Consider the following 230046-nt stretch of genomic DNA (forward strand, 5'->3'; position numbering starts at 1 on the left):
CCTCTCAGAGCATTCCTCCAATATTCAACCCTGAATTCACCCAGCGTTATGACATCTCTTTTTTATAATCCGTGCTAAACAGTAAACAATTTCACATTAAAATGTGTGAAAAATCACCTCTCGTTGCCACTGGGAAATCCCCACAGCTGTTAGGGGAAGAAAAAAATCTGGGGGAGGTGCTGAGTGCGCTGTCAACCAAAGTTATGTAAGTGTAATTCGAGAACTTTGGTCACTGCGTGGCGGATACAAAGTAGCAGTGAGGAAAAGAAGGTCAGTAGAAGACATCAGAGAGGCTTGTGTGTGAGCGGAGAGGAGTGCACACATGGCGTCCCGGGACTTTGACTGCATTGTGATCGGGGCGGGGATCCAGGGCTCCTTCACTGCCTATCACCTGGCGAAGAGCAGCAGGAAGACTCTTCTGCTGGAACAGGTGTGTGTGAGACGCTCAGCTGGCAGCACTGTAGGAGACTGTACTGTCCTTTACACGCTGTGGGCAAAAGTTCCACTGACCTCGCTGGCTGAGGCGTCCTCCCCCATCGCTGCAGGAGAACCGGCTCAGTAACGACACCACAAATGCAGGAGAGAGGTAAACAGGGTAGTGGGCGGAATGGGAGCCATGTGCAGGCGTAATGGGTCTGAAACGCAGTGCTCGCTTCCAGCGGGAGCAACAAAAGCAGGGGAAAGCAGCGCGCGCAAACCGCCAAACAAGCGCTCTGAGGTTGCCCCCCCTCCACCCCAGACTGGCGAATGGAAAACAAATCAGAATCATGATGAGAAAGACGGGCTCTGGTACAGAGGGCTATGACTGGAGTGCGTTTTTTAATGCAAACCTCTCTCTGCTTGAAAATCATCTTCCATTTTCATCTAGACAGCAGGGAAAGATATTCCACTTACTACGGCGCGTCCCAACATGACACTTTAAATGAAAAATGCCCAGCTGCCACAGAACACACAGCAGGAGATACCCAGAGAGGGCCACATTTCCTGCGCACATTATCTGCCCTACATGCAGATGGAAGCTGCACAAGTCTCTATTCTGTCTCCTCCACCATTCTCCTGGCACAGATTTCTACTTGATTTACACATTTTTCTAATGTCGGACACTGACTGTATATCATCCCAACTTTGTAGATAATTAGGTATTCTTTTTGCAATCATTTTTCTTTGTGTTCTTTGTACAAAATAGATTGATTTGTTTAAAGCATTCTAAAATAACCTCAGCCTACAACAGTACAAGGCAAAATTATTTCCCAAAGGGTTTCAGCTGGAAGTCATAATATGTCCCAGCTGTAACCCTGAGTAGTGTGCTCTGGTTCTGCACTCTATCCTGCTGTTCTGCATTGCCTCATGCAGTTCTGCAGTTGTGTTCTGACTACAGTTCTGCAGTAGTGTTCTGACTGCGGTTGCATTCTGATTGCAGTTCTGCAGTTGTGTTCTGACTGCGGTTGCATTCTGATTGCAGTTCTGCGGTTGTGTTCTGACTACAGTTCTGCAGTAGTATTCTGACTGCGGTTGCGTTCTGATTGCAGCTCTGCGGTTGTGTTCTGACTACAGTTCTGCGGTAGTGTTCTGACTGCGGTTGCGTTCTGACCACAGATCTGTATTGTGTTCTGACCGTGGATGTACTGTGTTCTGACCACGGTTGTGTTCCCTCTCAGTTCGTACTGCCTCACTCCCGCGGGAGCTCCCATGGCCAGACAAGGATCATTCGAAAGGCCTACGAGCAGGATTTCTACACCCAGATGATGGAGGAATGCTACCAGCTCTGGGCCCAGCTGGAGAAGGAGGCCAGTGTCAAGCTGTACAGGTGAGCTGTCAGTGTGTACACCTGTAAATCTGCCACCACATTTACCTGGGGGCCTACTATCCACCTGCAAATCATTCCCCAATATGAGAACGCTTTGGAGGAAATTAGGTGGTAGGTAAAACAAACACTTTCATGCCCACTTAGTAACTCAATCTGCATATTGTCACGGAAGATTATGGGAGTGAGGATGTTTTGAGCTGGAAGTGTTTTATTTACAAATAATTAAACTTTTCACTGCAATTGTTTTTGATGATGGTACTTAGTATTGTGCAGTGAATACACGCTGAGTGAGAATGGTGGACAGAAGAAAGAGTAGTACTTACTATTATTATTTTTCTTATTGTCTATTTGGCAGATAATGACTTACTCATAATAATTTACAGTGCTTTCAAAGGCACAGTAAGTTAAATGCATATCCCAGGAGCACAGCTGAACAGCTGGTAACTGAAGAGCTGGATATCAGTGTAGAAATAAGGACAAGTCAGTAATCATTCCTTTGTGTACATATTGTACCTAACAGTATTGTTCCAGAGGAACATTCCTACATCAGACTAGAACATGCACAATTATGCAGTCCTAGAATGAATGTTAAGTGCCTTTCTGGTGGCGTGGTTATCATCGGCCCCCACCACACAAGCGTTGCATGATTTTAGCACACAAAATCTCCCAGCCTGTCAGGCAAACACAGGGATTTCTCCATTTTGGTAGCCTTTCACACGCATGCTGAGTGCACACACATATGCGCCTGAAAATGCAATGGCAGAACCACAAGGATTCATGCATCTGAAAACCTGAAAAGAAAACACTGAAGGATGCATTTTCATTATATGAAAATATACACCTCATGTAAGAATGTTAAAAATATTTTGACTTGTTGAATTTATATGCATAAGTTATGCAGTGGAAATTATAGATCTTTAAACACTTTTCACAGCATGCATTAAAAGATATGAAGGAATCAATAAGACACAGTTGAAAATTTCCCCCATTTTGACAGTTATAAATTATACATGCATAGGTGTGTGCCTGTGTATGTGTGGGTGCATGTTTCTGTATGTGCATATATGTTGTGTATCTGTGTGTCTGTGTGTAGGGGTTAGTATATTTGTAAAGGTGAATGGCTGGAAATTATGATCAGCATAGACAATGGCAGTATATATCTACTGCAGATAATCAATTTTAATAACCTTTTTACTGTATGTTTGTATTGTACTGTTCAGCCAAGTTGACCTGCCACACAAAACTAATTTCCATACAGAATACAAGTGGACAGGAGTTCCTCTTATCTCACCGGCCTTGCTGGTCATTAATGCCCAGTGTTTGCCTCACAGTAATAACCTGAATACTGAATAATGAATCATTTATCATCAAAGCAGGCAACCACATGAGAAATCATATTAATAACCAATAACAACCCAGTAACAGGCTAGTAACAATGTGTTGTTACATGATATTTTAATATATTAAACTGGTATTTAACTAAACTAACTTATTAGGCAATTGAATCTGTATCCTATAGCACTTTACAGATCTAATACCACTTAATTTCAGTGTTTTTTGTCTGTTCAACAAGCCACACACTACAGAGGAAGCTATGGTAAGCGCAACCTAATGTTAACATTGGCTCAACATCTTTTGGATATTATAATAACTTCCACCTGTGCTAAAAAGTGAAGCATGTATGGTTGTTCTCAGTAACAACTAAGAAGAATGGTAAAGGGATTCATAGACATAGCTGGTTATGCCAACATTCTACATGAACTACATCTTACTGTTGTAGAAATAGCCAGATGTGTAAAGTGAATTACCAGGGGACAAGACATTATTATTATTATTATTATTATTATTATTATGAGCCAATTACTGGGTTATTACCTTGTAAAATAAGGTCTATGATAAGGGTCATTCTCTCGCTCTCAGACATTTAGATGCTGAGAGGTGAAGGGCAAGGGACACACACTTACACTTTCTTTTTCTGCCCCCTTGGATGGGCATTTCGTGTTAGTGAAGAGATATAGTATTTTGTGACTGGTGGAAAAATACAGTATTTTGTGATTGGTGGAGATAATAAAATCCTGCCTGCTGAGGGGGCTGTCCATTCACCCTCCATTGGTCTGCTGCCTCCACCCATGGCCCAGGGACAAGAGGGCGGGGCTGGAGTGTGGCTCATATTTTCGCTCTTCCCTCCTCCATGACTCCGGGAAGCAGTGCTGGAAAGCTCTTTAATGAATGGCCGAGGCCACTAAAACAGCGTTCTCCATGCATCACGGCCACCGGTATGCGTTGGGGCAGCACTGGCCCGGGAACACATCCGTCACGTGCCTGGGACGGATCAGGGCCCGTATTTTACGGCGCCAGGGCTTAGGGTAAAGCAGGGCTGTTTCACTTTGCTCTTTCACTTTGGCCTGATTGGGTTGCTCCCTAGGGAAGCTCTCAGTCTCCACGGGCCGTGACACGCGGTATCAACCGGCACGACCTCGTGGCTTTACTACCGATGGAGGGGAGAGAGTAATCACATCGCCCCAGGTGGTTTCACCAGGGATCAGCCAGGTCTGTGTCTGTATGACCATACCTTCCTCTGTGGTTACTCCACAGATATTCTATTTAATGACCAGATATTCATCACTGCTCTCCTCCCCTCCTCTATGCCTCTGTGTGTTAGAGGTTATAGTTGGTAATCTGGTGTTGTAGTGCTCTTCACACTGCTGCGCTAGTTTCTGAAGTACTGTCTTTAGTCATGCCCCTTCATGAATATTCACAATGAAACAGCGAATTAGAATACCTAGCTTCAACAACTATGAAGGACAACTATGAAACTATGAAAAATTTTCCATGTTAAGCTTAAATGAGCTGAATATCTGTTCACTACAGAGAGTATATCCACAGAAGATTCACCCTGTATCTAATACCGCCCCCACCAAAAACCCTTTCCCCCTAGACGTACAGGTCTTCTGGTCATGGGACCAGAAAATGGGCGGGACTTCCTGTTGTTTAAGAACACGCTGCTGAAAAACAAGGTGCCAACTGTAACACTGGAGCCAAGCGAGTTCAGCCAACACATCCCACACGTCAATCGTAACCCTGGAGACGGTGCCATCGTGGACACGACCGCCGGGGTACTGTATGCTGACCGTGCCCTCAAAGCTGTACAGGTGAGGGTCCTGTCACCTTGTCATTCTATCACTTCCCAGTTTACATTTTGGGTGAATTTACAACTGTAACACAAAAGAACAGTAAAGGCTAGCCTGAGGAGAGTATGGACAGCACATCACCCAGCAACACCCAAGGTAACTGACACCTCCCTGACTGACCCACCCCCACAACCATCAACCCCACACACACATGCACACCCCCCCCCCCCCCCCCCCCAACACACACACACACACACACACACACACATCCCCCCCACACACACACACACACATAGCCCCTGCACACCCACATACATAACATACATATGCCCCCCCCCCCCCCCCAGTTCATCATTTCATGTGCCGCTGTGACTTAATCTTCACCTCTGTCTTCTCTTCCTACACCAGTGAGAGAAGACAGATTTCATCAGACTTCATCTCTCCCTCTCTCTTTTTATTTCTCTCTCCCTCCCTCTGTCTGTGGGGGTGCAGACCTGCTTGTTCACGTGTGCTATCTTTATCTGCTTCAATTAGGTGGAGGTCTGTTACACACCAGGGAAGGAAAGGGCAAGCACAGCCAGGGACCTCTGCCATCCACCTGACTGCCATTAGCCTAAAGGAAATCAGTCCTGATCTAAGTGAGCAGGACTGATTTCCTTTGCCCTCACCCCATGGCCCTACAATCAATCAATCAAATCCTATTCCATAAAACAGTCTTAACAAAACCATGACAGGGAGGTTCACAGAGCATACAGTACAAATGAAGTCATAATGAATGTAACAAAGGGAGAGCCTTGGCAACAGAGTGTTCAGTGATAGTATTTGGAAGCAGTGAGGTGTGCTCTAACCAGGCTGGTCTGTTTGCAGAGGGGTGTACAAATACATCTTAAAGTTATACATGCTGTACCAATGAGAAGGGGAACGTGCACATTAAAAAAACCCTTCAGAATTAGCAAGAGAAGGAGTGGAAAATTCCCTTTCCGTTATGCAGCAACCGGTGATGAACTTTCAGAGCGAGTTCACCTTCTTTCTCAAAAACAAACATTGCCCTTGATAGTTTGCTGTCCTGCAGGAGATGCTGTGTTTCAGTTAATTCTGACTGGCCATAAAACAAGAAAGGCAATAACAGGCAGGCCTGAGATGACTGTGGGGCAGGTGGAGGAGGGGCGGAATAAATAAGGCAGGATCGTTGGTGTCTAATTACATTCAGCAATTCATTAGATGGAGAGAAAAAACAGAAATGACAGAAGCAAAGGCTGAAAGAGTGTGTCAGCATGACTCGAACTGAATTCATAGAAAATTGTCATTATTGTGCCATCAGAATTCAGCCGTTGCCAAAAAAAAAAGTAAGTAAGAAAGCAGAAAATTCACAGTAGCCATTTCAGATGCATTGTGACATTTCCATCAAGACACAAAAGGCTTTCAAATTAATAGCTTGATGGGACTGCGAGGTCATGGTTGAATGTATTAAAAAAAGAGAAATGTTTGTGTTCAGCACTCGCTGGGAACAATTATCCCGTCTTTTGTGTATTGATCTGTGGGATTCTTCCCATTCGTAATGAGGTTCAGGGGTCAAGCGTGCATCAGAGGTGTGATTAGCTGAGATGATGAATGCTCTTAGATCACACAGCCTCAGTGTGTGAGAGCCTCAGCCCGCTATTGATTAGTAGAGCTGGCCTTGCTACATCTCTGACACGTTTTATCTTATATTGCGTGTGTGACTGTGAGTGTAAGAGAGAGGGAGTAAATGTGTGTGTGTTAGACAGTAAGTGTGTGCATGTGTGTGTGTGTGTGTGTGTGTGTGTGTGTGTGTAAGAATGAGTGCAGGTGCATGTGTGAAAGTGTGTGTGTGTGTGTGTGCGCATGTGTGTGTGTGTGTGTGTGTGCGCGCACGTGTGTGTGCAACCTCTCCAGCGATCTGTAGCATCCAATTATTGTCCTGAATCTGGCCATCACCTGGTCTAATACAGTGGTAATGGGGTTCTGGCCTTGTCAGTCAGTTTGGGTCTGCTGTTGTGCACTTTGTATTTCCTCTTCCTATATCCACCGGTATCCCATCATTAGAGTTCTCCAGCAGACTTGCAGGCTGCTTTCTCAGCAAACACACTCCTTTCATGGTCTGATCATTAGCCCAATAAACATTTGTACCAATTTGTTCTGGTTCTAACTGCTTTCCTCCACTGCCTCCCTGTTAAACTTTAAACCTACAGCATCAAGGTTCAACTGAGGAGCCTTGGATGTGTCGGCCATCTAAAACCGTCTGTCAGCCGCTCAGGGACATGGGGGCATGTTACGCTTGCTTACTTGAACCTTGTTCCTTATATGATTCATTTACACCCAGCTCATTTATGATCCTGTTGGAGTGTCAATTCTGTGTGGTGCAGACACAGATCATTCACTGTGCATAGCCTGCATTAATAAAGCATCTCTCCCACTCTTACCCTTCTGTCCAGGGGGTTTTCCACAGACTTGGAGGAGTGATTAAGGATGGGGAGAAAGTGATTGACATCCAGATTGGCCCAGTGGTCTCTGTGACAACTGCCTCCGGGGTGTACAAGGCTAAGAGTCTGGTGATCACTGCTGGGCCCTGGGCTAACAGACTGCTGTCACACACCAACCTACAACTGCCCCTGCAGGTACTGTACTGTACCCTCTCACAAACATACACACACATACCATCAAACACACACTCACACACCAACAAACACATGCACACATACCACTAAACACACACTCACACACAGATACCATCAAACACACACATACACAAACACCACTAAACACAAACTCACACATGGACACCACCAAACACACTCACTCACATACACAGCAACAAACAAACAGCAACAAACATGCATTCACTCTCTCTCACACACACACACACATACACACACACTTACATTCCTAAACACACAAACACACACTTACAGATTTACAGACTTACAGATATTTACAACACAAACACACACAAAAATGCATGCATACATGTCTGTGCACACACACAGATAGACAAAGACATATACCCTCATTCAAATACATGCACACGTACATACACACCCACAATTCCTGAAACACACACTCACACACACCATCTTTCACACCTTCTTTGACAGTAATAACCTTTGGAGCCTCCAGCTCTCCTTGACTGGCACAGAACAGCTCTGTGTTCCACACATAACCCCCCCCCCCCCTCCCCCCAGTGCTGCATGTGTGCTCCATCCGTCCCCTGATCCTGAACCTCATTAGACTCTTCCGCATTTCCAATGCGTTCCCCTCGCCCAGAGAGAGGACTCTCGGCCAAATCTCCATCCAAAAAATCCAAGTGGAAACAGAAGGTGCGGAAAAACACTAAATATAGTCACAGTCCCCTGGTCGTGAGCACCAAATTATGACTTTCACGCTCTCTGACAGACTCAGCAGAGCTTGAAGGAAAGTGAGCTCACCTGAACTCAGAGTAAATAAACCAGTCCCTCCTCATCCTCACGATATAGACCAATTATATCTTCTTACATCGTCTTAGGAGGAAGCCTACATTGCTGTAAATTTCTCATAAACAAATACACACACAAACACACATGCACAGGCACACATGCCCACACACACACACCCCAGTGATGAATGTGGGCTGAGTGTGTGGCCCTGGAATGAAATGAAAAGGATGGCAGGTATATTACTCTAAGAACCACAGAACACCATGTTCTCACCACCTCTGGAAACAGCTGATTGAGTGAGTGTGAGTGTGTTTCCATTTAATTAAAAACTCATTCTGAATGCTGCCATGGCTCTACTCTGATAATTGTGGTTTCTACTGAAGGATGAAAATAAAGAGCAATGAACCAACACCGGGTAAGGCATTGTTAATGAGCAACAGGGAGTGGGTGTGGTTTATGTGTCTATATGTGTTCATGTGCCTATCCTTTTAATTAACCTATCAGAAGCGGATATAGGGTGTACTTTATGTGCCTGTCATCTTAATTAACCAATCCAGCATGAGAAAAATGGTGTGTCTGTCCTCATAAAAATCAGTGGTAAACAGAGGGGTGTGGTTAATCTGTTTCACTTAGCCTGTTTCACTGTCCCACAGGTGGTGAAGATTAACGTGTGCTACTGGAGGGAGAAGATCCCTGGCACATACAGCGTCGCAAAGCGCTTCCCCTGTTTCATCCAGACGGAGTGCGAGGAGGGGAAGCACCACATCTACGGCCTCCCATCCAATGAATATCCAGGGCTGATGAAGGTTTGTGGAGCACAGCATGGGCTTGACCCAGACGTTGTCATCCTTAGAGTGTGACCTGACAACTGTATGAAAATGAAGCACAAACCACTGCCAATACTCTGTCGGTAAGACAAAGATAACATTTAAAAGTGTTATAAGAATGGGCTCCCAAGATACTCAGTCAACACACAACACTCAGCCGAGTCATCAGCTGACAAGGACCAGGAGCCCACAGCGGTAGAACAAACTGGCTCCATTCTGTCAGGGGTAGGAGTGGGTAGGTCAGCCAGGGTTAGCTTGTCTCACCGCTCCCAGGCACCCTGTGATTCAGTAGACAGCTGAGAGTTGCTTAGATGATGTCAGTTGAGTAGAACCTATCCTCCAAATGGTGCTGTGTATTATGTGTGACTGCTGTGAGCTGAGCTTAATGTACAACTGTGACTTCAAAAAAGGATTGTATAGACACAGATATAAAATGTATGGAAATCTGTCTGTATGCAGTACATGCTATTGATGGTATTTTTACTTCCTCATCAGATTTGGTTCATTGCACGCAGATACTAAGTCTTCCTCTTTCAATCTGGCCACATTATCTACAATCTCCTGTTTTTCCCTGGGCTGATGAAGGAGAAATGCTTTCTCAGCTGACCCTCCAAGATAAAATTAATAAAAATGAAAAATGGGTGGAATTATAAGCATCCAAAAGTATAGGTGTCAGTTTTGAAGAGACAAATTCTATATGACATGATTGCCATTTAGCAGACGTGCTTATCCTAAGCAATTTACATCAGTTACAGTTTTTACAATGCTATCCATTTATATAGCTGAATATTTACTGAGACAATTGTGCGGTAAATACCTTGCCCAAGAATACAAAAACAGTGCCCCAGCATGGAATCAAACCGGCAAACTTTTAGTTACAAGTCCTGCTCCTTAAATACTGTGCTACACTGCCACACATCTCAGCATTCACTCAAACAGCCACAATTAAACATGAACCCGTAGGAACCCGTAGCTCCTACTTTCAGAGAAGACCCCCTCCCCCCACCAACATGGGCTTCCTCCTAAGACCCCCCTCCCTTTCCCACCAGCTTAGTGAAAGGGGATATTCACCAAACAAACTCTATGGCAATTTAAAAGTCCCAAAGATATATGTAATCAAATTTAGCGACATCTTTGTTTTAAAGTTTGTCTGTATGTATGTTTATTATGGGTGAAATATGGGTGATTCACCGTCCAAGTAATTCAGCATGTATGCAATATACAAAGCAACGGGGGAGCTATATTTCACAAATGGTGGCATCATTTACACAAGGAAATAGACTTGTCCATTGCCATTAATAGCTACTATTTACCTCCGTGAAAAAAGCTGTACGACCAGAGGCATAATGTTTGATAATCTGTTGTTTGGCATTTTGCATGTGATGAATCAGAGACAGGTCCTCAGCATGAGGTGTAGTTTCACAAAACTCCTGTAGTCCTGCTTCATTCCCTTTAGCTGGACAGACCGAGCCAGAGGACACGTGCCACAGAGTTTTACACCAGAGTTCGTTTTGCAGAAATGTACCGTTTTCCAAAGGCAGATGAGAGATCCACTCCCCTTGGTTCCCCTGGTCCTGGGAGTCCGGCACATTTGCCAGCAGTTATGTTTGGCATCTGAGTAATGTATATAAATGAGTTCCAGCTTCGGCTCAACTGCTGACAGCCGATGGGTTTGCAGACACAATTCACACACAGTGCACATGCAGAGGTGTGAACAGATGGCTGCCTGAACTGTGGCTCTCATGATGCCCCTGTTACCCCACCCTCCACCAAATCCTGAATGGACTTCCATTCTATTCATGGCATCTATTGAGGGCGGGGGTGGTTATGTCTATGAGAAGTTATGAAATGGATAAAGTGACAAGTTTTTGCTGCCCCGGGACCTCTGGGATTTAGTTTGTTCTCCAGATGAGTTTTCTTCCTGACAGCCACAGAGGGACGCACTACAGCCCCAAACAATACAATAGATGAAAAATCTTAAATTATTTAATCCTTTATTTTCGCCAGGAGGGTCTGTAGGGCTCTCATTTCTTTTGTTAGCTAACACCTGAAGAAACAAGGTGGGTGGATAATGAAAGGGTAGCCAATCAGCTGCAAGAGACTGAGCAGGTGGCCAGACTGGCACAGCCAGACTGGGATTGTGGTGGGGGCATCACACCTGCTCTGTGAAATAGCTGCTATGGGACAACAAGCCTGAGTCAGGACCTTGGTTTAACTCCTCACCTGAAAAATGGCAGCACTGTGGCACAGTGTCCAATCTGGACTGGATTTACATTTATCCATTGAAAGGAGCACCTCCTGCTGGACCAGCAACAATGCGTGTCTCCCAAACAACCACTAACCAAGCCCTGCCCCACTTAGCCACATGTACAGGGTGGTGTAGCTGTTGGTTATGTGAGCTTAGACCAAGGACATCCTCTCTATGTGTTTACTTTATTGCTGGTGTAATACCATAGCGTTTGGATGAGAGCTGTCAACCTCTGTTTATGGTGTCTGCAGGTCTGCTATCACATGGGCAGCGAGACCGATCCTGACGAGCGGGACAGACAGACGGACAGGTGGGACATTGACATATTGTCCCGCTACATCGCTCGCTGCTTCCCGGGGCTTGTCCCCATCCCTGCAGTGGTGGAGAGCTGCATGTACACGGTCAGTGGCTTCCCATCCTCTGCCTCACCCAAATCTGCCCACACCACACCCATACCACACCCATGCTACATCCCACAACACAAGCACTTCCTGCCTGCACTGTCAGGGTTTTGCCTCCAGCAACCAGTGAAAACCCTAAGAGGGTGAGGACAAAAGGGAGCTGATTCTCCAGCAGCTATGGAGGTGAACGGCTGTGTTCAGGGTTTTCTCATATGCAGACATTGCCAGCTATGTCCTTTGATTCTAGAGGAGAACGGGCCACTATCTGTGATGGCATGTTAAAGGCATGCAACTAAATGAGTTTGATCATACATACAGTGTGGAGGTCAAGAAGCAGCACTTCCAACAGCACCCACAGCCTCACCCTCCTATTGGCCATCACATGAAGAGGACAGAGCGGTGCATGCTGGCAATAACTGGCCATTTGGTAGAGAGTAAATGGCAGCTGGGCTTTAAAAGATTTGAGAGCAGTTAGTACAAGGGACACTGGTGGAGTGGGGGAGATTGGTCTTACTTCTACAATGACATGTGACCACGCTTTGGATAAAATTCCACATGCTGAAGAAAACGCTGCTTAACAGGCAATAATACTGAGGCCTGTTTGCTCCAATCTAACTGGCAGAGTCTCAGGAGAGAAGCATGTTTTATCATGGCAAGGTGTTAGGGCAGGACTGTGTGAACTGTTGGGTTATTCCCTTTAAGTGGATGAGAGTAGCTTCATTTATCTGAAATGCACTGTGTTAAAGAAGCATTTTTGTTATGTTTTTATCCTCCTGACAAAGGAAACTAATTAGCTCACCCTCAAGGAGTGTAGAGTGAGTAGGAAGACAAGCCAGTTCATAAAGCCATTTTCAAACTGCCTGAATCATCAACAGTTTTTTAAACAAATGAAGAATTTCAGTGAAGCTTTGAAATGTCACATTCCATCATCAGGATACCAAATTAAGAGTTACCGAAGCGCACAGAAAATGACGTTTGACATTTTAAAGCCTTCGTGACTTTGTGTCATTAGTTCCAATAACTGACTGTAATTCAATCTATCACCATAAAGACTCTCCAGTTTACTCTGTAAAAGTGTGGGCAGCTCCCCAGATTGTAAACACACACACACACACACACACACACACACACGTATGTACAGTACACACACACGTATTCACACAGACACACATACACACCGACACGCACAAACACACACACACTCATACCCACACACACACACACACACACATACATGCACACTCACACACACTGTATGCTGTAGAGCTGGGCAAGAGTAATAGAGTACACTGAAGCGCTCCTCCTTTGATCAGCACTTTCTAACCCCCCCCCGCTGTCTCACATCCAGGTCACCCCAGACCACCATTTCGTCCTGGACCGCCACCCGTCCCACAGCAACATCGTCATCGGTGCAGGATTCTCAGGTCAGCACTGGTGTTAATCAGTTTGGGGCTTTCGGTCCCACGCTCTCAGTTTGGGACGTCCCCCGTGCCACACCTCAAATTCACTCTGTGAGTCCTGGGACAGTAGAAAGCAGGCTGTTCTGTGAGAGGGAGCCCACAGCACAGGGTGGACCAGGGACAGCAAGTCTGGCCAGCCAAGCAGGGGGTGACACTGAGATTGTCTCCTCAGGGTCATGGGGTGGTGGGGGGGGGGGTGTCTTCCAGCACTCACTCCATCTGTTCTGGGGGTTCAGCCTGCTCGTCTATTTACAAGTGAAATTAATTTCCACTCTTAATCACTTTAGAGGAGGTGGCTCTATCATGTGCATTTGGGGTCCGGGGGGGGGGGGGGACTGGCACTAAACCTAGCACCATTCAGCCATCAAGCCTGTGTAAAGTTTGCGGTTAAAACAGTGATTTCTGAAACGTGGAGATGTGCCTTGCTGTCCCCCACCCTACTGCTCATAAAATAAATGATTAATTATGAGCGTACCTCACCTTCAAGGCAGTAGAACTATGGTGTGGACCTTCATCACCATCAACCCCGATACACACAACTAGCCAGCATTCTGCCAACACACACCACATAATAAACCACCAGTAATAAACCTACATGAGCCCCACAATCGCTTCACAGGGCAGCATTTATGAAACACACACGTTCCATGTTCAGGTCACGGGGTAAGTCGTGGCAGTAATAACACACACACATACACACATGCACGTCCCCTGCTCAATGTCAGCACTGCAATGTACAGTCGTTGCCATGGTTACCCCACCAGCAGTGCGCTGGCCAGGGACACAGGGCCCTCATCTCCGACCAGTGCCTGTGCGCCTCCGACTCGGCGTCAGGGAAGCACTGGCCCCCGCCATCGGGCTTCGGCAGCTGGACTCTAGCAGGATGGAGAACACAGCGGCGTACACCTGAGTGTGTGTGTGTGTGTGTGTGTGTGTATGTGTGTCTGTGTGTGTGAGAAAGAGAGAGATAACACGCTGAATCTTATAGAAGTGCTGACAAACAAAAACAAAACTGCACTGAATACCTGTTATTGGAGTGGGACTTGGGGGAGAGTCGAGTCACCTAAACATCGGCAGATAAGAGCTGTCCAGCCCCACCTCCTCAGGTGCCTGCCTCCTTCGCCTACACCCCCATGCCTGACAGAATCCCCTTAGGCCAGTACTTGGCCAGAGCTTGCTTCCAAAAAATCAACGCTTAGTACAACACCAACAGCCAACCCTCCCCCCCCCCCCCCCCCCCCCCCCAACACCATAACAGCCTGAATGACTCAGAGAATGAACTGCGGGGTTGAGATAATGAACTGTGTGACTCAGATGATGAGTGAGACTGGGGCAGTTTAAAGAAGACCAATACCTTTGTTTGGTTTCTTTTGTTTCTTTCCAGAAGTGGACATTGGCGAGGTGTCTACATGTTTGAAACAGTTTGGCTCCTGCTGTAATGATATCTGCGTCTCACCTCCATTTTCTCCCCTCTCTCAGGTCATGGGTTCAAGTTCGGCCCGATCGTTGGCAAGTTGCTCTGCGAGCTCGTCCTGGGGCAGGTGCCCTCCTATAACCTTTCACCTTTCAAGATCCGGCGTTTCCTGTCCCAACCCAAATCTGCCCTGTAGGCCCAGGCCCTCTGCTCAAGCAAATTCTACATGAGATCTTGTGTTATATGACCCACACGACCAGTGCTGGGATTCCTCGATTAAACCAGGAAATAGGAGAGTTGTGTTATGTCCTGTTATAATGATGCTAAAAGCCAACTCCATGATATATGTATCCATAACCAGTATCCAGTGAACATGCTCTGTGGTTTCAGGTTAGGGTTTCTGGGCTCAGCAGATCTAGGACCATGAGAAGGCTTTCCCTAACCTTTCCAAAGCCGGCAGGTTGATCCTGAAATGCCACACCACAGAATCCGTGATAGGAGAGCACTGCACAGGCTTCCGAACTTGATTTTGTACTGTACTACACCACTGAAAGTGCATCCATGTGTGACAAAAAGGGTCAGATTAAACTTAAACTGCCTGCTTGTTAGCTTGCATGATTTAGTCCATTACCTCCTCCCTCCCTCCCTCCCTCTCTCTCTCCCTCTCTCCCTCTCTCAGAAACAAAGCATGTTGTTAAAAAGCCATCAGCCGTGGAGTGATTCATCTCTGTGCGACTGAGCGACGGCGCTGTCGTTTTCTCCCTCCTCCTTCTCCTCCTCTCCGTCCGTACCTATTTCCCTCCGTAAACATCTTAATCACTAATCAGCCACGCCGTTACGAGGGGGGATGTGGGGGGCCATCAGCCTGAATGGGAAAATTATACAGCGGGACTCCTGGAGATCTCAGAGCCATCCATTCTCAGGCCCGTAAGTGAATTTGTATTGATGGACCCCGAGAATGGCAAAATTAAAGGGCCATTAAACATGTAAAGTCAGAATCCGTCTTGCGTGAAATCAGAGGACAGACATGGGGACTGCGTGTCACGGCAAGTCTTTAAACAGTGCAAGGCAAGGCAATGGGTCCAGGAAGCTTATTTTCAGCTGGTAAATGGTAAATTTCAGCTGGTAAATGGTAAATTGGTACATTTACATTTACATTTATTTATTTAGCAGACGCTTTTATCCAAAGCGACTTACAAAAGTGCATACAGCAAGTATAGCGACAGTACGGGGACAGGATGTGTACAGTTCCACAATGAGACAGTTCTCAGCTGAGAGCAAGGTCTGTTTGAGGACACAGTACTATCAGATTTGTACAATTACAGCCTATAGGGCAACTAATACGATACTTTCAAACGGCGTCAGGGTAAAGGCGGCAACAAGAAACAATTTAAAAAGCACAATTTAAAAAGCACAGCAATTTACGACAGCACTGATGGGCGGGGGGGCAGCAATTGTGTGCTGGGTCAGTCCAGGTAGAGTCTGAAGAGGTGCGTCTTCAGGCCCCGTCTGAAGGAATGGGGTGATGGAGCTGTCCGTAGATGGAGTTCGTTCCACCACTGGGGAACATGAATAGTCTGAATAGTCTGCTCTGGTAGAACATGAATAGTCTGAAGGCATTTAGAACATATTAGTTCTAAACTTCTCCCATGCTTGGATTAGCTATTTTTAATTGTCAGTTTTAATATAACAGTTTAAGATTTTCTATCCACACATAGACCATGGAGATGCTCCTACCTTCTTATTCCCTGCCGACCACCCTGTCAGCTGCTGTAGAGAGTGAGACATACTTTATTCATGGGTAGCCATGGACGTGTTGCCTGCTTTCGATCAGGCCCATTGGAGGAAATCCACCAAGGTTAGCGTGGAAGAGGCTTCCCTGAGGAGTGAGCTTTCAAAATCCCCGCGCCACAAGCACAGTGCCTCCTGCCACCAAATTCAGCCTCGAACCCGGAGCCAGGAGAGACAAGCACGCTGACCGGGGAAAACAAAAAATCAATCAAGCCGAGGCCAGGTGCACCAAGATGACCAGACCCAGCCAGTTTGTACAGCAGGCTTGTGCTGATGGAGATAAATGGCTGCGGAGGACTGTAGGGGGGGGGGGCTTCTCCACTCCACTGCTGGGGAGAGCAGCGGGGGTTGGGGGGACCCTGGAGACCGAGGGATGTGACATGGCAAGAGAATGCTTTCTGCCTGTCTGCAATCACTGTCAGGGCTTATTTGGTCTCTTCTGCTTACATTAAATTCACAAGAAACTGTCTTTATCTCCTTCAGCCCCCCCCCCACTCAGACCACACTGTGGATCCATTGTTAGGATTCATGGCAAACGCTGTAGGCCATGTCCTGATATCAGGCCCTAAAATTTGCCTGCTCTCGTTATAAATGGTCTCGGCCCAGGACGGCACAACCTTTCCACTAGAAAGGACAAAAAAAAACTCACGGAAAGGAAAACTCCCCCAAACACCAAAGGCTGAAGCTGAGATGTGTCCAGTTGGACAGCCCAGCCCTTAACTGTACATCACCATCATTAAGATCAGGTTTACAGCCTTTTTCACCTCAACCAGATTTTGTATCAGAAGTGTGAATTGGCAGGTGTGACAGAAAGTACATTGCATCGTATTTGACATAGAGCCTGTTTTTATCAAATTTTCTGTTATTCTCCCTTTGCTCTCATTTTTTTGTCATTGAATGTGGAAATCTCAGTTTGAGATGAGCGGGAAAAGTTAAATGGACCTTTAAAAACATTTTTAATAACACACTCCAAGAGGACTAATGTTCTGGTCCTTCCCAGCACTTAGAGACCAGTTCTCCCTGTTGGGAGGTTTTCCCTTATTCAGAACAGCAAGCCTTTGTATGCGTTTGACCCCAGATGCCCTCTGCATATCTATAATCCAGAGAGGAGTGTGATGAAAAAAACCACCTCTGAACCTCAGCTGGATATGACTTCCAACAGGACCACCTTCCCCAGGTAATCATTCTTAATTACTGCCTCACTGTGACATGCCAAACTGCTCCAGGGTCCAACCCCTGGCCTTCACCTCCATTATCTTCTGTACCCTAGAGGCTGTAATCAAGACCAAACAATACAAGATTGGCAGATGATAAGGGGGTGGGAGGGGGCGGTAGGGGGCGGGCAAATGAGAGAGTAGGACTGGAGCATCAGGAAGATGGCAGACAGTAAGAGGCTAAAGGACATACACCTGAGGGACGATGACACACGGCCGGCCACTCACTCTGTCACCTCTCCCCCACCCTCCTGCTCCACGTAGCTCACAAATACCAAACTCAGCCATCATATTCGGAGAGGAACCTCCTTGTGCTGGGTACCACCTATAAGCGTGAGAGACAGTGCAATTTGTGAGAAGAGGAGGGGAGAGGAGGAGACCACCGCACTGGACCAGAAAGAGAGAGGCCAAAACAGCTGTGACAACTGCAAGTGAAATGAGCTGACCTACACTGGCTTGGAGCAGCGAAGTCGCCAAACTTTTCTGCAGCAACTGGCCCTCCAGCCACCACGACTCAGAGCATTTCCCAGTGCCATGAAAATAATTCTGGCTCATGAATATTGCATCTCAATTAGGGCCGGGGGGACAGCACTCGCCGGAGGAACTGGGAGACAATCTGTTGGAGAGACAGGGGGATATTTACCTCTGGGGGGGGCTGCCTTCTACACTGCACTCAGTCAGTGTGGTCTCAAACAAGGACTGCGCTTGCTTTTCTTATGGTAAAGATTAATAATTCTTCTTTTATTTATCATAGAGGCCTTAAATAACAGGCCCTGTCTCGCTCTCTCACCCAGAAGCACAGCTCTGTCCTTGGCCAACTCCAGTTCAAAGCTTTGCAAAACACAGGCAAAGTTCAAGGACACATACAAGAGCTTGGCCTGAGAGTGTGGGAGGGCACTTTGACTTGCTCGTAGTCACGTATCCTCTTCACTGTGACCAGAGCTCTCTGCTCATGAAACACTCACAATGCACACCAACCTGTCGAGCTCCAGAGAGACAAACCACCCACTTCCTAAATGGTGGGCTGAATAATGGCCTAAGCCAAATCATATATTATCATTGCATGTAAATGTTGTAGCTACTTGTGAAAATGCAGGAAAACTGTCAGTGATGTTAATGTCTTCTGCTTCTTTCCTGGCTCAAATAATATGAGAAGTGCATGCTAATTGACTCTGTCTCCTTTGTCACCACATTCCATCTGAACAGTGCCCCTATAAAGCATTTCTTCCTGTTGTAAAGGATATCGCTTGCCATGTTTCCAAGCTGGCTAGCATGCTCGGAAGGCTGTCAGATTTCACAAATGAATTTAGATAGCTGGCTGAATTGTTGAATTATTAAGATGTCTTAATGCCCAAGTATAGCCTGCAACAAATAATTTAAGTGCAGCCTTCTCACAAGACGTGAATCTTACAAGCTCGTTGCCATTGTCAGGGTGATCCGCTGAAATGGTTATGAATGTGTCCAATGCTACAGAGGCTTTCCTTTCTTTTCCCCTCCTCTGGCATCCTCATATCATTTGTGTCAAGGAGGCATTAGCATATACACAGAAAACCTACCAAAATGGCCGCCTGAGATTCCTGCCAGGAGTTATTTTATTTATGCGCAGAGGCTCGGTGAACCCTGTGTTCACTCAGCTAGTCCTAATAGGAGGAGGCACAGCAGCTTTCCATTTTTGTACTCCCTCTGGAGGCAGGGTGTGAATCAAGGGGCCGCCTCCTATCAGAACACACTGGGCAGCCCCTCCCACAGCAGAAGAGGATAAATGAGTGAGTATGCACCACTTGGTGACAGATTGCTCATTTTGGGTATCGCCGGCTGTTCGGGCACTGCTGGCAGGCGGTGCTTAGTAACTCATGTCAAATGAAGTGACGACATTTTGACCCCCCAGAGAGCACGGCACACATCAAGGACTTTGCAAATGGCTCGGGCAGACATGGTGCCTTGATATGAACCATTTAAGCCACGGCAACATTACTTGGAGCAGTAATTAACACACACACATCAACACATTAGCACACCAACACACACACAGACATACTGTCACCTCTGTTGATTTCACTGTTCTGGTAGGATGTGTGGCCCAGACATTGGTGCGAGTCAGTGTTCATGTGCACACAAGAAATGGGTGCATGCTGAGCGTGGGAGGGTCAGGTTGGCGCGGTGATCTAGATGGCAGGATGTGTGGATGCTAACGTGAGCTGGCAGATGGAGCCGCAGGGGCGGGGTCGAAAGGTGGGCAGAGAAATGGGCCGTGACAGGTTCACTGCAGTGGCCATGCCGTCCGTGGGACGTATGCGAACATCCCTCCCACACTGTCAGTGTGCCCCCAACCCCCCCCCCCCCAAATTCCAACCCCTCAAAACCACGGGCACAGCCTCCAACACAGTGGCAATGACTGATTCATCATTTGACACATCTCTTCATACACCCATCCAAGGACATACACACTTGCATTCAGAATTCAGGCAGGGTTGACATCTAGAGAGACCACTTATTTCAAACCTGAGCTGCCCTTGCCATCTGAATTTCATCCCCACAGTATGCAGTTCACCAAACTCCTTGCAGGCGTATGAAATTAGTTAAGGTAAACTGAGGCAGGCAGCAGCTGGATACTCAGTGTGTGGGAGGCCTGTGAGATTTACAATGAAGAAGCACAGAGGGTGAGAAGGTGGGGGGGCGGAGGGGAGGGAGAATGGAATGACATTCCAGTCTTAAGGAACTTAAGCCCAGATAAGTCAACTGCAGGGAAATAAATTCAAAAGGAGAACATTGAGTACTACTGATAACATGGGAACCAAGTGTCACTGCATCACAGAGGTCACTAATGACTAATCAATTTCGATTTTTACATTATTTCATATATATTTTTAAGTTTATGATCATGATTAGACTTGGTTTTGAGTTGAAATGAAATAAGGATCCATTAAAGCAGAGGAAAGTTGCTGGGGACTTGAACGGTTTTAATGAACCCTTAGTAATATGTTGAATCGTACTCTTTGTCGTTGCTTAGCCATTAACATCGGTATTTACTTCAAAGTGCATATGGAAATAATCATGTTACGTGCCATCTGCTGAACAATTAGTTTTCACATGTAGCAGAGCTTGATCCCGTGGGTGTAACTATGGGCTTTTGCTTGGGGAGATAATTGTGCAGAATCAGACAGAGGTCTCAGTGGAGCTAGTCGGGTTCGAAGCTGTCTTGGGGTGCTCCCGTTTCCATGGAGAGAGTGGTGCACGACGTATTTGCGCGAGAGGAATGTGGCCACCCCAGCAGTCGTGACTCCGAATGCAGCAGGAGCAGGAAGAAATTTGCCATGCTTCCTTTATTTGGTCCTCCGTGCTCCAGTGGGGGGTTTTTAAACTACCTTACAACAGAGTGAGTGGACCTACGGTGCCCAGAATACAATTCATGACGTCCAACAACCTATTAAAGGCAACCTTTCTGTTCTGTTATCAGGTGATATTCTACCAGCCGACGAAAAATCTTAATTAGTGTCTGTTCATGTGCGTACGATTAATGAGAAAGTGCCTTTATAATAATGAAAAGCGAGACGTGTTTTTCCATTTTTACAAATGAACTTGTCTTGTTTAGGAATTGGGACATTTACTGAAATATGACGGGAGAATGCGAATTCAGGTGATTCACATAATCGTGTATCAAAACGGCCCTTAATCACAAGCGTGCGATAGTTCATGCAAGGGAGAGTTTAGGGTCAGTGCTGGAGAGGTTACCGTTAAATTGAAGCACTGCTGTAAAGCAGCTATAACGTCAATTTCTGATTGTTTAAATAGCTACAACCAAGAATTTATGTTCCACGAAGCACATGTCCGACGTCTTTTCATTTAAAAATGGCACTAACATTCAGATTTTCTCCTCCAGTCCAACTAAGCCTATTTTGATTTTCATTTCTCCGTTCCTGTCTGGTACGCTTGAAGCCGAAGTCACATTATTTAAAAGGATAATTTCTCCGCGCACCAGGAGTCTACATCAGTGGTTACCATGAGAGTTAAATGAGAAGTTCAATGTATAGAGCCATTTACTATGGCGCCACACTATATAAGATTAAATATCGATTACTTGATTGATCATGCCTCTTTCCACCATTCAGCTCCTCAAATAAATTCCACTGTGAACGTGTGTGTGTATGTGTGTTGTCCTATATAGGCCTATATATATCCGGTAATCTGCCTGCGCTGTGATGTTCTCAATGTTTTATGTTATTCTCTTCGTACGCAAATCGCTCACCATCTGTTATGCATATCATAACCGATGCAATAGCGAACAGATTTACACTGCCTTTGCACACACAGGTGTTGTTTGAAGGTAGCGCCAGCTTCCCAAGCACCGGTTATGTGCAGAGTAATTATTATAATCATAACGTGTTGGCTGCGGAAACACGATCCACGCTAGTCCGCCTCTTCAACCACTGTTGTGTATTGAGGAGCTGTTCTTTACACAAACAAATGAAGGGCCAATCCATTTTACATTTCACTCTCTTGAGAGGATGGACGTGACCCACTTTTCATTTAAAAACATGAAGTGTAGGCCTACGGTGTTTCTGTGAACACCCCCCCCCCCCCAATAGTTCCCCAATAAAACAGGTGCGGCTGCCCCGGAGCCCACGGTTCATCCGGTTACAAAGGGCCCAATCTGCCTGACTGAACATGCATTTTTGTTGTTTAGTTGAATATTTTGAATAAAGTTTGTTGGTGTGTCTTCATTGCGGAAAAAAGTCAGACTGAAGGCGTAATGGTTTCGACCGACCCATAGCTAAGTTTCTCGCCTCAGTATTTATTATGAATGAGCAGAGACAATAGAGTTACAGAAAACTTTATTTGCTGTCCAGTATCCTTGTGTAAGTGTACAAACATAAAAATTACGCCCTCTGTCCGAGTCCCAAAGTATGGGAACTAGGCGATCGCCGGCTGTCTTATTTCCCATCGCCGTCACTGCCGACGGAGCAGCGATATTTAGCTATTTTGAATGGGCAGAGACACAACAGAGTTACAGAAAACTTTATTCGCTGTCTGGTATCCTTATGTAAGTGAACAAAGAGAAAAATTACGCCCTGTTCGAGTCCCAAAGTATGGGAAGAAGGCGATCGCCGGCTATCTTGTTTTATTTCCCATCGCCGTCACGGCTGACGGAGCCGCGGTATTTAAAAATGAGGTGTTTCAGCACACGCAATGAGGTGTGCTGAAATAGTACACCTCATTGTAATCCGCATTTCTCTCCGTTCCGCCCTTCCGTCTCCGTAAATTTCCCTTTGGATCTGTCTTGCATCTACATACAGCCTATAATGGGTTGTATAACGGCCCACTTCATGTCCTCGCCCCCTCTGCAACGAGCCATCGGCTCCGCCCCTGGGTCTGTGGTATATAAATTAATTTCTCTAAACCAGTGAAAACATTATTTGTAGTCGTGTCACAACAACCGGCAAATTTAGAATAAAAGTTTAATTTGGAAACGGAAAATCGTTCTCCCTGATCACGTTTTGTGAGCGCGCCACTTTTACTGACTGGATCATTAGGCTATCAAAAACACGCAAGAACAATCAACTTGAACCTAAGCCTTAAACATGGACCCGCCCCCCCGGGAAAAGAAAAAAAAACAGACATTAGATGTTTTTTGGAGAAAAGACTACTGTAAGTACGGTAGATGATAGTGATAGGCGTGTGTGGATTTATTTAGCGACCAGTTTCACGTTAGCCATCTTTTGAATAATTTGACAACAGCGATTGTAGCCTAGGCTATTAGCTAGCTAGTTTATGTACTGTTGAAACTACTGTACGTTAAATAAAATTTGCTTTGATGGATACGTTGAATTCATGTTACACGACGACCGCAAGCACAGTAAACCCATTAAACAGATTTTTATTTTCGAAAATAACTCAGGGCTCCCGCTCGTCGACACAGCAGTTTGACTGGGACGACACAGCTCGCAACTACAGTCGTTTGAAAAGCATTCCTCTTTTAAGGACCGGGATTATGTATATAGACATATACAAACTCTCCTACGCCCTTGTCTGTGAATATCCGCAAACCCGACATCGCTGCTCGCCGCACGCTTTTCCCCTTGCAAAGTCACACATAAGGGTCAGGGATCTTCTCCATTCTTCCCAGCAGTGGATCAAGTTGGCAATATCAGGTAGCACGACTGTCACCTGGACGCATACTACCTATTCAGACTGCATCTTAGTTCCCCGAACTCAGGCTGTTCTCTCTCCTAGCACTCTTTAGCGCCACAGGTTCCTGGTAACTGGTGCACCGTGTTATTGCCATTACAGCACTGCTGTGTTGGGCTCACTTTATGTCACTCTCTTCACAGGGGCACTTGATTGCAGCATTGTGTCATACAATGATAGTTTCATTGTGTTATGAACGATTTCAGTATCTACACCACTGTCAATCGGTCCTATATGCGCTAAGTAAATCGCTGTGGATGAGAGTGTCTGCTAAATGACTAACTGTAAAATATGCATAGTGTATAAGAACCTGGGAAAATCAATGTAATGACTTTAAACCAACTCAGTGCTTCATCCAAGTGCTTCAAAATATACGGAAAGGAAATAAAATATGAAGAAAAGCATTCTGAAACGATTCTCAAACAATCACCGTCATTTATTTACAATATTAAACTGTAATGCAAAATTATTACTTTAACAAGTGGCCATTTCTTTCAAGAAAATAAACATGAACTATTCTGAAAGATAACATACACATATTTATATATTTATATATATCTTAATGTGTACAGCCTGTAACGTTACCTCCGCGTGTATATTTTTGCGTTTATTTTATGAAGCCGCAATAGAAAATAATGATCGTCAAACAATCTTGCTTTTCGTATTAAAGTTGAATACATAGAAAACATGTTGGAGTGATAAACCCACTGTCTCGGGAAGTGCAGAAAATGCCTATCTATAAAAACATCTCCGACCCAGTCACAACATCAATGGAATCTTGCCATTCCATGACAATGTAAGGATTACTTCTACAGTATTTCGATAGATGTTGTCAAATCATAGATACTTATAAAGACACCAATCAGACGCCTATCAGTCCAGTATCTTTGAAATGGAAAAAGGAGATGTTTGGAGTTTTGTGCTTTTTTGCAACGTGAAAGTATATGCTCAGTTATACATACAGTAAGACCAACACACTTCAAGGAATCTCAGAGGATTTCACAGACTACACTATATGGCCAAAAGTATGTGGATACCTGACCATCACACCTATATAAGCTTATTGGACATCCCATTCCAAAACCAGCTATAACAGCCTCCACTCTTCTGGGAAGGCTGTCCATAAGATTCTGGAGAGTGTCTGTGGGAATTTGTGCCCAAAAGAGCATTTGTGAGGTCAGGCACAGATAGTGGACAAGAAGGCCTAGCTTGCAATTGGTGTTCTAATTCATCCAAAGGTGTTCAATGGGGTTGAGGTCAGGGCTCTGTGCAGGCCACTGGAGTTCCTCCACACCAAACTCGTCAAACCATGTCTTTATGGACGTTGCTTTGTGCACAGGGGCACAGTCATGCTGGAACAGGAAAGGGCCTTCCCCAAACTGTTGCCACAAAGTTGGAAGCATACAATTGTCTAAAATGTATGCTGTAGCATTAATGTTACCCTTCACTGGAACTAAGGGGCCCAGCCCAAACCCTGAAAAACAGACCAGACCATCCCTCCTCCACCAAACTTTACAGTAGGCACTGTGCATTCCGGTAGGTAGTGCTCTCCTGGCAAACCCAGATTCATCCATCAGACTGCCAGATAGTGAAGCATGATTCATCACTCCAGAGAACGCGTTTCCACTGCTCCAGAGTCCAGTGACAGTGCTTTGCACCACTCCAGCCGTCGCTTGGCATTGTGCATAGTGATGTTGGGCTTGTGTGCAGCTGCTCAGCCATGAAAACCCATTTCATGAAGCTCCCGACGCACAGTTCTTGTGCTGATGTTGCAGCCAGAGACAGTTTGGAACTCTGTAGTGAGTGATTCGACAGAGGATGGGCGGTTTTTACGTGCTACGCGCTTCAGCACTCTGTAAGTTGGTGGAAGTTGCGTGGTCAACCAGCTTCATGGCTGAGCTGTTGTTGCTCCTATAGACACTTCCACTTGACAATAATAGCACTTACAGTTGAGTGGGGCAGATCTAGCAGGGCAGAAATTTTGTGAACCGACTTGTGGCAAAGATGACATCCAATGACAGTGCCATGTTTAAAGTCACTGAGCTCTCCAGTATGACCCATTCTACTTCCAAGGTTTGTCTATGGAGATTGATTTTATGCACCCGTTAACAATCTGAACTCAATAATTAGGAGGGGTGTCCACATACTTTTGGCCATATAGTGTATATTCAGTTAAGTATGTGAGAAGTGCGATGTCTGGAAGGAACTGAGTACAGAAAGAAAACAGAAGTGCATTCCCTTTGCAAAGCAGAATTTTAACACTCAACGAAGAGTCCACAAGAAAATACACAATGCAAAACGTCTGAGCCAAAGACTCTTACCAACACCATTCCTGCAAGTACTTAGTCAATCCATATCAAATAGAATGAAATTCAAAGCGAATTACAGCAAACGCAAAATCCTCGGAATTTAATTTCCGTTGTAGGCTATTTCGCGGCACTCTCCGACTCGCAACAAGCAAATCACTTTTCAAGCATCAAATGTGTTTTCATCAGTACACGAAGCACTCTACCATGTGTTTAAAAGTCCCTTCATTCCCTTCATCAATTTCTTCTTACAGCAATGTATCCACAAAACAAAATGAAAGAAAGCAAACTGCGAGCAAGCGTTGTTCGGCGGTTGATGATGAGCGAATATTTCCACTCAGCTGCAGAATTTTAAAACGTTACATTTAAATCAACGGCATGTCTCCCCGACGCTTGTGCTTGAAAATTTGAAGAAAACCAGCACTAACACAGTGTACACATGTACTTGCAACAAAGGCATCGCGGTACTTTTCCCGACTATACTTTATTAGGCTATATTACAGCTACACTATTCCGATGACACAAACCGTTCTTTGGCTCAGCAACATTAAAGGATGCCTGCAGAAAATTGACCCATGAGTTGTCTGAAAGAGAATTGCGGGGTAGTCCATGAATGGTCAGACTTTGTGAGAGGAAGAGGGGAGAAAAGAGTCGGGAGGTCGAGAAAAGACGAGATAAAAACACAGTTCTGGAAACCTGGTGCATCGTAGCAACCCCAAAAGAACAACTTTTTAAAGCTTTCAGTTCAGTATAGGTTGTAGAATAATTAAAATACCATACAAACTAAAACACAATTCTATGTTTCAGGGTTAAGAAGTGCAGTGGTTATGAGTCTAATAAAATGACATGCGAGGTGCCTTGCTCTCTTCGCCGCCTGAGTGAATGTTGTTGTTGTTGTTTTGCTGATGGCGGAGCAGCAGTACGAAGGAAGATACACTGTCCTCGCGTGTGTAGGGTGTATGTTTGGTTTGGGGGGGGGCAGGCAGGGCGTGGCCGCTACGCTGTCGTCTCGGAGGGCTTGCCCTCGCTGTCGCTGTCGCTTAGGTAGCCCCGGCGGGTGTATCGTGAGCGGTAGGAGTGGTGCGCGCCGCCTTCTTCTTTTTCCTCTTCTTCCTCTTCTTCGTCAGATCTGTCGAGAGCGTAGCGTCTTCGACCGAGGGATGGGCTGAGGAAAGAGAGAACCGTCAGCACAACGCACAGAGTCACTGGGCATCCTCACCCATACATACGTTTTTGTTGTCAAAATTGCTCAGCTGTAGGCCACCATCATATTAAGCATTCTTCCCTAGTTTTTCTATTTCAGTCGGGAAGTGAAGATCCACACTCAGCCACTCTAGCAGAAAGAGCGAACATTAGCCACAACTGGCAGGCTCAGAAATCAATGCTGACATGGAGTCATGCGGAGTGGCAGAACATTTCACCCTTGTGTAAAAACCCGAAAAACTAACTGTATCTCATATCGGCCTGAGACCCCGTTTTTACGAATTGCGCTGAAAATATGGCTATAAATTAGGGAATTTGTTCACGGATCGCGTTATGTATTGGGATCGGTCTTTTCAGTCCACGGTAAACGTAAAATGCCATTACAGATTGAGAGCACTCCCAGTGTAGTGGATGGTCTCTATTGAGCCCCGGTGTTTCAAGATGTTACACTAGTTTTTGTCAGAACCTTTAGGTTTGCGCTGGCCTACAGATGAAAACGATGCAAGAAACAGTGTTTAATCTGTGTTTTCATTTCAATTCCTTATATACAATATCTTCAGATCGTTTCAATGTAATTAGCATACAAATGAATGTTTCCATTATTGTAATTATTGGAGATCAAAAAGAGCCTCTTTCCTGATAGTAAAAAAAAAAAAAAAAATCTGAAAACTTTCCCTGGCTCCTGATAAAAAGTGAGAGGGTTCAGAACTGAGTGTTCTGCACTTATCACGCAGAACCGCTGTTCCTGACGTCTCCAGGGTACTATACCTCACACGTGAGTACGTATGTCTGTATCTTTCCACACCAGGAAATAGTTTATACCATTATACGGATCGTCATTCGTAGCCTAACCCACTGACATCATATGCCAAGACACCGCTGTCTGATTAGGGATTTTCTTATCAATTTGGTAAGCATTTCCAGCCCTTGGCTTACCTTATTTACAGACATACATATTCGGAAGAGCACCATAATGTCCCGTTAAGCATACGTATACACTGATGAGCACAATTTGGTCAGTGCAGCTGCTTAAATAGAACGTTTCCTGTTTAATCTGAACAATATCGCGCTGTTGGTTTTAGGAAATGCATCTGGTTACGTTTTTGTTAAGTTTATTGCCAATGCTTTGAAGTTGAGTTTCCTCTCTCCGCGTCTTTTTCAAGCTGTTTTCCCAGCAAACGGCTTTATTATGCTGTGGCTCGTCACAGACCGCGGGAAGAGCTGCAAAGCAGCGAGCGAAACAGCCAGCAAAACGGTCCCAAACCTTTCTGGCTGACACATTCACACAGGTCTGAGGTCAGCTAGGTGAGTAAAAAGTCAAGGGGGATACCTCGTGAACGCGAGGAAAACTAGACCCCTCTGAACAGGCCTTTAACTGTCACACTACTTCAATAATGCAAACCTCAGGTTAACTGCTGCCAGTCGTGAATCTTTAATTTACTCGGCGGCTATGTAAATCAATGCCCCAGCTTCATTATATCAGCAGCTCAGTGCAAGGCTGGCAGGAAAAATCTATGGTGGCTCTCTTAATTGTTCGCTCTTAAGCTCTTGTTGTTTTGGCTTTTGTTACAGGGTTATAAATCACGCCGGTACTTCAGTCACGGTTAGTCACCCTCCCATGCATTTTACCTCTGATTCAAAGCAAATCTTCATTTAAATGAAAGCACAGGAAAAATCTCTTAAGCCTTTTTTCCACAGTATTTGTTCAAAGATTCAAACTCCTAACAGAATTACAAGAGAAACACCGATTCATCTGTACAACATTAACCTGGCTGCTACACAGACAGTATAAACAAATTCATTGCTTTAATTGTCTGGCAACACTGAATGAAATGCCATTGTCACACACAAAAAAAGACATGCAGTTAGAAATTCCACTGCTAACAAGCTGTGGATCCATGTCTGAGGGGATTATTCTGGTGATTGTGTTTGGTTTTTTTTTCCCAACACAAGAGAGATAGGCTTGAGACAGGCAGTGGGATTAGAGTTAAAGTGAAGTAATCAGATCGGATAAACGAGCCAGCATTCACAGGGGCCACGGCACGCCATGCCAGCGACATGCCCCACACCAGGCCAACACCTACTGTGCTGCTCAGTCGCTGTCGGGCCTGTACAGGTACTTCATCATTACGCTGTCCACCTTTTTCTTGTGCTTCTTCACCTCCTTCTTGCTGGGGGGGCGGTCCTCAGGTGGAGCCACTGGCTCCTCTCCCTCGGAGCCCGACGCCTGCTGGCCTGGCCTCCGCTTCACACTGCCGCCACTGCGGTAGGAGATGGTGGACGCCCCTGAGCTGGACTCCGATGCTGACTCCGACTCGGAAGAGGACTCAGAGTCGGAGGAGGACTTCGCCTCTTTCTTCTTGGAGGACTTCTTGGACTTCTTTGCCTTCTTCTTGGAGCCCTTCTTGCGGCGGCTGTCGGGGGAGGAGTTGTCATCGGAGCTGTGGCTCCTCCTCTTCTTCTTCTTCTTGCCCTTCCGGCTGCGGTCACTGCGGGTGGAACAGCTGCTGATTGGCCGGGAGAAGTCGGCGATAGAGGCAGAGCGCCGCAGTGAGGAGGAGGAGCCTCCGCCCCTCACACTCCTTCGGCCGTCCTCCTCGTTGCCGGCCCCGCCCCCTCCCTCCCCCTCCTGCTCCGAGTCCTCCAGGCTGGTGCGCTTGAATTTGATGGGCTTGAAGCTCAGCACCTCATTGATGGCTGCCTCCAGGTCCGGGTCCAGGTAGTTGCGATGGCTGACGGGCTTGACGTCGGAGATATCAGCAGGGTCATCCCCGGCGATGGAGGGGGAGCAGGAGGCACGGGCCCGGGCAGGAACGGAGAGGCTCCGCCCCGTCGAGTGCGGGCTGTAGGCAGCGGAGCGGCCCTCACTGAATGCCACACTCAGGGAGTCATCCAGCTCGCTCAGCCGGCAGCTGCGGGACAGCGAGAGGCGGGAGTCGGCGCGGCTCAAGCTGCCGGGGCTGCGGCTCAGTGACCGCCGGCTCAGGGCAGGGCTGGTGGCTGTCCCAAAGGCATCGCCCCGCTGCCCGTCCTCCAGCTGCGACACGCTGCGCCGCAAGCTGAGTGCGCTGGAGCGGCCGAAGCTCAGGGTGGACGCGCCATCATCCTCACCATCCAGGCCCCGGCGCGTGGAGGCGCGGCTCGGTGCCAGTGAGGGGAGGGACAGATCCTTGTCAAGGTCCGCCCAGCAGCTGCCCCGCCCCTGCCTCGCCCAGCTGGCCGCCTCAGAGTACGCCTGTGAGATCACCGAGCCCCGGTCATCCAGGTCCTCGCCGGGCTTGGCCTTCTTGCGGAGGGAGGAGAGATCCTGGGAGTCCCGATGCTCCTTCAGGGAACTGAGGAGGGAGCCCTCATCTCCGACGCCCCCTACGGAGTCTTTGAGAGTGCCACGCTTCCTGTAGCTGAGTGAGCTCATTACAGACACAGGCCTGCTCGATTGTACCTCCTTCCCCTCTTTAGCACTTTCCTTCCATTCCTTACCCTCTTTCCACTCTTTGCCCTCTTTGGCGTCCAAGTTTGTGGAGTATCTGGGGAAGAGAATGGTGGAGGGGTGGTGGAGGGTGGGGGTGGGGGTGGGGGGGCGAGCACGAAAACACAGATGGAAAAGGAGAAAGGGAAAGGAAGAGAAAGAGAAGCCATGATGGATGAATGACAAACTCAAAAGGAAGGAGCAGAATGACAGTTGAGGACAAGTATAAGAAAAAAAGATGTAATGCAGTTTTCAGTTGGAAAAAAAAGAGGGGAAATGGAATGATTAAAGCTTCAAACCCCTGCCAGAGCATGGGCGGAGCTTTGAAATTTTAATGCTCAGGGCCTTCGGAACTTCCAAGTCAATAAATGAAACAAGCAAACAAAACATATTAATTAAAAGTTAAAAGGGGGAGAAAAAAATTAATGAAATTGAATTTCTGCTCAGCGATGTGTTCGTGAAAAATGCGTGAGCTCATTTTCATCAGATCCATTTAAACAAAATCTGATGCCCTTAAAGCAACACGCTGGGGATGGGTGGACCTGAGGAGGAGCATGAAGATGGATGAACTTTAACAAACTGTCAGATGGCTGATGCAGCCACTGACAATTTATTGGTGGCCCAGCCATGGGGGTGAGCAGCGCTTCCTTCACGGAGACGTTGTGACGTCGTCCGGCCAGGGCCTTCCCACACGCTGCGTTAGCCACTTCACCAGTGACAGCATGTGACAGCCAACATCACTGGCACCCAAGTAACATTCCACTTGCAATGGATTGTTCCCGGAGGGTTTCGAGAAGGAGCTGATTGCCATTGATGCGCCCCATTCTGGACAGTCTTGACATGGGCACACCCCTGTTGCGTTCCCTGTCCATCACGGGCAGCTAGCATCCGCTTGCGGTTTATGAGAGTTTGGGGAGGGGCTGCACAGCCTGAGCTGTGTCCCTCAGAAACAGCCAGCATCTGAATAAAGCTTTGAAAAGCTGTAGGTGTTTTGATGGGGGAGGATTTGTTTTTCCAGGAAAGAGATCTGCACAAGGCCACACAAGCCATTAGCCAGAAGGCAGATCTATAAATCTGGGGGGTGGGTGTTTGAGAGGGTGCAGGTAGGTATGCCAGCTGGCTACCATGCCCAATAAACTTGTGGAGTGGGATTTGGGGAGTGGGGGAGGGGGGCTGACATCAGACAGGCAACAGTGGAGAAAAAACCAAGTTGGAATAATGAACACATTACACTACCTCTCTCCCTTTGGCTCGTTTAGTCTGAATGCACTGTTTCTAACTGCTTTGTATAGTTTTGGCCAAGGACTGTAGCAGAGAGGGGGTTTGTCCAAAGCTAAGGGATAGGGAAGACCAGGGTCAGGGGTTGCGGTTTGTTGCTAAATCTAATCGAGGTGGGGGGCGGAGGGATGCGACCCCACCCCCCTACTGACCTTGAGCTCTTAAGGCTTCCGTCGTCAGAGAGGTTCTTTGCGGAGCCCTTGCTTTTGGACAGCCACGACTTCACCCCGTCTACGCGGTCGTCCACCTCTGAGTCTGTCTCCGAGGCCCCCTCGCTGAGACAGAGCGGGAGAGAGGTGGGGGGAGGAGGGGGGTGGAGGTTGGAAGGGGGGGAGGTCGGAATTAGACCGTGATGAATGCCAGGTTGGGGTGTTAGTAATGCCATACACGGGGAAAAGGTGGTTTTGGGGGGAGCAGGACACAGGCCCATGCACTGGGTTACCCGGGTAACGCGTTAACATTCACACCGCGAGAGGTGCTGCCGCTTGGCGTTGTAGGTAGCAGGGACGGCACGGCCATTCTGATGCTGGCTCAGACCAGACATAAAGGAGAGGGAGAGGGAGGACAGCCATGACGAGGCAAGAAAAAACTGCAGGGATTTTCACTTTAATCTTTTTCATTTATCTACTCTCCTGGAAAAAAAATGCTTTCAACTCTGACAAATAGTTCTGCGCTCGGCTCGGGAATTGAACTGTTTTCTATTTAAATTATTTTGGTGTGGTGGCAGGCCACTGAGGATCGAATGGAGGAGGTGTCAGAGGGTTGATAGAGGATTAAAGAGCCCACAGCACTCATTAGGCATGTTCTAGAGCTTGATGCACCCATGAAGGTGTTCACAACAACAGTTACAAGTTAATATTACAAGCGAGACACCGTGGGCGAGCAAACACTCTCGATGCCTGCCTCTAAATCTTCTGGTGGGGCAGCGGTCTTTCCGTGGTTTAATTAGTTATTACCCTATAAGGCTAGTGTGATGGTAGAGGAATAGCTCTCAACAATGCAGAAGAACTCTTAACAGAATAATGCATAAATCTACTGTACAATGTGATTGAAGGGAAGAAGCCGCCATGGTGTTCTGACGTACTCCCACACATACAGAAGAGCAGTCAGAGGATTGCTTGGTTATTAATGTAAATGTGTACAGAAGTGCTCACTCGCATTAACATCCAGTGAGGCAGAGGAATCACTAGGCCAGGGAACCTCCCCAGGATTAATGATGAGATTTACATTTTGGGGGGAGATTGAAGTCATCCTGCCTCATCTGTCCCAAGCTGCTCTGAATGGCTGTGGGGCGCTCTCCAGGAATGTGGAGGACACTGCGCCTCTGCCAAAAGCAGAGAGTAAACTACAGAAAGACACTCGCTCTGGGTTGCCGGGAGCGCAGTTCCGCGCTCAATCGGAGCATCACAGACTCCCACATACACACTGCATCAGAAACCCAACGTCGATGCTAACTCTGAGCCCCAAACACAAGCTGCCTGCAGTTTATTAGCAAAAACACGCAGGCTCCCACAGCCCCTGCGTGCTTTACCTTTCAATGGGTGGAGGGGCTAAAGTCTGGAAAAGTAAGAACCCAAACGATAAGTGCTCTCGCCCCCGATCCTCCTTCTGCCTGTGTGAGGGGTGTGCGGATCACCCCAGGGTTCATTCCCAAGGTGAGGGTTTTTCCTCACACTGCGCAGGTGCCCGAAGGTGCCCAATTGTCTCTGACCGCCCCGCCCCCCATCAGCAATTCTTCACATTGCCACTTTTCTAATTTTCCCTGTCTCCGCAAAGCCGCCCGGGCCTTCCGGAGATCACCGCAGAGATCTGGGGTGATGAATGGGCCCCGTAGCCCCTTCTGCCCCTCCCGTCCTGGGACATCTCTGGGTAAACAGAGAGGTATCACCTCCTGGACGGGCGAGGGGGGCGGGGGGGTTGGGGGGTGGGGGCGGTGGCTCTGTAATCGACCGCTTTTTACACATGGTGTCACACACAATTTATGTCCCCGGCTGTGTACCATTAGTTAAGCGGTCCTGAGGCCAGAGGGAGTACACAGGAGGGAGAGAGAGCATGGGGGGACATTAATTGCGTGTGACAATCTGCCTGCATCGCCTGTATATCTCTGTTGCAGAGGGTTACATTTATCATTAGGGCCGATGGATTTCCTCTTGCCTCAGTTCCCTGCACATAAACATGCTCTGAGCAGCGTGCACACTGAACAGCCTGAATGCAGCTGTTCCCCCTGGGGGGCTCAAACTCATTCCCGCGTTTGTTTTACTGAAATGTAGAACCTTCCTGAACGGCCAACTCGAAAAGAGATCAGTGTTAAAATTCAAAAAAGGGAAGAGGAAGAGGTCTTCGGAGCAAGGCCCCACCCTCTCTCTCTCTCTCTCTCACTCTCTCTCTCTCTCTCTCTCTCCCTCTCTCTCTCTCTCTCCCTCTCTTGAGAGCGTCTCTCGTTTTCCATTTGTCTGGTTCTCTGTGCCTGTGCGCTCATGTTTAGCTGCTCACTCTTCAGAAAATCAATCCATTCCATTCTCTCTCTTTCTCTCTTTCTCTCTCTCCCCCCTCTCCCTCTCTCCGTTATTGTTGATGTTGTTCCTGACAAAAATCAGAAACACATGCCGCTCTGCAGTGAGGCAGCCTGGGTATTCACCTGGCGAGGCGTGCTAATCGATACAACCCGCCCATCCCCAGCTCTCCAGGCTCCATAAACAGAGGGCCTATGAATGTCGGCAGACAGATGAGCGACACAGTTCATATAAACGCCGTTTTAACTGAGCCACTTTCCCTAACACTGACACTGGCGTGCAGCATTGTTACCGGGTAACCATCAGTAGGGAGAGTTGACGTTTGCCAAGGAGACAGTGGAGCTGTTCAGCCTTGGGCATGGCAGGGAGACATACTGAGGCTCAACACTCAAGAGAGCTACAGCTGAAACGCCTGCAGCACCTGCCCATCTGAGCGTCTCTAACCAGACGCTCATAATTAACAAATAGTCTTCATCCACCACCCCCAGCAAATGGGCGGGGATTTTTGGTCCCACAAGGCCTGCCGTACCCTTCCAAGCAACTGTTCTCAGAGGAAGTAAAGGAGAGGAGTTAACCAGAGCGGGAAAAGCAACAAGGAGGAAGATCTGGAGCGCTCTCCACCATAATCTGAGGATCATGGAGGAAAAGGGTCAGGGGTCAGCGCTCTGGGCAGCGTTGCATGGGGCCCCAGAGAAAAAGGGTGCTCTCAGTGGAGAGCCCTGAAAGAGATCCATCACTGAGAGAGGATCTGAAAGATTAAAGAGGATCATGCTTCCTACCTGTGGGATAACCCCATCACCTGGCCACGCCACATTAACCTCTGGACCGAGGCCTGAAAAATTTAACAGGCCCTCCTGTGTGCTCCAGGAGTTTGAGAGAGAGCTGGGGTTACTCTGTGCCTGCCTCCCCTCTCTGAGCACTGCCTAAACCCCCAGTTCCTTCTGTATAAATAATGACTCTCTGCAGAGACAACAGCATTCACTCTCACTTTCAGGCAGCGAAGATGATAATATCAATGAGTTATCTATTATTTTGTGCAGGATTCTTGTGCTCTCCTTTGTGAATATTGATGAGAAGGGATAAGTCTTTTGATAAATCTCTCTTCCTCATTTTTTGGCTGATTAATGATCATTGAACTACTGACCCGAGTATTGGATTTCTGATCACATGTTCAAACAGTGGAATAATCTGGTGCTCTGTCTCGTTCTTTGTTCCAGCACAGCACAGTCACATCTGGACAGATACCCAATGCTACCCAGGTGCATCCTGGTATATGCACTATTGGGGGGGGGGGGGGGGGTGGATCTGATATGGATGTGGCCCACGCCAGTATCAAAAGGTTCCTTGAGGAGCAACACTTACCTGGTGGTGGGATACTGCTGGCTATAACGGATGTTTTGTATATCACCTGTTTGCTTGTGTGATGGGGTAAGAGAGGTGAACACGTTCTAGGTGAGGGACGCTGGTGGGCAGAGTAGGGGTGGGATGGGCGTGAGAATGATGGGAGGTGAGTGGGCGGGGCTTGGCTTGGTAAATCACGCAGTTGGGGTCATGCGGGTGTCGCGGCATGCGGTTCCATGCGAGGGAAGGGGAGGAGCTTAAGGAGGCCTGACATGGTGAGGGCATGAGGGCGTTCGTGCAACTCGCGGACAATGATGCAGCAGTACTCTGGTCCTGACCTTTCCATCAGCTTTCATTACATTACTCACATTTTTCACCACCTCTCACAAAAACTTCACCACCTTCAACTGACAGGATGAGATTTTTCAGGAGGTAATTCCAAACACTCCCCAGACAGCCACCATTTTGCAGCTGTACTGCATTAATCCACTTATAACCTCCCAGAAAGGTCAAACTCAAGTTTCATATACTGACAGGACCTATTCTGGACATTATATTACAATGTGCATTCAGCCTTTTCCTCACAAGGACAGAGGGCTTTTAAGGATCATACATACATCTCTGCTTGAGGAGAACATAAGCAGCACTAATGGTAGGCACCATCTTTTTTGAGCTTACTGAATACTGCATCTTTATCCGCGGCAATAGGTGATTAAAATAGTAAATATTTATAAAAACACCAAAATAAAAAGGTGTATGAGTGCAGCAGCCTCACGTTTTGTTTCTTCTTTTCTGATACTTGGCCACCATGTCTTGTAGACTGGCCATGTGAAGATGGAGGGACACACACACAAAAAAGGAAAATAAGGAGAAACAGAAAAAGAAGTGAGAAAACACATAAAATGAAAGGAAACCAACAGGAAACATAACATTAAAGGGAAAAATAAAAGCATGTGAAACGGGAATGGTGCGCGGGCGCCGAGATGACCCTAAACGGGCCGGTAACTCAGCACTGTGCTTCGTTCTTGTTGTGACTCCCTCTTTGTTCCCGCTAGACGGAGGAGATGCGGCACAAAGGCTTTCAGAGCTGTTTACAATGAGGAACAGATAGGATCTCTCCCTGGGACAGCCCCCGCTAACACAACTCCACTCCAATCAAAACCAAGATGAAACAGCTCAGAGCCAATCAAAACTGAGAGAAAGCTGGCAAAATAAACAAACAAGCAAACGCAGCACAAAACAAGATTAAAGTGGGACAGCTTCCTCTAATAGGAAGGAGGGAACGAGATTAAACACTGGAAATAACAGGTGCTGATTCCAGCACATCGGCCTCAGTGGAAAGACAGGTGGGTCTGGCAACAGCAGATTCCGACCGCTTTATTCAATGCTGCCTCCACCGCCACTTAGTTTCTGGAGAACTGGTGTGTGTGTTCATTTTAACCTAATCAGTTTCCCTTGCTTAATTGGCCTAATCTGTAACTAGCAATTAATATGGCTCACAAGCGTGATCTTAAAGTCATGTACTGTTTAACAAAAAATGACATATGGAGTACATGACTGGGATAATTAAGAAATTAAGTGCACAGGTTAGAGGAAAAACACACACACCAGCCCGCCAGAGACTGTTTGACACCTACTGTGGTAGAACCTTGAGCCTGATTGAGTCATTCATTTAATCACCTGTTCCACTATAGAGCTGGAACTAGGCTTGTTCATTATACCCTTTTCCCACTGTAGAGCTGCAATCAGTCTGGCTCATTATACCCTTGGTTGTGAGAAAAGCTTATGATGAACACCTTGGCTCCAGTTCTATGGAGGAAAATGGGTCTTTGTTCCATTTCTGTGTTGATCTATAGTTTTACTATGGTATACATTGCCAGTTCCAGTATAGGATAACAAGTGCAGTCAAATGTGTCCCCTAAGAAAGGGGTTTGCGCTGGTGACAGGGGACAGTGGGAGGCACAGATAGGATGGAGGGGACGGCATACCTGTTGATGAGATCCTCGTTGTCATCACTCTCCATCTCATCCTCAATAGCAGCCTGGAGGTCTCCAATCCTCTTGAAGGCCAGTTTGAGATCCGCCTGGAGGCTCTGATTGGCTGCTTCTAAGCTCTCAATATCCATTTCCTGTCAGGGGGCAGACCGTTAAACCTACTCATCCCCCTTAGCAGCCACCCCACCAAAAAGGAAAAGGATTCGAGCCCTAAAAAATAGAAGAGGGTTGCCTTCCTAACACAACAGGTTCACTGGAGTTTTTGGTCTCCAGGCTCCACAGAAGGGCTGGCTCCAGTTCAAACCAGAGTTGCTCACCAGCTCGTGTTTCTTGCGGCTGGCTTCTGCCTCCTTCTTGGCGAGCTCTCCCATCTCCTCCTTGATGTCCCGAATCTGCCGCTGGAGGCGTTTGTTTTGCTCTTTCTCCCGATTCTCTGCAGCGCCCCTCTGGTCCCTCTCCTCTGTTAGCTTTTCCAGGTTCTCCTTCAACCGGGCCACCAGGTTCTGCGGACACACAGTCAGAACCGAATCAGAATGCACTGTGGTTCTGCTGCACAGAACCGCTGACAGGGTTGCAAGAGTCATCTCACAATGCGACCCTGTGAAAACATGGCTTTTCTCTTTCATAAAGAACATGAATCACACAGTGTTACATAGCAGATACATTCTTTTAACTTTGATGCTTTGAGGGAATTCTCTCTTTCACAGTACAACAGTTTTAGATGGCTTCCCACGACCTCCATGAAAAAATGGAGACAATTTCCCACAACAATATTCGTCAATTAAATCATGGTTCCGTAACATGACTTAAACATGACTTAAACAATGATCCATTCATAACCACAGGGTAGGCATACTTCAAATTAGTGCTAATCAGTAATACATGAAATTGTTTATTGTTCATTCTAATTGGGACAGTACACAGATTAAGGATAAACACATCTGCATGATCAAGCATTAATTTTGTTTCCCCCTGAAAGAGGAATCTATCTATCTACCCAACTTCTACCTGCCTTCTGGAAACGCTAGTGCTGGGAGAGGCTTCCTAAACCTGTCAGTGCTCCCGCCCCCTAGCCGTTGTGTTTTTGTTTTTTCCCCATCCATGTGCTTTTGTTCTTGTGTTTTAGCCCTGCCCTGCTCCCCGCCCGGTTCTCCGCACATCTGATTGCTCATCGCCTTCACCTGCCTGCCTGCACACCTGCTTCACATCCCCTTGTCAGCTTTGCCCTATATCTGCCCTGCGTTTCCCTGTCCTGTTGCTAGTTCGTAGCAGTTCATTTTCTGACTGTCTTCATCCCCGCAATTTTTCCTGTTTGTTGCCTTATTCCTGCCCGTTTTTCGACCTGAGTTTTGCCTGCCGATCTGTTCTGTTCGCCCGATCTCTCTGCCTGCCTGTTGTTCGACCCTGCCTGTTCCGGTTTACCCTTTCCTGGATTTTCCCACGGACTGCCTCTCTGGTTTTCGACCCTGCCTGTATACTGTTTACGATCTGCGCATCGGATTACTTCTGCCCGGACATCTATGCACGGTGGTCTGCGACTGAGTCCTTGCCCGAGCCTTGACAAAACCCCAAAATGGGTACAGATACCAAATGTTAACAGTAACTCAAATATTTCAACAAATCATAGTGTTTTGCCATAAATAGGAAAGTGCAGTGATTGGTTGGCACAGATCAGTGATTAACAACTCATGGTAGCCCCACTCAATGTTTGTGACACCTCACTCCCCTATGTCCAATAGCAGACCTCTCAGCTAGCACCCATGACAGGCTAGGATATACCTAAAAAAAAATAACTAGCTCAGCCGATAGGAGCTAGTAATCGGAGGCCATTTTTCAATGTCTAACTATATCTCTAATAAGACATTAGAGGGAGAGATGAGAAGGAAATTTAAAACATAAGACATCATTCACTGGTCTGATTCAATGAGACCCAGCAGCAGTGGTATAAATCCATGCAGAGCTGTAATGTCAGGAAAAGGCTCTGACAAGGCCTTTGCAAAAGGAACAAAGTCAAGTTATGGAGGCCTATGTGGGTGTGTGTGTATGTATGTGTTTATGTGTGTGTGTGCATGTGTGTGTCTCTGAGTATAGTCAACTGCATGTTCGAATTGGCAGAAGTAGTCAGAATGAATAATAATAAATAGCTCCATAAAAAAGATACTGATTCAAAAATGACTGCATTATAAAAAAAAATACACCTACAGTAATAAGCGACTTATGAGAGAAGTTTTCCTGTGGGGGAGGGTTATTTCATGTACTCACATATGGTCAACCCATTCCCCCCTCCCTCCCAGCCACATGTACGGTCAGCTCTCCAGCTCCATCCATTCAAACATGATTGACTCTTTGTCTCCAAACCTCTCTCCACCGTGACTCACCTCCAGACGTTTGACCTGTGTTTTCTCAAACTCCAGCTTGGTCTCCACCTCACGGATCTTGGCCTCCTGCCGGCTGAGCAGGGACTTCTCCACCATGGACTGCTCCTGGAACTCCAGCTGACTCTGCAAGGACTGGAGCTGCGAGAAACCGCACACAAACGCAGTCACAACCCAGACGGTCACAGACCAACAGTCACAACCCAACAGTCACATCCCCAAACAGACAATCCACCTCAGAGGGGTCAATGAACATTTATTTGTCACTTCGTCAGTTTTATGCCTGCACTATCACTAAGTTCTGGACTGACTATGTTTTACATGAGGAACTGCAGATCCAAAGACCCCACATTCTGTTGGGGAAAAACTCATTCATTCCTTAAATCTAGGAAAAGGTGGTCGAGCCATTCTCCAAAATACTGGAATAGACAATTTGTGACATGACCGTCTGTACACGAGTGTGCCTTCCACTGAGCAGCTGCTGAAATGCAGTTTACTTTGTGTTCACATTATTGATTTACCTTATTGAACTGAAATGAACTGGAAAAATAATCCCATTTCAATGGGAGTATTAACCACTGGCCTTCTACCTTCCAGCACAAGTTCATCTCAGGCCTGAAACGATGCCCCACTTACATCTGACTCACTGACTCTTTCATATCCATTACTGACCGACTCACAACGTGTTTCTGAACATCTCTTTCATGTCAAAATAACTAGAATTTACATTTTAAAAATCACGGAACATATCACTGAAGAAAATTGATTTCTGTACATTGATTTTTGAGTAGATATGCCACTTGATTCATTAGATGAAGAACAATATCTGGGCAGCTTGAGTTCTCTCCATATGCTTGCAGTCATGTAGTCTGTCTTAATGAAGCTCTAATAGCAGGAATGATATAGCGCCATATTTAATAACAATATCGACAGTGCTTTGAGAATGGAGATGGAGTGATGTTTCATAAACTCCTTCAGTCTCCGCTCCTCTGCAACTGATGTTAAGATCAAAGCGTTTTCTTAGAGCAACAGAGGACCCTCATTTCTTTCCACTTTTTTTCAGAGGGCTTCATCAGTGCAGTGCGATTTCCGCTGGAATCACATGAAAGAGCAGACAAAAGGGCCAGCACGGGTAATGAGCAGCTTTGCATCTGAGAAAAGAGACTCAGAGATTCAGTAGCAGTAGCATTAAAGCCCTGGTTCATCTCTCCGCCGCAGCGCGGCTAATCGCTAAAGGCCCGAGTCTTAGATGGGTATCACCCGATTTATTCTCTTAGAGCCACTGTGAGACTCGTGCCCTGAGGGACTTAACCTCACAGCCGTGCACCATGTCGCAATAAACACAAACAAAGCTGTTAGCTTCCCCTCTGGGCAGGATAACCGCAATCCACGCAAGGGCACCTTCTCCTCAAGGAGCCGATTGGTACATAAAGACATGAAAACAGGATACAGCAAGGGGGCTGGGTGGCTTTCCACTCCCACTTTACCCACAATGCATCTGAGGCAGGCGACCGTGTTGGGAGGGGGGGGGGGGGGGGGGGGTTACCTTCTCCTGGATTTCCTGTTTTTCCTTGAGAGCTTCTTCCAGTTGGCTCTGGAGCTCACTTATCTGCGCCAGGTTCTGGGAAGACTGTCAGTGAACAAAGACAAGCACAGAGACAGTCACCAGATGGCCCAGTATCACTCCAGCAACCATTAACTACCCTGCTCCTGTTTAATCAATCTTTGCCGCGCACAAAGATCAAGCAAACAACAATTTCCAAACCCAGCGCTGGCACAGATTGTATCATAGAGAGAGAGAGAAATAAATAAATGTTAAAAAATAAATTAAAATGTGCATTTAATAATCACCCCGGTGGAAAATGCGGCTTGTGTTTCTGATGTGCAACATTAAATCTTTATTTCAGCGTGATCCCTGTGAAATATCTGGGATAAGTGCTTTCATAAATAAATGAAGTGCTCAGTTCCTCCGATCGTAACCGAATGGCTGCTTAGCATTTTAAAGGGCACACTCATTTGGTGCCAGTAGAGTCAGGGACCAGTTGTAATTTCATAAATGTGGAACAGAGCTGTTTTACAGTGAATTGATTTCCACTCCTGCATTCCACCAACACTGTGTTGCGGGTGTACACACACATGTCAGTACGGCAGCCCCTTTGTGAACATGCTGCTTACACACACATGAACAGGTATGGAAAGATGTAGAGAAACCTAACATGAATTTTTTCCTGAATGGTTCCACCCTACTGAGTGATTTTGTGGCACAGAGTGTTCACAGTAAGAGGCGGGCAGAACTCCAAGAGCAGGCAGGCTATGTTCTGAGGGGCGAAGCAGCTAGGAGGGGTCACAGGGGGTGGTGGGTGTGGTTACCTGGGAAACGGCCGCCTTGTGCTTCTTCATCAGTTCGTTCATGTCTTCTTGGTCTTCCTCCATACGGGACTGCAGATCATTCTTCTCACGCTGCACTCGACTCAACTGTTCTTCCAGCTGGAGACAGAGAGAGAGGCATTTGACTTTCAAGACTCCTTTATTTAAAACAATCTACCACAAAACTCAGCAAACACTGCCATCCATCAATTTTAAAAAGGAGAGTAAAAACTAAAAATACAAAAGAGAAAGAGAGAGAAAGGCAGATAGAAGGAGAATGTGAGCAAGAGAGGGAGAGGGATGGGGGAGAGAGAGAGAGGCGTTTGACTTTTAAGCCTCCTTTATTTAAAACAATAAGCTACAAATCTCAACAAATACTACTATTCGTCAATATTAAAAAAGAGAGAAAAGCTAAAAATAAGAAAGATAAAGAAGGAGGCAGGGAGATAAAAAGAGAGGAGGGAGAGAGAGAGACCCAGAGAGAGGGGGAAAGAGAAAGGGGTAGAGAAGGAGAGGGAGAGACAGGTTTAACATGCAGCAGACCAGAGAGAAACTGCACATTAACATGTGACAGCAGTCCTGCATTTGCTTACTGCAAACACATAACCACACAGGTACAAACATACTCTAAGATCGACCAGACCTCAGTACCAAGTGGAAAACTATGGTTAAGAGCAATTAAATCCTGCTTATTAATGAAGTTGAAGGGCTCATACAGAGAAACTGGGGGAATCACTGGGTTAAACCACATGGAGGCCAGTGAGCATCAACAGTAAGAAAACAAGTGCCCCTGCTCTAATGAAAGCAAAAGCTGCTCCTAACATCTTTTCCATGCTCACAAAGCTATTGGTGGAGCAGCCACCCACGCAGGAGCACTCTGATTGGACGGTTTTTCAGAACACCACAGAAGCATCCCTAATTACTGTTCGTATACCAATTAACAGCTTACACTAGTGCTGCGCTTGCAAAATTAGAAGTATGATTTTATTCCAATAATTACATCAACAATATGGGAGACGGGCGTCTGAAGAGCCAGTCAGAGGATGCATTAGTAAGACCTGAAAAATGTGGTTATGTTATAAAAAGCTAATGAATCCATTAGCACATAACTGAGAAGTGAAACGACTTCTAAAACCTGCTGACACAATGTCATCTGTCTTATTAAAATGATGCAGAAAGACATCTGGAAAATGTAAAATGGGATATTTTTATTAATATGAAACAGAGCTATTTCAATAAAAATGTAAAATAAATGCAGAAATGTGTAATGAAGGCAGGAATTTCTTGTTATTTAGAATGTACACATGAGTGCAGAGTTACGCAGCTAAACTTCAGTCTCAATAATGACCCACAGTCTGTGTGATGCTAGCCCAGGCTAATCTGCATAGAACATACACATTTTGCTATCAAGCATTTTGATTTCCACCCTTTAATTTATGTGTCAGAATTCCAAAATCTCTAAATATCTTGGATTCCTCTGCATCTGCTAATTATGTTAGTTATCTCCAACATGGTGTGATTCTGCTGCTTTCAGTCATGGGAGTCCCTTTCAGCAGACCCACCCCTGCTTTACTTCCCTTCTGTTCCTTGCTGATTATTTCAGTCATCTTGTCAGAAACGTGAGAAGACTCAGCTAATGTTCATTTCGCATCTTTTTTTTAAACAAGATTAATGAGTGGGGTGAAAAAAACTTTTTTTTCTTTATGAAGGCACTCTTCAAAAAGCAGTAATTACACCCTGAGTCTGCATGTTGTGGAAAAGGGCTGTCAGTGTTAGCTCCTGGAGGGATTTTCCCACACTGGACTCTGTTCTGAACAATTTCCCCTGGCTTAATGGCTCCAATTATTTAATTAGAATATGTACATCACTAGCAGGAGTAATTAACGGTGCACATTTAGACTTACTGCCAAAAACACACTGCAGTGAATATAACTGTGCTGTAAAGGGCACTGGTGCAATCTCCAGTTTTGATTTTTCAGAGGCGAACACATAAATGTGTGTGAAACCGAGCACGTTTAATTAACCAAGAGCAGAGTGTGGAGCACACAGCAGCAGACAAACAGCCCTCTACGAAACTGAGTTTGACGACTGCCGTAAATGACGTGAGAGGGGAGGCTTATTTTCCTGCCACATATTTCAGGGCTCTGAAACAGGCAGATCATTGGAAAGGCGTGGTTTCTGGGGACAAAGGTTCTGCTGTTCTTTTCGGCCCAAACGCACCTCAAATTAACCCTGCCCCCCAAGCATCATGCTCGGAGCCGATGGGAATGGCAGACACACATTTGTAACATTATCTACACAACGTCACTCTATCAGGTAGATCTCTTGCTTGTTCTCTGAAAGGGATTAGCAGAGAATTAATAAAATAGCAATGATTCATTCGAGATGTGGTATAAAGGGAGGACAAACATGTTTACAATAACTGTTTCTTCAGAACCACTACCATGCCACGCTGACAGCCTGAGCACATGTGTGGAAGCGGACATTTGATTTCCTGCTGTCTTATTCAGAGAGGTCGCTGTCACAGGACTCCCTCGGGTAAATGGGCGGCTGAGGTGATCGGCTGTGCTTTTTGTGCTCTTGACACGGACCTTAAACTTCTTCCGGGCAGAACATGCTGCAGCCCAATCCGACAGGGTGGGGAAGGAAACGTCTTTCGAGAGTCCAGCACCGGCGAAGGCAGGCAAAACAGCATAGCAACAGGACCACACAGCATTATCAGCCAGTCTCCACATCAATCTAACCTAGAGTGTGTTTATTACTCTCCACAGCCCTCTGCTTTAGAGTGTGTTTATTACTCTCCATGCCACTGCCACACTCTCTGCTCTGTTACTACCAGCCTTCAGTACAGAGATAATACTCAGCCAATGACAGCATGATTAAACGCTGATGTACTGCAAGGTGATACATCTTGTTCAAATTAGAACTGAATATGGAAACATGCCTTTACAGTGAGGAAGTCATTTCCCAGCAGTTCATAATTAAACTTGTGGGCTGTCAAGAAGGAGGTAGTGCAATTGGGTTTGGGGAGTTTGGGGGGGAACTGTTCTACGGGAGCAGGGGGCACATCCAGACAGACCAGAGGAAAAACCCAAATTATGCCCATTCCCTTATTTCTGTAATGAATACACAGACACAGCAACTTCCACAGAGATAATCACAGTGATCGTCATGGTGATCATCACAGTGACAGTCACTGCAGTTGTCATGGTGACCACCACAGTGATAGTCATGCTGATCTTCACGGTGATCACCAAGGTGTTTTTCACAGATGATTGTCGTGGTGACCTGTATATTGCCTTTCAGAGCTCGGCTTTGAGGAGAAAATTGTGCCTCTGTCCCCATCTAGCCTCGCCTAGAGCAGAGAGCATCAGCTCCCTTACGGTTCCAACAGACACAACCAGAGCAAGACAGACAGCTTACAAAAAGAAACTAATCATGAGCCTGCCCTCTGTTGACGTGCAAAGAAACTCCTCAACAGTCCCCCGCCATTCACTGTTTCAAATATTCACACCAAAGATCTGAAATGGGACGGTCCTATTTGATTTTCTGATTTAAACTCATAATTCATACAGTAATTGAAGTCTGATCCTGTTTTTAATCTTGACTATCTTTGTGTTATGTTATTATCCTCAGTTTCTGTATCATGTCATCTTGTCTTTGTAGCCATGCATTACTACTTTCTCTCAGGTCTCCTTTGAAAAAGAGAATTCATTGTCAGTGGGGTTTTCCTGGGTAAATAAAGGATAAATAAAATAAAGCAGGCAGGGAGCGAAGGGGGTGGGGTACTCACGGCCTGTTTGGCCTTGGAGATGTCTTCCATCTGCACGTGCAGGTCCTCCATCTCCACCTCCATGGACTTGCGGGCCTTGACCGCAGCCGCACAGGTGAACTCCGACTCTTCCAGCTGGGGGATGGGACAGAGACAAGGCCAGGCCTGAATGTTTGACCCTGACAACACCACCCTGGAATTCCTAAACTCAGAACTCTTTGTTGTGGCATTTTTCTGAAAGCACCAGGTGTTAGCACATTTTCATTAGCACATTAACCTTCTGCTGTTGTGCTATGGTAACGCTGTATGCTGTTGTATGGAGGTGGGATTCAGGTGCATACCTGGTTCTTGAGCTGGGCGATCTCCCTCTTGCTGGGGGCATTGTTCTTCAAGTGGTCCAGCATGATCTGGGCGTCGGCCAGCAGGGCCTTGGTGCGCTTCAGGTCCTTCCTCAAGCGCTTCTCCGTCTCCACATCCCGGTGGCTAACCTGGGAGCAGTCCGCAAAACGGAGTCCATGCATATCTCAACACAGTGGAGGCCCTACACTGAGCTCAGTTCAGTAGGTATTTGCTGATCTCAGTGTCACAGAACAGCTGAAAGTGTATCTTGTTCTCTCTATGCAGAGTCTACATTAATCTCAGAACAGTTCAGAGTTTACCCTGAAGTCACGGAACAGTGTCTACATTGATCTCAGATTAAGGCAGATGTCTACACTGTCTTAGCACAGCAAAGTGTATACGCTGATATTTTATGCACATTTTGCTACAGTCATTGCTCTCATTTTTCTCAACAAGATTTTTAGTCCTTTTGAAGATGTCTCTACATAAATATGTGTACCTGTTTCTTTTACTCCTCAGGACAGATGTTTCAATGTAAGTAAGCGTACCTGTTCCTTTTACTCTTTTTAAAGATGTCTTTACATAAGTAAGTGTACCTGTTCTATTTACTCCTTTTAAAGACGTCTTTACATAAGTAAGCGTACCTGTTCCTTTTATTCCTTTTAAAGACATCTTTACATAAGTAAGTGTACCTGTTCCATTTACTACTTTTAAAGACGTAAGTAAGTGTACCTGTTCCATTTACTCCTTTTAAAGACATCTTTACATAAGTAAGCGTACCTGTTCCATTTACTCCTTTTAAAGACGTCTTTACATAAATATGTGTACCTGTTCCATTTACTCCTTTTAAAGACGTCTTTACATAAGTAAGTGTACCTGTTCCATTTACTCCTTTTAAAGACGTCTACATAAGTAAGTGTACCTGTTCCTTTTATTCCTTTTAAAGACGTCTTTACATAAGTAAGCGTACCTGTTCCTTTTATTCCTTTTAAAGACGTCCCTACATAAGTAAGCGTACCTGTTCCCTTTTCTCTTTGGGAGAGATGTCCCTACATAAGTAAGCGTACCTGTTCCCTTTTCTCTTTGGGAGAGATGTCCCTACATAAGTAAGCGTACCTGTTCCTGAGCAGCCAGCAGCTTGGACTCCAGGTCTCTCCTCTCTCGAAGAACTTTCTGTTTGTCATCATACTCCTCCTCCAGCTGCACCTCCATCTGCTTCAGCTGCAGGGCAGTCATAAACATGAGGTCACCTGCGCTCTGGTTGCGCAGTAACAGACACAGACTCACTGACATCACCTGCATGCTGACTACACTTCATTTCCATTGAAAACACAGACTCATCTGTGTCAAACATGGACCTGCTCATTTTTGTAGACATGTTTTTGCGTGTGTTGTGCCACTGTGTGCCCTTTGGCCCCTGGCATTTGTAAACACACCGAGTCAGAATGCGCACAGTGATGGTGAACCTGTCTCCCACACACTTTTCCACATCCAACCTTTGCTCCCACCGCCACTAGGGGCAGAATACCTTCTTGCTGCAGGACTGCCTGATCTCCTCCACCTCATCCTCCTTGCTCTCGATCTCTTTGGCGTGTGTCTGCCGCAGACGCTCCGTCTCCATCTCCAGACGCAACTTGGCCTGTGTGTTGGACAGACAGCCAGATGAGGGTTGACTGACAGACAGACAAAGCATTCACACAAATACCTGCGCCCCCACCTAACTCCACTCCCAAACATGAGCAACCCAGAGATTTGAGATGCTGCAAAGTCTCTGAGCTGCCAGTTATATTTTACATAGTCAGCAATTTACCACTAATTACGCTGTAATTGTGTATTTCTGTATAATTACCATGTACAAGCATGTAATTGCAGATTCAATTTCATACTTGTGTAACAAAATGAACCATGGGAATTAGAGTTACGGTTTCCAGTTAATTACAGAGAAAGTAATTTACATCTCCGCACAGTTCCACAGTTCCACTTGAGAGAACTCAGAACAAGATGTTCGTATATCATAGTTAAAATGGAATGAACATTTTGATTTCATTAGTACTGAACATTTCTTACCATAAGCAGTACTAACGCCTATGAAAATGTGCCACTTAATGTTTATATCTTATCAGTGGCATGGATAGAGTGGATACAGAGGGCAATGAGGGGTCACCTCAGTGCAGATGACCTTTGACCCTAGTGCAGAGACGTACCTGCTCCAGCATCTGTATGGTTCCCGCCTGCTCGTCCAGCTCCTCCTCCTGATCTTTGACCTTTGCTTCCAGGTCGCGCAGCTGTTTCTTGAGCTTGGCCAACGATGCGTCGTCCTTGGACTCCTGAGAAGACAGGTCCTGGAGCTCTGCCTCCAGCTGCTCCACCTTCAGGTTCAGTGCGACAATCTCCAGGTCTTTGTCCTGCAGAGCAGGATGCAGAGCAGGACAAAGAGCAGGAGCTGAGCACTCTGCCAGACCATGGAAAGCATACGCAAATGTGCACACACACTCACATACACACGAATACACACATTCAAACAAGCACACACACACACACACACACTCAGACACACACACACACTCAAACATGCATTCACACTCACATACACATTCAGACACGCGCGTACACACACACACACACACTCAGACACACATTCAGACACGCGCCCACACACAAACACACAGACACACAGACACACACACACACACACACACACACACACACACTCAGCCCTGTACCTCCAGCTGTTGTCTCAGGCCTAGCACCTCCCCGGTCAGCATGTCTTTCTCTCGGCCCAGCTTCTCCCTCTGGCTCCTCTCTCTCTGCACCTCCTCCTGGGCCTGGCTCTGTTCAGAGTCAAACCTGCAGCACACAGTGTTCGCATGAGCCTGGCTGGGTGGCAGAGTGCTCTGAGGGATGCAAGGCCTGCGCAGTCTCCCTGCACCACCTGCTCTCGAGCACGATTTGTCAGCTCCGTGGCCTTCATTAAGACCGCCCCATTCCTGCTCCACAACCCCAGCAACAGCTACAGGACAAGCTCCCGGCTCTTCTGGGCTGCAGGCGGGCAAAACGTGGACACAGAGGACACAGACACCTTGCATCTGACGTCAGACAATCCGTGCACAAACTCTGGGCTCTGGCTCTGCCCATCAGTCTGATCATCACAGAGGCTCTGCTCACCACAGATGTTCTGCCCATCACAAATAGAGGCTCTGCTCATCACTCTGCTCATCATAGAGGCTCTGCTCATCACAAACAGAGACTCTGCTCATCACTCTGCTCATCACAAAGGCTCTGATCATCACAGAGGCTCTGCTCATCACAAACAGAGACTCTGCTCATCACTCTGCTCATCACAAAGGCTCTGATCATCACAGAGACGCTGCTCATCACAAACAGAGGCTCTGCTCATCACTCTGCTCATCACAGAGGCTCTGCTCATCACAAACAGAGACTCTGCTCATCACTCTGCTCATCACAAAGGCTCTGATCATCACAGAGACGCTGCTTATCACAAACAGAGGCTCTGCTCATCACTCTGCTCATCACAGAGGAACTGCTCATCACAGAGGTGCTGCTCATCAAAGACAGAGGCTCTGCTCATCACAAACAGAGGCTCAGCAGCAAGACTTGCTCATCACAAACCAGCATCTCACATAACACCCACCGCACTTTCATTATTTTAATCACAGTGCTCCTGCGGCGGCGGAGTTTGAGCTTCTGATTGGTTCATGTGCGTGATGTCATGTGGGGAGCACAATGCGGTGCCTCCGCTGCTGATCTGCCCATGCGCCCCAGGCGGCATCCTTCCCAAAACAACGCCAGCGAGATGAGCCCCTTCTGCCGGCTCGTAAAGCACCCCCCCGATCTGCTCCACAGGGTGTGGGCGCTAAGTGTGGATTTACAGTACGCTTGCATGTTTACAGACAGACTACCCCCCCCCACCACCCGCCTTGGTCCAATCACGCTCTGTTTCAGGGCTCAGACTGCCGCCGCTTTCATGAACAGGAAGAGATGTGGGATCCAGGATCCGCTTGATTCGGCTTACAAACAAACCCCTGGGCCGTTCCACAGGCTCTTTGTTCACCCCTGTTCTTGTTTGCTTATGAAATGAAAGGAGGAAAGGAGGACTGAGGCGCTTATCCCACAGGAAAGTGCATCTTACAAGCAACTTTCCTGGAAACCGAACTGAACATCGCAGGCTTTCTAAACCTACAAACTCTACACAGTTCTGCTGGCACAACTTTCAACAGGACTGTTTTTCTGGGGTTTTCTGGCTGAGAGATACACACTTCCTAAAAGCCAAAACTTCCAAACTCAGACAGTCTATAGTCTAAGTGATACTGGAGTGTATAAAAGGCTAGAGAGAACTCCTGAAAGATCTTCCTCCCTGGCACTGTCCACAGAGATTCAGCATAGATCACGGGAAGTCCACAAAATGAACTCTCAGCAGCAAATGTACCAGAGTTATTTGCTCTCAAACCAAAGTGATTGCGGCTTTGTGTGTATGTGTGTGTGTATGCGTGAGTGGGTCTGTGTTTGTGTGTGTGTGTGTGTGTATGTGAAAGAGTCAGTGTGTGAATAAGTGTAGGTGTGTGTGTGTCCATGTATGAGTGTATTTGTGTGTGTGTAGTGTGTGAGAGAGAGAGTGTATTTGCATAAGTGTGTAGTGTGTGTGTATGAGGGTGTGTGAGACTCACTTCCTCTGCTTCTTCTCCAGCTCATGGTTGCGCGTCTGCTGTCCCTCCAGGTGCAGTTTGGTGTCCTGCAGCTCGGCAGTCAGTCTCTGGCACTTCTTCTTCATCTGCTGCACCAAGCGCTGCACCTCCTCATTATCAGCCTGCAAGTCCGCTATCTGCGGGGGGGGGGGGCATTTACACACAGCCAGCTCCTGCTACAGTCTCAAAATGTGTGTGTGTGCGTGTGTGTGTGTGTGTGTGTGTGTGGAGGGGGGAGCTGTGCCCCTATTAGCTTTTGATTGGGGTGGCAGTGTAGCATAGTGGTTAAGGAACAGGACTCGTGACTGAAAGTATAAAAAAAAAAGTATAACCTATGTCGCTCTGGGTAAAAGCGTCTGCTAAATGACGTAATGTAATGTAATGTAATGATTAGGTGTAATTGGTCATGTATGAGCTTGGAGAACAGCCTTCTCCTCAATATGAGGGGCAAAGAGATGAATTAGTCTGTCAGCACTGAGTAAACGATGTGAGTAACGCTGTCACCAGGGGTCAGGATGTAGGGATCGTGTGGGGCAGGGGTGGAGGTGGGGGTGGGGGTTGCAGCTGCAGGTGCAAGGGGCCCTACCCGTCTCTCCAGCTGCCTCTTGCTCTGCTGCTCCACCTCCAGCTTGTCATCAAACTCCTGCTGGAGCCTCTTTTTGGTGAATTCGACCTCCCGGACGGCACGCTCGTACTTCAGCCTCCACTCACCCCCTGCAGGACAGGGGAGGAAGTCTCACGCCATCATAAAAGATGCCATAGACTAAGATGCCAGAGTCAAAGAACTGTGACCATAGGGTTGCAGGGTTGCATCCTAAATGGGACACAGCTGCTTTACCATTAAGCTTGGTGTTTAAAGCACACTAAAGCACACACTGGCTACAAAAATATGTGTAAAACATGAGCTCTTTAAGTCACTCCTCACAAGGGCCTGTGCTAAGTAAGTAAAAAAGGAGTAGACCATTAAAGATCAAAGGAAGATATTCTACCATGTCCTGTTTATCATTAAATTTGTCCCTTTTATTAAAGCCAGTGCTAAATGCACATGAAATGATTTCCTGGTCCCTGATGCTTTGTGACAAAATGAAGCAATGGTCCTCTATCATCTCGCTTTTCCATTACACTCTTTTCCCCACCTTGTGGGGACGATCAGATGGGCCAATTTAACAAGGGAGAGTTCTAACTCCAAGGCTCCTCGGCCCCACAGGAATCAATGGCAAATTCTTTAATTATGCCAGAATAAATGTAAAGGGGATGTCAGACATCCTCAGAGAGGTGGGGGGATCGATCGGGTGGCATTTGCTTTTCCTGAAGCCATCGGCAGCTGCTCCCAAAGACACTAAAAGCCCTCCAGGGGGAGGTCAGGATTGAAGTCCAGCCCTCTGAGCAACCGCTGGGAAGGATGACCGTCCCGAGTCCAGGAGAGGGGGAGGGGGGCAGTGGCCGGCTCGGCATTTCCATATAAATAACGCAGCGGCATCATGGAGGGAGCACCGGCCGCTATCTCAGAGATTATTTTCTCATTTGTCGGCCGCCGCCGCCTCGCTGCGGCTTCCTCTGGGATCTGAGGCTCAGCCCTCCTCCAGCTCTCACTGTGCAAGCAGGAAGCTCCCAGACAGCGAGGCCGGCTTTGAAGCTTTCACACTCTGCAGTGAGCCAGCGTCCGACAGGGGAAACAGCAGGCAAGCGCCTGTCAGCCAATGTCTTAACTCTAAAGTCTCTCACTCCACTGTGGCACAGTGCTTAAAGAAGCAGACTTAGAACCAGAGGACTACTGGTTCAAATCCTGGACACGGGCCTGCTACTATCTCATCAAGCAAGGCTCTGTTTCTGAACGAATACAACAAGCTGGATATTCAGATTACTAAAAACATGCATAAATAAAAAGCTGTGTAACAGTCCACAGATAAGGATATAATACTAAATAATAATTCCCATGGATGACTGGGTCAGCCAGCGGCACGGTTGTAATTTTGGTCCCATATGATGACCTCTGATTGGATGTTTGTCTGACTGTGGTCCTCCTATGGGGTGGCCACGTTGGCCCTGTTGGGGTCGTGACCCCCCGCTCACCTGAGTCATCGTCGTCCATCTCGCCATTCAGGTCTGACGCTCGAATAAGACGTGCTTCCATCACCTCCATCTCCATTGACTCCATCTGCTTCTTCACCGCGTCATACTTCACCTGCAGTCACACACACACACACACATGCACGCGCGCACACACACACACAAACATACACACACACAAACACACACAAACACACCAGCCTTCAGCTCTGGAGGGAAATATGCCAGCCATCTGCGCCCCTCAGCCCTGTACACACCCCAATCACATTGCTTCTTCCCAATTACACACCTCTCCTACCTACATCCCAGCCCATCTGCACCTGAGTCCTGCTCTTTCCCTGTGTCCCTATCTCCCCCCCCCCCCCCTATCTCTGTCCCACTCTCGCTCTACCCTGACTCTCTCTGTCCCTCTCTCACTATCTGTCACTCTCCCTCCTTCTCTCACTCTCTCTCTCCATCCCTCTTTCTTCTATCCCGTTCTAACTCCCCCTACATATCTCTCTCTCTCTCTCTCTCTCTGTCTCTCTCCTTTGTTCTCTTCATCTTTCTTTCCCTCTCTAACTCTCTTTCTCTCTCTATTTCCCTTTCTCTCCCTGTCTCTCAAACAATTTCAGGCTACTGGACCTTCACCAAAACCACATCTTGTGAAATATCCATAGAAATAGCAGGTTGTAATTTTTTGGCAGGCGAAATAGCCTTGGTCCCCAGGAACACCATATACCACCCCATTAGCAGCTGTGAGGGACTGCAAGAACAAAACAGACGCCAATCACAACACATTCTCACAGAGATGGAATCACTGACTGTCCTAATACCTAAAAACAATTCCTTCCATCTTACGGGTTGATACCTTTTTTCAGTTCCATTCATCCAAACCTAAGGCCTGTTATGTGTTTACAGAGGTGTTAAAGGTGAGTTAAAGGCAATAGAGGGAGTCCAGCATGCACCGGGTCCTCCCCAACACAGGGAGGCCCCGTGCCACCGGCCTCACCTGCAGGTCCTTCATTTCCTTCTCCAGACGAAGTCTCTCCGAGGTCTCTGACTCCAGCAGCTGCGAGGCGGACTCACCCGTGTTCCGCTCATCTGTGAGTTCCGACGACAGCTCCGTGATCTGGGGCACACACAGAGGCAGCCTGGTCAGCTGGAGGACCACACCCAAGCCACCCACACCCCCACCTGCACCCCACCCTCGGTCCCACCTACAGAGGGGGTGTGATAAGACGGCCATGAACACACACAACCTCCTCACTGCCAAGCTTGGGAAAGGTCACACAACTAGGCCGATTTATATATCACAGACGGAGGCATATATCGAACAAGAGCACACTCCGTTCCCTCACAGGTAATATGCCAATCAGCATGACGGCTCAGAGGACAGCCACCCAGGTGCGGAGAGCTTTGGCCTGCTTGGGACAGGAGGTGGAAGGAGTGTGTATTTGCATTTGAAGTGTGTGTCTGTGAATCTATCCCTTATGAAGAATACACATGAAAATACAAAATCCAAAATGAAATTTCCACATTTTGATGCTATGACAAAATATACTGTATACTGTGTATAACAATAACAGGAGTAGCTGCTCATATTGTGTTCGCAATACTTTACTAAATATATCCTAATATATATAGCAAAAACAGCATACATGAAAGTGGTGAAACATCATATATGTCTACATACTTTCACTGAGGAGGTTTATATTAGATTACTGACCATATGCTGACTGCAGGTATGCAGTGGTGTGCTGAAACAGTAATAAAGACATGACACACAGGATGTGAGCTGGTGTGTGAGGACATGTTAAAGGTGTGCTGAAGTGTTTTGAGTCTGTGAATTGAGGTGTGTTGAGGTTTATTAAGGTTGTGTGTTGGAATGAGTTGAGGTCAAGGCAGTGTGCTGAGGGTGTGTTATAGCTGTATGCTGAGGTGTGTTGAGGGTGTGTGTGTTGGTGTGTGTTGACGGTGTGTTGAGACTGTGTGTTGAGGCTGTGTGTTGGGGTGTGTTATGGTTGTGTGTTGAGGCTGTGTTATGGTTGTGTGCTGAGTTGTGTGTTGAGTTGTGTGTTGAGGCTGTGTGTTGAGAGTGTATTATGGCTGTGTGCTGAGGTGTATGTTGAGGTGTGTGTTGAGGCTGTGTGTTGAGAGTGTATTATGGCTGTGTGCTGAGGTGTATGTTGAGGGTGTGTGTGTTGGTGTGTATTGACGGTGTGTTGAGGCTGTGTGTTGAGGCTGTGTGTTGGGGTATGTTATGGTTGTGTGTTGAGGCTGCGTTATGGATGTGTGCTGAGTTGTGTGTTGAGTTGTGCGTTGAGGCTGTGTGTTGGGGTGTGTTATGGATGTGCTGAGTTGTGTGTTGAGGTGTGTCTTGAGTCCTACCCTGCTCTCCAGCCGATCGCTGTTCAGTCTCAGCTCGTTCCTCTCCTTCTCCACCTTTTCCAGACGAGCCTTCAGCTGTTGGATCTCCTCCTGGGGACAGACGGACAGACAAAGAGTCACACAGTCCACAGAGACCCTTTACACCACCCAGCCCAGCCATGATTACCCAGGTAATTTCAGTGCCAACCCCCCACCTCAATCTCACCGCTGTTTCCCACAATGCATTGCTTTTCAAAAGTCCACCCTCACATTTTCAAAGTGTCCCAATAAATTTACACATAAAAGCAGCTGAGTGGCATAAATAAAATGCAATTGCTGTGTGACGTGAAGGGAAGAGGATTTTGTTCTTAAGGGAAAACGGTTTGGAGAGGATGTCAGTGATAGTCTAACTCTCCCTGTCGCTCTCTCTCTCTCTCTCTCTTTCTCTCTCTTTCCTGGTCTCTCTCCCTCCCTTGTCTTGGTCTGTCTCTCTCTCTTCAATTCAATTAATAGACAGGACAAACAATTTAGTGTTGCTAAAGCAATAATGTAAACAATACTGTAAACAACCTTAATTCAGCTATACAAAGCTACAAACAATAATTATCCTACAGATTTGAGTAACAGCAAACTATAAATGAATTAATTACTAATTATTACGTTTAATATACACATATTTTTTACTCTGTATGTAATATTATGTGCTTTCTCCCTCTCTCTCCCTCGCTCTCTCCCGCACCCCCCCCTCTCCCCCCACAGGACTGCACAGTGCTCAGTGGAACACTGTGTGATGGACGTGCTCTGCATGCACGTCTCTGCAGATCAAGCAAACCCCTGGGCACGTGCTCCCGCCCCCGCACACCCCGGGCCCCAGGCCTGCACGGTTCGCTCCCCAAAGGGCCGCAGCCCCCGCAGAGAAGGGCCCCTGAATCACATCCACACAGCTAGCGGAACTGCACACATGGGGGAGCCCAAAGTAGGCACCATTTCAAAGACCTGTAATGGTTTCTGAGAGTGTTCCTGAAACATGTCCGAGGCAATAATAGGGTGCAGACAGAGAGTAAAGAGCCAATCAGAGGAGTCTGTGCGAAGAGAACACATCTGGTGCAGAAACTGTTGGTTTACCCGGCTACAGATCTTAAATTACTTTATAATCCAATACCTTCTTATTGTGCAGTAAACCACTAAAATCAAGGTATAAATGAGCAAAGATCTGGCCTTTATTCTTAGCCCTGTACCTCTTGCCTTGGCCATCAAACTAGAGGCCATTACGATCAATCAGGATAACTGGTCAGACACTCAAATAGACATAGAGAATATGCTAATCTATGGTGCCAAGTGGCTTAAGACAACAGCTAGCTAATGTGCACACATGTGCTAGTGTAACATATTGTCAGCCAGCTAGCTGGTGTATCACGGTAGACAGATTCTGTACATGTTGCAAAGCTAGTCCCATCAGTCTGTGTTATTAGCCAGTTAGCTCCTGTAGCCAGCAAGTCCATGGCATCACTGAAAACGTGCTAATGAGAGGATGATGATGATGATGCCACGAGGCACGTACGTCTTTGCCGCGGATCTGCTCCTCAGTGAGCTGGACCTCGATGAGTGGCCGCACGGTGGTGAAGAGCTTCCACCAGGGCCAGTCCTTCACACCGCGGTTCTTCTTAATGTTCTTCTGAATGCAGCGGATGGCCAGGTCCTGGATCTGAGGAGAGGCACAGGAGAGACGTGAGAAAGGGTGTGAGTGTGTGTGTGTGTGTTTGAGTGTGTGTGTGTGTGTGCTTATGTGTGTTATAGTGTGCGCGTGTGTGTCTGTGTGTATGTTTTTGTGTTTATGTGTATGTGTTAGTGTGCATGTGTGTGCATGTGCGTGTCTGTGTGCGTGTATCTGTGTGTATATTTGTGTGTGTGTGTGTGTGTGTGTGTGTGCATGTGTATGGCCAGGTGAAGCTCCCCCTGGCTGCTACAGGATACCTGCTGACCGGTAAGCTGAACGCTACATTGAGCAGAGCTACAAAGCACCAAACTGAGGGGCTGAAGCAGCTGTTCCCATGGTGCTGGCCCCGCGGGTGCTCTGGGGGGCCTGGATGGGGGACGAGAGCTGACCAGGGCAAGGCTGAGCCACGTCGCCGACCAGTGGCAGGATTAAGGGGTGGGGGGTGAAGAGTTAGGCAGAAAGGACAATAGGCCGTCTGTGGAACAAGAAGGGGTGGGGGGCATCGTGATGCCCACTAAAGGAGCCAGCATGAATGAGCCTCATTCAGCCGAGTGGCGGGGCCTCTGAGTGGGGCCCAGTCCTCAATGGGGGTGGCTTTGGGAGGCAGGTACCGTGATGCCATGCCTTCACTAGCAAACCTTTGCACTTAATGGCCTCCAAAGTCCCTCCAGAGAAAGGGTTAACAGCAAACCAAATATGCAGTAACACTGCAAGTTTGCTTCTGCTTGAGTGTGTGTGGGTCAACCCTCAGAAACTACAGCACAGAAGGTCACATGCATACCAAAGAGCAAAGTGATAAAATTCCATTGAGCTAAAGTGTAGAGCTAGACAGAGCTCTGTTTGTGTGTGTGTGTGTGTGTGTGTGTGTGTGTGTGTGTCAGAGCTAGACAGAGTTCTCTGTGTGTGTGTGTGTGTGTGTGTGCGGTTGTGTTTTTTCCTTCTTTGACTTGACACACCTGCAATAACACAACTGTTCACACACACATTTTCAAAGGAAATGATATTACTGTACGTGTTGGACACTTTCACAGTGTGAAGGGAGAAGCCAGACTGGAAGTCCATGTGTTTAAGCTCTGAGTAATTAAATCACACATCAGCACAGCATTGGCAGCCATTTAAACCGTTATGCGATTGCCACGCTGCTGGTACGCACTAACAGGAGATTATGCGGAAACCCCATTAAAGCGGCACCGCTCTGGCATGGGGGCCTGGAACGCAGCCCACCCCCCCATGCATTCGTCACACCGCCAGTGCCGTGCCGTGCAGCAGAATGAGAGAAATCTCTTACAGCCCCGCAGACCTTATTTAACAGAGCCCATTCGCCACGCCCTCAGACTGCAGCCAGCGCAGTAAGCATGAGATTAAACGCCTTGCAGGACAAAGGGAAAGAAAAAGAACATGAGAACGAATCAAAACCAATCTGTCCTATGGCAAGTAGGAGGGTCCACATCAGCAGGTAACAGCCAATTGCAGAGCTGTCCTACGCCAACAGGGGTAAATAAAAAAAGCTTAATTTCATTACAGGTGCTGGTTAGATGCGAAACCCCCTACTGACTCCAGATCAGTCGTGTGACATGGCCGGTGACGCAATCGCTGAGGGCAGATATACGTCAGTGCTCTCAGACCACCTCACGGGGCTACCCAGGATTCCTATGTTTCAAGGGATGCTGCCTGCTATCATTAATGATCTGTGGTGTAAGTGTAAGTTTAATGCTCACGGTGTGTCCTTTCCAAAATCTTACAGGTGGGGAGGAAGAGGGGAAAGGGGGGTAACACTGACCAACTCCTACCAAGGGAGGGGTGGGTGGGTTAGAAGTTGTCAAGGCGTGGCAGAAATCGAAAGCATAAAGAGAGTTGAGTGGAAAAAGGGGACGGGCTGAAAGACTCTAGGGTAGGTGACATTTAAAAAGACAAAACAAATGAAATTGCTCCTTTATGTCAGGTGACAATGTTTGCAAGCTTCCCAAAATTAACGACATGGGACGTGTGACCCCTGACACCTCGTACGTGTCAGCCTCAGCAAAGTGACACTGCCACCGCTTTATGAGGGGGGGAGAGAGAGAGAGAGAGATAAGAGAAGACTGGGAGAGAGGGAAGAGAGGGGATATGAAAGAGAGAGAAAGGGAGAACAGCTGCGGAACCTGTCTCCGCTTAGAGGTGAGAGCCTCTGTCTTTAGGCAACGATTTAATTAGGCACGTGATGTGCTCCTCCATGGAGCCTCCAGAGAGAGGTGGGGGCGCCACCACCACTCAAAGTCAAAGAGATGCAGTCTGTAAGAATGCGGGGGGGTCCCATGTCTCACAGCAGCATGGGGGACCTGCTCTATTTGTCTATTCCCCCATGGTGAGGCACAGTTTTTCCCTTTCTCTCCATCTGCCCCTCTCCCTCTCCCATGCTGAGGCAAGTCCACGAGGCCATCGCAGGCTGAAAACGTTTCAGGGCAGAGGACCGATCGGCAGGATGCATCGATGTTCAATAAGCCATGATTCTTCTCCCACCGAGAGACTTTGAGACAGAGGGGAAAAAAACCTCAACGATTTTCCATTTGGGAAGAGTTCCGATCATCATCACAATAAGTCAAAGTTGACGTAGCACAATGGGCGGTCGATATCAGCCAAAGACACACCACAGACACCAGAGGCCAAACGACAAATCGGAGGCCATTTTTTAACGCAGGACAGTATGTCTCTGCAACCACCTAGTTCAGCAATGCCATTCAACAGAGCATACACAGGGGCTATTCTCAGTGCACCACAAACATATATACCCCACCCCCCACACACACACACACACAAAATACAACTATACACACTCACATGCACACTCACAGACACATCCACACATGCATACACACACATGTTCACTCGTGCACACATACACACTCACACACACACTCACACACACATGTTCACTCGTGCACACATACACACTCACCCTCCCTCTGTCGCCTCCTGCTGGCAGCTAGTGTCTCAAAAGTGTTTGCAGCGTAACTCCGCCTGTCACTACTGCATCTCATTGAGAAGGAGCACTTCAGGATCACAATGGGGAACTCCTAATTAAATTACATGTTCGACAATGGCTCGAGTCCCAGAGAGGTTCTCATTGCTCTATGATTACTATAAGGCAAGTCTCAGGGGGCTGCAGCTCACAGATAATCCTTTCTTAAACAAGAGAAGGGGAGGCAGTGCACAGCTTCATCTCGCAGGAATAAACCTTCCACTCCACTGCTTTTTGTCTGTTTACCCAGAGCTTATGAACCACACTGGAAGGAGGCCAGACACATCTGACCTTCGGCTGATCAGTGGTGGATGCTGGCAGACGTACACTTCACTGCCTGAGGTCCTGTTGATCTTTTCACTATCCTGCACAGTGTCATTATCTTCAGTGCTCTCATCCAGAGTGCTTTACATTGGTTACAATTTTTACATTACAGATGGATATTTACTAAGGCAAATCTGGGTTAAGTACCTTGCCCGAGTGTACAACAGTAGTGCCCCGATGGGGAATCAAACCAGCAACCTTTCAGTTATGAGCCCTGCTCCTTACCACTATGCTACACTGCTGGCATAGGAGTCCCGCTCCTTACAAAATGTGCATCTGTCATGTGCACAGATCTTTTCTTTCCCCAAAATTCACAGGATTCAGCATATTAATATAAAAAGTGTGTTTCTCTTCTCAAAAGAGAAACTTTAATTTGTTAATCAAAATTCATATTTTCAGAGGAGAGATGTCCTAAAATGTGTTAAATCAGAGTTTATCTGTTTGTTAAAAAAAACTTGGCTGCCTTCATTGTGATAAAATATTAAATATGTGACATGGAGTTGTAGCTGCCGGCGGGTCTCTTCCATTTTGAAAAAGAAAACATATTGAACCTTAACATTTCCGTCCACGTCCGCAAACACATGTCCCCAGAACTCCCCAGCACAGCAGAGATCACCAATCTGTCAGCCCGCTTGATTCTGTTTGAAAATGCCACTTAACAGCTGATGGAGGAGACACCTTTTTCTGGTACTCCCCAGAGAAGCCAAAGAAATAAGACCAAAGCAAACAAGCACAAGAACAATAACAACCTTAGAGTGTTACTTACGGGGGGAGAGTCGTTACAGCGCAGCAATAACACGAGTCCCTAGCACACTAGGAGAGCAATTTCGGGGGAGGCGGAATTCGCTCTTGGCCGCTGCGCCCGCGGCGTGACTGGGGCAAGGGCAGAGCTCGAGAGATGATGGTCAGTGCACTCACACTGGTCCTTTATCCCTTTCTGTCGGAACGTGACCGCTCCGGCCCGGGACATCCCGCAGAGTCAAGAGAGAGGACTGGGGAATGGTTGCTGAGATCCGAGTTCGGGACGGTGCGGTAAATGTCCTCCACTGACCCAGCACTGTGATTGCGATGGGCAAGCTGTGCCCTCCCCCAGAGGGAAATAATAACACATTGTGGGACAGGGGGCCATGGGGGGGTGGTGAGGGAGGGGTGTGGTGCCTGTAAGCTCTGTACAGTAACAGGCTCCTCTGGGAGGGTTGGCAGAGGGGGGACAGAGATCAGAGGAGAAGAGATCAGCTGAGAACCAGAGCTGGAGGTTGTGGGGGATGAGAGAGACAAAGAGAGAGAGGAAGTACAAAGAGTAGGATGAATAAAACAGAGTGTCCAAAAAGTAAGAAAAAGAGAAAAAGAAAGAGAAAACAAGAGACAAAGACAGGCAATTGAGAAGGAGAGACTGAAATGCAGAAGACAACAAAATAGAGAGAGACAGACATACAGAGAAATTGGGTGTGAAAGGAGTGAGAGGGAAAGACTGCAGTACCACAGAGATGGAAGAAGTAATGGATAGGGCCGTGACTGTGCAAGGAGGGGCATATTTACTGCGGCGCTCTGTTGAAATTTTGAACTACTCTACAACGTACCCCCAATGGAATAGAACACATACATGTGGTCTCACAGCCTCAGATTCAGACACTGATGAATCCTTTCTTGCAATAAACTAATGGACTGCAGACCACTACCTTTGTTTAACTATCACAACAAAATAGTGATGCACAGAACAGCCACTAGATCTACAGCGCAGTTTTCATGCATTGACGGTTCTGCAAACGGAAAACCATATTGCATACGCATATAAAAAGCACATAATTGTTATGAAATATGAAACATTCAGCTTCAGGGTCTTGTTGTCCCCTGCTGCCCTGCCCATGAATTTGTTAGATGATTTTCGAATCTTGACTCCCGCTCACCTTTCTCTTCTTGAAGGCCTGCCGGGCCAGGTACCCCCTGCAGGTGGCCTGGAAGAGGGTGATGTTGCATCTGGTCTGTTCGTCTCTCTGTTCCTCCAGCTTGGCCAACGTACCTGCCCTGAAGAACACCTGGAGGAGAGACAGCCAGGTGTTAAACGCCTCAATCCAGCCCAACGAAGCGTCCAGCCATAAATGTCGATCTACTGTTAGGCTATTTATTGGTAAGGTCCTTGGTCCAGGGGTAATCAAGGAAGACGTGATTACTCTTGCCCTGATGTGCTTACATGTATGCCAGTCTACCTGTCTCTCAGAATCAAACAGCTGCAGTAACAATGTTTTTCCACTAGAAGCCTGAGTCAAAGGGGCAAAGTCTGCAACCTGTGACACACTTCTTTTCTTCATTTTGTCGTGTATAGGAGTAAATGTTGTAGCATCTTGTATAATAGTTACAGTGATAAATATCATAAAAATATTTTTACGTCAAAAGCATTGATGTATGGTGAAAATGGGGATTTTGCTGTTCATTTGAGTAATTTTTTTATCACTAACAAAAATACATTTTTAAGAAGCATGTTTCATAGAGGACATTCAAAGTACTTTCAAACTGTGAGAAAATAAAAAATAAATAAAAGTTTTGCCATATTAAAAAAATTCAGCATATTTCATCCAATTGAATTTCAATCATTTAAAAACTCAAATCTGTGCACATTTTCCCTTTTTATGATGCAGAAAATGTTACCGCAGGTTATTAATATGAAGACTCCTTCCCCATTTTAAGAGTAATCATGGAAATTCAGAGGGAATGAAAGGACTGGTGCCAGTTGCCAGCCCTACCTAAAACTATGAATGGGGCCTAATTGCATTAGCATACGATCAGGGGGGACTCTTCTGCCATACCTGGGCTTTTTTCAGGAGACTGAGCTAAGGAGAGTTTGAGAAGAGCTGGAGGGATCTGGATTACCCTCCTCCATTGCCCAATTTCAGTCCAATGACTAAGGAAGTAAAAGTCTCCGTGTAAGGTGACACAACTCTCTCCCTTGGACAGAAGCGCAACAATACACTCCTCTCGACTGATTTCATACCATGCATATTCATGTTCATGTTTAGGTCCAACCCCCCACCCAACCCCTCCTTACCCCTGAGTAGGGGGCAATAAACGTACTACGTATAGATGTACTGATTGGTGGGTAGGGGCAAGGGCGTCGCCAGACCATCAGATGACATCAGACCACATTTGCTTTTCTCCTTTCTCTGGAGAAAAGCACATTAACCAGAAATGTGGATGCCAGAAGAGAGGGGTCTGACTATTTACCGTATTATGAAAGTAGGCCCCTGTTTACAGGGTAAAGGTATCCATCACTCTGTGACTGGTGTTAAATTCCACAGTAGGGGCTTTTTGGTTTAACACCTGTAACATGGCATCTCATACCCCTTTTCCTCCAGCGCGAACTAGGTGCTAGTTCTGGGCTGGTGCTAGTGCCGGTTCGTTTGCTTTTCCACAGGCTAGAGAGCCACCATAGAGCCACGTCATTACGTCACTGTATACATCTCTGCTTCACTAGCGGAAACAAACAACAACAACAAAAACAAGACAACAGTGCTTTAAAAAAACAAACTTGCCCACTACACTTTATACAATGTTAACATTTGGCTCCACAAATGGCTAAGTGAAGTTGGTAGGTGAGTCAATGGCAATGTTAGAAAGTAACATGCTAACGTTAGCTACTGTTACCAAGGTTATGGTAGCTGGCTAGCTAGCTGTTGGTCAGCTAACATTACCCAAACAAGCATAACTACTGATTTCTCACATCAATGTTATGAAATGAGTAGCTATGCTTGCTTGGGTAATGTTAGCTGACCAACAGCTAGCTAGCTAGCCAGCTAGCCATCAATGTTACATTCCTAACATTGATGTGAGAAATTAGTAGTTCGCCAATCAGCTAAGAAATACTGTACATAGCTGGCTGACAACAAGGCGAAACATTTGAAAAGTAACATTTTGAAAATTTGAAAAATTTTAGGCAGACTAGATCCTACACTAGCTCTGTTTTTTTTTTTTTTGAATGGTGGTCACAACATTTCAGTTTAGTTGGTCTTGTTGGTCATTATAATCCTGCCCCAGCCCCTGACGTAAGCGGTTCTTGGTTCTAGACCAGCAAAGTGTTGGTGCCGCTCTCAAACCAGTTTTCCTGGCCAGAGCCTGTTCTTTGGCTGTCGAAACGCAGAGAACTGGTTCGAGATTAGGCACCGGCTCCAAGCCGGCCCTCAAACTGCCTTGGTGGAAAAGGGGCATGAGTGGTGGTGGAGTGGACAACAGCCAGGGAGGTTCGCATCATGCAGGGGAACCACAGCAGAACTTTCCAGGCTATTCTGACGAAGCTTCTCAACCCACAGTGTTTTGTGGTGAAAACGCTGATCACAGTGCGGGGGGGCTTGTCATTGTTGCTGGACATAAACGTCTCCTTTCAGCACTCCCCCAGGGGGGGTGAATACAGATCAGGAGCGTGGGCCGCTCTGAGGGGAGAGGACATCAGCGGCTTTGTTTTTTGGGCACTGTGGTAAAGGTTGAGAGGCCTTTGGAGAAGAAAAGCTGTTCCTTTTTCTGGGGTGGGGGGTCACATTTTCCACTCTCTCACAGTGGTCACAGTGACTCATCAACAACATTCTGAATCTCAAAATTTGTTGACTCAGCATGACAACACCAGACGGTGGAGTCACACCGAGACGGACAGGTCTGAAGGCCAATGGGAAGCATTGGAAGTGAATCACAATTCTCACACCAAAGTAAATAAGCATTTCTATCAGTGATGGATCTCAGCCTGGCCGCTGGGCACAGCTGTGGAGCTGTGCTCTTTGTGACAGGAGTCACGCCAAACCCCCGTGGGGTTGCCCCTCGGTCAGTCATGCACCATGGAGCAATCCATTACCTGAGTCTCTGCCTTGGCCGCTGAATTTTAAAAACCACCTAGAGATTTAAGGAGGAATTGTGCAGTTGTCGTAGAGTGAAGGTCAAAAGACTGAAAAAGTGTTCAAATCAAACCCACGCAGCACTGCTTCTCACAGCAAACTCAGAGCTTTCATAACCAAGCAAGAGATCTGCATCTGAGTGAGTGTCCCGGGGCACAGATCTGGTGTGGGTGTGATGACCCCCCTGCTTTCTCCTGACCTCTGGTGACTTCGGTTTTGCGCATACGTCACAAAAAATGCCAAGGGTTGAGGGTCATTCTGGCCCAAAGCTCATTTGCTAGAAAGAATTCAAAAGCGCGTCATTGACTCTCTGGAACCGCCAACTGTCCTTTGCTGTGAAGAGCAAAGACACTGAGACAAAGCAAACGCGACAGCGATCAGATATTTATCCGCTTTTTCCCTCTCTCCTCTTTTTAATCTCGCCCTCTGCAGCTTTCCATCTGAAAGCATTACCACGCCGCACTGATTGGTGTTTGTGAAGAATTATCGGCACTTGCCAAGGCAAAGCGCAACAAACAAAGACACTCATCGCCTGCCAAAATCAATCGCCGAGCAACGAGGAGAACTGAAAGAGGGAAGCACAATTCCCCCATAATTACAGAGCCGGGGGAGGGAGGGTGTCAACGGCAGCACAACCTTCCCAGCCCAGCTCAAAGTCACACTCTCTTATTGGGGAGGAAGATTCTTTTAAATTGTCTCCTTTGCTCCAGAAATCGAGGGAGAGGAGCTTGCCAGAAACACAGCCACTTCTAGGACATCATGCAGAGTACACTCCATCGAGAGAGGGGCCTGCTGGGTACACACTGTAAGGAGAGAGGGGCATGCTGGGCACACACTGTAAGGAGAGAGGGGCCTGCTGGGTACACACTGTAAGAAGAGAGGGGCAGGTTGAGTACACACTGTAAGAAGAGGGGGGCGTGCTGGGTACACACTGTAAGGAGAGAGGGGCATGCTGGGTACACAGTGTAAGGAGAGAGGGGCATGCTGGGTACACACTGTAAGAAGAGGGGGGCATGCTGGGTACACACTGTAAGAAGAGGGGGGCATGCTGGGTACACACTGTAAGAAGAGGGGGGCAGGTTGGGTACACACTGTAAGAAGAGGGGGGCAGGTTGGGTACACACTGTAAGGTGAGGGGGGCATGCTGGGTACACACTGTAAGAAGAGAGGGGAATGCTAGGTATACATCTTCAGGAAACAGGTTATGCAATTATAGCATTTATATGTGTTTGTGCACTTTTCTGTACCTTTCTCTGGACACCGGGCTGTTTAGAGGGAGTTTGGAGGGAGGGAGAAGGATGGGGGCAAGAGGTGTGGTACTTACTCGGCTAAGGCCCATGTGGTAGTTGCTCTTTTCCAGGTCCAGGGTTTCCAGAAGTTCCTCTACAGCCTGAAATACAGATGGACAGGAAGTCAGACCCACCCCAACTTCCTGTGTGCATGAAAACAGGCCTGCTCCACAAGACACACCCTTCCAATCATCTAATTATACTGGAGATTTCTATAAAAAAACATGCACACTGCTCGCATAAAAATGCTCAAGTTTGATTATCGGAACTATACTTACCACAGGCTGCTTACATGGACATGAACCCATGTGACCCACAAACTTGCTATTCAGAGAAATAACCAGGATCACTGAAGGGTAGCAGCTCAAACACAGGTAGCATTTACAGCATTCCAATCCAGCTTCTCACTCTCTCTCTCCCTTTCCTTTCATTTAGAGGTTATAGAGCTAGGTCTGAAAGTCCACTGCCTACAACACATCATGATCAGAGTCAGCTTTTCCCCAGACTATGTCTCCAAAGGGACCATTTTCCCTCCCTCTTTACCTCCCTCTTTCTCTCCTTCTCTCTCTTTTCCTTTCCCCTTCTCTCCTGCCTGAATAAAAAAGATTCAGGCCGTCATTCATTTCAACTCAGAACTAAGTGTTTCTTACGTTCTTCACGAATACAATTTGGTGTATTCGAGAATTTAAACATAAGCATTCAGACCTTAGTCTTTGTCACAATGTGTAAGTTCCACAAGGTTCCATAAGCCAGTCATTTTCTTGTTAACCCCCTGTACTTACATACACACTGAACAATGAACTGAGGTCGGTTTGAATGTAACTGTTCTGCATTGTTAAAGGAACAAGGGAGCATCATCCTGAACCACTTTCTGCAAAATTTATTTCATTCAGGCTAAACTAGACTAATTGTTCCCGGGAAGCCTCAGACAGCTGCCAGAGCACAAAGTCCATTATTGCAATAAGTTCACGTCTTTTGCGGTTTCAAAACACCAGCGCAATTAGAGCCTTCCCTCCGTCTCCAATCCCCACAGCTCCTGCCTAGTAATGTTTATAATAAAGCTGGGCTCAGTACATAAAGCCATCACAATGGCCCTGATTAATTGCGGTTTATTGCTGTGTCACAGTGGCGCCCGTGGGATAAAAAACACAGAGATGTATTCCACAGTTCATTAATCAGCCGGGCAGCTCTCTGCTGTCAGTGTTGTCATAATCAATTACACACCAGAGCGGCTGGCAGTGGAGAGACCCTTCCCTCTAGTGGAAGAAGCAGAGAAAGGCGCCATGGAGCTCTGAGATGTTTTGAAATGCTCTGAGATGTTCTGCGACATTTTGAAATACATTGAGACACTTTGAGATGGTCTAATTCACTTGGAGATGCTCTGAGATGCCCCGAGACACAGTGAAATGCTCTGAGACACTTTGAGATGCTCTGAGATGTTCTGAGATATTCTGAGACACACTGAGATGCTCAGTAAAGCTAAGACTCTTGCAAACACTCACCCTCTTCTCATCTGTCACGATGTAGTTCCGCCCATGTTTCTTGGTCAGGTGAGGGGCCAGAACATCAAAACGCCGGCGGAACTCAGAGAAGACCATGTGATCCGGGTATCCTGGGGAACAAAGGGACGGCAGACTGGTTTTACTCACAATGCCCTCTCTGAACTCTGAAGTCGCTACAATAATGGCGCTTTGGTGTCGTGAGTTCCAGCCCAGCCCAGCCCGTTCTGGTTCCGTACCCTGCCTGTAGATGCGGAGGGCATCCAGCAGTTTGGACCCACGGAGCTGGGCCCGCAGCAGGGGTACGTCGAGCTGCATCAGGCCTGGGTCACAGTCGCCCCCATGGGGGTCCCCCTCCCCGGGCCGGGGTGAGGGGCCTCCCGGCGGCTTCACATCCCCGCTCAGGGCGTCTGCCTTGGGCAGCAGGCAGTGCACAAAGTGGGCCTTCGACCTCCGCACTGTGTCAATCAGAGCATCCTGCAGGAGGGAGACCCACACTTAGACACAGGCTCTATCCACACACACGCATACACACACACACACACACACACACACACTCAAATACAAACACATACAATGGTTCTGAGAACAGACACAAGCACTCACACACACGTCTGAACAGGACACACTTCTTAATGCAAGAAAGTGTAATTCTATAATTACACCTAATCACTTGCTTAATTATGCTACACTCTTATTAAGGTTCCCTCACTCTGTAAGTGGTCCTGAGTAGCAGTGCAGGGAGCTCAAATTGGCAGCGCCGCTGGCGTGATTAGCACCGTCCTCACCGCACCAGCCTGCCCATACTCACCACCTGCAGCTTGATCTGGATGCACACAGACCTCTTCTTAACGGCCGCCATGCCGGTAGTGAAGGTCTTCCTCATGCTGGTGGCCCGACGCAGCGTGAGCTGGGACCCACCCTCCAGCCCTGCGATGGAGCCCGACAGCACCGCGGCCCCGCCCGTACGCCCCGTGAACAAGCTGCTGATGTTCTTCCTGTCCACAAAGGGGCACAAGGACATACCAAAATCAGGAAGGTGCTTCAAAGGTACTCCTCTGTTCATTTCCAGTATCCAAGATCTCTCTTTTCTTGGAGAGGATAACTGAACAAAAGGGTAGAAAACATGGTGAAAAGAACTGACCAATAAAAATGTGGCATGCTACCAATTTTCCTGAATGTGTGAAGATTATGGTTTCTGCATATTAGGTCATTCTGTAATCATGTTCATTCGATTGGTCCCTTTATATATAAGTAAAAGAGAATATAGGCTTTTGATTGGTTGAGTCTTTCAACATGACCCTTTGGCTTGCCAAATATGGTGGTGGGCACATCCCTTACTTCTGGGAATCCTGCAGCAGAGTGGCTGCATTCAGAGAGGCGGGGTTCTGCTTGGCGTGGCTCAGCCAACCCTGCGCGTCGTACTCCACCCAGTCTGTCCCGTGGCTGTGCCCCAACAGGAAGTGATGCGGCTTCTCACTTTTCAGAAGCAGGGTTTGGCCTGGGAGGGGGTGGGGAGACAGGAGGTGATGGTAAGCACAGGCAGCCAGTGAGAAGAGGCCCCTCCCTGTGATTTGTTGACTGCTATGCCGCGGTTCTCTCACCCTTGCTGTCACCCTCGGCCGGGCCATAGTAGCTGAAGAGCCGCTCCAGCAGCGTCTCCTCTGAGCCTCCCGGCTGCAGGGCCTCCTCCTCCATCAGCCACAGCAGCCCCCGAGCCTCATCTGTACGAGAGAGAGTCCGCACCTGTACACACACATATACACACACACAGGCACACACACGCACACACACACACAGGCACACACACGCACACACACACACACACGCACACACACACGCACACACACGCACATGCACACGCACACACACACACACACGCACACACACACGCACACACACGCACATGCACACACACACACACACACAGACACACACACACAGACACACACACACACAGACACGCACACACACAGACACACACACACACACACACAGGCACGCACACACACACAGACACACACATGCACACACACACACACCCACATGCGCACACACCCACACGCGCGCACACACACACACACACAGACACACACACGCACACACACAGACACACACAGGCATGCACACACACAGACACACACATGCACACACACCCACATGCACACACACCCACACGCGCGCACACACACACAGACACACAGGTCAGATTCCCTGCTTTCCCACACATCAGCTGTGTTCTAACAGAGCAAGAGAGAAGATTCACACACACACACAAACATGCCCACACACAGCAACGCTTACATCAGCTGTAGAATTATCACGTATTCGTTGTTTGTTGATTTTGACACACTACAGCAGAGCTGTTCTTAACACCCATGCTGTCAGTGTGGGCTCTTCCTGCATGTGATTGGATACTGTCTGAAACCCCCAACAAAACACCATGCTGTTGTAACTCACACATGGTACACTGGGGGTCTGGATTAACTGTGCAGCATTATTAGCTCTTCACCTGCCACAGCATCACTGTAGGTCAAGTCTCTGTTTGTGTCTATTTAATGTCTTTATAATAACCCCTAGACAAAACAAGGCTAATATTATCCGGGCAATTACTGCGTTTAAAAGAGGCATAAAGAGAGATGACCCATTAGGCTCAGCTCTGCCATTAAGGCTAATCTTAAGAAAGGAGCTCCAGGCAGTCAAGTACACACAAACCCGTCTTTCCATTTAAGCAATTAAGGCCAGTAATAGCTGCACTGACGTTCCTGTCTGCTCCTTTCATATAACTGAGCTAACACTTCCAGGGAGTGTGTTGTTGACTGCCCCTGGAGAGACAGGTTTAAATATAAATGCACTTCAGGCACAGTGGCAGGCTCACGACAGCAAGCATCCTGTACAACAGTTTAACCCTGAGGACAAACTCTTGGCTCTCTCCATAACCCCCAAAATGCTGGCGAAAGACCAATTAAAAACTCTCTATGTGTTTTTGAATCTTTCACCTGTGACAACACAAAACAATCCACTATGAACACGAGCGTTTCAATAGAGTGGTAGCATGGTCACATAAAATAATTTGTTTCTGTATTTTAACGTTAGACATTCTACGCATCTAATTTGTGTGTTAAATATATTGGTTTTGCTGAAGGCACTTGCCTGTGTTTATAATTGGATTAAACTCCATGTTCTCGCTATCAAGCAATACTTTCTAACTGGTAGAGATGAATTCTGGTGGTAAAATACAAATGGCCACACACAAACACACAGACACACATAGGTATTCATACACACACACATATAATTAACACAGATCACGTGGAAACAAGCAGTAACACCAGAGCTCAGATGACTGCAGAGCATTCTGGGTATAAGCAGAGGAGGAGAAACACACACCATTACCAGTGTGGAGCTAACCTTAAACATGTTCTTAGAGGAGGTATCACAAGAAATATTGCCTCCACTCAGCTCTATTTGTGACTTTCAGCAAGGTGAGTAACACTCCTTCTCAATGGCCGTTTCAGGTTTGGCCTTTTAGTTCGTTGCTTCTGGTAGGTTAACAAGCAAGAGCAGGGCCACACATGTGGTCCAAAGGGCACACAGCACTCCCTGCCTTCACCAGCATAATCATGTGGTCTCTCGAAACAGCCAGCTGAAAATGATTTAACCACAATTTTTTAAAATTTATCGCTTGTTCGGTGAAGTGCTCGGCACATCAAAAATTCATTTTATTTCCGTTCATGTCAATTAACTGTACCGATAAACCAATTATACAAAGAATTCCAAAAAGTCGTATCACAGACACTCAGAGTGCATGATTTCTATCCTGGTGGCAGCCCCTGACAAGAAGGAACAAATCACTCCCTCATCTGACAGAGAGAGAGAACAAATCTAATATGACTGTCTAGCTTTGATGTACGTCTAATTAGAAAAGCAAGTGAGCTGAACCACAGGCAAATAAACAGGCAGGTAAATAATAACCCTGTCTCCGCTCTCTGAATGCACACTCCTCACAGTGGAAGTCCTGGGCCTCAGACAGCAGGCTGTAGTGATAGGTAAACTGAGATTGGGACCAGGGGGTCACAGGTTTGATTCCCAGGAGGGGCAGTGCTCTTACATGCCTGGGCAAGGTAACCGAACCTGAACAGCCCCAGTAAAAACGTATGTAAAAACGGTCCATATGGAAAAACAATGAACTCAGCTTAAGGATGTCTTCTTAGGATTATGTAACACAAATGCAACCACATCCACAAATAGATCATGTGATGGAAGCCTGTGACATCAGAGGTCAGATGTGGTCAGTGTGGCTGGATTGTACCAATCGTTAGGCAACACAGAGTGGGTAATGTGACAATGTGTGACAATGTCCTCTTACCAGTGCTTGGGTTGAGGCCTGGTCTATGGAGGCTATAGAGGGAGACGTGCTGGACTCTGTGTCGTCTAAGGCAAGCTCTATGTTCTCCTAAACAGGAACAGAGGAAGGGTTAGAATCCTACAATCACAACATGATTTTCATGTTAAGGGTTTCAGTTTGGTCAATCAGTTTGTTAGGTTACAAATTCTGCATCCTGACAGTTTGTTTTCCCAGTAACCAAAAGATTTTCATCTTCAGCCTTTTGGGAGAGTTAGTGGGTGGGAGTTCACTTTAAAGTCCAGTGTTTTTTTGTCTTAAGTGTTGTTTCTCCGTCAAAAGGTTTCACTGCAATTTCATTCCAATCAGATTGTGAACAGCCACCTCCCAGAGAGCTGAAAAACCTTCTGATTACTGGGGTCTGAACAGAAAAATAATAAAAAGAAATTCATTTGTAATAATCACACAGAACAAGACAACATCCAGATAAGCAATTTAAAGAGTGCTATGTTATTGTTGTAACTATGATATTACAATACATACGTTGAGGGAAAATGTGTAATTTCAGACAGACAGTTGTCTGGGAAAGGCTGAATAGGAGAGTACTGATTTCTGGCGGTGTTTCCCAGGCTTTGACCACAGCATGGTGAGAGTCATGTGCTTCCAGTTGGAGCAGTCAGAACAAGTGTCCCTCACCTGGACAGCTGGTGAGTTTGACATGTGTGAGTGACAGGTGGCAACAGGGCACTGAACTGAGGGGTGACAGTGCTGATCCTAGATCTTTGTGTGTGTGTGTGTGCATGTGTGTGCCTGTGAGTGTTTGTGTGTGTGCATGCATGTGTGTGTGCCTGTGAGTGTTTGTGTGTTTGTTTGTGTGTGCGTGTGTGTTTGTGTGTGTGCGCATGTGTGTGTGTGAGTGGTACCTCCTTGTAGCGTTCCAGCTCCTGTACGAAGGTGCGCTCATGGCAGAGTGCCTGCAGGCGTTCCTGAGTGTAGTTGTGACAGAGCTCCTCAAAGGTGGCGCCACGCTCACACTTGGCCAGGCGTGGGTTCTGGAAGCCTGGAGTATCCACTATCAGCACTGAGCACAGAGAGTGCTGACTGGACTTCAGAGCCCTGTGAGTCAGACCAGAATCACAGAAACTCACAGCAGAGTCACAGAGAGTCAAAGTAGAGCCACAAAGAGTGCTGACTGGAATTCAGAGCCCTGTGAGTCAGAGCAGAGTCACAGACAGAGAAAAAATCAAAATCACAAACACAGAGCAGGAGAGACAGATACAGATGAGAGTCACAGACAGAGATTGATCAGAGTCATTTGAAAATGCAGATTGTACCCTGAACACCAACACAGGTACAGAGTCAGAGTCAGACAGAGTGAGACACTCATTGCAAAGAAGATAAATTCCAAAAGACTTAATACGTTCAAGATTTCTTATGCAAAACATTTCTTATGTTCAAGACAATAAATACACATGCTTTTAAACTTCCCAAAGAAACAGTAAAGCACTGTTACAGCTGAATAAAATAAGTTACATAAGACAGAAAACTTTAAAAATTCAGAGTGAAAGTGGGAATGAAAGTGTGAGGTCACTGCTGACTGACCGGTTGACCAGGGAGATGACAAGGGTGAAAAGCTCGGAGTACAGCCCTGCCGCCATGGCCTCCAGGCACTCCAGTGCCGTGACCTTGGGTCCTGCGACAGGAAACGCATCACAGAGTCTGTATGTACAGCACATAACACACACCACCTGCAGAGCACACTCCCACCACAGATGCGACAGAAGCATCACTGTGCAACAGGAGCTTTATTCATTTCTGTTTCCTACATTTGATTGAATGAGCCATGTGCCAATGCTACATGCTCCTCTATGGCCTCTACAGTGGGAATAATGAGCCAGCCTAGCTAGCTCTACAGTGATAAAGTGTACCAGTCCTGCCTGAGGGTGATTGTTGGCTGAAGCGTGTTGGTATAGACCTGTCCTACCTGAGCTGTCCCCAGTGCCTGCGTCATCTGGACCCTGCCGGAAGGAGGTGGACCTCTGGAGGCCCCCCTTGGGCTGGTGTTTGAAGATGGAGGAGGAGAGCTCCTCCAGAGTGCACCCCAGAAGGTAAGCTGCCTTCTGGGCCCACTCATGGCGAGCAAACTGCTTCCGGCCAGCTGTGGACAGCAAAACAAACCACCATTAGCTGCCATCAGCTCCCAGCATGCACTGGAAAAGAGCAAGCCCCAGGAGGCGATAAAACATTCAACCACAGTGGCATCTAACGGTGTGTGTGTGTGTGTGTGTGTGTGTGTTTGATTTTGGAAACTTAAAAGGGAGTTTTTGCCGCGACACTTTTGCCTTGCAGAAGCAAATTAATTTCTAATTATAATATCATCATAAACCTACTGATCTCACAGAAATACACAGACAAATATCACTCCTCAATCTGTGCTTTTCTCCATGAGAGACCACGAGTTGTGGGGCCAGGGGATCGTCTCTGAAAAGCTTATACCAGCATTAGCACCCAGGTTTCACAGATCTCTGAGAAAAAAACACATCAGCTTAAACTACGATCACAGTGTTTGCAGTTTCAGATACATTGTGCTGAATATGTTGATAAAAATATTAACTTAAGAGCACATAACTGCACAAATTCTGACACTGTCACAGCACTACGCGCTGAGAAAGCCACTGCCACACATTTCTTTTGTTGTTTTAGCTGCTACTTAAGAGTTTTAGCTGCTGATTAAAGCTAGAGCACCTGACATTATAACACATCACACCCACTGAAATTAAGGTGCTAATTGCTGTATTTGCAGACAAAACACAATGTAGCAAATAAATGTGAATTACATGATGAATTCTGGATTTGCTGACACCCCTGTAAAAGCTTTTTATCCATCGGCTCCCCGCGGCTTTAGAGAGAGGCAGACGCTTTTGGGGATGGGATGACACACCAATAGAACAGACAACGCGCCACAGGGCTGCTGGGCTGATTCCCAAATTCAGGGCCAGCGTGACATCATCTGTCAGCTGCAGAGGCCAAAACCATGACACTACAGCGCCAAAATAAAAGCCCTCACCATCATGCTACACTGCCAAAATAAAAGAAAAACTCTCACAGGTTTGTTGTGGAGAGGAAAAAGTCAATTGTCATTTGGCCTCTTACAATAAGAACCACAAAGGATGATAATTTCTACCCAGGACTGAGTCCATTTTGTTTTGTTTTTTTTTTCTCAAAATGTGTGTTTCTGTTCAATTTTACCAAAAAGTCAATGTTCCAGCTGGCTTTTTAACCCTGTGGATCAGCATTGACAGTTTGTGACAGTGCAAACCTTCTGCGCAATCCTGCATCTGACATTCCGCCAGCCTCGCATCTGCTTTGCACCATCCAAGACTCCAAGAGTTTGTGTTAAAATTCCCCTTCCCCTAAAACCCCTGATTATCTTGAAGTGATTGGCAGCCTGTACCAAGTAACCGTGACCCGCCCATGTGTTCTGACATCGTAATAACAACACCGACGGCGCCTCTTCTGTGGGCAGAGCACCACTGGCGACAGCTTGGCTGCATCCGAATACTCATACTGCCATACTATATAGTACACAAAAAGCAGTACATCACAATCCGTAGGGTGTCCTAATACTCAGTAAGCATTTAATAGTAGTCCAATGGTACCCGGATGACCTACTACATCCAAAGTATGCAAACGTACTACACTACGCTATCCCACAAGTCAGCTGGAGCCCGAATAACCGAAGAAGAATTCCCCAAGAAAAAGAGAAAGAAGATGGTGATGTAGTCAACTTAGTTAAGTTAACAAATCAATTGCCTTGTTACGTAACGTTAGCTTTTCTTTTTACCTCAGGCAGCTAAGTAAAGCAGACTGATTTTTAATACATGTAAACATGTGATCATCAGAGGTCAAAGGACAGGTAAGATGGCGTCCTTAATTGTGTCCTTACTACTCGCTCACATACCCATAGAACGTACTACAGTAACGATCGGGTAGTATGTTCTTAACCGAAGTTAGTGCATACTGAGTATTCAGCTGCAGCCCTTCTCTGGCAATGGCATTCAGAAATGGCTGCGGCCATCCTCATAAAGCAATTACACGCCGGCGTGCTGGCGCCGAGTTTGACAGAGCCGTCATCCACAAACGAGTCCCAGATATGTGGGGTGAGCTCTCTCCCTCGTCTTCAGAATGACTAACGGTGACATTGACCGATTACAAGGGAGCTTTCGTTTCCTGTCTGCTTTTCGGCAGGACCGGAGCAGCCGAAAATACCAACCGAATACCAAAGGGATCCTTCAAACAAGCGGACAGGCTTTCAAGAGCGGCAAGCTACAATCCTTCAGTGTTATCTCGGCTACAAGGCAGCGGACGGCATTGTTATGAAGCCATGAAATAAAACATGTGAAAAAGAGACACTTCTAAAGAAAGCGAGGGAAAAAACGGAGCAGAGAAAAACACCCCAGAAATGCTAATGACAAAATGTCTGGTAGTAATGATAACGGCATTAAGAAGTACAGGCACAAAGACATGAAACACTCAAACAAGGAGAAAGATTTTTACCTTCGTCTCCCTCTGCAGCGAAATGGAGCAGCATGCAACATGCAAGTAAAAAGAAGAGGTTACAACAGGGGAAAGTTATTGTTATCAATTATCTTTGCAGAACAGATACCTGGACCAGGCTGGACCTGGACCTCACCCCACTCAAACACCCAGACTCCACAAAGCACCACAAAACCTGTGCATCTGGCGCATGCTTTCAGCAAAGTTTATTTCGGTCATCTCTGCAGAGAGTTGATAAATTAATTGCTTGCTTCTGTCATATCTAGGGTTCTTTTGAACTGGTACCAAATAAAAGAGAGTCTGGTCTACAGTAAATACACTATATGGAGAAAAGTATTTGGCCACACCTGTTTTTCAGGGTTTGGGCTAGGCCCCTTATCTCCAGTGAAGGGCAATCTTAATGCTTCAGCATACCAAGACATTTTGGACAATGCTATGCTTCCAACTTTGTGGCAACAGTTTGGGGAAGGCCCTTTTCTATTCCAACATGACTGTGCCCCAGTGCACAAAGCAAGGACTATAAAGACATGGTTTGATGAGTTCAGTGTGGAAGAACTTGACTGGCCCGCACAGAGCCCTGACCTCAACCCCATCAAGCACCTTTGGGATGAACTGGAATGGAGATTGCGAGCCAGGCCTTCTCATCCAACATGCCTGACCTCATAAATGCTCTACAGAATGAATGGGCAAAAATTCCCACAGAAACACTCCAAAATCTTGTGGAAAGCCTTCCAAGAAGAGTGGAAACTGTTATAGCTGCAAAAGGGGGTCCAACTCCATATTAAAGTATATGTTTTTGAATACAATGTCATTACAGTCCCTGTTGGTGTAATGGTCAGGCGTCCGAATATTTTTGTCCATATAGTGTGTTTCCTCTGACTCCCATTGTGCGAGCGTCACAATGGAACAGAAGGTCAATGCTGCCCCCTACTGGGGGCACAGTGCACCCTGCCTCTGTGGCTCTAAGCAAGAGTTCTCTTCAAAAATAAGAAACCTCCACCATGGTGGAAACTTGTTTAATTTCTTGTTTACTTTGAAAATGTATCTTTGTAAAATATATCTCTCAGGCATATCACTGTACAACCGCTTGTATCATCTTTACATCTCCCCAGAATGCAATGCATGAGATGAGAAAGTTCTGTACCTATTCATTTAATGAGTTAAACATACACTTCCATACCCATAACATATTATCCACTAATTTATTTCCACATTTTGCTCACGCAATATTATTAACAATGAGTATCAATGCACACATAAGTGCCTGTTTTGCAAAAAGGTGTGTCTGCTTGCAGCAAATGTGTATGCAACACATTCAGCTAACAGAAGCCTTTAGAGAGTCAGAGTGGAGGCACTCTAAAGCCTTTTATTCCAGCAGGGTTCACAGGCAGGGAGCGTAAGGGGTTAAATGGCCTGTGTCGGGATCCAGGTTCAGACTGAACAGGGACACTTTTGATTGGACAAGAGGTTTCTGCGCTGGAACAGAAGGCTGGCAGCCACAGAGGTGCAGGTGTGAAAGAGGCAGGAAGTCCAGTGGGTCACATGATAACAGACGGACAGACACGCATGTTCATACATGCACCATGCATTGTGTGTATGTGTGCTTGCTAAAGTCTGTGGGGCCAAACAGCACAACCCTAGCAGTAGAACAGGAAAAAGCAGGAAAAGCCTCACACACACACACACACACAGGCACACCGCGGAAACAGCTTTCTGGTGCTGGGTGATTAAAAGTTCATTACCACATCCATCTATGTTTGAAGCAGCGGGGGGGCAGCAATATCACAGGCTATGAATAAACATTCGGACTGGAGCCGCATCCGTCTTCATTAGAGGAGAAGAAACGCGTCCGAGCTGCGAGCCAGGCGCACTCAAATAGATCTCCGACCGCCGGCAGCAACTTAAATTAAACAGCTTTAGATGTCTGCTCCCTCTGTGCACCACACACAGACAGTCTTTCATTGGCTCCCTTTGTTCTTAATTAATTATTCTGTATCTAGTGCTTGTTTCGTATCTTTGGAGCTTGGCTTTAATTAACTAGCTGTGGAATGAGAAGATACATTTTTTTAATTTGATTTGCAACCACACCGCATCCTATTCCAGTTCGTATTCTGCGTATCAACAAATGAGCATAAACACGCACAATATCCAACCTTAATAACTGAACGACACCCTTTTGGCCTCCAATAATTAAAGAAATTAGCCTCTCGGTGTTCGGTTCTGCTGTAAACTGTGACACACTGCAGTACAACAAAAAAACAAAAGTGGGAAATGCTCAAAATCTTCTTGCACAGAAGAGAACAACTAAAATAATTGAAATTGAAAGGATGTTTAAATGCTGAGAGAGATTATTCTTTTTGTCTGGGTTTACACTTTAATTTCCTCTTTTCACTGCTGCATACACACACAGACACACACACAAACACACACACATACACACACACTCCTGTGTGTCACTGCTAAAGACTGCTTCCAAACATAGCAGTCAATGGCACGGACAGTTTAGCTCTAACCGCAGCTCCTTGACCCTGAAAGAGTTCACAACTGCTCAGCGAGGGGGTCTTACCTTTGGTGGCCCCCGCTGCCCCTAAGTGGTAGATGGCCCCCAGGATGAGCCAGAGGGCCTTCTGCTCCTCCGCTGACACTCCCAAGACTCTGAGGGCAGCCTGCAGCTTGGTGAACTGCTGGGAGGCCTTCTGCTTCTCCTCAGGCTGCCAACCCAGGGAATGATGGGATACATTGTCTGTTATATGTGAGTTTAAACACACATGTATGCACATATACACACAGACCAACATACACATGCAGACACACACACACACAGAGGAATGCACAAGAACAGAGAGAGACACACACAGAGGAATGCACACACACACGCTCTCATGTGGGTTGTTTACTTTTCAGGTGAAGTTGTTCTCTGCAGCACATAAAGCTGCTGTGGTCTCAGGGACATCCAGTAAGTCTCTGTGATACTTAGCCCACTAAGACACACACACACACACGCTCATGCACATAAATGCACAAACACACAGACACTCACAAAAAGGCAACAGTTTTCTGAGGTTACCTTGGATGGAGGCTGAATCCCAAAGGCAGTGTTCTCAGCAAAGTGGTTAAAATGCAGCTCCGTTCTGCAGGGACATAGGGAAGGGGCCTCACCAGGAGAACCAGACATCCCCCCCCCCCCCCCATGAAGACACACCACGGGATGAACACACCCCATTACTTTAACCCCCATCATCAAGAGTCAATCACAGAATCCTTTCACTCAACATTAAGACTGATACAGCTATGCAGCAGTGTGATATGGTACTTCAGGAGCTGGGCATGTAACCAGTAGGTTTCAGGTTTGAAGCCCTCATGTACCCTTCAGTGAGGCATTTTTCCAGACACCAATACAACAAATGATCTTAAAAAAATGACTGGTATTCCAGAGACATACTGCATAAGAAATATATTACAGTTTATGGGGAGTGAATGCCCCATGACAACAATGCAAAGTAGCTCACTGATGGGTGTGAGTGCCTTACCATATAAAAAGCAGGTTGTAACTGTGGCAAATGACTATTACAAAGCATGCACAGTTTTCCTGGTAGCATGAATTAAAATGATTAGCGGAAAAAGACACGCCAAAACTTCATCCATCTGGCTAATCCCTTGTCCTGACCTTTATGTTTAAAAAGCAGAATGGTGCCACACAGACACCACTGATACCCACCAAGACTTCTCACATTGTTTGGTTAAATACAGCATTTCAAAAGCATATATATAAGTCCAACCATGTGCAAACCACTACAACAGCTTAATGAAACGGCGTTCTTAAAAACTGGCCTGAGGTCAGCGCTGATTTGTGTGTGATTCTATCCGGACCCCATTCCTGTCCGGGAGGTAGGAGTGAGGTGGGGGGGCTCACCTGAGAGTGCTGTCCGCCCCCGCCATCATGTAGTAGAAGACGTTAAAGGTGGACTCAGCCTCTGGACACCTGGTCACCCTCAACTTCTCCAACAACAGCGTCTAAACAAGGACACATACAGCTGGAGCTTTTTACTCATGAACCACATTTAATAGGACATATGTGAAAATTACATACTTTACAGGAACTATCAAAAGTGTTTGTGCGCGCGTGTGTGTGTGTGTGTGTATGTGTGTGTGTGTTTGTGTGTGTGCGTGGGTGTATCTGACACAGTGAGTGTAAGACTGAAAGAATGTGAGATATGTGACATGTACCCCATGTACCCCCCACACTCTCTCCTAACTGAAACAACCCCCCCCCCCGCATGCGTGTGTCCTGTGTACATGCATGCGTGTGTATGTGTGCGCGTGCAAGTGTAACATTGAAAGCTGGAAATGTTCACAACTGGAGGGAACGAGAGGTATGACCATGTAGCCCCCCCCCCAGCGTCATACACACACTCCATCCTGACCCACACACCCCCCCCACATCACGCACACTGTCTCCTGACCCAGAGGCTCCCCCATGTGCATGTGTGTGTGTGTGCATGTGTGTGGAGGTACCTGAATGGAGGCAGAGGCCACCTGGCCCGCCTGATCGAAGTCCAGAGAAACAATCTGGGAAAAGCGGCTGGCGTTGCCGTTCATGGGGGTGGGGCTGTTCCCGAAGGCCTCCAGGATGGTGTAGACCGCCTGCCACTTCTCCACTGTGCTCGTGCATGCACACACACACACACACACACACACACACACACCAAGTTACTGCATGGCCCTCTGCTGCAAGGAAAAATCTTAACTCTTCTTAACTCACACTTCCTGTACTTATCTCTCCAAACACCTGCACTGTCAACCAATCACATAAGGCCAATTCAGAGTGGAGATTCCCAGAAGCCACTTCCTCACACCTGCGTCCCTCACACCCTGGTAACGTCTCCTCCAGTGACAGCAGAGCTGAAGAGATGCTGTGAAGCTTGTCAGTTAAACAGGGACTGAGGCTCTCTGATAAGCTGGGCTAATTATTGCGGCACTTCCCAGTGGAGCGATAGGGCACCCCACCATCCATCAACCCCTTCCCCCAAACCAGCCCACCCCTGCACTTTCTCTCTAACCCCAGTCACACTGTCATTTCTGTCTCTCATTTTTTCTCTAATCCTCAGTCACTCTCTCATTCTCTCTCTCTCTCACCCTCAGTCACTCTTTCTCACACACACTACCTCTCTCTCTCTTTCTCAGTGTCTCTCGCTGGTTTGTTTTTCATTTCAGTGTTTTCCTTTTTTCAATTTTTTTTGTATTCTAATTTGTTTATAATTGTTTGTATTTTCTAAACTGTTTAAATGAAGCCAATCCAAAGGTCAAAAGGTCTCGTCGTCTGCCTGTCACACAGCCGGACTTAACTCCACCCCCCCAAACCCCCCCCCCGTGGTAAACGATTTATGGTCCAGCTGGGGGTAGGGGCTGTCAGAGAGCATTGAGTGAATAGCACAGGTGGATTTTGGCTATATGAGGTTTCATTTCCATCTGTGCCACTAAGGAGAGCTGGAGGGGTAGAGGGAAAGTCCTGCCGTCGCGCGGAGCAGTCCTAATATGCAAACGTTTTCCCGGTCAGTCATTCCGAGAAATGGCAGCAGCTTCCTGGAGAAACAGTTCTCATTTATTTCTTTCCTCAGAGAGAATTCCACACAGAGAACTCTGCCTGCAGACAGTAATGCTGGATTCACATTCATATTAATGTCATTTACTCAGGGGGGCAGAGAATAAACCGAGCAGCTCAGAAAGACTGGCCCCTCCAAAGAACTGAAAACTGCTAAATTACTAAACCCTAACCCCACAACGTGTTTAAGAATTTGAACAGTAACGATGGTAGATTTCAAAGTGAATCCCCTGTCTTTTATGCAAAAGTCTCAAAAACAATGGCAGATGAGTTCAAAAGCTGAAGAAGACTTTTGCGACCCGCAAAGCTGGAAACAGCTGTGATGCAGGCTCCGGGGTGACACAGGCTGCAGGATGCCTTGTGTGTTATCACATCCCTGTGTTTCTGGGACATGAGAAGTTGGTTTAAGGTTTATCTGTCGACAAACCTTAAACCAACTGTACTATTTGAGGAGCTATTCCCAGTACAGAAACAGAAGTGAGAATCACATCCCTTTCCATGTGTACTGCTGAGAGCTTCTCTTCGCAGGAATGCCCCTCTGTGCCTGCATAGGTGTGAACCACCCAAATATGCTGCTGTATCTCCAAAACCCCAGCGTGCACCTCTCCACAGCATCTGATCACCGTCAAGGTTCACAGACAGGCGGCCCACTCGGGATCAGCCGAAGCAACGGAGGCCGATGGTGAAAATTGAGAAGGCTAGTTCGTACCTGGCTAAAATTAAAGTGGGTCTTATAAAAATGACTGTTCTGTTTAAAAAAAGGTCCAGATGGCAGGTAATCCTGTGTGACGAGCACAGAGCCGTCAAACTTGGTTTTCTGGACAGTCCTGTGAGCACACTGGGTTATTACTGTGCTGATTGACTGGCTGTTGACGTTTTGATGACTGTTTTCTGAATGGCTCTGGTTGTTATAGTAACGTGTGATGGAATGACATGTGTTCAGACCCAGCGTGGGGTTTTTTGAGCTGCTGTTCATCTGAGCTTATTATATGCACTTGCATTCATTACCTTTGCTTTGGGAGTTACCCTGGATAAAAGCATCATGAGGACAACTAAATGTACCTGCAGACGCATTAAGGCAGGTGACCCAGTGCGGAGTGCAGCTGGCATGGCTGCCTAGTGCCCTGACCCCTGACCCTTACCAGTGAAGATCTTCCCCACAGTGCCAGCGATGGACACCAGGTACTGCACCAGGTGCTGGCAGTTGGTGCTCTTGCCGCTGCCGCTCTTGCCCAGCAGCACGATGGCCTGGTCCTGGCGCGTCGTCAGCAGGCTGCGGTAGGCCGACTGCGCCACCGCGTATATGTGCGGCGCGGTGTCCTCCCTGCGGCTGCCTTTGAACATGTGCATCACCTGGAAGCAACCGAATCACAGCAGCAGGAAGTCAGGCCAGGTATCAAACTGGAGGCGAGGCATGTTCGCGTCCCCCGCAAGCCACAGCTGTTGCGTCTCTACTGAGTGCACTTAACCAGTGACTGCCTCAGTGAAATACACACAATAGCATGAGGACAGGCAAGGTCATGACACTGTGAGGGGAGCCTTCTCCAGTAATGAGCCATCTCCAACCTGAACAATGACTGCTGGCTGTGGAAATGGGCTCTGAGAATCATCGTTCTCAGTAGAAACTACAAGCCCTTTCTGGACTGAAGATGGAAGCTAAGCAGGGGTTGGCCTGTCTAGTACTTGTATAACAGACATCCTGGGGAAACCAGGTTGCTGTGGGAGGCAGTACTAGTGGGTAGATATGAGGAATTCTTCCCTCTGGATCAGGTACACCCAAAACCCAGAGCAATGATGGGAACACTGTGAGGTAGGAGGTCCTTTTTGATTCATTAGAACAGGGTCTTGACTGACTAATGGTATTCAAGATAGAAATTACTGATAAAATCCTGTAAAGTACTAGTGTTAATGTCTGTATCCAGGCTACATTCAAGTTCTCTGCCTTCTCCAGCAACCTTGGGCAGATTGGGCACTACCAGCGGAAGGACCCTAGCTGTATCGGGGGGTCATGGTGTGAGTTGGGGACCCCTCACCTTTTCGGAATACATGGAGGGGGTGCTGAGGGGGTTGATGACCACCATGTTGGGCCCAGCGTGGGTGTGGATGAGGTTGCCTCCGTAGCGCTGGCGTAGGGTGTGCATTACACTGGACTCATTGAGGTAGAGGAGAGAGGCCAGGTCCTCCACGCGGTCAAATGAAGGGGGGTTCGCCTGTCAGGGGGAGAGGTCATGGATCAAGAAGTCACCACCGAGGAAGGACAAGAGGAGGTCCAAACCAAACAGTGCTAAATCAGCAATGAGAAAGCACATCTGGATGAAAAAACACGGAAGGGTTTTCATATTTTAGATGTTAAAAATCTGTGCCCAGTCCACAAAAGGCTCCTAGTTTGACATTTACAATTGCACAGACAGTTCAAAGACTTAAAAATCACACTGAAAAAGCCTTTTCCAGAAGGAAATTAGATGAGTGACTTTCTTCAAAAAGGACAGGCAAGACAGCAGGTGCCATTTCATCAAGGCATAATCCGCTGCGCAAATGACAATTTCTGAAGTATTTCCCCCAACACTGAAAAATCTGATCCGGCCTGGGCACACCAAGAGCCAGAGCAGATGCCACCACTGTCCTGTTCTCACCACACGCTGTCACAATGTCCCCCCAACTGGCCATCCCACAATTCCCCCTGACCATCTGTGCAGGTCTGACACAGTTCCAGGATCAGTCAGACAGAAGGCTGGACAGGTGTGGAGCTCTCCCCTGCATCCCTGGTGCCTGATCCGGTGTCACATTCAATGACTATTAACACCATGCATGACTCCCAGGGCAGCTGGCAGCATCAGCCTGTGAACACAGCTGGGTTTTGATCCCAGTTCTGGCCCACTTGGCTCTCAGCAAAGTTGGGGTGAGGGGTGGGGGGGTCTGGAGTGGGTGATGTTTGGGGGGGGGGGGGGGGGGGGGGTGCCAAAACAAACACAAGAGCTCCAGCTGTTGTTGTTTTCAGGTCGAATCAAACCATTCTGGGTCAACAATTGGGGGGATGTGGTGGTGGTGTCATCTCTGGCCTAACCTTTTCCACGTCATCCTCGTCCACCTCCAGCACGGTCCCATCGTGTTCCAGTTTTATTTTCACTTTCCCCTCGGGTAGATCGCCTGCCTCTGTCTTCATCAGCGTCGCTGCGGAAATGAACACAGAGCACAAAATGAATGAAAGGCATCAACTCAGTGATTGTTGTTGTATCCTGGCCTGCTCTAAAAACCACTAGCACTTTAGTGTTTGTTTACACTGCAATTTACATCACATTACATTACATTTACATATTACACATTTGCTTAGCAGGCACTTTAATTCAGGGCAAAGTAGATTGCCTTTGTTTTCCATGCTGCTGGGTATTTTACTGATGTAATTGAAGCTACGAATCTCACTACAGCACAACAGCAGTTTCATACAAATAAAATAAAAATAAAAGTTGGAACATTCTGGATGCATTCCAAATTGTTTCAGCAAAGTGAAGTAATATGCACTAGGAGTCATTTCCTGTGCCGAGACAAAATATAAGACTAATGTAATTGAGTCAAGAGACGTGATTGGATGAAGGTTAGGATGTGTAGATGGTAAGGTGTCACATGACCTTGGTGCAGACATGTAGGGTGGGATGGGTGACAGGGTGGCAGGTCTCAGATACTTGCCCAGGGAAAAGCCATCCTTGTGGACCAGCCACACTTTCTCCGAGCCGTACCATGCCTGCTCCGCCGCTATCTGCTCCTCTGTCTTCACCTGTGAGAGGCGAGATGTCAAAGGTCAGAGCCACAGACACAGCTTACCCCTTTGCTGTTGACCCTGCGATGGGATCAGTGGAATGGTGAGCAGCCAGCTGAGTGGTCGTCACACAAGCACACCAGGGACTGGCTACATGATTGACACACACATCAACACATCACTTACAGTCACACATATAGTCAGCTATATAAGCCCACGCTACATAAATCAGTCTCATTCTACCTTTTGCTGAACATATTTGGGTGTCCCAAGCTCTGTGTTGAGGCTTCCCTTTCCAGTCTGTGGTAATGGCCCTCAAGCCATAAGCAGGACCCACATCTGAGAGTAACTATGAGCGTTGGTGACACATCGCAAGGAAGCTGCACTGATGAGTCTTGCTCTCTGCCTCAGTATGCAGAGTTTATGCACTGGCCCTGGAATCTTTCAAACTAAAGGATGCATTCTGTACATCTCCCTTCTGCCTTCATTTCAATACTCCATGTGGAACTTTTAATTAGTACTATTACAGTGACATACACGTTGAAACTTTAAGTTTAAGACTCTTTGCTTCCGATAAAACTGGACAAGTCGACACTGGACAGAAGCACTCTGTCACAACAAAGATGGTGAATTACACATGCAGGATCATTCACACAGGTCAGTGCAACACAAACACCACACCACTGCAAAAAAAAAAAATCACAAATCATAACATTACACATGGTCAAATGCATATCACCACACCAACATTAATTCCATTAAAAATTACCTACATTACTGTACATTCCAGTACACATATAATGTCATTATAAGAAGATCCATATACACTTAATCTCAATCCAATTCTAATGTATTTTCCATGAATGTACTTGGTGGAATATGGAGAAGCACTGAAAACCAAACATCAAACAAGGGCCCAACACAGACACCTGAGGTACACCAAACACTGCAGAATACTGAGCAAATCTCATCTGTAGTGTGATATCCAAGCATAACTGTCTGATTACTTGTATATTATATATATCTAATAATAAGGTCAAAGCATAGTGGGTTTCTCCTGTTTCCTCATGTAGAAACAACACATGAGTTTAATTCTGCAGTTGGGTGCACTCAGTATTCTACTATATGCAGTGGCGGTGGGAGGAACAGCACTCCACACAAAGACTGCACTTGACACAGCATTTATTTGGGGAGGGGAGTGGTATACGATTTACAAACAGGCATGTCACTAGTCAGACCTTGGGTTGGGCAGCAGACGCATGGGCCGCCTGCAGAACAGCCACGGGGTCCTCATCCACCTGTCCCTGGAGGACAGCAGGCATTGCGGGGAGGGGCAAAAATTTGAGTCAACAAATCAGCTACTGACCAACCACACACACACACACACACACACACACACACACACAAACATGCTGTACCCCAACAGACAAAACCAATATTAATGGGGCCTGGCCAATGAGAGTTTAGATCACATTCAGGTCACACTGTTTTCTAAAATGGGGGCACACCTTTGGGGGAGGAGGCTTACGGGCCACTGTAATAAAGACACAATGGTTGGCTTGGAGTAAAACAGTGACTTCCTGTTAATTCGTCACAAGATACAAGTCTTAGCACAGCAGGCATGACTAATGCACCAGGGCATGCATCACTTAGTACTAGCAGCCCATCCAAAAATGCTCATATGTTTAAGGCAGCATGCTCACACCAAACCTGGTGGTAAGCACTGTTAATGGGTGGGTATGGACTGGATCCACAATATGTTTTCTGAAGGCAAGCGTTTAGTCTAAGCACACAAGTTCCTGATGTAACAACAAAGGAGTACATTATTATTGCTGGTGAGGAAAAGCTTCTTCAACAAGCAGCTTTCTGTTTCTGCAAGTCACAGGGAGGTGGGGGCTGTATGGAGAGGGGCTCGGGAGGTTGTAGGGGGGGGGGGGGGGGGGGGGGGGGGGGTAACGCACTCAGCTCAGTTTACGATACGAGGTCATGGATAATGAGATGAGACATTTATAACCAGAGCCTGACAAAGCAGAGAGATGCGAACACCTGTCACTCACAAATTTACTGACTGACAGAAACGTGTGCGGGGAGCGGAAGGGGGAGGGGATGAGGTTAGTCGAGGAAAGCTGGCTTACACTCCAACAGGACACACGAGCGCACACTCCGAGCAGGTCGTAGGTGGCAGGGGCAGGGGGCCGGGCGGGGTCATCCCACACGGGGTACAGTACCTGAGAAGGGACTGGCCCACCCACCTTGGGCTCCAGCTAGTCACATGACAGCCAGGGTGACATCACCAGCCAAGCAGCCAATGAACAAAGAGAGGAGATGAGAGATGAGACAGCATAAGATGAGTCTAAAAAGAGACACAAGGAGGAGGAGAAGGAAAAGGACAGCAGGACACAAAGGTGTAGAGGAAGACGTGCTTCTGTTCTGCAGTGCGGAAAAAGAAAACACCACAACGACATCTGAGTGCCCCCCCCCCCCCATGATAACAGATCGAGAACACCACGTTTTTAACGGAGTTAGCGGTGAGAGTCACACGGAGTCATGCGGAAACTGAACTTCATCAGTGACATCTATTCCATGTAAACAAGTTAATCCACTCAGTGCTCGTGACCTTGTGTGGTCCGTTCACAAACAAACACGAAAATCAAAGAACAGGAAACCCCACACAGCTAACGGTCGTCCTCCATTAACACAAGAGAGGCTGAGGAGAGAGAGAATCCAGCAAACAAGGAGTTGATTAATAGCCTGCCCCCCATTAGAGATACAGGGGGAGAGAGGAAACAAGATTAAACAAGGAGAAGAAAGGGTTAATCAGAGGATAGGTGGAACCACTGCAGCATCCTACTCTGACCACACTGGGCAATAGCAGGCAGTCCCCCCCAGGGTACCCCAAAAGTACAGGCGTCAACTGTGTGTGCTATTGCTTAAAAAGTTGGGATTGTAACCCACAAATTTGAATGCCAGGGAAAGTGTTACCCTGGAGAAAACTATTTAATCTGTAAATGCTCAGCTGCAAATCGATTGTATGCAAAATGTGAGCTACGGACGCTTTCTGGGAAAGTGTGACTGCCAAGCACAGTAATAAATGCACAGTAATAATTGTAGTAATCACAGGTCTCAAAACAGCCTGCTGAGGAGGAGTCACAGTAATCACTTTCACAGGGGCGCTGGATGGGGTGACAGCAGGGGGGACTGCCACGCTCGTACCCTGCATGTCTGAGTGCAGCAGCACAGAGATGGCTGATCGGGAAGCGACCAGCACGCTACTACAGCAAGCTGCGGAGCGGTAGGGGAATTACAGGCACACCGAAGATCCTCTCCAGTCTTCTCTGAGCTTCTTCAGTGGGACTCAGCGGCACCACCTAGAGGTCAGATCAGCAAAAGGTTGAGTCCCTGCAAGCCGCTTTGCTCAAAGCTGGGCGCCAAGCCTCAGATGGAGACAGGGTCTAGAGGATTACAGCCACGGTAATCACACAGCCTGCTCCCCTTGTGTTACAGAGCCATGTTGGTGCTCACACACGTGGTTGCACACAGACACACACCTGTTTTTTGGGAGCAGGAGTGCCCCGTGACTGAAAGGTCCCACGAGAGGGTTTCCCAACATGGGTAGAGGACAGATGAGGGGCTGCCTTCACCTTTAAACACACACACACACACACATACATACACGCACAGAAACACACACACACGCAGATACATGCACAGAACACACATACAGATGCATGCACAGAAACATGTGCACGCACAGAAGCCACTTATGGACAGACTTAGGTTATTCTCAAAGGAGAATGCCCAACACACGTCGACGAGTGACATACCGATGGTGAAAACACACCCGTGCACTTAGTCACAGATTAAAATTGTACTCTCTTTTATGTACACTAACAAAACAGGAGGATGACATACTCAGTAACCTTCTGACCAGTTCAAAGGAAAGTGAGCCATCCGCACACACATGAATTGTTCTACCCTCCACAAGCACAGCAAGCAGAAACTCCAGAGCTGTGACAGAGCTGTGGCCCCACAACTCCCTTTCAGATCCCTCACACTGAACCCCTGCCCCCTTTCAGAGCTGGATAAGATCCACACAGCCTGCATCTCTGTCTCAGGACCGCTGTTGAAGATGACCGTTCTGCTGTGATATTACACACTGCCAGAAGGAGCAACAGTTTGTCTCCTCTACAACCCACTGCGCTATTACAGACTCCCGGCACGATCGTTGCCCGGCATGCAGGTACAAGGTCAGGTCACGGGCACCTGAGGGCCTCCCATTTCAGCGAGAGGCCTCTAACAGAACTCCTGTTAGAGGGACGCCTGTCTGCTCTACCTCATAATGCACACAAGCAGCGCTCTCTCGCTAAAGGAGCAAGCTTGGTTTGTGGGAAGGCCTGTTTAGCAATGGGACTGAGGTATGATGGCAGTGCTAAGGACACCATGCAGCACACAGCAGACAGGGTCTGGAATGCAGACGTGCTGCTTCTGTCCAAACAGTGAGAGGGGAACGGCATGCAGGTCAGAACCACACTACATGCCATACCTCTGGCTTTGTGGCAGCGGAGGGTTTGGGGGCTGGGATGAATCCGGGTGGAGGAGAGAGGAGATTTCGTTTTGAGCTGGGGACAAATCCAGCAGGAGGGTATAGAGAGGGGGGTTTGGGGGTGGTTGCAGATCCAGCAGGTGGAGACAGAGTAGAGGGTTTGGGGGTGGTTGCGGACACAGCAGGAGGAGATACAGGGGCAGGTTTGGGGGCAGGGATAAATCCAGGAGGTGGAGAAAGAGGGGAAGGTTTAGGGGCAGGTGAAGATCCAGTAGGCGCAGATACGGTCGTAGGTTTTGAGGCAGGGATAAATCCCGCAGGCGGAGACAGAGTAGAGGGTTTGGGGGTGGTTGCAGATATAGCAGGAGGAGATACAGGGGTAGTTTTTGGGGCAGGGATAAGCCCAGGAGGTGGAGATAGAGGGGAAGGTTTGGGGGTGGTTGCAGATCCAGCAGGTACAGATACAGGGGAAGTTTTTGGGGCAGGAATAAATCCAGCAGGCGGCGATAGAGCAGAGGCTTTGGGCGTGGTTGCAGACCCAGCAGGCACAGACACAGGGGTAGGTTTGGAGGTGGAGATGAATCCAGCAGGTGGAGAGAGGGGGTTTGGTTTGGCGGGAGGCGAAACAGCAGGAGCAGGAGGAGGAGACATGGGTCTCTGCTTCTCCTCCTCCTTCTGGAGGCGTGGTCTGTGCTCCCACGTCCTGCCACGCCCCATCAGGCCAGCGAGGCCGGCTGAGACGTCATCCTTCTCCTCCCTCTTGATGGCATCATGCTTGAAGGAGAAGACTGGGACCTTGGCTGTCTTGGGTACGAACACCGTTTCGGCCGGCTCTGGGGCAGCTTTGCTGGGTGGGGCAGTGGGCGTGGCCACAGGCCCCTCTTCTCCAGGTGCCACCTTCTTCACCACCCTCCGCACGACCTTCACCACCTTCTTGCAGGTGAGGCCCTGGCCATCAGCCACATCATGCTTGGTGGGTCCGTTGGGGGCGCTGTTGGTTTTGCTGTCCCCATTCAGCACAGGCTCGGAGCTCTGCAGGGCCCCAAGGGGCTCTGGGCTCTTGATAGATGCTCGCACTCTGGGTGGGGAGGGGCTCTTGACCCTCCCCGGGCCCCGCCCAGGCTCCGGGCTTTTGGCCCGCAGTGCGTTCGTTTGGGTACGGTTACTCAGGGTTCCCTCACTGTCAGACTGCTCCACCAGAGGGGTGCGTGTGTGGGCAGAGGTAAGGGGAATAGAGGAAGCAGGAAAACACACAGTCATAAAAAGGCAAGAAAAAACAAGAGACAGACAGAACAGCAACAGAAACAGAGGGGTAAAGTCACAGAAAAGACGAGAGTAACCTCTATGAATGAATTAGGTGGACTGCAAGCCAGCACAGGTCTCTTGATCTGGTCTGAGTGCTGTGCGTTACTTAGGTCTTTACCCATATGCGCTGTGTATTATCTGCCAATTAGCCGCTGCTACCTACTGGCGCAGAGCATTGGCCAACCTGGAGCATCTCCATAAGGACCGGCAACACCTGCCACCAGCTCCACACAGGAAGTGATGTCACTGGTTTCTGCAGTGTGGTGTCAGACACAGGAAACTACTTACGCTGTCTTTCAAACCCTTGGCTCCGACCTTGACCTCGTCTTTGACCTGCAGGGGGAGCGGGGAGGCAGAGGGGTTGCAGGTAAGACCTGGGGTCACGCAGAGGAGCTTCATGCAGGACACACCCACAAGGTGGACACTGCCCCAACTCTAAACTCCACCCATCTCTCTCAGACGCAGTTGACCATGCATACTCCATGTTTCAGCCTGGTGTTAGACCACGCAAATGACGAGGGTCAATGACTCAGGCACTAAACCTGGTCTGACGACTAACACTGCCTCACGGCATGTTTGCTGTGTCCCTCTTTCTCATCAAAGGGACCTAGGACAGCGCCGACCACACCCACTGCCTTGTTCTGTCACTGAAACATCCTAGAACTAGGGCGGCTGTCCTGAATACCATTTTTTGTGCTCCGGAGCTTCGGTAGTAATTAACAGCGAATATTCGAAGCTTCACCCAAGCTGAGAAGGTATATATTGCCACATTTTAACAGTGCAATTAAAAAGTATAAATATAGTACAAGAATATGCCAATAAAATGTATTTTGCAGTTCACCTTTATTGATAGCCTACATTTAGCAAAAAAAACGATTATTCGAATTCCAAAATTGAAAACCGAATACCTACCCAATGATCCAAATAGTTGAATATTTGGGTCCAGCCCTACCTAGAACCCTAGACCATTTTGCCAGGCACTTACAGTATGGGTACCCCACTGTTAGCATTCAGATGTTTGGTTTTCTACAAAATGTTTTTGTAGCGACACAGGCCTGGATACAACAATTAAAAGCATAAAAAGTGTTCATGGATAGCTCAGGGGCTTTGGTGGTTGCTGACAAGTGCCTGCATCTGGCTGTCTTCTAATAGTTAAAGTTAAGGGCAGGTTCTCACTCCTGGCTGAATCCAACCTTTATTTTAATCACAGCAGATTTATTTAACGTTGTGACCAGAATTACTTTTAGAGTGAAGTTAGCTGCTCTTACAAAACCAAAGCATCTCGCTATGTTACTCTGCTTACATTAACTAATCTCTAGTGAAGCTCATTGGTATTGCAAGCACAGGATGTACTACAAGAATTGTTACTTTCAGCAAAATCATAATCTGAGATATCTTGAAGTCTAGCCAAACCTTCTCAAAGCAGCAAAACATCCCCCACACCTCCCCGATCACACCCCTCCCCAAATGCAGCCAGTCCCTGTCACCACCCACCCAAACATGATGTTTCTGTCCCAAACAAAGATGTCACACCCACACAAATATTAAACAACACTTCCCTTTTGTTCCCAGAAGGAAAACCGTGATGAGAACGCCATGGCGACCGCTCTGCTGTCATGGGCTGCACTGTGTTTGGGGGGGGTAGTGGAGGGGTTAGGTTTAGGGGTGCAGTGGGTTTCAGATGACAGCTGGCTCAGAGGATGTCCTAGCAGTCACAGCCAGAAGGTCAGCAGGACCGTGAGCTTCTGGAGATGGGGGCAAAGCGGACTGGTCTGGAAAGCAGGAGGGTCACACGATGCGGTCAGAACAGAGGGCGAACATCGACCATGAACACATCACCTGAGGAGCCTTCACAAGGACCACAAGGACAGCAGCTGCCTATACTGGGACTTCTCAGGACCCAGCTACCATACTGACTGACTCACACAGAGTATCAAACCCACAAGCACAGTTATTACAGTAGACTCAACTACAGAGAAATTTAATGAACACATGAGGCTTTATCGTCTGGTAAATTCATTATAAGACTGTCAGTACAGACTGAGCTAAAAGGAGCTGTCCCTTTAAATGTCTTCCTGTTGAATGAATGAGAGGAGCACGTGGGGAGATTCGGGGGGGTCTGTGTGCCTCCGACGGGGTCAGTCTCCGCTGGAATCTGCAGACTAAGTGTGCCTCAGTCTACCTTATCACTGCCAGGCTAATTTAGCTGCTTCCCATTTCATTCCAACATCAGAGCAGATGAAATGCAGGACACTGGCATGGCAGAGATTTCCAAATCAGCAAGCCCTGCTCTGATCCCCATCTGAGTGATACGCGTCAGTACAACTAAGCCAGTCTCACTGAGCCAGTCTCACTGAGCCAACCTCACTGAGTCAGTCTCACTGAGCCAGTCTCGTTGTGTCAACTGCACTGAGCAAGTCTCACTGAGCCAACCACACTGACTCAGTCTCACTGAACCAACTGCACTGAGCACGTCTCACTGAGCCAATCACACTAAGTCAGCCTCACTGAGCCAACTGCTGTGAGTCAGTCTCACTGACTTCACTGTGTCAATGAATCTGGGCCAGTCTCTCTGTGTGAATCTCACTGTGTCAATCTCTCCACTCCTTTCTTAGCAGTCTAGCAGAGAGGTGGAGGTCTGCTTATCTTGGTACAGTGACAGTGATGGGATTATTTTAGAATCCTCAACAGGCCCACACTAACACACGCACAACCCCCATAAAAGCAGGACACACACACACAAAAATATGTACGCACACACACACACACACACACACACACACAACTATGTCAACACATGTCAACTATGTGTCTACTTTGAGGCCGATGACATCACAGTAATGAGACGATCAGCCAATGGAAATATGCTCGAGCCATCATCAAAGGACAGAGTCTCTGTATTCCCCAATTTAGTGCTGTGACGCTCCAGAGTCAGGACACCAGCCCCAGAGATTAGGGACACACCCAGCAGGGCAACCCCTCTGTCTCTGTGATGATCCCTGATGATCCCTGGCCGGCACTCGGAAACAGAAACAAAGCATCATCATCCAAAAGAACAGAAGATGACAGGCCAGCTCACGCCAATGAGCAGACGTAAGTCAGGAATCTCCGGATGAGGTCCCTGGTCCCAGAAGGTTATGTGTTCAATCCCCAGCTGTGGCAAACCAGTACTTTTAAAAATGGAACCCACACAGCCTCTACACCTGGCGCTCAGCATGAAAAAAATGCTGGGTGGGTAATAAAGCCTTGCTATGGCAGAGCAGTGTACTTGTGTGTCATCCCACTTCATGCTAGAGAAAGGGGGATGAACTCTGGCCTTATGAAGTGACTCCTGCACTTCCTCTTAGAGGAGGAAGATAAACAGAAACTCCAGACACACAGGTATGAAGATTTACACACCACCCTCTCCTCTGTCATACCAGTGCGGCTGGGCTCTGTCTGATAATTGGTAAATGGTGACAAGCAGAGATGCATGTGTGCGTGTGTGTGTTGTGTGTGCATGACCACACAACAAAAAAAATTATTAGCACCGTGAGACCAAACTCCACAGTCTCCCCCTTCCACACACACACACATACAGACACACACACACATACACAAAGACAGACACAAATGCACGCATGCATGCATACATACATACACATACATGCACACACACACACACACACACATACACACACCCACCCCCTGCTGAACAGCTCAGATCTCTCAGCAAACAGCAACAGCTCCAGCATTTTGCGGGTTCACCGAAACGGAACACACATCTCTGAGTCCTGATGTACAACACACCCTGACACATACTCCTACACAGAAAGAAGCCCAAGCCTGCACCTAGCACCACAAACACACTACCACTGTCCCCTCGCTATCTGTTCTGCAAGTAACGCAACACCGAGCTCTCCAGCAGAGCGTTGCACAGCATGTATCTGCCAGACGCTCACCTCTAACTTCCTCTGTCTTCTGTGCTACTGCCTTCAACTTTCAGCAACCTGAGCCAAGCTCAGTACAACAACACGGATGTTCAACACATCAAGCGGCCAGGAGAGAGATGGTCGAGTTCTCCTACACATTGGCATGGCTGCACCTTCACCAATCCAGCCCTCAACCATCAACCTGTCCATCAGACACACACACACACACGCACGCGCGCACGCACAGACACATTAGTGTTCCTATCTTCCTCCTGCACTGCTCTTGCTGCTGTATAACGCCACTCCACCTCTGCATTCGCACACTTCCTCATTATCAAACGCCATCTTCAAACAGCACAGCGCTACTGCTAACTCCACCAAGCGCGCTAAGTTCACCTAGCACTACCAAAAACACCTCACCAGTACCTCAACTCTATGCAAGGGAACACTGACTTCCTCCGCAGGTCTTCAGCCCAGATTAACACTTTCCTGTCCATTTGCTCACTCACACAGAGAACGCGATCGCACCAGGGAGCTGAACAGGAAGCACCTTGTTGACCCCCCCCCATCTCCTCTCAAGCCTCAGCGGTCCTTAAAATAGCGGCAACTGTGGCACCCTCTCTTCGGCGCACTTAGCCCCTGGATTCCCCCAAGCGGGACCGGACCAGCACAGTCCAGCACACGGAAGGCGAATGTCAGGCCGAGGAGGGCATCGCTGTGAGTCTGTTACCTCTTCTCCCGGGGCGGTCGTCTGCTTTCGTTAGCCCTGCCCGGTCAGCGGACAGACAGAGTGCCGCAGGGGTCAGCTTAGAGCAGAGGCCAGTGGCGAATGAGAGAGAGGCTGAGAGTCAGACTGAGAGAGAGAGAGAGAGGGAGAGAGAGAGGGAGAGAGAGAGCATGCTTGCTCAGTGACAGACTGAAGAGGGGTGGAGTAACGCGATAGGCCAGCCGGGTGTCGCTATTCCTGAGGCAGCACCGACAGGTTTTGGGGGGGGTGTCGGTGACAGCTGTAGCGATACCAGTAGGGCTAAAAATAGTGCCCCACCCCCAAGAATTCAGGGAAGGAGACCAGCCGCTCCTCTAACAATGCATTTACAATCTGCCCCGGAGTTCAGATCAGCGCAGGCCAGCGAGGGAGTGTGTGTTAGTGCGTTTGTGTGGGGTTGCAAGGGTGGCCATGAGTGTGTTTTTCTTCTTCTCGAACACCCTGGCTCTGCAGGTTGTGTCTGTGTGTATGTGTGCACTAGCGTGTGTATGTGTATTTGTAAGTGTGAAAATGAGTGTGTGTTTTAGAAAAACTTCTCCGTATACACTATGGCTTTGTCTGTGTGTGTGTGTGTGTGTGTATGTGTGTATATGTGTGTTTGAGAGTGTATTAGTGTGTGTGTGCTTGTGTGTGTATGACTGTGGTAGTGAATGTGTGTATTTGTATTTATAAGTGTGTAGAGGAGTGCTTGTTTTAGAAAAAGAGCATTTTTCTTCATGTAAACTCTTGCTCTGCAGGTGTATGTATGTGTGTGTGTTTCAGAGAGAGAGAAAGAGTTTCTCTTCAGATGCACTTGTTGATGTCAGAGATGCTGGCAGGAAGGGAGGATGAAGACAGCATCCGGGTGAGAGAGGAGTGAGAGCAGGGGTTCAGGAAGTGATACAGAACCTAGTGCTCTCTCAGCAAGCCAGGGAGGAAGATTCAGCTCCTCCCCTACAGTGAGTCAAAGTAACAAGCAGGCGTGGCCAAAAAACGACAACAGAAAAGCCAATGGATAGAACAGATGAAGAGTTAGCTTCTCTGAGCCGCTAACAGCACACACAGACACAGGGGCCACCTTCTGTGAGATGAGCACTCAGAGAGAGCAGTGAGCAGCCCTGAGAGGCTATCCGCAGGTTTAATTAGCACTCGAGGTGCTAATGATTGCCGCTAGTGAGCCACACATGCCAGACTTCAGTGTCGGTGATGGCACGGAAGGATCCTGCCACTCCAAGACCGGCCAAGAGAAAGTGCCAACCTGAACCATTCCAGACCATGCACACAAAGATACACACATATGCGCGGGCACAGAAACACACACACATGCACACACACACAAACACACACACATGCGTGCACACAAACACACACACGCACACAGACACACACACGCACGTACATGGACACACACATACATGCACACACAGAAACACACACATAAACTCGGCTAGGAAGGATCAAAAATCCCTGCCTGTACTGACCCCTGATGAGGTGGAATGAGCCTTCCACAGTGTCCAGCCTGATAGAGCTGCTGGTTGCCTTCTGTCACTGAAGACCCACCTCTTCAGACTGCATCTTGGCTCCTCTATCTAGCTGTCCTGCATCTTTACTTTTTTATACAGCAGTGTGGCTTACTTCAAAAACACACCACTAGTGGGACACCTCCACTCCTCGTGTGGCAGGACTGCAACAGGAGTTCTTTGCTGTCACTTCACTAGATGCACCACAAGAGGGCGCTAAAACCTTTCAAATACCTCTTCTCCGAGGCTTGCATAATGTTGAAATGGATAACAGGGTCTGACATGCACTTTCAATAACTCAGCAAAGCAGTAACAACAAACATGTCTCAGTCAAGCCTTTGCTTATGTGCTTTCAGTTCAAGTAATAATAACCAGTGGACAAAAACAGCTCACAATTATGTAAGTTATGAACCCTGTGCACCAAAATGTGACCGAGTGGTTTGAGACAGTATGGTCAATGTGGAAACGTGTGCGTGCGTGTTTGTGTGTGTGTGTGTGTGTGTGTGTGTGTGTGTGTGTGTGTGTGTGTGAGACACAGTGAGTCTGTAAGACTGAAAGCTGGAAACATTCACAACTGAGAGGAATGAGTGGTATGAGCATGTAGCACCCCAAAGTCATACACAAACTCCCTCCTGTCCGAAATGCCACCCACGTCACACACACACACTCTCCTGAACCAAGCACCCCCCCCCCCCCCACGTCATACACCCTCTCTTGACCCAAACACCCTCTAGAGCCCCTCACTCCCTCAGCCTCTCTCCTCTACAGCCTCTGTGCACGGTTCAGACCCTGCTGTGACCTGGATCACAGTGCTCATTAGAACCCCCTCCATACTGTCTCCAGTCCCCGGAGCCTCGGGATCAAGGCTCTGCCTGTACCACACTGTTCCCTGAGAAAAGGATTCCCTGCAACGCACTCACCGGGGAGTAGGGGCCACAGAGCAGACAGGAAGTGCAGGCCCAACAACAGCGACAACAGCGACAACAGCACAGCTCACCCTGGACATAACCACACAACTGTTAGGGGTGCCTGGAGCCAGACACACCCTTTAGCTGTGGGGTGCACTGACAGCAGGGGGCGCCAAAGTGACAGAGAAACACTGCAAGAGAGCCGGATGGATCACTGCTTTATGGAAAAACACGTTCCCCCCTCACCTGTGAGTCTAAGCAGGCACGTGGAGAGAAATCACATCAATCCGTTCCCCACTCACTGCTGTTTTTCTCTTTTTTTCTGAGAAAGACCGAGAAAGTCTTCATAACCCATGGGCATGACCCACCATATGGAGACCTACAGCGTTTTCAATCTCATACATGATTCTGTAAAGCAGGCTTAATTGCTCAGCTGAAACTGCACGACCTGGGATATGACATTCATTTTGCCATAAGCACAATATTAGGGGGAGCTACCCAGAGTCCGCTGAGGCTTTATCTGCTGTTTAAAGTAGTACCCCAGAGTCTGGAGAGATGTTTAGAGAGGGTTTAGGGAACATATGAATCAGACTTAAGGTTTGTTCAGACTCATTTTGTCATGATGTGAAATTGTGTTTTCACATTAAGGTATGGAGTGATTTCATTTGCTAAGGGACTACTGCTCCCAAAGTAGTTCAGAGTTGGCTCTGAAGCTAGGAGTGGGATTCAATCAGATGAGTCTGATGATTCTGATTGGCTAGGGCTAAGTGTGGACTTCTCTCTGCACACAAGACCATTCGATGATGTCACTGCCCCTAGGGGGAGAGACATCTGTGAGAAAGTGTGTGAGAAATTTGCACATCACTCCCGTTTGGGGTGTAGGCTCTCCGCTCTGCCGAGGGCCAGTGTGTCTGTGCTCAAACTGTTTTAAATTGTGGTTCTGCTGCCATTCATCCAGTGTGATGTGATCAAAGAGCAACTGGACATGAAGCTATATGCTCCTGTGCATAAGCACACAAACACACACACACAAACATGCACACAAACATACACATACACACAAAGCTATACACACACAAACCAAAACACACACGTGTATACACACACACACACGGACACAAACATACACACACACGTGTATATACACACACACACACACATACGCATGCGCGCACACACACACACAAACAGCCACATGTTTCCAGCCTCAGGAAGAGCTGTCTGAGCTCAGGTAAGCGGATTAGCAGCTCAGCCTTAGCGGCAGCGCCGTTCAGCATGTTCTGGGACTTCCAGCGGCGCTCCATACTGCAGGGGGATGATCCCGGAGTAATGGAGAGAGAGGACCAGCTGTGCCACAACTCCCCCTGTGGGTCACTCACTGCCCTCCACCTGCCCCTCTGCACTGACCCTCACCAACCTGCACTTTCATAGCACATTACCACTACACTGCAGCACACACAGACTCACTCACTACAGCACACAGACAGATAGACTCACACACTACTGACAGCAATGTGGTGTAGCGGTAAGGAGCAGGACCTGTAATCTTGCTGGTTCGATTCCCTGCCTGGGCACTGCTACTGTACCCTTGGGCAAGGCACTCAACCCACAATGGCCTCAATAAATATCCAGCATGTAAAAACCGTAACCTGTGTAATTTGCTCTGGATAAGAGCATCTGTGAAATGACAACAACGTAACAAAGTAACTACATATATATGTGCGCATGTACACAATGTGGGTTTGTGTACAAGACAATTTTCAATGCGCCCGGAAGTCGTTTCATTATAAGAGGAAGGCACACATGTCGCGAAGAGGAACGTTACGTTCCGTTTCGAGACTACCTGAACACCATGGCGGACAGCAACGTTACTGCCGAGGTGGTGAACATTCTGCCACCTCTTCTTGGTTTGCCCGCGCTGATTACATTGATAGCTATTACCATAGACACGAGCGCCACGACGCCTGCACATTCCAGTCAGTCTTTAAGTGACGTAAATTGTAGTTGGTTAACTAAAATGCGCTTTTCATTTCAGCGGTTGTTTACAATATAGTGGTCCTGCTTGAAGGTATTTACTACCATTTGTCTGAAATTGTGCAGTCAGTTTGGAACGACTATGTGCTTTATTTGTTTAAAAGTCTACAGATTTTAATTTATTTTGTTAAAATAAATGAAAAGCCCAAAGTACTTTCTCATCTTTGAAGATTCTTCACATGGTTTTAAGTTATGGGAAAAGAGAGTTTTATTATTGACAGATTTAATATCGCGACTTTACCTTAAGTCGAGTTTCCTTATGTTTACTTTAGTTCAACGTTTTAGTTTTATATTCTAATCAAAACAGTAAATCACGAATGGGCGTCACTGGTTTGTACACAGCCCTCTTTAAGCATATGGCTCTGCAACAAAGACGAGCTTACATTAACTGTCTCGATTCAAGGATATTTACAAGAGTCAAGAATACTTTGATTCCATGATTACCATCATCTTAATGGATCAATAGTCCGATGAATTCCCTAAATGGTAGTGTCATTTACACGGAAATTGTTTTCAGGAATTTCAATACTGTTGCGGAGCTCAGGCGGGGCTCCACTGCCACGAGTAACTGAGGATTCACTGGCGTCACTATTCACAGCTGTGTTATTCTGTCCAACATTACAAGTCACACTTGTGCCACAACTGCAAAGGTGTCATGTTTCCCTCAGTAGAAAGTGCTTATTCCACTGGTTCCACTGGTTTCGAAATTCCCTGACAGCCCTTTGGATCCGCGGTAAGTAAATGTAATGTAAACTAAATGTGACGTTCAGACAATGAGCAATTTACGTTCCTCGGTCCCGTATTCAGTGTTGGTCGAAGCAATGTACCATTTCAAGATTCAATCTGACTGGAATGTGCAGGCGTCGTGGGGCTCGTGTCTATGGTAATAGCTGTCGACGTAATCAGAGTTGGCATTATGTTCACCGCCTCGGCAGTAACGCTGCTGTCCGCCATGGTGTGCAGGTAGTCTCGAAACGATGACCATAACGTTGCTCTTTGCGACATAAGCGTACCTTCCTGTTACAATGAAAGGATTTCCGGGCGCATTGAAAATTGTCTTGCACATACACCCACATACATGCGCGCAACCTCTCAGTGTTGAGTACAAATAGCGCGTGTGTACAGGTGAATGGGTGTGCAAGTGTGTACTGTGTGTGCAACTGTAGCCCATCATATGCACAAGCACTGTGTACGCATGTGCAACTGTATCATCTACATGTGCAAGTAGTCTGTGTGTGTAAGTCTTCCGTATGTATACAAGTGAAATGTTAACATGCAAGTGTTTCAACGATTTCGCCTTTCGAAAACTACAGAATACACACAATGCCAACACACAACAGCACGCACAGAGAATACAGACAGACTCATACACCCCTAACTCCTTGCACTGCACATGTCAGACATGAGCCACAGCCTAACTGAATACACAGCAATGCAGGCATGAGAGAAGGCGAACATGTCACCAAGACAAAACGCACGCCCAGTCCTTCACCACCGCATCCCCGGCTGCTGATACACAGCACGCATGAAGCGGGAGCGACTACAGACGGGGGCACTCCTGTGCTCTGCCTGACACCCACCCCACAGCCCTCGTGGGGAGGGGGCTATTCTTAGCTCAGATGGATTATCCGCACAGGCAGCTAATTGTACACGATAGCATCACCACTCTGGGACGGGAAAGGGCGTAATTGGAATCGTCTGCCGTTTGGAGATTACGCGCTTTCTGTCTGCGCCATTGCAAAAAAAGCTGTGAGTGAGCGCTCACTGCACGTGCACGCCCTGCAGGGCTCACTCCCACAATGCATCTGGGCTGCACTGCAGGGCTCCACCCACCCTCGACCCAGACTCACATCAGCCGATAGAATCAGATACACATTATCCAGAATGTGGAAGAAGCAGGGACCATCGCAAACAGGCATTCATATCTCACACACTCTCACATACTCTCTCACACACACACACACACACACACACACACACACACAGAATGCACACAAAGTACACAGGCCCTGTATAAGAGTTTATTACAGTCACATAATAATAACGGCACTGATTCTGCAGCTGGCCTGATGTGGAGATGGCTGTGCTTTCATGCAGCCCAGCAGCCAATGCAGAGAGTGCGCCTGCTCGCCTGAGTAAGCCTGCTCCCTCACTTCAGGTCTCGGAGTGACAGAAGTAGGTCACTGTCACAGACCCCACCCCCCAAATGCACTCTGTGTATACACATACACCCTGGAGAGATATGGCTCGTGCATGTAGAGCAAGGCACAGAGGCACTTAACTTCTTCATGTGCATAAGCACATCTTCTCTGACAGCACAGAACAGGGGTGCTCAAGAGACAGACAGGAAGTGGGGGGAGCATGTTCTCCCCTCTGCCCGAAAAAGCCCAGTCAACAAAGATATCAAGCACTTTGTCATCCCTCTGTCCACACACACACTTGCGCGCACACACACACATGGCACCCAGCTCCACTGTATACCCAGTAATCAGACTGCAGCCTTACTTACTAGCCCAGTTTCAAAACACATCTGGAGACCACCATGCTCTGAGATAATTTATGCACAAAGGTTGTGCAATCAAAAGCAGCGGATGATTCTCCCAACATTACCTACTCAATGAGCACACAGTATGCCTCCCTCATAACCTAAGGGACAAGCAGATAAATTGTTAGATCAACAGCTAATGGCGGCGCATAAATACTTATCTCAGTTAACTGCTGGCTGGACGACAGGCCAGACTCTCAGCCAGTGAACCAGGCTAATCAGGCCGTGCCCTTCAGTTCTCACAATCAAAGTCTGTTTCCACGGTGGGACTAACTCAATCTCGCTGCGGTAATCTGCACGGAATGCACCAACATAAGGCCATGTTTTCCCTCTACTATCAGATTAACTTTTACCCTTCACCCCTGCCAGGGGTCAAAGTTCAAAGGGGATTTCACACACCTAGTCCTGAGACACAACCTTACCGGGAGACAATCAGAAGGTACTGTATGCCATCTCATTAACTGAGAGAAGGCAGGCACATGCACACTGATGACCTGCAACACCCACCTCTCACCCCTCTGTGGCTGCCACATCCGGCACATGCTGGTTAGCGGTGCTGGCTGGGAATCAATGCCTCTGAACCAATCAATATCACTTTTCCACACTGGCTGCCGAGCCTCAGGGAAACACCAATACATTCTCACATCACGGGTACGTGTTTACAAACTGTCAGGCCAGAATAAAAGTCATTGACATTATGTGTGACCTCATAGGGCCTTCATAACATATGCATAACACATGTATCAGCAAGCCATTACCACTTTATAAGTATTTGTCAACTGCAGTGTTTTTTTAGATGACTGACTTCCAGTGGCACAGCCCCCCTCTGTAGTTAACCTACAGGGCGTGCCGGGACACATTATGGGGTGTGGGTTGGGGAGGGTCAAATTTCAAAACATTGCCAATCTATCGGGTTTAGATGGTTAGCACTTCCAGTTCTGTCAATGGGGTCCCTGCGCTGTTCTGATTCCTTTCTCCCCTCGGGAATCCCGCGCTCCCTAACTCTCGTCCTGAGCTGAGCTCTCAAGACACATCCATAAACAAACACACAAATACACAACAGTCATAACGTGCTATACACACAGATCACAGCCCTCATAAACCATCCTTGAGAATGGTAAAAACACACTGTTCCTGCGAGGTTGCAGGCACGGTGAGATTGGGATCACAGCTGTGGATAACATCAACAACGTGGGTGTAATTCCTGCACACTCGCAGAGCACCTGCAGATTAGCTGTTTCAGATTCAGCTTCAGATAAGACCAAGCCCTTCTTCACCAACAAATGATGTTGTAATGTAGCATTGCATGGGTCAGTAAGTCATACAGAGACTGCACCACAGAAAATATTTCACACCTGGATTTTATGTCAATGAAAGTTAAGGATAAATATTAACTGAACCCAGGCCTGTACCTTGTACCAAAATAAGTGACACCATACTATAACCCTGAGCATCTACACGGCTTTAGAAATTATTATAATTTGTCGTAATTGTTTATTCATAATTTGTCATAATTGTTTACTCAGTATTAATGCATATGTTCAGGGACAACTGAATCGAGTGAAGGTGTGTTAGGAGTGGAGACAAAGCAGAAACAGGGTGGAGCCAGCATTGTTAGAGAGAGGCAGAGAGAATGAGATTCCACTGAGGCGACCTCAGCAAAACCAGCCTCCCAGACACAGAGAAGGCAGCAAGCATATGAATCGGCTAGCGTGGGCTTTATGCTGGCCTCTGGGCTCTGAATCGACTGCTCTTGCCTGGGGGCCGGCGGAATGTTCCGCACAGCGCAGGCAGCATGGAGAACAGCCTGGCCTTTTCTCTGAATGCACACCTACTGACACACAGCACAGCAAGCTACCGTTTCTCAGTCAAACAGACACACCGACCCAGATAATAAAGCACCCATTTCACAAAAAGAGCTTTCATCTCAGCACCTAGAACAAAGGGACAGTTTCAAATTCTTTCTGTCTGCAAAAAGTGAAAAAGCACAAACAATAAGACACAACTTAAACACAAGTTAAAAACCCCTGCCTAGTGCTCCAAGTGTTTGCTGACATTTAGCATCTTATGTGCTTAATAGATTGCCCTCATCTGACCACACCCCCAAATCCCCTCATCCCCCTCCCCCTTGGCAACAAAATCCGCTCAGAGAGCAAACATCACCATGAAACCAAGACATGCTGCTAATAGAGCTGCCCTTACAGCGTCTGCCACCAAATACACACACACACACACACACACACACACACACAGACTGCTGTGTTCAGCGAGAACAGTAGCCATATCCCACAGCTACCTCCAGGGGGTGCCAGTCTCATGCTCACAAGAGCTCCTTAGTTCTGAGGACTGGCCCTGGCGGGTCACAATCCATTTACAGCATGCCCAGAGCGAGCTAGCGGACTCAGAAGGACCCCGTCTCACACCACATCTCCTTGGTGACACCAGTAGCCGCTCATCCAGAGAGGAGAAGCAAACAGGAAGGCCGCTCGCTGCGTCCCCCCTCGGCCACCAAAACCAGGCCAGAGTGCCGTCCTATCTCCACGGAGCCTCACACCACATATCCCCTCAGCCCCCACTGTCAAAATACACCCCCCAAAACCCCCATGCAGCCAGTCCCAAGAACAAAACTGTGCCTACATTAAAAAGCCTTTCCAGAGGGACGGAAACAGACAGAAAACCCAGCACAGTCAGGACAGATTAGGAGACAAAGAGTGCTCTGTACTTACACAGTGCAGACAGTCTGAGTAAGAGCTCCAGTCAAACAAACACAGTCCCCCATCACTGCAGCAAAAAAATTCCCATGCACATTTTAAACACAGCATATGTTTGTACTTTGTGTGCAATTGGCAAGTGGTGATTTATTATATACATTTATTGCACGTTAATTTTGTGGGGCGGGGGTTTATGAACCGAGGAAATCACTTGCTCTGCAAACATGACTTATATTTATGGCATGCAAATGTTGATTTCCCTTCCAGCTGCTGCTATGTACCTATCATTCAATGTGCTTTATATTTATTTACTTGAGGTGAGTGTGTGTGAGTGTGTTAGAGTGTTTGTGTGTGTGTGCTAGCGTGGGTGTGTGTACATGTGTGTGTTTGTGTGTGTGTGTGTGTGTATATTTTTGTGCTTGTATGTTTTTGTTAGTGTGTGTGCATGCGTTTGCGCAGACAGTGGTAGCCAGTCTACTATTTCATATCTATACAGACACTCCTCCCGATCCAAACCTCAGTCCTCACCACAACAGGAAAATATTTCCTTTTGTACAGTGTCCCACATTTTTTCATTTCAGGATTCAGAGAGGCACAAACACGTTCAGGAAAGCTTGTGTGAGAGGGACTTCAGGGGGCCTGGGTTTGCAGTGTTGACTATGTACCCTCCAGTCACAGACCTGTAACATGTTTACCAAACTTTGATGGCAGTAGAACCAATGCAGGGCTGCGTCTTTTCCTGCACCTTAAAGAAGACGACTCGGGCTCCTATTAGGCCTGCAATTTGATCATTTGTCTTAATATGATAATGGGTCACTCCTTGTCCCATGTACACTGTAATCAAGAGATTACCCCAGGTAATCTGTAGAAGTAGAATTTGTCAGGTTTTAAAAGCCTCTGCGTTGATCCATGCCATCGATGATGTCGTCATGGCGTTGTGAAATTCAGAGTCACTTCCTGCGAGCCATCAGTCGGGCTGCTGGGATTCCTACTGAGTAGAGACACCAGCCCCTGTTACATGGGTGCAGCAGTGGTCAGGCAAGGTGGCAGCAAGCAGTACGCTAAGCAGCTGTGTGATTGGTTATCACTGTGGGCCAATAGGATCATGGGGGGGGGAGGGGGCTGTTTACCCTACGGCGACCAATTCACTTAACTCAACCTGCCTGTGTCAGTCAGGGCTGCCTAATCCAGCAGTATAGGAATATGCAGATTAACACTCCACCCAGGTCGCTCTGTCGCTCTGAAGGTCAAACGGGGAGTGCTGGGGGGGGCGGTCACAGATGGAAGCTTACAGAGCTCGAATAGTTCCCCACAATGCCACCTTCCACATGACAATTCCTGATGTTGCCATCCCTGGCAGAAAGGAGAAAGTATCCTGCCCTGTCTAGGGCATGTAACTCCACTGCCATAACTCGCCTTCTGCTTCCTCCTTACTCACAGATTACTCACTTGCTCTGCTCACAGGAGTGGGCAGCCCCAGATGGAGTCCAGGCAATCAATGGGACATTCAGCCCCTCTCTCGCAATGTCTTCTTTGTGCCGGGTGCTCTGCACTCCGCGTCCCGTGACCAACCCCCGCCCCTTGTAGGGAGTCTGACGCGAACCACTCGGCGGGGCCGAAATCAGAAAATCAGAAAAGGAACGGGACAAGGACTCCTCTCAGAAACCACAGCATCAGACCGGCCCATCAAGTGTACCAGGCAGCTGAGGAAGACACTAAACTATGAGTCATCAGGCGTATTTCTGCACCGCTAAACGCCCCCATTTCCAAACCACAGCCTCCACAGGCGGCATGAAAAGACTGGAGTTGAGCCAAGGCTCTCAGAGACAGAGGGAGGGTGCTCCTCTCTGCCCCTACCTCCAGAGTGCTGCTATTTTCAGAGGGAGTGTAAGCTAGTTAGATCCAGGGAATGGAAGCTAGTTAGAATTACACTATTTACATTCATAACACAGCACTGGGGTCCGGTTACACAGAGCTGCATTTCTCTGGAAGGAGAGACTGGAGGTGGTGAGGGCGTGAACCAGCGCACACACGCGTATGCGCACACGCACACACACACACAAGCACGCACGCACACACACACTCATTAACACATGTACAGAGCATAGTAGTCTCAGTGACAGCGTTCCACCTCAGTAACAGTAAGATAGTGATAAAGCAGTGAAACGGAGCTGTGGGACCATCCTTTCAGTATGCTCATTAGGTGTGGTGTGAGCCTCTAACACAACTGCAATCCAATCCGCACTTCCACACACAGGCGACAATACCTTTCAGTTTACGCTATCTGACTCCATGCATTAACATCAAAACATTCATTACAACAGTTCAGCCAACATCTGGCCTTGCTGTCTCGCAATATAACAAGTTCCATACAACACAGTAATTATACATCTAACAGAGTAACCATACACCTAACACAGTAACCGTACACATAACACAGTAACCGTACGTCTAACACAGTAACCGTACATCTAACACAGTAACTATACATCTAACACAGTAACTGTACACCTAAAACAGTAACCATACATCTAACATGGTAACTGCTCATCCAACACAGTGACCATACAGTAACTGTATGTCTGATACATTAATCATACATTTTATGAAAAAATGTTTTGCTGTAAAAGACATGCTGAACAAATAACAATCGTTTCTCCAAGATAAAGACATGTAAAAAACAATGCTTGTTTGAGCCAGTATTGGACTGATTTCTCCAAATCCCACCGAACATTTGGTTCCCACCACTAAGAATGTGATCACATTGCTCTGTCAAAACCCTAATGTCCTTCCCTGACCACACTGAAGACAGTGCAAGGACCCTGTCAGCCTTTTCAGGGCCAGATAAGTCAGAGCCCTGAAACTGGCATCTGTCTCAACCTCAACCCTTCAACGCCCCCCCATCCCCGGTGGACAATTGCCCACAGGAAGTGCTTTCTTTGGCAGGCTCCCTGACCACCCAAACCACACTTGATCTCCAAACACATTCCTCAGACAGGGAAATATCCTCTGATGGATTAAAAGGGAAAAAACTTGCGTAACAAAAGCAGATGGGTTTCCAACGCAAGGCCCCTGTGGAGCAGCTCTGTGTGGGCGGGGATGTGGAGACAATGAGCAGACACCCATTGGACTGTTCTGCACAGACCCCACCCAAAGCCACACCCCCTCTCAGAACCCAGGAGCGGGAGGCGGCGTTCAGACTCCCACAGTGTTGCAGGAATATGGTCGACGCCTGTCCTTGCCCAGGGTCTTTAGGGCCAGACGTTAAGTTACCAGTCTGCCCTGACCGAGATTTTGGAGGTAATACATCGATTTGATGGTAGTCAATCAGCACAGAGGAGCCATTCCCCATATTTGAGGGGTGGGGGGTTCACCACTGGTCATGGAATTACACTGAAAAGAACAACTTGTCTGGGGAAAGCCTGGGGGGAGAGACTGTGCAACACAGAGGAAGTGTGAGTCCTCTGTGGGGGCTCTGTCCCTCAGCTCAAGGCCATGAGCTCCACAGAGCTGCACTGTGGCAGGGAAAGAGCTGGGCGAAAGGGCAAGACACAGAGAGACTTCAGGCAGTGCTGGGACGTCCATGGGACGAGACCGGGTGGGGGGGAGAGGGGGCGTCTACGATGATGAAAGGTCTATCCTGACAGGAAGTATCGCCACTCTGACAAGCTCAGAGACCACAGGGGAATTCTCCTCCAGCCTGTGCTGTTTTTTCCCCCTTCTTCCTCTTAAACTTCCCCTCTCATTGTTTTGGGCCATGAATGAAAAACCAGGTGGCATCAGCTGCTGGAATGGGAAGTTCAGAGGGCCACACTCACGAGGCCTTAAAGAGGAGGAGTTAAAGACGACCTGCAAGAAGAGCCAGCCCACATGGTGTCGCCCTGCAATGTCACAGGGCTGCTAGGGCTTCCCTAGGCTGGGAAAATGACCGCCACACCACAGGAAATTATGGGAATTACTTGGAATATATATTTCCCTCCACATTGGTATTATCGGATAAAGCGCCTAATATACAACAGAAGATGTGGCAGCTCATCGACTTGCCGCTTTGGCCATTGAGCTGTGGCTTTGTGCTGCAGCCCGGGGCTTGGAGGGCTTTACCCACGCTGCCCGAGTGATGCCGGGACACAGGGGACAGGTAACCTGCTCCTCCTTCTGTCCGCAGGGACGGGATGAATCAGCCCCCCCCCCTCCTCACGCACGGAGCATTACCCTGCCTTAACCCCTAAGCTCCCCGCATCCAAAAACTAGATAGGGGGTCACCAGCACCGGGTGAGCGTTTAAGACTGCGGGGGGTCACGCCACACAGACCTGAACCCTGAATCTAGGGCTACATTTCGGTGTGCAAAAAGCTGCTGCCAGGAAGTGCAGCAGTGCAATGCTTTCAAATCACCTTCAGAATCCTGTGTACTGCTAAACTGCAGCTTGCTTTAAATTACGAGATTAAACTCTGTGGATTTACACTCTGCCCACATAAGTATTAGTGTGCACTCACACTAACTTCTGTGTGCATACAGATTGTGTCTGTTACAGAAGTGACACAAAGCCACACAAGCTACAACGAGGTATATGTGTATGTACACAAATGTTACACTGGAAGCAAGCTGCTACAGTGTTAATACATGGGAATAAAAATGATGCATTTAGCTCACGTGTTGGGAAATCAGAAACAACCGCAAGTAACAACGATAATGATGACCGACAGAACAAAATAAAAATACACACAAATTAGGACTGCTTTCAGTGTGCTGAAAGTAACTCTAAAATAAAAAAGTCACACAGATTTAGAGGAACACAGTACAAACTATACAATGAAAACATAGCGAAACAAATAAGCTGTCCTGTATAAAATGACATTCCTGTACAGCCAATAGCACTGTCTCTAGCCATTAGCACTCTCTCCAGGTCTGTCCAATCCGAGAGCAGCTTTCAAGCTCAATGCTGCCCCATCTGGGGACTGACTCAGGAAGTCCGCTGTTTGTCCCGAACCAGATTCCACGAATACCACAGGGAAAGACAGAGACAGGAACACTCTTTTCCCCCACAGCTGGAACGGTTCAGACGACCACTGAAAGCGCAGAGGTGCACCACATGATCCCCCCACCAACCCACTGCACCTCTGACCTCAGAACATCTTGAGACAGCTCTGAGGATTTATACACCCCTGACGAGTGCTGTCTCCCTACAAATTCCAATGTCAGTCACTTGCTTTGAACATGAGTAACTTCCACCGTTGATGTTTTTAGACGGAAGAAACTGGAACCACTCCACAAGATACAGTACCTGTGATCCCGAGTCGGCCACTCAGCTCAGAACAACATCCGGGTGTGGTCACTGAGGGGAGTGGCCATGTGCAGGGGATGAACGAGAGGGGTAGCGCCCCTGCAGCAGAGCAGCCGCAGACACCCCCCCCCCCCCCCCCCCCCCGCCACGTTCCACTTCACACCAGGAGGGAATTTTGTTCTACCTCAAAGGGAAACGCAACACCAGAGCTTGGGCCATGGGAGAAGGGGGCTGACACCGCATTACTGGAAACAGCTTCACGCCTGAAAACCAGCACCTGCTGAGGTGATGGAGGGTAAGTAACCTTGCGACTGGCAGATGGAGGATGAGCTCAAAAGCAGGGATTTTTCTTTTACCTGCTCTGTCACACCAGTAGCACACACCTTTTGGGAATGAAATGCACATGTAATACACATTTACTGTGTATATGCAGAGCAAACACTGGAGTGTGCTGGGATACAAGAGGGAGACTACTCTGCAGGTCTACAGTGCCTTTAGGGCTACTCTGCCCTGGTCCTGGAGGATGACAGTGCCTGCAGGGCTACTCTACTCTGGTCCTCAAAAGCCAAAGTGGCTGTATTCATTTGCCTAAGCCATGCACTCAGTTTCCTAATTTGTTTCGCAGCAGAAGGCAACTTGAATAACGTACATTTCCCATAATGCAACTGGATATTTACTGGATATCGGCAGGCTGAGTGCTCTCTTACAGGAGCAGGGGCCTGTCTGGGATTTGAAACAGCCACTTTCTGGGCATACATCCGGTCTCCTAACCACTACCCCACAGCGCTGCCACACAGAAAGGGAAGCCACCTCAGCAGGTCGACCTGCATGAGCTGCAGGGCGAGCACTCTGACTGAACCAGCCCACCATCCGCATTAAACCAGTTTGGCATCACTGTCCAGTCCAGAGAGAGGTGGAAATCTCAGCCAGATGGAGGCTCTCTGGGGGGCAGGATCTGAGTACCGCTGACCCTCTTCGGTTAGGTCAGCAGGGCGGGGGTGCAGCGAGCGATCTCCTCGCCTCCATGCGGCTGCCGGGCCCGGTAGCTGGACTTCCTGACCAGCCGCTCGATTGCTTCCTAAACGGCGCCCTCCGCTCCTGCCCACCCAGGAGGCCATCTCCCTGCAAGGCTGGCAGGGAAAACAGGATCTTATTGGGCTGAGCTGAAGGGGAAGTCATACAGCCGCCCGAGGCCTGATAACAGCCACCCCATACGCCCCACCTCCACACCCCCAAACCGCCCTGCTGCCGGAGAACAGCAGACCAAACTCTGGAGTGCCAGCCTGTAGAGCAGGTTAGAGCTCAGCCTTGTTTCTGACTGGCCAGTGGATTAAGAATCACCCACAAAAATAAAATTAAAAAGAACACTTGAGCCAACAGCACAAATCACAAGATTTGTGCCGCTGTCAATTTAACCCTACAATAGATGTTTGTACACAGAGCACAGATTATACTTGAAGTACACAGAAGCTGAATAATTGCTTACAGGAGGTCAACGGGGTACGGTTGTGTATGAAAGGGTCATAAAGTTTTAATGAAGCTCAGAATCATGAAGAGGTCAAAGATACCAGAGAAACTCTGGGTGCCAAGTCCTCCAGGCAGGTGTTGAGAGGTCTCAAACCTGTGGGAAGCATCTGTCCGCAGAGGATCATGGGAGTATTGTGCTGCTGAGGGAACGCATAACAGCTCTCCCCCATGAACAGTGCGCCTGGCACTCAAGAAGCACAGGAAATACTTGTCATTTCTCTGCCACAGAAGAGGAGGAAAAAGCCAGGCAGATTTATGTGCTCCTTATCATCAAGTAAATATGGCGAGAGAAAAGAAAAGTAGAAAAATGCAGATTGGTTTCCACTTCCCCTGCCATCAGCAGCTGTGACAGGGGAGCTCGAGTGAGCTTTCCATTGGGGGAGTGCTGAGCTCCGGAAAAGTATGTTTAAGTTTAGAGATCAAAAACACGGAGGAGCTTTCAGTCAGATGTGAGCCAATCAAATCAGGCATGCTTCCTGAGTGGAGCACAGACAGTAAAATAATAGTCTGGGTGCCAAGCATAACAGCAGCAGTGCCGGGCACACGCAGGAGTGTGTGTGTGTATGTGTGTGTATGTGTGTGTGTGTGTATGTGTGTGTGTGTGTGTGTGTGTGTGTGTGTGTGAATGAGTGTGTGTGTGTGTGTGTGTGTGTGTGTGTGTGTGAATGAGTGTGTGTGTGTGTGTGTGTGTGTGTGTGTGTGTGTGTGTGTGTGTGTGTGAATGAGTGTGTGTGTGTGTGTGTGTGTGTGTGTGTGTATGAATGAGTGTGTGTGTGTGTGTGTGTGTGTGAATGAGTGTGAATGAGTGTGTGTGTATGTGTGTGTGTGTGTGTGAATGAGTGTGAATGAGTGTGTGTGCGTGTGTGTGTGTGTGTGTGAATGAATGAGTGTGTGTGTGTGTGTGTATATGTGTGTGTGTGTTTGTGTGTGTGTGAATGAGTGTGTGTGTGTGTGTGTGTGTGTGTGTGTGTGTGTGTGTGAATGAGTGCAAATGAGTGTGTGTGTGTGTGTGAATGAGTGTGAATGAGTGTGTGTGAATGAGTGTGTGTGCGTGTGTGTGTTTTTGTGTGTGAATGAGTGTGTGTGTAGAAACACAGGGCCACTGACAGATGCCACACACCCCTGCTTCTAGCAGCCTGACCCCTGGAGTCTGTAACACAGTGAGGGGGACCATGTGGCCTGCTAAAGCGGACAGCCATCGATCCTGTCACCAGAGATCTGTTTAGAGGATGAGCAGCCCACACACACCGAGGGCACGCTCACATGAAGAGGACATATCACAGCCCGCGGGGCATTCATCACCCAGGCCCCAGTCAGCCACACGCACACACCCTCCCACCCCCCCCAGACAGAATTCCCACACCCACATCACTAACAGCAAGCGTGGAATCCTTCATATGGAGAAGGGCTGGGAACTGGGAACCTGCAGAAATAAAAAGGAATAAAGAATAGAGAACATTCTGACTCTGCTAGTCAATACTGTTAATTAGCACTGTCAGTGGCAGAGGGGACAGTTTGGGAGAATGGGTCTCTGGGCTTTTGTTTTTTATTGTGGTTGTTCTTTTGCATAGACATGCATATTAAATATTCAGCTGAAGCAAATTACTCCCAGACTGCACAGGGCTGGTGCCAAGGTGACGGAAATGCCTCAGCCCCACTGCCAGAGTGAGAGAGAAGGAGAGAGGGAGAAGGAGAGAAAGAGAGAGAGAGGGAGAAAGACAAAGAGTGAGAAAGAGGAAGAGAGGCAGAGAGGGAGAGGGAGAGAGTAAGAGAAAGAGAGGGAGTGAGAGGGCAAGGGAAGAGGGCGGGAAAGTAGGAAAGAGGGAGAGACAGAGGAAATGGGAGAGAGGGAGTGAGGGAGAGAGAGTAGGAGCTGGAGAGAGTAGTTGTGGAAGAGAGAGGGAGAGAGAGAGTGGGAAAAGGAGACAGGGAGAAACAGAGAGAAGGAGAGGAAATGAGGGAGAGACAGAAAGAAAGGAAAACATAGGGAGAGACTTTGACTTTTGGGTTTCCTTTTTAACAATGAAAAAGGATCCCCGTACCGAGCTTACCTTACCGAGCTTACCGAGGGAGAGAGGGAAAGACAGAAAAGGAAAGACGAGGAGACAGAGAGAGCACACGATATAGAGAGGGAGACAGAGAGGGGGAGAGAGGGAGGGATGGAGCAACAGAGATAGAGGTCAGTAAGGGATGGAGGAGGGGACAGTTTAAGAGAGAAAGACAGACGCCCAAAGCTAAAATGAATGTTACTCAGTGAAGGAGAGGGAAAAAAACAGGCTAATTCATGTCATATGGGCCCACTAAACAGAAACACTCCAGTAAACAGCCAGAGCTAATGTGCATGCTGCACAGATCCCTGAAAACAGTGCTCTCCACAGCAGAGCCATTCCATCTAGGCCTGACAGGGAAACCCTGCTTTATGTAACAGCCCACAGTCTGGTTGCTCCCAAAGCAGACATAAAGCTCTATTTCTTATTCATCTGCTTAGCAGAGAAACATATCTGAGTACATCTTACAATGTTACACAATGCATAAACAGTCCTGAATATCTTTGAACAGAAAAAATTCTTTTCCTACTACAATAAGGTCACATTTTAACTCATTTATACAACTTTGATTGTACTAGCACTTGTGGAAGACCCGGGGGTTCAATACCCTTAACTTTCTGGTTCCGCACTCTTCCAACTTCTCTACCCTGTTGCCCCAGGACAGCTTGCTTAGGTAGGCAGGTGGAGTCAGGGTCTGGAACAGGCGCCCTGCAGTCTGGTTAACACGGTCAAGTGCCTCACATTTAACAAGCAGAGCTACGCTTTCATCATCCTGCACCTCACAGCTGCACCGCCCCAGTAAAGCCTGCAGCTGTGTGTGTGTGTGTGTGTGTGTGTGTGTGTGTGTGTGTGTGTGTGTGTGTGTGTGTGTGTGTGTGTGTGTGCGTTAGCTTGTCTCACACACACATGCAGTCACTGCTAGGGGAGTGCTGGTGGTGGGATCGGGGGAAGGCAAGTGAGGATGATTACCACACTGGGGGTGTGATGCACTGTCCCCACTCAGGCATAGCGCTACATGCACCAGGGCAGGAATTCAGCACCTCCAGCCAGAGGCTGAATACTTCATCTGCAGTGACACAGACAGCTCTCTCTAAACCTCAAACTCTCTGAACCTGCTGAAGAGGCCCCCGGGTGCAGGTGTGCTCTGCAGCCAATCACGTAGCAGAGCTGTTTATGCCTGCTCTGGAAGCACAAAGAAAGTTTGGGCAAGCTCTGCGGTCGATCCGTCAACCAGCCCGCATGGGGCGTGGCCCGCTCCTCTCGCCCCTCCCACGCTTCACACAGGCCCACACCTGCCCCTCAGAGCCAAACGGGTGCTGCGCACAAGCCCTGACCTTGGAGGCAGTGACATCACAAGGAGGACACTGCCAGTACAGGAAGGATCAAGGAGGTGTTTTTGAACATGCTGGTAAAAAGTTCAAAATGAGCCAAGGGAGCAGAGCAGTCCTGGGAAGATGGTGATTACATCTTCAGGGTCTGTGTTGACCTGTATTGCTGTTGCTAAGGGTAATGCTGTCAAGTAATTAGTTAAGCAAGTAAAACTGCACACACACACAGAAACACACACACACACACACATACACACACTCACACACACACACATACACACACTCACAGACACTCAGACACTCACGCTAATACGCTCACAGACACATGCACACGCACACACACACACACACAAACACAACATCCACCCCAAAAACACACACTGTACACAGATCCATACATACATGTAAGCACACACATATGGTACACACTTCCCTCTTTATGGAGAGCAGAGAGAGCCTCAGCATAGCCACGACCCCCTCCTGAGGGACAGAAATAGATATTATTTATCTGTTTATTTTCATGCGTCATATTTAACCCCCCCCCCCCCCCCCCCCCCCCCACCCGCTTCCTGATGTTTCTCGCAGGATTTCCTCACTGCGTTATCCAGAACGCAATCAGAGCACAGAGCGTGGGGGCAGGGGGAGCAGTCTACTGGCTCTCCGCTAACCTCTGACCTTTCCATGCATTCCTCTGTAAAGGAGGGACCTCACTACGTCCAAAGAAAATGAGTCTTTTGACGTTAAAAAATTTGCAAAATCTATAAATAGAAACTCTGCACGCTCTAATCCCCCTCCTCCAGGTGACCCCATCTCTACGACTCCCCATCCATCACATAGCCACCCCCCGCCCCCTATATATACACACACACACACACACGCCACTATGCTGGTCTGAGATCAGCAGAAGATGACCAGCCCTTCTCACAGCCTGCAACCTTACAGCACCAGGCCTCTAAGAGCAGAGCACTCTCCCACAGCCTGAGTCCCCCATTCTAATCCTCTATTTATACATCTTTTATTGTTTCTCGAGGGCTTTGGTCTGTCTGACGCCTCACGTCTCGAGGGTCTCCCTCTATTCCGGTTCCTCAAGCCCCTTCCTGTTTTTTCGGGCTCTGTCTCCTTGCCGGAGTCTGGCGGGAGGGAACGCTCCATGCCGCAGAGAAAATCGTTTTTTTTCCATCTCTGGCCACGCGCTAAGACATTCAACACCTTGGCGACGTCCTAGTTGTTATGCCTGACAATGCAGGCTTGCGAGGTGCCGGAATCGCAGGCCGGGACACCCCGGTCCCCGCGCCATACACCAAACGGCTGGCAAAGCGCTCTGACACCTCTGCATTCCAACAGGTCATTCAAGGGCACCGAGGAGCACAGATGGAAACACATTCCCCTCTTTTCCTCTCTTTCTGTCCCGCTTTCATCTGGTCTGCAGAATGGACCTGTCCATGTTTGTCTTAGAGGACAAAGTAGATTGGCAGTACAGACAAGTACACACACACGTACACACACACGCACACTTCCTCAGCAGATACGTGTTAGTTCACAATCAACAAGCCGACGCCACGTCCGTCCCTGAACAAAGGCCCCTGCCTCTACTTCCTGTTTGCCAGGGGGAACCGTTCCACAATCAATCCTGACACTTCTCTGTTTTTTTCAGCCTTTCTGAGTAATGTTTCCGAGACATTGAGAGGACGAGGGTGACACATCCCTCCTTGGAACACCATCAGACATCAGGGAACAGCAAGTGGCTTCACTGATTATGGCCACACTTTGGGGGACAGCAGTCACCATGTTCATGCATTACAATCAGTCCTGAAACTGTGCCCACGGCAACAAAGCACAGTCATCTGGGTCCTCAGGGTCTGTCCATCATATGACAGTGGTACAGACAGAGGGCTGGAGCGGGACCTGAAAGAGAGCTGGAGAAGAGAGGAGAGAGAGGTGAGAAAGAGAAACACAGAGAGAGGGAGGGAGGATGGAAAGGAAGGAAGACGGAGAAAGAGAGAGAGAGAAAGGGACTAAGGGAGAGTGGGAGAAAGGAAAAAGAGGACAGTGAAAGGGACAGAGAAGTGGAGGGAAAAGAGGAATGATGGCAGAGAAAGATGGGACAGAGAGGGGGGGGGTGCTGCTATACCAAAGAGAACTGGTCAGAAGGTAGGCTAGTGAAAGCAAAACAGTCCCCTCCCCTCCTCTGTAGGGCCAGGGTGATCTGGAGGTGAAACTGTCCCCTCTTTTTCCCCATTGCTGATTTATGTGGCTGTGCTCAGAACCCTGTAAATCATACAGAGCCCTGCTTCAGATCCTCACTCCACACATCTGGACGAAACCCCCCCTCCCCCACAGCACACGAACCACACCTCAGAGGCCACGCCCCATCTGAGGTGCCAAACTCCCTGCACCTCCATATCTGTCTTCATAAGCTTGGATACTCCAGTGTCAGGAGTAGCCAAGAGGAGCATGGACAGAGAGAGACTGGTGACCAGCAAGGCAGACCCCTCCTTCTTTCCTAAAAAATACTTCGTTGCTTGGGCATTCATCTGTTTATTGGCAAATCCTCAAATAGAACACAGCTGAAGATTCCGGAATGTGGAAGGGATGGAGCCATTGCCTCATGTCTCGGCATGTTGCTTACCTGCAGCTACACACCCTTCCTCCAGGCACACACAAACACACACACACTACACACACACACACGTGCGCACACACACGTACACAAAGACCTACACACACACACACATATATGCGCGCGCACACACACACACACATACACCCTGTCCTGTTGCTGTCATGATACTGGATCTCTCTGGGCTAGAGGGTGACTCAGTGAGCTGAGATATGGCTGATACCAACACAGCCAGAATACTGTCACTTCTCACTTTCAGCAAGAAAAGGGAAACTAATGGATGACTGTTGCTTCCAATTATCATACACAGCTTCCTCATTATAAACCATCAGTGTTCTATAGGATGAATGGATAGATATCATCAACCATGAAAGACAATCTAACAGAGACTGAAACACAGAGGTTAACAACCCCCTGAAACCCATCCCACCTCAAAACTTAACTGCTACAGAACATTACAGCACAATTTCAGAATCCTTCAGAGAATGCTATGGTTCTGTGTAGGGGTTTGTTTAATGAGCAAGTTCTGTTCTGCTCTACTCTAGACCACCCTGCTCACAGCGGCAGACTAGGAGCTTGTCATCCACCCTTTAGAAAAATGCCTTCTAGGAGCAGATAACTCAGCTGTGGGTGCTACAGGAAATCGGTCAGTCCCGAGGGACAATGCCGTAGCGGAAATGGCTTTGGCTACGACTCTGTAGCCGCTCCCAGCTGCCCTGTAAGCGGTGACAGGGTGCCGATAAACCCGTGAGCGAGGCCATCTGACACACCACGTTACATACCATCCACCCCGCGCTCCACTGCACTGTAATATCTTACGTATTAATTGCTGAAACTGGCCCTGCAGCACAGAGCAGATTCACTGCAGGACCTGCTGGAAAAACCAGTTTTTCTTCTGGAAGTAGCACTCATGGGCCTGCAGTCTGGGGGGGCAGAGGAGGAAATCCAAGCCCCAATGCAGTGATGGGAACACCGTGCCATAGGAGGTGCTGTAGGAAATGGAATATAATAACTAAATCACGCTGACGCTGAGTCAGCCCTGTCTACATGGCAGCAGCGGTGAGCACGTGTGGCTAGGTGAGAGAGTGTATGTGTGTGTGTGTGAGTGTATGTGTGTATTATGTGGGTGTGTGTGTATGTGAGAGGGGGAGGGGACAGGAGCAGCTGTTCTTTGTCTGCTCCAGGCAGTGTACTGCACAAAGACAGAGAGTCTCTCCCAGCATGCCTCTCACACCCACATAATACTCACATACACTCACACACTCACACACACCCACATAATACACACATACACTCACACACACACACACACACACACACACTACACACATACACTCACATGCTCACACACACACACACACACACACACACACACACACACACACACACACACATACACTCAACATACTCACACATATACACTCACACACAAACATACAAACACCCACTCTACATCATGACCAGCTTATCCAGAATGTAAAAACAAACTGGACAGAGCAGCACTGTGTTCAGGAACAGGGCAATGTCTGGATAAACCTATCGAGACATCATCTTTTACAGGAACAGACTACTCCCCATGCCTGTGTAAGAGACAGCTCCTGCTGCTGTAGGAATATTCCCAGCACGTTCCAGGGTGCTCTGATCTCTGCCCTGCTATTGTTCTGTGATGACAGCCTCCAGTCTGGCCCTTTATTTGCTCCTACTGTGCACTGGGGGCGTATCTCTCTCTCTCTCTCTCTCTCGCACACACACCAGCACACGTGCACATGCATGCACAAAGACACCCTCTGACCACCCCCCATTCCCCTCTCTGTCACCTGCCACTCCCTCCTTATAGGACAGGACCAGAGGAGTCCGTCTGCTAATTCTCGCCTGGGCTTTATGGCGATGTCTTCATGGCACCGCAGCCCTGGCCTTTATCAGTGTTTGTATGGTAAACCACACTGTCTCCTACTCTAGACTCCTGGTATGAGGCCCGCATGTGTTCTGGGTCTGGGAGAATCCCTGGGCAGGAGAGTGTGGTAGACAAAGATTACACACAATGTAATGATAACACCACGCTGATCTGCCAATAACCCCACCCCAAATTGCCTAGGAGACACACAAGCCGAGCCTGATGGAATCTGACGTGTAGCCACCAGAGGCTCTCAGGATGACAGACCGCCGCAGTGGGTTCCTCAGGACCGTGCGAGCAGTGGAGGATTGAGTGAACTCTGTCCATGACTTTGAATGTTAACCACAAGGAAGGCCTGGAGGGTAGGGGGCAGAGGGAGGGAGTGGGGGTGGGGTGAGGGAAATTTTCAGGGAACTGTGATTACAGCAGGGGAGGATAATCCAGCACTGAACAAAGGTTTAGAGTAAGGGAGCGACTCCAACTGGTCCAAGCCAGCAGACACACACATCTCACACACACACACACACACACACACACACATATTCCCACTCCAGACTGCTGTTATCAGAAGTCCAATAAGGAAGCTGACTGTAAAATACATGATAAACGCCTCAGTTGTTTCCTCCGGATATCACCAAGAAAAAAAAATACGCAGCCTGTCCTCCAGCTGCCCTTTCAGAATGACAGTGTATCTGAGCACATCAAAGCTAGACCACAGCCTCCGTTACACCCAAAGCCCAAAGAGCAGAGAGCAGAGATGTGCTGTGGGATGGATGTGAGGCCAGCTCCAACCCCTCAGCTGGGAAAGGTGAACCACACAGGTAAATGGGGTATACACAGGTAACAATCACTCTTTTTCACGCAGTAATCACAATGCAATATTCAACAGAGATGTAAAAGATGACAGGAGGGTGACATCATAGGGTAATTTGTCTGGGTCTCCTAGGGGGTGCAGAGTTCAGTGAGTGAAATGTAGTCACAGGTCTGAAACAGTGTCAGGCAAATCCTCTGCTTTGGTATTCAAAGGACAGGCACACATACAACGCAGTCAGTACAGGTTTCACCAGCTACAGGAGTGCAGTCCCACTCCAGCAGGGATCTTCCTAAAAGAGAGCAGGGCTTGTCAGATGAAGAGAGGGGGATGTTCTGCCATCATCTAAGAGGGAAGCCTGAGAGGGAAAAAGGTATGCAAGGCAGCACCTTGACCTGCAAGAGACTCAAACCACACCTTGAAGCCAACAGAACCATGGCAAGTAACCACACCTTGATGCTGACATCACCACGCCTCAGTGTTGACACTGCTACCACAGGCAGCCACACTTCAACGCCGACACCATCAGCACACTCCAATTTATGACCATGGACATGGCTGGACAAGAGGCCAGCCCTTCCAGACGTGGACACGGCCGGATGCCAGCCCTTCGAGAGGCAGACAGGGTGAGAGGCAGAGGGGGGTTTGAGGATAAAGGGGCACTTACGTCTCGGGCATCCCGCCGCAGCCCCTCGCTGGCCCGCAGCCAGCAGCGGCTCAGCTCGCTCAGCTCCAGGATGGGCTGCACCTTGAGGCGCACCGTGTCGCCCGAGTGCCGGATCATCTCCACGATCTCATCCCGCGTCTTGCTCTCCACATTGTGCCCGTTGATCTCCACCAGCCGGTCGCCCGGCACCAGCCCCAGCGCCAGGTCCTTGGTGCCGGCACCAGGCTCGGCGAAGTGGACCACGCGGCGGTAGGCGGCGCCGTCGGGCCCGCGGTCCAGCATGGTGGTGCGGCGCAGCGAGAAGCCGAAGTCGCCCGTGTTGCGGCGCTGCAGCTCCAGTTCGCGCGGATCGGGCGGTGCCGGAGGCACCACAACGGGCAGCCTCAGGTCGGCTGGGAACGTGCGCTCCACCACCTCGGGGACCCGGGCTCCCCCCGCCACGGCCCTGCCCGCCTTCCGCGGCGGGTAGAAGAGCTTCGCCTCAATCTGAGGGGAAGGGGCAGCTGAGTTCTGCCCTGATGGCGTGGAGGCCTCTGATGGACTCTCCTCCTTGCTCCTCTGGGAGAAGGAGAAGCGTTTCATGATCTGGCCCACCTGCGAGTTCTGCTTGGCTGGCTGGCCAGCCCGGGCTGCCTGCTCCCTCACCGCACCACGCTGACCGTCGGCACTGCCTTCCCACTTCAGGTCATCAGTAGAGCTGGCCGCACTCAGCCGCTCGCCGTCCAGCGCCAGGCTGCCGCGGTTACTGAGGCTGTCCGGGTCAAGATCGGTCAGGCCAAGCTCGGCGCTACCGCCCGCCACCTTGATGGGGATGGGGCTGGAGATCTCCAGCTTGCTCCGCGCCTCCCGCTTGGAGCTGCGGTTCAGGTTGAAGAAGCCCCTCCGCATGCTCATCTCCTCCAGGCTCCTCAGCTCAGCTGCAGACATCCGCTCCTTCTTGTCCTTCTTGTCCTTCTTCTCCTTCCTCCCTCCATCCTTGTCCCTCTCCCTCTCCTTCTCCCTGTCCCTCTCTTTGTCCTTCTTGATCAGGTTGAACATGTCTTTGCTTCGCTCCTAACAGTGCGTTCCACCAGCCTGGCTCCGATGTCTTCTTGTTGAACGGATGTTTCCATGCAGAGGCGGAGTTTAACTTGACTGCTCCCACTCTCTCTGCTGCTAAAGCACCCTGAAGAAAGAGAACAGGCAATGAAGTCAGCCTTCACCCTCAACAAAACAAAGCCCAAGATCCTGAAATGCGATTGAACAACACAGACAAAGCCACCGCCACGTCTGAGGATGAGAACACCAAGAAATTTGGCACAGAACAGTAAGAAATCAAATATACTCCAGTTAGTCTGCTCTGCCTCTTTGTGGAACCCGACTGTCTGGTTTAACTCCTGACCAAACCGCTCTTAAAATACCTTTTAACGCAAGCAGCCTCCCAAGCCATTATGTCCCATTATCTTTAATTAGCACAAGCGAGGACGATTAGGAGGACATGGGGGAGGCGTTCCGCATCGCTACCAAGCAGCGCTACAGCAGGCTTGGCTCAGACGCAGCATTCCAGCTTCCTATTTCAGCCGGGGGCGGCCAAACGGCCCTAATGCAGGGAAACCTCCACACATGGAGGAGGAGAGGGACGAGTTCCCCAAGCCTGTGTTAGATTACACAAGTGGGACACTCCCCCACATACTCCCTCTGCAGATGCTCCCTTACACTCATCACTGCATCTGCAGACGCTCCTTTACACTAATCACTGTCTCTGCAGACGCTCCCTTACTCTAATCACTGCATCTGCAGACGCTCCCTTACACTAATCACTGTCTCTGCAGATGCTCCCTTACTCTAATCACTGTCTCTGCAGACGCTCCCTTACTCTAATCACTGCATCTGCAGACGCTCCCTTACACTAATCACTGCATCTGCAGACGCTTCCTTACACTAATCACTGCATCTGCAGATGCTCCCTTACTCTAATCACTGCATCTGCAGACGCTCCCTTACTCTAATCACTGCATCTGCAGACGCTCCCTTACACTAATCACTCTCTCTGCAGACGCTCCCTTACTCTAATCACTGTCTCTGCAGACGCTCCCTTACTCTAAACACTGCATCTGCAGATGCTCCCTTACTCTAATCACTCTCTCTGCAGATGCTCCCTTACTGTACGTTCACACCAGAGCATCAAAATTCGCTCAGGCCACCCTGCCGACAACGCTGTCGAAGAAGTGGACGCTCTGATGTAGATGAAATAGGCGGCTACACGTTCATTTGGAATGCTTGGGCTTGCAAACGTTATTTAAAGGGGCTGTAAAGCAAACAAATGTGTCAACCAGTATCTTTGTGCTGACTGACCACAAGTAGTGTAGTTAACCTCATGAAATCTTTTAAATGTTAAGGTAAGAAATCGATCAATGAAGGAAAGAAATGAACAATTATAATTCCATGTTTGGTAATAAAATAAACTTATGAAATAAACTACTTAAAAGCCATTTGTGTGGTGTGACTTTTGTATTGATGCTAAATGCAAATTTCAACATGCAGTTTATAGAACACGTATACTAACCTTTAGTCTTTAGTTAACATTAACGTTAATTTGTGTGTAGCCTACATTAATTAAATAAAATTCTCCTCCATTGTGCTTGGGAACTAATGTTTGGTGGGAACAAAAGTTTACACCGTAGTGTTCCTTTAGAATTCTCTAGAGCTGAGCACTTTCCGATTGGTTGCCGCCGAACCGCGTCATAGCTCATTACCATAAAGTTGCCCAGACTTCAACTTTATTCCGACGCCCACACCGCCCAAGACGCGCTGCCAATGGTCATGCCACTGCTTGCCACCAAGAGACGCTGACTCACATAGAAAATGAATGACTTCTGGTCACTTTGACGCTCTCGCCGCTCCCGGTGTGAACGTACGGTTACTCTAATCACTGCATCTGCAGATGCTCCCTTACTCTAATCACTGCATCTGCAGACGCTCCCTTACTCTAAATATTCCCCCCACTCCCTCTGCACACATTCACATTCACTCCACGCTCTCAGTCTCATTTCAGACATTACAATTCACAAAAGCACATTCCATTTGTCCAAAGCACTGAATCAAATAAAACCCGACTGACTGATTGAACAATTGATTGGCTGAACAGGATGAGATCACAGGCAAGTTCCGCCCTTGCATCTCTGCACCCTGACCGTTCTGTCCTCACTGCACCAGGCCTGCTGTCCCCCACATCCTCTTGTAATGTAGCCCGAAGTGAGACAGCAGAGTCACACATAGCACACAGCAGCTAGCCTCTAACAATGGGGCTACAGGGACAAGCATTTGGCTCTTTATCCACCGCTATAAGAAAAGGGAGTTAAAATCATGGCCCCGGGAGTGGCTGCAGCCGTGGACACCACCGGCCTCAATAGCGGCCCCCCAGCCCCCCAGCGCTTCTTCACGCCGGCTCCAGAGAGCTCCGTTCCCATCAGCGGGACACCCCAACGTCTAAACAAGCGCCATTAACGAGGGGTCACATTCCTCCCCGCAAGACAGGAAACGGGCTGTTCACAAGGCCAAAAATGGTCTGGAAGACAACAGCAGAGCGAAGGAAAACACGCAGGCCAAGCTTTTTCAATGGCCCCCTTCCTGACCCCCCATCTCCCCATGAAGGACGGAGGAGACGACACTGTGCATAGTGGTAACTGACACCCCCCTCCCCCTCCCATGGAGTCTATGGTACATACTGAATCTTCTCCCTTTTATTTTCAGGGATGAATAGGGCCTCCGTCCCACCAGGAGGCGTCTCACCATGACAAAGTCAGGGGTCGAGGCTGACTCTGGCAGGAGTTTCCACATGGAAAAGAGAAAAAAGAGCCAACCATTGGAAAACACTCACTTGCAGTCAAGGCAACAGGCTGCCCGTAGGAATAATGTGCGTTCCCAATTGGGAGTGAAAGCCCATTGCTGTGACCTCTGATCTTCCACACGACAGCAACACACAGGTAAGTTTCCTGACATTTACAAGCATACCAGCTTCAAAGGCTCTGCCTCCTTGTCCAAGGCAGGGGAGACATAGGGTCATCCGAAAAAGGAGCATCCCACTCCTGGACACGTCACATTCACTTTTTGAATGTTTTCCAAAGGAGAGAGAGGCGATGATGGAGCTGTTTGACACTGTCACGGAATTGAGATGCACACTTACATGGTGATGATTCAGTTTCTTATTCTTCAGTTAACAATGTATCACCCCTCATCACATCTCCTCAGTATGACCTTGACATGTCATGATAATGGTTTACAGTAAACAAGGTTGTTTTCAACAAGGTAAAAAACTACACCCTGTTATTTGGGTCAAACAAGACCAGTGCTTGGACAGGTAAAAAATGTCAACATTCCAAATGTAAATAAAGTCCTTGGAAAAGGCAGAATTTTGAAAAGGACCAAGGGACTGAAACAATCTCCCAATTTTATTTCTGAACACATCCAGCTGGAATGAGAGCTGTCACACCTGAGTCTGTGCCCCAGAGTGTTTGACTCTGCTGGAGGACTGTCCCTCTAATCAGGAGAGGAACAGAGGGTGCAGTGACAATTTAAGGAATAAATGGACCCCTTTCTCTTCTGGCCGCTCTCCACCATGCACATGACATCATGCACACACGCAACGACTTTCAGAGTGCCTCTTTATTCACAACGGAATGTTCCAGGAAGTCTGACAGCTCCACGCCAACCCGCCTCTGCTCTGATCTTGCAAATGCCAGAAAGATCTATGTTCCAAAAACTGTTATTTTTAATGTTTATTTATTTATTTACTTGTTTATTCATCCTGAGTGACACGCAAGGAAATTACTGTTAATTGTATTTGATGTGTTTCACAGTAGCAACATGGTCAAAGGTACTAACTAACGTGAATTGGCCTATGTCTGAAGAACAGTGCTAGGATATAAGCACGCGACAGTGACTGTTTTAGCATGTATGCAACACCGCCCTCAAGAGCAATATACCAGCATCATAATCGTGTGCAAACAGAGCTGAGTAAAGATTTGTAAGAGCAATATTGCCGTATATGACCACAATATCCATACGATGTCAAACCAATGAAGAGCGACACAATCTCACTGTACTGAGGTACTAATATTCCGATCAGTATGATCAGTAAGATCAACATCCTATTCCTGTACACTACTCAAAAATGATTTTCAAACACGTCAATGAAAAATAAGATGCATCTTTAATTCTCTGAAATAAACCACCATGGCGTTTACAGCATCAACCAATGCATGATCCATAAAATCAACCTCCTATTCCACACTCCGGTCATGTTTTTGAGTGACGTGTGCGCACTGCTCGTTAAAAACAGAATATCAAACACGTCAATAAAATTAAGATGAGGCTTTAATACTCTGAAATAAGACACCATGGCTCTGGCAGCATCATTCAAGAACAAAAAACACGGACCACTGCCCAAATGTCTCACTCGGAGCTTCTCCTCTTTTATGCTTGACGTTTTGAGTGTAGATTCTGCAGAGATTCTTGTACAAAGATCACACACGAAATGAAACGCTGCATTTAATTTCACCATCTGGAGCTACACCTGTTAAGTTGTTGATTCCATCCATGCCGTGACAAGGGGGGGGACAACAGATCTGTTTGCTCAAAGACGCAGGTCGCCAACTCTGTGTGTGAGAGCATGGTGCAGTGGCGGTGGACTGTGTTGGTACAAAAAGCTGGTAAATGTTGGTACGTCTGAGGTCAGACTCGTTCCTGCCGGCATATTAATAATTAATGCGCAAATTCAGGTAGCAGTTATGAGCTACCGTGCTATCAGGTACGACATGAAACTCACATCAGGTCAGGTGTTAAGACTTGATCTGGTTCGGATTATGTCCCCGTAGGCTACCATTACCGTATGAGCTGGCTAACCTGGAATAATGATTTAAAATGATTCATATTCGGCTCTGCAATTCCAGGCGCTTCAGATCATCCTCCAATCAGGGCACGGCACTAGGGCGATTTACTTCCTGAACGCCCTGGCACAGCTCACACCGGAATTTTACCTGTTTCAGCTTTAATAACATACGTGGCATAATAAGACATTTGCACGGCGGAGTGTGCAGTCCACCCCGTTTGCATGCACATCAGTAAATAAATTAATCGGATAATTTACACACCCTCGCGCTGTGCAGCTAATAGTTGCGTCCTATAGCTACATGCCTGCTCCTCCAATTCCTTGAGGTTTGTAATGGTGTGAGCTGCCCTGGTTTGCCGAGCCAGCTACAGATGTTTCGCTTTATTTGCAGGCAGTGAGAGCCGTGCGCAGAAACCTTAAGCAATAAAACAAAAGACTTATTATTTCCCCACGATAATAGCTAGAGATGGCACGCTGTTGACGAATCGGTTTTCACAACGCATTTCACAAAGGGATCTGAAGGGTGTGATTCCCAAGAAAAAAGGGGATGTAGCTAGCTGGCTGGCTATTTCCTCACCATCAATTTTGGCCATCAGAAAAGAACACTTTGTACGAAAAACGTTTGTGAGTTATCCTGTCAAGCTACCCAATGTGCTGCCCAGCCAACCAACGAATATCTTCTGTAAGTCAAAGGAGCGTTGGTTTTTTCCTTACATGTCTACATAGGTTGTAATTAGCGATCAGCTAGTTTGAAAGTAGCCAGTGCTGGAACAGCTATAGAACAGCCAGCAAGCCAATAGGCTAAAGCTCTGTTTCTTTCTTTGCCCTCGTTTTACATCCAACATCAGTCTGGCTCAAAAACATCGCTCACTTCAGCTGCCACAAGGCAAGTAGCCAGATCGCTGCATAATAACTCCAACGCAGCTGGTCGGCAAAGCAGCGACGGCAAATCGCATATCTAAGTTAACATTAGAGCAAGCAGCCTGAGACTCACCGTTTGCAGTACTCGGCAGCTGTGGTTGGTTGACACTCCTAGTTCCCTGTCCCTGGAAGCGTGTGTGAGCGCTATAACGGCAGCGGTCGCTCTGACCGGGTGCCTGCCTTCGGCACGAAACAAGACTGTGCAGCTGGGACGCAACTGTGATTGTAGCTACAGTGATTCCTGCTGGACGGATCGGAAAATTGCAGCGAAAATGCTGCCTCCTTGCAGTCGAGCACCCTGTGATTAACAGTATCATTACCAGTGCTATTATAGCCAGGTAATTGCCGTTAAATGCTGACAAGACGCTACTCTGTCATTTGTTTCTTTTGAGAAACTGTAGGCTACAGGAAACTCATTTAAATATCATCATAACTGTTTTATGGCCATAGACGAGTGTAATATTAAAAAGTAACAGTTAATACAATGGTTCTTGTGAAGGTAACTAACATTTTTATCCATCACAGGTAAACATGGTGGTCGGGACATGGTGCAATCGTGTATATAGCTATAAGTTATAGCTACTGTAAAACTGTAAATACATCATTTTGGTAAAAACAGTTATACTATGATTTGGGCTCTTGGCAACTGTTGGACTAATAAGTGATATCGATACCTATAGTAGACAGCCGTCTTAACACGTGTGGCATTGAAGGACAAAACGTTTATATAGCCTCAATCAAGTAAATGAAGCGAAACTAATCGCCACGCATGATATCTGTTTATTTTACGTGTAGTATGGTGATGTGTTTTGGATTCTGTGATCTAATGACTGTGATGTAAGGTAGTATGCCTGGCTTCCCTTGTCTAGTCAGGTTGCACAAGTTAACTTACGGCAGGGCCTGAACACACCGTTACACCCCTACAAATGCGTGGGATTCCAACCTAGTAGCCTACAGAAGAAAACAATCGTGTCTTAAAATTCCAGTCGAATATTGAGGCGTAATTCATGAAACCAGTTGTTAGAATGTGTATACAGTGGATCTCTTTCCTTGCGCTTATCAACAAAGCACTTAGTTCATAAAATATTTTGAGGAAAAATCCAGACTTATGACAGTCTTAACGAAAGAAACCCGCCTGGGAAAATAGAAACTCTACAGTCTACACCAAGATTTAAGTCTAAGATTTTGTCCAAAACCAAGTAGATGTGTGGGAACGAATGCGAACAGGCAAGGAACCAACAACACCAAGTATCGTGGAAACAGTCAAAGTAATCAACGTGAGTCAATCCATGGTTGTATGATTTGATTTATTTAGGAGCGTTGACTGCGCTACCGCATGAGCGGTATCAAGGTGATCTTCAAGCAGCTTCATAGCAAAAACAGCTTGTATGATGTCATTTTTAATTAATTTAATAGAACATCATATACAAATACTGACCACTTCAGGTACGTTTTGTTTTGTTTGAAGACCTTCGCTAAGATTGAAACGTTATTTCAAACATAGGCTAGAGGTCCACGTTACCTATTCATTTGGATATTTGCTTTTATCGTTTTATCGAATATCGTTCCAGATATTCATATACTGCATACTATGTGTATAACATTATATACATTTTAGTTTCAAGTAGACGATTTGAAATAACAAGAAAGAAAGGCCAGTGATCACAATTCGCAAGAAATCTGTACTTTTTATTCTTATTCTTACGGTTAGCAGAGAAAAAGGAGATGCTCGGCGTGTGCCTTCCTAAGGAGGCAGCACGGCACGGGTATAGCTAATTTATAGAATAATCACATGATAGCCTACCAGTTATGATATCAAAGACTGATTTAATTTTCCAATCAATATATGTGATACATTCTTGATTCTCAAAAACATCTCATGAGTAACTCTCAACTCTAGCTGCATACACAGAAGTTTAAAATTTCATTTAGATCACGATAAGAAAATATACAGGAACAAGAAAATGTGCCAAACAATTTAAATAAAACGTAAGTTATCAAGCCTCATTTATAACGCCCCATTTCGCTTCAGCATCCAGAAGAAAATATCCATCAGGCTTCTCGCTACTATACTTGGCCTAATTGATCTTTACACCGAAGACGATTCACACACCCCAAACCAAGAGACGCTAGAGTGCAAACATAGCGTAATGTTTGATGTTGTCAAAATGGCATTTTACGTTCACCAAATCGTTTTTAATTCAAGGTTTGGTTTACCGCATAACATAATCCACATAGACATTTTAATAAATACATTGAAGTCCTCCGACACTAAATTTTTCATTTGTAGCCTATATGAACGTAGGAAATAGTCCTCTTTAATCATCCAATTAGGGCTGAGGAGTTGAGGACAAGGAAAAAACTCCCATTAGAAATAAATGAAAGGAAATGGCGTCATTAAGTGTATCAAGCAGACCTAACTGCAGCCTATTCCTTATGATTCTTAGCCCTCAAATAAACAAGTCTTCGCGTGCGTTTAAATGACTCCAGCACACTACGGTGACTTTTTTTTTTTTGCTCAACATGGGTAAAGACTCTGTTGGTTATATGTGTGTGTGAGTGTGTGTGTGTGTGTAAAACCAGAAGAAATGTAAAAAGTGAGCTACGGTTGAGCAGACCATTACTACCTAGTACCATTAATAGACTACAGAGGATCTGGTCTACTGTCCCAAATTCGCACGGGAAGAGTCTGTGGCACGACAGACTGGGAAAAGAATTGTGTTCCAATAGTTCTGAACAACGACATCTGCAGCAGCTGTCTAGGCGTTACGGTTAAATCTCTTTTGGACCCCCAAACAGGTAGCTTTAGGACTGTGTGACATTCATACTCACGTCAAAGACGGCAAGCGCGATAGCTCTGCTTCCCCCTGTTGTTCTGTCATGAATTTGCCATGGCGTATGAAACGAACGTGTTCCCGTTTGATTTTTTTTTAACTCAAAGAAATACGTTTTGTAATAATAGAAACGTCAATGCCAGAAGTTCTGTCACACAAATAAACTAAGGCAGAAGCTAGTTTAGTCCCAGAATAATGTCAACGCACTAGAACGCACATGGAAGGCCACAATAAATACTAAAACAAGACTAAGACAGTACAAAAAAGACAAACAAAGCTGCTACTTGTTAAAGCTTTCATCCCATGAGAACTAAGAGGCACAAATGAAGAAGAAGGTATTGAAACTAGAAGGGAAACAGTGACTGACGGCTGAGTGTCTACATCAGGTCAGGAGAGGATAAAAATGGAGGTGGGGAGCGCCCCCTTGTGTTTACAGAGTATGTTTGGGTTTCACACCCTGCGGGGTGGGCATGTGTGTACATGTGTAAGTGTCCTGTTGAAAGGGTGTCATTTATGTATGTGTGTGTATGTAAGTGCATGTATATGTGTGTGTATGTGTACACGTTTATGTTCTGAGCCTCACCCAACCCCCCACCCCCATCCCCTACCCCTGGATTTTCTCTCTAACACTCAAAGGCACAGACAGAGCTGTATCACTCATATGTGTGTGTGCATATATATACTATATATATGCTAGTGTATCTGTATATCAGAGTCCTCTGCCCTACATTATTTGCTGCCAGTTCATGGGCTTCATCAGGGGACAAAGGGTCAAAGCTTCCTCCTCTCAACAGTGAATACAGGCTGTTGTGCTTTCTTCCGTGTGAGTCTTGACGTTTGCTTGATTTTAAGCTGACAGTCAACATTATTTAACTAATGGGTTCCATGGACATGGGAGTACAGGAAGACAAATGAGCTCTATAAACATACTAACAATAAGGTCTTTCTGCAAACAGCATTTATTTCTCCCAAGATCAACAGCGCATGGGCACACAAACTTCTTTGTCAAATTTAACATAGTAAGTCTAAAATTCTCAACAAACAGAAAGCAAAAATACATGGACGTCTAAATGGACAAATCAATGTGTAAAAAAGTAGCCCTTACTTGACTGTACCAAACCCAGCCAGATCAGATACTAAATGCAACTCCTATTTCAGCATATGTGCGCAGCATGTGCGCACACATGTATAGAAACATCATCAATGTACACAAGCATCTTAAAAATAGAAACCATTTTGATAGGTTTGGATATTTTTTCCCCAGAGTTGTTCAAGGTGATGAAAAGACAGCTGAATACTTCTCACTGTGTTGTTTTCTGAATGTTGTTCTACTTTCCTGTGTTTTTCTATACACATACACTTCACTTAATAAATTGCTCGTCAACCTATAAAGCATATTCACAATGCTGTCATTTGATCAAACACCCTTCTTTCCTGTGAGGTTCCATCACACAGAACTGCGTCCTCAGGGAGAAATCCACGGAGAGGCACTGTGGTTTTGTAAAACACAGAAAATGCAAATCTGTCTGAGGAGATGGCACTTTAGAGCTTTCTTGGAGAGGAGCTGAGCTTAATATGAAATTAGATGAAAAACTGGCTGGAAACAGATTTTGATCAAACAGGTGCAGTTTTTTCTGTTTGCACACAATTTCATTTTTTTGCTCTAGTGCATTTATGACTTTCAAAAACTCCCTGTGGAAGGAAAGCTGTAAAACCAGAGATCTGAAAATGTAAACCTGTAAAATGTAAACAAATATTGAATGCTTACATTTTCCTAAAAACTCTTAGAAATTCCTTAAAATTACACCACTCCTGTAATTATCTTTCCTCAGAAATTCAGAAACTCAAAAACAGCCTATCATGAATAAGTTATGAATAATTACAATAAAGGGGGTAAAAGAACCAAGTAAGAGAAAAGAAAGAATAACTTCAACAAAAAATTTTGGCATGGATAAAAGTGTGGTTGGTTCACAGCCAGGACTTCTTCCCGCGGCCCAGCCTGGCCAGGGCAGCCATTTTCACTCTGGTGCGCTCCTTGTCATCCATGGGGCTCCTCTTGGAGGTGCACTCCACAGTGGAGTCAGTCTGGAAGGAGATGGCGGGGGCATGGTGGGCCTGGGACAGGGGCTGGGCAGTCTGTAGGACCAGCCGCCCCCTCAGGGAGTGCTTGAGTTGTAGCAGGAGGGGGTTGTGGTCGGCGTAGCGCCCCACGTGTTCTGCAGGGCCCCGCCCCGGGCGGCAGCAGGTGGAGCAGACGGAGCAGAGCACGCGGAAGGTGTAGACCCAGCCCAGGTAGTGCAGCTCCACCACATTCAGGATGAAGCAGCCGAGGCTGATGCCGAACATGAAATTGAGGAAGATGGACTTCTCCGTGGCACGGGACACAAAGCAATCGGTCCGTGTCGGGCAGGGATAAGTCTCACAGCGGAATAGGTGCGGCACCTCAAAGCCGAAAAGGTAGTACTGCCCCACCAGGAAGGTGATCTCCATGATGGTACGCAGCACCACGTGGACGATGTAGATGAGCAGCACCTGGCTGGAGAGCAGGGTGGGGTCCTTGCGGACCTCCATCGCACTGCCCTCCAGGAGGCTCTGCTCCGCACACTCCCTGTCATGGGGGGTCCACGTCTCCTCGAGGGGGAGGCCCGCCTCCAGGTCCTCCTCCCCGCCCTCGCCAGCCCGGCCGACATGGTGGCTGGCCTGCGCTCTCTCCATCTCCTGCTTCTCATCCTTGGCGATCTTGTGCAGCACATAGACGATGTAGAAGATGGAGGGTGTGGAGACCAGGACAATCTGGAATACCCAAAAGCGCAGGTGCGAGACGGGTGCGAAGGTGTCATAGCACACGTTGTTGCAGCCAGGCTGCAGCGTGTTGCAGGTGAACTTGGACTGCTCATCACTGTACACAGCATCACCCACCAGCGCCACCAGGAGGATGCGGAAGATCAGCAGCACTGTCAGCCAGATCTTGCCGATCACTGTGGAGTGGTTCTGCACCTCCGTTAGAAAGCGGCCCAATATGGACCAGTCTCCCATTCCTCAGCCTGGAGAGGGATACAGAGTGGGTGGCAGAGCATCATATTGGCCCTAGAGTGCTAAATATTTAAAGAGGAAACACACATCTGACCTGATGGTAGTGAGCATTTTTCTTTCTTTCACCTTTTTATGTACATATCTATTTATTCATTTTTTCATGTATAGGGCAGACATGCTTATCCAGTTTGATTGAATGCAACAGCATCGTTTACATTTCACATTTTTCATTCATTTCCTATCCAGAGGACATACATAATCCAGCAACTTACATAAGTTACAATTCTTACATGTTATCCATTTATACAGCTCTGTATTTACTGAGGAAATTCTGTAGAGAATACACTTATAGATACACCAGCATAACATCTCCAACATGTCTTGCTCCCCAGCCAGACTACACCACACTGTTGTCCAGATGCAGTTTAGTTTGAATGAATATCTGATATCAGATCTACTGGACTCCAAGGCAGGCACAGAGTGTTAGACTGAGCACTGTATACTGTGTCGGAAGGTGCTCGTATGGATAGGGACACTTTAACATGAAGAATCACACATAGCCGAGGCACAAAATCCTCAGTGATTTTAAACAGTGTGCTGTAGTGGTAAGGAGCAGGGTTTATAATCAAAATGTCGCTGGTTCAATTCACCGCTGGGGCATGACTGTTGTACCCTTGGGCAAGGTCCTTAACCCACAATTGCTTCAGTAAATAACCAGCTGTATAAATGGATAAAAATTGTATGTTGCTCTTGATGATGATGTAATATAAACTGCCTTTGTTCTGTTGGCCTATGTCAGAGTGTGAGGATCATGCACATCTCAAATCCACTCAAAAGGAGTCTGGTGTAAGCAGACAATGTCTCGCAAAATACCTAATTAATTCAGAACACTTATACAGGAGTATTCAACTAGTGACCAACGGTCCAAATATGCCCTACCATGGACTTCCTGTTGGCCCTTCATTGAGAGAAGGAAAAACCTTTAATATGTATAAAAAATAGCATTAATGTGTATGTCATGTGTCATGAGTAACACACCCATTCTCCTCCTAATATACATTGTTATTCCTGTAGGTCTGGCTTCCTAATGCTTATTGATTGCAATTTGTTTTTCAGAGCTATTTAATAAGAACTTACCTGTTCTGAATAATCTTTTACCACTCATGAGAAACAAAAAGGAGCCAATGATGATTCTTTCTTTCTAAATTCTTTCTTTCATTCTAAATGTGATTAATCATAGCTCTGCATGTTTTAAGAATGTGTGTGTGTGTGTTGTTTATACACACATACATTAAACATATTCAAAGATTTTTTCATAAGTAGGAAGTGGAAAATGATTTCCCTGCTGGCACCATAGAAAATGGTCCCCAAAATAGCTGAAAGGCCTTGCAGCATGGTGTCAGGATGTACTGCTACGACGAAAAGCAGACTTTGGCTGGAGACTCAGCAAGCGGATGTTAAACCCAGTCTTGCACTCCAAATCCTCCAAATTAGAATCCTCCTGCACCACAGACAAAAAATCAAGACCAGGAGCCTGTGCCTCTGCAAAGTGATCTGCTTTCCTTCCGATTATGGTTTCACTCTAATCTGTTCAGAGCTGGAACTCAATTTTTACTTGTCATCTGAGAATGAATTCCAAGAAGGGTGTTTAGGTAGCGCAGATCAGTGATTGAAAATGGCGTCTGTGTAGCCAACCAAACACTTTCTGTGGGTTTTATTGTCTTGCAGAGATGCCTTCCTGGCTGTGCTTTTCAACAGATAATACTGTGCACATGAGTATGATGCCTAAGAGTGATGAGATAAGCATGTAGGGGGAAAGGAAGTAAACAAGAAAGGTGGTACACAAGGTCAGTCCCTTTCCAGTGCTGGGTACCGGTGGCCCACAGAGAAGCAGGGACTATTGCAGTTAGTCACAGACTTGACCTCTGCATCCTGTAATTAAGTTTTAGTCGTATCTTCTCATCACCTGGGTTGCCTGACTGGCAGGTAAACAGGAACACCAAACTGGCCGAGACCTGTTTGGGCAGACCCTATCTATGTGCCAGAAGTAGAGGGAAGGCTGCCAGCTTTGGCATGGCTTGGGTTTGGGATCTCAAACATCCACATTCAGCGGTAAAGGCAGAGAATCCAGCTTCTTTGTATAAATACATGCACACACAGGCAAGCACACACACACCCACACATATGCACACATACTTACACACACACACACACACACACATGCACACACATGCACACACACATACAAGCACGAACACACGCAATAATATGCGCACCCATGCCCACACTAATACGCATGCATACATGTTCATACACATATTCCCACACACAGACAGACACACACATAATCAAATGCTAACCAACGCCCACACTTACACGGATTCATACATGCTCATTGACCCATACCCACACACATAATATATACAGTACATACACAAATATATGCATGGACACATATACATACCCATACACTTACATGTACGCATATATGTATGCATGCGCAGACATACACACACACCATATGTATGCGTATGCACACACACCATATGTGTGTGTATGCACACATACCATATGTGTGTGTATGCACACAAACACACACAGAGCCTACATTTAAGCAGACAGCCAAGATGTAGTTTAGTCCAAGCCAACTGTGCCAATCCACAGCAGGAACTGAATCAGCATTACATGTTAAAGCACCTGATGGAAAAACTGCAAAAAAAGCCTTTATATATATGTGATATTTAAAAAATGCACATAAACTCAGTTTTGTATTAAAGGTATTTTAATCATAAACATTGTTCTGCAATTTTGCAATGCAGTTTTGTTTGCCTTTTCATTCTCCTGATTTTTTTTAATTTAAGTAATGACATCTTCCTCCAAAGGGCAGTCTCATGCTCCCAGTGCCAGTATAGATTAAAGGGAACAGAGAACATTTAGAATAGTTGTAAAAGTGCATAAAATTAACTGCTCCCAATTATTTGTAGGTCAAGTCAGACTATCTGTAACACTTCCCAGAGGACTTCAGTCCCAGACGTTTTATACTGATAGAGATACTAGCAACAGAATGAGATAGATATTATTATTATTACTGATATAATGATATAAAGGACATTTTTAAACCAAAATTCTCTCTGCACTGTTCCACCACAAAAAGAGCATGCCATCGTACAGGCAAAACACAAACACACAAACATTCAGGTAGATACCCTGGAGGCACACTCACCTTTGGAAAACGGTTTTCTTTCCAACCCAGATCTGGAGAAATGCCAAAGTGCGCAGTCCGCATCACTGTGCTAGCGGTGGAGAGCGGCGGCCGGACGTCACGGAGCCTTGCTGAGCCAGGCGCAGGAGAATGGAAGGCCACCGATACGGGCTCACGCCATCCGGAGCCCTTATTGAACTGTATGCACACAAAGCCCCCAATATACAGTGGGACAAAAAGGGACAAAGAGGGACACCTGCCCCAATTCACCGCTGACATGCCAGCACAAAGAGCCCACTGAACATACTGGAAAAAGATAGCAACGGCGCTAATTTACAAACACAGTCTTGTTTACTCATTTGGAGAAAATACCACGACGGACAACATTCGGAAAAAAAAACACTGGAAGCCTGAAACTGCTGAAATGGTGTGTGTGTGTGTGTGTGTGTGTGTGTATATATATATATACATATACATATATATATATATATATATATATATATATATATATATATATATATATATATATATATATGTGTGTGTGTGTGTATGTATGTATATGCGTGTGTATACATATGTATGTACATGTGTGCATACATGCTCATTCCATTTCTTTGCCAAAACAGCTGTGGGGAAAACACACAAGTCTGATGAAAGAATGTGTGCTGATATCTTTCTTTTCTATCCTGAGATCTATCAAGAATCATCTGTTCGCTTCTGCGCACACAAATCTGTGACGCTTTCCTGCTGTTTGCCAGCTGCATTGTCCAGTGAGTCTGTGTATGTGCTGTTCATTCCAGCCTACAAGAAGTTTCAAAGTGTCTCTACTGCCAGTCTGTGTCCCTGTGCAAAGCTCTCAAAGAAAGCATGCATTACAATCCCTGGCCTGCTAGAAATCATTAAAAGCAGAAGGAACCAGAGGGAGGAACCTTCATGGAGGGCGCATCTGTGGTCACTGGTCTCAAGTGTCCATTGATTTAAACTGTGAGAGGAATTCTTACGTCTCCATTTCCCTCTACATCCCGAAGGCCCATTGGTCACGCCTCTCAAGACATCCTCTAGTCCTTCATGACATTCTTCTACCTGTCTTGATTTGTAAATCCCCCAAAGGTTCAGTCCACGCTGCCCAGTTTAAAAGCCAAAACCTCTTCAATCAACTGCCACAGTTCTGCCCGGTCTCTGTGCGGCTCAAACAAGACTGGTTAGCAGCAGGGTCGCAGCCCAATGCTTTGCTGGGATGGGAATTCAATTGTTGCCATGAGCAGTTAGCCTGAAAGGCTGGATTAGGTCTTGTGTGCGTGTCACAAATCAACGCCTCTGGGTGCTCTGCATGCGGCTGAGCGATTGGATCAATGACCCAGTGGCCTGTCTGGTGCAGGTCTGAACTAGAGTACGGTGCTGCCTTGATAAGGAGCAGTACCAGCGGTCACCAGTCCAACATTCCCCAAGCCTTTGGGTCATTACAGAGCTTGACAAACCATGTTTTGAGCCTGCATCCAAAGCAGTAGTTTGTGCCCTTGAACCTACCATCTGTGCATGCATGTGAACATATTTGGACAATGCTCAAATTCACATACAATATTGTGCTTGCTTTTTCACACAATAGCTTTCAAAGCTATATTAAAGCACTTGCTGAAGGGTCCTGATATTGAAGGCCACCCCATGGTGCTCACAAGGCCTGTAGTGACCCTTTCATATTGCCAGAAAGTAACACCCCTTTCTGTCTTACCCACCCACAGTAGCAGGTGTACTTGGCAACACATGAAATAAGGTTAAATAGTACACTACCAAAGGTTTAATGCCCTTCCTGCATAAACTAGCATTCTTTCATAAATGTGGGACTCTACTTTGTGAGCTACTCTCCACTTATTTTTACACTTCTCCTTCAGATGCCTCATTGCAGTTTCTACATGGATTTTACTGCTGAAGGATTTGCTGAACAGGAGCACTGCTGAGGGGATATCATGTCTCTCCCTGTTGCTGTCTATCACAGTAAATGTGTGTCTGTGTGCAAATTTAGACCCAGCAATAGAAAATAAATACAGCCATTCCATACCTTGCCTATGACGGAGGCTGCCACACACTCATGTTGGTATGTAGAGAGGATTCTTTACGTGTTTTAGCAGGGAATTTCTGCACATCTTACATACCTGCTGAAACACAATTCAGCATTGTGGTCACAATGGCAGACAGTAATAGAAGTGACTCAATGTCACCTGTTGGAAAAACTGGGGTTTCCTTCAGAATTCATATATTGGATAAGATTCTTCCTCTAAAAAAAACTGCTCATATTGTCCAGCAAATTTAGTCTTTTGAACACATTTCAGCCAATTTTCATAATTTTGAGTTGACACTTTATGATCTCACACCTGCGTCTATTAAATATTTATTACATACCATAGCCTCAGACAATCAGTTGCAAATGTGTTCATGAAGTTTGCCACAATTAGTTACAGACCAATCGCAAAACTGCAGTACTACAGCAGCTGTTATCAACTAAAGGTTTGTAGCTGCACTCTCACATGTTTGGGGTCCATGGAGTGTTCCATCAGATTCAGTCAGTGTGAGTTATGAATGATCTAGTAGACTTTGATATGTAACACAATGGTTTTATTGAAAATGGAAAAAAAAACAGCATTACATAACCTTATTTGAATAAAACTGGAATGTACCATCACCCACAACTGTGCTGTGAACCAGTACAAAAACCAAAAGAAAATGGACCTAACCAACACTGAGAAGCTGCCAACATCACATGGGAACTGTTTTTTTGTGCAATAACGAAGGTGATTTAATAGCTGGAGTTGTCAAATTTGGTACAGTTCCGATCAGGGTCTTTTGTGCATGAGGTCTTTGAGATTCCTTACTACAACAACAGTCACACTACACATGGCATCCCCTTATAACGAAGAAGCACAAATTCACTGCCATGCTGAAGCGGTTAAAGCAACGCCCTCCTTCAGTCAAATCTTCAACTTCCCAGATGCCGTATCATGCCGTCCGCCGGTAAAATGTTGGAATGCAGTAACTTACATGCTCTTCACAAGATTGACTAGCCGGTAACTTAAAGTTGTAATGGATTATAACCATGTTCGACAAACATTTTAAACGATGCCCTGAGGTGTTATGACAATCACAGTTCAGCCCCAAGATCCGCCAGTTGCCTTATAAAACAAAACCCGCAAAAAATAGGTGTCATATGGATATAGGGGGTGGAATTAGTCTTTTAGTCAAGGGTATATCCACTGGAACATTCCAGTCAGAAATTTACTCTGCTTAGAAATAAATTTTAACTGAGAAACATACGTTCCAAGACGTACTGTCTCTTGTTTAAAACTGCGCCCTCTAGTGTTTCACGGGTCTCACTAGTAAAAAAATCTGTGACAACACGCAGTGACCTTACCATTCAAACCAACAATTTCATCAAGTATTGCACTTATCCATTAATTGCTTCATGCGTTGCTTTAACGTTGGAGATCACTAACCACACATGCCCGTACGTTTACTCTTTGAAAAACGCCTTTTATATTTCCTTAACTTCCCGTTTAAATAGTGTTTATCCGGCCAGACAGACGCGTAATTCTAACATTGCTTTGACTGTCGAGACATTAGGGAGATAACAGTGTCGCTCTGACCGGCTTGCAACTTTAGTTACGTTAATTACCAAAGTAGACATGGAGGCTTTCCTCAGGAAATGGCTAGCTATCCTGCTAACGTTTGAAATTAAAGCACCGCTTTTAAGCGGGAAAACTGCTACCTTCCTCAGTCGGAAGCGCTTTAGCCAGCTAGCTGCCTAAAAGAACAACGCTTTCACGCATTAACCCATGTCTCTTAGCTAGCCATCCAATGGCAAACTAGCAACTTTTAAAACACAGCTTAAAGAAATCTACACCATTTGAATGACTCGTGTTTGGTGGGTACGAAAATAGCTAAGTGGCTATGGTTACTCTGCCAAATCGCGCCTAAACAGCCGGCTTGCTAGGAAACGTTAGCTAACACAGCATGTGAATTTTTTATTGTGCATTAAAATGTAAAAATAACTCTTTCAGTATTGACGCACTGCTGACCTCCTATTCGACCGTGCAGGAAACCAATAAACTACAACAAACTCGATCTTATTAGCAAGCTTTGCCAACTAATAAAAATACACAGGACGATTGAAGGTTCCTTCGCAACAGCAAACAGAAAATGATTAACTCATTGCCATTTTTTGAATGCCCCCTGCTGGATCAGGAAAATACGAGCAGGGGGGGAGCCTGGAGAGTCTAAGTGAGATTTCAATTCCAGTTACACACCATGTTAGATAAAATTCAACATATGTGTGCATATATAGCAATTACTAATTTATTTGACCAGATCCCATTGTTATTGTAATAAAATGCACTACATCTTGAAATGATAAAATTACTAAACCTCCCCTAGAATCAGTTAAAAATGGTTTGGCCCAAGGGTTACAGGAAGTTGTAGCAGCTGCCATGTTTAGCTGCTTTGTTGTAGATTTCTTGTAGGTTTCCTGCAGATTTTAAGTGTTGCAATGGAACCGAGCTGGAGTACGTTTTTATTCCAGGTAAGTGGACTGTTGTGAGCGAAATTGATTAATTGAGGTAAATTTTTGTTCGAAGTCCAAGAGCCCTGCGATCTTTGTTTGTTTTTAAAGGTTTAATTTGGCTAAAGCTATCCAAGCAAAACAATGGTAGCTCGCAAGCTAGCTGCTACATCAATCCCAGACTTCCAGCTGTGAGGTGCAGCTAGCTAGCTTAGCTGGGCATGACGCTTAAAATCTGTTTTCTTCTCATTTCGATTTTGTTGTTTTTTTATTACGATTCAGAACCGATTAGCCGTTGATGTAGTTATGATTAAACGGGCCTGGATCAAACGAAATAATTTATAGGCAACTATCAAGCTCAAATATAGTTTCCCAGGCTATCGCAGCTAGCTAGCTAACGAGATGAGTCGCAGCTAGCTAGTCTTGTTTTTTTTTTCCTTCAGAACCGTTGATCAGGTTTTGTTTAGACTGAATGAACTCTCCTCTAAATGAGTAGCTATCTAACTACCCAGCTAACTAGCTATATCGCCTCAAAATCAGCGCAAGGATTGGGAGGAGGGAAAATGAGCCTGCACTTCCGATTCTTTTCAACTTTTCCCTCGTATTCAAAATATGTAACCGCGGGTTGGAGAAGGAATTCAAACTATGCATTAAAAGCTGTGTTAGCTAGCTAGCTAACTCTGGCTGCGCTGTTTTCCGAGCCATGTCGATGGTCCAAAACGGGGCCTTTCGGTTTCAGACTGAACAACATTAGCATGCCTGCTACCTATTTAGTACCTTCACGGTAGAAAGTGAAATACCGTGCTATCATTAGGTAGTAGTTTATTGTCGAATCTGAGTACCAAGTCAGTGATGTACAATGCCAGTTCACGAACGTGCTATATCTTTTGTAAGTTGTGGTCAACTTACTTAGCAGTGACTGCATTTAAATACAGATTTAGCAAAAAAAAAAAAAATCTGTGATTTCGCTGTTTGCTGACTAGTTAAGAGCAATTTCTGTTGGACTTGCTGAGATGATTCGGTCCAGAGAACATTCTCAGGTAGCTCTACGTCGGTAGAGGCAGCTTTACTTGGCATTGTAATTATCTAGCCTCAGTAACGCAGTCTCATTACGGGTGCTAGCAATCCTTGCACGGAGATGGGATAAAGATGAACATGTGGGCTCGATGCCACGTTTTTCTGTGTAGTTAACCTTCGTGAACTAAGATCAGTGGATCATGAAGATGCTCCCATCGATTAGCAAGCTATGATATTATTTTGAATGGCCCCTCTTCCACAGGCTTGGTCTCAAAAGACTTATTTGAAAGAATTTCTTTATTTTAACAATATGATAAAAACAGCTCCCGAATACTAGACACTCACTAAACTCTCCCGCACAATTATTCTCTTTTAAACTAACATCACTGATGCATAACTTAAAGCACATTACTGCGTATTATGTCAGTAGCTTGCTGCCTAGGATGTACTTATTGTTAGGGTATCCTAAAATATGGAGTATTTTCTTTGTGGTATGTGGGTGTTGCATAGTTGGTCATTTCGTTTAGGTGGTGATGTGAAATTTTAGAGAAAAGTGTGCACTGAGATATATGATGCACGATAATTTATGTAATCTTACTGGGGCGCTTGGTTTGATGTTTCCTTTGAGGCCTGTGCTCATGTTCCCGTCCACAAAGTGAACTAGAAGCCAGTTTTACGAGTTCAGTGCATTTCGGTGTAATGAAATTAGCTGCGTACTGCACCTGGCGGTTGGGGTAGTGCTACAGCGATACACACTAAAGTTATCTAAAAATAGATTTTTTCCGGGTCGTGCACTTTCAGATCAGTATGTGCAGCATGTATGGCAATTTTTCTTCACATTAGAAGCTAGCCTGCTATGTCTTCCTCTTTGATTGTATAATGGAGTTAGTTTTATACTGATGTAGTTGCTACAGTTTTAAATGAAGGCGTGTATTGTGAGACACGAAACGCACACATCATCGAAAATGCAGCGCCTGCATAGGTCTATAGCTAAGCGAATGCTTGAAATGTCTGCTACATGCAGTAGCCAGGGCAGAGCTGGAATGAGATTTTGAAATCCCAGATAGGTCATAGCGTTTTGAACTCGGAACAGCTTCGATGGATTTCTGTCCAGCAATGGTTCACATGACAGCTTGTGATCGCAAGCAGTTTTCCTGGGAGTTTCTGCCTGACTATTACAGCGTAGAAGGCATTTCTATCGGAGAGGAAAAAAAATGAATCAGTCTTTCCCGGATTTAGCACCCTGTCCGTGTATATAACGGTCTAATTTGATCGCAAGGTTTTAATTTTTTTCCACATAAAAATAAATCATCAATCAATAAATCATTTGACTTATTCCATCTGACTTTTTTGTGAAACGATGACGGTCTTTACAATTCAGACGGGCTTATACTCAGATTTTTTTTTTTGTATTTGTTTCGTTGTTCAGCGTCAGAGGTGTATTGGCATTTGAAATTGACCGAATTGCGTTGTGCTGCCAAGGGGAATTCCGTTACCAGTCATGTGTATCTTAAAAATAGCTCTCTTCACAACACCTGACGCGTTTTTAGAAGGTGATCTCAATATTACATTAGGGAACGCGGTAAGCGGTTCGGGTGGGCGGTGGGGGGGTCCGAATTGTGCGCAGGGGCCCTGTTCCCTGGCAACACGAAAGAGAATTGCATCAGTTTGATCCCAGACCGTTTTCTTCTGTGGGATACATTACTCGTCACAGTGTGGCCCAGATGATTGTTGTTATAACCAGTTGCGTCCTCTCTCCCTCTTTTTAGATAATACCGCTGTGCATAGTAGCAGGTAGAATGTGGCTCGCGATTCCCTCCACGCCGAAGCAGTCTTGCAACAGGCAAGGGAACCGATAGACCGCGGCGGTTGCGTTTCACAGTCAACTTGGCAGATATATTTCAAGGAATGTGAATAAAGCCCAGACAGAGATTTTGTTGTTACTAACTTTTTAATTGTGTGGATGCGCGTGACGAACCGACGGTAAATCGCGCTGTGGGCGAGCCGCGTGTCACTTGTTTTTGTTCCGGGGGCACAGGAGGTAAACCTTAAGTGGAAAAAATGCAACGCAACATAGCCCATATTTATTCCATCTGAATGAAATAGAAAAATGACTAATTCTAGTTTTCTGTTGATTGGCTAAACAGTGCATTTGGTTACATCAAAGTATTGCTCCCTTAATAAAAAGACTTTTAACTGCAGTGTTCGGTGTCATCAGTCTGGTGAATCAGCCCGAACGATGAGTAAACATTTCGGCATTTTGTTTTCGCAAGAGCAAGACTTTAATGTACCGCTCCTTTGGGGGAAAATGGAACGAGCTCCTTAAAACGTGTCGATTGGTCTCTTTCCAGAGACTGCAAGCGATCCGGGCGCTGCCCTCTAATCATGTCAGTGGAGGCCATGCCCGTCTTGTGTACAACATGTATAAAAAAACACACACACACAAATTCCTTTGATTCCCATTCATGACTGTAGTTCAGCGCACTGGGCATTGGCCGAGTGCTGTGAGAGTAGACGCACATGTAGCTAATCCGTTTATTCCTCAGCTGTAGCCTAGCAAGCCAGTGTGGCAGTCATGCCTGCTCAGTTGGAAATGCGGCGGTTACACACCCCCGTGACTCAAGCGCGTCTCACCAGGCTCCAGCGTCTCTTCCCAGCTTCGTTACTCATTGATTTCTCCCTGGGGTGGTTTGGCATCAGCGTGGCAAGGTTAATGAGACCGCCACAGGCGTCATGGTCAGTGAGCAATTCAGTCAAATTCATTTCCTCTGCTTTGAGTAACTTAAGAGGAATGCGCTTCCTTTGCGCTGCTGTTACAGTAGGAGGTCTGAAAAATGAGGCTACTGTGACACCAACGCTGTCTTCTTGCCGAATGCCACATTACAAACCTTGGATAGTGTTTTAAGGTGGAATGCATTAATTAAGTGAAACAGGAGGGCTTCCCTGTTCCTTGCCAGAGAAAGTAAACTGTTTAAGCTTTTATTTATTAAAATCTAATGGAGTTTGTTAACCTCTGTCATGAAAAGTAACTTGGGAGAAGTTGAATGTAGTGGGCTGTGCAGGGTTCTCATTAACATATCCTTACTGAACACAAGCCAAGTCACAAGCTGTTTCTCCTAGTGTTATCTTCTTACAGTGAAATGGTTTCTGCACACAAGACTACTTTTTATGTTATGCACCATAAATTTGTGTCCCTTTGACAGGCTTTGGTTATTGTATTTTTAAATTGCATGAAAAAAATTGGTAAAATGTGTGGTTCTTATTTGTGAGGGGGTATTTTGTTTATTATTAATAATGATGGAAAAGAATAATTTCCACTGGTGTGTTCTGAAATCTGTTGTTAAGGAGCTATTGCTCTGATTTGTTCAGTTAAGCAGCCCCCCTTCCAACCACCCACACAGTTTCAGCTGTGTTTCTTTTGGAGTGACCTCAGCCTTCAGACTGCATTTGTATCAAAGTGATCTGAGTGGCGTGAATTCGCGGCAGGCAGCAGTGTCTCATTTGCCCCGCGAGCGGCCGGAGTTTGTCACACACGCACGGGCGCTGGCTTTCCCACAGAGAGGCTGGCCGCGGACAGCAGCCCGGCAATGGAGGGGGGGGGTTCAGCTGGGCCGGAGCTGAGTCTGCGTGACCTGTCTGTGTGGAGCTTGGAGAGCAGTCCGCTGGGTGAATGGGCGTGGCCCAAATGAGCGAGGGAGTGCTCACAAAAGCCCCCTGCTGGGCGCCTCACTGCTCTGATGCTTGTTGTGCCACAATGCGACGGATAAAATGAGGGACAGAATGCACGGCTCGCTTGTCCGTATCCCTCTCTGCTCCCCCGCACACCCCTGCCCTGCTCCCCAGGCCCTGTGGCATAGGTGGCGGCACCCAAAAGCCAAAGGGTCGGTTTTTGAACCCCAGCTTCATGCTGAGCATGGAAGAGTCTAAACCAAATGAGCCTAGATGGGTGGCTACTCAAGTAATGGAACTGTGAGTGGCTGCTTTCGATCAGTTGTGAATGACAGAAATGCTGGAAAAGTTTCGTTGGTTCATCTGTATTGGTTAAGGAGAACCTCAGATCCTTTCATACAGCAAGATATTTCATTGAATTAATATTTCCTGCCTGAAAATGTAAGCAAATGTACACTATATGGTCAAAAGTATGTGGACACCTGACCATCACACCTATATGAGCTTATTGGACATCCCATTCCAAAACCATGGGCATTAACAGCTATAACAGCCTCCACTCTTCTGGGAAGGCTTTCCGCAAGATTTTGGGGTGTGTCTTTGGGAATTTGTGCCCATTCAGCCAAAAGAGCATTTGTGAGGGCAGGCACTGATATTGGACGAGAATGCCTGGCTCACAGTCGGCGTTCTAATTCATCTCAAAGGTGTTCAGTGGGATTGAAGTCAGGGCTCTGTGCAGGCCACTGGAGTTCCTCCACACCAAACTCGTCACACCATGTCTTTATGGACATTGCATTGTGCACAGGGGCACAGTCATGCTGGAACAGGAAAGGTCCTTCCCCAAAATGTTGCCACAAAGTTGGAAGCATACAATTGTCTAAAATGTCTTTGTATGCTGTAGCATTAATGTTACCCTTCACTGGAACTAAAGGGCCTAGCCCAAACCCTGAAAAACAGCCCCAGACTATTATCCCTCCTCCGCCCAAACTTTACAGTAGGCACTGTGCATTCCAGTAGGTAGCGCTCTCCTGGCGTCCGCCAAACCCAGATTCGTCCATCAGACTGCCAGATAGTGAAGAGTAATTCATCACTCCAGAGAACGTGTTTACACTGCTCCAGAGTCACTCCCGACGTACAGTTCTTGTGCGAATGTTGCAGCCAAAGACAGTTTGGAACTCTGTAGTGAGTAATTCAACAGAGCATGGCTGGTTTTTACATGCTACGCGCTTCATCACTCTGTAAGTTTGCGTGGTCTACCGCTTTGTGGCTGAGCTGTTGTTGCTCCTAGATGCTTCCACTTGACAATAATGGCACTTGCAGTTGACCGGGGCAAATCTAGTAGGGCAGAAATTTCACAAACTGGCTTGTGGCGAAGATGGCATCCTATGACAGTGCCACGTTTAAAGTCACTGAGCTCTTCAGTATGACCCATTCTACTTCCAAGGTTTGTCTATGGAGATTGCATGGCTGTGTGCTTGATTTTATGCACGTGTTACCAATTGGTGTGGCTGAAACACCAGAACTCAATAATTAGGAGGGGTATCCACATACTTTTGGCCATGTATTGTATGTTTACAGGGAGGCATCATTTGCAAAGAATGAAGTATTGTACAGTGCCTGGGTTTCATTGAGTGAGTGGAATTTTTTTTTTTTTTTTTGAGAGCCATAGAATATAAATGTCCGACTGTTGGAAGTGAACTTCCAGTCTGTCCTTTCTTCAATATGAAAGTCACTGCAGAGTATGTTAGATCAAGGGAGACAAACTGAACACTAGGATGTTAGAAAACAAATGCTGGATGGATGTTACTTTTTTTGATGTGATGTGTGATGAGTCCATTCAAAAACACCCAGGTCCAGGTTGTTTTATTGTGGCCAAATGAAAAATCGGCTTTAGATCAGTGGTATAGCTGAGTCACAGTCTGAGTGTATAGGAGTCTTGCTGAGTCACAGTCTGAGTGCATAGGCATGGTCCTTTTTAAAATGGGTTTTAGGTTTGAGAGTTGTAATCTCTCCTGAAGGCGCTCCAGAGAGAGACGCTTGATGTGAAGTTTGGCCCCCGTCACATGAAAGCAGCGTGAAATTAGTTGAAAAGGTGAAATTTAAACTGACGGTTTGTGAGGCACACTGCTACCCAGAAGCCACAGGAGCAGCATCTTGCTCCGCACAGGCAGCGGCTGGCGGCATTTGCAGGGAGTGACTGAGTCCAAAACCGGCAGGTGCTGGCTTACTCTGGGAGGGCTCTCCACTGGCAACACTACTTTGCAGTCTGATCATTCTGCTATGCCTAGTTGAGGTAATCGTTGTCCTGCTTTCCACTTAATTGGCCAGGCCTTCACTGCATGAATATGATTGTTCTGTAAAGGTTTTTGGGAGACGCTCTTATCCAAGGTTTCAATAGATTACACTGATATAATACAGGGCAAAATAAAGTACTAAATAGGTGTCATTTCCAACAAAGTGCAATTTGCAAAATTCACAAATGCATTAGTCATTGAGCAGGTACGAACCCTTAGCTAGAAAGAGTGGGCTGTAACAGTGGCATGTGGGATTATTTGACTAGCTGGCTGTTAGTTTACAGCAGTTGTGTGCTGTGGATACATTTGCTGTGTGTGGCTACGTGTGATCGGTTCTCAGCTCTCGGCTGAGAACTGTCTCATTGTGGAACTGTACACATCCTGTCCCCGTACTGTTGCTATACTTACTGTATGCACTTTTGTAAGTCGCTTTGGATAAAAGCGTCTGCTAAATAAATAAATGTAAATGTAAAATCATTACAGCAGGGCCTTCCTGTGCTGCTCATGAAAGGCCCAGGTTTCCTCATCACAGATCAGCCCTGCAAGAGCAGATACTTGTATAAGTCCTCGGTGGAATTTAAATGTGTGTGTGTGAGTAGGGCTGTGCAATATAACCAAAATCTCATATCCTGATATAGGTCATTCCATATCTCGATAACGATACATACCAGGATATAACACATTTTCTGTAAATTCAATGAATAAATAGTTCATATAAAATGACCACATGGAAAGGCCTATTTCTTATTACATTTTGAATTATATACTCAACAAATAAAAGGTACTTACTCACATTTGATTATTTTCTCCTTTTATTTAGAACCTTTGTGCAAATTTTCAGTTGTTTCCATATAGCTCTGTGTATGTATGCGAGTCAACCGGAAGTCCATTCATTCCTATGGGAACCTCTGTGATCTCCGATGTGTTTGCGAAATTCCTCCTTCCGTTTTTTAAGGTCCAGAATTTGCCTTCGAGTGCGTTGAAAAAATTAACTTTTGCGGCGGATTTCGGAGAGACCGTATGCACTGTGTGCCAGTAAGTTAATGACATTGGAAAAACAAATTAGCTAACGGGCTATTTCCTTTGATTCAGTTGCTTGACTAGTGATCGAAGTTAAATAAAAGTGAGAGTTCATTAAACATATTTTGCGTAATCAGGCAACCTTTTGCATTGACATTAACACTGCTTTAACCAGTAATCTTAAGAAATACAGATCATCTTTATCACTTTGATATGAAAACTTTATCTCCCTCCCCTTCTACCGCTGTGATTTCCCTCCGTTATATTGCTGCTCATTTGGCATGTAGAGGTTGCTTCAACGTTGCATTCATTCCATGATGACACCGACACCAGTGAGAGTTACGTTTTGATCCACCAGTTAGCAAATGCTAACTGAAAACTATGAGACGCTTAATAATGCCAATGAAAACATAACGAACCATGTAATGTAAGATGCACTACATAGCATAAAAATAAGTTACGTGTGAAAGGGTTATGCATGTAATATGCAAAATAATAATATATAAAATATAAAAAGGTAAAGCGAAAACACTTTTCAACTATACTTCTGTCACATTCACTCTCCTCCTTGTTTGTTTGTGTTGCCTTCATGCAAATTTCCTGCCTGCATCCGTGCTGTCTGGAAGAACACAAAGCGTCGTCCAAATGACAAAAAATATTGCCGTAAAGTGTGTGATTTGCGACACAACGAAATGAACGATAGCATAATATGAAACAATAGACGTTTTTCTATCATCACACGATATATATCGTCATATCGCACAGCCCTATGTGTGTGTGTACTATGATGGCTGACGTTGTTTCCCCTCCCTTATTGAACTCTGACCCCTGCTTTTCTCCATATCCTCACCTGTCCCCTTTATGTTCCTGCTTTGAGCTGATGCTCCCCAAACAAAAAAAAAAAACTAAATCAGGACTCCTGGCCATGTCATGGAGCCACATTGGTGGAACAGATTGGCTCTGTTGCACTGGGAATATGGGTGGGTACTGTAGGTTGGCTGTCATCCCCTTGTTGCTCTGCTCTCAGTACCCTGTCCTCTGACAGCATTTGCTTCCTGGTGCACTGTGGGACTTGTAGTGTGAAAAATAGCTGAGTGCACATGCCTTGTCCCACACTGCTACGTGGGTTCCAGTGGTTGTTACTGTGGTGGTGGTAAGTTTAATGCATAATTGGCTACTATTTCTACAAAAACAGCAAAAAAAAGCAACCAAACTGCTCCTGAAACTACTGAAATTGGGATTGGGGAAGCCAGTTGTGCTGTAACATTTCAGTTGAATGATTTGGTGGTATTCTCATGTGACTGTGCTTTCCATTGTGTTTGGTGGTTACTGCCACTATTTGTTTCAACAGTTATTTTTACCTATGGGTCCTTGGACAGCTTAAGAAATTGGTCCAGAATAAAACTGGCAGCAACACAACCTGCAGTGGCTACCACTGAACTCTGTGTAGTGTGTAGTAGTGAAGTTTATGTCCCTGAGTGTAACTCTAGTGTTATACCTAGGGCTGGGCGATATAGCCGTCGTGATATATCTTATAGCTATTTTTAGCGCGATAACAGCTATCCCCAGTATGTGGTGTTAGGTTTCTTCCTGTATTGTTTTCCCTTTAGTCATACCTGATGCGGGAGGACACCTCCAGTTTTCCGAGGCCATGTGGAATGCTTCCAGGGGAAAAACGCCACTAGTATCTAGTCAATGTTGATATCACCGCAACAGCACTATGCTGCTTCCATGTGGTAGACTGAAACACAAGGCTACAAAGATAAAGAGTGTTTTTCAAAGCTAATGGGTAAATTACCCAGCATATAGATGCAAGTGATATTTTTCTGCCCCGGAACAGTGGCGGCGGGTGAGCTGGAAACAGGGGAAGCCCGAACACTACCTTTAAATCTGTCATTACTTTCAACCTGTTTCCGTTTATTCTCCTTTATTAACAATAAAACAAATAATTCACAGAATAATCAACACCCATCGTGCAATTAGAATAAATGATTATGCTTGCGAAACACCGCAGATTGTCTGTAGTTTGTGTGCCTGCGAAAGCTACAACGTGAGATTGTTTAACAGTGGATTGAGGAAAAAATGTGGGAAGAAACCTAACGCCACATACCAGGGAGAGCTGTTATTACGCTAAAAATGGCTATTTGATATATCGCAACGGCTACATCACCCAGCCCTAGTTATACCCAAATTATAATTTTAAGAGGTGCCAGCTGTTGGTACAGCTAGAAGCCCACAGACAGTTGTATGTCAGGTCTTGGTTCAGCGAGCAGGTCAGGGCAGGTAAAACACAGGTGAACACAGGTGCAGAAAGCGAGAGAGTGACTCTGCTGTCTCATCCAACCTCTAAGGGGCCAGAGCTAAGAACAAGCGGGTCCCAGTGATGTAGGGGAGTCTGGTATGGGAAGGATGTTCAGATGCTTGACGTAGAAGGCAAAAGGGGGGTAGCGTTTCTGGATGCATTCACTGTAAGCCTGCACGATGTGAGGACAATCTGCGATACGCGATAACATTGTTCAGTATTGCGATGACGATATGATTTGCGATAAATAAACAAATATTGAAGTGTGCATATTAGCTATACAGTTCCTATGTCTTTCTGCTTTAATAGGTGCACTGCTAACATAGACCCCAAACATTGAATAGCCTATGCTCATTGAATGAAGAAATGAAACAAATTATTTCAAACATGCATTTATTGAACAAATTGCACAGGAATACACAACCAATTAAACAGAACAATAATTTAATAACTATAAGAAATTAAAGTTTAATTTCCCCTGCTGCCTTTCACATATTTTCTTCTAAACCAGAGCTGCCCAAATTCTTTCCTATGAAGGGCCAAAAATTAATCTGGATGGAGGGCTGTGGGCCAAAAATAAATGTTGATGTAATATAAAATTACATTACATGTAAAATGTATTATATTTTATAGAAAATTGACATTTTAAATCTAAAAAGTTAAAAATAATAAACGCTACTCTTTAATCTTCTTAAGCAATTTTATTAATTTGCAGAGATGATTGTCAAAAACATAAAACATCCATATGCTTCTTTTTGGGAGCATAAACATATTTAAAAGGAAAGACACCTTTCTGACAGAAAGTGAAGCTGTATTGTCCACCTCTGTAATGAAGAGTGGAAATTTGACTTCATCTTGAAAAATTGACAAGAATATAAATTTCATTTTCAGAGTGACACACTGAAACACTGAATAACAAATCATTATTGGATATTAAGTTTACATTGAGCAACGTTTAAGTTACACATTCACAAAATTCCCCCATATGGTAGCTAATGAGTCACAATATCAAAACTTATTAACGTCAATTAGCTTCTCATTCACAGGGTCACTCAGAACGAGTTGGTAATGTCGCTTTATATAGTAACGTTGGCTAACTAATGAAACCGGCAACAGGTTATTGGTCGGAAATACAACAGAATCTGCTAACCTGGGCTGCCAGGTTTGGTATATTTATTATGCCTTATTGGTAGTGATTTCGCACTGACTTGTCTGACCGAAATGGGAATAGTTTGGTTTCCTTACTGAGATCTTGCCAACTTAACAAAATAAAACATGCATTTTAGCCGTCAATTTCAGCGCTCCTTCCTGCGCAGAAATAGCCCATCCCGTGAAGGGGGGGGGCGATGCTGCTCAATCTAACTTGGACCTCCTGCTGTTTTTGCCCAGCATGCTAGGGTTCCGACCGTAGCGCAATGCAGTTGTGGACATCCCCGTCACTGCTGGCTCAGTTAAACAATGAAGTCATTAGTTTCCTCTGTTTTCCCAGCGATACAAAATGACCCAAATGACCTTATTTCACCCGTTTAACTTCCTCTCTCATATCCTTTTTTCCCTCTGCTTCTTACAAAAGTGAAAATTTTTCCCACCCCCCTCCCCCAAAGTTGTTAGTCACCCAGCACCCCGCTGGTCCAGCTGACTCTCCCCTCCAGAGCCGAGAGACGAGACGAGAGCCCCTTTTCAGGCCGCGCTGGGATTTGGCCACAGCTTGCTGCACGAGTGGCAAAGACACCCTGAAAATGAGTCACTTTCTATTTCTGATGAATTATAGCACTGTTACTCTGACGGAGCTCAAAGGCTCGCTCGCAGGGCTCAGCTGCGTCACGTCCCGTGGGGGCCGGGGTGCAAAACACTTCTATGTCATTGAGTCCAGACAGAGTGTAGCGCAATGTTTAACTTCCTATTGTTGTTCAAATGGAAAAGGTCTGGGGAAACATGCCGCCCAAGGTCCACATCTGGCCTGCCCTGCGGTCCACACAAGATACTGCTCACTGGTTGGCCTGAGGGGTTTCCTTGTGTTTTATTTACAATACAATGTTGGTTCTCACCAGACGCCAGCACTCTGAATTCTGTATAAACATTCACAGAGGGAGTGTTGCAGTGAGGTTAGTTACATAAATGGGAATGTATCCCGGTTAATCTCGGAAAGGTGTAAAATCGTACGATCCGCAAATACATGACATCAAAATACAAATACATGACATCAAAACTGGCACTGTGTTTGCAGATTATTTTTGGGATGAGGGGGTCAGGTTCACTCCTTTTTTTTCCCCTTCTAAATTGAACTAAACACACACTAACCACATCTGAGATGCAGCCGCTGTGCCTGTTGAGTGCTAGTTTCATCATGTGTGATGCATTGAGCTGGCACTCTTACTGCAGAGTGGATATGGGTGTGTACTGATGTGCCCCCTGGTGGGCTTCTCACTTTGTCCTTCATTGACCAGCATCCTTTGTGGCTGGTCTACCTCCTCATGTCTGCACTCACACTCCCTTGTGGTTGTTTTTGTCTCTGCCTAGCAGGCCAACGAAGCCCTGCATCACCAGCACCAGGTGGCCCAGAACAGCCTGCTGCCACTGCTCAACGCCGGGGCAGAGCCGCAGGACCAGAAGCCCGTCCTGCCCATCCCGCTGGACCAGAAGCCCCCAGTCAGCGCTGCTGAGCTCCTGAAGGACAATGTGGCCAGCGGGACGGGGGGCGGGGGTGGTGGGGGTGGAGGGGGCCCCCCGCTCGCCGTGGTGAAGAAGGAGCCCAAAACCAAGACTCCCTTCATCTGTGGCTACTGCAACAAGGCGTTCCGGGACAGCTACCACCTGCGGCGGCACGAGTCGTGCCACACGGGTGTCAAGATGGTGTCGCGGCCCAAGAAGGCACAGGCGGCTCCCACCATGGTGCCACTCATCTCCACCGTGCCGAGGGAGAACAGCGCCGGCAATGCCTCCTACATCTCCACCATCGCCGGCATCCTCACCACGGCGACCACCTCCGCCTCCACGGGCTCCAGCATCATGTCAGCCACGCCCATGGCCACCCACCATGCGCACCAGCAGCAGAGCGCACCCAAGAAGCCCGCCAAGCCTGTCAAGAAGAATCACGGCTGCGAGATGTGCGGCAAGGCCTTCCGCGACGTCTACCACCTGAACCGCCACAAGCTGTCGCACTCGGACGAGAAGCCCTTCGAGTGCCCCATCTGCCAACAGCGCTTCAAGCGCAAGGACCGCATGACCTACCACGTGCGCTCGCATGATGGCGGAATCAACAAGCCGTACATCTGCTCGGTATGCGGGAAGGGTTTCTCCAGGTAGGCAGGCCTTCCCAAGCCGAGGGGGGAGGGGTCTGGGATGAGGGGGTTGAGTTAAGTGTTTCATTTATAGAAGAAGGGTCCATCTAGGACTGCCATGTGTAATGTTTTTTCCCACATGCCCCAAAACAACATGGGGGGGTAGGTGCTTGTGGGTAAATTCTCTAATCTGTGTGCATACTTCTGTGCAGGCAGCAGCCCCTACCAGAAATATCTGTGAGCGTACTTGATGCCTCTCTGTTTTTTGCCTCTCCCAGGATTAGCCTCTTGGTCTAACTATGACGTAGCTGATGGCATTGAAAGGCCAGCCCCAGCATCAGAGCTCTTGTGAAAGGCTAAAACGGTGTCTCGGGGCCTGGCTGTGCCTCCAGTGGAGTGAAATCTCTACTGTGGAGAACGCCACCACGGCAGGAATGTGTGGTGGGAGGGGTTAGCAGCTTGCATCACACCCGGGTCAGGATCCCCGGCCGTATTGTGAGATGCTCCTCAAGCTTAGAGTCACGGGCCTAGGAGGCCACGTTGCCTCCAGGCTCCTGCGCTGGCCTCCCTCAGCGTCCCTCCTTGTTTCCCTGTGGAGTGTGTGATTCAGTCTGCCGCAGAGGAAGTGTCACACAGCTCATCCGTTTCATGGAAACGGCGTCAGTCAAAGCGAATATAATGTCAGCTGAAGAATAGGAATCACTCAGAGTGATGATGGTGAAAGCTGCAGTTCTCAATTTCAATTCTCCGTGGATAGTTAGAGTAGACCTTGAAATTTACTTTCCTGGAGGAAACGTTCATATTTGGCACGGGCGCAGGGGGGGGGATGGGCGGGGGCCTGACTAAGCATGTGGGAACTGCTGTGGGAACGTGAGGTTTTGAGAGTGATGTGGACCGTATGCCATGCCATTTCATTCTTTACTTGGCAAACACTGGCAGATGTGAACGGTTACCACGGTGAAATACATTAATTACATAACAGGGAGAAGAACAGCTAGCAGTGCAGCAAATGAGCTTGAGGCTGTTGTAAATGTTCTGTACTGCCTGTCTCTTCAGCGGACCCTGATTCTGCATCCCTGACCAGTGCTGCCAGGCTGTTGTGTGTTGGTGGCAGGCAGCTCCAGTCGTGATTAGGCATACCTCTGGAACAACGGTGCGGTGTAGGTGTGGACGTTGGTGGTGAGGAGGCGGGGTGTCTGACATGATCAGAGCAGGCTCGTGTTTCTCGGCGTAATGAGCATTGCCAGGGAGTAACCGCACCCCGCTTCCAGGCATATGAGTTCTCCGCTCCCGTTGCCGCTGGGTTTACAGCGCTGCACCCGGTGACAGAAAACGGGAAGAATTTTGCCGCAGCCTCTGCAGACCAGCATGCTTTTTTTGAGCCTCTGGTAACTGGGGGCATAATGATGCATCAGTGTGTATTAATGAATCCAGTGACACATGGTGAACTAATGTGAAGGTATTCTACATTGCTTTGAATGCGTAGAATACTTTTAAGTATTAAAACTTACTTGCTTTCATAACCTTTATTATTATGTTGTCTTTAGGGCTGCCCCCTAATAGTCGACTAAATGTTAGTCGATGAGAAGAGTCTTAGTCGACTGAGTTTTCAGTAGTCGGCTAGTCGCAGAAAAAAAAACCCTCAAACTCCATTTGGTAGCTGCACCTTGTTGTTAAAAAGTTACTAGACTATGTCAGGCAGGAAATCATCCAAAGTGTGCGATCATTTCGAGCGTGTAAAGGACGACCCCAAGAATGTGACTTATCATCTGAAACATGTAGGGGAGAGCCGGAACAAAACTAACACAGGACGAAAGTAACACGGCGATTTTCTCCGAGCCCATAGAAATCTGTTATGCCTGACTGCGTCAGCATGTACAGCATGCAACACTTACCAGAACCCCGAAAAATCAATTGGATACATCATAGTTTCACGGAGTTATACCCGAGAAGCTGTTTTCGATCACAGAAAGTAAATTCACTCGAGGTATTTTTTTTTTTTTTGGAATGACAAGTTGTGTCTATTGTTTCATGTGTCATAGTCATGATCATTTGACAGATTAATTAGTACTTGAACACATCTTGAAGTTTGCCATATCAGAGTTTCTCAGTTTAGAAGCAAGTCAAGTTTAACCGTCAGGAGTCATTGTCGGGACGATTGTAACAGTTGTTTCTTTCGTCCCTCTACAATAACAACTATACTTAAATTATTATACCAACATTGTTCCACATTTGTACAAAATAGCACCTTGGTATTGATGGAACACACACGTGAGTTGTTGATCACAATGAAACATAGTTTCTGTCTATAATGTTATCTTTTAAAATGACGTTTATCTGAAAAGTGTGCAGCTCTCCACTAAGTAGCCTAACGGTAGTATCCCTTTCGTAGCTACGTAACTTATTTTTAGTCAATGTAGCGCGCTGTTACCATGATTTATGTTTTCATTAGCGTTATTAAGCTTCACATAGTTTATAGATAGCATTTGCTATATTTTTAACGTTAAATCACTTTCTTGTGATTTCTTCAAAGTTTCTTCAAAGCTAAAATTAGCTAGAATTTTTTTCCAATCTAATCACACCGGTGTGACCTTAGGCGCAAAAGGGTTTAGGCTAAATAATTAATGGCCTAATTAAAATTATCGAATTGCAAAGTTAAGGCTATATGCAGCTAAATAAATATATTGTCATATGCGCTATTAGGCTTATCCAAGTGTTCATGGGGACTGGGGAAGCTAAATTCCTACCTCGCTTACTACATGTTTAACTTCATGTTGCGTTTTTTATTTATCATTTGTTTTATAAGTCATTGTGTTGGTGTTACAAGTTCATAAGTTCTATTATGTTGAAATAATAAATAATAATATATGTACTGTGTTGAAATAAATTAACAAAATGTTCAGTCTCCTTGCTGGTTGTTCCAACACATTCAGAATCATTACCGCTTTTGCCGTTAGCATTGTCATTAACAGGCGGCTCGCTTCGTGCGTGGTCTTGTAAAATGTATATTTTAAAGGCTCATTATTATGGTTTTGTATTTCTCTGTAACGTAGCAGTGTTAACAATGTTACTTAAAACATTCTTCCTCAGCCCTGGAACTCAAACCATTTTCTGATGTCCCAAAAAATATATATATTTAAATAAATTAATATCATAAAGTGCGACGACTAGTTGACTAATGGCTTGAACTAACGACTATTAGTCGACTAGGAAAATCTTTGGTCGGGGGCAGCCCTAGTTGTCTTATTCTGCCAATGTATTGTACTGAATCATATCAAAGGGAATTTTTAAATATATTCCAGTATATTGTATTGTTGCTTAGGTATTGATATTGTAATTAAAGCCAGAGGTTTACACCCCTACTGGAAACTAGGAACATTCAGTGCTGTTAATAGGAATGATTTTGGGAGGCACCCGTCTCCTCTTTCGCACTGGGGTTGTGTTTCAGGATGTCTGGGTAGCATGTAACGTTGCTGTTGCGTTGACATTGCGCTGGAAGTGAGCGATTTCTCCTCCTGACTGTTCTGTTTCCTTCCTGGTCCACAGGCCCGATCATCTCAGCTGCCACGTCAAACACGTTCATTCCACAGAGCGGCCCTTCAAGTGCCAAGTAACGGTAAGAGTTTCTGTGCACGTCAGAGCCCTTTCAGCCCCCACTGCCTCTTCATATGCTATGAGTCTTTCGTGGATCTTGGCAGATTCTCTGACTGCATTTTGATCCTGTTTACATGATAATCTCATTCGTAGATTAATGACATCTCAGTGACCTCTAATGAAAAATTATGACCCAAAACTATGGGTCCTCAACTACATTTTTAGCGGGGGACTGTTGTTACAATGCTGCCAGTGAGCTAAACATTTTCCACTGAATAAAACGACCCGTACAGGTCTATTTGGCCACTAGTTGAAAAGTCTTGCCCTAAACCCTGTGCCACACCCTAAAGCCTCCCTCCAGGTCGCAGGGATCTATGGTGTTGCCAGTAAGAGTTGTGTTGCGGGCGTGCGAATGATGTCACTGAGCGTGCCTAATGTGTCTGCAGGCTTGCACAGCCGCCTTCGCTACCAAAGACCGCCTGCGCTCCCACATGATCCGGCATGAAGGCAAGGTCACCTGCAACATCTGTGGGAAGATGCTGAGCGCGGCCTACATCACCAGCCACCTAAAGACACACGGCCAGACCAGCTTCAACACTTCCTGTAACAAAGGTAGCGCTCTCTCTCTCTCTCTCTCTCTCTCTCTCTCTCTCTCTCTCTCTCTCTCTCTCTCTCTCTCTCTCTCTCTCTCACACACACATCACCAGTCACCTAAAGACACACAGCCAAACCAGCTTCAACACTTCGTGTAACACTCACAAACGTACACAAACATACACGCGTGTGAAACTCAATTTCTGTTCTCTCTGTGTGCATAATAATCAGCAAGCATTAGCGGTATCTTGGAGTGTGACAGTACTTGTTGCTCAGTGGAGCAGTATTGCACCCTGCAGTGTGATGCCATACTACTGTACTGATTAATGACAGTATTGCATCTTGGAGAGTGATGTCATACTGTCAGCTTGCGAGGCCATCCCTGGCCCAGCAGACGTGTTTCCACAACTGACATCGCTGTCAAGATGCATGGCTACACAGAACATTTACAAAATGTTCTCTTTTCCATTTGAGTAACCTGAGTAACAGTTTTCCTGTTAATGTGAACAATGGAGACAGAAACATGCAGTCCAGCCCCTTAGCGATGTGATGATGATGATGATGATGTTTGCTGTCTTGCTTTCTGAAAGCACCATAAATCAGTCCGGCTCAGCTGCCAATTCACAGCCATGCAGATGGATTGGATCTGGTGTGTAAGTGACGTGCTTTAACGCCATGTTAGACATGTGAAGAGGAGTATGTTTATGGAATATAATAATGGTTAAAGCGTGATGTGGCTCAACTGATCAGCTGTGTGTGTGAGCCTGTGCACGTGTGTGTGTGTGTGTGTGTGTGCGCGTGACATGTCTTTGCCACCTCTTATAAACAGCTCCCCTGTGTAGAGGAAGTAGGTTAAACAGCAATATTTTTTCCTGTCATCTATACGTGTGTGTGTGTGTGTGTGTGTGTGTGTGTGTGTGTGTGTGTGTGTGTGTGTGTGTGTTTTCAGTTCTCTCCATATCTCCTTTCCCTCTGCTCTTCCAGACACTAACGACGTGTGCAACTCCGCCTCAGCCACACCTGTCACGGCTTCTGCCGCCATCACCACGGCGATGAACCGCGGCAACAGCAGCAGCAACCCGGTGACCATCGCAGCGCAGATGAACATCACCACCAACACAGTCAACATCACCTCACCGGTCAACCTCCAGCACCCCGTGACCATCACGGCGCCGGTCAACATCCCAGCCACAGCACCCATGAATATCGCCCACCCTGTGGCCATAACCACGCCCATGCCCATGAATATCACTGGCCCCCTCAACATCGCCATGAGACCCATGGAAAGCATGCCTTTTCTGTCCCAAGTCCTCCCGTCCTCCCCTCCTTGGTAAAACAAGAACAGAAAGTCACCCCTTTTTTAACCCCACCCCCTTTACTCAGCCACACCCCCACCTCCTGGCCCCTCTTCCTTCCGCTGATGCCAAGGTTTTCTGAGTGCAGAAGGCAGGCAGGGGGCGGGGACAGCGGCTGCAGCCACAAGACCAGCAACGCTGTAGCGCAAACCACAATAAGACACTCAAATCCTGTACCAGCCGGCCAAGCCTCCGTCTCTCACTCTGAAGGATGGCTGCCCCAGCACTCCTGGAGATGATGGGAGGAGGAGAAATTAGGGGGCAAAACCCATGGAGGAAGGGATGAAGCATCAATTGAGGTGGAGGAGAGAGGAGAGAGGGTGGGGAAAGGACACTGTCCTGCTGTTTCAAAGGTTCCTCTGCCACACATTGGGTTTTTAAGAGGTTTTTGTTTTGTTTTGTTTTTACTATAGCCTGTTAATCAGTATTTAATAGTTTTTAAGCATTTTAAACAATAAAATACAGTAAAAGGGACAAGAGGTTTCCATCGTGAGGGAAGGAGGTTGTTTAACGTGCATGTGAACATGGTTTTACAGATCTGAGGAACCTCTTTGAGGCAGTCTTTTTAGATTATCTGACAGGATGGGAAAGGATGATATTAATCTCATCCTTTCTAACCGTCTCTCCATAGCTCAATATTTTTCTTTTTTTTTTTAAGTACATTTGTGGGGGCGATCCCTCTCGATGGTTGGATGTGTACTATTTCTTTATTTTTTAATATTTTTAAAAATATTTTGGGGATAGCTGGGATGTGCTTCTTTTTCGTAGTGGGCAGCAAGCATTAGTTGCTCTATGGGAATTGAGAGAGGAGCGAGTCTTGCACTGAACGCATATCCCACGTGTAACGTTCTAAAAAAGAAAGAAAACAGCAGTATTATCAAAGATCAAAACTGTAAGTGTTAGGCAACAGGCCTTTAAGGTAGACACTGGGGCCATCTAGTGGCCAGTAGATGCCATGCTGAGAGATGAGTCCCAAAGTTCACCAGTTTTATTCTAATTATTATGTTGGTGACAGACTGTAGAGTTTTTGCTAGAATTATTTTATACCCATGTTTTTAAAAAATTGTTTGGTTTCTTTTTTCTCTAAAGTTGAGGACCCCTGTACTTCTGGGTCTTCAGCTCTGGAAGCTTACAGAGTAGCCTGGTAATCTGGTTTTGTGTACAAGATGAAATGTCTAGTGTGTTAACTTTGTCCTGGATTATTTTTTATATTACTTTGTAAATATTTAACACCATATACTTCTTTTTTTCTGTCAGACAATAAAATCTAGAAGCCCTGCACAGGCCAGAGATTCAAAAACTCTATCAATGATGTCGCCGTCCGTTTAAGGAAAAGCAAAAGACGACTACTTTGCTTCGTTATTGCTCAGTCTTTATCCGGTACCTTCAAAACTCAAATTCACTGCAGAACCAAAGCCTGCCGTCTGTTAAGGGGTCCATTAGGTGTTACCCCCTCTGTAGAGAGATGCCGCGTGCCACCTTGAGATCTGCTCTGGGAACAAAAGGTCAAAGGTCAGGCTCGCACCCTCTCTCTGTTGTTCTCAGGCACTGCTCCAGGCTGGTTCCAGTGAACAGACCTCTTCCTCTCTGTGGACGTTGGAACTCGCATGTAGCCCGGTGCCTACAGATGGCTCAACGCTGTATGCTAGAATGCACTAACGTAGGATAACTGGGGTTGGTTGGCTGTCTGGCCCACGCCTTCCACCCTGCCCACCCTGACCCTACCTGTTCGGACCCATAGTAGCATTTCATGCAAACATCGTGCTCAGGTGTGTTTGCTCAGACCTGTTAATTGGCTCTAATGCCTATGCAAAGGTGTCCCCATCTGCCCGCAAGTGATGCAGGACCAGAGGTGCCAGTCAAATTTGGGCTGAGCTTGGGAAAAAGTTACAACATGAGAGACGGAAAGGTGACGTATTTTGTCAAATGTAAACACTAAGAAGCTGTAAGCTGGGGAGGTAGAAACCACTCCGCCTGAACTGTTAGTTAAACTCGTGCCGATGCAGTGCTGCGTGGTTCTTGCTGACAGATGTGGAGTGTTATGGATTCATTTTGGCACTCCCCCCTGGTCAGTCAGGTGCAAGAATAATTAACCAATCAGAGACGTTTTGGAAGACTGAAGCACGATCTGCATTGTCGTGGTAAATATGAATTGCCGCTGTTCTGTGTTGAGAAATCGACCACTCCAATCATGCGTACACCGCGAAGTGAAAAAATGACGAACTTAGTGAGCTGCGCTTTTGTGAAATTTGAAGACAGAATGGCATAATGCATACTGTGTGTTCCTCTTAATATTCTGTCGGGTTGCTTTACAGAAAACGTTCAATTCGGTCACCGCAAAAAGGACATGAAATGATTTCAAGGCATAACTGTTGGTCGAAAGACCGCATGAGAATCTCGATCTTCCACATTTTACCGTCAAGGATGAATTGGCCGAGCTCTGCTCCCTGTAAAGGCAGATGAATGTATATCTGTATAAAATATTTAGTTCTGAGGAAGTGGTAGTTGGGATAGACATATGTGCAAGAGAAAACAACAAGATAACCTTTTATAAATCTTTTGTATTAGAACATTAACAACGGTAATTTTGTATATATGAAGACTAGGCTTTCTGATTAGCAGAGAGATAAAACATTCCTACATTTTTTTTAATGTATGTCTGTCAAAAAAATTATGTAAACATATGCGCAATGTTTTATGTGCCTTTTATTTGGGTTGTCTAAATAAAAGAAAACTATAAAACATGTCTGCGAGTGATCCCTGTTAGTGTGGCTGCTGCTTTCACCCCCCTTCCTCAACACCCTTTGGACCCCAGTCCTTTAGGTGCCCCTGTTCTGCCTGATCACAACTGCCACTAACCAGTTTTGGCTAAGTTAAATAAGCGCTTCTTGAGAGGCCATGAAGTGCCAAAACCTCTCTTTGGGAGTGATAAAATTCTATGTTACTGTTTAATTTTTTTGGTGATTTTATGATTTGGAGTCAGTAAATCCAGAGCTTCTCTGCTTGTTATTTAAGGGTGGCACCCCAAACAGGGAATGCTGTCCTCACTAATGATATTTTGTTGTTCTAGTCTAGACTGAGCAGTGTCATCAGTTACATTGAACACTGTGACCAAGATTATCATTTTCAGCTGGAGGCTGGATCATCGTTCACTGCAGAAAACCAAAAGTACCTTGTGAGGAGTGAGTGAATGTGACCCTCATGTTTTTGCAAATAAAATGCATTTTTTATAAACAATCTGACTTTTCTTAGTTTAGTCTTGAGAACACTGAGAACAAACATCATTTTGAGTTATTTCTTGCAAATTATCCAAAATATACTTTTTTTCTGTTATGTCTTTTTCGCCTATTTTTCAGGGCTATTAATAAATGAGGGTGCTGTAAAAAAAATCTATAATGTCTTTGCTTCATTATTAGTATGTTACTGTGCTGTGCTTGTGGAGGGAAGCATGTACAGGACTGGAGTTAACTCATCCAAGAACGCCAAAAAAAACAGGAAGTTAAGCAGAGAACTGGGCTAATATCTGTGTAGCAGAGTCTTACAGGACTGCCCACAGCTGCCCTGTCTCTGCCCACACAGGGGCACTCAGGAGTGGGCCTCACTGCTCACCCACTCCCAGGTTCTGCCACTCTGGGGCCTGTTCAGTCTCACTGCAGCTACTGTGTGAATGGAATAATGACTGCATTCTCTCATGCACTCCAAAATCTCCCTGTTCCTCAGTGTAAACATGAGGTTTCATCTGCAGCAGGTCACAGACAAGAAGGCAAAGAGCTGATCTCTGGTCATGGGCTACTGGGATCCCCCCCCCCCCCCTCCGCTTCCAGTAACTAAATAATATGAACTGCAAGGAGAGTGGATGGATATAGAGATCTGTTTGTGTCAAAAGTGCCAATGGTACCCCATATTAATCTCACCTAATGAAACATTGAATGTTTTATTCATGGAAGTGTACACATGGGTCCATGTATGTCCATATATTACTAGGCTCTTTCCTTCTGTCATTGTACTGGCCTGATGTCATCAGCCTGGAGCATGTAAAGTGATATTGATTTTTCCTTTTATTTCCCACAACTGACCTTTAAACTCTTCACAGACCAGCTGCTCCATAAATAACTCTGGAGACCTGCAGCAATAAAGGTCAGGGATCAATGTCCAGCTGATTCTCCACAGACCCTTAGAGTTGTGGACAACAAAGTTTTGGATGTAGCTACTTTTGAGCTCCGAGCAGAGGCACGTTTGCTTTATATTTGAGAATATATTGATCCTCGACACATTTAAAAAAAAATTGAAAGCATGTCAGACCAATTTCTGTACACGAAATGGAGATGGACAATAAACGGTAACCGTAGGTAGGCCTAACCATGAAATTGGAACGCACGATTTGACATCTAAATGCGCAGTAGCAAACACATATTATGTGTTCTTACTGTCGCAAATATTTCGAGTGTAGAGATCTGATTTATTAAAAATACTTTCTACTCGACTGAAAGTCGTATAACCAACCCTTGACCACCAGATTCAAGATGAAACGTCGTCGCTAGTGACGTCACTTTAATGTTTGCCCCCACAGAGAAGCATCAGACAACAGTGGGCCATTTCGTTGGTTCTAACAAAGATGCTGGCCGGAAAGGTATTCAAGTGTCGAGGAAAAACTGTGAAAAATGTGAAAGAAAAATATGTGGCGCATTCACAATCCTGCAAAGAACCTATGACCAACTTTCACTCCAGGGAATTCTTTCTAGTACATTAGCATTTTCAATCTGGGTTGAGTTTTCATTCCGTAGAAATTCAGAACCGAAACGCGAGGCGGGCGGTCGCTGTACGTGTGTGCCAAGACGTTGTTTCAAAATTATGCTAGGAAAATAAAACTTTTTAATAGCATGTCGCTGCTATTAGCCTTATGCCATGCGGGCGCGGTTTACGTTACAGAATGTTGTTTTTCATTAGCCAGCAAGCGTTATATCTACTTAAGCATTGGTTTCAAGTACTCGATGCATTGACTATGCGTGATTTGTATAAAAATTCTGTTGCACCTCTAAGTAAACCTTTTATTCTTACAAAGTAGCATACTGCTAAACTATGCGGCAGTGTTTCACCATTCATCAAGATTAACATTAGTCCTACTCTTTAAAACAACTACATAGCAAGACAGCTAGCCTAACTGCTTTTTAATCTTAAGATCCTTAAAGTTTATATAGATATATAGGCTAAACGATCGAATTAAAATGTACCACATTAATGGAAATCTTTATGGCGTTTCATCTGACCATTGCACATATTATGTTAAAATAATATGCAAATCACACATTAAAGAGGTTGACTGGCCAGCTAACGTTAATTTAAACAGCTCGCTTTCATTGTTTCAACGACGCGCCTTTGTCTGGCATTGGTCCTTCTCGGTCTATCCGCCGGGACCACGGGTCTTGCCTTCCTGTGCCCCCCCTCGGTTGTATTTCACCTTTCTCTCCGCTAGGAAGCTGTCTGGTTCTTTGTTTTTTGCAGATAGCGAGTTGTGCCAGTGCATCTGACCAACACAGATTTTTTCCTGCATCTGTTCGGGCTTTACACTTGGTGAGCTAGCGGGCTGACACTGCTGTGTAACCAGTGTTCCGTACAAACTTGGTACCGAATCCCGGACCCTACCTATCACCGAGATTTCCAACAAACCTCCTCGCAACAAGAGCTGCATGTGAATAATAACCATATGCTTGCGGTGTAGCAAATAGGAATGTTCCGTCTTTTTGAGAGCTGAACGTGCGCCGTCTGCCTGGGTAAGTAACGTCAGTCTCGGTTTGTTTTGCAGTCTGACTTCATTCAGAAATTCATTTTCAGGTTTCTGCCGAGGAACATCGCACGCTAGCTAGCCAGCGAATGGTTACGGCACCGCGTTGAGGTGTAGTTAATGAAGTCTACCGAGATCGTGTAGCTGGCTGTTTTGTGCTCCCATGGAACGGAAGGGAATTGCGAGGGGATTGTGCGTGCCTCTTGGTGTTTTCATGGTGGAATGTTTGGAGTCGTACGGAGGCCTCCACCCCGATGTCCCGGGCCTTTCCAACGCCGTTTACGTAGGATTGTACCCCCAGAACACAGCCGTGGGCCCAGTGAAAGCACAAGGCGCTCTCACCGACATTTCGCTGATATTTGATTAAGATTTGCTTGACAGATATTTAGTTAACAAACTAAAAGAAACGTCTCTACATACGGGCTAGAGAGAAATGCAGATTTTACTTCGTGTGTAGGTGGATGGCTATTTTAATAATAGGAAGGAATATTATTAACAGTCTGTTTTAATAAGTGCTTGGGTTTGCTAGTGGCATATGGATAGATTGCTATAGCTGCCTCGTCTAATTTGGAATGATTTTCAGAGTTAACTCTAATAATAGTTGGACTACATGCTTTAGTCCGCTAACTAGGCAGATACCATCGTGCAGTGCATACCTTTCTACCGCAATGACTAGAGAGTTGGTTGGAGAAATAGCATTTTTCCCTAGGCCAATCAATAATATGTGTCCAACTTTCCCAAAAGACAGACAACAGAAGGTGTTACTGTTGTGTAAAAAAAATGGGGCGCTCGTACCCACGGACAGCTTGCTATGTCAACATCTGAACCATTCGAATTGCTTTGCACAATATTTATGCACTGCAACAAAGCCTGTCCGCGACCCAGCTGCAGCAGCATTGTTCTTCCTTAATGCCTTATATATGCCTCTTAATGCCTATATAACATACCTTGTAATAAATTATGGAGTTACAATAAAAAAGAATGGACACTATGGCAATTGCTTACTACAAAGGATATTATTTATGAACAACGAACCGTGGCCACTTTTGTTGACCATATGGGATGAGGATGCCTCGTTAACTGAATCCACGCAATGCAAAGTCAAATTTGCCAGTTCAGGCACACAGAGAGAGGCAGATGTTTCTGCTAGCTGTCAGTTGAACATTGGTTTATGTTGTATGGCAATTAAAATGCACTTCTGATGTGTTTACCAGTGGATAAAATGCTCTTCAGTTATTTTATACAGTGTATATTTCGGCTCCATTCACCAGGCTTATGGTTAGCCTAAATGTAACATTTTTTCCAAACCGTAAAAAAGGGTGGATGCCACTTGTTGGAAAACTTTCAGATTCGACAACACAGCTGTCAGTAGTTCGATACTCTTTTTGAAAATAATAACAATAATAGTATTGTGACGTTGCAAAGGTTAAGAGAAATGTATTATACAACAATGATGGACTATATAAAAGGTATCTGGGAAAACTGTAGGCTATGCAGAAACAATATCCATATAAAAAGATGCATTGAAAAGGCAGGTTTGTGAGGGTTAATTATCTCTTCAGTCAGCTTTTGTCAGGAGACATCTCAAGAAGGAATGTCGTTTCTGTGCTATTTATTCCTTACAATAGAGCTTTTTCATCGTTTGGCTCCTGTGTTACAGGAATAGCTCAACCATGAGGAAGTCTGACTCAAGTCCCAATAATAACCACAAGCGTGACTTTAAAAAAGCTGACACAGCACATGGTTTTGATTATTTCAGTAAAAATTGATTGACGGTTTTGTCTAAGGCCTTGAAGCAGATTAAGTATAACCATAGCATAGTTTGTCTTGAGAGTTTGAATTTGGATATACATCTTAGTGTCATTTCCTTGTTTTGATTTTAGTTGGATTTAGATACTTTTCTCTCTTGAATATTGTTTTACAGATCACTCTAAAAAACAGTGATAATAGCGTTATTGTTACCGTTAAAAGTACACATGCAAGGCAATAATACATGTGCATTCAATCTCCCCTCTCCACATTTATGGTTGGGAACTCCATACTATGGGAGACAGGATGTCCTCAGCAGCTAAAACCCTGTCTCGGGGGAAAGACTCTAGGAGAGAACCCCGCATTAGAAGTGAAAGTAAATTAAAGTGAAACTCAGCCGTGGTTTGTTGGATACGTGACAAGGGTTCTGAAGCTCCAGGAGAGAGTTCCACTCAGTGATTTATTGGATGGATTTCATAAGTGCTCCTCTTTCCCCAGTGTGTTTTGGGCCTTAGCCTTGTGGTGGTAAATCAGTCTGTAGGCAGGAATTAAGTGGGGTAACAGTATGCCCCACTCACAGGCCTGTAGACACAGCCAGGCGTGTGGTCTGAAGGCCCTGCTTCTAATCCAGGTTATCGGTAACTCATTAATGGAGGTCGTAGTTCTTCAGTGCTCTGTGCAGTGCATACCAACATATGTTGCGTTATACCCTCCTCTTATTGCCCCAGTATGTGCTTATGACTCAAATCCTATGGTATCTTCAGTAATCACTGGAGATAGAAGAGTGGGGCCTCATGAACCCTAGAATGGTGGGAACCCATCGTGTTATATTGCCAATTTTGAACCAGTCATGGTGTTTTATTGTGAAGAGCAGAAGTCTTTTCATTGGTTCAGACAAATCAGTGGTGGACAGCACATGGTGGCTCCACCTGTTATGGGATTTGTGAAGCCACACACTCTCTCCAATACCAACAGCTGCATCATGTGATGATGAGAAAGGAACAAGGTCCTTGGCAACTTTGCTCGTTGGCTGTGTGTAGTTTTACAGTTCTTTGGCTGCATGTAGTTTTACACCTCCCTGTCATTAATAGTCAAAAGCAGTTACAGACCTTGTCTCTGTGAAAGGGATGATGGGGTTGTTTCTCTTTGGTTTCCTGAAGTCCCACCCATGTCCATGCATGTGGTACTATGTAACATTTTGCATTGAGTAGTTAGGAGGATGAGGTGGTTTCACCCAGAGCAGTATAGAAGATGAAGCGGTTTTACCCAGAGCAGGACTTTTGAGGTTGTTTCTCTCCTTCGCCCTGAGAATGACCTGTGATCAATGCTCCAGGGTTGTCGCTTCGCGGGAAACGGTTCCTGCCAGCATCATTCAGGACTCCCAGCAAATGTTTTGGCAGCCTGACTTGCCTGGGATGCAAGGTTGCTCATAGGCAGACGGGTTCGAATGAGAGCCCTTGTGGATTAATGGCTTTTGAAGATTGGGAAAGCAAGCCATCACTTAGTGTTCACCGAAAAATTATTATGGGCACAGTGGAGCTGTCCCTGAGCAGGCAGTCATCTCCCCCCAGTGTGTAAAAGGCTTTATAAAATGGGTTAATCGCAGGAGAATAATCTTCATTCCTGTGCTTTTGTCTTCCCCGTTACAAAACGAAAGTGATGGTGCAGACAGAGCCACAGCACTTAGATCCTTCTTCTCTACTGTGGGAATTCACTGTTGCTAAAGACTCCAGATTCACACAGCCGCACACGGCAGTCAGTGGGATGTGCATTTTGAATGATTTGGTCATCATGTATTCTCTGTGTTCCAAGATCAAACATTTGAATTATCATACCTGTGTTTGTCTTGAAAGCACTGTATGTAACTCCTGCTTTCTCCCCTTTAATAATGACTGACTGCCAGGAGATCTGCATTCACTCACACTTTAAGGTGGGAAAAACAACATCATCACTGAATTTGGTATTTGATGAAGGGTCCTTAACCATGAATACAGATCTGGGTTTTTCTTTGAATAATTACTAACTTACCAAAAACAAATACTGCTCAAAGCAAACCATTAATGATACCATGATCGTTCAAACAATAGAATATTGAGACATTCTAAAGCATTAAAGTGCTGCAAATACTGATCACAATAAAGAACCGGTGTTACCACAATTGGTTAAATCAAACATAGCTCTCATCTGGACAGTAAGAAAAGGCAGCAGGGTGTTGTTCTAAAGAAGAGGTTGGCTCGGAAGAGCACTGTCAGATCTGTTCATGAGTGGCAGGTGTTTTTTCAAAATGGCTGGAGTGAGATATGTTCAGGTGAGGTGTTGTAATATTATTGCAGGGACGGTATAAGTAAAGAACAGAAGGATCAGCACTGAGGCTTTTGAGTGACTCAGGCAGTAAAAATGCTTTAAGTACAAAGCTGAGCCCCATGGCCTGGGTTCAATCATAGCCCTGTCATTAGCAGTGATGACCTGGAAGCACATAATTGGCTTTGTTTCACCAGGGTATAGGGGAGGATAGGTTAGCCAGGGTCTAGTCCAGCATTTCCCAAACCTCTCCTGGAGGACCCCTTGTCCTGAATGTTTTAGATGTCTCCCTGCTCCAACACAGCTGATTCAAATGATCAACTCGCTATGAACTCCTGAAGCTGCTTAATAACAAACTGAACATTTAAATCAGCTGTGTTGGGAGTGACCACAACAGCCAACGGGAGCATCATCTTGCTTTCCATGTCAGTGCAAGTGCATTGCAGCAGCATGCATTGGGCAGACGGGAGAGCTGGACAGTTTTTGCTATATCAGCAAGAGTGGAGACTGCATCCGTTTTGACATGAATGAATCAGCTGGAATGTAGAGTTTACAGCCGATTTAGTTCGAGTTTTTTTTTTTTTTAATATTTAGTTTTTTGAAAAATAAGCAAATATAAAAAGCAACAATTTTACAATCGATCAAAGGATCTTACAAACAATGTTGGGAATCCCCCCATCACAGAGAGATCCCCGCAAGGCAACCATTACAATGTAAATAAGGAGCAGGGCGAGAATTATTTACAGGCCTGGATGCCAGGCAAAATGCAACATGTTCACAGCACACAATAAGGGCCTCTGCTCCGGCAGTACATCAGTCTACGCTATCATACAACCGAAAAGCATGTCCTAACCAAAAGTCAAAACAATGCAAAACTACAACAACCAGCAATGATGTCAGCAGGAAAACAGGGGAGGAGTGGGTGACAGTGACAGAGCCATGAGTTTTATTGTGTGGGTGTGTACTGTGTGTGGGGGGGTGGGGGGATCACTGACACAGTGTGAAAAGTCCTTTCCATTTTTCCCGGGCTGAATGGTAACCCCACTGTACCACGTCCTTCCTGACTCTAAACTTAAGGTCCCAAAGTACCTTGTTGCAGACACCAGTTATTGTGTCTCAGAGTTATGTAGCGTGACTTTTCATCTGTCTGTTTTAAAGGTGTAGCATGGCGATATGTGGGCTCTACTCCCTCCCCCACACTGAGACTGCGGTCACGGTTTCTGGTTCTACCCGTGGGCACGATGAGCACAATAGGCTGGCCTTTGGTGTTTGGGCTCAAGCCTAATCCTTTAAAGCCATTGATGGTGGAGAAGAACGGTAATGATGTAGGAGGTCTGCGGACAGGGCTTTGATTACAGCTGCTTGTCCTAGACAGCTGGTGCCACCCCCCCTTTTTTAAACACTCTCATTTGCATATGGCTTAGTGACCTGCCACTCTGCCCTTTCAGAGGATGATGGGAAAAATGGACTGCCCTGGTCTCGCCCATCTGGTATGCCCCTCTGTAGTTGGCAGTCATGTGACTGCCTCCAGGGAGCTTCCCTCTATGTAGCAGGGATTTGGGAGTCAGGGTAGGCATGAGGGTGCCTGGCTCTGCCCCTCATGGCTGCACCTGTCCCTTGTGGTTCTCCTGCCCTCTCTCACTGGTGGTGCCTTTACCTTCCTGCTTCATCCAGGTGTTTTTTTTTTTTACTACTTTGTTGTTAATCAGTGCCATACAGGTTCTGTGCAGGTTCACTGATCTTCAAATTTTACTAATCTGGATAGCTGTGGTCCAGTTCTCTCAGCCAGTTGCAGCAGAAAACCCATATGCTTACAGATCAGTGTGTGGAATCATTTGTGTGGAATTTGCACTGCATTGATCATAAAAAAAAAAAAACCCAAGTCCTTTACCTTTCTGTTGTGAAACTGGCTGCCGATTTACCCTTGAAAGTATCCCTTTGGATGTTTCCATCATGCGTTTATGTTGATGTGTAGGGAGTATGTGGCTTGTGGGGATTGTGTGTTTGTGGAATTTAGTTTCATATTGAATTGTTGTGGGCTGGCTGATAGCCTTTACGCCTGTTGTTTTATTGAAAGAACCGCACTGCCACGCAACACTGAATCTCCCCTGAATCTCCCCCTCCTCCTGCATCTGTGCTCATGGCTGTCACCGTTATTCAGAGAAGCAGTGTATTTAATTCGTCCCACCCGGCTGTCTCCAGATGAGTCCAGCACAACCTGTAATGTAGGCTCAAGTGGGGTCCTCCGCAGCATCCCTGAGCTGTGCTATGAGTCAGCCCGCATGTTTTCACTCCTGCTCTCCAGGATGGAGATTCACTGGTGCCTGTCGCCTCTCCATATTTCAAGGCTCCTGACTGCAGATCTGCCTCACCTGCACGATCAGAGCACGTAGTGTCTGGTTCGGCCACGCTCCTGTTGGGTGCCTGCTGGCAGTGTGTGAGATTGTTATGGGAATTTTTTTTGTGATGAATGACTTTAACCTGAAGGCTGTTTTGTCACAGTTGACTCTAACCCAATACAGCTTATGATGATTTTCATACTGCTGTGTTTTTATATTTTCTGTGTTTTTAGTTGTTCTTTAGAAGCAGCGATGGGTTATAAACTTTGACGTGTGACTTGGTGCTGTTAGAAGTATCTACAGAAACTGCTACATAAGCAGTCATTCAGAGGCAGGGTTTGGAAATGTGTGCTGTTAGGAGAAGTATGTACAGAGACACTTATATGAGCAGTTGTTCAGAAACAAAGTTTGGAAGGTCGTGCTGTTAGGAGAAGAGGAATTTTCCACCCTGCGTGTCTGAAGCTGGGGCCTGATGGAGAGACTGCCAGGAAGTAACATGTTTTGGAAAGTGCAAGTCCGGATGTTAGAATGAGCTGTTCATTCCGTTTCCCGAAATATTTGAAATATATGAATTTGCCCTGTGTGGATTTTTTGGCCCCCTCCCTGGGGAAGGAGGGGTGGGGGAGGGGGGTTATGTTCTCTTTGTGGGGCAGATCAAGCTAGTTGTCTTCTTCATCATCATCTGGAAGAGGGGACTGGAACAGGGGCTTTCCAGCACTGCTCCCACAGCTGATGTCCCTTCTGAAAGATGGTATTAACCTTGAGGATCATGGGAGGTCAGGGTTGCCGCTCATTTTGGTTATGCACTCCACAGACAGTGTGCTTTGTCTATCCTGAATTTGTGTGTCACAAAGGATCACGCTCTGGTTTTTAAGAGCTTTTCTTTGACCACAGCAGCAGCTCGTTGCCACACCGTGTGACTGTGAGTGAGTGTGAGTGTGAGTGTGTGTGTGAATGAGTGTGAGTGTGTGTGTGAATGAGTGTGAGTGTGTGTGTGAATGAGTGTGAGTGTGTGTGAATGAGTGTGAGTGTGTGTGAATGAGTGTGAGTGTGTGTGAATGAGTGTGTGTGAATGAGTGTGAGTGAGTGAGTGAGTGAGTGAGTGAGTGAGTGAGTGAGTGAGTGAGTGAGTGAGTGAGTGAGTGAGTGAGTGAGTGAGTGAGTGAGTGAGTGAGAGAGAGAGTCTCAGTGTTTGTGTATGCATGCATGTGTGAGTGTTTCTGAGTGGGGATGTATGTAATGATACAAGGCAGCCAAACACTGCAGACGCTGTGATTGATTACGCTGCCACCTTGGCTTCTCTCTCCATCAGTTGTTTTTCCGTAGCTTGTTTGCCAGGGTGTCATAGCTGGCCGGTCCATGGGGAATGTGTTGCAGAGAGCTCTGGCAGAGGAGCTGTCTTTCTGATTTTGCCCAGATCGGCTTGTTTACGCTTGTTTGTCAACAGCTCTGCCGTTGGCCAACTAGCAGCCGTTAGCTTTGTTGGAAAAAGCACTGCGAGTGATGATTCAGTTTTTTGTTTTTTCTGTGTCGGTATTGTGAACAAAGCTGTGGCTGATACAGCAAGTGGTAACAACTCATTACCATGTGTCTGATAGTGGAAAGGCCTTATGAACATGTGTCTTAGAGTGGCAAGAAATTGACCATTGTCTCAGTAGTATTTGTGACCGTGTGAGGGATCTGAGATCATGTGACCATGTGACAGTAGTGATGGGTCAGCGTTCACGTATCAGAGAGTGACATGGGGAGGGGTTGTGTTCCTTTTTTTGTCCATGTCTCCACTGTGGAGGCCTCATTTCTCTTCCTCTATCTGGCCATATTTCCTGTTTGTGGTCCTCTCTCTGGCTTCCTGGTCTTGGATCAGATCCCTTGGCAGTGACATTAACTCCATTGCAGTAAGTGCGGGGCGCTTGAGCTAAGTGCCATTATCAGCCCTTAAGTAATTATGAACAGATAAATCGCTTCAGACAGGCTGGCTTTTGTCCCAGAGCAAAACCTTATCTTCGTGGTGAAAACAAGCTTTTTCCGTTCTGGTAGAATACGGCATAGTTCCTCGAGGCCTGTGCTCCTTCCTGCATAAATACCGTATCTTTCGAGGAGCCCTGCTCCGCAGAATCGCTGCCAGTGTAACATGTCTCCCAGAAACATTCTGTTTAGCTTAAACTCCAAAGTCCATCCCATTTCATTTAGGTCATTCTCTATCGTAAAACCAATTATTTTTGTTCTGTGTACCGCCCCCCCCCCCCCCCCGCCCCCCCCCCGAAGCTGTCTGAAGTCCAATCAGCACCACTCTGCAGGAAAGTATTAATTTTTAGGAGAAATAACCATGGCAACTTGCATGTCTTCTTTTCTCCTGATCCTTTTTGTTTTAACCCCTTAAAGCCTGGAGGGAGGGGGGGTGGGGGTCATTTTGCAAAGGGAAGCTTTTTTATTTTTTTACATATTTTGGGCCCACAGAGAACTGTGAAGCCATTCAGATCTCGTGCTTTGGAAACGGACTGTATAATTTCCATTCAATTTGGCGTCAGTCCCAGTCGTGCTTTCCTTATTTACCTCGGGCTCAATGACTCTCTTGCACAAGCTCAGACACAGGGACAGAAACAGAGTAATTTGGTAGGAGTAAGGTACAGTGAGTCAACCGGTCAGGTGAGCAGATGACTTCTGCAGGCAGAGGCCACACAGAGTTGTGCGTGCGTGCGTGCGTGCGTGTGTGTGTGTTTGTACATGTGCGTGCGTGTGTGTGTGTGTGTGTGTGTGTGTGTAAGTCTATGAGCACCTTTGAAAGTGACCTGTTAGCAGAGGCACAAAAATGAGTGTGATTTAACTTTGCAGGAGCACCAGAGACTTCTGACTCCTCTGGGTTATTAGAAGGCAGTCTATAGACTCACTTCTCTGGGCCTGGGGCAATGCAATGATAATGCTCCTTTGCAGTATCTGTGGATGTACAACAGGCTATTACCAGCAGAGAAATGCTTTGATGTGTGGTGCACTCGGAAGAATTAAATGTCTGCACCATGCTTTCTCCTGAAAGCAGTTTACTGGGGAAGAGCATATGATTCAGTCTAACTCGATGTTTGTCAGGGCAGGATCTTGATGGCTGAGAAAGGGAGTTTTAAAGACTCCACTTAGGTCTATCAACAGCAACAACGAAGTAGGGCTACATGATACAGCCGTCGCGATATATCAAATACTTATTTTTAGCGCAATAACAGCTATCCCCGGTATGTGGTGTTAGGTTTATTCCCATATTATTTTCCCTTTAATCTGTGCTGTTTATTAAAAGGATTCATTTGTAATGACTTAATGCAAGCTGAAGCATCTTCATCAGGGTGAGACATTAATACACTAATTAATCAAGAAAATAAACTTTTTGTGTAGTAATCTAGAAAAGAGTGTGATGAGTAACCCAGAGAAGGGAGTGGCAGTACAAGCACAGAGATTTTGGGCCCGTTGCCTGTTGTCGCAAGTGTGAGTGAGTGAGCATCTGTGTGTGTGTGATTGAATGTGTGTGTGTGTGTGTGTGTGTGTTGTCCGTGCGTGCATGTGAGTTGGATTTTCTTTGTGAGTGTGTGTGAGTGAGGCTGTGTTGTGTCTTTCTTCTGAGTGTAGGCTCTCCCTCCTTGTAAGGATCTGTTGCTGCTGTTAGTGCCTTTCATCTCTTGACAGTGAAAATGCACTGGAATCCTTCATGAATAATACATGCATGCCAGGCGATGTGTGTCTCAGTCTTAGTAAATCATAGTTTAAATGACACAAACTCGGATCGCTCCCTGTGTTTGTCGTTGCCTCTCTCTGAGAACTGAGTCAGAGGCAGAGGTTGTCGCACATCGACGCTGTCAGAGTCCCCTTTTAATAGTCCCCCCCCACACACACACACACACACACACCAGCATTGTTATGTCATGTGCAGATCCGCACCGACTCCTCTGTTCCCTCATGAAGAGGGAGCACATGGCAAAGCATGTTTACTTTCGCAAACCCAGATGTGTCACGTGTGCAGTAAACCTTTTATCTGAAAAAATGGGTCAAATCTAATCACACAAACATGTAGCTTTTTCATCTTTGAATGATCTCAAACACATCCCTGCTAGAATTGGTGATGCTGCTGTTCTGCTGCCTATGTATCACTCATACACGCAAACACATACACACACATGTTAACACACATATGTACACATGTGCACACATATTCGTATACATACAGACACATACAGTATGTGTACATACACATGTACATGCACACATGAACACACACACCCATGCATGAACACATGTGCGCATGCGTGCACACACACACACACACACACACACGCAGGCATGCTGGCGTCCGGGCAGCAGGCAGACTGCCAGCAAGAGAATGTAGGCCACAGATGAAGAGCGTTCAACCTCCGCTCTAGGCGCCCACCTGTCACGTGACGTCTCCCGCTCTCCCAGCAGGAGGCATGTCGCCTCTGAGCCTCGGTGCTTTGGCCCCCGCATCAGACCTGTCCTCCCACAGACATCTCCACACCAGCTCATTGAGCAAACCCAGTACAACACAGAGAAACGGTAAGCCATGCTGGGGATCAGGCATCTGAAGTTGCTGCTTGAGTGCTTGTATTGAATATGGGGCAGAAACCAGCCCAGATCTTTCACAGGTACAGTGATGCTATATTAATGAGGGGGGCACTTACTAATGGAATGGTGTCCCTTAGTGTAGTCGGGTGAGGAGTGGACTAAGCCACACAGACTTTGTTCTGAACTAGAAGGTGCTGCATGCGCCCCCTTTTGGTTAGTTCCGGTATGACACAGATCAGCACAGGGCACTGGAGTGCGGTACCTGTTATGATGCAAAAGAGGCAAGCTGGAGATCGTTGCTATGGGGATGGAGAATTACAGTCTCCGTGGGTGAGGCACGGAATGCCCCAGGGAGATTTTTAGCACCAGAAGGCTGCTAGACACCACCAGCTCTACCTCGTTTAATGGATTGGTTTTCTTTAGCATAAAAGATTTACATGTTGGTCCCTTCCCAACATACATTGCTGATCAGATGATACGCAGCTGATATCTGCTGTTGCTGTGAACTCCATCTCACTTCCAGAGCCAGGAACAGGCTGTTCACTTCTAAGGCACTGAGATCCAAAAGCAAACCTACAGCCTCCACCAGCCCACAGTTGCTGTACAAACTCCAGGTTTAATTGGTGCATTAACTATGAGCCAGTGATTGATGGGGAGATCACCTGCTCTTCCACATGTGAAATGTACCCTTAACATCTGTCAGGACCATGGATCTCCCAGGGCAGTAGATCTCCCAGGACCAGGAGCAGATGCCACTACTGTGCTCTGTACATGTCCTGTATAGTCCCTTTTCCATGGACTCCATTTGCATTGGTGCATTGGTGTAGCCTATCAGAGCTTATTACTCCTTGGTCTTTGTGGATAAGCTGCTATAGCTGGTGTACAATAGCACAAGGGTCTGCAAATTCCACTGCTAAATATAGAGGGATCTTAGGTCCAGGTTAATAAGGGGACTGTGAGGGACACCACTGCTGGGTCGCAGGGTGCTGGTGGGAGCATTCTGTTGGTGTAGTGCAGTTCCCCCCGGGCCAATCAGTGGTACTTGTCAAATTTTGGATTTGGATCTCTCTTGTCTTTAAGCAGCAGTGCGGCATACTCTGCGAATTGACCCAGAGTCTCACAGAGTCTGGGATGAGGCGAGACCCAACAAGAATGCAGCACAGGAAGCCTGTCGGGAAGGAAGCTCTGTGCTGCGAGTGAAATTTTTTTGGGAGCGGCGTCCTGGATTCGCCACATTGCCTACAAACAGGAGTGGTGCTGTTGTGGGCTGTAGCCGTAAGTGTCCCCCTTTAGAGCTCAGGATGTGGGGGCTCTTTGCAGTAACATGGTCCGAAAAATGCACACGCCTATTACGCACCCCACACAGACTCAGCAGTCACATCTGATCCAGTTCGGTTTCAGGCCGACGGGAGAGCTACCCCTCAGTCCTCTCTGTGCTTTCGGAGGTTGATGGTGCATAACAGAGATGTGGGAGACCCCACAGTGACTGGATCTTTCATCAACCCACCCCCGTGTCTATTATTAAGCCCTTCGTCATATTGTTTGGCATCCTGTTTCCTGGTCCAATCAGGTCAGCCCCGCTACAGAGGCAGGAAATGAGCTCTGTGAAGCCGTGCGATCCAACCTGACCTCCAGTGGGAAAGGGAGAGGGAGGGGGCAGGGGCAGTGGGGGTGGTGCTATGGATTAGTTCTCAGTCGCCTCCCCCCTGCATACATACATCAGTGAGCTCCTGGCACAGGGTACAGCCCTTGTGCGATGCTGTTCTTTTCTTTGAGGACAGAGTCCTTTCCCTGTCATTCCCTTCTGGTGCCAGCAAGCCTCCTGCATCCTGGTAAGAATTGGGGATGATGGGGGGCTACTGGATGGGGAAGCCTCACAGTGGAGGTCTACATGGTTATAGTGTACTGGAAGGGGCTTGTTTGTGTGGGGATCTGTTGTTTGTGGTTTTGGTTGGGCTCTTGGGTGGGGGATATAATGAGCCAGTGGAAGAGAGCCAAGCATCTATCAGTTAGTCAATTAGAGGAAATATCTGAGAGGCATCGATGGCCCTCCCATTAAAGGGGTACGCTCCCATTAAAGCTCCCCCTGGATGTGTGCAATCGTAGATTGGTTCCACAGGAGTGGAAGCTCACAGCTCACAGGGGCACAGCCAGCAGCGTACTGCCATGTGGAAAGGGGGTGAGCTTTAGATGAAGGGGGACAGCTTTAAGGGTTACCAACAGCACGGAGCCATGCCTGCGGGGCACCTCCTGAGAAGCAGGTGGAGATGAGATGTGGTTTTTTCCCAGAGGGCTTAATATTAAATGTTGACACCCTGAGAATGAGAAATCAGTGTGGAAGTAGAAAAGTGAGAAGCGGGCAATGTGCTGTTCAAGCATGTGATATACTTCCTTTTCCAACGCCCTTATTTTTAGCACTGTGGCTAAGGAGAGTGACTCCGTGAATACGATTCACGGAGGCACCACTCCATGCCATTCGGCCCACAGAAGGGTCGGTTCGGAATCTCATTCTGTTAACACTGCTGAAGCAACTTTCCATTAGGTCACCAAAATCTTGTTTACTATTATCATCACATCACAAGTATTTTGGATCATTTGATCCCCAGCTGTCCTTGTTCTGGCACCATTTACCATGACCATGCATTGAGTCTTTGGGGGAAAAAAACCCAGCAGCTCCCTGACTGGAGATGTCTGGTCACCGTAACACTCCATTAGCAGAGCGCAGAAAGGGTTTAACACAGCCACCATGGCAGGCAGGGCTCAGCCAATCAGAGTGTGGCTCTGGGGATGGAATGTTGAGGACCGCGTGGCTCATTTTGGCACATGGAGTTCATGTGGTAAGGGTCGACCCGGACTAACCCGAGTATTATCCAGCTCTTTTTTTTTCCGTTTGGTTGGAAGGTTTTCTCTGAGCGTAGCAGCAGCTGTCTGCTAATCCTGCATGCCCAAATTAGAGAGTGCATGAAAGGACGCTACTATTTGCGTGTGGGAGGAGGCAAACCTCTCCAGTCGTCTTTGTTTTGGAAGCATCTCTGCGGGAGCGGTACCGCGCGAGTTTTGGAGACACCCCTTAGTTACAATGATTAATCAAACCCCTTCGGTTCAGGATGCCTGAGCAATACTGTCCAATGTATATCAAACCTGAAGGATGGAGGGCTTTTATAAGGAATCAGGAACACTTTTATCCAGGGTGGGTTTTTAGGAGGAGTGTGCTTTTGTCCAGAGTGGGTTTTTATGAGGAGTGTGTTTTTTATCCGGGTTGGGTTTATATCAGGAGTATGTTTTTACCCAGGGTGAGTTTACATCAGGAGTATGTTTTTATCCAGGGTGGGTTCTATCCTAACTCTGCTTTAATGATGAGGTGGCTGATTATTCAGGTTGCTGCGACTGGAGAAGATGCAGTTTCCCACTGTTACTGACTTGTTAGCCTTGTTTACATCCAGAAGCTGTCTCCACGGTGATGAGCTGTGGGTGAGGCTGGTGCCCATGTGGCTGGCCGGGGGCTGGTAGTGCCAAGGACAGGGCTCTGGACACATACAGTTGGGAGGGGAGGATGTTTTGTTTCAGATTGCAGGGATTTCTCCTCCCAGTACTGGGGTTGCAGAGGGGGGCAAGGGGGAAGGGCACGAGAGAGAGGCAATAGCCTCTCTTTCTTCTCCCCATCTCCCCCTCTCTCTCCGTATCTCTTTCCTCCCTGTCTCCCTTGCCTTCTCTCCCTTGCTCTCAGTGTCTTTCTCTCCCATCCTTCATTCTCTTTGTCTTCCCCATCCCTCCTTTTCTCCCTTCTTTTTCCCCTTTCTCTCCCCTTGTCTCTACCCTTTCTCTCTTCCATTCTTCATTCTCTCTCTATTCTCATCTCTCTCTCTTTCCTCTCTCTCAGCTGATTCCCACGTTGTTTGAATTCCATATTTTTCGGCTAATGGGATCCACAAGAGGAAAATCTGGGCACAGTCTGCCTTGCACTCTGATTGGGAGGCTCATGCACCCTGCTCTGCTCTCTCAGTGCTCTCTCTCTCAGGGAAACAGGCTCTGCCGTGTCCCCCTTTCCACACATCCCCGGAACTCCTCTTAGCAATAGAAACGGGCTGAAATGGAGCTACAGGGCCAAGTACATGCCCCAAGGCCCATGCTGCTGTTCCAGGACATGATACTCGGCTCAAGGCGAGTTCCTCAAAACCAGGCACAGGGGGAGGGGTGGGAAGCAGACCCAGCAAAGGAGGTTTTAGCCCAGTGGAATAAACAGTGTATGTTTGCAATGTTCATAAAGAGCATGACAGCATGGTAGGGTGCAGGTTCAGCTCCTATGCATGGCACAGCTGTTGTACCGTTGTACCGGCAAGGTACTAATCCTGTACTGCTTCAGTGAATATGCAACTTTATATATGGATGACACTGTATGTGAGATATAAAACCGAGAAATGTAACCTTGTAAAAGGCTGCACATCCTACAAGTTGACACTAATAATAACATCCTAATGGACTAGCAGGACAGTGGGATGGGTATTAATAATTTCTTGTGTTGTTAACTACTCAGCAGCCTTATACGGCAGGAACAGAAACGTGAGGGTGCTGTGAAATTTCCCCTTTTTATCGTCTTATTTTTGTCACATTGCAGAGAGACTGAGTGAAGTGAAAATCCCCTCTGTTCTTTGCAAGTGTGTCTTATGAGTACTACGTAGTGGTGAAGGAACAGGGCCTGTAACCCTGTTACCAGTTTGATTACCAGGTATGCCACGGCTGTCACGCCCTTGGGTGAGGTGCTTAACCCGACTTGCCTTGCTGTGTAAATTGATCATGTGTAAATATTGTAAGAAATGCTCTGGATAAGATACTCAAATGTAATGTATTGTGAGGCCACCTTTGTCATTCACAGGTGTTTGTTTGTCAAAACTTGGACGCATAGAAAAAAAAATGGCTTAGTTATACAGCAGAAAGGTGTTGGGCTTCAGAGGTTTGATCTGTGACGTTAACAAGCCTGTGTGTCTTGTTAAATTCAGATCCAGCATGTAAGTGGTAATGTGTGAAGGCAAAGACTTCTGGGTAATAATGCCTAAAACGCGAGAGAGGGAGGCAGGGGTAGAGAGACAGAGAGAGGGAGGGAGAGAGGTACAGAGGGAATGGTGGAGAGACGGAGGGAGTAAGCAGCTGCTTGAACGCAGGGTAGATGCAGAGTCCGCATGGTGACCAATCTGGTGTCCTGGTTTCGCATGTGCTGGTCCGTTTCCAGTTATAGCCCTCTCCTTCCTTCCCTCCCTCTCTCTGTCACTCTCTCTCGCTCTGTCTCTCTCTGACTAGGGGTGGAGCCGAATCCGAATACGGTATTTGGCAAAGCACAAGCTGAAACACTACCTTTAAATCTCTCATTACTTTCAACCTGTTCCCCTTTATCCTCCTTGATTAACAATAAAATAAATAATTAACAGAATAATTGACACCAATCGCGTAAATAGAGTAAATGATCATGCTCGCGAAACGGCGCAGATTGTCTGTAGTTTGTGTGCTTGCGAGAGCTACAACGTGTGTTTGTTTAATTAACTAGCAAAGATGGCATTTATCGATTTAAATTACGTCAAATGCTCATGACACATCACAGCTTTTGTGAGGTCTGTGTTAATAATCGTTATTGTTCATTGCGCTCAGCCTAACCTAAAAGTTTATTCTCAGTAATTTCAATCAAAATTTTGCTCCGTTTTGTAATTTGAATTTCGTAACATCATATCTTGTAGTATGATTATTAATAGTAGTATTTATCAGTACTGTATTTATTAAGGCAGTTCCTGCAGCTACATTAACATGTTTAAGAAGTGCATGATGCAGGCCCTTTGGTTGTGATGCTGTGCATGTCCTCAGTGACTGCTTCGTGGCACGTGGAGGTGGACGTCTTTAATTGTCTCTGTGTCAATGTAGCCACCCAAGAGGACAAAGCCAACGGAAATGAGAGGATATCAGAGCTAGGTGTAGTCCTGCTGTACACTCAAATAATTTGTTGGATTTACTTAATCCAGTTATGTGAACAATTTCCACGAAACTGAGTTGAGTAGCATCCAAATAGTATTATTTAGTAAAAACAACTAAAGTGACTTAAATTAATCTAACACTGATGAGTTAAGTAATGATTACAACATTTTGTTAGTTTGGATTTAAGCAAAATGCTCACACAGAACTGAAGAAGTATTATTATCCGTTTCAATTTAAATGACGTTAAATTCAACTAAATTGATGTGCTCGCTTTCAAGTAAAGCAAACATTTTGGTTTCACTGAACAAAGTTTATTCGGCGAATAAATACGCAGGCAATAAAATGATCTTAAAAGCACCGGTTTATCAACCCTGTTACAAGTCAAGCTGTGCCTTCTTTAAATTAGAAAAACCAAAACCGACAAAAGTTCTGTCGCCTCGGTTACAAAATGTCGTTGCGAGCTGAAGTTCTATCGCGCGTAAAGAAAATGCACGAATAGAACTTCTGCTTTTAAGGCACTTTGTTCTGTTTTTAACACCGCACATAAACAACCATTTATTTATTTTTTATCAAACAACAAAGAGAGAAGGGGAAGGGAAGTCAGCAAACAGCAACACAAATCACTTAACGGTGGCACCCTCCCGAACCCAAACAAACATGAAAGCACAGGACTTAACTAAGATAACCAAACGATAATCAAACAAACACATAATTAAGCAGTTATTAAACAACAAATCTGTAAATGGTGCATGCTAGGCATTATGGGTAATGCTCTGCAGGTAACTCCCGGTGAGCTTCTGAGCATGCGCAACGTCTGTCCTACGGGACGTCATGTAGGACATTCTTATAATGTACCGTTTTGATTGTGCGATACACTCATCACTGTTACGTTGCATCAAACCAAGCGGCTTTTGTGGCTTTAACAAGTCTTCAGTTTAAGACAGTTAAACCTACTAAAGTGGACTAGGTTTAAAAAGCTAACACAGATATATTAATTAAATCGGGTATATGTGCATTTATTTAATTCAACAATGCACAAAGTTCTATTTTTTGAGTGTAGAGTTTAAAGCAGGCTGGCTCATTATAGCCCTTTTTCACTGTAGAGCTGTAACCAAGCTGGCTCATCATACCCCTTTCGCACTGTAGAACTTGAACCAGGCTGGCTCATTATATCCCTTTTCCACTGTAGATCTGGAACCAGGCTGCCTCATTTTACTCCTTTTTCACAGTAGAGCTGGAGGTGAAGCCAGTGGCCCCCTTAGCAGTTCCACTGCTTTTCCATTACACCACCCACAGCCAAAGCTGCAGCACATAACCTCACACTAAACAATAGTCCATCAATTGAAAAGATTACCTGGATTTTGGCTGCAGTTCAAGGGTGAGCCTCACCCCTGCAGTGGGAAAGAGGCATTGGTGCACTCTTTCATTCCAAAAACACACTCCTCACTCTAGCCCTGTCGTTCCTTTGAGCCAGGCCCCGTAGATGCACTGTGTGCAGACAGACCCCCGATCCTTAAAGGGCGACATGCAATCAACAGACCCTGTGTGGAGTCTGGACTGTTTGTTTACTCGTCAGTGATGGGCGTGTGTCGCTGTCCGGTCTCCATGTTTTCCTTTCTTTCCCCGTTCTCTCTGCTGGCCCGGGTTCCCCGAAACCCCCGTCCTGTGAATGACATCCCAAGGGGGTTGAGCCTGTAAACACCGTTTCGAGTTTGACGCCAGGGAGTGATGCTGTTGAGGAGGAAACCTCCCCACACAGCATTTTCAGTGAAGGAGCCAGGAGCCGGGAGGGATGCAGACTGCAGATCAGGCTCCTGTAGTTTATTATACCCACATGTATACAGAGACAGAGCAGCACAGCTCTCACTCTGAGTGCTGTTCCGTCTCGCTCCAGGTCTCCTGTATGTACCAAGTCAACCGTTCTCCTGTCTCACTGTTATCTCTGTGTACCACACAGAGCTGGGCCTCTGCTAACATTCACACCTCCCATCTCAATGCTTCCCTGTCTTAGCCCTGACATGCTTCTCTTGGCACATAACTGATTATTCTAAACATTGCTAATCTTACCAGCTAACTAAGGTGATTCTGTTCTGTTGATGTAGGTGCTGTAGATGTGTGACCTGGCCAGCATGGCAGTACTGTTTCCCTCACAACTCTTAAATCTCTGAACATAGCAGTGCTGTCCACTCTGTATAAAATGTTGAGTTAGGTTGAATTTTATGGCTTTAGTTATCAGCTTCAGTGTCTTAGGATTATGATGGGGGTATTTTCTCCTCTTAGGATGGGTGTGAAGGGCCCTTAATGTGGTGACTGGATGGAAATGTCAGTGTGGGGCGTAGATGAAGTGCTGGAGGCTAACATTACTCTACGGGAGCTACTACAGCACCACCTGATGGACTGTGTGAAGGAAAACCTTCACCTGTCCCTCAAGACTGTTAATTGTTTAATTGTTGTCAGTTGAAGTCAAATGGATTTAAACAGGTTAATTGTCAATGTCTAATTGTGTGTGTAGGTGTTTAATTGAACAAAACCAACCATTGGTTAATGGGCCATACCTGCCTAATCAGAGGCTCCTTAAATACAGGTCTCTGGGTGCTTTGTTGTGCTTTGGTGTTTTTTAGATGATTGGTTTTTGAACATTTGCTCCTTCTATTTGTGGTTTTGTTTGAAGTGTTGGCCAGTTTCTCCACAAACTGACATGCATTCATATGTGTTTGGTTGTGTTCCGCATGTACCTTGTTCTTGTGACTGTGATCATGTGTCCTTATGTACAGTACAAAAGGATAGGCAATCAGTCTCCAGAGGAAGTCTGCAATGAAGTGTAACATGATGTATCGGCTTTCAGGTGCTGAGGAGGAGGGCAGGAGATGCTGTCCAACTGGCTGAGAGGTCCTCAGCCCTGACTCTCCCACGGTCCTTGGGAAAAGGAGCCCACCACAGTAGCCGCCCCGGTGGGTGTCAGTGGATGCAGCAGAACCAAAAGCAGAAGAAGAAGAAGAAAAGGAAACCCCTCGTGACCGTCACCTCCTCCCACCTCCACACCGTGATGTGTCTGCCATGATGGAGTGACTGTAGCCACGAGCGTAGGAAAGGGTCGGAGAGAGATAGTGAGAGAGGAGGGAAGAGGGGCAGGAGAAGCACGAGAGGAGGGCCACCACCTCCTTTGAAAGTGCGGGAGGGGTGTGGCATCGTGGTCCGAGGATGACGAGCCTGTTCAGGCGCAGCAGCAGCAATGGGGGCTCCAGGGGCAGCCCTGCCTCCAGCGAGCTGAACAACAGCCGGCCGCCACGGCAGGTGCGGCGCCTAGAGTTCAACCAGGCCATGGACGACTTCAAGACCATGTTCCCCAGCATGGACTACGAGGTCATTGAGTGCGTGCTGCGCTCCAACAACGGCGCTGTGGATGCCACCATCGACCAACTGTTGCAGATGAGCATCGACGGGCAGGCCTCCGACGATAGCTCTGATTCGGATGACAGCATCCCGCCAGAGGTCAGCCTTGGGGTTGAGGTTAGGGGTCGGGGGCAGAGCTTTGGCTCAGAGGAGGCGGGAGCTGCAGCTGGCCAAAGGGCTGCGGCAGTTCCAGCATTGCTGATACCAGCGTTGCTAATAACTTGCTTGATGATGTCATTTGACTCAGTGAATGAAACTGAGTTCTCATTTTTAATTTGTGGTCTTGTTAATGCCTGTGAAAGCCTGTTAATATCTGAGATACAGAACCCCTGGAGACAAATGTCTGTATATTAGTATCACTGAAGATCTTTTTTACAGTGCAGTACATTATGATAACATGGTTCTTCCTGAGAACCATATGGCAGATGGTAAAATGGCATATGTCCTTCATGAATAATGAATAAATGTAACAGAAAAATATTAACATATGCAAGGAACACGAGGATGGAACTCAAGTCCTCTCAGAACGAGCACTGAAATGATTTACAAAAGATTCCAAAACGCACATTCCCTAAAATAGACCCCTGTCCCCTGGACTGTCTAAACAGATCCTGGAGCGCACGCTAGAGCCGGACAGCTCAGATGAGGAACCACCTCCCGTCTACTCTCCGCCCACCTATGACATGCACATCTATGACAGGAAGTACCCCGAGGCCCCGCCCACACCACCACCCAGGTAAAATGGACAAATTTGATGGCTTGCATGTGGCCTGATTTGCTTCTTAAATCTTCCATCTTAATTCATTCAATCAATTCAGTAGTGTAAAAAAAAAATCAGTAGTATAAAAAAAAAGTTTACAAACTTGATCAGGTTGTATTATCAGGATTAAGATGTTCAGAGGCCAGACCCTTTAATGGTCTGAGCCTTCACTGTACTAGTGCCTTTAAGAAGCTCACCAGAGGCCTCCAGTGGGGGTTTGTTCTCCTACCAGGCTCCACCTGGTGTCCAACTATGAAAATGCAGGTCTTATTTCTGTGCATTACACCCTCTGTGTGTGCTTGTGTGTGTGTATGGTCAGAGTGCAGTAGGATGGTATTGTTGAGTGTAGGGCAAGACCTGAACTGTAATAAACTTCATAAACTGTAAAAAAAAAAAAAAAAAAAACCCATAATGCAATTGGCACTGTAGCCTCCAGCAAAGTAACCGCCCATGACTCATGCTGACCTCATTTGGACATGTCCCCAAGGATCTGTCCCTCTCTCTGTCCGCTGGCGCACAAATCCTGACAGTGGGGCACAGTGCAGAGCACAATGAGGCCGATCTTCAGCCAAGCGCAACGTCGCTGTTAGTGCACTGGCGTGATGTTGCTGACATGACACTGCTTCAGCACACTGGGGTGACGTTGTTTTCCGACATTCCTGTCCGCTCCAGATTTGAAGCCCAGCCCCCTCCTGGTCACCGACAGGTGCGCAGCTATAGGAACTGGAACCCGCCATTGCTCGGCAACCTGCCAGATGACTTCCTGAGAATCTTGCCCCAGCAGATGGACAGCATACAAGTGAGATTCATTGAACCTCTCTGGCATATTGATATGTCAATCCTGGCAAGCAGCAGCTAGCCAGGGTGATGTGTTAACAGACCTTTCTAAACTCATTGACTGTCTGTTTTCCTTTCACCCTTTCGCTCAGAACTCCCAGAGCAGTCTCTCCCAGCCTTCGTCGTCCTCTTCCTCACTGTCCTCGATGACCCAGCGGGTGGGGTCAGGGGGCGGAGCTGGCTCAATAGGTGGAGCGGGCTCAGTAGGCGCGGCGGGTTCGGTAGCAGTGGCGACGGAGCAGGAGAGAAGGCTGAAGCAGTACCTGGAGGACGAGCGAATTGCACTGTTTCTGCAGAACGAGGAGTTCATGAGAGAACTGCAGCGCAACAGAGAGTTCCTCATCGCACTAGAGAGAGGTACCCACAAATAAATATAAAATATATACACACACACACAGGCATATTTACACACATGCTTATTTATATATGTGTGTATTTATATTTATATTTATATTTATATAAAATATGTATATATATACACCCACACACATATATGTGCATTTTAATTTCTTTAAGACTGCAAAAAAGTAATGCAAATGGGCCCAAATTTTAAATGTTGCCTTGTTTTTGTAAATAACTTTAATATAACTTTTATATAATATTTTTATATAACTTCAGTATAAGACTACATTACATTGTTGTCATTTAGCAGACCCTCTTATCCAGAGTGATTTACCTGGTTATGGTTTATCCATTTGTACAGCCGGATATTTATTGAGGCAATTCTGGATTAAATACCTTGCCCAAGGGTACAGTAGCAGTGCCCCAGCAGGGAATCGAACCAGCAACCTTTCGGTTACAAGCCCTACTCCTTACCACTATTCTACTCTGCTGTCTACAATATATAAGTAAATATACTGTCTCATCAAGCAAACAAGATATGTTATGATATGCAGTAGAACTATTTAGTCAGTCATGTATACAAACCACAGAGCCTTCTCCAGATGAAGAAACCTCCTATCACTGCAGAGCCAGAGCAATATTTAGACAGCTGCTTCGCTCTTTCTAGACAATCCAGCTATTTGTAGCTCTCTTACTGGTAGTCTGTGGACATGACCCGGGCTTCCAAAAATAAAGAGCAGTGTCTGGTGTTTATAGCCTCATCACAATATTGTTTCCAACAACAGCTGGCACTGTAGCAGTTTTGATAACTATCCTTTCACTGATGTTAAACCAAATACACAGGCCAAACACTTTCCTATGCTTTTCATCAACTGCAACACACACATATAGGCACATATATAAAGAGACACACACGCATGCATATGTATATACATACGTGCACATATACACACATACAGGCGAACACATCAGCACACACATAGATATACACACACAGCTGTGTAGTCTCTCACTGCGTTGGGTGTGTGTGTCTGTCTGTGGTCCAGCAAGGATAGCCCACCTCATCTGTTTGTCTCATTGCTCTCTGTAACATTGGCTTCTCTCTGTTTTAGATCGGCTGAAGTATGAGTCAAAGAAATCCAAGTCCAGTCATTCATCCACTAGCATGGAGAATTCCTCAGCAGGTAGATATCATTTATGTGCTGTCACCCCCCACCTCACTCAAGGGCAGTGTGGCGGAGTGCCGTCACCATGGTTGAGTATGCGCTCTGACTGCCATACCAAGAGCCTGGCTCTTTGGCGTCGCATGGTTGGTACCCTCTAGACCCGGGCTCGAGGCTGGGTGGGGTAACTGCTCTCGCCCTTCGCTACAGGCCCCCGAAGTAAATGTGTGTGTAGGCGTGTGTGCGTGCGCATGCATGTGTATGTGTGTGCGTGTATGTCTCAGAAGTTGACCTTCAGTCTCCTGAGCTGTAGGAATGTTTTTTCACTGCTGTCATTGGGCTGCTGGTAAAACCCTGTTAAACCCAAGGCTTCAAACACATGATTACAGAGGTCCTGACAGAGAACCACTTGAATGTTCTCAGCAAACCGTGTCCACTGTGGAGAACCTATACCAAGTATCCCATGAATGTAGTACTGAGAGGACCTAATATGCCAGTTTTTCTGCTCCTATGCTGTCCAAATGTTTACTACAGTTTACTGCTGGCAGTAGAGGTTTGTGGCAAGAGAACCACCACAAAAAAGGGAGTTTGAAATCATTGATGTATGTTCATGCAAAAAGGATGCATCTCTAATTGTGATGTCACAGTTACAGGCCAGCCCAGAGTCGGTTGACGTAAGGGAACATACAGGTTTCTAAGGAAAGTCACACTGGTGTTAGCCAGGAGGAATCCCAGAGTCCATATGGGTTTGTGAACCGCATGTCCAAATGTTTGTGTGTAGATGGGTTACATGTTCTTTCCCTGTTCCAGGAGAGCACAGCGCTGCCGACTCTGTGGAAACTTGCACTGCTGTCTCAGACGATGCCTTGTTCCGGGATAAACTGAAGCACATGGGCAAATGTAAGAGGCCTCATGTCATGCAGTCTCTTTGACCCCTGCTTTCTCTCTCTGTCTCCTCTGTTTCATAAATCTCACACAGAACATTAGCAGACTGAATTTAAAAGGAACAGCAGAAATGCTTTGGCACTGGAGGATAGATCATCTAATGTGGTCGTGTGTAATCAGGAGTGATCAAACTACTTGTTCTAAGAGAGAGTGATGTTCTAATGCAGCGTTTCCCAAACCTCTCCTGGAGGACCCCTTGTCCTGAATGTTTTAGATGTCTCCCTGCTCCAACAGCTGATTCAAATGATCAACTCGTTATGAACTCCTGAAGCTGCTTAATACCAAATTGCTCATTTAAATCAGCTGTGTTGGAGCAGGGAGAGATCTGAAACATGCAGGACAAGTGGTCCTCTAGGAGAGGCTTGGGAAACACTGTTCTAATGGAACACCTTACCATTATACATAGTAAACTCATGTGAACTCTTTGTTCTTGAGGGGAGCATAACAATACAGAAAACCTCTTGCTTTAGTGAGGAAGAAAGTCCTCGGGTGAATTACTGAGATGTTTAACATTTAAATTCCTTTTCTGTTTTCTCTGGGCTTTGGTCGCTCTTGAATGTTCCAGTTTTGAACCTCTACCTCATGGGGTAACCTTAGTGCTTAGAACAGTATTTAAGCATGGAATATTGACCTGTGCATCGATGAGTGTATCGATAGCCAGTGATGGACAGACCATAAATACCCTCCTGTGAGGTTATTACGATGTTGCTGGTCACCGCCGTAACGCTTTCCTACCATCCCCTCCCCTCCCAGCCACCAGGAAGAAGCTGTTCGAGATTGCCAGGGGTTTCTCCGAGAAGACAAAGAGGAAGAAGACAAAGAGGAGAATGCTCCTAAAGCATCAGTCGTATCCTTCACCCTCGGCGTCCTCAAACACCTCCCCCTACTCCCCCTCCCACCTTAGGAGTCAGTCAGCCAGTCAGTCATGGCCTGCTTTATCCATGCCCTTAGTAATGAAGTCCAAACTGAGGTGATAGCTGTGTTCCTGGACCTCTGATGTGACCAACTGGACCAATGGTTCCCTCATGTCACTTTAAAACCATTTTTGATTAGTGTCGCATCATATCTGTGGTTCACTCGACTGTCACCCAGTCCAGTTTGAGACAAGCCAGGGGCTAATTGTGGCTCCGAATCAATGGACATGACACAAGTGACCTCAGAATGACCCCCATTATGCACCAGCCACAGTGAAATGAGCCAATAATACACCCCCTCTCTTGACCTTTCCTCCACATGACTCCTTACTTGGCAGAATCTGATTACCATAAATTTGGCATTAGGCAGAAAGATTACAATGGTTATTCTCTCATTTCGAAACAGCGGTTACCTTTTTGAAATTAATGGTTAGAGCTAGCACAAACCAAAAACTGGTATAAAAACTATTATTCAGGTTTATGTTGTTGTTTTGTACTGTTTTATTTTTTCGTTATGATCAGTGTCATCTGTCTTCGCAACTTCTTCTTATTACAGTTTTTCCCGATTGCTAAGACACATTTTCTGAAACCATTCACCATTTTCTCAAAACTACACACGCATTCTCTAAAAGTCATTCTCATCTGTACAACCAGCTAACTTTCCGGTCGAAAACAAACTTTGCCCTCAGACAGTACACACAAGCAATCAAAAGCACATACTACATGACTGCCTCTTAGACACTAGAGGGATTAATTCAAAACACTTACCAAAATGTAATTTTTCTTCTGAAATCAGTATTTTGAGAATCTGCATTATTTTGAACTTTGTAACATCACTTTACTGACATACAGATTACCCATACAGGAAGACACCATCAAGAGACATTCAAAACAATACTATACAACACCTTTGCGGATGTCACACTGACAAATTACTGTATGAAGAGAGTAGAAATTTTCCAACCATTTATTTCCAGAAAACCATAACGAAGGAATAGTGGTACATAGGGTAGGTAGAGTACAATTTTGAAAAAAAAATGAAAAACTTACAAAAAAAAAAAAAATATATATATATATATACATACATAAGATAAACAAATGTAATTCCATACTGTAAATCTAATTACAACTACTCTGCATCATCACCTCCTCTCTGGTCTGGATCCAGCCACAAAATTTCATCAACATCACAAAGGATGTTTTCCCTGGCCAGGCAATGCAGGAAATATGCCCTGGTATGTCTAATCCAGCCTTGGATGGCTTCTATGGACACATCCCCACAGGCCTCCTCTATGGAAATCAAGAGGTTTTCTTTTGTGTAGGGGTTACTGTCATAAACCTTCCACCGCCATGCTGACAAAAATTCCTCTATTGCATTGAGGAACGGGGAATATGCAGGTAAAAAAGATTTGTGAATGTGGAGTGGTCATTGAACCAGGCTCGAACCAGAGCAGCCCGATGGAAACTAACATTATCCCAGATGATAACATACGGGGACTGCTCTGGTTGCCCTGGTTCCCCTTCCTGTTGAAGTCGCTGGTAAAGTTGACCTAGGAATTCAAGCAGATGTGCGGTGTTATATGGACCCAAAGTGGAATGGCGGTGGAGGACCCCTTGATTACTGATTGCAGCACATAGAGTCACATTGCCTCCTCTCTGGTCAGGAACTTTCACAACAGCACGGTGACCAATGATGTTCCGTCCCCTTCTGTGCCTTGTTGTGAGGTTAAACCCTGCCTCATCAACAAAGATATACTCATGGGGCTGAGGCATCCCATCAAGTTCAAAGATCACATGCAAACGAATGGAATATTTATAGGGATCCTGATTGGTGTGTCACTAAATTAGTGGCTTTGTGTTTACACTTGGGGAAAGGTGTGCTCTTTGAGTTCGGATGATAATGACTTGAGTGTGTGGTATTGGTTGCGTGTGTTTGCTGAATGAACATATAGTGCAGTGAATGATTCATTTTGCCACTTTTGCATAGAGTTTCGCAGAAAGTGTTGTACACATAGAAACCTGTGTGAAAACATGTGAATAGTGTTTACAGTTGTGAGAAAAGTGTGTATCTTTTGAGAAATGAGGCAAGGCTATAGGTTTTCTTGCTGAGGGAACCAGTTATAGTGTGTTAGCAATTGGGAAAAACTGTAACATGCAGACTGGGTTAATGACCCCTGGGGAATAGAGCCACTGTCTTTCTGTTAGTCTTTGACCCCTCCCCTCAGACTGGGCACTGCCACTTCCACAGCCAACCTGCTGGACGATGTGGAGGGAAACCCATGTGGTAGACTCTTCTCATGCCATTATTAGTATTCATATTATATTATTTGTATTCATTTTTTGTAAGGAATGGTTAAACTCCCCACCCCAAAAAAAAAATTGTTTTAACTTTTTCCTGGATTTGGAGTCATTGATAAAGATGAAGGATTCAGGGAGACAGAGGTCTTGAGAACCACTGTGGTTTATAATAAATATGAGCACATAGAGATCCCCATTGCTGTTAATGATTTGTTTTATTGCATATTTATTATAATAGATAATTATCAGGTCCAACACTGTGGTGTTCTCATAATTTTAATTTTAATTTTAATTTTATTTTATAATTTTATAATGAATATCCAATGTAAGGTTTAGGAATACTTAGACTGAAGTAAAATACTAAGACTGAAAATGAAATGCAGTGAAAGTGTTTGTTTGGACACACCGGGTAAATGGCCATTGCAATGAATGCTGAGTTTCTCTCACCAAACACTTTTCCCTGCGGTTACTCTTTTCAGAGGACAACCATGCCTGGAAGTGCACAGGAAAACCTAGAGCATGCAGTTCACAAATTCCTGTAAAGTTGGTGATTTAATTTAGATTAAACTCACACAGTTCAGGTTTTGCTCAAGAGGTCTCCTGTGGGTTAGGCTTATGAAATGTTACAGAATGTAAATCAGTAAAATGTAGGCTTGAGCAGTGCACTGCAAAGCCAGAGTGTCTTGGCAAAAACGTGATGTGTGTGTGTGTGTGTGTGTGTGTGTGTGTGTGTGTGTGTGTGTGTGTGTGTGTGTGTGCACGTGTGTGCACGTGCGTGTGCTTTCAGATGAGGAAGGCCAGCCCAGGAGACCGGCTGCACAGGAAGAGGCGGAGCCCCACAAGGAAGTCTCATGGTGAGATCCCACCATCAAAGACCATTAGCCTTCAATGTAACGGTTGTTGGTAGCTTATACTGCTCCACAAGGACCTTTTATCTCAGCAGTGGGGCAGTGAGGAAATCGGATATGAACTGTGATGTTGCCTGATGGGAGTGATTCACTGTCTCTGTTCTGCTCACAGACATCCTGCCTCCCTCATATGCAGATTTCCCAAGATGCTGCCGCTTCAGGGTTTCCATGGCAACAACAGAACAACCCTATGGCTGGTGGCTTGGCAGCTCTGACTCCTCCCCCTCTGAACAAGACTAGCCAATCCCTGGCCTTCAAGCGGTTTGGGGAAACTACTCTCCCCCATGCTATGCCATGCCCAGTCAGAGAGGAGCCTCCATGCATTGCTCTTCCTGATTCTGGACCTGTAACATCATTTTGATTACCATTATAATTATATAATTATCTGTTGATATTTGATTGCATATGTAAAGCAAACAAATGCAGTAATCTTTGTCAGATTTGTTTTTCTTTTCATGTCCCTGCAAGTTCCATTAAGGGGAAAAAAGGTAATGCTGATGATTTTTTCAATTTGAACTGGCTGCGTGCTGCAAGTGTGTCTGGTTTTTTAATGGTCAAGGCAAGGTGCTGCCTGGCTGGTGATTGCTGATAGGTGCTGAATAGGAGCAGTGAATTTTTTTTTTAAACTGTGCCCTGACTTGGCAACCCAGCCCAGGTCTGCATTGTTGTTCAGTCTGTAGCAGGATGAGGATTTGTGTGGCTAGCCCAGGAGAGAAAATGTATAACAACCACATTCCTCAGTACTGACCCTGTGTTGAAAGCAACCAGACCAAAATCTCTCACTCATCTGCTCAGTCAAGGAAGTGGTTAAATCAAGACTTGGACCGCTTCTGTTCCACCTCATCCTGCCCACAGAGGATCACAGACTGTGATGTGACCTTCTGACCTCACACCTCCTATGGGTGAGCATTGCTTTGGAGGGACAAAGACGTCAACCATCACAACCACGGCAACAAGTTGCGTGACGGAAACCTAGGAAAAGAGTCCCCCCCCCCCCATAAAGAGGTGCTCCTCTGGCCTCAGAACCGATGCCTGTATTTGCTTCCAGATCAGTCAGGACTCCTCCTTCTGCTGGCCTTCACCTTTAGCCTGGCTAGCTCCAGAGCTGCGAAGGCTGAGTGTGGGTGTGTCTGTCCCACACCCCAAAAAACCAGCCTCCGCACAACAGGATCCCAGAAACAGGAAATGCCCCGTCCCTCAACTCTGTACTGCCATATCCGACAATTTCCTACATAACTTTTCCTTTTTCCAGTTCAATTTCTATTTCACTTCTGTTAAAGGGTCATCACACAGAAGGGGTGTTCACCTACATAGAAGCCAGTATTAGTATTGTTGTTGTTTGAAATTGTTGATTATTAGAAATGTTTGATAGCAAAGAGCGAATGTTTCTGCATAAGTGGTGGCTGTGTGTTGTATAGTACCTTTAGAAATGAAAAAAGACAATGCGGAGGAAAGAGAGGGAGGAAAAAAGGGGTGAGACCTCCATGAGGAATGGTGTGGATCATACTTAAAGTTGGGTCAGTGAGTCCCCATAGGGTCACTGAAATACAGTTAAGGAAAAAATACAGTTTATGTGGAAATAAGGCCTGTGGCTGGTTGCCATGTTTCCTCCTGCACAGTCCTGCTCTGAACAAAGACAAATTGAAGAATGAAAAGGGATACCTATCGGTTTTATTTCTGCCATTATATCAGGGCTGGGTTCAGTCATAACTCAGAACAGCCCCTCTACGTGTCCCAACCCTGACCAGGACAGACAGCACTTATGTTCAACATGTAGATCCAACAGCCTTACAGCAGGTGGTGCTAGATTTGTTGCACCTGCTATGGGGAGGTCACTACCAATGGTGCTGCAGCACACCTATGTAGCCTCTTTCACTCACTCACTCACTCACCCTGGAGCTTTTGTCCCTGTACATTTCAGCGCTGTACAACATCAACCGTGATAGCACAAGGAGGGAGTGGTACAATCTAAGCACAATACATTTACGGTGCCCTTACAGTCTGTCTGGATGCATGCATGTCCACTAAACATCGGTTTGTTTTCCCAGGTGGGATAGCAGAGGGCTTCATGTAATATCTGTTGTTTGTGAGAGGAAAGCTGCTGAAACAGACAGCATTTCTCTAGTAGTAAAGCAGGCCTTTGGCATCTTACTGAGCACCAGAGCACAAGGCTTTAAGAGGAATATGAACGCCCTAATCCTGTAGACCCATTCCGCGCTAGTCTTCCTTACAACTGTTGGATGAAGTTCCATGATTACTAATCAGTGTTCTTTATTTAAAGGGCATCATTAAAATCATTTGATGAAACACCTTTACTTACATTTAACTTGTGTATTGCATTGATATTTTTTCTGCTGCATACCAAACAGTCAAAATGTTTCTTTTACGAAGTTGTAGAAGACAACTATTAAGATATTTCAAATCTAGACTGGTATTCAACTAACAGCTCAGGCTGAACTATTCCAAAGACGGCATACACAGTGGATCCTTATGACCAGGACTTGGTTTTTTGTGTCATCCATGTTCACATTATGGGTAGATACCATATGTAGGGATTCTCTGGTCTCTGTACATGTATTGGCTGACACAGTGGGCTCAGTGATCAGGGTGAGCCTTCTGGACAATTTGAAGATCACGGAATCTGCATATAAAGCTGCCATGTGTGGATGAAAAATATACGCTGCTCCACTATCTGCGGAGCTGTTGTGTGGATAGTAATGACATCAGGATATTCCTGACTGGACTGTAGACATTGTAAAGCTCTGTTGCTCAAGCCTCCCCCACCTCTGTATTATTTGGTTATGTCCATTTAAGAAGATATTTATAAGGTGCAACTAAAAGACACTGCTATAGGACTGTAGCTGTGAGCCTGAGCGGGTGGGCTCTCTTCTCCCCTCACCAGTGGCATGTCCCAGGTGTGCTCTGTATGTAGGTTTGGTGGGTCTCATAGATCAGGGCTCAGTTATAATACAGCAGAAAGGAGCTTTTCTTCAAGTGGTTTCATAATGCAGTTATTGCAGTGTGCATGGTGTTGTCCACACAGCTCATATCATTCCATTGACCTTATTTAAGAAGCAAAACTCTAATGCATGTTACTGAGGCTCAGGGCGGTGGGCAGAAATGGAGCATTTTCTGCCGTCAGATTCTGAGGTGCATCCTCTCCCACAAGTCTTCCGCAGTATCCCTTGAATTAAAAAATGAGGACCCTGATGTGAAAGGGCTGATGCAGGGTATGTCAATGCATGAACCCCAAGCTTTTTGGACCCACTGTTAAAGGGTGTTTGTGTGAGTGCGTCTGTGTGTGTCAGTGCATTTTGTGTAAAACCCCAGAAGAGTTTTTTCTCATCACAAAAACCCTGCTACATATCTATCTTCCAGCAACCATGCAGGGAGACGTGATCACAGGCCCTTTATGACTGCGCTGTCAGTCAATATGTCTGGCTTCTAACACATGTTTCGTAACATTGGTCACAAAGTGCTACCACCCCCTGGTTATAGCTTGGGGGAGGGGTTGGAGGGAGTTAAAAAAAAAAAAAGAATGGATTAGCTTTGAGGCTTTGATGTTTGACTGCAGAAAGGCACACAATGCATGCAGAATACCTTTTGGTGCAGCATGCCGGGAAATGCCTGCCTGTGAGGTCAATGAAATTCTCTGGTTTTCTTAAGTTGAAGTGGGGATTGCGATTTAATCTTGGGAAGCATGTTTGCTCCATTCTGGATATCTGTAGTACACCAGTAGGTGAAGGGTCCACTCAGGGAATCCCCCATCCTCTCCTTCTCTCTGCTTAAAGTTCCTCTCAGACTGCCAGCTACAAGCACACCTGAACAATGACAGAACAGCTTCTCACAGCACATGCTTTCCTGTACAGGCCCCTTCTTAAGAATAGAATGCTCTGGTGAGGGTGTATTGTAAAGTTTCTGTTGTGGTGTTGGAGACAGAAGAAAGACTGCACCCTACTCAGATTTACATCTACTGATTGGGTACATTCCTTCAGTGCTGTTAGCTGGAGTCATCACGAGTTTACAGCTGTCACTACCATTGGGGTCCGTGTCACAGTCACAGCATCAGACAGCAGTCTTATTTGTGTCAAAGGTCTGTCTCTTTGGCGAAGGTCAGCACACCAACACAGCTAGTTCAGAGTTGGGCATGCAGTGTCTCTCACTCATACATCACGTGAGCAGAACCTCAAGACTTCCACTGTCTGCAGGAACCCAATGCAGTAACAGGCCATCAACAACAGAAGGGGCCTCTCCCACTGTCAGCATAGACGTGTGTGTGGAGTGCCCGCTCCGAACAGATACATCTCCCGAGAGTATGCACTGCAGCCATGGCTACAGCCTCCTCTGTAGGTCTCTGTGTTCTGTGAATGTTCATAACAGAAGCCAGTCGTAACTGCTTATAACAGATGGCATAACTGTTTACAACACCCCTTTAACACCGCAGTCTGAGATGGCTCATAACCCTATCATAAGAATGTATGCTGTATTTACTGATAAGAAATTATAAAGGCAGCCATTACAGACAGCAGTCTTTTTAATATTTAACTGAGAATAATCTGTACTGAGCATATATTTATTCAGTGACTGACAGGTTGCACCCAAAAACAGTTCTTAATTGAAGTTTAAAAACCATTAAACACTTTAGTGAATTTATGATTTTTGAAAAATACTGTATTTGTATTTGTTTTCAGGATGGAAAAGATGAGCAGAAATATGACATAAAAAAGTCAAATGAGCTCCAGCTTCTGTCCCCTCAAAATTTGTGAAGGTTCTGTGATTGTTGTACTTTTGAGATTATTTCCAGATTTGATCTTTTCTTACATTTCACAGATGTTTATTAGCTCTTGAAATAATAAAATTGTGTTGTACCCTCACTAATGGTTGTTTTTGACTCCATATTCATGTCCATAAACATATATAAGGAGGAGCCATACCATCCTGAGGATGTCCACTGGATCATGGCTGGACTTGAGTGGGATAGGGATGGGTCAGGTACTATACAGGAGACTGTGAAAGCAAGGCTACTTCTTGAAGTGGTGTTGGTGGGCAAGTAGGGGGGCAGGCATCTCTCTTGACTGAGCTAGAGACCAGTGCCTCAGTGCAACAATAAGGACACTGTGCTGTCAGAGATGCCATCTTATGAGACGATAAACTAGGATTATTTTTTATCCTTTTATTTTGTTTTTATATACATACAGTAGATAACAAAAAAATGATGAACTGTCCATGTTCCCCTAAAGTAACATTGTGTCATAATAGAAACAATATATTATAGTCATGATTAGTGTGCTTTTCTATGCAATGCCATTTTTATAGGTAATTATTTTCAGTAACACTGCAATATTGACATTTTCTGTGTTTAGAGAATGAAACCGCATGTTCTGTGGGAAGGGAAGACTGTGTGGATGAGCTGGAGATCAGAGATGATGAGAGACAGGCATCATGGCCCATGGAGGATGAGGGATGTGGGATGGTACAAACATGGGTACAGGCTAATCAGCATGGTCCGGGACATTCCTCTATTTATATTTTGCACTCACCTTGATGCGTACAGTTTTTAGATCAGGAATGTGTATTTTGTATGACATTTTAATGAACACCTTAAATAACGTGTTTTGATCTTTTCAAGATCATTAACATTGTATTGCTAATCTTGAGTTGCCAGCATTCCCTTTACTTCACAATGCAAGATTAGGCCCCATGAAGCTGTAGAGGTCAAACCATGTGATTATTTCAGACATCAGCTGCCATCTACAACATGGCTGTGAAAACTGATCGGTATGCAATTTAATGTGACCTACAAGGAGATGGAGCTCTTTATTGGCAGTTTGTATATAACATTGGGGGGGGGGGGGGGGGGGGGGTGATCAAACTCTTGCTGGTAGGTATGGCTACAACACTACTCAAGCTACTCAAAGTAACATCTCTTCCCAGTCAAAGGGAAAAGTCAACTGGATTAATGCAACCCCAAAAAAGAAAAAGGCAGGGGTTGCAAGTTGCAAAAATGAAGATGCACAGTGTGGGAACTGCGAGGGAAAATCACCTGACTGGGTGCTCCTTTATGGATGACAGGAGGAGGATGCAAAGGAAGGAGGACCTTCAGGGAGAAAGAGGCTTGATGGGACACGCACGTACCTCTGAGCGGTGAATCAACCTACCTGCAAACCAGGCTGTGGGTGGAACGCGTCCCAGTGTCTCTTTGACCTGCCACAGTAAGGTCGAGGAAGTGGTACCATCGAATTTTCTTCCACTGTTGGATCCTGCAGTTCTGGAAGTGGGGATTTATCTGCAGAAGAGACTGCAGGGAATATGGCACCCAGGAGAATGAGGAGCCCAGGTTACTGGGGTTTAAAAGTGGCATGGAAAATTTTCTCTGCAGGGAACAGAAGAGCAGCCAAAAGAGAGAGGGAAGCCTTCACAGACAGCTGGGTACGCCTCACAGAGAAGCACCAAACGTGTTGTTCTGGTCTTGGGCAATCAGCCCTGTCCGCCAACAGAACACAAACCACCACTCTGTTTTCCACCCAAAAAGCAGTGAGGATCTATGTGATATATCTCAGTAGAACCAGATGAGGAGTAAAAACATGCATACTGTTTTAAAATACACAACAGTGGTGCTTTGCTAAAACTGGGAAAGAATTACAGTACCGAGCCTTCTCCGTTCAACTTCAGGTTCAAATTGGAAGAAACTGAGTGATTTAACTAAGTTACACCAGACGATGGCGCTACGACCTAATAAAATAGATGATGTAAGACGTGTATAAGGGATGGTAAGTCCGCGGGCAGGCAATTTGTTTCCATGACTAATAGTTAGATGGACTAGTGGGAGTCGTACCATAGCATTGTAAAGCAGATCTCACCTCACTCAACTGAGAACGTCAAGAACATATGGAAACACCACTAATACAGAGAAAATCTGATGTGCACACAGTATTATACATTAGAAAACTATACGTGCATCATTTTGTATTACATTTGATATATAACTGGAAATATAAATTGAATTACAATTTATTAGTCAGAAATCTGAAATAGTTTAGGTCTTACAAGCTTCGGAAGTGTAAATACCAGTGGAAATCTCAGTAACAGAAACAAAACATCAAGTCAGGCTGTGAGAGAACATGCGAGCGTTTAGTTCATTTAAAGCGTTATTAAAGAAGTAGAGATATGACGGAAAACATCATTCTGAAGTGTTGTTTGGAGGTGTTTAAAACGTGCCATGGCCATCTTGGCTCAAATAATTCGTGCCACAGAAGACACGTGTAGACGAGTTCATACACTGGCCACTCATAAAAGGAGGTTTGTGTATGTAAAAGATGCTGTTGCGATGAGAATACCGAGCCGCGGGCTATTGCGGGTGCAGCTCATGTGAATGATTAAACGTCATCGGAATCATGAAATAGACGCTAAATGGACTCCTTTGCCCCACTCACGTGATGTTGAGCTGGCCAAGCTACCATATCTAACGGTACAGAGAAAATCTGCCGAACAGTGGCCTGCAACGGCCTAGAAAGAGCTCTCAAGCTCCACCTTCCACGCCAGGGAGGTTTGAACCCGTTGATCACCGGGGAGAGAGTCACCGAGCTTTTCATTGATTCACGATTAAGTTCCGGTTGGTGTAGAAGTTATCTTTTCTGCCAATGGAGTGTCAGTATAAAGCAGTTCCGGTAATAGGATTTTCAGTGGTAGAGACAGAGTTCGACAGTAACAGTGCTGTGTCTCGTACATACAGTGACATTCTTGTTATTGTGCATAATCTTTGGGGAGGAGCCTTGCCATCACCTTGGTAACTCCGATGACGTATCATGGATAAACCGCCTACCCCAAAATACAAGCCAGCCAGCGGCCATTATATAGCAGTTTGCGGAACCGTAGCCACTGTGGTGCGTGTATTTGCGATCCCCAAAGAGAGTGCCGAGATTTGCTAGCAGCTTTTTGTCGTTATCTGGAATATTTCACATCTTTTCTTTTGAAAGAGGATTCCCAATTTATTTTATTTTTTACTATTTCTTGAAGCTGTGTTTGTGGTTGTAGAATTTACGCATGTAGAGATTTTGCTTCGAGTCATATTTACCAAGCTCATACCTACTGTACGGTTACGTGCGCAATACTGCATTCCAGACGTCTGAGAAGAAAAAGCAGAGGGGTTTTTTCTTCGTCTCTAAGAAGCTCTTTGTATTTATTTTTGAGGTGTATTCAGTTTCTCTTTTTGCAGTTAGTAAATACATTTTTCTAAAGAAACCAGTTTCTATTTAGATGGCAAGCTTCCCAGATTCTGTAAATGAAAATGACATAGGTAAGTTTACATTAACATTACATTTCTAACGTCAGATTATTCTTTTCTAATCCTAATGCGAGGTCGTGGTCTGATGCAAATATTCGCCCATTTTGAATATTTGGCTAGATTGCTTTTAACTGGCTACATTTAGCGAGACAATGAATTACCGTTATATTTTGTTTTACGTTAACGTAACGTAAGTGATTGTGATGCACACCGTGGAGCTCTGGCTTTTTACATCTTGTTAGGTAGCCAGTTTTCTAACAAGCATCGGTTTTACTTTTTTCTGATAGCAGCCTAGCTAGACAGCATTGGTACTGGCTACATTCAGTATTTAGAGTGAAACGTTTTGTATTTCACTACTAGCCAGTTGGCTGTGTAGCTAGCTGTAGTTAGCTAATAATGGTGTCAAATCCTCAAGCCACGGTAATGATGCTAAACCTATATCGTTAGCTAATTTTCCGATGCGCACCCTCCCCCACGCATACCTGTGTCAGTGTCCTCGCCCCTCCAAAGAGCGGTCGCGCAGCGTGACTCACTGTTGTTTTCAAAGTCACGGCCAGCGAAAACAAGCAGACAACGCGTGTTATTGTGATCATTAGTCGTGCGACGTGCGGTGCGTAATGTGTGATAGCTGGCTGTGAACTCATAAACCAGGAAACAACTGTATTCCGTAGTCATTTATTGCAGTGACTCATAAGAACAGAGCAGATCTGTTAAAGTAAATAATTAACCAGCCAGCTATAAACAGATTGTCAATGTCGAGTTATAAACTTCTGTTTAGGAAGTGCTTATCAATTGAGCTTCACCTTGACCTGTTATTGTGTGTGCGTGTTTGTGTCGATGTGAAACAAAGGTGTGTCTCTAATTTAGCCCCCCCCCCCCCCCCCCCCCCCCCCAAAAAAAAGTGCTTCAGTGTCACGTGATTGGTTGATCCAGAGTTCTTGCTCCCTCACAGGTAAGGCTAAGTTCATCGGTGAGCTCTTTGTGCCAGCTGCCCCTTTCGACCAGAAGTCTGGGCGGGACACCTGGACGGTGGCTTTCGCTCCTGATGGCTCCTACTTTGCTTGGTCACAAGGACACCGAATCGTGAGACTTGTGCCTTGGACAAAATGTCTGAAAAACTTGTGAGTATCCCCCCACCCCCACCCCTGCATCTCTCTGTGACCTGTGAGGGAAAAATGTCAGTGGTCCTGAAAGACCACACCTAAGAGTCACTCTGTGTGTGTGTGTGTGTGTGTGTGTGTGTGTGTGTGTGTGTGATTCGTCCCGTCCAGTGGCCTCAGGATTCAAGTGTCTGCTCTAGTCTTGGCCTGTGTGTCCAGTCCCCAGCTGAGTTCTGCCAGCTGGTTTATAAACAGTACCTGATAACTGTCCAGTTGGCACGCAGCATGAAAAGAGGTGCATTGTGGGTACACACGCCTATTCAGAGGGTTTATGTCACTTGCATGTCAGGCCACAGAATTCAGGAGAGGCCAGGCTGCTCGCCGTATACCTAGGGACGCTGTTGGGACTGCTGTTACATTCCTGTGTCGAATATAGATGTCATGTCCGTGTGTTGAATATAGATGTCATGTCCGTGTGTTGATTATAGATGCCATGTCCGTGTGTTGAGTATAGATATCACATACATGTCTTGAGTACAGATATAGCATCTATATGTTGAGTATAGGTATCATATCTGTCTGTTGAGTATAGGTGTCATGTCCATGTGTTGAGTATAGATATTGTGTCTGTGTGCTGAGTATAGATACCATATCCAGTTGCTGGATAACGATGTATTTGTGGGCCTCTGCAGCAGGTGCAGTTGCAGGCAGTTGGGGCAGAGTGTTTTGAGGTGGCAGCAGCAGTGGAGCATGGCACATGCTGGCTGGCGAGCAGTTGCCCCCGCTGGGCTTTGGGCCGGCGCCTGCACAGCGCACTGCCGGAGCCCTTTGAGCGGCAGGTTGGCCGCGCAGAATGGGTCATACTGCCGCCGTACAAAGGCGGCTGCCGGCCCGCGGGGCTTGCCAAAAGGGCTTTTGTCCCCGCGCTGAAAGGAGTTCTCATAATGCAACTCGCTCAGTCCCTCTGGCTAGGGCCCCGGGTCCATTTGTCCCAGGCAAGCTCTCGGCGTTCTCCATGGGGTTCTCTGTTTAACATTGACTTCTGTTTGTTTGTGTGCGTGTGTGCATGTCTGTATGAGTGTGTCTGTATGTCTGTGTGTGTGTGTGTGTGTTTATGATGACCGTCAGGTGACGGCCAAATACCCGTTTTTGCCCACAGTTACGCTTTTATTACCAGAGCAACGGTGGCGTTGAGTTACTGTGGCAGCATGGCGGGTCAACAGGTTGACAAATTGAGACTCTGCCTGAAGTTAATTTACATTTACATTTATTTATTTGGCAGACGCTTTTATCCAAAGCGACTTACATAGGTTATAGTTCTTTACAATGTTATCCATTTATATGGATATATAAACTGAGGCAATTGTGGGTTAAGTACCTTGCCCAAGGGTACAGCAGCAGTGTCCCAGCGGGGATCGAACCGGCAACCTTTCGGTTACAAGTCCTGCTCCTTAACCACTATGCTACACTGCCGCTCTCAATACTTTGTATTGAAGCCCACTTATCACAATCTCCTCTCCCTCCAGTGGCCCAGAAGTCCCCTCTGTGAACGTATCCTACATGATACAGTCCACTACAGCTGTAGTCCAGACACCGTGTCCCAGCAGCAGCTCAACTATATAAAGGAAAGAGACCCGTGTGAGGTGTATCGGGAGGGATAGGGGTAGTATGTTAAAGGCGGACGGGCAGAAGCAGCACCACAGGGCCAACTTAGGCCCCAGCTTACAGTGGAAGCCTCCCCGGGAGGCTTGCGTAACAGTGAGAAAGCAGGGGCTTACGTGGAGAGGAGAAAGGTTCAGTGCCTGTGTGGCATCTCCACTCTCCGTGCAACGCCTGCTTCACCCGCGGACCTCAGTGGCGTAACGCACCAACATTGTGTAACGTCTTTAGCGTTATCGGCTGAGCGAACAGGCCTGGTCCCTGTGTGACCGAATAGGATGGATATGGCTGTGTTACTGTGGCAGCCACAAGCAAAAACTTCACACATGCTTATCACTCAATAAAGTAGGGCTGGCTACATATCAGTACTACTACTGAATCGTCACTGAACAAAAACAAAGCAATGCATTCAATCTAAGCAACCAGAAAACTTAATCCATCAGTTTTTTTTTTTAATTCTTTGTGTATGTGACAGTGAATGTGTCCCCCAGCTCACTGAAGGAAAGGAAAAGTTTGCAGTGTGCCGTTTGGAAGTGTGCAGAGTCCGTATTCCTTCTTTTGATGGATGAGTGGAAAAACCTGAACAAGTTGTTTCCCGTCTCCCTCACCGATTTGGAATTTTATTTTATTTTGTAAATGTTGACTCCACCGTGGGAATTTGAGACGGCTCTGAGGCCCATAGGCCCTGTGCAAGTTTATCCTCATTGGGTATAGTGGCTGGGTGGTTGTGTAGTGTGGGGGGGGGGGCCTGAGGGGTGTAAAGATGCTATTCCTATGGACATGTGGCGTGATCTGCCTACACTCTTCCAAGCACAATAACGCCCTGTGTTCTGCGAACTGCAGCTCGAGCGGCTCCCAGGAACAAGGGCTCCTTTATGAAGGACAGGTTCAGAGCCACGTTCACGCCCATAGACTGAGAATGACCGAGGTGAGTCATGTTGGACTGGGTGAGATCCTCCCCTCCTGACGAAACCCTGTGGCAATCTTCGAGGCTGACTTGTGAGCAGGCCCTTATAGTTTTGGGGCGTGTTGGAACCGTGCTCGAGAGCACTGGGGTATGACGATCTCCCGGCTTGTGGCTTTGATTGGCGTGTCCCTGACTGTCATAAAGTGCAGCTTTTACTGGGGGTTGAAAACAATGCAGCCGGCTTGCAGAAAGAGGTTGACTGAGTGTGATTAGAACCTTGGGGAATGTGTTGGTTTGTTTAGAGAGGCTGACCAACGTCATGTGTTTTCAGAGCAGATATGTGCCTGTCAGGGCCATCTCTGTGCATCAGAGCTGCCAGTTTGAAGGTTGTTGGCATTTTTATGTCCAGAAAAGTTTGATGAGCCCAACAGCGTGGGTACTCTGTATGTGTAACAGGGAGAAAGTTCAGTTTAAACCGTCCAGTCAGCCTGATTTCTAAGCTTGACCTCTCTCTCACCCCCCTTTCCCCATACTTCTCTCTCCCTCCCCCGCACTCCCTGTCTCTCTCTCTCTCTTTCACCCCCTCTTCCCCTCCGTCGTTCTCTCTCTGTCTCCCCCCTCTCTCCTCTGCAGCTCTGTGGGCAGTGCCGAGGCGTCGGAGGGGGCAGGGCCCCGCCGCCTGTCCCGCCAGAACAGCGACGGGCAGCTGCCCGCCGGCGTCCCGCGGGAGCACACCATCGACTGCGGTGACATCGTGTGGGGGCTGGCTTTCGGCTCGTCCGTCCCCGAGAAGCAGAGCCGCTGCGTCAACGTGGAGTGGCACCGTTTCCAGTTTGGCCAGGACCAGCTGCTGCTGGCCACAGGCCTTAACAACGGCCGCATCAAGATCTGGGACGTTTACACTGGTGAGACCCCCGTCCCAGAGCCGGGGTCGGTCCGGCCGTGGCTGGCCGCCCTGTCTTTATTTGCTAGCGTTGTTGAAGCTAGTCCGCGTACAGGCCAAACGCTAGGAGACTTGGCAGGCACATTGTTGTGGGTCCACTCTCTCAGCTTAATATTCCACTACACGCCACCTCTTCGAACAAACATAAACTTACTGCTCAGGCCCTGAAGGGAGGAGCATATTAAATCACACATAAACAGCCGCCTGTCTTTTTCCCTTTTCTGACCAGTCCTAAATTCCTTCTCAACTGCAACTGCTTGTTTTCTTCACAAGGTTGGAGAAGGTTGGCCTTACATCACTGCCCCTTGCCTGCTTCCTGCCCCCCTCCCTGCGGGGTTATGTAACGTGTCTGACAAACAGTGTGAGGTCACGCCACGGGCTCCCCGCCTTTTCAGCAGCACAGGGAAGGCGCTTCAGGTCACCCTGACACCAGTTTCAACCAGGGAACGCCCCCTGCCAAAGACCCCCTGCCCCCCAAGCCCAAACAGCAGCCACTGTTTCACCAGCCAAACATAGACTCTGAATTAGACAGCTGCTTTCCCTTGTAATTTGATATTTGGATATTTTTCCACACTAAATCATCACCCCCTCCTCTGTTTACTTCCAACCACAGAGAAGGGCGGGCGGGGGGGGCCGGGGGGGGGGGGGGCCGGGGGGGGGGGGCTCCAGCTCTTCCTGAATAGATTATGACTTACTGCCAATAGACTTGCTCTGATAATTTCAATGTGTTAATTATGTGTTATTTTAGTTTGTCAGTTTGTATGACTTTTGTAATGAATATTGATAAGGAAGAATGGAACAGGATATTGTTGCTTGTCAAACATTAAAATTGTGATCTGAGTAATGGATTAGGGATGTGGGGGTTAAGCGGTTGAATATTCAGTCTCATCTATGTTTTAGTATTTGCCAGAGTTAGGGTCAATTCCATTTCAGTTCAGTCAATTAGAGAACTGTAATGTAGTTCCATTCATGATTGCAGGTTGGCCCATCTTTTTCAGTTCATGAACTGGATTTCGGTTCATTCCCTGTATTAACTCAGTTTGAGCCCAACTCTGGTGTGAGCAGTAGCGGGATCTGTGATCAGTGAGCAGGAGGACTTGGGAGTACTCGGGGAGCTGTCGTTTTCGCTTGGAGCTGAGCTGAGACCAGTGTGCACAGAGGTGCCCCTGTGTCAGAAAGGCTGCATATCCAGTTATTAATTGGCCCAGGCGGTGCTCCAAGGGGGGCAGGTCCAAAAGAAGTGCTACTATTGGCTGGTGTCAGGCTTCCTCTATCGGGGGTCACAGCTCTCAAGTACTCTAAAATTGATCCCTCCTCTTGCCAACTTATCTCCCATCTGACGCCCTCTATACGACCCTGAAGCTGTGAGTCTGGAAGGTTCCCAGGCTTAGAAGTGATATTTTAATGACAGATACAACCAAAAGAAAGTCAATTTGAGACAGTTCGAGAGTTTTGATTCATTCTTTGCTTTCAGCTTTTTTTTCTCCATGGACACCAAAGCCCATAACCCGAAGCTGAGCAGACTCTGAAAGCCTCACAGTTCCCCTCTTAACCCTGCCAGTCTCTCAGCCTTTGTCACAGTAGCCACTGGAAGTCTTTCGCAGCCACTCCCCGTTCAGGTGCAGCTTTGTGTGGTACGTCTGTCAGGAGAAAGCAAATTATAGGGATTTACTCGGGATTAGCGAGGCAAATTGTGGGTATCGCGTTTCAAAGCCCGGTGAGAAACAAACCCTCGGGGTGACCCCACACGCCTTCCTTGTCGCTCTGCGCCCGGATCCCTCCAACATAGATCCATTTTCCTGCATGATTGGGTTTCAGATGTAGCTCCGTTGGGGCTGTCGGACGTTAGCCATCTCCCTTTGAGAACCTGGAGACAGAGGAACATGCTCTGAAGCCCTGTGAATTCAACCTGGACCATGTGGCACAAAATCAGACTCCATCTAAAGCTCGAGAATGCGAGCCAGCATCCAATCAGCTGCATGTTAAAGCCTGAGATCGGAAGCTTGGGGGAGTATGATGTTACTAGAGTTTTCGTTAGGACTGAATGCTGGATATTTATGTGAAGGTGTCTGTGTCCCAGCTCTGCTGCTTATGCAGAGTTCTTGGGTGCCACTCCTGTTGGATTCCTCATACGAGTCCTCTGCATGCACAAAATAACAGATCCCTCGTTGACCTTATCTGCTGCATAAAAATGAAGTCAATGCAGATGCCTTTGCGCTGAGTCATTGGTTTAAATGGTGCGTGGGGGGAAAAAGGCATGGTTCGATGCTAATCAAAGCCGTTTTCAAGGGAGCATAACTCTAGAGTTAGTCTCTAAAAGATGTATGTTTTGCCTCTAGTCTTTTCAGTCTGCATGTTTCTATTTGTTGTCGGAACAGGCAAGCTGTTGCTGAACCTGATGGACCACACAGACATCGTGCGGGACCTGACCTTCGCCCCCGATGGCAGCCTGGTGCTGGTGTCTGCGTCCCGTGACAAAACGTTGCGTGTTTGGGACTTAAAGGACGACGGTGAGCAGGCAGCTCTGATCCAGGATCAGTTTACAGGCCCCTCGTCCGATCCCCTTTCAGTTCGTGTAGAAGTGGGGTACTGATCCGGGTTCAGTGCTTGCAGACAAAAAAAGAATATCAAAACCCTAAGTGCCCACCCGACAAGGGGCTGCAGGTGTTTCCAGCCCACTGCAGTATTTGTCTGCTCCCCAGTCCTCAGCCCCCATCTGCTGCCCCCCCTCTCAGGGCCCCCGCATATGGTGCTCGCGTGAGCTCTGTTTAACATTCTAACGTACCCGAGCGAAGCGCCAGAGCTGGGCCCCTGAGGGAGAGACAGACATGTACGTTTGCCTGGAGGGGAACGGCAGCACTTTTGACCTGCCTTCTACCCCCAGACCCAGTTGTGTTAGAGCAATGCTCAGACTAGCACAAACAGCGCTGCCCTAACCTCCAGACAGCCAAAACAGTCCTCACCAGGCCCAGGGAAAGCTGGCTCCATCCGACCAACATGCACCAAGTCTGGATTTTTGCTGAACAGCAGTACAAATACTTTCCCAAACACAAAAATGTGCCTTTGTGGCTGGAGACAAGAAAAGGTCCCATTTATACTCCCTCTGATTGTACATTGCAGAAGCGATTACACAGTTTCAAGTGGTGCATTCCTGCCTTGCCCTCCTCCACAGAGACCTTGGGGACAATCAGTAGTGGGCAGTAGGGCTTTATTTCATTTCATTAGAAAGAGCAGCAGTCAGTCAGGTCTGGCCTCAGTCAGCTGCATTTGTGAAGGTAGGAAGTTACAACTGCATGAGGTTCGGTCAAGGGTGAACACTGATCAACTCCAGGTGGAAATCTGAAAAGAGTCCTGATGGGGTGGTGAGGATGGGTGGAGGGCAGGTCTATGAGATGTTCAGGTTGCCTGTAAGTGTGACCCTCTGTCCACTGACGCCCTGCAGGTAACATGGTGAAGGTCCTGCGTGGTCACCAGAACTGGGTATACTGCAGTGCCTTCTCGCCAGACTCCTCCGTGCTCTGCTCAGTGGGGGCCAGTAAAGCGGTAAGCACCATCCCCCCCTCCTCCCCCTCATCAATAGTCAGCTGTGAGACAGCGTCCCACCTTCTGCTAACGCCCCTGCATAGCCTGTACCCGCCCCCCCCAACGATAAAATAAAGAATCACATGCGCTTGCTGTTGTGACTGCTTTCAGTACTCTGCCTGAAGTCTACAGTTTTTTTTTTTCTTTGTTTTTTTTTCTTGAATATTGGGACCCTTTCTGTGTATGATGTATTTCAAAATGGCTTTGTAATCAGAATGAACATGAATGCAGACCCCAGCAGTGAGAATGCCATCTCCCATCACCCTTGGTTTGGTGGCAGCACCTCCTAAATGTCTGATAGCTTTTCCTTGTTAGCCTTAGCGTTATCTTTCCAGGAGGTTCATGTTATGGAGCAGATACTGTCGAACGTGTGCATGTGTTTTATTTTTGTCCTTAAAAGAAATATGACCTCCGTTTTTATTTGAACTGTAATGAATTGAAGGGTTTCCCCACACAAGTAGTGAAGCTGAAAAACCAAGGTGGCGAAGGTGGAAAAATAAAACTTTTCATTGTGTCACAGAACGGTCTGTAAAACATGACCGTGTGGCAACCACTGGTTCAGTCCACAAGCCCGCGTGACCACGGCGCGAAAGGGCAAGCGGGTCTCCCCACCCACAGTTGCCCTAACTGGATGCGAAGCCTCCCACGCCCCCTCCCCACCCCCCACCTCGACATACAGACAGTATGTGAGTTGTGTTAGGTTGTGTTTGTCCATAAGTGTCTTGCTCTCCCTGTCACAGGTGGTGGCAGCTCTGTTGTGATTGGTTGGTAATGAGCCAATAGGAGCGCCGCGCTGACATTGGGCAGCCGGCGCGGGCTGTAGGGCATGGCCGCCGTTCCGCCCTGGGGGCCACTCTGTGCTCGCGTCCCCCCCGTCCCCCCCTGTCCCCGGCCGGGGGCGGCCTTGCACTCCATCGCAAGGGTTCCTGTACGTAGGTGCCACTCCGTGTCTGTCTACCTCCGCTGTTGCAGTCAAATCCCTCTCTTTTGTTTACAAGTTCAGCCATGATTAAACTGGCAGTGAAAGCCCTTCCTTCACTGCACCCCCCCCACGCTCTACCACCCCCCATTCCCTTCACCAACCCCCCTTCCCCCCACCCCTCTCAACAGAAAGGATAGCTAGCCTGCACCACCCCCACCCTCCTCCAGTGCATCTTTTTTTCTGTCACTTTGTTGAACGGGTTGTTCAGCAGTGTCAGTTTTCTCCCTCATGTCTTCAGATGTTTTTTTTTTCTTGTTTTCTCTGTATGTGAAGTAACTTTAGAGCAGATATTTAAATGCTACAGTGTTGTGGCTGCACTCGAGCTGCGCCAACCAGCCGCCCGATGCCCGCTCTCCCCCCCCGCCGCCTGATTAGAGTTAGCGAGAGAGAGAACGAGATCAGGGCAATCAGGGCAGAATAGAGGAATGAAAGGGCTCTCTGTCACCCCGCAGGCTGCATGCGTCCGCCCTCGCTCCTGTTACTCCCAAATGACTGGTGAATACTGTGCAAAATGAAGTCCACACGACTGGCCACCCACATGGGGACATCCTTACATTTAGCTGCGCTTGATAGCAATAACCCGGCATTAATTTTCATTAAAAAGGAAGGAAATGCAGGACAGGCACAATGCTTTAATGGATCTCTCTCTGCCCTGATTGTGAAATATTTATTCTAATATTCTGTAGACAGTACACACACCAGCTTTTTTTTAATCCCAGGGAGAAGCAACAGCGCAAATAAACCCTGACTGCTCTGGAGAAACATGCCACAGCTGTAGACTCCTCTGGCCTCTCTCCTGCTGAAAGTGTCAGTACAGGAGCTTTGTAATGGGGCTACGCAGTAATAAAGCCAGCCCGATCTTCTGCACAGAGCTCACAGATGCCATATTTAACCAGCTGCTCTGCAGAGAGATGGAGACACAGGGACTCTTGACTTTCAGATCAACTTAACCTGCATAAAACAAGATGAACCAGTTGCAGAATCGAAGTAAAAAGACAAAAAAACGTAGACTGCAAAGGAAAACAAGAATACTGAAATACCAAGAGCAAAAGCAGCAAATTTGCCATGATGTTGGAGTGTTTGTAGGGTTGAGTTTGGCCCAGCCCTGCTCAGCGCACACTGTGCTTGGCTGTCTGTCTTTCCACACATAAATCAAACTGTGCTGCGTTCACACCAACGCAGGCCTGGAACACAGGCAGCCCTGTGGGGTTACAGAGCTCTTTCAGTCCATGGCACAGACACCACAGACAGGAGAGGCTCAGAAAAGCCCTGCTGTAGTTCTGTTCCCCCCCCCCCCCCACTGAGGCTCCCCTGTCAGCTCTTACACAGGATAGCGTTGTTTAATGGCCGCAGGCCAAACTTATGTGGCTTTTGCTCAAGCGCAGTGTTTGAGTGTTTAACGTTCACTTGAGAAATGAGGACCTGAATAGCATGGCAGAAATTTTCGCTGAATGAAAAACGGCCAAGCCGATGATCTGAGTTTTGGGTCATTTTCCTAATTTGGCTAACGCAAAAAAAAAGAAGGAAAATCAAATCCTTCAGAATGTGCTTGTGTAAGGTACTGAGAGAGCCAAACATGTCACCAGACCTCGCATGACCAACCTGGACCCAAAAATAAAAATTAAGGACGAGAGCCTCATTTTTATGCCGTAATAAAACAGGGCGCCCAAATGGCCATTTTTAAAGAACAGGGAATTTGCTTCAAAGCTGTTCTACTGAACGCCAAAACGCCTCGCACATTGCACTGGAGCAAACAAGCAGCCAGACGAGAGAGACAGAGGGAGAGAAAGAGACCGAGAATTTCCTGACCTGTTGAAAAAAACAGTGTAAAGTTTTGTGTCATGTTGTAAATATTGTGCTTGCCAAAGGCGTCTTCCTTTTGGCCTTCAAATGTTCTCTTCTCTTGCAGTATCTGTCTGTCCTCGTAGGCCTCGGCTGTCGACCGGAGCCTATTGTTAACACAAGTGAACTAAAACTCTCAAAGGGAGAACCCAATGGAGTAACATTATGTTACCTTAACTTACTACTTGTTTGTATATTTTTTTCCTCAAATGTCTGTAGTTACTTAGTAGGAAGTAAACATACAGTAGCCTTGTTTGTTTTTGTAAGCTTAACGTGCTCTGTTTTACTTAGCGGTAAATGAGTAACGTTAAGAGGAAGGTTTATTGGATAGCTAGATGTTTTTTGTAGCTTAATGTAAAACAAAAGGACTTGGACAACATTTTCAAGTACTGTACATTTTAACTGATGGCTCTGCTGCTTGTGTAGCATGTTCCCAGTTTTGACTTTTGAATAACTTAAGTGCTATAAAACAGCATTGAGTTTAGACTTAAGTCCATGCTAAATTAGAGTTTAATTGTCTTTAACTTCTTTTTTACCTGTAAGTTGTGATACTTCTAAGATGGTGGATGTTGGTTAGTTGGTAGCCATAGAGAGTAGCATCCCATGGCTGTTCAGTGAGCTATAACAACTGCTCTTGGCTTGCAGGTGTTCCTGTGGAACATGGATAAGTTCTGTCTGATTCGCAAGCTGGAGGGCCACCATCATGACGTGGTGTCCTGCGAGTTCTCTCCCGACGGAGCCCTGCTGGCCACGGCCTCATATGACACCCGTGTCATCCTGTGGGACCCTTACCTGGGCACGATCCTGCTGGAGCTGGGGTGAGCAAGGGAACGACAGGCCTCTCTCTCTCCCCTCTTTCTCTCCTCTTTTTCTTTCTTGCTCCTTTTTCTCTTTCTCTGTCACTCCTTCTCTCTCTTCCTCCCTCTCTCCCCTTCTCTCTCTCTAATCCCTCTTTCTCTCGGGCTCTCTCTCTCTACTTCCCCTCTCCCTCTTTCTTACATTTTAAAATTTCCATGGGTTGCTGCTTGTGGGTAACCTGCATTATGTTTCTAAACTTTAGGTCTCGATAAGATAGCATTGAAGGTCTTTCTGTCGCTCTCCCTGTCTCTGTTTCCCTCTTTCTTTCTTTCTGCTTCTCTGTGTTAGTAGTGTTGAGTAGTTATGATGGGAATGAAGAGGGGGTTTGCATACTGTATAACGGCCTTGAATGCCTGGGTGCTGATAAAATGTGTCCTGTAATAACGCCTGGGTGGTGATAAAATGTGTCCTGTAATAACGCCTGGGTGGTGATAAAATGTGTCCTCTCCCCACTCCTCCCCCTCCAGGCACCTCTTCCCTCCCCCTTCGCCAATATTTGCAGGGGGTGCGAATGACCGGTGGGTGCGGTCTGTGGCCTTCTGTCAGGATGGCCTCCATGTGGCCAGCATTGCAGATGACAGGTGAGCCCCGGGTGCCATTTGTGGACCTGTGCTGTGTGTCTGAGCCCGCAGGAGCCTGCCGTCTAGCTGTAGTGCGGTCATTAGCAGCTGGTTTTTGGAACATCTCAGTCACTCCAAACACCAGCTGCTAATGACAGCACTACAGCTAGGATCACACTGCACTGAGTGTGTGAGTGTGTGTGTGTGTGTGTGTGTGTGTGTGTGTGTGTGAGTGAGTGAGTGTGCTAATTTAAGTGTGTGTTTTTTTGTGAGTGTATGTTGTATGTGAGTATGTTATTGTATGTTCGTGTGTCAGTGTTTGTTTTTTAGTGCAAGTGTGTGTATTATTTAGTGTGACTGTATGTGTCATTGTGAGCATGTTTGTGTTATTGTGTGAATTTCTTTCTTATCGTGAGTGTGTGTGTGTTTGTGCACTGTTGCTGGGCTCTCCTGAGAGCAGATCACATGTCTCTCACATGACAGCCATTAATCACAGCGAGGCGCCCGCTTTCAGCCTCACTGGCCCAGCCCAACTCTGCCTCCTGATTGGATGGCCGTGGAGAGTCTGGGTGGAGTGTTCCCAGACACTGAGAGCATTGAGCCATTTCACTGCAAAATGGCTCATGGAAGAAATCTGTTTTTCTGGCTCTCAGTCCTCCATTAAGCGATTAATGGAGGATAGAAATTTGTTGGGAGGTCATTGTCTACAGTGTTGCAAAAACAGCTTTACATGGACACATTAGGTAACCTCCACTGCATCGCTGATTAATGTCAGTGGAGTGGCTGGCCAGCTCTGTGTCCTGCATGCAGGGATTATTGCTGCAGGGTTAGTGGAGTGAAGCTCTGCTGTTGTTTCAGGCTGGTTCGTTGGTGGAGCATTGAGGAACGGAGCCCCCAGGCCATCGCCCCTCTCGCTAATGGCCTCTGCTGTGCCTTCTCTGCTGACGGCAGCGTGCTGGCTGCAGGGTGAGGACCTCCGCTCAGCACTCTCTCACACACATACACACACACACACACGTGTACACATACACACGCACACACACACGTGTACACATACACACACGCACACACTCATATACATGTACACATGCGCACGCGCACACACACATAAGCATATACACACATGCAAACACACTCACACACAAACACATGCTCTCTGTCACACACACTCGCACATATACAAGCACTCACACACAGACTCCCACAATAACACACGTAACAACACACAGACTAATGATAACACTATATCTTGTATAAACACATATTGTAACACGCACGCCCACACAGACTAACACACTCTCTCTCCCGCATACGTGGGCACGCGCACGCACACACACACACACACACACACACACACACGTGTACACATACACACGCACACACACACGTGTACACATGCACACACGCACACACTCATATACATGTACACATGCGCACGCGCACACACACATAAGCATATACACACATGCAAACACACTCACACACAAACACATGCTCTCTGTCACACACACTCGCACATATACAAGCACTCACACACGGACTCCCACAATAACACACGTAACAACACACAGACTAACGATAACACTATATCTTGTATAAACACATATTGTAACACGCACGCCCACACAGACTAACACCCTCTCTCTCGCGCATACGTGGGCACGCGCACGCACACACACACACACACACACACACACACACACACTCTTCATTAGATCATGTAATAATAATTGTTATAAACTATGCAAAAGTGAATTCAGTCTTTGTCAATTGTGAGATAGTGTTATGAGTTATAAGGTAAACATTACCAAACCAGAGTTACAAGATACAGATCACCACACTACAATTGTGAGATAAAATTCTTCACTCAAGTTGTGAGAGAAAAAAAAACCCACCACATTTCTGTCTAGCTGCCAAGTCTGCTGCCTCCTTTTTCCTTATGGTTTTGTACTCTGAGTCTGTTTCTCTTTCTCAGTCTGTCTAATCCTACATTAAGAAAAGGGTTTGTGTTGCAGAGTTACGGAAAAAAGATCTACCGTACTACAAACAGTATGAAGTGTGGAACACAGTATAACACAGTCAGACTACTCCCCAGCCCAAAAGAGACACAAGTAAATATTTATTTCCTAGTATGATAATTATTTGCCTCTCCCCTTCCCTGTCTTTCCCTCCTCCTCTCTCTCTTTGTCACACTCTCTCTCTTGCGCTCTTTCCTCTCTCCCTCCCGCAGGTCTCGTGACGGCAGTGTGCATTTCTGGGCGTCGCCCCGCAGTGTGGCCAGCCTGCAGCACCTGTGCCGCATGGCACTGCGGCGGGTGATGACCACTCAGCAGGTGCAGGCCCTGCCTGCCCCTCCCAGAATGCTGGACTACCTGTCCTACCAGGTCATGTGACCCACCATTGCATGCTGGAAACCAATGAATCTTCTTTTTTATCACAGGAAAAAAAAACTAAAAAACAAAATGCTGGGGGGAGCGAAAAAAAAAACTTATCCACACACCATGCTGTGCTTCTGCGAAGTCACCATTTTGTATTTATTTTACAAGTTTGAGCATCTCTGTGGTTCGGAGATGGTTATTTGTGAAGCACATGGTTGCCGGTGATGTCCAGTTGGAGGCCCTGCAGCTCCTCATCCTCTGCTCCTGGGACAGGGGCTGCAAATGCTGTCAGAGGGAGCGCTCGGACTCGGGGCCAGGGAGGCCTGCCTTTCTGCCACACTGTAAGGCGAGCGGAGTGGGCGGAGTCAGTGAGGGGCATGGCCGAAAGTGCATGTGCTGCTGCGTCTCTGGTGTGAGGGAGGGGAGGGCAGTGTGTGTCCACACGCACACAGGTCACTGCCTTGCAGAACGCCTCTCATCCTCGAACTGAGTGCAGTCCTTCAGGGAAGGGGGCTCATGCCTTCTTGATGTGCCTCTGATATTTCTCCTTAAAGAGGCTTGCAGGATATCGACAGTGTTTCTGAAGCACCAAATACAAAGAGGTCTCTTTTTAGCGGGACCCAGTAAAATCTGCAGTCATGGACAAGTAGATCCAGCTATTTGTGACAGTGAAATAAGAGATTATTCAATCCTTGCTTTTTCAGTATAAAAAGACCCAGTGAATGTCTTGTTCAATATTCAGTGTTCATTTAAGGATCAGCATGAACGTTTATGTTTCCCCTCAGGGAAATGTGATTTGTAATCAGATCTTTGCTGTCCATGTAAAAGTGAAGGTTTACCCGTGATGACTAGAGAATGGGGGGCAGAACTAAAGTGGTCAGAAATTCCTGTCGTAATCCTCCAAACCTCCTGTAAACACTCGCTGAAAAAATGCTTAAAGCCTTCATTTGCTGTGAAATAGAGTATCAAAAACCAGTAACATCTCATGGGCTGATCTTTTTGTCCTCATAATTTATATTTTTTTTCCCTGTATAGAAATCTGTAAAGACTTTTCTATGTGTGTGTGTGTGTGTGTGTGTGTGTGTGTGTCTCAATGGTGTTGTACTGCTCTAGGTTTGTCTTGGCTGTTTTTTTCTGATCTGTTCAAGGCTATAAATACTTGTGTGAATAATATTATTCTGTATATATTTATAATATATATATATAAACTTTTATTGTAATGTGAAGAATCAGTATTAGAATGGCATGTAACTTACACCAATGTCTTAATCCCAGGGTCTGGAGCCCCTTCAGAAGCTGCCGTGCACAGCATTACCTCATGATTCTGCTTTCTAAACTCCCTTACGGCTGCTGCAAACAGCACAGTTTTAGCTCCAGCTTTGCTCTCTTAGTTGCCCACAGCTGTCATTTTCACATCATTGGGGAAGCGAGGTATAAGTACTGTGTTTAATGCACACATGACTGAAGGAGAACTTGTAAAGCATGGATGTTTCCTTCTGATTTTTTTTAATATCTACCTCCAAAAGTCGCTGGAGTAATCTCCATTCACATTTTTTCTAGAAATCACAGATTCTTGAAGAAATATTTGTATTCAGTTTTTTTTTTAATTTGATACCATGGTACAGCATATACGCAGTAATGGTTTTGTGATTGGCATGTTTCTGAAGGGGTTGTGATGTATGCAGATTTCTGGTGGTAGCTAATGGGAAACTTTATAATGTGATTGTAAGGTCGAAGTGGAAATGTAGAATATGAGGGTGTAAATGGTGTTTTTTTCCAGTGTTTCTGTAAGAGGATTTGAGCCTTTTGGGTTGGTGGATTTGGCAGTAAGTTCTCCCACAGTTCCCAAACACTCAGCTGATGCCAAAGGTGCACTTGGGTTTCCCCTCTGCAGGTGGCAGTCAGTGGCGGTTATCATTTTTAGTTGTTTTATTCCATTTATGGTTAAAACTTGAAAAGTCTGTGTACTGTGTACGTTGTTTTCTTAAGCTCTCGAAAACGTGCAAGGACTTGGAGGAGATGAAGTTCCAAAGGCCGCCAGTGTCTTGTAGCAAGCCTTTGCTAATAGCATTAGCGCCGACGAACAGTCCGAGCTTTTGAATTCAAGAGAGCTGCCGGGCTTGTTCTTCGGAAGGGCCTCGTGATGGAGGAGTCAGCCTCATATCTTCAGCAGAAGTGCTTCAGTCGCTTTCGTAAGACAGCAGTAGCAGCAATCTGAAATATTAATCCAAACGAATGTATATTTTCCTTGCGGTTGTATTTTTTGCAATTTCCAGTCATAATAAAGCTTTGTTTCAACTCTTTCAAATTGTTTTATTTCTTTATGTACTGTATGTCTGATTATTACATAACTTTGAAGAGTAGAAGACTTCTCCCCTAGAAGTTGCACCTTTCTTTAGTGTAATATAGAATTATGTAAATACAGATTTTCTGGTACATCACTGTTTTGGGTATTTGAGAAGAGTCGGTATATAAATAGTTTGAGACAGTTTACGTTATGGTCATGCATTAGTTGTCCACGACTTCAGTTCACAGCCACTGCAACAAGGTTTGTTCGTTGCAACGAAGGCTGTGGGCTGAGTGGCTTGCGGATAGGAGGCCACGGAACTCTAGATCGGTTACAAAGTTATGATCAGCCTGTCTGAAGTGATCAAGTGCAGGTGTGACCAGCGGGGTGGTTGTGTTACTGTAAGTGCTATTCACAGCTCCTGCCGTGGCACACAGAAATGTCAGAAATAAGAGAAGTCAAGCTACAAAACGATTCGAAAATACAGGACGATACTCGAGTTATAAGGCTACCTACTCTTAGTTTATTAAGTAAAAAGCATTTATATGTTACTTCAACTGAGCTAAAAAAAAAAAAAAAAGAAAGATTTACGGGAAAACGAGTGTTTGTGGAGATTTACCTAGTAGGTAGCCTATTTAGTCTATATTGTAAAGGTGATTCTTAAGTAAGGCTCAAACTTTGCAATCATTTACAGGCGAGCTGATCATTGACCTGCTCTGTTTGTGCCATTGGGTTAAATATTAAGGGGTGCATGGGCTGACGGGTGAGTGAATCTAACCGAGCGTGACTGGTTTCAAATGGCAACAGGAACCCGCCCCATCCAAGTCATTATAACTCGGAAGATTTCAGCCTCGAGCTGCCGGTAATTTTCCACAGGTAGTGCTCCGCGTGCAATTTTTATCGCTTATGTCACCTTGTCACCTTTCCTTTGATTAAACCAAGGTGTATCTGTTTAAATGAAAGATAGGTAGGCACTTATTCGGTTCCTCTATCAAATCTGCATTATAAGATCGGTATCGTTGAAGTTAACAGATTAATCAGAGAAGTTTGGTAGAAAGAAAAGAGACGCATATATAGAATGACATGTGGACTACGTGCTATAGTACATGCAGTAGCTACATGTCATGGTCATGTTTCAGGACACTTTTTAAAAACTCATTTTCTGCCCTCTGCTGGGGAATAAACGTCATTGGTTTCACACAACTCTCCCCGCATGACAACACTGTATAGCCAAACATCTGGATGTAAGCCACAGCATCACCGGCTACCACCTTTGCTGTCTTATGAACAATGTTTAAGTGAGGCTATAGTTATTAAGGGCAGTAGATTCATGCATTAAAGCGACAATTTAGCCTAGTAATAATTCAAAACTGAATGCTTTCCATTGCTCTTCGTGTTCCAAGCGTACCTCCTCCGATTGGCCTGCCCATGTAGACCTAACCCGAATGGGCCACTGATGTGTGAATATATGCAACAGGTTCTACGTAAGATGTATTCTTTACTTTTCTGTTTCTGGAAAAAAGAGGAATGCCAATCCCTCAACATATATCAGTGAGTTACCGGTGACGCATTCATTTCACGAAATTTTTCGATCTGCATGAAGGCCGATATGAAACGGTTAACAGGCTTCCGTAGCTAATTGTTGCTACCTCATTAAAGGATAAGTGAGTTATCAATTAACGTATAAGAACAAACAAATTAAGCGAACGTTTATATAAGACTCAGAGAGTCGCAGATAAACGATAGAGATCGCAGGAGATAACAGAGAACGGGTCGCAGAGGAAGAAGGCTGGTTCTGTATTTTTGTATTGTATGCCCACAGCAGCACCAGTCCCTGTCTACATCCTAAAATCGCGTCCTTTCCTACGTTCCGGAAATCGATAACTGGTCGCCACCTTCCAGTTCCAATAGGATCATACATAGGAAGATAGCAAGACATTTCCCCCAGCGAATCCAGCAGCCTCCTCATGCAGAACACTTTTTAAACGATCCACGACGTGAACCACCAGGCTGGTGTCACATATATGCGATAACACAGAAAGTCACAACAAAAATACAACAAATACGTAGGCTAAAAATAATACGCAGAGTACAGTGACAAATCACGATATAAATGATATTTTTAAGTTCCCCGTATCTTATGGCTTTTCACTCTGAGTAGGCCATATATATGTTATGTAATATATTAAATATTACTTTAATTAACCAAATTAATCATGCATTTCATACTAAAAACACATCTGGTCTCATGAGGGAAGGGATTCCTGCTAAATGTCACACGGAATATAAACGAAGTTCAGATGGACAAGGACGTTCTAGTTCCCAAAGGGCGTTAAGAGCCCCTTCTCTTCTTGCACATCTTCCTCCTGTCCTCAGTGGTCGTCACCGAGGAATCGAAGAGGCGGGAGGACTCATCTCTAAATCCGATGCACCATCCCCTGAGCACACGCAGTCCCAACCTTCTCTGAAACCCAACAATTTTCCCTCTAATCTAATTAAAGGGAAAATTAATCTAATCTATTGTATCTACATTTCTCCACCACAAAGTGCTAATTTATACAAAAGGACCAGTCTTGCAACCAGTGGAATACGACCAGTTTCCATTACACTGGTGCAGGAGATGGTCTGATCTCGAGCGACTTTTTATACAGCTCGATTATTTCACTAAAGCAACTCTGGGTTATGCACCTTTCTCATGGGTGCAAGTGTAGCGGAGCTGAAGTAGCTCGTGTGAGTCCTGCGTAAAGCCTTAGGTAGCGGGTAGCAGGTAGCCGAGTGGTTGCAGCGGCTACGTCACTCCCTCTGAGACCTGGTTAAGTAGCGTTGTCGCCGACAGGCTAACGGCAATTTGCCTTTAGCTCAACTGGCAACGACGCTGGCTTTAAGGGGTTGGCAGCGAGCAGTAAGAACCTCGGTTCGAAACTCGCTCGCTCGCCGACCCACGTAACATCACATTAAATCTAATACACAACGCAGCAAGAGAGACCACCCGTTACATTGGTGCCGTGACCCGGATCTCTGGCTAAAGCACAGCTTGGCCGCCAGTGGTCGCTGAGGAGTCAGAGGAGGTCAAAGGGGGGTGAGTGTAGCGGAGCTGAAGTAGCTCGTGTGAGTCCTGCGTAAAGCCTTAGGTAGCGGGTAGCAGGTAGCCGAGTGGTTGCAGCGGCTACGTCACTCCCTCTGAGACCTGGTTAAGTAGCGTTGTCGCCGACAGGCTAACGGCAATTTGCCTTTAGCTCAACTGGCAACGACGCTGGCTTTAAGGGGTTGGCAGTGAGCAGTAAGAACCTCGGTTCGAAACTCGCTCGCTCGCCGACCCACGTAACATCACATTAAATCTAATACACAACGCAGCAAGAGAGACCACCCGTTACACAACAATAGCGCCTCTTCTGGGAGACAAGCAGTATGTTGATTTAAGCCCTGGCCCAAGCACCACACTCGGCCTACTTATCTGTTTGCATTGCACTTCCGTTTTACAAAGAGATTTGTCGGATGTGATATAGCATTTTATCTGTTTATTCATATTCTTCGAACAAACTGGCGTGAGATTAAAACACGACTTGTTTCTTGCAATTCATACTATAGGCCTGGTGAATGGAGATTTTGCCATCTAATTATGGAAACATCAAGTTTACCTGTACTGATTAGAGAACTGGGGACAGGTAAGAATGTCAGAAATCCCTGTCGTAATCCACCAAAGTTCCTCTGAATACTCCCTAAAAAGCTGTAAACCTTTATTAAGTTATTAGGAAAGAGAGTACTCCATTAGCAGATCGTTCCTTTTCACGTAATTCACCGTGGGCGAGTGTGACTTTTGTCACATTAAATAACTGTAATTATAACAAGAAATTATCTCAATGTTTAAAACCAATAAAATCTAAGTTAAATCAGTATTTTGTCATAACTAAAAATAACGTTAAATCATTACTGCATGACGGACCGATGAGACGTTATAGGAAGAATAAACTCCAATCCCTGTTATCCCTGCAGACCAGTCAAATCCAGCATGTTTATCATATAAAACCAGCATTACTGTGTCTATGTAGCCTAACTTGCATCTCATTTCCACAACTTCCCTGAATATGAAAGTAAGTGAGTGGTTTATCGTAATTTAAATGCTTTAGTTTTTAGTAGTTAGTAGTAGTTGTAATTTAGTAGTAGTGTTTAGTTAATTACGTTTGCTAATAACTACTGTAAATTCTTTGGATTTCAGAACGAACGTAAATGCACGTAAATGGCGGACACAACAGAAGTTTCCATCAATGTACAGAGAGGGAGAGATAGAGGGATTAAAGATAGCCGGATAAGGTGACAGTGAGAGATAACAACAAGTGCAGACATAAATAAACAGGTACCCAGAAAGAGAGGGAGAGCAAATCAGGTCAGAGGCGTGTAGATCTGCAGTCCAACGCACACCACATTCCTTCCCTTCCCACAATTGTCCCCACTTCCTGTTGCTCAACGCCCCCTGACTCACTGAGTGTGACTCACTTCCTGCTCCTGCCTCCAATCACAACGTCTGACATCAGACGAAGAGGTGCTGTGTTCATTCACCGAACAGTTATTTCGTCGAAATTCTCTTTTTAAGACCTCCATTGTAGACCTTTTTGATAATAAAGTTCTGAACATGTTCATGTCTCCCACATCATGATTATCGAAAAAGGTCAGTGCCCATAGAGATGATTCATTTAATAACAAGGCAATTACATTAGCAAGGCAATTACAAACTAAATAATAATAAGGCAATGACAAACTGAATATGTGTGTAGGCGCTTAATCCCTGTTCCCCAGTTAGTCTGTCGCAGATGCAATATTATTTTGGATTCAAATGCAACAGCTTCTTAACTGATCAAAGAGGTTGATATTGTATCTGTTCTCATGCATGCTTATCTCACACTTCTAACAGTAGAGGGCGCAACATTCCAAGGAACAACCCTAGACGAAGAGGCACTATTACGATAGTATGGAAAACAATTATTGTATATATTATATATTGCATTCAATAACATATATATGTTGATATATATATGTCAACATACAATATGTGAACAGCACCTGTTTTATCATTCTGTTTTCTTCAATGACTTTTGAACCAGAAGGGTAAAAGTGAAGTGCGTACGATCAATTATAAGAAATAAAATGACATTTATCTAGGGTTGGTGCTTTGAAGCAGAACCATACCACACCTGCTCACATACCTGTCTCTTCAGAGAAAGTATGGAAGAAGCTGTGGTAGCACACTATCTCCACTAGGTGGCGCCTATCTCCTGCCATAGACACACAGATCTGTAAGTGTGCAGACTGTCAGCTTTGCTGCAGGAACCGCAACAGGCTAACTTACTGTTTGTTCCTTACAGTTTTAAACAATGTTGTTTTGTTTTTATTCTTTTTGCAAATTTGAATCAAACATATCACAGTGTTGCTGTTTGAAGCTTTGCGTATCAAGAATCCTGAGTGTTGAGCCTTGTGTGTGTGTGTGTGCATACATTCACACATTCCCTTAGACATCATGCTAGATTGCTCGCTACACAATTCCCTATCATGAGGCTTTGTGAGATCTGACATTGGGTGATGCTCTTTAGGCCAGTGTGGCACTCTTAGGTTTACTTGCCATGCTAATGGTAAGACAGCTATCTGAACACACACACACAGAAATTTAAAGATCAGATGAAATCCTAATGATCAAAAACCTTTTTTTTTTTAATCTGAGATTATCATAGAATGTCAATAAAAGGGATGGTTGACCAAGTTCAGTCCCAGAGTTCTCTGAAGTTAAAAAGCACCCCACCACATTAAGCATATACATATACAGTATAATACAACAGATTCCTCTTTGGAGACTTGAAGTCAGGTTAATGATCTGGCTGATCTGACCAGGTCCCTAGCTCTCCCCACTCTCCACGTGAACACACAGCAGGAGTGTCCAGGTTTTACCCATGTCCTCTGTGCCTGCTTCCCCCACTGGCTTAGAAGCGGGTCTTCTCTGAGCTTTGGGCTCTCTAAGGGGTAACTGGGAGGGGGTACAAGCTTTCCCCATGAGAGGGGCACAGGCAGACCTGACCTCAGGCCTCCACCTGTCTCTCTGGTTCCCTGGTTCCTCCTACTGCAGCTAACACACTTTCCCATGGGAAAGTGTGCAAGCAGGTCCCAGCACGCCAACCGTTCCAGTGGAAGGAATTCATAACACGCCACAGTGTGCTGGCACTGTTTACTCTGGGCTTCGAGGCCTGGCCCCCATTCCCACTGCACCTCCACCCGTATGTAACCCGCAGGTGCGTCGCTAACACTAATGTTCCTCCAGTCCATGGGCTGAGCTCTGAAAGGAAGCCAGAGGATAACCCCCCCATAGACACCAACAATGAGAGAATGGGGACACATTGACATAACAGAGTGAATAGTTTCAATGGAAACATGTGTTAAAAAGAAAAAAAATCGCTGCTTTTGTTTTCAGGAAATTTCAGCCTTCACTGCTTGCCTGCTTACTGTTGTTTTTTATTCTTTTCCAAACTTCTTATTTTACTGGTGCTGGAGTGATGACATCATGGGAAAATGGAACATGTAGGTAAACAAAGGAGAAAGCTGTGTGTTGACTGGACACAGAGCATAAGACAAGCAAAGTCCTTATCAAAGGGACAGACAGAGAGAATTAGAGAAAGAGACATGAGACAGAGGTAGAACAGGGAGAGAGCTGGAAGTGGAGGGCTTCCTCAGATAAAAGCTGTGAGCATACAGTCCCAGTTTGGCACTGTCAATGTTTATTCTGCAGCACTTACCTTTAGCATGACGTCAATCACACCTACCTCCAATTATTTGTTTTCACATCTTACCATGTTGCACAATGAATTTACAGAAAGCAGCAGCAGCAGCAGCAGCAGCAGCAGCAGCATGGAAATAAATGGTTTCAGCACCAGGGTAGAGTAGTCATGCAGATGCTGTGGCCTTTCAAGACCTGGGCAGAGCAGCAGCAGATGATGTGGCCCTGGAGAGCATGGCTTATATCACTAAAAACATTTGTGTTTTGTAGCACCCTGCTAAAACACTTTGCTGGGGTCAGACTTTTACTAGATAAATCGAGGCAGCTCGGCTTTGAACAATGAAGGGCGGGTACCCATCCTGGATTGATAGTCCATAATACAGTTTAGAGGACGCCGTTTTGTTTTTATAAGAGTGCCTATTCTCTGTTATGTGGTTTCCTCATTATCCCCAAATGAAGGACCTTCATTCACTCCTTGCTCTAACTAAAAGAACAAAAACGTTCTTAAGTTCTGACTGGGCATTTAGAGAAACAACAAACTATAGTGTTATCGACCGCTGCAGGTTCTTCTGGCAGATTTATGAAGGACGTCAATATTAACTGCCAGTAATCTAGCTCAGGCGGTAAGAGAACTGATAATCGCAGTTAATGCGTAAACTTGGTTTTATGGAAATCCCCAGCACGCGGAGTTATTCTAACTCCCTCTACGGTGTTACGGTGCTTTGTTTCGAGCAACTGTCAAAAAACGTCGGAAATAATCCCGAATTTTGTCACGTGTGGAT

General features: G+C 46.5%; 6 protein-coding genes across 13 annotated transcripts; 4 read left to right on the plus strand and 2 right to left on the minus strand.

Moving 5' to 3' along the window:
- Positions 1 to 252: 252 nt before the first annotated feature.
- Positions 253 to 15281, plus strand: pipox (pipecolic acid oxidase). Of its 2 annotated transcripts, none has more exons than XM_036536933.1 (8): positions 253 to 430; positions 1659 to 1807; positions 4746 to 4959; positions 7392 to 7574; positions 9023 to 9175; positions 11696 to 11845; positions 13194 to 13269; positions 14785 to 15281. In XM_036536933.1, the coding sequence occupies exons 1-8, from the start codon at positions 323 to 325 to the stop codon at positions 14913 to 14915; spliced, it is 1164 nt and encodes a 387-aa protein (XP_036392826.1). In that variant the 5' UTR covers positions 253 to 322; the 3' UTR covers positions 14916 to 15281. The 2 variants fall into 2 exon arrangements, with proteins under 2 accessions (XP_036392826.1, XP_036392827.1); XM_036536934.1 differs by lacking the exon at positions 253 to 430 and adding an exon at positions 451 to 586.
- An 11911-nt stretch (positions 15282 to 27192) lies between these two features.
- On the minus strand, positions 27193 to 130333 carry LOC118783277 (unconventional myosin-XVIIIa-like). 4 transcript variants are annotated; one of them, XM_036537056.1, is made up of 46 exons: positions 97438 to 97547; positions 94356 to 94568; positions 93085 to 93129; positions 91492 to 92679; positions 89177 to 89212; positions 88187 to 88252; positions 86879 to 86966; positions 86259 to 86365; positions 85228 to 85404; positions 84337 to 84547; positions 82108 to 82250; positions 81506 to 81606; positions 80660 to 80723; positions 80159 to 80303; positions 75020 to 75193; positions 74638 to 74728; positions 73959 to 74151; positions 73060 to 73146; positions 70295 to 70436; positions 70032 to 70191; positions 69502 to 69688; positions 68930 to 69167; positions 68694 to 68803; positions 67227 to 67292; positions 62936 to 63064; positions 57551 to 57694; positions 56011 to 56100; positions 54632 to 54751; positions 53644 to 53755; positions 52157 to 52284; positions 51553 to 51707; positions 49591 to 49714; positions 49072 to 49272; positions 48396 to 48506; positions 47984 to 48088; positions 46870 to 47016; positions 46550 to 46663; positions 42760 to 42876; positions 41936 to 42019; positions 40393 to 40530; positions 38332 to 38517; positions 38009 to 38148; positions 36796 to 36840; positions 32319 to 32441; positions 29504 to 30946; positions 27304 to 27381 (listed from the first exon to the last, which is right to left on the minus strand). In XM_036537056.1, the coding sequence occupies exons 2-45, from the start codon at positions 94392 to 94394 to the stop codon at positions 29512 to 29514; spliced, it is 7806 nt and encodes a 2601-aa protein (XP_036392949.1). In that variant the 5' UTR covers positions 94395 to 94568; positions 97438 to 97547; the 3' UTR covers positions 27304 to 27381; positions 29504 to 29511. The 4 variants fall into 4 exon arrangements, with proteins under 4 accessions (XP_036392953.1, XP_036392949.1, XP_036392950.1 ...); XM_036537057.1 differs by lacking the exons at positions 89177 to 89212; positions 91492 to 92679; positions 93085 to 93129; positions 94356 to 94568; positions 97438 to 97547 and adding exons at positions 77593 to 77604; positions 123349 to 124513; positions 130212 to 130333; XM_036537059.1 differs by lacking the exons at positions 88187 to 88252; positions 89177 to 89212; positions 91492 to 92679; ... (1 more) ...; positions 94356 to 94568; positions 97438 to 97547 and adding exons at positions 123349 to 124513; positions 130212 to 130333.
- A 4607-nt stretch (positions 130334 to 134940) lies between these two features.
- Positions 134941 to 136008, minus strand: LOC118783545 (gap junction delta-2 protein-like). Its single transcript, XM_036537468.1, has one exon. It carries the CDS (start codon positions 136006 to 136008, stop codon positions 134941 to 134943), a length of 1068 nt encoding a protein of 355 aa, XP_036393361.1.
- A 7697-nt stretch (positions 136009 to 143705) lies between these two features.
- LOC118782558 (vascular endothelial zinc finger 1-like) lies at positions 143706 to 165576 on the plus strand. Of its 2 annotated transcripts, none has more exons than XM_036535907.1 (5): positions 143706 to 143774; positions 156576 to 157357; positions 160883 to 160952; positions 161377 to 161542; positions 162509 to 165576. In XM_036535907.1, exons 1-5 carry the CDS (start codon positions 143742 to 143744, stop codon positions 162856 to 162858), a joined length of 1401 nt encoding a protein of 466 aa, XP_036391800.1. In that variant the 5' UTR covers positions 143706 to 143741; the 3' UTR covers positions 162859 to 165576. The 2 variants fall into 2 exon arrangements, with proteins under 2 accessions (XP_036391800.1, XP_036391801.1); XM_036535908.1 differs by having other exon boundaries at positions 143707 to 143774; positions 156579 to 157357.
- A 2796-nt stretch (positions 165577 to 168372) lies between these two features.
- On the plus strand, positions 168373 to 201993 carry LOC118782882 (CUE domain-containing protein 1-like). 3 transcript variants are annotated; one of them, XM_036536494.1, is made up of 11 exons: positions 168373 to 168650; positions 188411 to 189057; positions 189567 to 189694; positions 190391 to 190517; positions 190648 to 190912; positions 192010 to 192081; positions 192871 to 192960; positions 193759 to 193852; positions 196145 to 196203; positions 197005 to 197071; positions 197238 to 201993. In XM_036536494.1, coding segments are annotated over exons 2-11 (1194 nt in total). In that variant the 5' UTR covers positions 168373 to 168650; positions 188411 to 188766; the 3' UTR covers positions 197239 to 201993. The 3 variants fall into 3 exon arrangements, with proteins under 3 accessions (XP_036392387.1, XP_036392389.1, XP_036392388.1); XM_036536496.1 differs by having other exon boundaries at positions 197262 to 201993; XM_036536495.1 differs by lacking the exon at positions 168373 to 168650 and adding an exon at positions 181367 to 181439.
- A 3004-nt stretch (positions 201994 to 204997) lies between these two features.
- Positions 204998 to 222492, plus strand: LOC118782779 (WD repeat and SOCS box-containing protein 1). The gene is made up of 9 exons (XM_036536328.1): positions 204998 to 205421; positions 206362 to 206530; positions 209709 to 209980; positions 212397 to 212528; positions 213461 to 213561; positions 217070 to 217242; positions 217750 to 217863; positions 218701 to 218808; positions 220073 to 222492. Exons 1-9 carry the CDS (start codon positions 205382 to 205384, stop codon positions 220233 to 220235), a joined length of 1272 nt encoding a protein of 423 aa, XP_036392221.1. The 5' UTR covers positions 204998 to 205381; the 3' UTR covers positions 220236 to 222492.
- Positions 222493 to 230046: the final 7554 nt, after the last annotated feature.

Source organism: Megalops cyprinoides, chromosome 9 (assembly GCF_013368585.1).
Source record: "Megalops cyprinoides isolate fMegCyp1 chromosome 9, fMegCyp1.pri, whole genome shotgun sequence".
Taxonomy (NCBI): Eukaryota; Metazoa; Chordata; class Actinopteri; order Elopiformes; family Megalopidae; genus Megalops; species Megalops cyprinoides.

Bases quoted from the DNA above. Each gene is read 5' to 3' on its own strand.
- pipox (XM_036536933.1), top strand. From the start codon at position 323: ATGGCGTCCCGGGACTTTGACTGCATTGTGATCGGGGCGGGGATCCAG. The intron at 4,960-7,391 runs GTGAGGGTCCTG...CCTTCTGTCCAG, and splicing joins GTGCCCTCAAAGCTGTACAG to GGGGTTTTCCACAGACTTGG. The intron at 9,176-11,695 runs GTTTGTGGAGCA...TGGTGTCTGCAG, and splicing joins AATATCCAGGGCTGATGAAG to GTCTGCTATCACATGGGCAG.
- LOC118783277 (XM_036537056.1), bottom strand. From the start codon at position 94,394: ATGGCGTTCTCATCACGGTTTTCCTTCTGGGAACAAAAG. The intron at 80,724-81,505 runs GTGAGCCCCCCC...ATGTCCCTGCAG, and splicing joins GGGGCGGACAGCACTCTCAG to AACGGAGCTGCATTTTAACC. The intron at 48,507-49,071 runs GTACGTCTCTGC...TCCAACACACAG, and splicing joins CCATACAGATGCTGGAGCAG to GCCAAGTTGCGTCTGGAGAT.
- LOC118782882 (XM_036536494.1), top strand. From the start codon at position 188,767: ATGACGAGCCTGTTCAGGCGCAGCAGCAGCAATGGGGGCTCCAGGGGC. The intron at 192,082-192,870 runs GTAGATATCATT...TCCCTGTTCCAG, and splicing joins CATGGAGAATTCCTCAGCAG to GAGAGCACAGCGCTGCCGAC. The intron at 196,204-197,004 runs GTAGACTCTTCT...GTGTGCTTTCAG, and splicing joins TGTGGAGGGAAACCCATGTG to ATGAGGAAGGCCAGCCCAGG.
- LOC118782779 (XM_036536328.1), top strand. From the start codon at position 205,382: ATGGCAAGCTTCCCAGATTCTGTAAATGAAAATGACATAG. The intron at 205,422-206,361 runs GTAAGTTTACAT...GCTCCCTCACAG, and splicing joins TGTAAATGAAAATGACATAG to GTAAGGCTAAGTTCATCGGT. The intron at 217,864-218,700 runs GTGAGCCCCGGG...CTGTTGTTTCAG, and splicing joins GCCAGCATTGCAGATGACAG to GCTGGTTCGTTGGTGGAGCA.
- LOC118783545 (XM_036537468.1), bottom strand. From the start codon at position 136,008: ATGGGAGACTGGTCCATATTGGGCCGCTTTCTAACGGAGGTGCAGAAC.
- LOC118782558 (XM_036535907.1), top strand. From the start codon at position 143,742: ATGGAACCGAGCTGGAGTACGTTTTTATTCCAG. The intron at 143,775-156,575 runs GTAAGTGGACTG...GTCTCTGCCTAG, and splicing joins GGAGTACGTTTTTATTCCAG to CAGGCCAACGAAGCCCTGCA. The intron at 157,358-160,882 runs GTAGGCAGGCCT...CCTGGTCCACAG, and splicing joins TGCGGGAAGGGTTTCTCCAG to GCCCGATCATCTCAGCTGCC.